The following is a 256,093-nucleotide window of genomic DNA, read 5'->3' on the forward strand; positions in this document are numbered from 1 at the left end:
ATTCTTTTTTAAACCAAACTTATTTAGTTATTTTAATTTTTTAAAAATGTTTTACTTATTTATTTATTTGTCAGAGAGAGAGAGAGAGAAAGCACAAGCAGGGGAAGCAGCAGGCAGAGAGAGAAGCAGGCTCCCCACTGAGCAGGGAGCCGGATGCTGGACTCCATCCCAGGGCCCTGGGATCATGACCTGAGCGGAAGGCAGACGCTTAACCGACTGAACCCCCCAGGCACCCCTAGTTACTTATTTTTGAGTTTTATTTATTTAAGTAATCTCTCCACCCAACATGGAGCATGTGATTCTTAATCTCAAGGTTGTGGGTTCAAGTCCCACACTGGGTACGAGGATAATTTTTTAAAAACTTTGTAAAGGATCCAGATGAACTCTGAGATGAAGAGGTACATAGAGAAAGTTCTGGAAGGATCCTGAGCACAGATGCTTCTGCCCCTGTGGAACTGAGATGAGGCACCGTCCAAGAAGGTAGATAGGTTTACCAACCCTGAAACCTATCAAAGCTTGTCATTTAAGAAATTTATTTTAGGGGCACCTGGGTGGCTCAGTGGGTTGGGGCCTCTGCCTTCTGCTCAGGTCATGATCTCAGAGTCCTGGGATGGAGCCTCACATTGGGCTCTCTGCTCAGCAGGGAGCCTGCTTCCTCCTTTCTCTCTGCCTGCCTCTCTGCCTACTTGTAATCTCTGTCAAATAAATAAATAAAATCTTTAAAAAAAATTTTTTTTTGTTTTAATAGAGGGGTGCCTGAGTGGCTCAGGCCATTAAGCATCCGCCTTCAGCTCAGGTCATGATCCCAGGGTCCCTGGATCGAGCCCCACGTCATCACTGGGAAATAAAGTGCTTGGCAAAACCACCTTGCCCCTTGGGAAAGAGAAGCCTCCAAAACTTAAGTTAACCTTCAAGGGCAGCCTCAGGCCATGTTGCAAAAGAAATAGAAGTCTTTCAGAAGATACGCCTACGGATCCATAGAAAAGGAACAATTAGACTTTCAGCTAAAAATAACCAAAACCACAGGAAAATTACTTTTTTTAAAAGAGTTTTTATTTTTTAAATAATCCCTACATCCAAGGTGGGGCTCGAACTCACAACCCCGAGATCAAGAGTCAGGCGCTCTGACTGACTGAGCCAGCCAGGCACTCCAATTTTGTTACTATTTTAAACTCCATACAGTGCTCTACTAATATTGGAATTACCCATTTCTGCCAGATAATGAAAATGAATTCATAATTTCAGTCATGAGATTACTGTCGGCTTTCTTTTTCCAAATCCTCAGTATAAAATTTTCAAGTATGTTAATTGTGATTAAAAAGGGAAAACTGGATGGGGCGCTTGGGTGGCTAGTCGTTAAGCATCTGCCTTTGGCTCAGGTCACGGTCTCAGGGTCCTGGAATCGAGACCCGCATCTGGGCTCCTTGCTCAGCAGGGAGCCTGCTTCTCCCTCTCCCTCTGTCTGCTTACGTGTAATCTCTATCTCTCTGTCAAATAAATAAATAAAATCTTTAAAAAAAATTAAAAAATAAAAAGGGAAAACTGGAGCACCAGCCAGCTCAGTTAGCCAGAGCACGCGACTCTTCATCTCAGAGTCATGAGTTCAAGCCTCATACTGGGCATGGAGCCTACTTAAAAAAATAATAATAATAAAAATAAAAAGGGAAAACTAGGTGATGTAAAATTAGTTTAAGTTAAAATGGGAAATGGGGTGCCTGGCTGGCTCAGTCCTTGGAAAGTGCAACTCTTGATCTCGGGGTCATGAATTTGAGCCCCACGTGGGGTGTAGAGATTCCTTAAAAATAAAATCTTTCAAACAAGAAAAAGATAATGGAAAAGTAAACTGGAGAAAGAAAATAATGGTTCTTAAAGAGCTTTCATCTCCAGCAGTTTTCCCCCAACACACACTCACACTCGTGCTCAAAGACACACTCCCTGGAGATGGGGGGGTCACACTTTCTGGTGACCAGCTCTATCCCAAGGCTGTGTAGGGACCCCACACTAAGTCACCCCATTAGCACAAACTCAGGGGTGATCAAGAGGGGCTCCTTATGAAAAGCAAAGAGGGGCAGTTCTGAGTGTGGGCTGGACTCAGGAAGTCCCCGGCAAGGAGCAGAATATACCAGAACTAAAAGAACATCACTTCTGAGATTGGGTTATAAAAAGATTTCGCTTTCCACCTCAGGTTCTCGCCCTCTCCCTCATCAGGGGCTCTGGATGAATCCAGCTGCCATGTGTTAAAAGACAAACGAAAACATATTAAACAGTTTAAAGGTTTGTCTGAGCAAAAACCAATGCCACTGGAGAGTGCCCAGCCAGAAGGGGTTAGGCACCCACTCCAGGGACAGGAGGCAGGGAAGGACTTTTGTAGAGAAGACGGGGAAGCAATGCAAGGAAATTACCTGGTGGGAGGCAGCTGGGTGTTCGCCTTATTTGGAGAAGCTGGCTCTGACCGGTTGTCCTTAGGGTTCCCCGTCTATAACTTGAGGCTTAGGGCTGGGTTGGCTCACGGAGGCTGTGAAGGTGTTAGAGTCCCTCCAGTCTAATGGCCTCCTTGTTTGATTAAATGGACACACGTCATGAGAACCTCAGGAGAAGGCCAGAGGCCCAGCCAACAGCCACGAAGGAACCGAGCCCTCCTACCCTTAATCACCTGGGTGAACTTGGAAGCAGACGCTCCAGCGCCAGTGGAGTCTTCGAATGGTGATCCCAGCCCAACAGCCCGATTACCACCTCAAGACTGACCCTAAGACGCTCTTGGATTTCTTACCCCCAGAAATTATGTGAGATCAACGTTTATTGGTTCCCCGGCACCCGGGTACATCCAATCCGTTAAGCGTCGGACTCTTGGCATCAGCTCAGGTCTTGATCTCAGGGTTGTGAGTTCGAGCCCTACATTGGGCTCCACGTTCGACCAAAAAAAAATATATATATATAGTTTTAAATTGCTAGATTTGGAGGTAATTTGTGATGCAGCAGCAGATAACGAATACGTACCTGCATAAAAATTTAGAAAAGCAAACTTTCTATAGCTCCCCAGTACCTTGGGACAAAGCTCATGCCTATGACTCCCTATCCTCCTCATTGACTTTTACAGCCCTGCCTGTTCCCACATCCTTTGTGCTTTCTGAAGTACATCCGAAAAGCCAGACTTAGAGTCACACCGCCTGGGTGTGATTTCCCCTGTCACCGGTGAGAGTCTGCGCTGTGGGAGTGGAGGTCTCGGTCCTTGCGTTCCCGAGATTTACCTCGGGCATCTGAGTTCAGCCAGAAGGAAAGCAGCACGCACAAAGTGGTTTATTAAAGCAAAAGTACACCCGCAAGCTGGGAGGGCCGGCAGGTGCGGCCAGGTAGAACCGGCCCCTGGGTTGCTTTGGGACTGGATCTTACCGGGTCTCTCCCGGCTGGGAGGAGCGGGGACTTAACAGCGGGGTGGTCTCCGACGGAGGCTGAGCCCAATCCTTTGGGAAACTCCTCCCACAGATTGGGAGGGGGAGATTTTGACAGCCCGAGGAGTGTCCTTGAACAGTACCCTCAGCCTTGCTCCAAGGGGCGGGGCCGCACTGCTAGGTAAATGCATTACAATGAGTCTAGGGGTTACCCTGGGGCAACAGTGGCCGCGGAGAGCGCTAGTTCTGCACCTGTGGCTCCAGATCTGTCGGCCGCAAGGTCCTGGAAGGCACAAGGTCAAGATAGTGTAGACTCTTTATCGTGGTCGGGGCCTCCAGCTCCTGTCTCTGTCATTCCCCTTCAAGGACGTGAGACTCTGCATTCCTTCCACGGGTCCCCTCTAGCTCCTTCTACTTAAGAGATCCACGGCTTGCAGTGGTGTGACCTTGGCAGAGTCAAGTGTCTCCTATAAATCAGGGCCTCCCCACGGCGTTATGGGACTGGAAGGTTGCGTCATAGGGTGACAGTGAGGAATGAATGAGTTGGCAAAGTGCTTAGAAGGCCTGGGACACAGATGCTTTTTTAAGTCTTTGCTATTATTGTTCCCATAATACTCTAGCCACAGAAATACTGTATTTTCCCTGGGGTGACGTCACTTGCCCTTTTCCTCCTGACCTTTGCACATTTGCATTCCTCTCCTGGAGCCCTTACCTTACCCCCTCTTCCTTTAGACTTGTGGTTATTCATCCTTTTTAGCTCAGATTCCCCTCCTCCAGGAAGCCTTCAATGATTTCTCCCTCCAGGCCAGGTCCCACGCCCACTCTGGGATCCCCCAGCCTCCCGGGATCCCCTGTCCCTATCCTGCCCCAGTCTGGGTCATCTCTGTTCAGAAATGGGTCTATCTCCACCCCTGGACCATGAGCCCCCATGAGGGCAGGGCTGGAAGTATCTTGGTCCCTTCTAAGTCCCCAGCACGGCCCAGCACAGCTTAGGGCCACGACAAGTATTCAGGAAGTGTTGGTTGAGAAAATAAGTCTCCAAAATCAGGGTATATGGGTATGTGTGTGGTCTGGTGATAACAAAGCTGTTTTCAGTAGTACAGGACAACGTGTTATTTTTTATCATCAAAATACTGATATTTTTGTCCTCTGTTTTTGGTTTTGGTTTTTTTTTTTTTTTGGTAATGTACCATTAGAATGGTTTGGATCATTTTTCCTGAGCTCACACCCAGAGAATTACAGGCTCCTTCATGATTTCATATGAAACTAGGGTCACTTGTTCAGAAAGCTTTCTCCCTCACTGCTGAAAACCTTACAGGTATCTTCCTGGTGAAGAGTACCTCCTCTCCTCGTTCACTAAGAGGCTGAGCTTTGCCTTCTGCATTTTTAAAAAAATTTTTTAAACAATTTCATTTTTTATTTGAGAGAGAGAGCATGATGGGGGAGGCAGAGGGAGAGGCAGGAGCAGACTGCTAGGCTGGATCCCAGGACGCCCGGGATCACAACCTGAGCCTGAGCCACCCAGACACACCCTTCTATTTTTTTTAATTAAACTTTTTATCCTCAGCTGCCTTCGGCTCAGGTCATGATCCCAACGTCCTGGGATCGAGTCCCACATCGGGCTCCTTGCTTGGCAGCGAGCCTGCTTCTCCCTCTGCCTGCCACTCTGTCTGCCTGTGCTCACTCTCGCTTCTCTCTCTATGACAAATAAATAAATAAAATCTTTAAAAAAAAAATTTTTATCCTGAGATAATTATAGATGCACATTGCAGTTTTAAGAAATAATGCAGAAAGATCCTGTGTGCCTTTTACCCAGTTTCCCCTGGTGGAAACACCTTATAAAACTATGGTACAATGGATTCTCTTCATTTGCGAAGTGATGTTCTATAAAGTTACCGCAAATGCTGAGTTAGCGAATACTGAGAACCACCACTCCTGGGGGTGGGGGAGGGGTGGGGAACGTACAGGGTTAGGTGCTGACAGCTTCTGGTTACAACATGTTCATGGAACCATTAATATGTAACTTTGTTTCATGTGTGTTTCTGTTTAAAAACACTTTACATAATATCCGTTGTTGATTCCCTCACATTGAACTCAGGCCAACAGTGCTATGAGCATGAAGCATCTCACACCCACGTAAAAATCTTACCTATTTTCTCCCTAAGGCACATCCCAGCCTTCTTGGTGCCTAGAGACTCTGGACAAGCGCTTCAGCACTGGGTTTGGGGACTATTTTAATTTAATTTATTTATTTGACAGAGACACAACAAGAGAGGGAACACAAGCTGGGGGAGTGGGAGAAGGAGAAGCAGGCTCCCTGCTGAGCAAGGACCCTGATGCGGTGCTCCATCCCAGGGCTATTTTATAACAGCAAAATCACCAACAAAAAGCCCAAAAATGTGAAAAATGTGGCATTAAGTAGACCGTGAAAAGGACAGTTGTTTACAGCGTGGGAGCTGTGAGGAGAAGGCAGAGTGTTGCCTTGTTCAACCTCAGCTGGGAATGTGTGTGTCCGGCAACTCAAGTTTTTTGTTGTTTTGTGCATGTCTGGGAATGACCCAGAAAGGACCGCCAGTATTGACCTTGGGGTTTTTTCCATATTTGCATTCACAAACATGAAATCCACAAGTAAGGAGGATCGAAGTTCCAGTATCACAATCAGGACACCAGTAGCGATAGTCAAGATACAGAACGTTTCATCCCAAGGGTGGCCACCCCTCCCCCACCAACACCAGGTGCGGCCACTCCATTTTCTCTGCTCTCCCCCCTTCTGAGCCCCATGCGATCACATGACACGTAACTTTTGAGATACAAGTGTATCAGTCAATGGTTTTTGATGTACACAGAGTGTGGCTTCTGGAGATTTGATACAAATGGGGGTCATACACTCTGTAGCTTCTGTGTCTGGCTTCTTTCACAGGACAAAATGTTTTCAAGGCTCGGCCTTGCTGTAGCATGGATCTGATCTGTTCATCTGTTGATGGATCTAAGTGCTTGACACATATTTACCCATGCAAACCTCCCAACAGCTTTCTGAAGTAGGGACTGTTATTACTGCCCCCATTGGACAGATGAGTAAACTGAGACCCTCCCTAGAGGCTGTGTGGTGGCGGGGGTGGGGGTGCTAGCTGGGAAGCTGGGATTCGAACTCAGGGCCTTTTGGCTTTAGTGGCCTCACTGTTGGTCACGACTCTGAGCCATCCCACGGCATCAGAGTGAGTCAGCACCAAGGAGGTGACGGCATCGCCTCCAGAGGTCGACAAGTCTGCGGTTTTATGATTTTTTAATGGGTGAAGATCTGCTGATTCTCAGGCTTGCCAAGGGACATGCAGCTGCATGATGGGACACTGGAGATTTGCTTTGAAATACACACAGGTGTGTGCCCTGGGTGGGGCGCGAGGATACAGGGTCACCCAATAAGTTGATAAGGAAAAACAAGCAGCGACAGATGGAATGAAGATGTTCAGTCTTTTGGCTCAGCCTCTCACACGGACTCGCCTGCAGCTCAAGGTGAAAGGATGGCCTGACCCCACACAGGGTTTGATCCCAGATCTGCCATTTCCCGGCTGTGACCCCCAGCTAAGCAACTTCACCTGTGGGAGTCTCATGGCCTTTGCTTGCCCCGCAGCGGGGACACCATCCGGACCCCATCGGAGAACCTGCGTGTCCTGGGCTAAGTGCAGTGAGAACTCAACAGATGGGAGCTGGATGGTCTTGCGGGGGTGAGGTTGCCTTTCCTTGCCTCCGTCTCTTCATCTGTAAAATGGGAGAGTCAGAGTCCTTACCTTTTAGAGCTGTGGAGAGGATTCATTTGTTCATTCATGGACTGTTTCATGAGCATCTACTATGTGTAATTATTGCAGAACTACTCTTTAAATTTTTTCCAAAGATTTTGTTTATTTATTTGACAGAGAGGGATACAGGGAGAGAGGGAACACAAGCAGGGGGAGTGGGAGAAGGAGAAGCAGGCTTCCTGCTGAGCAGGGAGTCCGATGTGGGGCTTGATCCCAGGGCCCTGGGATCATGACCTGAGCCGAAGGCAGACGCTTAACTGAGCCACCCAGGTGCCCACCACAGCTACTCTTTAGACATGGGAATACAGCCTGGACCAAGGCAGTTCTCCTTGTGCTGTGGAGCTAACACTCTAGTAGCGACGTGATACACACACACGTCAACTGGTGACAAAGGCACTGGAAAGAAATCAGGAACTAAAACAGGTTCTGAGACAGATGGTGATATGGTATATGAAGAGAAGGATAACTATCTTTTTTTCTTTTTAAGTAGGCTCCATGCCCAATGTGGGACTTGAACTCACAACCCCGAGATCAAGAGTTATGTGCTCTACCAACTAAGCCCAGCCAGGAGCGCCAGGGACAACTATTTTCTATGGTGAGGTCAGGAGGTGACGTCTGAGCAGAGACCTGAAAAAGGTGAGAGAATGAGCCACACAAATATCTGGGGGAAGAGTGTCCCAGGCAGGCAGGGCCAGTGCAAAGGCCCTGAGGCAGGACCGTGCCTCAGTGGGTCAAGGAACAGCAAAGAGACCAGTGTGCATGGAACTCAGTGAGCCAGGGAGAGAGGGTAAGGGGGTGAGGGAAGAGAGGGGACAGAGGTGCACTGAGTCCCCAGGAGGGATCCAAAGAGGGAAAAGACATCATGAACTTACTGTGAATGTATTCTGCCACATAAGAAACTTTCTGTTGGGGACTAAAATGGTAGCAGCAAGAAGGGGCTTGCAACAGCTAAGGGAGGAGATGATGGTGCTGGGACCAGGGTGGTAGCTGTGGGGGTCAGGCTTCTGATATATTCCGAAGGTTAAGCCAACAGGATTTCCTGCTGGCTGGGATGGGGGATGCGAGAAGCAGAGATGAGTCATGAATCCCTTCGAAGTTTCCAGCTTGTGTGCCCGGAAGGATGGTGGTTTCTATGCTACTCAAGGAAACAGGCTTCTGGAAGCCCTTAGCATCTAGCTATACACCAGAAGCAGCTGGCCTGTGTTACGTCAATTAGAGAGGATGTTTTCAGCCAAGTGCAGGCATCAAGGAGAAGCAAAGGCAAGGCTGACCCACCCTAGCTAAACTTGACAAGACTCTGACAGTTGTTGGGCATGGAGCCAGCCTTGTCTCCTGCCTCCTATTTTCCCTCTGGGCTGGGCCAACCTCTCCCTTCCTCTTCAGAAAGAATTTCTTCCATCTTTACCTTGAACTCACTCTCAACCAGGTTAATGACGTTCCCACACCCTTCTGCCAAGCCTATTTCACTCACGTGGCTAGTAACTACAGATAGGCTACATCTCAGATGTTCCATGTATGGTGCGAGGTAGAGCTCTCCCATCCCCTGTGCATAACCTACCTCCTTTCCCCACCTTCCAGACCTTCTGGAGCCCTTTTCCTCTTCCTCTTCTGCCCACTGTTTCCATTCAGTTGTCTCATTCTTATTGATTCATAGGAGTTCTTTATATATTGTGGACCCGAATCCCTCTGTCATTTACCTGTGTTGCAAATACCTTCTCACAGCTTGTGGCTCATCTTCTCATTTTGCTCATAGCGTCTTTTGATGTCTAGAAGTTTTACTTTCTTTCTTTCTTTTTTTAAGATTTTATTTATTTATTTGACAGACAGAGATCACAAGTAGGCAGAGAGGCAGGCAGAGAGAGAGGAGGAAGCAGGCTCCCTGCTAAGCAGAGAGCCCGATGCGGGGCTCGATCCCAGGACCCCGGGATCATGACCTGAGCTGAAGGCAGAGGCTTCAATCCACTGAGCCACCCAGGCGCCCCTAGAAGTTTTACTTTCAATGCAGTGGAGATAACCCACATCCTTCCGCCATGATCTGAAAGACAGCTTCTGTCTCCCAGGAAAGCTCCATGAATGTATGGGTCTGTTTTAGGCTGTCTGTTCTTCTCTGTTTATCTGCTTGTCTGATCTTATACAGATACTATGGTCCCTGAGTGGTCTGAGGCTGAATAATGATGATCTTGATTTCTGGTTAGGCAAGGCCTCCGTACTCTTCCGCAAAACGATCTTGCCTCTTCTCATAGTTTTGTTTTCCCACATGTATTAGTTTCCTGGGGCTGCTTTAAGAAAGGCCCACAGAGGGGCGTCTGGGTGGCTCAGCTGGTTAAGCAGCTGCTTCTTGGTTTTGGTTATCAAGGTCATGAGATGGAACCCTGCTTTGGGCTCCTCTGCTTGGGACTCTCTCTCCCTCAACCCCTCCCCCCTGCTCTCTCACTCTCTCTCTAAAATAAATAAATACTAAAATCTCAAAGAAAAAGGAGGAGAAGGAGAAGAAGATGATGATCTAGGGGCACCTGGCTGGCTCGATCAGTAGAGCACACCACTTTTGATCTCAGGGTCGTGAGTTCAAGCCCCATGTTGGATAGAGAGCCTACTTAAAAATAAAGAAATACAATTAAAAAAAAGAGAGAGAACTCAAAAGATCTAGCCCTCAGGGCACCTGGGTGGCTCAATGGGTTAAAGCCTCTGCCTTCAGCTCACGTCATGATCCCAGGGTCCTGGAATCAAGCCCCACATCGGGCTCTCTGCTCAGCGGGGAGCCTGCCTCCCCCCCTCTCTCTGCCTACTTGTGATCTCTGTCAAATAAATAAATAAAATCTTAAAAAAAAAAATCCCTGGGTGGCTCAGTGGGTTAAAGCCTCTGCCTTTGGCTCAGGTCATGATCCCGGCATCCTGGGATCGAGCCCCACATTGGGCTCCCTGCTCGGCAGGGAGCCTGCTCCCCCCCCGCCACTCTGCCTGCCTCTTTGCCTACTTGTGATCTCTGTCAAATAAATAAATAAATAAAATCTTTAAAAAACAAAAACGGGGCGCCTGGGTGGCTCAGTGGGTTAAGCCTCTGCCTTCGGCTCAGGTCATGATCTCAGGGTCCTGGGATCAAGCCCCACATCGGGCTCTCTGCTCTCTGCTCGCTGGGGAGCCTGCTTCTTCCTCTCTCTCTCTGCCTGCCTCTCTGCCTACTTGTGATCTCTCTCTGTCAAATAAATAAATAAAATCTTTAAAAAAAAAATCTAGCCCTTCTGGACCCATGTGTCCACGTGGCAACAACTGGCTGAAGTGGAGAAGTGGCCGGTGGGCTCCACCTTCAAGGCTCTGCATCCCCCACCATGGTGGTGGAGGGGGTTACCTGCCCTAGTGGCAATTGCCCTTCTCCCTCTCAGCCAATGGTCTTGCCTCCCACATCACCGACAAGGTGGAAGCCATCAGAGAAAAAACCACTGTGAACTCTCATCACCTTCTGGGCCCCCCACCTGCCTCAGTGCCCACCTACCCCAGCTTCCCAGCTGCTCCTAGGAATGTGCTGCTGCCTCCTGGTGGGCCCGGATTGTCACCCCCCCCAACACCCACTTTCCTGTGCCTTTAGGTGTCTCCTTGTCTATTCCATCATCCCATCCGCATAAAACATGCTGTAACACTGTCCCTTTTCTTCCTTCTTTCCTCCCTCCCTCCCTCCCTTCCTTCCATTCTTTCTTTCTTTCATGTGGGCTCCATGGTGCCTGGGTGGCTCAGTTGGTTAGGTGACTGCTTTTGGCTCAGGTCATGACCCCAGGGTCCTGGGATTGAGCCCCACATCAGGCTCCCTGCTCAGTGGGGAGTCTGCTTCTCCGTCTTCCACTCCCCTGCTTGTGCTCTCTCTCTGTCAAATAAAGAGATAAAATCTTTAAAAAATAAATAAATAAAGTGGGCTCCACACCCAGCCAACCTGGAACTCGAACTCATGACCCTGAGATCAAGACCGGAGCTGAGATCAAGAGTTGGACACTTCAGTGACTGAGCCACCCAGACCCTTGTCCATTTTACAAACAATCCCTGTCTCCCTGATCTCACATCTCCCTCCAGCTACTGCACTGTTCTCTCTTATGTTCTCTCTTGTGCCCTGATCCTCTCACAGGCTCTCCAGAAACCACTTCTGATGGGTCCGTGGAACGGACTCCACCCTCACCCCTCCACCGGCCCTGATCTGTCCCCCACTGACCCCGCTTTACCAAATCCAGTGGCCAAGTCTCTGCTCTTCTCTGATGTGACCACTCAGAAGATTTTCTTTTCTTTCTGCTCCTCTTTTTTTTAAAATTTTATTTATTTATTTGACAGAAAGATCACAAGGAGGCAGAGAGGCAGAGAGAGAGGGGGAAGCAGGCTCCCCGCCGAGCAGAGAGCCCGATGCGAGGCTCGATCCCAGGACCCTGGGATCATGACCTGAGCCGAAGGCAGAGGCTTTAACCCACTGAGCCACCCAGGTTCCCTCCCTTACCCCAGGTGACCCTCAGCTCAGGGTCACCTCCTCCAGAGGCTTCCCTGACCAGCCTCTAGAACAGCAGAGCCATCCCTGCCCCGTGTACTTGCCTCCACAACACTCCTGACTTTGTGACATACCCACTGTTGGCTTAATTAGGCATGGCCCCATCACCCTCAGGAGACCTATCCTGCTCATTGTGGTGCCCTCCCCACAGCTAAACAGTGATTGGCACATAGCAGGTGCCCAAGAAACATTTGCTGAAAGCACACAACACTCCTTGCATCCTTCCCTCTCTGAGCCTCAGGCCCACATGTCCACAGGCCTCCTGATCGCCTTTCCTGGATGACCCGTGGTCTCTCAGACTCACTCTAGGGATTGAGGGTGGCGCCCTCCCAAAACAGGTCCAGACCTGGGACCCGTGGAAGTGACCCTATTTGGAAAATGGCTCTTTGAGGATGTAATTATGTTAAAGGACCTTGAGCTGAGATGGCATAGATTATGCTGGTGGGCCCTAAACCCAAGGCCAGTGTGCCTCCAAGAGAAAGGAAAGGGAGAGGTACAGGCCCAGAGTAAAGAGTCTGGGGAGAGGGCGGCAGAGATGGGGTGTGTGTGTGTGGCCCCCACTCAGGGCATGTCAGGAGGGAAGAGGCAAGGAAGGATCCCCTCCAGTGCTGGGAGGGAGCCTGGCCCTGCTGATGCCTTGATTTTGGACTTTGGGCCCCCAGGATGGTGAGGGGCTCCATTTCTCATTTCACGCCACTGGTTTTGTGGTCATGTGTCGCGGTGGCTGGGGGTAACCCAGACACTCGCCAGGTCCTGACAACCGCAGCACGTTCCCCTGACCCACTCCCACCCCCTCACCCAGCTGCGTACCTGGGCCTTGCCCTGTGCCCCCAATCCCAGGTGGCCATTCGCCTGTCCCTGTTGGTTGAAGCTGTAACGGGTTGCAGCGGCAGGAAGAAACAGACACGCTGCTGTGACAGCCGTATCTGTGGAGGCGTCCCCTCTGCAGGCCGGATTCCCATGTCTGAAATCATGATCAGTGTAACTAGTGCTCGCTGTCCCCTTTTGGGCCCAGCACACAGCAGGCACTTAATGTCTGTGGAGTGAATGTGTTCTAATGCCAGGCACCTCCTAAACGTTCCCAGCATTATCTTCATGCTCGAGTGCACCCTGTGAGATCGAAACTGTGACCAACCCATTTTCAAGATGAAGAACGAGGCAAGAGGCCAGCTGTCCAGTCTGGGGGTTAAAAACGATGCAGCCCGGGCTTCGAACAGACCTAGCTTTTCACCATGCTAACGACGTGACTTTGGCAAGTCTTCTCCTCTTCTGAACCTCAGTGATCTCACCTGGAAAGTGGGGGTACTAACAGTCCTTTCCTTGGGATCCTGTGAGGTTTGGTGAGCTAACACATGGGAACGCTTGGTGCTGGCAGGCGGGGGCAGGAGTGTTGTTATTTTAGTGGCCAATGCCTACGGTCTAAATCTGTCCCCCATTTCAGGCTCAGCGGCTCTCTAGGGGCAGCAGCAGGCTCGAGCACCCCTGGGTGGCTGGCCTTCCCTAGGCCGAGGGGTGTTTGTCCACCGGCTGACAGACGCCCCGATGGCAGGGCGTCCCGAGGGCCTGCGGCTCCTAGGTCCGACAGTCCAGCACTCAGAGACACAAGCCGGGCGGGACCACGGGTTTATTGGGGGCTCCACACACGCACTCACAGCGTCACACAACAACGGCACGGTTACTCGGTTCACGCGAGGTGGCCTCCGCCCGCAGCTGGGCCCAGAGGCAGTGGGGTGCAATCCCCTCCCCGGTGGCCCAGGCCCAGTGGGGCCTTCCTCCTGGCCCGGGGAGGGTGGCCGCCGGGCGGCCCCGGCCCAGAGAAGGGGGCGAGCAGGGAGCGGGGGCCGGGCCGGAGGGGCTGGCTGCCCTTACTCCAGGGACTGGAGCATCAGCAACTGTTTCAGCACCTTCGTCTGGCTGGTCTCGCGGATCTCGCCGGCCAGGAACATCTCGTCCACGACCGTGTAAACCTGAGCGAAGGGAGAGTGTGGGGAGACCCTGGCGTGAGAGAGGGGTACCCCCCCACCTGCAACTCCCACCCCTGCAACGGATGCCGGTCTGGACCCCGGAAGCCCCGCCCTCCTGGCCCCCTCCTCTTCCCCAGGGAGCCCACCTTGTAGAAATTGAACACCAGGTCCAGTTCACAGACATTGTGGAAGTACTCGTTTAAGACCTGGGGGAGAAGGCAGAGAGGGTGAGAGCTGGTCTGAAGGAGATGCTCGGGACGGGGCCAAGGTCACCATCAGAAAGTGATGGCAAAAGACCAGAAGAGGGACCAAGAGGAACTGAGGGAGTGGGAGGGAGGAGGAAGAGACAGCGTGACGAAGACAATCAGAGGCAGAAACAAGAACAAGGACGATCAGATAGCAGCCGAGGAGGGCAGAAAAGACAGACCGGACAGAGGAGGAGGGACAAAGAGGCACCACGTGCGCAGAGGGAAGCTGCCCTCGCAGGTGGGGGGTGGGGTGGGGGGGCAGGGATCTGTGCACTCCACAGAGAGACGAGGCGTGTTCCTGGCACCCCTGGGCCCTGTGGAGCCCGCCCGCACACCTCCACGAAGTTGTGGATGGCCTCCAGGTAGGCCAAGTTGTTGTCGTTGACGTCCACGCAGATGCAGAAGTAGAGGCCGGCGTAGCGTCGGTAAATGATCTTGAAGTTCCGGAACTGTGGGGCAGAGAGGCTGTCAGCAACACGGCATGCCCAGGACCCAGCAGGCTGGGCAGGGTCCTTCACCCCACGCGTGGTCCCTGAGGCCCTGCTCTGTCTGGCCCTGTGCGGGGGACACAGTGGTGACTGACACAGGCCTGGCCCTCCTCTGCCAGGGCTCCTGGTCCAGTGGAGAGACAGTCATCCTCTGTCATCCCTAGTGTGGGCAGCTGACCCAGGAGGGCTTCCTGGAGGGGGGTGGGGGGGCATCCGGACTGAGACCTGGAGAAGGAAGAGGAGTGTTCCAGGCCAAGGAAACACCTTGTAAGAAAAAGCCCAGAGCTGAGAGGGAGCTGGGCTGTTCCATGACACCCACCATGGCTCCCTGCTTGTCGCCTCTGGAGAAAGTCGCAGTCCTTAGCCTGGAACTAACATGCCATCATCGCACAGACCCACCTGTGAGGCAGGCTCCGTGCAGGGCAGTGCGGACACCACCCGGAACCAAGACAAGCCCAGCCTGACTTCGAACTGAACTGTAATACAAAACAGAACTATTTCTATGCTAACGAACACACACAACGCAGGAATAAATACATACGGACCAAGGACGCAGACTCTAACCTTATGCACGTGGGGAAGAAGATTAAGAGACAGACATACAAACAGGCACGCTGGTTTGCTAAGCACAGTGTCTTCGGCTCAAATGGGCCAATTCCCCCCCCCCGCCGCGCCCGCGCTGGGTCTAGGCGCGCGCGCGTTTTGTCGCCACCTGGTGGCAACGGCGAAAGTTAACATTAGTCCCTGATGTCTAGGCCTCTTTTTTTCTCCTCCCCCGCCCCCGCAGCTCATTCTGTTAATTTCTGTACTTCGAGGATGTTTTCTGACATTACTGTAGTAATTCCCGCACATAACCTGCGGATTAGTAAACATGTATCAGGATGCAAACTCTACTTTTTTTTTAAGTTAGGCTTCACACTCAACACGGGGCTGGAACTCATGACCCGGAGATCAAGAATCATGCACTGACAGAGCCATCCAGAAGCGCCTACTTTTTTTTTTTTTTTTAACTGATACAGACACACAATCAAATGTTTGAAGGTCCCTGCTCTGGAAGAGAGGGTTTAAGGCAGGCTGAGAGGACAGGAAAACCATCTGGAGATGCCACCACCGACCATGACAATGTCACAGCTGACTCTGGGCAGCACTCCTTTTTTTTTTAAACTTGAAATTCTCCCTCTCCCACTATCACCCTCCCTGCTTGTCCCAACACCTCGGTTGTCAATTTGTGGGCTTCTCAGGGACCCGCCCCAGACCTTCCTGGCTTCTCTGGCTACATGGTCTCAGATAAGTCTCTTCCTGCAGGCTGGGGCAGGTCACCCTTCTGTCCCCCCGCCTGCCATTGTGTCCATGTCCCCAGGCGTCACTGTCTGGGGATGGGTCGGTCTCTTCATTGGACTGTGAGCTGGGGCTGTCATCACTGTGCCCCAGCAGGACCCTGCACAGGAAGGGGTCCACACCCTGATCCCCAGACTCTGTGGATAGGAAAACTGTGCAGGTGTGACTCAGCTAAGGATCTTGAGATGGGGGGGGACCCTGGATCTTCCAGATGGGCCCAGAATAATCACAAGGGATTATCCCTTAAGGTTAATCCCTTAAGGTTAAGAATAATCCCATCAGGGAAAGAGGAAGACAGGAGAGTGCGGCTCAGAGAGAGAGGTTTCAAGAAGCGGGTGAGGGCAAGGAAATGGACGCTCCCCAGAGCCGGCAGAGGGAACCCAGCCCTGCTGACCCATTTCGCACACCTGTCCTCAAGAACCGTTTATGACAACGAATCCGCCTTGATCTGAGCCACTATGTTTGTCGTAATTGGTTAGCACAGCAATATAGGAGAGTAACAGGTACTAAGGAATGTGTACGAGTGAACAAACGAGAGGCAGAAAGTCTGGGTGGCCTAGGCCTTTCTCGCTGGCCACTCACCTTCGGTTTTGCTCTCACAAGCCCTCCTCCAGGAAGCCTGCCCTGACCTCAGTCTTGTAAGAGAGACGCTATTTATTTCGTGTCTCCTCCTCCTGACAGTCCCCAGTTCTCTCTTGTCCCCCGCAGCATTCCCTCTGCCGGGAAGCCCTCCTGGACCCTGAGGCTGAGTCAGGTGCCCTCCCCCCACCCCGCTGCTCCATCCCAGCCCTACCCTCTGGGGGTCATCATGAATGAGTGATGGCCTGGCATCGTGAGGAACCTGAGATCTGGGTGTCAGGCCCCCATTGGACGTTCTCATCTGACCAGCCTGCCTCACTGACCCACTCCTGGTCCCTTGGCACTCGGTGTAGGAGGCCACATGGCGCTGGCGGCAGGACACCCCAGTGGAGTGGGCCTGCTCACTCTGCGGGCTCACCCCCCCACCCTGCTCCCCACAAGGCCCCTCATTCCATCCTCCTCCTGGAAACCCTTTTCTTTCTTTCTTTTTTTAAGATTTTATTTATTTGACGACAGAGATCACAAGTAGGCAGAGAGGCAGGCAGAGAGAGAGCAGAGGAAGCAGGATCCCTGCTGAGCAGAGAGCCCGATGCGGGGCTTGATCCCAGGACCCCGGGATCATGACCTGAGACGAAGGCAGAGGCTTAACCTACTGTGCCACCCCCCCTGGAAATCCTTTTCTCTAGGCTGTCGGGACCCCCCCAGTCTCCTGGTTTTTCTCTACCTCCTCACCTCCCACCTCTTGACATGGCTGCTCTTCTCTCCGTTGCTCCTCTCTGCCGATCGTCCCTCCCCTCGTGAGTCCCGCGGCCTTCCTTGTCCCCTGTGTGCAGAACCTTCCACATCATGGCATCCCGCCCCCTCTCTGCACTCGGCCTCACCACCCCCTCCGGCTTCTCCTCCGGGGTGTGAACAGATGTCTCACTCCTGGTCTTCATCCTCAACTTGCTCTTCCCTAAATTGGCCCATGTCCTCCCTCTGCTCAAAAGACTCCCAAGGCTGCCACCTCACTCACAAGAGCTCCAGTCCTCCCTGCAGCCCACGAGGCCTTTTGCCATCTGTCCCTGGTATCTCCTTGACTGTGTTGGCCCCACTCTGGCTTACAGCACCTTAGCCATGCTGGCTTTCTTACTACTCCAGGAATGCCCCAGTATATTCTCACCTCAGGACCTTTGCACTTGCTGTTCCCTGAGTATGGGGTGCTCCTTCTCAGATATCCTCTCCTTCTGCTCTTCCAACTCCTTCAGGCCTCGGCTCCACTGTTACCTTTCCCAGACTTACTACAGAAATCACTCACACCTGCATACCAACCCCCCAGTGCACGCACCCCAGCCCCTCCATCTCCTGCAGTGGCTGCTTTTTCTCCCTGGCACCTCTCACCACCCGCTAGACACTGTCTTTACGTTCAGTCTCCCTCCGACCAGAACATCAGCTCTCCCACGGCAGGGACCCATGCCTAGAACAGTGCCTGCTATACAGCAGACACCCCAACAAATGTGTGTTGAATTTATGGGACAACCAGCCCAGCTGCTGTCATGGAAATTAAAGGCAGAGCCTTCTTGATTTAAGGGGACCGGAGAGGGGCACCTGGGTGGCTCAGGCAGTTAAGCGTCTGCCTTCAGCTCAGGTCATGATCCTGGGGTCCTAGGATAGAGCCCCGAGTCCCGCATGGGGGCTCCTGCTCGGCAGGGAGGCCACTGCTCCCTCTGCCTGCAGCTCCCCCTGCCTGTGCTCTCCCTCTCTCTGACAAATAAATAAAAAATCTTCTAAAAAAAGAAATAAAAATTAAAAATAAATAAATAAATAAATAAAAATAATAGATGGATAAATAAATAAATAAAAGCATGTTGAGGGAATGAATGTAGGAAGGAAAGAGGGTCTGAGCGGTCGTGGCGGTCAGAGGCCGGGCAGGAGGCTGGCAAGGCCAGGCCGAGGAAAAAGACGAGTGGGGGGGTGGCAGGGCATCACCTCCACGAAGTTGGTGTGTTTGGCATCTCGGACAGTGACCACGGCGTGCACCTCCTCGATCAGCTTCTGTTTCTCGTCGTCATCGAACTGCATGTACCACTTGGCCAGGCGCGTCTTGCCCGCCCGGTTCTGGATGAGGATGAAGCGGATCTGGGGGTGAGGAGGAGGAAGAGGAAGTGAGAGCAGCCCGGACAGCTGCTGGCCCACCCAGTGGCCCCACCCAGCCCTGCTGGGTAAGTAGGGTCCCCGCCCTCTGGCTCTCGACTTCTCTGCGGAGCTTGAGTCCAGTCCGGCTGGCCTGGCCACGTACTCCCAACCCCAGTGGTCCCAACACCCCAGGGGAATGACTGCTTCCACATGTCAACTCCCCTGTCAGCTCCAGGGCCCTGAGGCCGGGGCTCCACTATCCTCTGCTTGACCTTGGACAAAGGGTCCGTCCCCTTCAGGTCAGTTTCCCCACCAGCAAAATGAGTTCCCTTAGAGGATCCACCTTGGCTAGGTGCCTTTTATTTATTTATTTTTAAGATTTTATTTATTTATTTGACAAAGAGACAGCCAAGAGGGAACACAGCAGGGGCAGAGGGAGAGAGAGAAGCAGGCTTCCTGCCGAGCAGAGAGCCCGACACAGGGCTCTATCCCTGGATCCTGGGATCATGACCTGAGCCAAAGGCAGACGCTTAACGACTGAGCCACCCAGGCATTCCCCTGGCAGGGTGTCGGCAGGTTAAAATGTTTATAAACTTAATTCAGTAGCTGGCACACAGCAGGCACTCAATAAACGTTTGAGTTTCACGGGTGCCTGGCTGGCTCAGTCCGAGAAGCCTGTGAGTCTTGATCTCGGGGTGTGAGTTCGAGCCCCGTGTTGGGTGTAGAGATGACTTAAATAAATAAGTAAAAACTTAAAAAAAAAAAAACTGTTTGAATTTCAGACTTCTTCGGTCTGAACCCTGGAGAGCCCCCTTTTTCCTCTTTTCACTTACCAATTCTTAAAAATTCACCTTTTGGAGATGTATACGGTTCAGTGGATTTTCATATACTCACACACTTGTGCAAAAATCACTACTAATTCCAGAATTTTTTCATCACCCCAAAAAGAAACCCCATCCATTAATAGCCACTCCCCCCCCCCCCCCCCCCAAGCCCCTGGCAACCAATAATGTTTCTGTCTCTACGGCTATGCCTGTCCTAGACATTTCATATGAACAGAATCATGTAATACATGGCCTTTTGCATTTGCCGTCTTTCACTGGGCAACGTTTTCTAAGTTCACCCACACTGTAGCTCGTGTCTCTGCTTCATTTCTTTCTATGGCGGAATTACGTTCCACTGGATGGATAGACCGGTTTTGTTTATCCATCCATCAGGAGACGGACGTTTGGGTCATTTCCCCTTTTTGGTGACTGTGAATAAGGCTGCTACAAATATTCGCGTACAAGCTTCTACCAGGACGTATGTTTCCACTTCTCCTGGCTACATACCTAGGAGAATTGCTGCGCCATACAGTAACGGTACGTCTAACTTTTTCAGCCACTGCTAAACAGTTTCCCAAAGCACCTGTCACTTCTCGAGTGATGTAACTGCTTGGTGCGACGAGATAAAAACAAGATATGAAAGGTATCCGGATCGGTGCCTGGCTCAGATCACACGCTCCATGTTAGCTGTGTCTATCAGCAGTGAGGGCTAGGAAATTTGTTTTTATGATTCTGAAAAGCCAGGTCAACCCTCCAACTATGAACAGGGAACAAGTTAATGCCAGAAGTGCTTAGCACAGCGCCCTTTACATCCTGAGCGTTCCAAACAATGCACAATGATGACAGAGACACATTTGCCCAAGTGGCTAAGCACAGAGACTCTATGAGCCTGAATGGATCCTGGCACTCCTGGCTGTATGTCCTTGGGCAAGTCACTCAGCCTCTCTGGGCCTCAGTTTCTCCTTCTGTATAATGGACATAAGGAGGGCACCTCCCTCATAAGACAGTCCCACGGGTTAATAAACATAAGGGGTGTAGCACAGTGACCAGCATATGCTAAATGTCACAGAAGTATTCCTTCTTAGCGGTATTATAATTCACCATCATTTGACTTTAAGAAAAACAAAGGCCGGGGGCGCCTGGGTGGCTCAGCTGGTTAAGCACCTGCCTTTAGCTCAGGTCATGACCCTGGTGGGGTCCTGGGATTGAGCCCCTAATGGGGCTCCCTGCTCAGTGAGGGGTCTGCTTCCCCCTCCCCCCAATCCTGCTCTCTCTTTCAAATAAATGAACAAAACCTGAAGAAGAAGTAGTAGTACTACTACTACTACTAGTAGTAGAAGAAAACCAAGGCCCAAGTTCACCCAGGTAGGAAGCCTGTCTCTGGGCCTAGTTCTGTTTGAGACGGGTATGTGTTTACCCAGATGAAGAAAGCAAGGCTCAGAGAAAGGAAGTCTCGCAGCCACAAAGCATAACTGGGAGTCCAAAGGCTTTGCTCAGGACCCCCATACCCTGGCTTACCCTCTGGGAGCCCCTACCTATTCCTGGAATCCATTCTCTTTCCTAAGCCTCATTCTCCCATATTCTATCCCCCCTCCCCCAACCAATCAAGCAGGACACGAACAGGATATTACACTCTCCTTCCAAGAACCCCTTCTGCTGAGCCATAGAAAACCACTTCCCACCAGGCCAGGGATCCTGGGTAGGAAGGGAAAGGGCACGGGCCTGGCAGGGGTGTGGTGAGTGGGGAGGGAGGACCCCCACCAGGATGCCACAAACTGGGGGCAGAGCCAGAGACATAAGGAGCATATGGAAGGAGACCCAAAAGGGTTGAGGGAGAGCCCTGCCTCTTACCCGCAAATTCCCTTGTAACACCTCTTCCTGTTTCTTCTCCCAGTTAGAATCTCTCCATCTCTGGGAATCTACCCTGAGAGGTCCCTTCCCTCCTGTGGCCTCACCCCTCTGATGTTCCCTCTGGATGCCTCCCAACCTTCCCTGTCTCCAAGCCCCCTCCCCTCACATTGTTCCCCTTGACTTCCAATTCCTGGGTTTCAATCCCCTCTCTCATGCCTCGGAAGACCTTTTACTTGGGACATCACTCCTCCGATGCCAAGGCCCTCTTCCCTTTTCCAAAGGTCACATGTTGCCTTCAAGGACCCTGTTTGTGGGGGAGACTCCCTCCTTGTTCTGACACCCACCACCACTCTTCTCTTTTTCCAGCTCCCTTCCAAGAATCCTTGCTTTTGGTCCAAAGACCCACCCTGGGCGGGGGGTGGGGGGGTGGGGGCAGATCCAAAGCCCAGTCCCTGCTCCAAAAACTCCATCCCCATCTCTCACATTTCCATGCTTGCTCCCTACCCAAGGCACCTCTTCTTGGAAAGACCTGTTCCACTGCTCCACATCTGTTTCAAATATCCACTCCCTACGTGCAAGCCTTCTCCCACTTTGCGGCACACTTCCCCTGATTCTAAAGCCCCATTCCCCATGGTAACCTACTTCCCGTCTGCAGTGCCCAGTCTCGTCCCCTTGAGATTCTCTTTCTCATCGCCAATACCCCGCCCGTTTCAATACCCCCTCTGCCTTCAATGTCAGCTTCCGGCTTCTAAAGACCCCTTCTCTCCAATCCCAGTGTCTCCCATTCTTCTCCAACTATCCTGCCAGACTCCCAGAGAGCCCTTCTCTTGAGACGCGCCTTTCTCTTGGGACGCCCCCTCCCCATCTCCAAGTCCTCCCCCACCACCTCCGAGATCCCGCTTCTCGAGTTGCCTCCTCACTTCAACCCCCATCCTGTCAGTCATCTCCAATGTCTCCCTCCCGCACAGCCCTCTCCCCTCGGCACCCCGTCTCTAATGTCCCCTGGCTTCGAGACCCCCGGTGCACTCCTGCGCCGGGAATCACCGTCCAGCTTCCCCCTTCCCGGGCCTCGGGTCGGCCCCAATCCTGAAAGCCCGCGCCCGGCCCAAACCATCGCACCGCGGCAGGGGAGGCTTGTCAGTACGCGACCGAGCCTTGAGTACCTGCACGTGGACCCACCCTCCGCCCGGCCCCCACGTGGGCGCGCCCCCGTTACCATGGCGACCCCCGTCCGGACCCCAGCGGCCCCGGTCCCGCGGCTCCTGGGCAGCTCCGGCTCTCGCAGCAGTTAGTGGACCCAGGACTAGAGCGGACTTCCGGCAGAAGAACTCGCCCGCCCTCTCGCGCACAGGTCACTGGGACCTGTAGTCTCAAGAATGCGTTCGCTCCGCTCGGTTGCAAGCCTGGGAAAAGGGCCGGTCCCGCTTCCCAACATGCCCCGCGACTGTCCTTTTCCCACCACACGGTACCGACCCTGAATGCATGCCGGGAGTTGGGGGTGATAGTCTCTTCCCGAAGACTACAATTCACGACATGCGTGACAGCCAGCAATGGGGAGTTGCATTCTGGGAAATGTAGTTCCTATAGACCTGCGTCCACCCCGTACCCCCAACCCCGTCCCCCCATTCCGCTTCTCCCGCCCCATGCCGCCCCATCCTCCCAAGGCGAGAAGGGCATGTTGGAAATAGTAGTTTATTTTATTTTATTTTTTAATTTTTAAAAAAGATTTTATCTATTTGACAGAGATCACAAGTAGGCAGAGAGGCAGGCGGGGGAAACAGGCTCCCTGCTGAGCAGAGAGCCTGAGAGCGCTTTGAGGGTCTGGATCCCAGGATCTTGGGATCATGACCTGAACCGGAGGCAGAGGCTTTAACCCACTGAGCCATCCAGGCGCCCCTGGAAATAGTAGTTTAAAGTAAGGAACTGCGCTGTGGGAGCTCTAAAGGTAAGTCTTTACGCACTCACCTAGTGCTTTGTTTAAAATATGCTGTGCATTTCCCTGTGGGTGATGGACAGTGGGTTAAGAGAACGTCTTCGAGAGTCAGAACTGCGTAGAAATCCTCCCATTGCAATTCCTAGCTGGGGGACTTTGGGACAACAACTTCCAATCTTAGTTCAATTTCTTCATCTGTAAAAAGGAAGGATCAAGGGGTCATGTCGGTAGGGTTGTTTTAAAGCTTCGCTGAGTTTCCAAAGTACTTATCCATTGTGTTTGACATAGAGCAAGCGCCCAATAAATACTAGTTAATATCATGAAAGATCATTGTTAACATACATCAGATAGTAGGGGGGCTTCTTACATCTATCCAGAGGGTACAGTTGTCTCCTTTCAGTTACTCAAATAGGCCAAATGCTTTCCTAACTCAGCGACTTTCCTTTGCACTTTCCCCTAGAAAGCCTTCCCTCATTCATTCTGTGGCTGGCCCCTTTTCTTCCTTTACCTTAAACACCACTTCCACAGACCTGTATAGAGGATCCTTCATACAAAGGTCCCCATCTCCCACCCCCAAAATTCTGTGGGTTAGTTTGATTTTCTCATAGTGTCACTGGGGAGATCCCATGACCCCCTGAAGCTCAAGAAACTCCTAGAAGCTTCTGCCTGACTCTCAATTTCATCCTATAGATACTAACTAAAGAATTGCTGGAAGAGGAAAAGAAATATTTGAGAACTGGGGTACCTGGGTGGCTCAGTCGGTTAAGCGTCTGTCTTTGCCTCTGGTCATGATCCCAGAGGCCTGGGATCAAGCCCTGCTTGGGGCTCCCTGCTGGACGGAGAGCCTGCTTCTCCCTCTCTCAGTCCCCCTGCTTGTAATAACAATTTTTTAAAAAATTTCTTTTCATCGCTTCTCGGCCTTTTGGCTAAGATCAAGTGTAGTATCTGTTCTTATCAGTTTAATATCTGATACGTCCTCTATCTGAGGACAATATATTAAATGGATTTTTGGAGCAGGGAGCTGGAACAGGAGCTTGCTCCGTCCACTCCACGCATCGACCTGGTATTGCAGTACTTCCAGGAACGGTGCACCAGAAAAAAAAAAAAAAAAATTCTTTTCAGCGTAATAGTATTCATTGTTTTTGCACCACACCCAGTGCTCCATGCAATCTGTGCCCTCTCTAATACCCACCACCTGGTTCCCCCAACCTCCCACCCCCTGTAATAACAATTTTTTTAAATGATTTTATTTGGGGTGTGTTTGATGTATGTTGTCTACATCTCCCATTAGGTGGTTGAGGGCAGGGACCCTGTGCATTAGTATATCTACATCATCTAGAACATGGTAACTTGGTAAGCACTCAATAAAATATCACTATTAATACCAAGGACAGACTTAACCCTAATAAAAACAAAGCATATCATAGAACAATGTAAATTAAAAGTACAGTATTAACAGAAGAACCAACACAAAGCTATGGAATTATTGCAAGGGCAAAAAAGGGTTAGGGATCATTTCTGTTTTGTGCACTGCTCTAAGAGGGTTGGGACTGAGGGGCACCTGGGTGGCTCAGTGGGGTGAGGCCTCTGCCTTCGGCTCGGGTCATGATCTCAGGGTCCTGGGATCGAGCCCCGCATCGGGCTCTCTGCTCAGCAGGGGGCCTGCTTCCTCCTCTCTCTCTGCCTGCCTCTCTGCCTACTTGTGATTCCTCTGTCTCTGTCAAATAAATAAATAAATAAAATCTTTAAAAAAAAAAAAAAAGAGGGTTGGGACTGAGATACGGTAAACAAGGTGCCCAGGGTGTAAAATTTAAAAAGGCACTCACTCCTTGGGACTTACCCAACTCTTGCATGAGCCTGAAAGTGAGAATCTCCTTGAAATTTGTTCCCTGGACACCTCACTTGCCTCACCTTAGTTCCAACCCTGATTTCTAGTGCTCAGCTTAGAGCCTGGTACAAGTCTGGTGTTCAGCAAACATTTACTGAATGAATGAATAAATGAATGAATGGATGAATAGATATCAAAAAACAGACACTCTCTCCACCCTGACAACATTCATGACAACACAACATTCATGGTCTTGCAGAGGAAATAAATGTAAAGGACATTATGCAAATAAATTTAAAAATTACTTAGCAAACAATAAATATTTCTTATCTCACACCATTTCTGTGGGTCAGAAATTCGGGAGCAGTTTAACTGGGTGGTTCAGGCTTGGAGACTCTCATGAAGTTGCATTCAAGGCATCAGCTCTGGGAGAACCTGGGTGGCTGAGTCGGCTAAGTGTCTGCTTCGGCTCAGGTCATGATCTCAGGGTCTGCTTGTCCCTCTGCTTCTCACCCTACCTCTCCCCTTGCTCATGCTGGTGGTATGCTCTCTCTCTCTCTCTAAAATAAATAAATAAAGTCTTAAAAAAAAAAAAGACATCAGCTGGGAATGCAGTCATTTGAAGACTTGAAGACTTGATTAGGGCTGAAGGATCTTTCTTCTAGATGGCTCATTTCTGGTGCTGGCTGGTTAATTCTGGCTCTTTTCTTTTTTTTTAGATTTTATTTATTTATTTGACAGAGAGAGAGAATGAGTGAGCTCACACAAGCAAGGAAAGCTGCAGAGGGAGAGGGAGAGGCAGGCTGCCTACTGAGCAGGGAGCCCGATGCATGACTCAGTCCCAGGAGCCTGGGATTATTATAATTTTTTTAAAGATTGTATTTATTTATTTGACAGAGAGACAGAAAGAGAATACATGCAGGGGGAGTGGGAGAGGGAGAAGCAGGCCTCCCACTGAGCAGAAAGCCCTATGCAGGGCTCAATCCCAGGACCCTGGGATCATGCCCAGAGACAAAGGCAGACGCTTAACTGACTGAGCCACCCAGGCACCCCTAATGCTGGCTTTTGACAGGAGGGCTCAGTTCCTCACCAGGTGGACCTGTCCACAAGGACATTCGAGTGTCCTCACGTGGCAGCTATTTTCCCCCCAGAGTGAATGATCCAAGAAAGGGCAAGGCCAAAGCAGCAATATCTTCTATGACCTTGCCTCAGACGTCACACCCCCTCATTTCTGCCGTATCTTGCTGGTACACAGATGAGCCCTATCCTATACAGGAAGGGACGCGGATATCGGGTGAGGATAGTTGTAGCTCATCTTAGAGGCCTGGGTGCCACAGCCGCTTATAGAAGAGCCATCTGACCCAGCTGAAATGTCAGGGACAGCTTCTCCGGAGGGAGTGGCATTTGAGCTGAGATCAGAAGATGAGTGGAAATTAACCAAACAATGACTAATGTTGCAGGGGATAGAGTCTCCCTCTCTCTCTCTCTCTCTCAGGCAAATAAATAAATAAATAAATAAATAAATAAAATCTTTTTTTAAAAATTATTTATTTATTTATTTGAGAGAGAGAGCACACGTGGGAGGAGGAGCAGAGGAAGAGGGAGAAGCAGACTCTCCACTGAGCAGGGAGCCCCATGTGGAACTCGATCCCAGGACCCTGAGATCATAAGGTGAGCCAAAGGCAGCTACTTCCACCAACTGAGCCACTCGCATGACCTGGAAACATTTTTATTTTATTTCTTTATTTTATTTTTTAAAAGATTTTATTTATTTATTTGACAGAAAGAGATCACAAGTAGGCAGAGAGGCAGGCAGAGAGAGAGCAGAGAGCCCGATGCGGGGCTCCATCCCAGGACCCTGAGACCAGAACCTGAGCCGAAGGCAGAGGCTCAACCCACTGAGCCACCCAGGTGCCCCTATTTTATTTATTTTTTAAGAGATTTTATTTTGTTTATTTGACAGACAGAGATTACAAGTAGGCAGAGAGGCAGGCAGAGAGAGAGGAGGAAGCAGGATCCCTGCTGAGCAGAGAGCCCGATGCTGGGCTCGATCCCAGGACCCTGGGATCATGACCCGAGCCGAAGACAGAGGCTTTATTTTATTTTATTTTATTTTTAAAAGATTTTATTTATTTATTTGACAGAGAGAGATCACAAGCAGGCAGAGAGGCAGGCAGAGAGAGAGGAGGAAGGAGGCTCCCTGCTGAGCAGAGAGCCCAATTCGGGGCTCGAACCCAGGACCCTGAGATCATGACCTGAGCCGAAGGCAGCGGCTTAACCCACTGAGCCACCCAGGTGCCCCAAGACAGAGGCTTTAACCCACTGAGCCACCCAGACGCCCCTGGAAATATTTTTAATAAAAGATTTTATTCTTAAGAAATCTCTACAGCCAACATGGGGCTCAAACTCACAAACCCGAGATTGAGAGTTGTGTGTTCTACTGACCAAGCCAGCCAGGCGCTCCTGTTGGAACCATTTTAAATTAGTTGCAGACATTGTGCCCTTTCATCACAAAAGGCTTCTCACTTCAACATGTTCCTCTTAAAAACAAGGACTTCTCCTTCTTAACCTCCTCCATAACAACACAATTATCACATTCAGGGAATTTGACCTTAATACTACACTATTATCTAATATAGGTCAATATTAAAATATCCCTGATCATCCCATAATATACCTTATAGGTTCCTTCCTTCCTTCCTTCCTTCCTTCCTTCCTTCCTTCCTTCCTTCCTTCCTTCTCAGTAGGCTCCACACACAGCATGGAGCCCAGTGCAGGGCTTGAACTCATGAGCCTGAGATCAAGACCTAAGCTGAGATCAAGAGTTGGATGCTGGGCGCCTGGGTGGCTCAGTGGGTTAAGCCGCTGCCTTCGGCTCAGGTCATGATCTCAGGGTCCTGGGATCGAGTCCCGCATCGGGCTCTCTGCTCAGCGTGGAGCCTGCTTCCCTTCCTCTCTCTCTGCCTGCCTCTCTACCTACTTGTGATCTCTGTCTGTCAAATAAATAAATAAAATCTTAAAAAAAAAAAAAAGAGTTGGATGCTTAGGGGAGCCTGGGTGGCTCAGTCAGTTAAGGGTCTGCCTTCGGCTCATGTCATGATCCCAGGGTCCTGGGATCAAGTCCAGCATTGGGCTCCCTGCTCAGCAGGGAGCCTGCTGCTTCCTCTGACCCTCACCCTGCTTGTGTTCCCTCTCTCACTGTATCTCTCTCTGTCAAATAAACTAAAAAATAAAATCTTAAAAAGTACTTCTGTGCATCAAAAGACACTATCAAGAGAGTACATGGGGCTCCTGGGTGGCTAAGGTGGTTGGGCGGCTGTCTTCGGCTCAGATCATGATCCTGGAGTCCCGGGATTGAGTCCCGCATTGGGCTACCAGCTCCACGGGGAGTCTGCTTCTCCCTCTGACCTCCTCTCTCATGCTCTCTCTCTCTATCTCTCTGATAAATAAAATCTTTTTTAAAAAAGATTTTAATTTATTTATTTGACAGAGGGAAAGATCACAAGTAGGCAGAGGGGCAGCCAGAGAGAGGTGGGGGAAGCAGGATCCCTGCGGAGCAGAGAGCCCGATGCGGGGCTCAATCCCAGGACCCTGGGATCATGACCCAAGCCGAAGGCAGAGGCTTAACCCACTGAGCCACCCAAGGGCCCCAATAAATAAAATCTTAAAAAGAGAGAGAGAGAGAGTGCAAAGACAACCCACAGAATGGAAGAAAATATTTGCAGAGCATCTATTTGATAAGGGATTGATATCTAGAATATATGAAGAACTCCTACCACTCCACAACAACAAACCTCAATTCAAAAATGGGCAAAGGACCTGAACAGACATTTCTCCAAAGAAGATATACAAATGGCGAATAAGCATGGGAAAATATGCTCAACATCACTAGTCTTCAGGAAAATGCAAATGATAGTCCCAATGAGATACCACTTCACAACTTTTAGGATGGCTATGATCAAAGAAAACAAGCACAAAAAGCAATAATAAGTGTTGGCAAGGATGTGGGAAAACTGGAACCCTCGTACATTTCTGGTGGGAATGGAAAATGGTACTGCCACTGTGGAAAACAGTTTGGTGGTTCCACAAAAAGTTAAATGCAGAATTGCTACATGATACAGCAATTTTATGTCTAAGTGTATATTCCAAGTAACTGAAAACAGAGATTCAAATACGTGTACACCAGTGTCCCTAGCAGCATCATTCACAATAGCCAAAACCCCATAATGTCCCATAACAGAAGAATGGATAACAAGATGTAATATATACAATGGAACATTCTTCAACCTTAAAGACGAATCAAATTTGGATCCATGCTACAACATGAATGAAACTTGAAAACATGATGCCAGGTGAAATAAACCAGACATGAAGGAATAAATGTATGCTTTCACTTAGGCTTTTTAAAGGTTTTATGTATTTATTTGTCAGAGAGAGAGAGAGAGAGAGAGAGCGAGCTCCTGCAGGGGGAACAGCAGGCAGAGGGAGAAGCAGGCTCCTCACTGAGCAAAGAGCCCAATGTGGGACTCAATCCCAGGACCCTGGGATCATGACCTGCTCTAAAGGCAGACGCATAACTGGCAGAGCCACCCAGGCGTTCCTGTATGATTTCACTTAAGGAGGCCCCTAGAACAGGCAAATTCATAGAGCTAGAAAGAAGAATGCGGGTTACCAGGGGCTGGAGGCAGAAAGGGGAGTTACTGTTTAAATGGATACTGAGTTTCAGTTTGGGTATAATTAATAAGGTCTGAAATTGGATGGTGGTAACGTTGAACAATGTTGTGAATGTACTCAGTCCCACTGAAATGTACATCTAAAAATGGTTAAGTGGAGGGGGACTGGATCGCTCAGTAGGTTAAGCACCTCCTCTTGGTTTCAGCTCGGGTCATGATCTTGGGATCTTGGGATCAGGCCCCACGTTGGGCTCCAAGCTCAGTGAGAAGGCTGCTTCAGATTCTCTCTCTCCCTCTCCCTTTGCTCCTCCCCTCCCCTTCACTCGCCCTCTCGATCTCTCTCTAAAATAAATAAATAAAATATATTTAAAATATATAATTAAATAAAAAATAAAATATTTAAAAATGGTTAAGTGGGGGCGGGGTGCCTGGGTGGCTCAGTGGGTTAAAGCCTCTGCCTTCAGCTCAGGTTATGATCCCAGGGTCCTGGGATCGAGCCCCACATCAGGCTCTCTGTTCAGCGGGGAACCTGCCTCCCCACCCCACCCCCTGCCTCTCTGCCTACTTGTGATATCTATCAAATAAATAAATAAAATCTTTTTAAAAAATGGTTAAGTGGTACATTCTATGTTATTTATATTTACCACCATGAAAATGTTACGTGATTTATATATATATATAAAAGCCTTCACAACTCAGTTGTAGCTATCACCAGTATAGTGTTTACTATGTTCCAGGCATTTTTTCCAAGCGATTCACTTATTGAAACCTCAAAACAACCCTGTGAGTTAGGTATTAATATTATCAACCCCATTTTAAAGATGAAGAAATTGAGGTACAGAGAAGTTGAGTAACTTGCCCAAGGTCACACAGCTATTGTAAATGGTGGAGTTGAGATTCTAGGTCAGGCATTGTGGCTCCAGTGTCAACGCCTCAAGCCACTATGCTATGCTGCATTCATGTGAATGTATAGAGAGGTCTGGTAGAAAACACATTTGTGGAGAGGTAAGTGGGATGGGGTCAGACACTCCATGGAGACTGAATTTTATCTAGAGTATCTTAATTTCTTGCAAGGACAAGAAATTCATGTAGTATTGCATAATTTAAAATAAGTAAAGAAAATAATATATGACGGGGAAAATGGGCAAAAGGCTTGAATAGCACTTCACAAAAGATGCTATTCAGATGGCTTATATAACCATGGAAAGATGCTCAACCCCAGGAATCACTGGGGAAAGACAAATTAAGACTACAAAGGATATAGCTATGCAACCATTAGAATGGCCAAAATTAAAAAGATGGAAAAGCGGGGGGCGCCTGGGTCATGATCTCAGGGTCCTGGATTGAGCCCCGCATTGGGCTCTCTGCTCAGCAGGGAGCCTCTTCCCTTCCTCTCTCACTGCTTGCCTCTCTGCCTACTTGTGGTCTCTGTCTGTCAAATAAATAAATAAAATCTTTAAAAAAAAAGATGGAAAAGGGGAAGCAGTTGAAATTCTTTTCTTTTTTAAAAGATTTTATTTATTTATTTGACAGACAGAGATCACAAGTAGGCAGAGAGGCATGCAGAGAGAAAGGAGGAAGCAGGCTTCCCACAGAGCAGAGAGCCCGATGTGGGGCTTCATCCCAGAACCCTGGGATCATGACCTGAGCCGAAGGCAGAGGCTTTAACCCACTGAGCCACCCAGGTGCCCCAGCAGTTGAAATTCTTACACATAACTCTTGGGATGGAACTTGGTACATTTGCTTTGGGAAAGGTGAACACACGCGCCCTCGGTGACCAGCAGTTTCACTCAGGTACATAGCTAGCAGAAATGAATACATATGTTTACCAAAAGGCATATTTACTTAAATATTTGTTTATTTATTTCAGAGAGAGAGTGAGTGAACACTAGCAGGAGGGGCAAAAGGAGAGGAAGAGAGAATCTCAAGCAAACTCCACGCTAAGTGAGGAATAGACTGGGGGTTCGATCTCATGAGATCATGAGACTGAGATCATGACCCTGAGATTATGACCTGAGCCCAAACCAAGAGCCAGACGCTTAACCATCTGTACCACCCAGGGACCCCACCAAAAGACGTATTCTTTTTTATTTTTTTAAGATTTTATTTACTTATTTGACAGAGAGAGAGATCACAAGTAGGCAGAGAGGCAGGCAGAGAGAGGGGGAGCAGGCCCCCTGCTGAGCACAGAGCCCGATGCGGGGCTCGATCCCAGGACCCTGAGATCATGACCTGAGCTGAAGGCAGAGGCTTAACCCACTGAGCCATGCAGGCGCCCCCAATAGACATATTCTAGATTGTCATAGCAGCACTATTCATAATAGCCCCCAAATGGAAATTACCCAGATGCTCACCGACAATAGAATGGATAAATACACTGTATTTCATTCACACAATGGAATACTACACAGCATTGAGAACAAACGACCTATAGATACACCCAGTAACGTGGGTGAATCTGACAATGTTGATTCAAAGAGGCCGCTTGTTGTAAATTTCACTTATATGCAGCGTAAAAACGGGCAAAACTAATCAACAGCCACAGAAATCAGGGTAGAGGTTTTTGTCGTGGGGGGAGGGGAGTGACTGGACGGGGTCCGGGGGATGGGCTTCCGAGAGGTGGTCACATTCTTTTTATCTGGGTGCAGGTTAAAGGGGGTGTGTTTCTCTCTGAATTATTAATCGAGCTGTATACTTGTGATTTGTGTATTTCTCGGTATCCGCGTTATAGTTCCATTTCCAAATTCTATGAAAATCTCATCATCCATCCTTCCATCAGCTATATAGTGCGTGCCCAGTACGTATCAGCCACTGGCCGGGCCACAGGATCCCGCGGTGAATCCGAGCATCCCCGCCTCCCCTTCCTTCCTCGCGATTGGCTGCCCTTCCGACCAATGGCGGAAGAGTTCACCGCTCCCTGACATCCCCCGCGGCATCAGCAAGACGCTGCTTCCCCGGTTCGGTTTGTAGGAGGCGCTGTGAGCTCACTGACTTCTGCACGAGAGCAGTCCTGGTCTCCACCCTCTGTCTGATTCTTTCAGGCTCTGAGGAATGGAGAGTTTGCTCCAGCACATTCCCCCTCTTTGCAAAACTCTTCTGTGGATTTTTCTGGCTGTGCCTCTCTCCGATCAGGGTCCAGAACCCCAGACCCTCATACTCACCTTGCCTCTCTGGCTGATGTGACGTCCAGTCCTCGGGGCCTTTCGGGGTGATACTTGGGAAATCTTGACATCGGCTGGGGCCAGCAGTCTGCACTTTTCTCTGTCAGCTAATTGTTTACTCGGTTGTTTATTTATCCTGGAGTGGAGGCTAGCCGGGTGTGCGGGGGCGGCTGCCCCCAGGGAAGCCTGTTTCCTGTGGTTGGCTTGCTCAGCTAACACCCGCCCTCCAGCGCACTGGAAAGAATTGCAGAGCTGGGAAGGCGCTCCTTGATAGTTCCGACTGTTCAGTCAAGGAAACACTGCATGAGCCCCTGCCTTGTGCCTTGACCTGTACTGGACACATCAACAGTGGCTGAGACAGCCTTGACCCTGCCCTTTCGGGGTTCACAGTCCGGTGGGAGAGAAAGACCCATCACTAGACAGGGACAACTCAGAGTGGTCAGGGATTGGCTGGAGGACCCAAAGGGGCTCTGGGAGGGTAGACGGAGCGCCTGACCAAGACTGTTAGGTTAAGAGGGCCTTCTGGATGAAGGGCCCTATGAGCTAGTGTCCGAAAGAGGGATAAGAGTTAGTCATTAGACATGAACTGTATCTTTTCAGCCATCACTGTTGTTTAGCATTGGATTCATTCATTTGTTCATTAACGAGTATTTATTGTGGGCCTTTTGCCGGACTGAAGAAATAGCCAGACAGAGTCCCTGCCTTGAAAGGGCTCACGCAGGGGCGCCTGGGTGGCTCAGTGGGTTAAGCCTCTGCCTTCCGCTCAGGTCATGACCTCAGGGTACTGGGATCGAGTCCCGCATTGGGCTCTCTGCCCAGTGGGGAGCCTGCTTCCTCCTCTCTCTCTCTCTGCCTGCCACTCTGCCTACTTGTGATCTCTGTCTGTCAAATAAATTTTAAAAAAAGATAGAATAAAAAAAAAAAAAGTGCTCACGCATAAAATGGTGATACCAATACAGAACTTTGGGCCCTGGTGGAGTGTTATGAAGAAGCAGTTTGTGTGTAGTCATCATACCCCCACTGTCGGGTTGAATTTCCAATCTGCCACTGACTAGCTGTGTAACCTCCCTGTGCCTTAGTTTAGTAGAACCCTAACAACTGTAACCTACTCATAAGATGTTGAGGATTAATGTTAAATTAAATGTTTAAAGTATTATAGAATGTGTCCTAGCATAAAGTACAGTTTTCATCAAATAAGGAGTCAGACCAAGTCTGGGAGGTCACTCTGAGGAAGTGGTGTTAAGCTGAAACTCACAGGACTAGGTAGAGTTGACAGACTCCAAAAGACAGGGAAAGGGACATTTAGGTTCAGAGTGAAGCCTTTGTTCTTTATTCTGGGTGTTGGTAGTTCACAATCTTCCAAGAATTGAACGACCTTGGAGTTATAAAGACATATTAATTTGAGGTGGGGAATATGGTATTCCCTTAACTGATGTCAAAATCATTTATAAACCAAGGTTTGCGGTGACAGCCTAAAGAAAACCTGGCCCATGCACTTGGTTTGGCTCACAGTACTTAAACTTAAAAAAGAACAAAAAAGTCACAGACATCTAAAAATCAGATTACATGCATAAAAAATGCTGAGTTAAAAAAGTCAAGGGAGAGGACTCTGATCAGTAACCAAAAAACCTTTATTTAATGGATTTTTCAAACTTGAGGGCAAGAGGGGCACCTGGATGGCTCAGTCCGTGGAGCATGTCACTGTTGATCTCGGGTTGTGAGTTCGAGCCTGATGTTGGCTGTAGAGATTTAAAAAAATAATAATAATAAAATAATAAAATAAAAATAAAATAAAGCGTAGGACTTTACAATAAGCTTAGCACTTTACAAATATATATTATTCAATTCTCTAAGCAACCCTGTGAGGGAGTACAATTATTATTCCATTTTGTGGATCAAAAGACTGAGGAAAGAAACGCAAAATGTAATAGGAAACAGCCCTTCTTCATGCATTCCGTAAATATTGACTCAGTGCCCAGAACGCTCATCTTCCACCATGCGTACTTCCGGAGGGGTCCCAGAGGAACCCCTCCTCAGTTTCCAACTCAAGGGTTACGGCAGTGCCTCTTCCCATCACTGTTTCCCCTGTACGAGCCGGAACTGACATTTGATTTGCAGTCATTTGCACAATGCTGACTTGGAGGTCAGGGCTGCACGCAGAAGCAGACCCTTGCCCGTCTCCCGAGTTCCGGGCGATCACGGAATCCAGAGCAAACCGTATCAACTTGCGCGCGGCTCCTGCAGATTTTCTTCACTGCCGAGGGAAAGAGCACGCGCTCCCCAGCCCTGCCCCTTCTTCCGGAACGACAAATTGCCAGGCTTGGATTGGGCCGAGGCGGGCCACGCCTCCTCGTGTTCCCCAATCAACTCCCTCGCTGGGTGTTCTCCCTTCTCCCCAGCCCCTCCCCACCGCCCGACGTTACGTCGCTCCATCTCGCCGCCTCCGTTATCCCAGGGGCTGAGGCTCGCGCGGCTAACCCATCTCCCCTCGCGTCCTATTGGCTGGTCAGGTCCCGCGCGAGCGGGATCGCGCCCTTCGCCCCCGCCCCCAAAACCGGGCCATGCCTCTCCCCTCCCGCTTTCTCCACGAGCCCCCGCAAGGAGGGGATCGGCTGCTTCTGGCGCGCGCAAGGGTGCGCGCTACTCCCGCGGGCCACGCCCTCCGCCTCGCGCACGCGCACTTGCCCACAGCATTCCCTCTGCCGGGTCGCAGGCTTCTTGGTGCTGTCTCGCGCCGCAGCCACCGCAGTAGCGGCATTTCTTTGAGGCGTACGCGCATGATGGCCTCCGCGCCCGTTCCCAGCCAGAGGCCGCGGTAGTGGCACTGAGCCCCTTGGGCGCGTAGACGCTCTCGCTTCGTCTCCTGCTTGGCGCCGGTTATCCCCTTGCGCGCCCAAGGGCCGTTATCCTCCTGCAACGGTCCGCACGCCACGCACGCGCAGTAGCGAGGAGCGCGCGCGCACGGGAGCGGCGGCCGCAGGAAGGAGGTGCCGCCGCCGCCATTGCGAAGGAGGGAGGGAGCGAGCGAGCAAGGCTGGTCCGCCCTCCCCCTGGTTCCCGCCCCTCCCCCCTTCCCCTCCCCGCCCCCCCGCCCCGAGGGAGAGCCGCGGCGCGGCGGGAGGAGGAGGTGGAGGAGGTGGAGGAGGCGGAGGAGGGAGCCCGCGAGGGAGGGTCCGCCCGGCCCCCCGCCGCCGGAGCCGCCGCCGCCGCCTCAGCCGCCGCTGGACGAGGAGCAGCAGAACATGGCGCCGGGGCCGCCGTCGCCGCTGCTGGGATCCTGGAGGCCGGAGCCGCGCTGAGGGCGCCCAGCTGGTGAGTGCGCGAGCTCGCGGGCCCCGGCGGCGAGGCCGGGCGCCGCCCCGCTGCGGGGTCCAAGGGGAGGCGGGGACGGCGGGGCCCGGAGCCCGCGAACAATGGAGGAGCCGGAGGGGGAGGGGAGGGAGCGGCCCCCCAGCCCCCCGGGCCCCGCCGGTCCCGCTGCTTCGCGCTGCGGCCCGGCCCGCGGGGCCCGCCCGCCCTTCGGACCTGTCCCTGCTCGCCCCAGCCTTGCTGTCCCCGCGTCTGCCCCCACCTTCCGACCCATTTGAGATCTCGGTGTCTGCCTCGGCCACCCCCTCCTCACTTAAGCCACTCTGCTCCCAATTCTGCGCCTCCCCTTTCCCTCTTCCGCCCCTCAGTAATGCCCTTCGCCCCTCCTGGACGCTGCAGTGCTCTTGGGACCCACCTCCTCAGTGACCCTTTTGCATCCCTTAATTTTGGACCTTCACGTTGAGAATCGTGACCCGCCTGCCCCCTCTTCGATTCCGCTCTCACCACCCTCCGGATCTGTACCCGTCTTTGACCCGTCTACTGTGATCCGTCCTCTGTTTGCACCCCCAGGAACTGTCCCTTTAGGACCCGTGGTTCCACCTCCTTGGAGATCCATCGGAGACCTTGTTCTCTTGGCACTGCTGGCCCTAGGTCTTCTCCTTGAACTTAATTCCGCCTCCCTCTTGGGCCCTACTGCCCACTCGAGGAACCTGGTGCAGCCCCGAGATGCCTCTAAGCTCTGCGACCCTTCCATGCCTCTCAGTTCAGTCCCCTGCTCCCTCTCACACTCGGTTGCACCATGCTCACCTCATCCCCTTCTCAGATCTTGCTCCCATTTACCATTCAGACTTTTTTCTCTTCCAGACCTTTCTGTATACCCGATCTGCCCTTTGCCCAATCTCAGATCTTCTGTGCCCCCTAACCTGCTGGCTTTTTGACTCTGCCTTCGGCGAAGAGCATCTCCCCACAACTCCCCCGACCCTGCAGCTCTCATTTCTGCCATTCACTTCTGTGACCTCTGTAACTCAGCCTGTCCGCAGCCTCAGTGCTGCCCTGCAGGCCCCGTTCTGCCCAGTAGTTCTCCTTGCGGTTTCCTCTCCTCTCCACCTCCTCATTGGCACTGTTTGTTGAGCTGTCTCATTCATTCGCTCCTGCTTTCTTTGACCTGTTTCCCCTTCAGTTCTCTGCTTGAGACCTGCTCCCAGCCTCCTCTTTGCTCTAAGTCTTCTCCTCTCCGTTTTGCCTTCCTCAGACTTGCCCTTTACTTCCCCAAATCTTTGCTAACTTCTCTGACCTATCGCCCCTCCTTCCTTCCCATTTTGCTGCATCTCTTAGACCTGCCCCAAATCCTTTTTGCACCTGCTCTTATCATTTGTTCAGCTCTGCCCCATCGGCTCTAACGTTTTTCTCCCAGCTCTGCCCCTTTTGGAGCTGTCCACTTGCCCACCTATCTTTTTGACCCGTTTTAACTTTACTATTCTGTTCCCTGTTTGAGTGGTTCTCTTTAATCCTGGTCATCCCGAAATTCCATCCCACCTGTGTTCTCTCTCAATTCTAAGTTTTCCACCTGATCTCCTCCCCCACCATTTAGATTCAGCCCTCAACCTCCACTCTTTCCTTACTTGTATTTGTTCTCCCTCCTTTGTCCTACCTTTTACCTCCTTTTTTGAGTTCTCTTTCTCCTAGTTCTGCCTAGTAGTAGAGATATCTTCTCAACCATTCCTTCCTTTCACTGGCTGCCCCCCCATCCCCCCAGAGCCATCTCAGTTCTTAGATAGATTCTTCCTCCCTTTGATACCCAAGTCTCAACTCTGTTCATCGTTGACTTGTTTCCTCACCTTTTCTTTCCCTTTGTATCCTGCCAGTTGCCTTCTCTTCCCATTAGGTTCCTGTCAGGATTGCTTCTCCCTGCCACCCAGCCTTGACCCGCCCATTCCCACCGAGTGCTTCCCCTCTTCAGGCTCCTCTTCCTCGAGCCTCCGGTCCCCAGCTTTGGAGGGGAAGGGGCTGGCTTGGGCTAGAACTCTCTAGGCTCTGGTTTAGATTGCAGATTCACTCGGAACCCTGACCCCCAGGGTTTTATCCCCAGGGATCTTGAAGTCTGGGTAAATATGTGGGGGGTGGTTGGCTGGTTCCTGCTCTCTGGAGTCTGGGATTGTCGCCCCCATTTTCCCTACTTCTACCGAGGTCAGTGATGGTGAGGGAGAAGGTCTCTTTCTATTGCCCCATTTTTTATTTTCCCCTCTCATTCCCATCTTGCTCCCCAGCCCCTTCAGCTCTCTGGGCTTTGCAGCTTCGTGGCGTTTGGAACAGGAGAGTGCGGCTGCTCATAGGTCTTTCTTCTCTTTCTCACCTTCCCTCCCTCCTTCTCTGAGCTATTGTAAAGAGACAGTTTTATTCTCGTGCCCCCCCCCCCCCCAGCCAGCATCCCTTGGGAGAACTTAGAAGTGTGCCTTTTTTGCCTCTTCCTTCCCCCCACCCCACGAAGGTCTCATTTTTGTTTTACCTCTGGCTGGGGAAGTGCTAGTTCTCAAGTTCTCCCCAATCCCTCAGGGGTTATAGCCCCATTTGGTGTTTACTGTTCTGGAGCTGCAGAAGCTGCAGTCTTGCCTTCTTCCCTAATGGCCTCTGGTTTGCAGTGTGACCTTTGGGAGGCTGGCCTTATTTCTTTTCACCTCTGCTCCAGGAAGGCTTCAGCTTCCTGGTCTTCCAAAGGATTAGGCCCCGAGTTTGGAAAGCCCATTGCGGTTGTTTGTTGGAAGAGACAGTGCCAAGTGTCACTCAGATTTCTGCCCTCTGGTGCTGCAGACGCTCCCAGCCACAGGAGCTGAATGCCTCTGGCCAGATCCATGCTGGAGGCCGGGGGGTGGGGGGGGAGGCTCTTTGGTGTACAAGAAGTATGTGGGTGGGCCCTGACCTTCCCCAAGCCTTGTGAGTGACCTGATTTGGCAGAGTGAGGAAAGAGTGCCAGGAACGGGCTGATATGAAAGGATTTTTGGTCTTATTACCTGAGAAATATACCTTAGCTACCTTTCCTGAAGCTATTTCTTCAGTGATCTTATGTTGGGGGTGGGGTTTAGGAAATCTATTCAGAGAAAGAGTTTTTTTTTTTTTTTTTTTTTACAGAAAAGCCATCTAACCATTTTCTGTCCTTAACTTGGAAGAGGGAAACTCGCAGGCTCTAGATTTATTTATTTTATTTCTTAAGTAAATCAAAAGCCTGATTTTTTTTTCCCCCTGTGGCCTAGGGCAATTGCATATTAAAGCAGCCATCCAGCTGTGAAGGAGCATTTACTGGAAGGAGTTTATTTCTTAACTGAGCTATGATCAAACTTTGTTTACTTCAGCACTTATTTAGAAATAGTTCTGTGTGAATACTTGAAATAAAAAGCATCCACTGTTATCTGCAGAATTGGACCATTGACTCATCAAATGTTAGGGTATTTGTCTATGATACAGTAAGGGGGCCTAAATCATAAGATCCATGTGGTTAATTTAGCTTCCGAATTCTTAGCACTTTAAATTTTCTTTTTTTTTTTTTTTTTTTTTTTTTTTTTTTTTTTTAAGATTTTATTTATTTATTTGACAGAGAGATCACAAGTAGGCAGAGAGGCAGGCAGAGAGAGAGGAGGAAGCAGGCTCCCCGCTGAGCAGAGAGCCCGATGCGGGGCTCGATCCCAGGACTCTGAGATCATGACCCGAGCTGAAGGCAGCGGCTTAACCCACTGAGCCACCCAGGTGCCCCATCACTTTAAATTTTCTGACAAGCAGAGTCTGGTAATTTTAATTATCTATAGCATGTATCTTCAACATTATTATTATTAATTTTTTTTCTGCCATTATTGACTTACAGAATTTTGGTTCATCTTTCTGTTGGTTTCCATTCATTTTTGAATTTTGGCCTTGTGAATCAAGATTCAGTCTCTGAATTTATTTTAGCGTTTATGTTTTCCATGTTGATATAAATAGTTGCTTTTTATTCTTAATGGGGAAGTGATGGCTAATTAAGAATAAGATAACTGTGTTTGTAACTCTGCTTAAATTTGTGTTTTAGAGTTTTAACATCACTGGCAGCACAGAAAGTTTCTGCATGGCCAAAGCCTAAGTTTACATAATAGGAAGAGAGGAGACAGGACAACAAAGGGGTGATTTTTCTTCCTAAACTAGTAACTGATGTTAAAAGGATTGTCGCATTTCTCTGATGGTTTAGTTGCAGAGCCTCGAACCTCATTGTCAACATTTGCTTTCATGATGGAATTGGGTGCTACCAAAATCTGAGGTGGTAGCCTTGGCCTTCTGGAACCCTTAATATGCCATTGGGGGTGGGGTTGGAGCAGGAGATGGTAGTAGATGACTGTTTTCTATGTAGTAACAGGTCTTCAAGAGTCCTGCAGTGCCTAGAAAATCTCTAATGCTAGTGTGATCAAAGTTCTGCACTTCTTTTTTTTTTTTTTTAAGATTTTATTTCTTTATTTGACAGAAAGAGAGATCACAAGTAGGCAGAGAGGCAGGCAGAGAGAGAGAGGGAGAAGCAGGCTCCCCGCGGAGCAGAGAGCCCAATGTGGGGCTTGATCCCAGGACGCCAAGATCATGACCCGAGCCGAAGGCAGAGGCCCAGCCCACTGAACCACCCAGCCGCCGCCCCCCCCCCCGCTTTTTTAACACTATTCTTTTGACCATGTACCCCTTCTTTTTGCTTGGCATGATGAAGGCCAAAGCATTTAGGACAGTGAAAAAAAAATGAGAAAGAGTCATTCTTCTTGATGTGAGTTACATGGAAGTTGTTGTCCGTGTGCAGATCCATGGGCCTGATGGTAACTTTTGGCAAAGGACAGCCTAGGAGGAGTGAGGGTTTCACTGCTGACTATAAACTACAGCTGCTTGGATGTTTCTGCCGTCTCTGTGTGGTGGGGAGACACCACGGTTCAGTACAGTTGGAGACTGACACAGTGCTAGTGGTTGTCTATCCCTCTCCCTCTAGTATCTTCTGCTTTCACATCTTCAGTTTGTGGGGGCCTTCTGAGAGGTGTTAAGCTTCCTGTAGAGCCTGCCTTCCTGTGATCTGGTATAATTATTGTCATTCACCAGCTGGGTGTCTTAATTTACCCAGTCAGTGTGACATTTTATTGACCGTCTAGTCCAGTTGTTTAAAATTTATTTTTCACACTGTATGAAATACATAACTTGGAGATTCTTTACTTGAAGAGGGAAGGTGACTAGCAGAAATCCCTTGGATTTAGAGCAGCACAACTTGAAAATCTGTGCCTAGTCTAGCCTCCTGATTTACAGATGGGAAAATGAACTTGCACAGGGCATGGTAACAGGTTTCCTGTCACAACTGAAGGAGTATTGGAAATACATGCAGAAGATCTTCTGGTCTAGGCCTTAACCTAATTAGTGGGAACCTTGAACACTTCACCTCTCTGGGTTTCACATTCCTAGTCTGAAATCGAGTGTGCTGTCCCGCTCTGGTTGTAGATTCTTGTCCTGGACCACATAGCAAGTTAGAGCTGGGACTGCAACTGGACTCCTGGTGCTACTCTTAGCCCCTCCATCCCCCCTCTCCCAGCATCAAATCCTGTAGGTCAGAACCGGGCGTAAGGTCTCTCTCTCTGGGGGATGCGATAAAATGAACCGGATTGCCTTTGTTGTATATGTCTTTCAAACATAAGCACTGTCTCTTTTTCAGCCATTCATGTGAAAATTAGTTTATAATTTTGGGGGAAAGGGGCATCCAGATTGTATTGACTACATAACTAAAACCATACACTTCTTTTAAAAGCAATATGGAATCTTTCAAGCTGAGTCATTGTTGACCTAGGCTCTCAAACAGCAGCGTCTGAATAGCACTTGAATTGCTGGTATTAAGAAATGCAAACAATTCATTCATGTTCATCTTCCAGAAAGTTTATTTCTATTTAATTTTTGATACAGTGCTTTAATGAGGTTTTGTCTATGAAGAATTCTTGAAAATAACTTCTGGCATCTGTCAGTCTGATTTTCATTTATTTGCTTCCATGGTGTTAAGACGCACCATTAAGTTGATATATTAGCAGAGAACCAGGTACTTGCAGCCATGAACCATCATCACAGGAAAGTAATATTTACTTTAGTTGAGAATAGCCAGACTTGCCTATCTCCTTCATCTTCCTTTATTGAAATGAGCATTTTCATTTTATGAAATTTGTGGCAGTTGTGACTGTTGCATTATGCATCTGTGGTATTTCGTACCTTTTTTGTTCTCCTAGTGTCTCTGCATTCTTATTTGGAAAATGTCCTTTTGCCGGTCACTATGGTAATATTTGTACTGCGAAATCAAATTTGAACAATTGAGAGGCAGCTTCCTATGGTGTAAAGAATGTTGAATTGACAATGAAGAAACTCAGGCCCTAGCCCCGGCTCTGCTCTCACTAGCTGCATGACTTTGGCCAAATCATTTTCACTTCTCTTGGCTACAGTTTCTTCATTTGAAAAATGAAGGGATTATGCTAGTTGGTTCCCATTCTGCCTTATTTTATAGCTAATAATACTAGATTGTTTCTTCTTTCCAGATAGTAAACCCCTTGAGGGTGGGAACCCTCGTGTATTTTTTTTTTTAAGATTTTATTTATTTATTTGACAGAGATCACAAGTAGGCAGAGAGGCAGGCAGAGAGAGAGGAAGAAGCAGTCTCCCCGCTGAGCAGAGAGCCTGATGTGGGGATCGATCCCAGGACCCTGAGATCATGACCTGAGCCGAAGGCAGAGGCTTAACCCGCTGAGCCACCCAAGCACCCCCTTGTGTATTTTTTATTTCCTGTCACACCTAGCAAAATACCTTCCACATAGTAGACCCCCCCACTACATATATGTTGATTGAACCCAAACAGGTGCCAGAGCCTTTTTGTTTTTCTCTTTTGAGGGGTAGGTGGGTGGAGAGATGTGTACCAACTATTCTGGCCATTTTTAGGCTTTAAACTCTCAGAGGGCATGCCCTCCTAGTCAGCATTTAATCCTCAAATATGCATAATACCGTAAGTGTCCTGACCAGGGTTACACAGCTGAGAGGTTGCAAGCTGTGTTATGAATCCGTGTCTGTCTGATTCCAAGAGCTGTGTTTATTTTATTAGTCTGCCTTGTTTCTCTGGGATAGAAGAATAAGCTACAGTTCATCCCCTTAAAGAATTTATAGTTAGTTGTGAATGATTAGCTATACATGATATACGCTGGGTTGAGGGAATTATTTCTTGAGTAGTCTGATGAATTTCTGCATTCTTGAGCGGTGGCCCTGTATTGATAGTCTTAAAGGCTTCCATATTCAGAGACTACTGAACACACAGTTGGTTCTATGGCACACCATTTTGAAAAAGAATATAAAGCCCCAAGTACCAGTTTATCTAGCCAGCATGTTGATAAAGTTGAACATTTGATTTCTTTTTTTTTTTAAGATTTTATTTATTTATTTGACAGAGAGAGAGATCACGAGTAGGCAGAGAGGCAGACAGAGAGAGAGAGAGGGAAGCAGGCCCCCTGCTGAGCAGACTACTGGATGCGGGACTCGATCCCAGAACCCCGGGATCATGACCTGAGCTGAAGGCAGAGGCTTAACCCAATGGGCCACCCAGGTGCCCGAGCATTTGATTTCTGACCAGGATTCAAACCCTGATGTGTGTGTGTGTGTGTGTGTGTATTCCACACCCACTTATATTCCACATATATATATGTAAAGTTGTCCAAAATAAATAATATAGTAAGATAGACATATTTGGTCATGTAATGACTCCTTAAGTCTGTATTTTCTTTGGTAAGTAGAAAAGTATCTGAGTGGCTCCCAATTGACAGTTTTCAATTGAGAAAATTCTTTAGACAGCTAGAAATGTATAGACAAAACTATACCAAGCCCCTTGACTTATTTGTGTGGAACTAACTACAGTGCTTTTTTCATGAATCAGAAAGTTATTAAATAATATTGGGGTGAAAAATGAAACAACAAAAATAATGTTGGAATGAAAGTGTGCTGGCCGGGGGCGCCTGGGTGGCTCAGTGGGTTAAAGCCTCTGCCTTTGGTTCGGGTTGTGATCCCAGGGTCCTGGGATCGAGCCCCGAATTGGGCTCTCTGCTCGGTGGGGAGCCTGCTTCCCCCTCTCTCTCTGCCTGCCTCTCCGCCTACTTGTGATCTCTCTCTCTGTCAAATAAATAAATAAAATCTTTAGGAAAAAAAAAAAATGTGCGGGCCAGCCTCCTGAAGTGTAAAAAATTAAAAAAAAAAAAAAAGTTGCATTGCACTTCTCCCCATATCCATTTAAAAGAAAGGTCAAAATCATGGCTTCCTCTGTTATAGCTTGCACTACTTAGGAATAAGACAAAAGAAAATGATTACTGTTAATTGCCATGGGCAATTAAAAAGGATTCTTTGTTCAGTAACAGATTGATTGTGTACAAATGAAAGCCAGTACCGCATTAATACAAGATTATTAGATTCTTGAAATCTGCATCTTTAACTAGAGTGGCTTTTACTTCAAGGGAATTATTTCAGTGGGAATAGTGTACTTCAAATGCTTGGTGATAAAAGTATCACTAGATCTTTATTTCCCCAAAATGTTAAGTTTGTAGGTAGAAGGCTGGTGGATGCCGCTTTCGTGATAGCATTTCTATTGTCCTGAAATAATTGAATACTTTTTGAATGCTGCTGACTTCTTGGAGATTTTTTTTCCCTCTGATTAGTCTGTCGCTAGAGGAATGCAGATAAAACCTTTGGTAAACGAGGAAAAAGGGAAAGAGTCCTCTCATTGCTTAGGCAGTGGGTCTCCGCTGTTGGCATGTACCCAGCATTAGCCCACAGCCGTAAAGGTTTAAAAATGGCAGGGGCGCCTGGCTGGCTCAGTGGGTTAAAGCCTCTGCCTTCAGCTCAGGTCATGATCCCAGGGTCCTGGGATCAAGCCCCACATCGGGCTCTCTGCTCAGTGGGGAGCCTGCTTCCTCCTCTCTCTGACTGTCTCTCTGCCTGCTTGTAATCTCTGTCTGTCAAATAAATAAATAAAATCTTTAAAAAAATAAAATAAAAAAAATAAAAATGGCAGCATTAGCTGAAATAGTTGTGATTTCATGTTCTGTATGAATACAAGGAATACATATGTTATATACAGAACTTTAACTTTTTTTTACTAAAAAAGATTAAGCTACAACTTACATGGAGAAAAGTACATAAATCTGAAAGCATACATTTCTGAATTTTCTACATATTGTCCAGACATCTTTTTCATATGATGGGGCATCATTTCCCACACATTTTTTTTTAAAGATTTTATTTATTTATTTGACAGAGATCACAAGTAGGCAGAGAGGCAGGCAGAGAGGCAGGCAGAGAGAGGGGGAAGCAGGCTCCCTGCTGAGCAGAGAGCCTGATGCGGGACTTAAAAAAAAATTTCTTTTAAGATGTAAATAATTTAGGGCTATTAAGCAGAGGAGGGAACAAACCTGTACTTTGTAGCTCTAGAGGATAGAGATCCAGGGAGATAAGTTTTATTTTTCCTTTTTCCTCTCCATGCAACCAATATTTGGGTATCTACACTGTTGAGAGTACTGGTTATACAGAGCATGCCTCCTCCTTAGAGAGTTTATATGCTGTTTATTTTTTATTTTTTTAAAATATTTTATTTATTTATTTGACAGAGAGAGATCATAAGTAGGCAGACAGGCAGGCAGAGAGAGAGAGAGGGAAGCAGGCTCCCTGCTGAGCAGAGAGCCCGACGCGGGACTTGATCCCAGGACCCTGAGATCATGACCTGACCTGAAGGCAGAGGCTTTAACCCACTGAGCCACCCAGGCACCCTTATATTCTGTTTATTAAAACAAAAGCAGTTCTTCCCTTACAGGTAACACAAGGAACACCATGTTTCGGTACCAGAAAGTAAAAAATTTAGAGAGCCAGTGGCGTGATCCCCCCCCCCATCTTACCTTAAAGAATTAGGTGTGACTAAACATTTCAGCACAAGAAGACGTTGACCCAGAAGATAGAGTTCATCTTATTATGAGGAAGAACTTTTTTTTTTTTTAAAGATTTTATTTATTTATTTGACAGAGAGAGATCACAAGTAGGCAGAGAGGCAGGCAGAGAGAGGAGGAAGCAGACTTCCCGCTGAGCAGAGAGCCCGATGCGGGGCTCAATCCCAGGACCCTGAGATCATGACCTGAGCCGAAGGCAGAGCCTTTAACCCACTGAACCACCCAGGCGCCCCGAGGAAGAACTTCTTAAAAATTTTTTTATCTATTTATTTGAGAGAGAGTGAGTGGATGCACGCAAGCAGGGGAAGGGGCAGACAGAGAGGGAGAAGCAGATTCCCCACTAAGCAGGGAGCCCTACGCCGGGCTGGATCCCAGGACCCTGGGATCGTGACCTGAATCGAAGGCAGACACTTAACCTACTGAGCTACCCAGGCACCCTGAGAAAGAACTTTTTAAGAATGTGGTTCAGGTTCATGTTTTATCTTGAATAAGGAATAATTTGGAGATTTAAAATATTACCTTGTTTGTTTTTATAGTTGTTAATTAACAACGTTTGCATGCACACACACAGTCCCACACTTGTCATTCCTTCATGAGGGAGACCTGATGTTCGATGGGAATGTGAGGGAGTTTATACTCAGACAGCAGGAAGAACTGTAAAATAGCTTTGGAAGTGCCACAGGATTTTTTTCTCTTTTGTTCTCCCATTTATTCTGTGAACCTGTCACATTTATCCTCGAACATGTCAGTAGGAATACAACATTTGTTGAAATAAAGGTATGCATTTGAGAGAGAAACCAGGAAAAAAAGTAGTCTCTGCAGTCTTTGGTTCTTGGGATTCCTCAAGCCTTGTAAAGAATCCTCTCTGCCGGGGCGCCTGGGTGGCTCAGTGGGTTAAAGCCTCTGCCTTTGGCTCAGGTCGTGATCCCAGGGTCCTGGGATCAAGCCCCACATCGGGCTCTCTGTGTGGCGGGGGGCCTGCTTCCTCCTCTCTCTCTGCCTGCCTCTCTGCCTACTTGTGATCTGTCTGTCAAATAAATAAATAAATAATCTTTAAAAGGATGTATCTTAAAAAAAAAAAAAAAAGAATCCTCTCTGCCGTCAGTTTTCATTTTGCTTCTTGCTGACTTTGTTACCTTGGACAAGTCATTTATTTTAACTTAAATTTTTGTCCATACAATGAGCCTCAGTACTTGCTCTGTCTACCACAAAGGCTTTTGTGTTGTAATTCTGACTTTGAGAACTGAATGCCAAGAGTGAATTTGGAAGCCCCATAAAGTTGGAAGGCCTTTCCGTTTTCTGGGAGAATGAAAGAGAACAATTTGGTTAATTAAATTGTTTAGGTTACGGGCATCTTAGAGCGCTGCGAAGGCAGCTCGCTGGTATCTTGACTCAGCGGAGCTGCGCGCACCTGTTGATGTGTTATCTTGTAACTTGCCCCAAGGTAGCCGTCAGTTTTAGGGTCTTATCAGTAAGTGTCTCACACGTCTAAACGTTATAGGTCATAGGCCAAATAGCAGTGGTTGAGGTCTGTTTGCTTTCACAATGTTGGGACTGAGGCCTCAGGTGCTCTCACCAGGCACACGGCCCTCCCTTTGAGTCCCAGTCCTACCTCTTCCCAGCTCTGGGCTCTTAGACAAGACACTTAAACTTTAGTGCCTCAGGCACGTCGTCTATAAAAAGGGGAATATAGTAGTCTACTCCCAGAGTCACTGCAATTAAAACAGGTGGTATATTTAAGAAGCTTAAAATAATGCCTGGGTCATGGTAAATGCTATGTAAATGTCATCGTTAGTGTAGTGGTTCCTGGACTTGGCTTTTGTAGACCACAGTTGAATGTGGTAGTGGGAAAACACATACAAATTTACTAATTTTGTAGTTTTGCCAAGGAGGGCATTTAAAAAAGAAATTCTTCTTACTATTCTTTTATAAAAAAAAATAGGATCCATTATTAGAATAAAAGGTAGCCCTTCTCAAGGAAACTGGCAACCATACGTGGACATTTGTAGGTATATGTTTCTAGATCTCATTTTTACATAGACCGGGGAAAACTTTGCTATAGGCGAGCACCAATGATGTGTGGATAGGTATTTAGAGAGACAGACCTATATTCATATCCCCACTCCTCCATTTATTTTGTCACTCTAAACAATCTGACTTCCCTGAGCCTTCTCTTGAGTTTTCTCACGTGTAAAACAAAGATACTAATATCCGCTTTGCTGGGTTGTTGTGAGAAACTGAGGTAACAAATGAAACGTTTGGCATATGGTAAGTGCTAAGTTGATAGAAGTTGTTATTCTCAATTGGGAAGTTAAGTATTTGTTGGGACCCAGTTAAGTGAAATCCGCAGTACTGCGCCCTTTGGGAAATCCGAGAGGTTAGGTGTGGCGCTTGATTGCGGCGGTCTCTTATAAGGCATCCTTCTCCGCACCCTCTCCGCATCCTCTCCGCATCCTCTCCGCATCCTTTCGTCCTGTTTATTCTCCTGACGGGTCACTGAGCAAGCCAGGCTGTTGCATTCCCTTATTCAGACACCTGGAGTGCGTTTTCTCTTGCCTTGTACAGTGCCTGACTTGTGATGGGTGCCTAATTAATGCCTGAACGAAGGCTAGAGTAGTCCAGCTGTGCAGACCGGAGAGATGGTTCTGACAATAGTCGAACACTGATACGATGTACCAAGTCAGTATACCAGGGTTCCACAGCTAAATCCTACAGCTTGCTGACGTTCCGGCAGCTGGCCCCCATGGCTTTGGGCATTTTAATAGCCTGTGGGGCATGGCTGGAAGGTGTCTACAAAACTTGCTCAACCTAGAACGGTTTGGACTTTTCAGACCTTCCTTCCTCCTCATATGACAGCACAACATCCCTTTTCCCTGTGTGCTCACCCCTAGGGAAATCCTTTTTCTTTCCGCCAAGTGAAGCTCGGTCCGCAGATACTCCTGCAGTAATAGCCCTCCGCGCTTCCTTTGTCCTTTCCCGACACAGGCGTTGTTCTATCCGTTTTCCCTGTGGTGACTCACGGAATCCACTTAATAGCCCTCAGAAGTAGGTTCTCTCCTTGTATCCATTCTATGGATGAGGAAACCGAGGCGGCTCATGCTAGGTAGTGTCAGATTCAGGGACTGGAGGGTTACACCTCCCCCTTCCCACCCGAGAGGGACTGGATTGTTCCACAGCTCTCTGCTGGGCTGGTTTTGTGGGTGTGCTCTCTCTTTCTCTCTCTGTCTCTCTTCCTGTGGGGTTAATCACCTTCGATTCACATATTGACCTCGATTATTGGGAAATGTTTCTCCCACCGTAAGGTATTTGGGTGCGCATAGTGCATTCTTCGGTTTGTCCCCTTGATCCTTAGTTTAGTTTACCTGTTAAAGATTTCCAGAATGATCTGGCAGTGAATTCCAGTTCTGTTTTCCCTCCTTCTTTTTAGTGAGGTCCTAATTGGACTTCATCCTCTGGTTTCTCATTTTAGGGTATTTTCATCTACGTTTATCTCAGCAAAATATAAATCAAAGCCTGTCACCCAATTCGTTTTTATAATGCCTCCTTGAAGTATTTTGCTTTTGGGTTTTGGGGAATTGCCCTGGAAATTTTGGTATTGCATGATTCAGGCAAGGGCCAGTGTCATGTGCTGTTCTCTCACCAGCCAGCCTGGAATGCTCACTTTAATACCCATTTCAAATATAAACGTATCTTTCCAAAAACCTTCCCCAGACCTTCCCTCTCTATTTCTGCGTCTGAATTAGCATTAGGGCTTTTTTGTAGATCAGCCCTGTCTAGTAGAACTTTTTGCACTGTTCTTTCTTTAAAGATTATTTATTATTTATTTATTTATTTATTTATTTGACAGAGAGAAGCACAGTGAGAGAGGGAACACAGGCAGGGGGAGTAGGAGAGGGGGATGCAGGCTTCCAGCCGAGCAGGGAGCCCAATGCGGGGCTTGATCCCAGGACCCCGGGGTCATGACCAGAGCCGAAGGCAGACACCTAACAGCTGAGTCACCCAGGCACCCCTGACTGTTCTTTATCTTTCTACTTGAAATGCAGTTGTAGTGGACTGAGAAACTGAATTTTTTAAAAAATATTTTATTTATTTGACAGAGAGATAGCACAAGTAGGCGGAGTGGCAGGCAAAGGGAAAGGGAGAAACAGGCTCCCCGCCCCACCCCCCATGCGAGGGACCCTGGCAGATGCTGAAGGCAGATGCCTAACTGACTGAGCCACCTAGGCACCCTGAGAAACTGAATTTTAAATATTACTTTATTTTTTTAAAAAGAGATTTTATTTATTAGTGTGTGTGCGTGTGTACAGAAGTTGGGGAAAGGGGCAGAGAGAGAAGTAGACTCTGCTGAGCAGAGAGCCTGAGAAGGGCTCCATCCCAGGACCCTGGGATCATGGCATGACCTGAGCTAAAGGCAGATGCTTAACTGACTGAGACATCCAGGCACCGCTAAATATTATTTAATTTTGATGAAATGTTAGCCCAGATATCGGGAGTACAGATCTAGATGATATGCTCCACAAGATAGAATTTGTTTTTCTGTTTTTCTTCGAACTCTGGCATAGGACTGTGCTCCCTGGTGTATCTGATGAATGTTTGACAGGTAGCCCTCTGGCTAAAATAATAAGGAAAGGTGAAATATTCCTTAAATTCTACCTCCACCCAAAAAATTAAAAAAAAAAAATTCTACCTCCTACGGATAACCATTGTTAACAAGTGTGTTTTAATTCTAGAAAAAAATTCCTGTTTTTCATTGACCTTACAGTGATTTCTGCATAGGATTCATCTTCGATTCTAGAAATCAACTTTTTTGTTTGTTTTAAGTTTACTTATTTACTTACTTATCTATTTATTTTAGCAATCACTACCCAATGTGGGGCTCGAGCTCATGACCCTGAGAGCAAGAGTCACATGCTCTTCTGACCGAGCCAGCAAGTGCCCCTCTAGAAATCAACATCAATCAAGGTTGTTGCAGGTTTGGGAATTTTAGGAGATGAAGGCTTAGAATGCAGGTCATAAATGTAACAGAAACAAGTATGACTAATTTTGGTCATGTGCCTTTATAAAGACTGTTGTGACATAATGGAATTCTGTCCTAACGCTTAGAGTTCTTAGTGAAAATCTAGGAAAGGGGCGCCTGGGTGGCTCAGTCGTTAAGCCTCTGCTTTTGGCTCGGGTCATGATCCCAGGGTTCTGGGATCGAGCCCCGCACTGGGCTCCCTGCTTGCTGGGAAGCCTGCTTCTCCCTCTCCCGTTTTCCCTGCTTGTGTTCCCTCTCTTGCTTGCTCTCTCTTTCTCTCTCTGTCAAATAAATAAAATCTTAAAAAAAAAAAATCTAGGAAAGAGGGTGAATGAATCATCCTTCTTTCCTCTTCCAGAGTGCAGAGGATTTTGCCAGCATTTTGTTTTGAGGATGATTTGGGAGTTCAGGGGATTTGGGCTTGACTCCTTGGGGTGGTTTGGGTATTGGAGAAAAGAAATTAAAGGGATTTATTACTTGGTGGCAGGTTTGAGGAAGCAGAAATGGGTCTGCTTGAATTTCTTTTCCGTAGTGGAAGCAGCACCTTAAGCCAAGTTATTTTTGTGAGTGTGTGTGTGTGTGTGTGTGTGAGTGTGCATGCATCTTTCCTATGTAAAGATGTCATTGATTTCATTTTTTGTTAAATTTCTCTTAATCCCTAACAGTTTTCCCTATTTCAGATCATCTGAATTGGTAACTTCCATTCTGTTCTGATATGATGTGTCTTACCTTCCGAGTGGGCTGGTGATGGCAGGGAATGAGGAGCAGAGATGGAAGAGGGAGGATAAATGATAAGTCTGTGCTGCTTAGAGGTAAAGGAAGGAATTTTTAAGTCTTTGAATTAAGTGGAATGTGGAAATCTTGGATTGGGTCCTAGAACAGAAAAGAGAATTGATGAAAAACTGGTAAAATACAAATAAAGTCTGTAGTTTAGTTTTTGCACCAAAGATAATTTCTTTGTTTTGACACGTACCTTGGTAATGTTACTATTAGGGGAAGCTGGTGAATGGGATATGGAAACTCTGAAATAGTCTGCAACGTTCCTGTAAATCTAAAGTCATTCCAAAATAAGTTGTTGTTGTTTTGTTTTTTGTGTGTATTTTTTGTTTGTTTTTTTAAGCCAAGAGGAGTAAGAGCATTCCAGGGCTATGGCTTCAGGAAGGGGGAGGCACACCTAAATTCGGTTTATAAAAGGGACCTCCAGGAGTTCTGCCCATCTCTGTCCACTTTCTTCCTTAAATTCAGTGTTCCAGCCGTGTTGAGTGACTGTAGCTCTCCCAGAGATCCATGCTTCTGGGCCTTTTTCATATACTGTTTCCTTTTTTCTGGGGTGTTCTCCTGCTACCCCCATTCCCATCCAAACCAAACAAAAACTTAACTGATTTCTTTTAATTCTTTAGATCTGGCTTAGATTTTATTCCTCTCAGAAAGCCTTCCCTGACTGACCCTCAGTGGTCAGGCCTTGTCTGAGTTTGCCTCTGATGTGGTGCTTATTACTCTGTGATCGAACTGCCTGTTTTCTTTTCTCTTTCTCCAGCTACATCTTAAGCTCCTTGAAAGCAGAGGCTATGCTTTCCATGCTTTTACCTCTAAACATATACCTCACGTGGCCCCTGGGTCGCTCATTCGGTGAAGTGTCTGACTCTTGATTTCATCTCAGGGTCCTGAGCCCCATGTTGGGTTCCCATGCTGGGCATGGAGCCTGCTTTTAAGATTCTCTCTTTTCCTCCCTGCCCCACCCCTTTCTCTCTCTCTCTCTCTCAAAAAAAGGCATATAACCCAGGAATCTAAACAACCTTGATGTTCAGGAGATTTTTTTTTTTAAGATTTTATTTATTTATTTGACAGGGAGAGACACAGCGAGAGATGGAACAGAAGCAGAGGAGTGGGAGAGGGAGAAGCAGGCTTCCTGCTGAGCAGGAAGCCTGATGCAGGCTCGATCCCAGTACCCTGAGATCATGACCTGAGCTGAAGGCAGTTGCCCAATCAGCTGAGCCACCCAGGCACCCCCCAGAGATGTTTCTTAAAGAACTCCATAGGAGGGGCGCCCGGCTCGCTCAGTCAGGGGAGCATGAGGCTCTTGATCTCAGGGTTATGCGTTTGAGTCCACATTAGGTGTAAAGATTACTTAAAAGAAAAAAAAAAGGCTCTACAACAAGAAGGTGGAACGCCTCACGTCTTAGGCTCCACTGGCAGTTTCGCTCATGCCTTTAAGGAATGATGTGGTTTGCTGTAAACCAGCGTATATGCCATAGATGGCCAAATCCCTGACATAAAGAAGACTACAGAGATGAGAAAGCACATTTTTTTACAGGCTTATTCTTTTCTTTTTTCTTTTTTTTTCTTTTTTTTTTTTTAAAGATTTTATTTATTTGTCAGAGAGAGAGAGGGAGAGAGAGCGAGCTCAGGCAGACAGAGTGGCAGGCAGAGGCAGAGGGAGAAGCAGGCTCCCTGCTGAGCAAGGAGCCCGATGTGGGACTCGATCCCAGGACGCTGGGATCATGACCTGAGCTGAAGGCAGCTGCTTAACCAACTGAGCCACCCAGGCGTCCCTACAGGCTTATTCTTATATTTCCTGTATATCAAGCTCCAGGCATTTAATTTAGGTAAATATTTAAAAATGGGCTAGTTATGTAGCATATCTCTTCCTGTACTATGTGAATTTATCTCGTTTTATCCTAAGAGATAATGTGCAGGTTGTTTTAAATCTGTTCTTTTTAAACCAGTCAGTAATGATGTAGAATGTGCTCAGTCCTAGGTGGAATATGTAATACCAGCAGATATGGTTGCTGCTTCTGGATTGCTTACATTCTGGTTGGCAGAAAGAGAACATCCTCCCCCACAGTGTGTTCCTGTGGCTGAGTAACATGACTCAGGTAGCAAGAGGAGTAGGGCCCTTATGGGTGGTAAGACGTTGCAGGTGGTAAAGCCATCACCCCTATCTTCAGTTTCCCTCCATGTCCGTATGACCCTTAAAAACCAAAATGGTTGGTGAATTTGTGTCGCCTCTACTTAGACGTGACTAGAAAAGCGGGTTCTGAGCAGAGGCTGCGCACTGAGGGTCTGTGATCCTTAAGGGACTGGTTGAGGGAGTGTCCATGATGCTCTCAAGCGTGTGTACTGCATGTTGGTTCCGTTTGTTTTTTGTGGGGCAAGGATCTGTAGCTTTCATTAAATTCTCAAAGGAATCCATGACCCAAAAAAGAATAGAACCGCTGGTTTCGAGTAACACTGAGACCCATGGCCTCGTTTTGTCTTCCTTTTATTTCAGCGTCTTAGACTGGGCACTGCATTTTGTTTTTCTGTGATACTTGGAGGAGTCTTTGTTGCAAGTAATTGTAGTTGAGTATCTAAGGGAGAATTGTGTAAAATGTTCTTTTTGGGGACGAAGCTTGGTATTATGGCTCATAAGCTTTCATCTGTTCTCTGTTCTCTTATTATTTAATAAAAAACATCTTCATATTTAATAAGTGTGCTGGTGAAGCGAGCGCTAAAACATTTTCATATTTAAAATAATAATCATTGCTTTCCTAGGTCCAGGTGGCTGAGCAGTGGCCACAGAAAGGTGAGGATGACTAGGTCCTGGTCCTAAGTAAGTAGGCTTTGGTGATGGGCCGTGTAAGTACCCAGCAGCAGTGGCTGGTAGTCTTACGGGAACAACGATCATGTTGTATAATGGCTGTAGTCTTGGAGGGTGTGCAGGGTAGCATGGGCAAGATAGCAACACAGGGGGAAGATTATTTAAACTTTGTTTTAGTGAAATTTTACTGTTGACTTATCTCATTACTTCATTGGTATGTTGCAAAACTTTGCATGTGAGGGTGTAACAGATAGGTGCTTAGGGCTGTTTCCAAGCTGGAGAGGTCCAGTTGGAAACAAGCCCCTGCTGTGACACACATACTCACACGGAACTCTTTTAAAGACTGTTGGCGGGGCGCCTGGGTGGCTCAGTGGGTTAAGCCGCTGCCTTCGGCTCAGGTCATGATCTCAGGGTCCTGGGATCGAGCCCCGCATCGGGCTCTCTGCTCAGCAGGGAGCCTGCTTCCTCCTCTCTCTCTGCCTGCCTCTCTGCCTGCTTGTGATCTCTGTCAAATAAATAAATAAAATCTTTAAAAAAAAAAAAAAAAAGACTGTTGGCACCGTTTCCCGGTCTCTGGTCTCCTGTATAGGGTTCTCTTTGCCCTAGTCACTTAACAAGTATTTATCGGGCACCTAGAGGGTATGTAATTCTGGACTGGACCCTTGGACTTCACTGTTTACTTACTAGGAGATGGCAGTATCTTTTGATCTCTCCCACTAATCAGTACTATGACAAGGTCACCTCTGCTGAGAGGTAGTATCTCTGGGCTTTGAAAGTCAAACTGTGGGGACGCCTGGGGGGCTCAGGCAGTTGAGCATCTGCCTTTCGTTAGGGCATGATCCCGGGGTCCTGGAATGGAGCCCCGCATAGGGCTCCCTGCTCAGCGGGGAGCCTGCTTCTCCCTTTCCCTCTGCCTGCAGCTCCCCCGTTCGTGCACGTGTGCTTGCTTTCTCCCTCCCTCCCTCCCTCTCTCTCTCTCTCTCTGTGTCAAATAAATAAATAAATAAATAAAAATCTTAAAAAAAAAAAAAAGATAGAATGCCGGAGTTGCAAACCAAGAGCTGCCATTTTCCAGCGAGGTTACCTCAAGTCAGGTCAGGGTTGACCCCTCTGAGCTTCAGTTCCTTCTGTGTAAACAAGGATATAACTATTTATCGCATAGAGAACTTTCGCATTATATACTACATGTCCACGGCTTTGCAGAGGGTCTGTCCCATGGTAGGGCCCGATGAACGGAAGCTGTATTGTTATTAGTGGGCAAGGATTATAAATCTTGGAAAAATTCCCTCATTTTATTTATTCACTAAGGGTAATTACTGTGTCACTCAGAAGAAAGAGAATTCTACTTATGTGACTCAGGAAATTGGCTACTCCTAATTAGTAGTAGAAATAGTAACTGCATTGTTTTTTGTTTGTTTTTTGTTTATTTGTTTGTTTTGTTTTGCCTGTCCTATAATTTTTGCTTGCACAAGGATTCTTAATCTGGGGTTCCTGAATTTTTTTTTTTGTGTGTAAGTGCATTTTTCTGAGGGAGAGGGTCCAAGTTTTCATCAGATTGTGAAAGGGGTCCTAACTGGTAAGAGATTACTTGGTTATTCGACCCATTGGGTGGGTGGAGAGCCACAGTTGGTACCCTTGATCCTGAAATTAATTGTCCATCACAATAAAATACAGCTGAGAAGACTTCTGTAAATAAAAAAGAACATAATAAGCATCTAGAGTGAATGCTCCAAGTCTTGTGTGTGCTTTTTTTCCCTTTGGCAAAGAGGATGTGGGACCAGTCCGAAAGAGAGGTGCCAGGAGGCAGTGAGAACTGCTCGTGGAATGACATGGCAGTTTCTCGCCTTCGAGCTCAGCTCTTAACCACAGGCTGATTCCAGACCATCACTTGGCCTTCCCATCCCGCACCACGCCTTTCAGGCAGACGCGCCACTTGCTTTCTCCCGAACACCCGTTCAGGTTCTGTCAGCTCATGCTGGTCTCTCTGCTGAGACTGTCCCTTCTCCCGTAATTCGCAGGTCCAGGTCTCCTTCCTGATACTGCCTATCTTAATTATCATCAACCTGTAGGTCCCTTAGAACAGTGATGCTCATTCAGCTTCATCCTCCACGGGCACTGCCTGTGTGCACTCCGCACGGTCATATTATTATACATAATAAAGGGTTGTGGACCGAAAGTGAAGACTGCTGCGTAAGAAGGAACAAAATGCCTGCTTACAGGAGGAAAAGGGTGTAGGTTAAATTTATGGAAAACATAAAAAATGATGAGATGCCAGTGTGAGTTCTGAGAGAGAGTTTGGGAAACGCTTTTATAGCCTCAGTGACAGTCTGATTGGGGGGGAACCCACCCTGACTTAGGACACAGGAGTGTGGGGAACAGGTGGCCAGCAGTATGGTCCTGCCTGTGCCATAGTACTTCCGGACTGGGCTTATCTTCTCTGCAAAGTGGATAGGATTTTTTTTTTAAGATTTTATTTTTAGGGGCGCCTGGGTGGTTCAGTGGGTTAAAGCCTCTGCCTTCGGCTCCGGTCATGATCCCAGGGTCCTGGGATTGAGCCCCGCATCAGGCTCTCTGCTCAGTGGGAAGCCTGCTTCCTCCTCTCTCTCTCTGCCTGCCTCTCTGCCTAATTGTGATCTCTGTCTGCCAAATAAATAAATAAAATCTTCAAAAAAAAAAAAGATTTTTAAGTAATCTCTCCACCCAACGTGGGGCTCCAACTCCACCGGCCAAGCCAGCCAAGTGCCCCTGGATTGGACTTTTTGAACATGCGGTAGACATGTCGATGAACATCTGCCACGTACCAGTACCCGCTGTTTCTGTTCCAGTGCGGTGTGCTGGGTGGGATGCTGGTCCCTCCACCAGCATGAAAAGTCTTTGATCTGGATAGTGGGCACCGGTCTCTGGGATTGTTACGAGGATTAAATGAGAAAGCACTTTGAAGATTATAAAATGCTCTTCTCTTACTTATTATGAGTATTGCCCCCACCCCTCCTTTGACCTATAAGTCAAGCAGATTAAAAATATTTAAAATGCGTGCCAAGGTCACTGCCAGCATTTTTACATTATCCAATCCCCACTGAGGCTTTCTTAGCATATTGTAGGCAAATTAGTGTAGGAAGAGTGAGTGGAAGCTTTTTGCACCAAGAGAGGAGTATGATCCTGGGGTTTAGGTAGATTCGGGAACTTAATTCCTTCCATTATAAGTGAGTCCCTTTAACAGGATTGGGGTATAGATTTTTAATACCGTCTTCACCAACTGGCAATGTATGAGGAGAGCACGTTTACTTACAAATAGTTTTGAAGTGTTTCTGTGCTGGGTTTGTTTCTGCCTTCCCATTGAGTTCTTACTGTTTTTGTTTTTGTTTTTAAAGATTTTATTTATTTATTTGGGAGAGACAGAGAGAGAGAATGCACACAAGCAGGTTGGAGGGCAGAGGGAGAAGCAGGCTTCCTGCTGAGTAGGAGCCAGATGTGGGACTCCATCCCAGGACCCCAGGATCATGACCTGAGCGGAAGGCAAACGCTTACGACTGAGCCACTCAGGTGCCCCAAGTTCTTAGTATTTTTAAAAAGATTTCGAGGGGCGCCTGGGTGGCTCAGTGGGTTAAAGCCGCTGCCTTCGGCTCAGGTCATGATCTCGGGGTCCTGGGATGGAGCCCCGCATCAGGCTCTTTGCTCGGCGGGGAGCCTGCTTCCTCCTCTCTCTCTGCCTGCCTCTCTGCCTACCTGTGATCTCTATCTGTCAAATAAATAAATAAAATTTAAAAAAAATTAAAAAAAAAAGATTTCGGATTGGCTCTTAAATTCTTATATACAATTTCACATTGGTGAAGACTGCATGTTGGGAAAAACCAAGCTTGTCTACTGATTTGGGCTTTTTTTTTTTTAAGATTTTATTTATTATTTATTTGAGAGAGAGACAGTGAGAGAGAGCATGAGCTAGGAGAAGGTCAGAGAGAGAAGCAGACTCCCTGTGGAGCTGGGAGCCCGATGCGGGACTCGATCCCGGGACTCCAGGATCATGACCTGAGCCGAAGGCAGTCGTCCAACCAACTGAGCCACCCAGGCGTCCCTGATTTGGGCTTTTTGATCATAAAGTCAGGATGAGGTCGTTTTCCATGTCCTTCCATTTTTATTTATTTATTTTTATTTTTATTTTTTAAAAGATTTTATTTATTTATTTATTTGACAGACAGAGATCACAAGCAGGCAGAGAGAGGAGGAAGGGAAGCAGGCTCACCGCTGAGCAGAGAGCCCGACTCGGGATTCCATCCAGGACCCCGGAATCATGACCTGAGCCGAAGGCAGAGGCTCTAACCCACTGAGCCACCCAGGCACTCCTCATGTGCTTCCATTTTTAATTTAAAAAAAATTTTTAGAAGTTTTAATTCTTTTTTTTTTTTTTTTTTTTTAAGTAAGTGCAGTGTGGGGTTTGAACTCATGACCCCAAGATCAAGAGTTTCATGCTCTACCAACTGAGCCAGCCAGGTCCCCCAGGTTGAGAACTTTTTTTTTTTTTTTGATATTTTATTTATTTAGAGGCACCTGAGTGGCTCAGTGGATTAAGCCTCTGCCTTCAGCTCAGGTCATGATTTCAGGGTCCTGGGATCGAGCCCTGCATCGGGCTCTCTGCTTGGCAGGGAGCCTGCTTCCCCCTCTCTCTGCCTGCCTCTCTTCCTACTTGTGACCTCTCTCTCTGTCAAATAAACAAAATCTTAAAAAATATATTTTATTTATTTATTTGACAGAGAGACAGCAAGAGAAGAAATACAAACGGGGGGAGTGGGAGAGGGAGAAGCAGGCTTCCCGCCGAGTAGGGAGCCTGATGCAGGGCTCGCTACCAAGACCCTGGGATCATGACCTGAGCTTTAGGCAGCTGCTCAACCGACTGAGCCACCCAGTCACACCCCAGGCTGAGTATTTTTAGATACAGCTCCCTTGCCCTTCAGATTTGTCCCCAGCACCCTCAACACAAAGAGCAAATGACGAAATTAGGGTGTAATCCGCGGCTTATGGATTTCAAGGAAAGTTATTTCCACACAGCTCAGAAGCTCATGGACAAAGTCAGGCTTCCTTTTAGATTTGGCGAATTTATAAATGACCTGATGAAGTCAGATTCTTACCTTGAGGTTAGAGATTTTGAGTGTAAAACAGTGGTGTGAAATTTCTAAGGCAGCTTTGATTTATGAATAAAATGTTACTTCTGATTCGTTCTTTGAGCTATTATAATTTTTTCTTTGAAACTTTGAATGGAATTGACTTTTTTACACTGTATCCTGGTGTTTTTCACTTTTAGTGAAAGAAATGTCAGGGAGAGGTCTTTTCCCACTGTGTGTCGCTGCATCACATTTTACTCTACTGTTTTGTGAGTTTTTTTTTTTTTTAAGATTTTATTTATTTATTCGACAGACAGAGATCACAAGAAGACAGAGAGGCAGGCAGAGAGAGAGGGAGGGGGAAGCAGGTTTCCTGCTAAGCAGAGAGCCCGATGCGGGGCTCGATCCCAGGACCCTGGGAACATGACCTGAGCTGAAGGCAGAGGCTTTAACCCACTGAGCCACCCAGGCGCCGCTGTTTTGTGAGTTCTTGAGACTGGAATAAGAGAGATGGATTTTCACCTACCCACTGATTTTTAGTATAGGCATTTTAATTCCTTTAGGGGTGCCTGGGTGACTTTGTTGTTTGGTGTCTGCCTTTGGCTCAGGTCATGGTGCCGGTGTCCTGGGGTCAGGCCCTGCATCAGGTTCTCTGCATAGTGGGGAACCTGCTTCTCTCTTTTCCTCTGCCTGCAGCTTCCCCTGCTTGTCTTCTCCTGCTCTCTTTGTCAAATAAATACATATTTTTAAAAAATTGAAACTGGTTTTTTCCCCATAGTATTTAATTTTATGATTGTCCTCATGAGGGGCCAACCCTTACAGTATTTATATGAACATTGCCGTCTGATTGGTATGAAAGAAATCGTTTTTCTGGAGCCTTGAAAGAGTGTTTCCAGAATAGTGAAGTCACATAATTACTTCTTTAGTGATTTTTCAGGCATACTTTGTGAGTAGAAATGAATTTTTGCAATGGAGTAAGGAAAAAAAAAACGGAGTTAAGTTTAAGGGCAAAAACTTAGCGCATCTTGTCCCTTCCATGGGATGAGAAATGAAGAAAGGTACCAGTTAGTGTTGTCACACAACTTAATGCTCAGACCACTAAAGCCATATTGATTCTCAGTTTCAAGTTACGCTGAAGTTTAAAGACATCTATTTTCCATTAGGTGTCACTTTGGAAATGGTCTACATTGTGTTTCAGACTATGACAGATACTCTGTTTCTCTTGTGAGTCTTGGGCGACATCCCTGTTCCCACTGAGGAGACAGCATATTGAATCTTTGTGCCCGTGGATGAGGCATGTCATCTCTGGGTCTCAGTGTCCTTACTTCGGGAGAGTGAAGGGAATACCTGTCCTTCCCAGGTTGTAAGGTGTAAGGTATGTGATAGTACTCTGAGTGATGTAAGGTACTCACACATCACCTTGGGGAGTGTATAGTTCAAGTTTTGCCTCTAGGTAAGGAAGAGCGCCCCCCTCCCCCAGCGAAAACCTCTGCTGGTAGAGTGGATTCTAGCACAGCTGCGGTTTTCCTTGCGAAGCCTCAAGCGGCACAGCTCTTGTCCGTCCTGTCTTCGCAGCAGCGCAGGCGAGGGCTTCAGCCAGGTGTGTGGGCTTCGGCAGCAGGCAGCAAGGGTCACATGAAGCTGGGTGATCCGTAGTGAGTCATTTCACCTCTCTGAGCCTGTTTTCTCATCTGTAAGGTGGGGGTTGTAATAGTACCTGCTGCTTTGGATTATTGTGAAAAATGAAATGAAGTCACATGCATATTGTTTATTCTGTGCTGTGCCTGGCTAGTGACTGTATGCTGGTATAAAAGATGAGAAAACTGGTGGTGCCTGATGCGTGTGTGTGTGTGTGTGTGTGTGTGTGTGTGTGAAGCCAGTTCTAGGGCATCTTCTGTTCCTTCCCCTTCCCCACTTACTGTGTTGGGGGAAGATGGCACACTGGCGTCCGCTCTCGCTCCGACTGGCCCTTTACCTCTCACCTGCCCCCAACGCGGCCCTCAGGAGATGGCGAATAAACAATGAACTCAGAGCCCTTCATTGTGAAGCGTTGGCTTAAGTATCAAATGATGTGATTGTCTGCGGTAATTGATAGATTTATTTTCAAATATTCCAATGTGGTGAGAGCTGATTATTTGTGAAGCATTCAGTAAATCCCATTTTACCAGAACTTTTCATTTGCCAGTCTCTGAAAAGATTTTATCATGCCTAATACTTGGAAAACGCTTGTATTGGGTTATAGGGTATGGTTTCCTATGGTAGACTTGTTCAAATTAATAACGGAACGGGCTGGAAATGTTTAAGTATTTATCTATTAGGCATGTTGGTAAATGAGGTATGAAAATGACAACAGCTGATGGCTTAGTTCTGGAAGTCTGTGAAGGTCAAGCTGCTTTTATGCTCTTGTTGGGGTTTATATCTTTTCTAAGGTTTTCATTTCATGAAACATTTTTTATTGATGGAAAGCTGGAGCACCAGATGATGTGTAACGAAGGGCCATAGGTATGGTTTTAATAGTTGTTAGCCTCTGGAGTTAGCATTTTTTACTTAACCTTAAAAAAAATTTACACCCTCAAAAAAAAAATTTACACCCTCCAATGCTTCTCATCTTGATTTAACATAATATCTGAAAATGAATTTAGGGTAGACTTAAGAGATGTCTATGTGATCTCTGAGCAGGTTGGAAACATAGATACTTTCAGGAGCCAGAGGTTTACATCAGCCCCAGATTGACTCAGTTGTTCATCCTTCTGAGAACGGTAAACTGTATTCTGGGCACTTCTATGTAATGGGGTTTTCAGGCTAGATCTTTTTTTTTTTTGAAAGATTTTTTTTTTTTTTTAATTTATTTGACATACTGAGATCACAAGTAGGCAGAAAGGCAGGTGTGGGCGGGGGGGTGGGGGAAGCAGGCTCCCCGCTGAGCAGAGAGCCTGATGCAGGGCTGGGTCCCAGGACCCTGAGCCGAAGGCAGAGGCTTAACCCACTGAGCCACCCAGGTGCCCCTAATAATCTTTTTTAAAAAAAGTAACAGAAAGGAGAAAAAGGTAATTATCATTACATGCTGAGAATATAGAGATTTTCTTAGAAAGTACATTGTCATGTACCCAGGGAGATGTGTTGTAGGACTTCCTTGTGGGATTTTTCCTGACTGCTAGTCTTCTGCCGCTCTGCGTTTCCCCTGCCGTCATGGTTGGTGCCGCTGTTTTTATTTCCTCCTCATCTGCTGTTGTGTCTGTACTGTCCAGTCAGGGAAATGGAAAGAAACACCGCTCTAGGTGCTTCAAACAGAGTGGGGTTCACATGCAAGCGGTTTGTTCCAGAGGTATTGGAAGGGCGGAAGAGCAAAAGGGGGAAAGAGGGGCTGTGTGTGGAGAAGCAGCAGGGAGAAGGGGCTTGTTACCCAGAGATCAGGAAGCCAGCTGCCTTGGGGCTGGGGCGTCGGTGTCCGGAGCCGCTGGCCGGCTGCCATGGTTGCAGCCACACTGTCGCGCTTCCGAGGGACCCCAGAGCCAGCTCTAGGCTGATGGCGCCTCATGGTGCCAGGACTTGCCGTGTGTGCAGTTGCCTGCCGTCCTCCACAGTTGCTCTGCGGCTTCAGACAGACCAGCAGTGGAGGAGTGTCGTATCCCTCTCTGGCCACCCAGTCTCCAGCCTTTGGCAGAACCTCAGTGAAAGCCTGCTGGCAAAGGTGTCTGGGAAAGGTAGTTTGCAGGCTTTCAATTTGGTGATACAGAGCAGCAGGTGTGGCCAAATGAATGCAGAAACTGCTTCGGGAGGATGAACTTGTCATAGTGGGGGTGGGTGGAGAAGGCATTGTCCTAAATTGATAACGTTGGGAAAGGGGAGATGTGTGATGCTATTTCAGATGAGGGTAGAGCCAGAGTAGAGGTTTGGGAACGGGAATGTGCAAGGCATGTTCAGGGGACAGTTGATCTGGACGGAGCATGGAGTTCTTGCTGAGGGACAGTTAGAAATAAGGTTGAAGAGGTAGGTTGAAGTCAAATTGGGGTAGAAATGTTGCAACAAAAACTGTATTAAAATTAACACAGCACGGTACATACTGCTTGGACCTGGGAGAGACCAATGAGGAAAGTCCCCATAGTCCAGGCTTTGCAAGAAAAGGGCATGACCAAGGCTGTGGTAGTGAGGTTGGAGGAAACAATCCATCCAAGATAAGCTTTTAACTAGCGTAACTGTCAGTGGATTGGGACACACCATTGGAGTAAATAATTCAGGTTTTCTGCATAGTTTTAATATCTTGATTACGTTCTATCTTTGAAGGTTGTTGCTCCCACTTTTAATGCTTTTACTTCTTTCTGGGTGATGCCTTGATAAGACACATATTCTTATTAGGGTATCTCTTAAAGTGGCACTAAATTCACTTTGATCATGAACTCTGTTAGTAAGTTTGAAACCTGTGTAATGTCTGCAGGGGCCCTGATAACTTGAGGTAACACTTCTATTACTTGGGGACACCTTTTTGGCTTTTGTTTGGTTGGGGGTTTTTTGTTTGTTTGTTCTGGGTTTTTTGGGTTCTTTGGGGGGGCTTGAGGGGGGACTTTTTTCTTTAGACCCTGATTCACTTACCCATTTAGCAGATAATTACTGAGCCAGGTACTAAGTCCAGTGCTGAGGTTGGATAGAGAGCTGAACAGATAAGACATTAGAGCCTCATCTTCTTGGAGTTAAGTTATTACTTAGCAAGAAACACATGAAAAGAAAACTATTGCTTGACCCCAGAGTCTTTGCAGTTGTGTTTTCCTTCCCTGGAACAATCTTCTTCCAGATTCCCACATGATTAACTCACTTTTTTGTTTTCTGATTGTCTTCTTCCCCTTGCTAGAGTGTGAGCAAGGATCTTTGTGTCTTGTTCGTTGCTGTATCCCCAGTGTGTAGCGCAGTGCTTGGCACAATAGTAGGTAATTTACAAAACCAGTAATTTTTTGTTGAATGGTTGAATGAGAACGAATGAATGGGTCATCCAGGGAACTGAAGGAAAGCCACAGTCTAGTGAGAGTCTGGTGAGAAAAGGTAGAATGGTGGAGATGAGATCACATTTGGGGATGTATAAGAATTTGCGGATTTAGCAGGAGGGCAGAGGGAAGCTCTGAGTGGTTGTAAGGAGGGGATTGACAAGATCAGATCTATACTTTAAGAGGATCTTTGCTGTTCTACAGAGTAAGGGTTGCAGAAAGCGAGCCTAGAGTGGGAAGGAACACTTGAGGCCGTGAGGGTCCCGGTGACCTAGCTTGCCTGGCGGCAGATCCATTCTCTCTCAGCTGTTGAATTTGAGTGTCTGTTCCAGGGGTAGGGATTGATTGTTACGAGTCTGAATGTGGTTGCGTGCACTTAGGTTATCATTAGCCCCGAGAGACCTACCTGTCTCCTTGAAGAACACCATCGTGCGGTGATCCTGCTGACAGAAGAAAGCTGTCAGGATAACTTGGCTGTGAGATGCCATTTAACTAGTTTGGATCTGTGTGTGTGTCCCTGCCACCCCCTGCAAGGTTTAATGACCCAGTTAGGGAGAAAGTCCAGGCCTCTTGGCTTCTCTCCAGGTGTTCTACCACTAAAACGTTAATATTACCTTTCTCAGAATTCTTCGGAATCATTTGTTGGCACTGTAAGTGGCTTTTTTTTTTTTTAAAGATTTTATTTATTTGTCATAGAGAGAGAAGCGAGAGTGAGCACAGGCAGAGGCAGAGGGAGAAGCAGGCTCCCTGCCAAGCAAGGAGCCTGATGTGGGACTCGATTCCAGGACGCTGGGATCATGACCTGAGCCGAAGGCAGCTGCTTAACCAACTGAGCCACCCAGGCGTCCCTGTAAGTGGCTTTTTAAACTTTGATTTTGCCACTTTTCAGACTGTTTGTACTAGTACTCAGACCTTACAGTTTTGAGTTGCTTTGGTTACTTGAAGAAGGCCTGTTCACTTGGCCTGTGCTTTTTAAAATGGGAGTAGCCTGTGATAGGAATGTTACTGCCTCTTGACACCTTAGTTGGCAAAGTCGTAGAGGCAGTCCTTAATAAAGGTCACTTTGGAAGAATATTAGTTGGTGACTTACCATTCTTGGCATTCTTGTGGAATGATACAGGTTTATGGCCTTTTTATTAAGTTCTTAAAATTGAATGCTCTTTAATTAGAAGCAAGCACACATAAAACCTAGTGACTCCAGACAACACTGGCCTTACTGTCTTAGATTGTAGAGTGAGGTTTGCACCCGTAGAAATATGGGTTTTGGAGGGGAATGGAAAGTGGGTGTGAGAAGGCTGTATTTCGAACACATTCCAGCGCCGTCCATGCCATCTTGCACCCTTACCGGTGTGGAATGTGGACGCACAGCTTTCAACTCAGTTGCCTTTTGATTGCTCCTGACGAGGCTTCCACCTCTCATGATTTAACTGGTTGCATTGGGCTTTCCATTACATAGTCCGTACGAAAAATTCAATCAGTAGCCCAAGTTTTGAACTCCTGTAAGTATAAGATTTGACAAGCCATGATACATAGATTTTAATGGCTGTCTTTCAAATGGTCCACTCCAGTATATTAAATGAGACAGTGGAGGAGTGTATAAATTCAAGGATTGGGGCGCCTGGGTGGCTCAGTGGGTTAAAGCCTCTGCCTTCGGCTCAGGTCATGATCCCAGGGTCCTGGGATCGAGCCCCACATCGGGCTCTCTGCTCCGCAGGGAGCCTGCTTCCTCCTCTCTCTCTGCCTGCCTCTCTGCCTACTTGTGACCTCTGTGTGTCAAATAAATAAATAAAATCTTAAAAAAAAATAAAATAAATTCAAGGATTGACTAGTTAACACAAAATGACCCTCCCCTTTCCAAAAAGAAGAAAGCAGCAATGGCAGCAGTAGGAGAACCCCCACCTTCCCGGGTGTGATTTTTCCCTGGGCAGAAGGGCTCAGGAAAGCGCGTATGGTCTCTTCATCCAGATGTGACCCAGGATGTCCCTGTGGAGAAGACGGAAAAGAAGCACCGGTGGTCTAGATAGGGCACTCTGGTGTAGATAGCGTCTGTAAGTTTACAGGTGGACCCCGACACTTTTTTTTTTTTTTTTGACAGAGTGAGAGAGAGAGAGAGATCACAAGTAGGCAGAGGCAGGCAGATAGAGGCTGGAAGCAGGCTCCCCGCTGAGCAGGGAGCCCCATGTGGGGCTTGATGCCAGGACCCCTTGTCCTGACCTGGGCAGAAGGTAGACGCTTAACCATCTGAGCCACCCAGGCGCCCCCGGACCCCGACACTCTTGAGGGGGTTTGATAGCCGGAGCGATTGTTCTTCTATGGACAAAATTAAGCCCCTTTACCCAGTGGGTTCTCTGAACAGAAAGCCAAAATAACAGATGGATACTGGAGCAGGTGAGTGTTCTGAGGAATTGGGAAGATGTGCACAGAAGTGAAAGGAGCAGAGCTGAATCATGTTCCTTCATCACCAAATCTTCTCTTCCTCCTGCAGATGGTCGTAGTCACATTAGCCAGGTGGTAGACATTTTCATTTTAGATTTTAACATAGTCGATGCCGTGGGTCGTCAAAATCAGTCTGCTGATAAGGTTTCATAATGGTGGGGGTACTTCTCTATTCCATTCTTTCTAATGTGAATTAGAAATCAGGAATAGCTATTTGTTGTACTTTGATTTTAAGACTTTTCAAAAGAATGTACCTGCCGGATGTTCCCAGGACCACGTGCAACCTGGGGAGTAGGAGGTGAGGTCATTGAGGTGGACAGTGTGGGTTTCTGTTGGGATAAAATAGGGCAGGCATTCTGTGCATATGTAACTGAGAAAGGTATGTTATTACCTAATATGAGTGTATTTTTGAGAATTTTAGCTCAGACATGGTTTTCTGAACAGCAGCCAAATATATGAGGTCAAGGTGATTTCCTCTAGTGGGACAGCTGTCATGGAAGAGTAGGCTGGGCCTGTTTTCCTTAAGTCTGAGGGCTACAGTAGTGATAAGAGGTGACTCATTGATCTTCACGAAAATTACTGGCTAAGGACTTTCAAGGAATGGTGGTTGATAAGGAGGAACTAGTTACTATTCTGGTCTGTTATCTAAGGGAAAATCATGAAGCTAGCATTTTATAGAAAATGCCACTTATTAAATTCCTTAGATGATCACGAGTGTTTTCTCAGTTATTTTTGGGCTCCCCGACAGAACACGTTACTTTTATAGTTTGAAATTTATCTTGAAGTAATGGGTGGTAGATAGGTACTATACAGAACATGTAGCAGAAGTTCGTGAGAATATGTTTATGGGGAGGGGTGGAGATCGTAGCTGGAGTGCATACTGGCTTAATGTTATTCCTCGCTGTTCCCTTCCCATTTTGATTTTAGGATCTTGATTAATGTTAGGACTGAGAGTGGTGTGTGGAAACCACTCTGGGGCGGTGGTGAGAGCGGGGTGGGAGGGAGGCCTTGCTTTAGCACACAGGTCTGACCGCAGCTTCTGTGACTTACTTCCTTTCCCCTCCTCAGCATCTGGCACCCGAAACGGCTGGCTGCCAGCTTTCCCCAGCTCTGCCTTCAAGGGGCTTTCATTTGGAGAAACAGATCAGTTCATCTAGAAATCCTTTTGTTGTTAATCCCCAAGAAGAATCTTAGGAATTTTTTTTAAATGGGCCAGTTTTCTTCAGATTTTGCTGCTTATTTATCTGCCCTTTCCCTTTGGCGGACTCCCGTGACAGTGAGACACAGGGTCATCGGCTTAAGTATGGGAAGGAAATTATGGCCTTGAGCACAGTCAGAAAGAATCTGGCTCTCAGGCGCTTCCTGTGAGCCACCACTAAATTACAAAGACTGGGCCCTGACAAGGCTTTTCAAAGGGGCATCTTACACCACCACTGTGTCAGCGTTTCCATCGTGAGCAGTTGTTTTTCACAGTGCTTATTATGACCAGGCTTGAAGTGCCTTTACACGGGAAGTATTTACCCACTAGGGTGGGGGGTCAGACAGCAGACAGAGTATGGAGGAAGGGTGAGGGGGTATAGATTGCTGTCAGAGTACCCCCCTCTCAACCCAGACCTGACTGTGCCATTCTTGCCCAGAATCCTGGGGCTTCCTCACAATGAAGTCAGACCCTCCTTAGTGTGACAGTGTCCTCAACAGATTGGCCCCCCAGCCTCTCCCACCATACATGCCTTATGTCCTCTGGCCGGGGCAGCACTACAGTGGGAAGACAGGACCTGGGGGACAAAGGTGTGGGACACCTGGGTTGTGGACCGGGCTCCCTCTCTCACTAAGTTGTTTCTTTTTTCTTGATCTCTGTAGTCACTAATCTAGATGAGTTTCCTGAATGTGAGGAAGAGAAGAAAGGGCTTGAGGGACAGAGAAGGAGGCTCCTTTTGACTCTCTTGTCTCTTGGCAAAATCTGGGGAATCAGACCACCAAATCCCTGATCATTAAATGGCTTTAAGAATCATGAAGTTTTCGGGACGCCTGGGTGGCTCAGTTGGTTAAGCAGCTGCCTTTGGCTCAGGTCATGATTCCAGCGTCCTGGGATCGAGTCCCGCATCGGGCTCCTTGCTCAGCAGGAGCCTGCTTCTCCCTCTGCCTCTGCCTGCCATTCTGTCTGCCTGTGCTTGCTCTCTCTCCTTCTCTCTCTGACAAGTAAATAAAATCTTTAAAAAAAAAAAAAAAAAAAGAATCATGAAGTTTTCTGAGTTTTTGTAAAAGCCCATAGAACTTAAAAAGAAAAAAAAAATTTTAATGTGGGATCCCAGTATATAAAACAGATCAAATTGAGTTGCTCTGATTAAGGCTGAAAGGTCTGATGTGTCACCTGTTTCAGCCTTCTCCATGGCCCTGAAGAACTGCCAGTTCTATGCGGGGGGGGGGGGGGGGGGGGGGGGGGGGGGCGGGGCAGGGCATTGCTTCTCAGCATTTCCTCTGGCTCGCTACAGTGAGGATTAGAGTCACCTGTTTGACATGATGGCAGGCCGACGCCTAGTGTAGAAGTGGGGGGTGGGGGTGCGGGGGAGTGTATTGTACTGCAGTGGTGGCTCAGAGTGGTTGAGAGAGGGCCATGCTCACATCCCGGCTCTTTGCTAGTTCAATGTCCTTGTGCTTCTTCATTTCTCTGTTTTGTGTGCCTTGATGTATGTATGAATGTCTATATGCATTTATGATTTGTGTGCTTTTAAAAAACCGTAGAGAAAAGTGTATAAAGCATGCACAGTATGAACAATTACGAAGTGACTACCCTAAGCCACCCAAGTCAAGAAATAGAAGCTCTACTTGTATCCTTTCCTCACCATATCTCCTTAAGTAGTCTCAAAGTAGGGACCTAAAAGATGCTTTTCAAATATTGAGGTGATAAATATCTGAATAGGAAAAATAATATTATAATAATATGTAATATTATTATTATATAATAATATGTAATATTATTATATAATAATATGTAATATTATTATTATATAATAATATTTTCCTTAATAACTTTTTTATTATTAAGTGTCTACATGTAACATCTTTTCATTCAGAAAATCCAGTTTGTTTTATACATATTAATTCAAATATTCATCTCTTCTAGAAGACGGGTAAACCCCACAATTTAGCAGATTTTCAAATATGATTGATCTTAGGGCACAGTTTTGTGCTGATTCCAGACTCTTTTTTTTTTTTTTTAAAGATTTTATTTTTTATTTATTTGTCAGAAAGAGAGAGAGAACGAGAGTGAGCACAGGCAGATAGAGTGGCAGGCAGAGGCAGAGGGAGAAGCAGGCTTCCTGCTGAGCAAGGAGCCCGATGTGGGACTCGATCCCAGGACTCTGGGATCATGACCTGAGCCGAAGGCAGCCGCTTAACCAACTGAGCCACCCAGGCGTCCTTGATTCCAGACTCTTTTGCATGTTCTTTCTTGTGTTAATTTTTTCATCTTTGTCAGATCTTTTTTTTTTTTTAACCTTCATTTGAAATAAGGCAAGTATGTAAGTAAACGTGGAGACCAGAAAGTGGAAAACTTGGGTAGGAGAATTGATTTTGCTATTGTGAGTCCTAAGTTCTTTAATCTGTGGATCCAAATTATGCCTTATCAAAATTTGCTGGATTTAGAAGGTGGTTTTGTTTCTTCCCTTTCTTTGTGAACACTGTTCTTATCTTCAGTACAGGTTTATTAAGTAAAATAAAACATTTTTTTTTTTTAATGTTTATGCCTGTGGTAGGACTTTTATTACTTACAGTAGCCTGTTTTAGGACTGGAGGTTTATAGAGTAATGCAAATGAGTAGTGAGGAATAATTAGAAATAGTGGCCTGAAATCCTCATGTCATCTTAGAGTGCCATCAGGGGAATAGAATAGTAAGGCTTACTGTGGACTTGAAAATAAGCTGACCTGTTTTCCCCAGTTGACAGAGAAATACTGTTTTTTCAGCACTGTCCTCTGTTTGCAGGGCACGTTTGGCTGGACAGTGCCTCCACTCCTGTGTATTCAGAGAAATGTTTATGTAAAACATTGTTTTTAAAAAATTTTCTGCTGAGAAGTTTAAAAAAAATACCAAAAAAACCCTGAATAGATAAGTGCTCAGAAGCAACTGCTGAAATAATTTTACAGGTTTTCTTTACCATTTCAAAAATATTATAAGATGGATTCGAATACCAGGAAATTCAAAGGTAAGACTTGGCTGTGTTTGTCTCTTGGTTTGGGAAGAATCTGCGCCGACTGTGTTAATGGTAACTAGCCGGTCCCGGAAGCTTACTGGAGTGCATCGGCCTTGGTTTTGCGTTTCCTTTGGCTTGGATTATTTTTACAGCTTATCAGAAATCCTGTTTCGTTGTTGTTGTTTTTCTTAGTATAGGTAACCCGGAGAAATCGTGCTGCATCAGTGAGAAGGATTTCTCAGCGTTCGGTTTTGTCTTTGTTTACAGTTGCTTTGATCAGATCGCTTGATTAGAACTCCAGAGCTACCTGGTAGAAACCTGCTGAGGAGGATAAAGTTTAAGGAAGTGCTTTTGCTGAAAGCAGCCCCCTTCATTCACCAGGGGAATCTGATTTCATTCTGTGAATAACTCGGCTTAGAAATTTTATTTCTTTGGGACCTGCTTGTAGAGTTCTGCACACCTCAAAGCATGAGAACTGTGTCAGGATGAAAAATGGGCTGCTTGCTTTATTCAGTATGGGCCAGCTAGGATGGTAAGGTAGCAGCAGAGTTCTGGGTGTTTTTTGTTTGTTTGTTTGTTTTTTTACCCTGGAATTCAGAGGTGCCTTTACCAGGGCTGGGGTCGAGAAGAAGTCGGGAGGAACAGGAAGAGACATTTACAAAAATTACAAATGGAATGGCGGAGGATCTTTCACAGCTGCTGTTTAGGCCAGATTATCTTAAAAACAGACATCTACAACATCGGTCCTTTAAGTTGGCTTTTGATTTTTCTCATTGGGACTCTCTGGAGAGCGCTTTACTTTGGGTTCGCACAGGGTATGGTGAGAGCTGAATGCCTGTACATACCCAGTGTCCAAGAATATAGCCTGTCCAGTGCGCGAGATTACATGTTTCAAGACCAGATGGTTAAACACTTAAATCAGTCTTTCCAAAGATCCAGATGACCCATTTCAGAGATTTCCTGTACCCAGAGCCCTGGGGATGTAGCGAGATTCATTCCGTCACGATGAGGAAATCCTCCCTCCTGCCGTGAACAGAAATAGGCATGGGTAACCTGTACTAGTGGGAGCGACCTCCAGGGCTATTCTGGGCAAATATTTGGTCTTTGCTTCCTTTATAAATCTCTATTTTTCTGCCCCCTTCCTCATTTTACTATTTGAATTTGCATTGGACTGAGTAGAAATAAGATTTGCCATATTCAGGTGGAGTTTTCTTTTATGTTAGATGATCAGCTCCTTAGCCGGTGTTCGTTTGCTGGGTGGGGAGTTAAAGTAATGGCGTGACGGATGGTAAATAACACTGGTGGGCCCAAAACTAGCGGTCACATCAGGCTCTCCCAAGTGAGAGTACGGTCTGCTCGCCGTCCGAGCCCTGGCTGCTGCTCTTCGTTTTCTGCCTCCCGTGCATGAAAGTCATTCCAGTCAGTCTGTCCTCACTGTTTCCAGTGCTTTTCCATTTTGGTCATTATTCTTGCCCTTTCTCGTCCTTACAGTGCCTGAGTCATCTCCAAGCCCTGCCAGTCTGCTGTGTACCAATTCACTTCTGCTTTGATACCTTCCCTTAGCCACCTTAGATCTGAATGATCTCCTCTTCCTTTCTCTGGAAACCAGGGAATGGTCTATGCCCACGATTGTCTTGTGGCTTAGTTTTTCTTTTTTCTAAGTAAAAATACTGCATCTGTGGGAAATGGTAAGATCCTCATGAGCAAGGACAGTGCTCGGTTTCTTCTTTGTTTCTTTGCATTGTCTTAGTTCCATAAATAAATGATTTGATTGATGGGTAGTTCAGTTCTCAGGTCTAGAGATTAGAGACTCAAGTAATAAAAAATGGTTAACCCCTCTGAAATATTATAAAAGAAGGAGAGGGGCGCCTGGGTGGCTCAGTGGATTAAGCCGCTGCCTTCGGCTCAGGTCATGATCTCAGGGTCCTGGGATCGAGTCCCACATAGGGCTCTCTGCTCAGCGGGGAGCCTGCTTCCCTCTCTCTCTCTCTGCCTGCCTCTCCATCTACTTGTGATCTCTCTCTGTCAAATAAATAAATAAAATCTTAAAAGAAGGAGAGAATTTAGCTGCTCTGTCACTCGGGCCGTGAATTGGCTACCTTTCTTTTGTATTCAGTATCAGAGGCTGTGTTGTTCTTGTTGAGTTTGAGGTAGTCATTTCATAAGACACTCCTCGTGTGGTAAAGAGATGAGCAGAATTAAGGGCACTGCTTTACATTCCAACAGAAATCACAGAGGAAACAAAGACTTCCTCCTCTCTGTCAGGTTCATGAAGGTTATATTTTCTTTGTGTAGCTAAATACCACGACACATCATTTGTGTACATCACTAACTTTAAGGGTCTGTAAGTTTATGTGGATTTCACAGATAAATGAATTGGTTGAATAAGGACCTTGGACTTGACTTCAGACTTTTCTTCTCTGATTTATCTAAAGCTTTTCTTTATTTTCTTTCTTTATTTTTGTGGGGGCCTGAACTCATGACACTGAGATCAAGGTTCAGATGCTTAACCAACTGAGCCACCCAGGCACTCTTGTCTAAAGCTTTTAAAGGAAAAAACCCTGAAAATTCACTCTAACATTTATTATTATAAAAATGGAAACATTTGAGTTTTTAAAGACTGCCTTGGGTTTTTTAAATCATTTTATTTCATCATGATAAGTGATACTTTTTTTTTTAAAGATTTTATTTATTTGTTTGGCAAAGAGAGAGAGATGGGGAGAGAGCAAGCACAAGCAGGGGGAGCAGCAGGCAGAGGGAGAAGCAGGCTCCCCGCTGAGCAGGGAGCCTGATGTGGGGCTTGATCTCAGGGTGCTGGGATCACGACCCAAGCTGAAGGCAGCCACTCAACCAGCTGAGCCTCCCAGGCGCCCCCCACTTTTAAGATTTATTTATTTATTTGAGAGGGAGAAAGCAAGCACAAGTGGGAGGGGCAGAGGGAGAGGGAGGAAGAATCTCAAGCAGACTCCATGCTGAACGTGGAGCTCAATGTGGGGCTCCATTTCATGACCTTGAGATTGTGACCTGAGCCGAAACCAAGAGTTGGATGCCCAGGGCGCCTGGGTGGCTCAGTTGGTTAAGCATCTGCCTTGGGCTCAGATCACATTCCCAGGGTCCTGGGATCGAGCCCCATGTGAGGCTCCCTGCTCGGTAAAGGATGCTGCTTTTCCTTCTCCCTCTGCCCCTCCCCCTACTAATGCTCTCTCTCTGTCCCTCAATTGCAAATAAATAAAAATCTTAAAAAAAAAAAAAAAGAGTTGGATGCTCAACTGACTGAGCCACTCACATACCCCTATGAGTGTGTTCTCTTTAATCCCCATCCCCTATTTCCCATATCCCCCACTCGCTTCCTCTCTGGTAACCATCAGTTTGATCTCTGGTTAAGAGTCTGTTTCTTGATTTGTCTCTCTTTTTTTTCCCTTTGCTCTTTTGTTTCTTAAATTGCACATATGAATGAGATCATATGGTATTTGCCTTTCTCTGGCTGACTTATTTTGCTTAGCATTACACTCTCTAGCTCTATCCATGTTGTTGCAAATGGCAAGATTTCATTCTTTTTTATGGCTGAATAATATTCCATCGTGTGTGTGTGTGTGTGTGTGTGTGTGTGTGCGCACGCGCGCGCATCAATGTGTATACACCATATCTTTATCCATTCATCTGTTGATGGACACTTAGACTGTTTCCGTAATTTTGCTGTTTTAAATAATACTATACACGGGGATGCATGTATCCCTTGAATTAGTGTTTTTTTATTTTGGGGGTAAATAGCTAGTAGTGTGAGTCCTAGCTCATAGGAAAGTTTTCTGTGTTCAATTTTTTGAGGAACCTCAGTACTGTTTTTCCACAATGGCCACACCAGATTGCATTCCCACCAACAGTGCAGGAGGGTTCCTTTTTCTCCATATCCTCAACAACACTTGCTGTTTCTTACGTTTTTTATTTCAGCCATTCTGACAGGTATGATGTGATAGCTCATTTTAGTTTTGAAAGACTATCTTGTTCAAGTTCAGGGGTTCAGTAGACCATAGATTTGTGTTTTCTTCTTACTGTTGTTTTTATATTCCATCCTTCTGGTTCATTTGGAAAAATCTATTCCACTAGAAAATTCTCCTTTTGGAGTCTTTCTTATAGGGAAGATGTTTCCCAGTTAGATCCCCTCCTTTTGCTCTTCCTCTCTCCTATGGGTAGGAGTCTTATCGTGTATTTGCTTAATGCAAACATTTTAACCAGCTGCTGATGGTAACTCATAGCTTTGAAAACTCATTCAGAAATTTAAGGTGTTGGGAAGTATGAGGTATTAAGGAGGTTTAGAAAATGCTCTTTGCTTTATTAGTTAGAATGCATATTTCCATTCTTTTCCTCTGTTGGGATTGAGAAAAATTATGGTAGCAAGTATTTTATTTCCTTTTTGCTAGCAGCTCCCTATGAAATTATTTCCTTTATTATTATATAATACCGTATTGCTTGTTTGGTGGTATTCTGTACATGGTTGTTTGAAACTAAATGCGTTTTCAGAATTTGTCGACTATTCTCAGAGGTAGAGAAGGTAGTTTTGGTTATGGGTAATAGTGGGGGATCTGTGTCTTATGGGACATTCCAGATCACAGAGCTGAGAAACACTTCCTCTTGGGAGTGTGGGGATGGGGTGGGAGGGTGAGACCCCCTGATGGGGCTGTTGGCAGTCATAGTATTGCTGGGTCACAGTGGCATGTCTGTGTCCTGTGAAATGTGTACTATCTTGGGAATGTTGCCCTGGGTTTTGGAGAGGTGTTAAAAAAGAAAACACCCTCGTACCTTCCAGTTGAGCCACTCTTTGAGGAGATGGTATGGTGGTTAAGCAGGTCAAATAAACAGCTCCGGAAGCCTGGTGACAGTTTCTGAAAAAGCTCTCAGCTGTTGGCATTGTGTTGTAGTAAGTGCGGCATATTTTTGTAACGAGTGACGGTGCTCCTGAAGTGTTTTCTGAGGGAGTTCACGTGTGGTGTAAAACTACTAAATGTTGGGGCTTAGTTTTTCTAATAAAACTAGCTCTGAAGAGCTCAAAGATAAAAGTAGTGACTGTTTACAGAGCCCTTTTCCCCCTCCACTGTAACTCTTCAGTTTTAAAAGTTTTAAAAGGACTAATATTGGCAAATTATCAGAATGGACATTCAGATTTTGCTGTTTAAATAGCCTTGTTGGGGCGCCTGGGTGGCTCAGTGGGTTAAGCCGCTGCCTTCGGCTCAGGTCATGATCCCAGGGTCCTGGGATCGAGTCCCGCGTCGGGCTCGCTGCTCAGCAGGAAGCCTGCTTCCCTTCCTCTCTCTCTGCCTGCCTCTCTGCCTACTTGTGGTCTCTCTCTGTCAAATAAATAAATAAAATCTTTTTTTAAAAAAATAAATAAATAAATAGCCTTGTTGACCACTAAGAACATCAGTTCCTGTCAGATTTAAACTAAAGATATTACGAAGTCTTGGACATGCCTTGTCTTCTATTTTCTCTTTCTTTGTGGCCTTAAGATCATTAAATTTAGTGACTCAGCTATTTTTTTTAATCCGCATCTTAGAAAAGTTGAACGTGTTTGTGACCAAGCACTTAGGGTTATTTCCTTTAAACCAAGTGTTTGCAGTGTTTTCAGATTTATAACAGTCTTTGTTTACCGTGTAATTCAGTCCAATTGAGGAACTAGTAAAACTGCATTATCCAGACATCAAAGACAGGCATGTAAGAAGAGTGTACTTGTACCAGGGAACCGATTAGGTTTCTAACAAGTGGAAAGTTACCAGGTGTCCCCAAATTAACCATTCCCATGCCAGCTAATTCTCATTTTTTGGTAGCTTTTTTAGCTTATTAGTTTATCTCATTCTTGAGAGTTGAGAGTGTTGGCTTCCTTCTCTTCAACGCCCTTCAGACAGCTGAGACTTTGACTTGAATGGGCTACCCAGCAGAATTCCATGCATTTAAAAAACTGGAGACTGGGGAGCTGGGGGGCTCAGTCAGTTGTCTCTCTGTTTCTGGCTCAGGTCACGATCCTGGGGTCCTGGGATCGAGGCCCACGTAGGGCTCCCTGCTCAGCGGGGAGCCTGCTTCTCCCTCTGCCCTCCACGCTGTTTGTATGCATATGCTTGCTCTCTCTCTCTCTCTTTCTCTCTCTCTCAAATAAATAAAATCTTGAAAAAAAGTTTTTTTTTCAAGATTTTATTTATTTTCTTGACAGTCAGAGATCACAAGTAGGCAGAGAGTCAGGCAGAGAGAGAGAGGGAGAAGCACGCTCCCCTCGGAGCAGAAAGCCTGACATGGGGCTTGATCCCAGGACCCTGAGACCACGACCTGAGCCGAAGGCAGAGGCTTAACCCACTGAGCCACCCAGACACCCTTGAAAAAAAGTTTTTAAAAATATTTTAAAAAATTGGGGGAACAAGGGGTTGAGTGGAGAATACATTTTAGCTAAGTTCAAAGTTGATCTTTATTTCTTGATTTTGAAGAGTGGGTTGTTGGTGTTTTATTTTTCTGAGATTTCTGTGAAAAGATAATTCGACCCGCTTTACAGAGAAGAGGTGGGACGATTTGCCAGCTGCGTGCAGCAGTCATTGGAAGTGGGACCCATGTTACCAAGTTGCATTTTAAGATTGGTCAAGTAGGTGGCCTTGAGTCCTGCCAGACCCTGGGTTAGGGAGTTGGTGGAGAAGGGCTCTGTTGTGGGAGCACACTTGACTTAAACTTCCGTCAACATTCCTTTGGGCGGGGGGGGGGGCTTTGTTAAACCTGAGTCTCCTTGGGGGCTGAAACAAAACTGTGTATCTACAAATAACATGGAAAACATTTTGATTGTGTACAAATCTTTGCTATTTGGGTATTTCAGAGGATGTGTGTAAGCATCTTATAATTTTACCTAAGTAAGTAATCACCTAGGGAAGTGGAGGTTTGGAAAGGTTTGTTGTTTTTTTTTCTCTTTGGCACAGAGGCCTGCTTGTTCCCTGCTGAAGTCTGGAACTTGGCTTCCTTAGGAGCCTGCCATTAGGTTATCTGGAGGCGATTGCTTATAATCATTGAGATTTCTCTTTTGAAAATGATCAGACAATTTGTACCTACCACATCTAGCCACATTTTGTTTCTTTGGAGGTTTTGGCTTTCTGGATTATCAAAGGAAGATAGGGATGTTTGGGAAAGGTCTGCGACCTTTTGAGGTTATCATCATAGGGGACAACTTTCTTGTTCTATTCATCTCCCCGTCTTCTTAGAGTAATGTATGGAGGTCTGACTTCCTGAGGCGTTTTTTAGGAGACTGGCTCACAAAAACACTAAGGTTGTGGAAATGCTGGGCTCCTATCGGGCATGACTGAGATTCAAAAGAAAATTGTTCTCCTTATTTTGAATTCTGAGTTATCTCAGGAGACTTCATTTGGCTACAGGTTTGGCAGTTGCATGGTCGTATTTGCATGTGTGAGTAGACAGCAGTGCAGTATAAACAGTAGTTTCCAGAAGACCACTGATGTAGAGATAGCCAAAGCCTACATGTTTTACTTGTGTTGACCAGGAAGTTGCTAAAGACATTGTAAGGCATTACTGTAACATTTCATTATTTCAGCCCTTTACACTTTAGGTCCTTTATTTTTTATTTTATCTTATTTATTTATTTGAGATAAAGAGCGAGCAAGAGAGAGAGAACGAGCGGGGTGGGGAGGGGGAGGAAGAAAGGGAGAAGCAGACTCCCCACTGAGCTAGGAGCCCAGTGCAGGGCTCAATCCCAGGACCCTGGGACTATGACCTGAGCCAGACACATGCACTTAACCACCTGAGCCACCCAGGTGCCCCAAACTTTAGGTCTTTTAAGGTGCCACTTTTCAGCCATGTTCTGTGGTTCCCCTAGCCTTTGGGAAAGAATCCAAACTCTTTGAAAGTGTCTTAATCTGATCTCTGTTTTCTTGCCAACACTCTTACCCACCTCTGCCCCCACACACCTGAGGGACCATGCTTTCTTCTCCAGAGAGGCGTCTCCATGTTGTCTTCCCCTACTTGAGTTTTTTCCTGAGGTGGAACTTCCTCCAGAAAGGCTTTCCTCAATCAAAGGCTGGACTTGGGAACTCTGTAATATGCTCTCATAGATACTCACTTACTCATTCCTTCAGTTAATATTTGTGTCAAGCACTGTGTCATAAGCTGAGGACAGAGCTTATGTCCTTGTCAGGGAAACTACTCCATACTCACACCTTTGTTTTTTGTTTTTTTTTTTAAAGATTTTATTTATTTGACAGACAGAGATCACAAGTAGGCAGAGAGGCAGGCAGAGAGAGAGGAGGAAGCAGGCTCCCTGCGGAGCAGAGAGCCCGATGCGGGGCTCGATCCCAGGACCCTGGGATCCTGACCTGAGCCTAAGGCACCGGCTTTAACCCAGGCACCGGCTTTAACCCACTGAGCCACCCAGGTGCCCTTATTCATACCTTTTTAAAAAAGCTTTTTATTTGGAAATAACCACAAATTTATAGGAAGCTGCAAAAATTAAAATAGCACAAAGGAGGATCTTGTGCAAATTTACCTTTTGTTAACTTTTTACCTCATTTGCGTTCTTTCTCTCAATATATACATGTTTTTTTCGGGACCAGTCATTATGGCCTCCCCCCGACCCCCAAGTACTTCAGTGTGTATTTCATAAGAGAAGGGCTATTTGCTCACATGGTAGTTATCAACTTCCTAAATTTACATTAATAAAATACTCTCCGTTCATAGTCCAGTGTTGTTAATTGACTTAGTAATGTCCTGTATTTCCCATTCTGGTGCAGAATTCATTTTAGGGTCAGATAATTGCATTTACTTATGACGTCTCTTTAGCTTCTCTTGATCTGGAATGTTTACCTAGCCATTCTTTGTCTATTATGACCATGATATTTTTTGAAAAGTACAGAGTATGCTCTACTCCCCCTCCCCCCTTTAATAGAAACTTGCTCATTTTTTATCTGATGTTTCCCTGTGATCATGTTGAGGTAATGCATTTTAGGCCATCACACTGCATAGTAATGTAGCCTCTTGGGGGGACCATATCTGGAGGACCACAGGATACTTCTGTCTCTCTTTGGTGGTGATATTTTTCATAACCCACAGTGTTAACCTGGTTTCTCTATTGTATAATTGTGTTTTTTTTTTTTTCTTTTGTTCCTCTTCCCTTTGCAACTGTTTTTTTTTTTTTTTTTAAAGATTTTATTTATTTATTTGACAGAGAGAGACACAGTGAGAGAGGGAGCACAAGCAGGGGGAGTGGGAGAGGGAGAAGCCCGACGTGGGGGCTCGATCCCAGGACTGTGATATCATGACCTGAGCCGAAGGCAGATGCTTAACGAGCCACCCTGGTGCCCCCCCCCCACTTTGCAACTGTTAAGTAGCATATCAGGAGACACCTCAGTTCTGTGCAAATACCCTTAATATCGAGTGATGATTTTTTCTGTTCCAGTAGTATGAACTCCAGTTCCTGTTTTGTGCTGTGAGTTATAATTCGTTACTGTATTTAATGATTTTTGTGCTCAAATTGTGCCAGATTTTTCCAGTGGGAGACCTTCTAGCTGGCTCCTGTGTCTTTGTGAGGGGCCCTGTCATTTTTTCTAGGACTTCTTTCCTTTCTTGCATAATAGGATGTTCCAGGCTCATCTTGTACCAACTCTGCTCTAGCCCTTGAATCAGCCACTTGTCGGAGGAGCCCTCAGACTCTTGTTTGAGCACTCAGCACCCTGCTTGCCTGTATGTCTTCCTCCATTAGATGTATTGTACCTCCTGAGGGCACAGAGATGTCAGTCGTACTCTTACATCTTCTCTCAGCATAAGGCCTGGCAGATTTGAGGTTTACTCTAAGTATCTGTTGAACAAGAAAACTGGCTTTTGCTGTAGGTCGGTGATTAAAATTGGGTTCTATAATTACGGTGCTGATGGGTTTTCTCTTTCTCTCCCCCATCTAGGAAGAAATGTTTACTATTTGGCGATGAGAAGTGGTGAAAACTGACCTCGCACTGGTATACAAACACTATGGGACCTGACAGTCTTGCTGCATCGGCAGCCGGCCCCCACTGATAATGTGGGGCAGCCGTCAGGTCCACTGGAATACACTAATCTGATCTTGGAAGTGGCCGATTGTGGCAGGATGTGTCGACGATGATGATGGCAAGAAAGCAAGATGTCCGCATTCCCACCTACAACATCAGTGTGGTGGGATTGTCTGGGACCGAGAAGGAGAAGGGCCAGTGTGGCATTGGGAAGTCTTGTCTGTGCAACCGCTTCGTGCGCCCAAGTGCTGATGAGTTTCACTTGGACCATACCTCCGTCCTCAGCACCAGTGACTTTGGTGGGCGAGTGGTCAATAATGACCACTTTCTCTACTGGGGAGAAGTTAGCCGTTCCCTGGAGGATTGTGTGGAATGTAAGATGCACATTGTGGAGCAGACTGAGTTCATCGATGATCAGACTTTTCAACCTCATCGAAGCACAGCCCTGCAGCCCTATATCAAGAGAGCGGCAGCAACCAAGCTCGCATCAGCTGAAAAACTCATGTACTTTTGCACTGACCAGCTGGGGCTGGAGCAGGACTTTGAGCAAAAACAGATGCCAGATGGAAAGCTGCTGATTGATGGTTTTCTTCTTGGTATTGACGTTAGCAGGGGCATGAATAGGAACTTTGATGACCAGCTCAAGTTTGTGTCCAATCTCTACAATCAGCTCGCAAAGACAAAAAAGCCCATAGTGGTGGTCCTGACGAAGTGTGACGAGGGTGTTGAGCGGTACATTAGAGATGCACATACTTTTGCCTTAAGCAAAAAGAACCTCCAGGTCGTGGAGACCTCCGCAAGATCCAATGTGAATGTGGACTTGGCTTTCAGCACCTTAGTGCAACTCATTGACAAAAGTCGGGGAAAGACGAAAATCATTCCTTATTTTGAGGCCCTCAAGCAGCAGAGTCAGCAGATAGCTACGGCAAAAGACAAGTATGAGTGGCTGGTGAGTCGCGTTGTGAAGAACCATAACGAGAACTGGCTGAGCGTCAGCCGGAAGATGCAGGCCTCTCCCGAGTACCAGGACTATGTCTACCTGGAAGGGACTCAGAAAGCCAAGAAGCTGTTTCTCCAGCACATCCACCGCCTCAAGCACGAGCACATTGAGCGCAGGAGAAAGCTGTACTTGGCAGCCCTGCCGCTAGCTTTTGAAGCTCTTATACCCAATCTAGATGAAATCGACCACCTAAGCTGCATAAAAACCAAAAAGCTCTTGGAGACCAAGCCAGAATTCCTCAAGTGGTTTGTTGTGCTTGAAGAGACACCGTGGGATGCCACCAGTCACATTGACAACATGGAGAATGAACGGATTCCCTTTGACTTGATGGATACTCTCCCTGCCGAGCAGCTGTACGAGGCCCACTTAGAGAAGCTGCGGAACGAGAGGAAAAGAGCTGAGATGAGAAGGGCATTTAAAGAAAACCTGGAGACCTCTCCCTTCATAACTCCTGGAAAGCCTTGGGAAGAGGCCCGTAGTTTTATTATGAATGAAGATTTCTACCAGTGGCTGGAAGAATCTGTATACATGGATATTTATGGCAAACACCAAAAGCAAATTATAGACAAAGCAAAGGAAGAGTTTCAGGAGCTGCTTTTGGAATATTCAGAATTGTTTTATGAGCTGGAGCTGGATGCTAAGCCCAGTAAGGAGAAGATGGGTGTCATTCAGGATGTTCTGGGGGAGGAACAGCGATTTAAAGCATTACAGAAGCTCCAAGCAGAGCGTGATGCCCTTATCCTGAAGCACATTCATTTTGTGTATCACCCAACCAAGGAGACGTGCCCTAGCTGCCCAGCCTGTGTGGATGCGAAGATCGAGCATTTGATTTGTTCTCGGTTTATCCGGCCATCTGACCGGAATCAGAAAAATTCACTCTCTGACCCCAACATTGATAGAATCAACTTGGTTATCTTGGGCAAAGATGGCCTCGCACGTGAGTTGGCCAATGAGATTCGAGCTCTCTGTACAAATGATGACAAGTATGTGATAGATGGTAAAATGTATGAGCTTTCCCTGAGGCCGATAGAAGGGAATGTCAGGCTTCCTGTGAACTCTTTCCAGACGCCAACATTTCAGCCCCATGGCTGTCTCTGCCTTTACAATTCAAAGGAATCGCTGTCCTATGTGGTGGAGAGTATAGAGAAGAGTAGAGAGTCCACGCTCGGCAGGCGAGATAATCATTTAGTCCATCTCCCCCTGACGCTAATCTTGGTTAATAAGAGAGGAGATACCAGTGGAGAGACCCTACATAGCTTAATACAACAAGGTCAGCAGATTGCCAGCAAACTGCAGTGTGTCTTTCTCGACCCTGCTTCTGCTGGCATTGGTTATGGACGCAACATTAATGAAAAGCAAATCAGTCAAGTTTTGAAAGGACTCCTGGACTCCAAGCGTAACTTAAACCTGGTCAGTTCTACCGCGAGCATCAAAGATCTGGCTGACGTCGACTTGCGAATTGTCATGTGTCTGATGTGTGGAGACCCTTTCAGTGCAGATGACATACTCTTTCCTGTCCTTCAGTCCCAAACCTGTAAGTCTTCCCATTGTGGAAGCAACAACTCTGTTTTACTTGAACTACCAATCGGACTCCACAAGAAGCGCATCGAACTGTCTGTTCTTTCGTACCATTCCTCATTTAGCATCAGAAAAAGCCGGTTGGTCCATGGGTACATTGTTTTTTATTCAGCCAAACGTAAGGCCTCCTTGGCTATGTTACGTGCCTTTCTTTGTGAAGTGCAGGATATTATCCCCATTCAGCTGGTCGCACTCGCTGATGGCGCTGGAGATGTCCTGGACAATGACTTAAGTCGGGAACAGCTGAGTGAGGGAGAGGAGATTGCTCAAGAAATTGACGGAAGGTTCACAAGCATCCCCTGTAGCCAACCCCAGCATAAACTTGAGCTCTTCCACCCATTTTTTAAAGATGTGGTGGATAAAAAGAACATAATCGAGGCTACTCACATGTACGATAACGCTGCAGAGGCCTGTAGCACCACAGAAGAGGTGTTTAACTCCCCCCGAGCGGGCTCTCCACTCTGCAACTCAAACCTGCAGGATTCGGAAGAGGATATCGAGCCCCCTTCTTACAGCTTGTTTCGAGAAGACACATCACTGCCCTCTCTGTCCAAAGACCATTCTAAGCTCTCTATGGAACTGGAGGGAAATGATGGGCTGTCTTTCATCATGAGTAATTTTGAGAGTAAACTGAACAACAAAGTACCTCCGCCCGTCAAGCCAAAGCCTCCCGTGCATTTCGATATCACAAAGGGGGATCTGTCTTATTTAGACCAAGGCCATAGAGATGGACAGAGGAAGTCTGTGTCCTCTAGCACCTGGCTACCTCCAGATGGGTTTGATCCTTCCGATTACGCCGAACCCATGGATGCTGTGGTGAAGCCAAGGAATGAAGAAGAAAACATATACTCAGTGCCCCATGACAGCACCCAAGGCAAAATCATCACCATTCGGAATATCAACAAAGCCCAGTCCAACGGCAGTGGCAATGGCTCTGACAGTGAAATGGACACCAGCTCTCTGGAGCGCGGCCGCAAGGTCTCCGTCGTAAGCAAGCCCGTGCTGTACAGGGCGAGATGCAGCCGGCTGGGGAGGTTTGCCCGTTACCGGACCAGCTTCAGTGTGGGGAGCGACGACGAGCTGGGGCCCATCCGGAAGAAAGAGGAGGATCAGGCATCTCAAGGTTATAAAGGGGACAATGCCGTCATTCCCTATGAGACAGACGAAGATCCAAGGCGGAGGAATATTCTTCGCAGTCTGAGGAGGAACACTAAGGTAAGACGCCAGTTGAAGAATGAGTCACGGCAGTGGTTCACACAGTGTCTCAGTGAGAGCTGATGGATGATGGTGATGATGATTTTTCAAGGACGGCTTATTCTGGTAAAAAAGAAATTGGTCTGTGTGTGTATTTACTCCGTGACTTAGCGTGAAATAGGCAGTGTCTCAGATTGCGACTCCGGCAGCCGCCAGTAGTGAGGACCTTACACACAGCTTGAGTGTGAGTTGTCTTTGTCCAAAACAATAGTTAGGTAATTACCAAAGTGAGCAGGTCGTGTAGAGCTTGCCGGTATCCTGACAAGTAGCCAGGCCGGTGACGACATGCTTGTTCTTCCTTTATGCAAACACCAGAATCTAAAATTGCAGCTTCAGTCTCCAACTGCTAAGTAAACATTCACCCGTACGACTCATAAAAGCTCCTTCTTCCTCTCACTGACCTGTAAAGGTTGCTGCATTTTCTTTTTTTTTTTTAAAGATTTTATTTATTTATTTGACAGACAGAGATCACAAGTAGGCAGAGAGGCAGAAGCGGGGGCGAGGCGGGGGAGGCAGGCTCACTGCTTAGCAGAGAGCCCGATGCAGGGCTCGATCCCAGGACCCTGGGATCATGACCTGAGCCGAAGGAAGTGGCTTAACCCACTGAGCCACCCAGGTGCCCCAAGACTTGATAGTTCTGTTGTAAAAGATCACCTGAAGGCTAGTTCTCCAGCTCTTACTGGTTAAGAGGGCCCTCGGAGATGGAGGAACATGGTGCCATGGCCTCCCAAGAAGAATGTATTCACTCTATGTTCCCTGAGAGCATCCATGGTGCTCCCCAATCACTGTTGGCTGGAGCTTCCAGAATTTTCTTACCAGTGTAGTTTCAGAGAGGGCAGAGCGGTATCATTCTGTGTTCTGTTCCTCTACCCCTCTGAATTGAACATTAGTAAATATCATAGGCATTTGATTTCCCATTGTTTTGTTTTTCCACTGGGATTCCTTCACCGCCTTCAGTATTTTGTTCTGCGAGGGTTAGTAGTGGGCAGACCCATGGAAAACAGTTCTTAGGAAGTCAGAAAGTAGCCTCACCTGCCCCCTGTATTTCCTCAGAGCTCCCCTGTTTAACGATACCGGAATCCAAACATTTTGAACGTTTTGACTTTCTTCTCTTCCTCCACTCCTGATGAAGACTGTTACCAGAATAGCTTATCTAAATGCTGATAGTCTTAATTTGTGGGGGTGTTTGCGCACCTGGGAATTAGGAGGGCGGCATAATAGCACACTGAATTATAACTGATTTTCTGACTTCTAGCTACATTTTTAATACTTGTTGAAGATGATGCTTTTTAAGACACATTCCCAGACAAGCCATGCTTTAAAGAGCACGCGCGGTGGGCTCAGCAGAAAGCAGCTGGTGTCCATGTTTTTAAAGAGCCACTTCCTCACCTAGAACTTCCTTACCCAGGGTTGCTGGGTCAGCACGTAGAAATGATCGACTTCGACTTCCCGTCTGTTAGTTATGCGGGCCACACCTCTTCAAGTCAAATAAAAATGCTACCTCTGGCCCAAGAGCAATAGCGTGCCAGAAGTCGGTTCAAGAGTATCCTTTGGAAAGTGTGAGTAAAAGGTGAAATTGTCTTTTCCTGCCTTGGAAAATGGTGCTTTGAAATGAGTGTTGCTGCTTTGTCATCCTAATGCACAGATAAAGCAGAGCCTTTATTCTCTTCCCCACTGGGGCGCAGCTCCTATTAAAATTGCTGCCTTAAGAAAGCCGACTGACACTTGTTTTACTGGAAAAGCAAGATACCACGGGGCAGAGAATGCCAAGCCAACCCCTACGTGGGGGATTTGGCCTTTGATTTTTATTGGCATGACAAAGCAATACAGTATTTATTTGAAGTGAGCGGGGAGCCAGTTGGTAATGGAAGGTAATGGAAAACACACTTAGTGCCTCCTGCATGCCAGACACCACTGGGGAAATGGCACAGATCCTTCTTGCCCAGACCAGAGCTCCCAGTTGAGGCAGCAAAATCTACATAACTACCGAAAACAGGTGGTCTGCCCAGGGGGCACTGTGTTGGGCAGAGCAGAAATCCCAGGCCCAGGCCAGGGCAGTTAAGGAGCGAGCGCAGTGTGTGGAGTGATTAGGGACTCGGGTTCTGGGGCAGGGGCTAAAGTCCAATCCCAACTCCTCCGCTCCCTCACTGGGACTGGGGGCACGGGATTCCCTTCTCCATATCCCTTGGGCAGAAAGGGAGAACACTGTGGCGCCTTCCTCAGACGGCTGTGAGAAGCGGAGTGAGGTCGTGCACATGCGACACTGAGCGGCCTGCAGCCTGGGCAGGTGGTAGGCATGGCGGTGTTGGTGTTTAACGAGAGCTTGGAGGGTGAGTAGTGAGTAGGACTGAAGCCGCAGAGGCAAGGAAAGGCCTGAAGGTAAAAACGGGCCTGTTGTCTTCAAAGAGAAGAGAGTGCTGGTCTGGCCTAGCCAAGGGCCTGGGGGTCCAGCATTGTCCCTCCCTTTTGTGTAAGTTTTAACCCTGTGTGTTACTGAGCTTTCTCGGCACTTACCCTAGCAACAGCCCTAACAACAACGACAAAAAGCTATGCTCTGGGTACCAGTGTGATGTGGAGAAAGAGAAATCGCCTGGCTCCCTTGGCTGACTTGCTAGATTAGCTCTTCACTGTAAAACTGGAGTCGGAGTGTGAGGGAATCGCTTTCATTTCTGTTAATGAAAGTGCAGACTGTAAAGCTGACTGTCATTCTGGGTCCTTTTCCCAGCTGAACCATTTAGCAACCCACCCTCATAGTGGGAGCCTTCCGCACTCAGCTGAATGAAATTGAAAATCTACGATTGCACTTCAGTGGGGCCCATGAATAGCTGCTTTGTCTGGAAAGAGTTGGTGTTGCGCATGGTCTCTGTCTCTCAGTACCATGCGTTTGCAAAGATGAGATCAGGACCGGCAGGGTCTCATTTTAAAACCAAAAAAACAGCCTGGGGAATCTTGCTTCACAAAATGTGCCTTTTGGGTAGCTCGAGTTGCTGAATTTAGTGTGTTTGACCACGGATTTAAAGAGAGGACATTATTGGCTATTCACCCTTCTATCTGATGTGCTCTTATCTTTGTGTTTAAAAAAAAAAAAAAGACAAAACAATGATAAAGAAAATCTTTCACTCACTGTAGCTACCACATGACAAGACAACCTATTGAAAAGCAAACCAATCACGCATTGTTTGGTCTATAAGGCACCAAGTAACCAGTTTGACAGTTTGTGTCTCCCCCCTACCCCCCCAGTGAATTGGCTTATTTCATTGGATTCAGTGAATCGGCTGGTTGTTGTGGCTTTGTGTGGACACAGCTCTCATTTTGTGAGGCCGAGAACGGAGTTAAAGTTTCTAGTGTGAATAAAAACCAGCTGGGGAATTGGACTGCTAGCTCCCCAGGGAGGGATGTTGCATTTTTGACAGACAAGCTGAATGGTATGAAATATGAGCTCTTTGTAACCTGCTCAGGAAAGACTCTTAGTGTGTGCTTCGGAAGGGGCTGGTCCCACTCAGTGGGCTGTACAGGCAAATAAATGCCGCGGTCTTACAGATTGGGTGGGGGTGCCTACTTGGCCTTGGATTTTCTGATTCCTGAAAGAATTGTTATCTTTTAAAAGAAATACTTTTGCCCCCAAAACATATGCTCATCCATTCATTTTTGGAAAGAAGCACTCAGTGCACGTGGTTTCGTGAGCACCTGTGCACCTGGCTTTGTGCTGAGCGCTGTGTGTGTGGTGGTTGTGTCCATCCAGTGCACTTACGGGGTGAGGAGGACAAAGGCAGTGAAGATGGAGGTTTCGTGGGGAGATCTCTTGAGAAAACAGTATGGAACTTGGAGCCCGGGTGGGGGGAACACTTGAAAGAAACCTAGAGGGGCTACTGCAGAGAGCGAGGGCTGCGAATACCGTGGGAAGGGTCTTACACTTCCCTCAGTGCACTGCGTACTTACTGGGAGCCGGGCCCGTACCCAGCATTGTCCGTTGCCACCACCCACGTTAGTGTGGTTACTAGACGGAGGAGTGGAGATTTTTGAAGCCGCTCTTCTGACTTCCACTTCCAGAGGGCTCTGAGAGTCCGGCCCGCAAGGAAGACGGTAGAATGTAACAGCCAGGTACACATTTGGACCGATCAGTCTAGTTAATTTGTTCATTTCAAAGGACTGTGATTATGATCTAAAAAAATCCATTTCCCCGCACTACTCTCTAAGAAAGGCCTGGTGCCGCTTGTTTCTGGCTTCAGAGTCTAGTTGACTAGAGGACAAAAAAGGCTTGGAGACACTGAAATAGCCTCTGGAACTTTGAGAAATTGTTTTGAACTGGTGTCACGCATTTTCTCGGTTTATTTTAAGCCTGAAGAGCTGCTGTAGTGTGTTTTTGGTGACAAAAATAGACTATCTTTAACTATGGGCCTTAGCTTATAGCACACCTGTTTTTAAAAAAAAAAACTACAATAGGCAACCCATGTCTGTTTTTCAAAGAGCAGAGAATTGCTCTGATCATCACTGAACCAACTTGTTCTTTGTCCACCACCTAGTGATACTGAAATATCTTGGTAGGAACGCAAAGTATTTCAGCTGCAGTGAAGAATCACCTCCGCTTCCATCGAGAAAGGTCTTCTGAATGCATTTGATTCAGTATTTGAGAGGAGGCAAGCAGGTAAAAACTGACCTAGAACTCTGAGAAGTCCAAATCCAGTATGTGTCGGATCAGGCAGGATGTGTGTGTAAAAAACTTTCCTAGAAACTGGTGGGCCCTCCTTTCTAGTTAGCCCCCTGTCGCACTGGCTGTTGGGTCTGAGACAGCGGCAGGGAGTGACCCAGATTTGCCAGACTTCACACCTTTCTAGAGCAAAAAAGCTGTGGTCTCACTTTATTTGGGGCCTGTAAGGGGATGACACGTCTTTCTTCTTCCATCATGGCAGAGGATTAGGGATGCTAGGAAGGCCGAGACTTTGTGCTACTTCCTCTTCTATCCCTAAATAAAGATATGCTGCAAGACATTGGGTGACTGGGTCATAATACTGCCTGCCGGCGCGACGGAGCCCAAGTCTAGTAAGCATCTGTGCTTTCATAACGGGCTTTGCCAGTGAGAATTAAGAACGCCATCAGGTTTTTTCTTAAACTTGGGCTTAGATTTTTTTTTTTTTTTTTTTTTTTTTTTGCAGAGCCAGAAGGGGGAGCACCAGTTAACCAAGAATATATTTAGGGCACGAGTGAGAAACTTGATTGAAAAGTTTCTTTTGAAGATCTGTTGGAAATTATGAGAGAATTGTTGCTAATTAGAAAGCTGGAATGTTGAATATAGAATGCAAGAAGGTGCTTTGTGGGGAACCCATAGTAATGTAGTGTATGGAATCTTTTGGTTTTTCTGATTCCTACCACTTATATTTAGTCCAGGGTCTCCCACTACACAACTTGGCAAACTACGGGCATGTCTGTATATATGTATATGTGTGTGTGTGTGTGTGTGTGTGTGTGTGTGTCTCTCTCTCTCTCTCTCTAGGGCTTTGCTAAAAATCACTCTAGAGAGGGAAAATTGTCCTCATTCAGAGGACACCGTCCCTGTTCCAGACTGCATTCAGTATATGGCATTTGTCCTTTATTAAAGATTTTATTGGGGTGCCTGGGTGGCTCAGTTGTTAAGCATCTGCCTTCGGCTCAGGTCATGATCCCAGGATCCTGGGATCGAGCCCCGGCATCGGGCTCCCTGCCCAGCAGGGAGCCTGCTTCTCTCTCTCCAGCTTCCCCGTGCTTGTGTTCCCTCTCTTGCTGTCTCTCATAAAAAAATAAAATCTTAAAAAAAAAAAAGATTTTATTTATTTGAGAGTGAGAGAGAGAGATCACTAGGAGGGGGGAAGGGTAAAGGGAGAAGCAGACTCCCTGCTGAGCAGGGAGCCTGATGCAGGACTCAGTCCCAGGACCCTGGGATCATGACCTGATTTGAAAGCAGACACCTAACCAACTGAGCCACCCAGGTCCCTGACATTTGTCCTTAAAAAAAAAAAAGAAAGAAAGAAAAAAGACTCCCAAGAGCTTGTGTTCTTTATTTCCTTCATTAGATGGGTTACCAAGCATTTAAAAGACTGTGCTAGGTGGTACAACTGTAGTGATCATATTTTCGGACTCTGATGTCTAGATCAGTAATTTTATATGTATTGAAGGTATTTTATAGAGACCAGGAGAGTATTTGAGGTTGTCAGCTTAGGGTCACTAAATAACTACCTGCTATTCCCACAGAAGATCGAATGTTCTTTATCCAGAAAGAATGGCTGACCTCCCCACTGGAGTCTTAGGAGACTCTCTTTTTCTTTGTGGCTCAGTTATTAACTCATCTGATACCTAGATCGGCTTCATTTGCTAGGGATGTATCTCATCTCTTACTGATTGGATTATAAGTTGGTTGAGGGTGAGAGATGACTTTGGTGTAGTATTAGCTCTTCTGCTAGTTTGCTGTGTGACCTCGGGCATAATTCATTAAAAAAGAAAAATGCTAAGATCCTTGCTCTCTGGGAACTGACTCCAGCAGGAACGTAGTTGTATGTGTACATAAATGACTGTCCTTTATTCAGTGTCCACACAGTGATGTAGGGAATCGATCACCTCAGCTGTTTTGTTTTTTTTTTTTTTTTCTTAAAGGGAGTCTGGGGTGTACTGACGATATGAATAAGACCTTCTGAGCCTCACCTCCTCATGTCTTCAGGAGAGCAACCCTATGTTAGGAGAAGAAAAAGCCTCTGTACACACACAGATCGTCCTCATCTCAGCTGAAGTTAAAAAAAATATAAAGAAATATTGGCCCTGTGCATTATTGGAAACTTGTTTTTGTTCAGGAAATTTAATGAGTGCCCTCTGCATGTCAGGCCCTGGAACCCAGTCATCTTGCAGCCCGATGGAAGCTTCTTATTCTTTGGCTGGCTTCCTAACCTTTTTCTTGCCTCTGTGGACTCAGAGGGGCCATGGAATGGGCTTACCACCCCACAGGCAGGTGACAGATGTTTTCCGAGTCCGACAAAGTTGGGAGTTTCCCTTGATGCTCTTTCCTTGTTTCAGAAGCCAAGGGGCCAGCGGCAAGTTCGTCACTGTTTCTTTGCAGTGCCACACTGGTGTAAACTATTGGTTCATTTCTTTGTTTCCTTTGCCACCTGGGTATTACCAAGCCTAAGAATTGCATGTTTTTGAGGAAATTGAAGTAAAGAACAATGGACTGTGTTGCTCATTCAAAAAATGTATCTATCCACATGGACAGATGAAGGTGGCTCAGACTGACCCAGCACTTTGTTTTGGTCATGGCGTCCCATCGTGGAGTTCTCGTAGGGCAGAGAGGGGCTTTGGTGTTCATAGATCACTAGGCCCTGGGTCCTGGCTCTCAGCGCTGGGTGTGAATCTCTCTGAGCGCATTTTCTTGCCGAGAAAATGGTGCTGATAACCCTTACCTAGAAGAAGATGGTGGTGAGGTTTCAGATAATTGTGCAGAGCACCTAGCAGTGTCCTGCACGGGGCCACTCCTAGTTAATCACCAGTTTCCATTTCCGACCCAGTAAGACTCAACTGAGAGCTGCAGATGTGTCGATTATCCTCAGGGTTTGCTTTCCTCTGGCTAGATGCCTTTTTCCATTCAGCCTGCTATGTGAGTGCCCTCAAAAGAAGATTGATGTTGGGATGGTATTACTTTCTCCTCTCCAGGGGCCTGCTGCTCTGAGTGCCCCAGGGACTCCATAATGAGCGACCCATGTCTGACCGGGGACTGAGACAGCTGGCAGGCCACTCAAAAGAGTGGCGTTTCCATCTGACATGTGCCCAGTAACCCTTCAGATGCCTGATATGTTGCTTGTTATATCAGCAATCTGGCCCACCTCTTCGTGTGCACCACGATGTCTGATTTCCTTACTGGAAAGGTCTAGAACTAGTTGTGCAAGAATTCCCATCCGAATTTTGTGACACCCTACAGAGCCCTCAGTTACTTCTCGGAGTAACGAGACATTCGTCTCGTTTGGACATTCGGTAAATCACAGTTTAAATATGAGAGAATCCGTGTCCTTTAGCAAGGGGAGTTGGTGCTGTTGCGACAGCTCACTCTCCGTTCCCGCATTTTGTACGCTGAATGAATAAAGGCACTGAACTAGATCTTGGATCCTCTGGGGTGAGGGGGATAAGGGCAGTTGTCCAATTTAGCCTTCCATGGCAGGATCTCCTTGACAATGGGTATGGCAGGTAGTTCGGTCTCTGCTTTGAGTATTTACAGAACAGTCCCTTCCTTTTTAAACAGCTGGGGATTTTTTTTTTTTTTTAATTTCTCTTTATATTGGCCAGAATTGCCTATCTATGTTCTCCTCTTATCTCTCCCAACATAACCCTTTGGAACCATATAAAATGATCTCTTTCAATGGATAGTTCTGTAGCTATTTGAAATAACTGCATAGGTCTCTCTTCTTTCCTTTTCCAGCTTAAAGATCCCTGGGATTTTATGTGAGTGGGTCTTTATTACCCTAGAAATTCTCCAGGTTGTCATTGTACTCTTAATCATTTATTCCGTTATCCATTTACTCATTCTGCCTCTCCCAGGAACTTTCAGAGGAAGGCAGCGAATCACAGTGACTCAGAGCACAGGTTTTGGAGTCAGAACTGACTTGGGCAAGTAACTGAATTTTTTTTAGGACTCAGCCTCTTTATCTGTAAAATGGGGTTCTTAAAACCCACATGTACAGATCTGTTTTGACTCTGGAATGCAATCTAAAGAACGTAAGCAGGGGTCTGGCGCATAGTACTTGGTTGATGGAGGGTAAATTTTCTAGCTAACTTAGATCGTTAGAACACACCTCATCTTGTCGTAGTATTGAGAAGGTAGAGGAAGTACAAGATCAAAATTTATTATCTGTTTACTAGAACTCTGGTTAGAAGGCCTTAATGGTGATTAGAAAAGCTGCTTCCTTGCAGCTTCTCTTAAAGTTCCATTTTTTAATCCCTTAACAGTTTATTTGGAAGCATCAGTTTTACTGAAGCACAGTGCTGTGGTTGTGTTGGTTTTGACAGGCGAATTCTGCAGGATTGAGATTGATAAAAAGAATGTCGCTGGAATCCAGACGGGCTTCCTTGTATATGCAGATTCTGGAGCTAATAATTTAAACTGTATGGCATTTTTAAAGGAGACCATAGCTTGACTCATGGTTATCCGGTTGCGACAACGTGTGACAACAGAAGCACTCCCCCCTCTCTTTCCTCAAATTATTGGATGGCTACTCTCTGCTAGGCCCTGAGCCAGGTCCCACACATTTCACCCTCAGACCCCTCTGTGAGGAGGTGCTGTCCCTGAGATGCTAAGTCACTTGCCCAGAGTCACGGGACTTGTCTCTCAGGATTCAAACTCAGGTCTGTTAAGATGTCAACCCTTAAATTCTTTCTGTTGTACTTCTTCTAAGTAGAAGATGCCCGAGTCTAGAGAGTCTAGATTGGTTAAATTATCTCATGTAAAGATAGATCATAAATCATCGATTTGCTTTTCCTTCTTTGGTGAAAGTCTGGGTCAGAGCCTAGAGATAGCAGCAGCCACTCCCTGCAACCTGAGAGACTGTGCGGCTGATTTCATGGGGAGCGGGACAGGGGCAGGGGTAGGCCTTGTGGAGGGCATGGTTCTCTGGGACCCCAGGATCCATTTCCATTGCATTCGTCTTCCTGACTGAATCAGTTAGCCAGCTCTGTGAAGACTGGATTGTCTTCGCCTTTGGGTGTTCATTACAGATAATGCCCGACCCCAGCCCACATGGGCTTGTTCCTTCTTTCGTGCACATTTTATTCTCACTGTTCTTTTTTTTTGCCACTTGTTTGCACAGGAAGTCCTCAAAGAATCTCAGACTAAACAGGAAGTGATTTGTTCCCAATATAAATAGAGGTACCAGAAGGAATGAGGATGGGCAGGATGAGGAAAGAAATGGTTGACCCTGACCTAGAAGCTAGGTGATTGTCCCCTTTAGTGGATTTTATACAAAGATCCCCTAAACACTTTTTTATTTATTTATTTTCATTTGACAGAGATCACAAGTAGGCAGAGAGGCAGGGAGAGAGAGAGAGAGAGAGAGGAGGAAGCAGGCTCCCTGCCAAGCGGAGAGCCGGATGCGGGGCTCAATCCCAAGACCCTGGGATCATGACCTGAGCCTAAGGCAGAGGCTTAACCCACTGAGCCACCCAGGCGCTCCTCCCCTAAACACTTTTTAAAAAATTCATTTATTTGAGAGAGAGTGCAGCAGTGCATGAACAGGGGAGGGGCAGTGGGAGAGGGGGAGCAGACTCCCCTCTGAGCGCAAAGCCTGTGGTGGGGCTTGATCCGACAGCCCCAGGATCACAGCCCAAGCCGAAGTTAAGAGTCGGATACCCAACTGACTGAGCCACTCAGGAGCCCCACCCCTAAATGCTTTTAAATTATATAGGTTGTATACATTTGTAATAAATCTGCTCTTTTTTAAAGATTTTATTTATTGGGGGCACCTGGGTAGCTCAGTCATTAAGCATCTGCCTTCGGCTCGGGTTGTGATCCCAGGATTCTGGATCGAGCCCCGCATTGGGCTTCCTGCTCTGAGGGAGCCCTGCTTCTCCCTCTGCCACTGCCCCTGCTTGTGTTGCCTCTCTCACTGTGTCTCTCTGTCACATAAACAAATAAAATCTTTTTTTTTTCTTAAGATTTTATTTATTTATTTGACAGAGAGAGATCACAAGTAGACAGAGAGGCAGCCAGAGAGAGAAAGAGAGAGAGGGAAGCAGGATCCCCGCCAAGCAGAGAGCCCGATGTGGGACTCGATCCCAGGACCCTGGGCCTGAGCCGAGATCATGACCTGAGCCGAAGGCAGCGGCTTAACCCGCTGAGCCACCCAGCGGCCCAATAAAATCTTTTTTAAAAATGTTATTTATGGGACGCCTGGGTGGCTCAGTTGGTTGGACGACTGCCTTCGGCTCAGGTCATGGTCCCGGAGTCCCGGGATCGAGTCCCACATCAGGCTCCCAGCTCCATGGGGAGTCTGCTTCTCCCTCTGACCTTCTCCTCGCTCATGCTCTCTCTCACTGCCTCTCTCTCAAATAAATAAATAAAATCTTTTTTTAAAAAAAATGTTATTTATTGGGGCGCCTGGGTGGCTCAGTGGGTTAAGCCGCTGCCTTCGGCTCAGGTCATGATCTCAGGGTCCTGGGATCGAGTCCCGCATCAGGCTCTCTGCTCAGCGAGAAGCCTGCTTCCCTCTCTCTCTCTCTCTGCCTTCCTCTCCGTCTACTTGTGATCTCTCTCTGTCAAATAAATAAATAAAATCTTTAAAAAAAAATGTTATTTATTTATTTGAGAGAGAGTGTGTACAAGAGAGAGCACAAGCAGGTCGGGGGGCAAGGGGAGTAGCTAACTCCCTGCTGAGCAGGGAGCCCGATACAGGACTCGATCTGAGGACCCTGGGATCATGACCTGAGCAGAAGGCAGGTGCTCAACTGACTGAGCCACCCACATGCCCCTATATCTGCTCTTCTAATTTGGTCTCGTTAACTTGGAGATGAAACTGTATTGCTGGAGCTACACCTGAGTCCATTTACCTTGATCCCCTTTGGTTACCCTCCTCCTCAGATATTTTACCGAAAGATGCTCACCTAGCTATTTTACCGAAAGGCCAAAATTTCAGGTGTATTTTTGTGGCTTTTAGGAAATTGACCATTTATTTAGAGCATTTTTTCCTTACATGAGCTTCAAAATAAAAGGATTGATCAGTTTGGGAACAGAGTATCTCAGTAGTGTTTATGAGCATGAGCTTTGGAGACGAACCCTCCTAGTTTTGACTCCCAGCACTGGCACTTGCCAGTTGTGTCATTTGTGCGGGTGTGTGGGACATTTTTCTTGGTAAAGTGTAATGTCCTGAGGTTTAAAAGAAATAGTATTTGGGACTTGCTTGGCACCTAGTGAGCCCTCAAATCGAAGTAGTTACCCCTGCTGCTGCTCCGCCTACTGCCGAGGAAGGGACCTACGGGGCAAGGGACAGAGTATTCTTTTCTTTGTCCTGTTTGATTAGTTGGTTTTATCCATCCCTCATTCCGAAACGGCTGAGGATTAACCCCAGGCCAGTGTACCGAAGGAGGGTCTCCGTTGGAGCTTTCAGCCCCAGCAGAATGCCTGCTCTTTTTCTTTTCTGGAAGGAGGAAATTACTCATTCTCATTTCTGTCTTTTATCTTTTTAAAGATTTTAGCCATCCTTGAGTATATAACATTCATTATCCATATGGGCTGTTTGGAAAACTTCCTGTTTACTCCAGGGCACCCCTGATAAAGGATGTGGACAGTCATCTCATTGTTATTAACTAAACATGGCCTGCTTCTTATAAACACCTTTGTTTTGACAATGCAGTCTCACACTGGAGGTGTGACTGTGTGTCAGCTTGTTGGCATCTTGTGTGATATTTGGAGGCTAGAAATTACAAAATAAGTGAGAAGAACGAGTGGGTCTCTATCCTGTTCAGAGTCCTTCCAGCAGTTTCCACACCACCGTGAGTTCTCTTCTAGAAGCCTTACTAATGTTTGAGCTGTTGAGTTGATACTCACTCTGTTTTTGTGCTTTCTTTTCTCTTTCCTATACAGAAACCAAAGCCCAAACCCCGGCCATCCATCACAAAGGCAACCTGGGAGAGTAACTACTTTGGAGTGCCCTTGACAACTGTCGTGACTCCAGAGAAGCCCATCCCTGTTTTTATTGAGCGATGTATCGAGTACATCGAAGCCACAGGTAAGAGTGCCGCTCAGAGCGATGCCGGCTTTCACTGCCTGCAGGATACTTTCTAGGGGCCTGAGCCATTTGGAGACTCTGGGATCATCTCACCTTAAATGTGAGAGGCTTTCTGAGAAGGAGCTAGCCGTCTGGACGGCTGTCCATCTGCGCGTGGTTCTGAGGCTGACATACAGGATCTGTTCGACCTTTCATGTGCGGAGCCTCCGGTTCTCAGGACTACGGCTGCGGCTGGTATGCGGTGCCCCTCTGTGCTCCGTCAGCTCCCTGGCACAGCGGGCAGCCCACTGGTGTGGGTCCTCACGGGTCTGTCAGCTGCTCGAGGGCAGGGGAAGCATCATATTAGCATTGTGTCCCCAGCGCCACACTGGACACAAGTGCTAGTGTACTTTGGCTTAATACAGCGCAGGAATGGCGGTGACCGTTACAGCCCTTGGCCATTGAGCAGGTGCCTGAGATTTGTTACTGACAGATTTTTTTTTTTTTCCCCTGAGGTCAAAAACTGGAGAGGATCCTTGGCTGTCTTGTGGTCAGGCAGCTCTTTTTCAAGTCCACTGACAGCTTGGTGCTAACGCGCCAGCCGTCTTCTTGTATTCCACATTGTTCCTGCAGTGACGAGATTTTCCCTGGGTGAAAACATCCATTTCGTTGATTTAGTGGGATCCTGTGATGTGTCTCTTCCGTCTCTTTGGAAATTCTTGGAGCTTCCATTTTCATGCCGTTGTTTCCCTCGGTTTTCTCACGGGCGCTTTCGGAGCTGCTGACTTGGAGGAGAAGCCAGCGTCGCAGGCCCGTGGTTCTGTCAGCTGTGAAGCATTGACAGGGGCGCTCAGGAACACAGGCTCCCGCTAACTCGAAACCAGGGTCGGGGTTAGAGCCTTGCTCTGTGTTCTCCCTGATTCCAGTGTTCTCTGCGGCGATGCTCAGTACCGTGTGTGTCCCAGGCTCTGCACGCAGTTTCAGCAGCATCCTGTTAAGCTGCACGACAGCGTTAATATTTACTTAGGATGTGCCAAATCAGGGAAAATAGGCTTCAAGTTGAGGCCTGCTAAAGACTTTGTAGTTCTTTCCAGGGTTTTCTCTGCAGCACACCAGGGCTGAGTCACAGTAAGCACTTCACCTAATCGTAGCACATCTGCAGCTTGGTTTAGTTCATTCTGTTCCCAAAGCCTTTTCTCCCTGTCCGTCTTTTTGACCCCGGTCTTATGTCCGTTTCTCTCTGGCACCTCTCCCTTGAGTAAGGAGAAAATCTGCACAGAGATTCGATTCAGGTGACTGAAGCCTGTACTTGTTGACCTAGCACTTCAGAGAGCCACTTTGTGTCAGCTCGGGGAGGGGGGGCACTTTTTCATGAACTTTCTGTTTTGAGGTTATTTTAGACTTATTGGAGAGGCATAAAAATCTTAAGTTTAAACAAATTGAAAGTTACAAAAATTCCCAGGTTCCTTAAAAGGATTTTGCCAGTTTCCCCACACCATTCTTTCTGTATATTTATTTGTATCTTTTTTCTGAAATATTTGGAAGTTTGCAGATCTGATGCACCTTTATTTCTAACTGCCTCTGTGGCTATTTTCTAAAAACATTCTCTTCCATAATCACCAAGCAGCTGTCACACTCAGGACATTAGCACCGACCCAGCACTAACCTACCCAGTCTGTGGATGTCTTTATTTCATCAGTTGTCCTAGTCATGTCCTTCATGGCGAAACACAAAAGTTATTTTGGTCCAAGACCTAACCCTGCACCACACGATAGGGTTAGTTGTCAAGCCTCTAGTCTCTTTTAATCTAGAACACTTCAGTCTATTTTTCATGGCTTGATAATTTATTGTTGTTTTTTGTTTTTTAAAAGATTTTATTTATCAGAGGACAAGCAGGGGAGCGGCGGGGGGTGGACAAGCAGGCTCCCCACTGAGCAGGGAGCCCGATGTGGGGCTCCTTCCCAGGACCCTGGCATCATGACTCAAGCCAAAGGCAGATGCTTCCAAGTGAGCCCCCCAGGCGCCGCATGGGTTTGATAGTTTTCAAGAATACAGATCATTATTTTGTAGCAGGTTCCTCGTCAGTTTGGTGGTTTGGGGCTGTTTTCTTCATGATTAGGTTCGTATTTGCACCTTGGGCAGAAACAGCAGGGAAGCGATGCTGTGTCCTCGATGCATCATACCACGTGGCGCGGCACGTCAGGTTGTCAGGCGTTCGCGCTGATGCCTTGGGGAAGGCGGCAGTGTGCACTAAGCTACGCTCCCCGTAGCGTTACTCCCTGATTCCTTCAGCGCATATTAGTTGCTTTTCTCCTGTCGGGGAGAGCTTTCCCTTTTCTGGGAGCCTTGTGTGAATGGTCTCCTCACGTGGCTTATCTGCCGTAGCCCGGGGTGCGGGGACATCACCCACCTGCCCTCTAGCTGAGCACGTCAGTGGCCTCGACCTGCCCCACCCACCTCGTTTCTCTCACTCTCAGCCCATGCCTCACGGTTTGCCGTCCATGGATGCACTTGGGCCTCTCCTTGCCCTTCTGCCTGCGAATCCTTGTGGGTTTAAGGCTTCACCACCAGCCACTACCGAGCTGCTGCTTTTCTTAAAGCTCTGTGAGACTGTGCCACTGTCCACCCTGTCACCAAGAAACCTGCAGGGTCATCTCCAATCAGTTCCCAAGTCTGTCACTTCTGCTTTATCATCTCTGAGCTCTGTCCCCTCCATTTCACTTCCGCTTCCCCACCATCACGCTCCACAGTCCCTCCTGATTACACGACAGTTCTCTACCAAAAAGCTCTTCTTGCTACCTCACTGCCTCCCAGATGCAGGCCGCAGTCTTGCCCCCTCCCGCGTACAGTACTGTTACGGCGGTCTGCTTGGCCCTCTCTCCTCTGTCCCTCTCTCCCTTCGTTCTTCCTTTCCTCTCCCCCACTTTCTGTTTTATACTACAACAAGCATTAATTTTTAAATTGTTTTACGAGAATACAAGCTGAATTTCTTTTTTTCCCCAATTTTTAAAATTTAAATTAACATATGATGTATTACTGGTTTCCGAGGTAGAAGTCAGTGATTCAGCAGCCCTATATAACACCCAGCGCTCATCACATCACGTGCCTCCTTAATGCCCGTCCCCCAGTTACCGCATCCCCCGCCCCCACTCCTCCAACAACCCTCTGTTTGTTTCCTACGATTAAGAGTCTCTCATGGTTTGTCTCCCTCCCTGGTTTCTTCATCTTATTTTTTCCTCTTTTCCCCTATGATCCTCTGTTTTGTTTTTTAAATTCCACATATCAGTGAGATCATATGATAATTGTCTTTCTCTGACTGAGAAAGTGACTTATTTCACTTAGCATAATACCCTCTAGTTCCATCCATGTCGTTGCAAATGTCTGTCGTTGCAAATGGCAAGATTGCATTTTTTTGAAGGCTGTATTCCATTCCATAGTATTCCATTGTATATAGATACCACATCTTTATCCACTCATCTGTCGATGGACATCTGGGCTCTTTCCGTAGTTTGGCTGTTGTGCACATTGCTGCTGTAAACATTCAGCTGCGCGTGCCCCTTCGGATCACTACCTCTGTGGGGTAAATACCAAGTAGTGCAGTTGCTGGGTCGTAGGGTAGCTCTATTTTCAACTTTTTGAGGAACCTCCATGCTGTTTTCCAGAGTGGCTGCACCAGCTTGCATTCCCACCAGCGGAATTTCTTTGTATTTCTCTGCTTTGCATGTGTTCTGCGTGTGGTGTGAAATGTATCCCGCGTTCCTCCTTGCCTCTGGAACTTGTCCTCCTTCTTCCAAGACCCCCCACCGCCAGTAGCCCTTTGAATGTGACCTCCCTGGTAGTTCTCAGGCACATTTCAGCTTGCTGGGAGTAGGCTTCTCTGTTCTGAGTGTGGCACACGATATGCATTACTTGTTGATTAAATAAGTGGTCTTCAACCTGGAATACCTTAATTCCATTGTTTTCTCCCTCCCCCCTCCGGCCTGCCTGCCTGTCCGCCTTCCTGCCTTTAAATTTTGTTACATACTTCCCCTCATCCCGCATTAGTTTGTACTTTCGTAGAATTTCAGGAGAGAACTATTTTAAATGTGGTATCTATGAATTTAGCGTGTTTGGCAGAGGGGTTGTGTGCTCTTTTCCCTAAAAGAATTTTTTTCCTCTTCATAAAATTTACGCATGTTCATAAAAATTCAATAAGTGCTAAAAACTGTGAGAAAGAATTTAAAGATTCATTGACCTTCCACTTAGTGAATACCACTGTTGATGGTCTGTTGGGTTTCCTGATAGCCTTACTGCTCTGCGTTTGTGTGTTAGTTTTTACTTTTACATAATTCAGAGTATGCAGTATGGTAGGTTTTTTTTTTAAAGATTTTATTCATTTATTTGACAGAGAGAGACCGCAAGAGAGGGAACACAAGCAGGGGGAGTAGGAGAGGGAGAAGCAGGCTCCCCATTGAGCAGGGAGCCTGATGCGGGGCTCAATCCCAGGACCCTGGGATCATGACCTGAGCTGAAGGCAGAGGTTTAACGACTAAGCCACCCAGGCGCCCCTGCTGTATGATAGTTCTTAAAAATTTTCTAGCATAATTTAGATGAGCCGAAAGAGCCCTGACTTTACCAGCTTACCTACTCCTGTTTTCCTGCAGGAAAAGGATTTAGTGAGCTGAGGTGGGTAGGAGGACCATTTTTTGAGAATCACTGCTTTTTAAGCCAGACATTGCTTCGTGAGCGTGCTCCCTGTCATTAACTACTTTAACTACTTCGTGAAAATATGACTTTTTTTTTTTTCTTTTAATTTGAAGAGCAACAGGTTTTAAGTATTCATGTATTGGGCAGCGTCCCATCTAGCAAGCAGAGGGGATCTCCCACAAAGAACATGACATGTAATTGCCGCATAATGTTCCAGGAAGTAGCTGGATCACAGATCATTTAAGCATTCCCCTGTGTGGGGGCTCTTGTGGCATTTTCTCCTCCTGATGGACTTAAAGAAGCAGATTAGCTAGGACAGGCATTTTGGAGTAGTGATATTGAGCTTCAGATCTGCAGTTAGACCAAGTCTGGGATCGTTGCTCTGCCATTTGCTCATCTGTAAACTGGGGGTGATGACAGCACCTGGCTCCACGGACTCCCCCCGAGGTTTCGGGAGACTCGCGCTGAGGCGCTGCGTGTGGCCCGCAGCCCAGGCACGGGCTCCGTGTGCTGCTTGTCGCGGCAGCGTCGCCAGCACATTTGCTGCTGCTTTCTGCTGCCCATCTGGCTCTGCCAGTGACTGGAGGTACCTGTAACTTGGCTTTCTCCCCCGCTTCTAAACGGAATGTAGGAAAACCCATTGAAGAGCTGAGAGACTAGTATGATAGTGACTCAGTGTTCACCGGGGGTTAACATTTTGCCACATCTGCCCTTTCTTCCCCTAATTTTAATTGTTGTTAAACCATTTGAGAATAAGCCATGGATGCCGCATCACTTCACTCCTAAAAATCCCAGCATATATCCCTAAGCTTAAGGAGTTTCTCCTCTATAATTGCAATGACATTGTCACTTTTAAGAATGATAGTGTTAGGGGACGCCTGGGTGGCTCAGTTGGTTAAGCAGCTGCCTTCGGCTCAGGTCATGATCCCAGCGTCCTGGGATCGAGTCCCACATCGGGCTCCTTGCTTGTCAGGGAACCTGCTTCTCCCTCGGCCTCTGCCTGCCATTCTGTCTGCCTGTGCTCACTCTCTCTCCCTCTCTGACAGATAAATAAATAAAATCTTAAAAAAAAAAAAAAAAAAGAATGATAGTGTTAGTTCAGTAGGGTTCCACATGCAGTCCGCGTTCAAGTTGACTCAGTTGACTTAAAACTCTCTTACAGCTGAGACTTTGTTCTGAGATCCAAGCAGTGTTCACAGTGCATTCGGTTATTGCTTCCTTTGTCCCTTCAGGTCAGAACAGTTCTCTTTGCCTTTTGATGTGTTTTGTTTTGTTCTGTTTTGAATGATAACCTTATTTGAAAAGTCTAGACAGTCTTCTAGAATGTCACCTCGCGTGGTGTGCTGTCTATATCCCTTCAGTGTCTGCAGCCCCCTTCTGACACCACCATGGCTGCCTCATCACGCGGCTCCTGGCTGAGCAGAGGCCTGGGACTGATGAGACTTTGTGGAATGATTGAATGAATTATGGATTAGGTGTTTTCCCAGGTCTGACTGACTTACACTGAACTTGCACTTAAGAAGAGCCTCTGCTGCCACCTGACCTCTCCATCCCATCTCCCTCTCTTGCTCATGATAAAAATCGTCTTGGGATTCGTTTCCATGTGGCAGTTCAGGCAGTCCGGCTAGCTGATTGGAGAGGACACTCCAAATGAAATGTGTTTGCCAGGTCTGTCCTAAGCAGTTCAGTCGAAAGTCATAGTTTTTGTGTCTGTCTTATACACCGGGGCACTTTGCTTGTCCTGGCACATAAAATACTGCATCATCACTTTCACAGCCGGTGCTTGGGAGCTCACACTCCTGCCCACCATGGTGGGAATGAAATCCAGCAAGAAATCCCCAAAAGAGCCCCTCTTCTTGTGTGCCTCAGGGCCTCGGTTGCTGCCCCTGCCCCAGTCTCACAGCAGCGGTGCCAGAAACCTTCCCGCTGAGACCTTGCGTTCGAGAGGCAGGAGCATGAGCATTGCGAATTGGGACAACTTGAACCATCCTGTCACCTTACTATTTTTTTTTTTTTTAAGATTTTATTTATTTATTTGACAGATGGAGATCATAGAGAAGCGGGCAGAGAGAGAGGAGGAAGCAGGCTCCCCGCCGAGCAGAGAGCCCGATGCGGGGCCTGATCCCAGGACCCTGGGATCATGACCCGAGCCGAAGGCAGAGGCTTTAACCCACTGAGCCACCCAGGCGCCCCAACTATTTTTTCTAATTATAAGAATCATCAGGTTGCTCACAGTAAAAAATTACTATAAACACAGATTATAAAATAGAAAGTGATGGTCCTTTACAATCCTCATCTCTGGAAGTAATCTGAAATAGTTCAATTGCGTTTTCTGCTAATACTACCCCCCCAAGACATCATGCGCCTACCATTCTGAAGCTTATATTTTGTTTTAATTTTACACATATATACCTTAGGCATCATCTTTATGATTCCATCTCCAAGCCAACTGCATTTTAAATTTAGACCTGAGAAGAGGGTGGCGGGAGGCCACCCGGGAGGCCACCCTGGAGGCCAGGGATGGGGTGGGGGCGCCTCGGAGAGTCTAGGGAGAGAAGCTTTGTTTGCCGGCAACCCCACATTCCAGGGGTGGCCCGCGGCAGGTGCCTGTGACTGCCTTGTTTCCTCCTCATAGTTTGTGAGTAAATTGCCAGCTCCTCCTAGACACAGACCATAAGGAAAGGATCACTGCTTTCTCACGTCAAAATTTGCTGCTGCTGCTCTTAGGACCCTGTTGGACCTCTCCAAAGCACCACATTCTTAGGTCTTCTCCAGCACTGTGAGTGGAGGTTCATTTTGGATTTCATCTGCCTTTTTCCCCCCCGGAGCTTTCTGACCAGTTCACTTACCCTTGTTTCATACTTCCTAAAATTGGAATGTGTTCAAGAAATGGCCGGGAGGTAGGACAGCTTTTGCATTGATCTGCAGATGCCTTGAGCCCAGCCCAAGCTCAGAGACCATCTCTGTGCTTGCTGTGCTAATAGGATCACAGCTTTTCACTTTCTGCTCTAGTTTCGGGATCAGGCTGGAAGCAAGCACGGATCTTCTGCAGCTGCTCTGGGGTCACTGCTGGAGGTCAGACTGACTTTTTATTTCTGGCTAGAACACTTTCTTCCCCCAGTTTTCCTCCACATGGAAAATTGTCAGGGCAGTGGAACCCCTGCTTCCCTTCTACAGCAGCGTGACTCCCGAGTAAGAAGAGAACATTGGCCAAGTTAACCTGCGCTCTCCTTGGCAAGCCAGGAACTAGGAATATTCAGTCCCGTCCAGAGTTCATCTCACCGGAGGAGTTAGTTTTAGAGCCTACTTACAGTCTTCCTGAGAATATGAGAATAATTTGTCAGGCTAAGTATGCCATCTGTATACCTCACTGTGGTCACAGAACAGTTTTAAATCCCAGGTCCCTGGACCAGTTTTGAGCCAGAGTGTGGGAAGGGGGAAACATCCACATCCTACAGCAGAGAAACCCCCTCAGGGAGCTTCCAAGTGTCACTGCCCCTCAGTCCCCGAAGGTCTCGTATCCTGGAGGCTGAGTGCCTTGTGCCCTGCTCCCCTGGGCGCCGGGGCATGTGTTCCGAGGGCCTGTGGCCTCGCTTGTCAGCCGTGAACTAAAAATAGCATTCCCTAGGAATGATTTTTCTGAATAATGTGTAAGACTAAACCTCCTTGGCCCCTCGTTCTGTGATCTTTAACCTTTTCCTTTTGGCAGTGGGAGGGGGTGGGGCGGCAGTAGCAAAAATGATTTCCCATCTAATAGTCCTCTTCTTTATTGCTTGGCTTATTAAGAGATGACCAGTTCCTCTAGCAAGTGCCGCAGAGGGCTGAGAAAAGAAATTGTTCCCAAGGAGAAGCAGTTAGATGTGGGCGGAAGGCCCCTCTTCTACATCTTCAATTATAATGCGTTCAGACCACACGGTGTAAATAACTGGTAGGCCATGGTTTTGTTAGTGTATCTTAATTTCAGTTTGTCCCCGTGGAACGAGAAAGTCCCTGCAGCCAGGGAAGCCTGGCTGCTGTTTAAAATAATAATGCCAAAGACGGCCTGCCACCGCATTAACTCTCCCCTCTCTGTTCTGACACATGTATGGAGAGCTTGCTGTGGTCCAGGCATTGTACTGGGCACTTGGCATATGCGACCTCATTTCCAAGAGATTGTTTTTGTTGCTCCGGGAACCCAGATGCAGCAGGAAGCGGGCTCTTGGGAGGGGTCAGCATCTTTTATCAGCCGCAGGGAGACCCCAGTGTCAATGAAGTGCAGGGCTAGTCTGGCCAGAGAGAAGGTGGCAGCCTTACTAGTCTCTTCCACTGCTCTCGGACGGACTCTCACCCAGGGACAGGCCTAGGGCGCGGCTTTTCAAGGCAGCACCTGCCTGGGCACAATATTACAGCTGATGCTCATTTTTTTTTTTTTTTCTTTTCAAGTCTTTGTTTAAATTCTAGTTAGTTAACATTATATTTCTTTTCAAACCCCTTTCCTTCAGGGCCTGGAATTGCGCCACACAACAGAGCCTTGGGCTTTCATTGCCCGCGTTAAGCAGGCTGTGTAATGCAAGAGGGGCCTCTGTATTTGCCTTCTGGGGCACTGCTCCTTGTTGGGCAGCAGAATCAGGTCAAGCTTGACCTCTCTGGTTTAGTAGAAGAATATAGGACACAGCACCAAGTGGTTATAGAAAGGAAGAAACTTGGGGCGCCTGGGTGGCTCAGTGGGTTAAAGCCTCTGCCTTCGGCTCAGGTCATGATACCAGGGTCCTGGGCTCTCTGCTCAGCAGGGAGCCCCCACCCACCTCTTTCTAGCCTGCCTCTCTGCCTCCTTGTGATCTCTGTCTGTCAATAAATAAAATCTTAAAAAAAAAAAAAAAAAAGAGGGGCGCCTGGGTGGCTCAGTGGGTTAAGCCCATGCCTTCGGCTCAGGTCATGATCGAGCCCCGCATCGGGCTCTCTGCTCAGCAGGGAGCCTGCTTCCTCCTCTCTCTCTACCTGCCTCTCTGCCTGCTTGTGATCTCTCTCTGTCAAATAAATAAATAAAATCTTAAAAAAAAAAAGAAAAAAGAAAAAAGAAAGAAAGAAAAAAAGTTAGAAACTTCCTGAGAAGTCACTAGTAGGTCTTAAAAATTTTAGCTTACTGTCTTTTTGTTGGGATTGGGGGGAAGTCTGCAGATTCATTCAACAGATAATTTACTGACTTTATATTAATGAAGCCCCTATTACATGCTAGGAACTGGGTTGAACTAAAGTGTCCCCCATGATGTTTGGGGTGGGAGAGTTAGACATAATCACACAAATGCACAATTAATTCAGACAAGGAACATTATTGGATTTTAAAAATCACTGGGGAGGAATGCCTGGGAGGCTCAGCCGGTTAAGCGTCTGCCTTCAGCTCAGGTCATGATCCCAGGGTGCTCGGGTCAAGTGCCGCATGGGGCCCCTTGCTCGGCAGGGAGCGTGCTTCTCCCTCTGCCTGCTTCTCCCCCTGCTTGTGCTCGCTCTCTCTCTCTCTGACAAAAAAATAAATAAAATCTTAAAAAATAAAATCACTGGGGAATTTAATGAGTGACAGGACCAAGTGAGGATATGGAGCAGTTAGAACTGTCATACACTGCTGATAAGAATATAAAAGGTAGACTCCCTTTGGAAAACTTCGGCAGTTTATTGGAAGCTAAATGTATACTTAACCATCCTACTCTTAGGTATTTGCCCAAAAGAAAGGAAAACAAAACATATTCACACAAAGACTTGTACTCAGCTGTTTCTAGCAGCTTTGTTCATGAGAGCCCCAAACTGGAAACCACCCAGTATCTGTCTGCAGGTGAATAAACACTGATCCAGCCATCGACTGCATCACTACTCAGGGGCCAGAAGGAAGAAATGCAGCTACGCACAGCAGCATGGTTGGATGTTAGAAGCATTATATGCTGAGAGTGGTTCAGACCAGACACAAAAGACTGCAAATTCTGATTCCGTTTATATAAAGCTCTGTAAATGCAAACTAATCTATAGCGATAGCAGACAGATCAGTGGTTGCCTGAGAGCAAGGAGTGGCCGGAGGAACTGATGGCCGGGGGGGGGGGGGGGGGGGGGGGGGGGGGGGCATGGGAAAAACGTGGGGATGATGGAAATATTCTGTATCTTGATTGTAGTGATGATTTCACTCACGTATGCATATTCAAAACTATCAAATTGTACCCTTCAAATGGATATAGTTTATCATATATAAATTATACCTCAGTAGTTAATTTTTAAAACCTTAAAAAAAATCACTGGGGAATAGTTCTGAAGGAATTTGATATTTACATAGTCTCAAAATATCACCCGAAACATTAATTACCAAGGGGAAATGTGCCTTTATAATGAAGAGATCTGGGGGTTACCACCTTAACAAAGTGACCAGACCTGGCACCCCTACTGTTAGTTCAACCAAACCTTCTGTGTCTCTTTGCTGAAAATGCATAATCTGAATCTTACCATGAAGAAACAATTAGGCAAGACCAGAATGTGATAGCTTTTAGAAGACAGCTGGCCTGGACTCAATCAAAAAGGTCAGTGGCATGAAAAAGAAAACAGCTTGAGGGCCTAATGTAATTTCAGCATTTATAACATAAACACGCTTCCCTTTCAGATAGCCCAACGGTAGGACCTTAAGCTTTGGTGTCACCCCTGGCATCCTCACTTCCGTAGGTAGTAGCCGGCCTTCGGCTTGAACTGGCTAAGCTTTGTCTTTCTGTTCTTCCAAATTGGGAATAAAAATAGCTCCTTCAGAGAGCTTTTGAGAAGTAAATGCACTCCTGTTTGTGACGTTCTCACATGATGCCTGGTCCCCAGGAATCATTCAGTTGGTGGTAGCCGGTATCTTGGCGGGCCTGTCGCTGACTTGCTGTGGTTGTAGAAACCCAAGCAGGACATCTCCCCAGAACAGTAGGGATGAGGCCGGACAGCGTCTGGGCGCAGTTTTTTAAAACTTCTTATTGCAGTTTAGCGTCCATTAAAGCACAGTACACCCGTCATTAAATTACAGCTCAGCGAACGGCCGCAAACCGAGCACCGCTGTGTGGCCGGTTCAGGGGACAGAAGGTGAGTAGTTCCCACAGAACCCTTTTGCCAGGGATCACCACTCTCCTGGCTTCTAACAGCATGGAGTAAGCTTGTCTTTTCGTGTTTTGAAAGTGGACTCGTACCAAATGTGCGGTTTGGTGCGTGGCTTCTGTCTCTCAGCGTGATGTCCGTGAGAGTCACCCGGCCCACGGTTGAATCTGTAAATTCAGCCATGGGATTGGAGACTGTTCTCCTTGTGTGCTCTTCCATCATACGAGTCATCCGCTATCTGTTTATTCATTCTGCTCTTTGTGGACATTTGGGTGCTTTCCAGTTTGGGGCGGCTGTGAATAGCGCTGCTGGGAACATTCTTGTACATGAATTTTGGTGCGTGTTTGCACACTCTTTGCTTCAAGTACAAAACCAAGAGTGAGGCAGCTTTTAATAATTGATTTCAGCATGTTGAGCATGACGGTTTAAAAGACCTTTCAGTCCTTGAAGGGATAATCATCTGTGAAGCTGTGAGCTAAAGCAGTAAGGGTTCCCTTCACTCCCTATCGATGCCCTTGTGTTTCGTGTCTTCTAAGGAGCAGGGGTTGGTTCTGGCCAGGGCGAGTGTGGGTCCGCAGAGCTGTATCTCATATTCTTTTAGCAGCTGGATCATTCCTGTTTGCAAAGTGGGTCTGGCTTGAAAGAATCTTGAATTCTTCTGGTACCTTGTGACGTCACTGTTGTCTTTGCCGGGGTTCTGTCTGTGGTTTTGAGTTGAGACTGGTTAGCACAGATCGCGGTAACCCCATGGCGTTTGCAGGCCAGCCCACTGCAGAGCATTGCTCTCTGATTCAGCTTTGGCTCTTCTGCCTCGCAGATAAGGAGGTGTTCTTACTGATACTTACCAGTGAGACTCCAAAATGAAAGGTTCAGCCCTGGGGGCAGTTTGTGAGGAGAGGAAAGGTGAGGCTGCACGAGCGGGGGTGGCTGAGTGTGAGTGCCGAGCCCCAGAGCCACGGCTTGAGGGCTGTGGCTGTCATTCAGCTTGTCTGCGTCGTTTGCAGGTCAGAGGTGGCCCTCATCTCCTCTGCGCAAATGGAAGCCCTCTCTAAAAATGGTCTTTGACAGATACTTAGAGCTGTGACCTTCCTCCTGATTTAGCTCATTTGCCTGGGTAAATGAGCAGAGTGCTTTCTGCGTGGCAGATTTAAATTTCACCACTAATTGAGAGTAGCATCTTTGGGGAGAAATGCTTGCCATTAGATCAGAGGCCTCTGGGAGACAGCCTGGCAACAAACACATCAGGGCCAATGAAGGCAGGAGGTGGGGATGGGGAGAGTACAGGACACAACTGCTTTTAGTAACTATGGGACGGGCCTCAGAGAAGCCAAGGGAGGACTTCTGTCACACGCCCAGGGGGCCCGTGTGCACGCATGTCATGTACATGTCATGTAGGTTCGGGCAGCCCTTTTCCCCCGTTTTATCTTGCGCCAGAATAATTCTCTACAGGATGAACCTGGAGCAAAGTGCGTGCATTCCGATCTCCACTCTGCTCCTTGGGAACAAATATTAACCTGAGCAGTGACTCCATTTCCCTGAGTGTAAAATGGGGATGGTAATGCTCTGAATCGTGGGGTTGCTTCAGTGGGTTAAAGACCTTAGGAGAGTTCCTGGCGGGTCAGTGGGGATAATTAGCCTTCGTGGCTGCTCCCGCTGCTGCAGCTTCTGGTGCCGCTGTTGACCCTGTCCAAGGCACACCCCGGTGCACCCTCCACTCCAGGGAGGCCTCCCTTGAGCCTTGCGGGAGCCCTTGTTTGCCAGGCCCCTGCTGCCCACTGGGCCTTGTGCCCTTCACCAAGGAGGTCTGGTGGAGGCTTCTCCCTCAGGCAGGGAGGGGGAATAGCCCAGTGACTCACTCTCCCTTCCGAGATCCTGAGGGCCAGAGAGCAGAGCAGGTCACGCGTGGACTTTGGAACGCATCGCACTCGGTTTAAAATTCCAGCTCTGCTACTGCTCTTAGCTCGACTGCCTTAGCCTCCGAGCTCTGTGCTTCCTGGGTAAAATGCATCTAATGGTAATACCTCCCTTGTTAGGATTGCTCAGATTGAATGGGATCGTGTATATCAGCTGCTTGGCCTGGCACGTAGGGAACACCTAGCAAGGGGAGCCCTCCTTGTTCTTTTGTGCTGAAATCGGCATTGCTGGCTTCTTGCTTGTTCTCTGATTCGTTCATGGGCTGCTTTTGAATCCCTCTTTAGGTGTTCATTCCTCATGGGCAGCCTCTTGTTTTAGATCTTCCCCATGCTTACTTGACCTGTGATAAAGGCTTGGGAATCTTTTTTTCCACAGAGCTGTCCTCTCTTCCGTTTTACCTCACTCTTGAGGGAGATGGTCCCCTGTGCATTTATTTCTCTGCCTGGTTCCAGAGTTCCAGGGACCCAGAGTACGTAGAATTGTGAGGATCCTGTCCTCATTCACTCAGCACTTAAATACCGTGTGCCACGCAGTGTTTGAGACGCTGAGGATACGGTGTTGGGCAAGACAGTTAAAAATCCCTGCTGTCGGGGTGCCTGGGTGGCTCAGTGGGTTAAGTGTCTGCCTTCGGCTCAGGTCATGATCCCAGGGTCCTGGGATGGAGCCCCACATCGGGCTCTCTGCTCAGCAGGGAGCCTGCTTCTTCCTCCTCTCTCTCTGCCTGCTTCTCTGCCTATCTGTGATCTCTCTATTAAATAAATAAATAAAATCTTTCCAAAAAAAAAAAAAAAAACACCCCGCTGTCCTGCGGCAGGCATTTTAATCTAGTGGGGGAGACAGTAACAAATAAAATATATATAATGAATTTTGGTCATTAGTGCTTGGGAGGATAAAAATGAAGCAGGGAAGTGAGATGTGAAATGTCTGGAGTAAGTGTCAAAATTTTAGATACGGGGAGCTGGGGGAGAGTGTCTTATGATGAGAGCCTGATGGAAATGAGAGAGGGAACCATGCCATTACCTGGAGAAGAAGCTTCCAGACAGATGGAAGAGCCAGAGTGAAATTCCTAAGAGTAGCACATCTCCTGGTAAGGGCCTTGGCCTCTACTGAGTGAGGTAAGAAGTCACTGGCACTGGAGGGTTTTAAGCAGAGGAACTGTATTTGGCTTTTGCTTGGTAAAGTAACCCTGGCCACTGCGTAGAGAACAGACTTGACCCTTGGGGACCTGAAGGCTCTTGATCTTCCTGTGCTTCTGCCGATCTCCCTGCATTCTGTGCTTCCTTTCTCTGGACATATAACTAGTCCTCTGTATTGCTGGCATGGGTTGACCTAGATCCTTAGTTTAGACCTGAAAGGATGGAGGTATAACTCAGTGTGGGTAGGTGGGGGGAGAGCCTGGGTTAGAGCCAGAACTGGGAGAATGCAAGAGACGGTAAGCAGATGGGGCAGCTGCCGAGCCGGCTTGCCTTGCCAGCCTCCTCTTTCTTCACATTTTCCAGTTTTATGCCTCCGGTCTTTGCTAACACGTGCCCCCAGCCCCTGCACCTAATAAATCCCCACTCTTTCTAAAGCCTTCGCACCCTAGCTATGCATCTCTTATAGCACATTTTGCCTTGTATTAGGATTAATAAGGCCGTGAGGGTGGGGCCCTTGATTTGATAGGATTTGTGTTCTTCTAAGAAGAGACACAAGAAAGGTCTCCCGAGAAACGAATTGGCCAGCACATTGATCATCGTGGACTTCCCAGCCTCCAGAACCATGAGAAAATATGCTTCTGTTGTTCAAGCCCTTCAGTCTCTGGTATTTTATCACGGCAGCCTGGGCAGATGAATACAGATGGCCAGGCCTTGACAGAGGCACCAGAGCTCCTAAGATCCTTGAGTTAGGGGCCAGTTCTTTCTTGGTGTGTGCATTCCCATGGGGCCTGGCTCTCCAGCGGCCGCAGTCGGGGATCTTTGTGTTCACATAGCTAGAAGAGAGCAACTAGGTCAGTAAGAATGGGAATTGAGGCATCAGAGAAAGTCAGAAGGCCTAAGACTGGTAGAAGGAGACATGGAAGAGTGCCACTTGAGAATCCTGGTCTGAAAAGATAAGCTCACTCTTTTGTGTAGGGCCTGGCTCTCAGGTGGTTTGTTTGTTTGTTTGAAATGGAAGCTGACTTGGGTATCAGGCAATTGAATCCTACTTTTGCAAACAGAGATGGTGTAAAGGCGCCATGATTTCACCCGTTTGCCTTCTTTCACTCCTGGCTGGAGTCCTTTGGCTGTTTGAATTTGGTGGCCTCCCAGCAGTTTGAAGAATAACAAACTCACACAATTTATCTTTTCACGTAAGCTGCAATTTGGTTGAAACAAGACCTTTCTAGTACGTAGTCCAGAGCTCCTGATAACTGCGACTACAACCAGTGTTTCTGCTTTGTGATCTGTTTTTTTGGTGTTTCAAAAACCACAACAGAAAACTCTTTCTTCTGTTGTGGGTGTCAGGAGCCAGCATTTGGGCTGCGGCAGCAAGAGGGTGTTTTGTACAAACTTAATCTAGAATGAAGTACTTCGCTTCCTAGGCAGAGAGTGTGTATTCCTCTGTAATGCATAAACCGAGTAGAGGACCCCAAATCTGGTAGACGCAAAATTCTTCTGAGTCTTAAAAATGTAGGTTACGTATTGTTGTTGTTGTTTTGTTTTGTTTTGTGTTAATGTCACTAGAACTAGATCACTAAGGCAGCTGAAAATACATGACCCGAACTGAACTGAATAAAACAACTGTTGATTCTGAGAAGCTCCTTGGTTCTCAGCTGCCCTAATCCATGCGAACCAGCTTTGGGGAAAGGATCACGGGTGGCACAGTAGGGTAATAATGAAAAGTCAGCCTAGTTTGGAAAATGTGGAAACAGGCTGAGATGCACATCATCTGATGGCAGGAATGTGATTGTGGCAGTTTTAACAACAATAATGAAGAAGATAATTAACATTGTGGAGGCCCAGTCTGGAGCGCTGCAGAAGCGTGACTTCGTTTCATCCTTGCTGGGAGGACAGAGCCCCCGAGGAGCCGGCCCTCGCCCACGCACAGCTAGCCTTGCCACAGCCTTCCTGGCAGCATTTATGTAAGGTCAACAGTGTCTTCCTAATCTGAACATCTCTATTTCACATTTCCTGTATTTTAGGTAAGGAAGCTTTATCTTCCACATGATCTCGGAAGGGAAGACTTATGCATCATTTAAATAATACAAGCAAGATTACAGGGGAGAACCCCTTAAACCACCTGAAAAAGAAAGTGGTTATCTTTTTAATAAAGTAGAAATCGCTGTATTCCTGTCAGACTTTCGTTCTTGAAGGATCTGAAGTTTCGAAAGTAAAAAGGAGCCTTAATGTTGCCACCCAGTTATGAGCATCATTTAACAAGAAAGCACATACAGCAGAGCAGTCGAGAATAAGCTGCCGGGACCATTTGCTTGGTGCCAGGCTGGGTTCTGCCACCTCATTAGCTCTGTGATTGTGGGCAAGGCACTGAACCCTATCTGAGCCTCAGCTTCCTAGTCTATTAAATGGGGTTGATGATGAAAACAGTAATTTAATATGTCCATATGTCCTTCCAGATTTGAGCAGTTACTTCTGCACATTTGGCAAATAGAGTACTGACTAATGGCATACCACGGAACATACTAACGACAGGAGATTTTTAGCTCTTCTTAAAAGCAGACCTCCTGATACTGTTGTTCAGATGGTACTATCCCTCATCTTTTTTTCTTTTTTTTTTTTTAAGTCTGATTTAAACTATCAAATATATGGCTTAGGTTTATTCATCCAAATAGGCTTTCTCAGTTTCTCCAAATTTGGGAAGTTAGACCTAGTAACCATTTTGGTACAGTGGCAAGGTGACTGGTGCAGGCATCAGAACATCTGACTTTGAGTTCTCATGTGTCATTCACTCATTCAGGCAGTGAGCGAGCACCGTCAGTAGTCTGGAGTCGGGGAATAGCACATGGGCCCTGCCCTGAGGAGTTAAGAAGTGGGAGTGGGCAAATAGGTCTAGGAGGAGGGACATGTCTGTGTACAAAAGACTACGAGAACCCAAGGGAGAGAGCTAGAGTCATCTCATTGCTCTTATCCTTAATTCTTCAGTGCAGAATGGAGCTGCTGTCTGCCTTACCTATGCTCCATGACAGCTGATGCCAAAGATCAAAAGGGAGACACATGGAGGGGCGCCTGGCTGGCTCAGTAGCTGGAACATGTGACTCCTGGTGTCTGGGGGCCGTGAGTTCCAGTCCCGTGTTGGGCGTGGAGACTACTTTAAAAAAAAAGGGAGAGACACACGCAACACGTTTGTAAATTATAAAACTTTGTGACTATTCTTGTCTCGAGGTGTGTTGGTCTCCCAGTTTGAGAGGTAAGGCCTTCACCTGTTCTTGAACAGGTGTGTGCCGTAGCACGTCTAATCGTTTCCACAGCCCTGCAGGGTAGACCCGTCCTGACGCCAGGACGATTAGCGGTGCTTGGCAGCCGTGCTTTCCCGACCGAGGAGCCCGATTCCTACAGCTTTGGTCTTACTTCTTGCATATCTTGCCTATTAAGAGGTTGGCCATATAATCATCACCTGTGCTGTAGGGGCGCCAGACTTTCTGATGTAGTGGGCCAGCAAGGTCCCCTCAGCGTTTGGGTGGTAGTATATGTTGCCAGGCATTTTCTGTCCTGCCAGGCGAAGACATTAAAGTTTATAAACGGTCTATTAGACAAATCAGCTGAAACTAATATTACTTTGTATATTAACTAACCGGAATTTAAATAAAAACTTAAAAAGCTCATCATATCTATTAGACCGTTATTTCGCAAAAGTGAGGAGACTTTATCAACCCAGAGTAGTAGAAAAGATGATTGCAGAATACGAGCTCATCTCCTGTTAACTGTTTTATCATGTGTTTGTTATGAAATGCAGGACAGTGTGCACTGAAGAAGCAAGTCTCCCTCAGTGTTCTGCCCTAGGTCCCCTAAGCGCATGTGCTCCTTTGCTCTGTGTGGAAGCTACAGGGATCCTTGTTCCTTGTTGGACCGCAGTGTTTCTTCCCTGCAGAAGATAGTCCTCTGTTTCACAGCTGGATTTTCCCTTGTTTCTTTTGGCTTCTGGGCTTTTGATATATTTAGGAAGGGTTACTCCACTCAGGATTATTTTTGAAAGTCTGTCACCACTTTTTCCTAGTATTTTATGGTTTTCTTTTTATCTAAAATTTGTTTTATGGAAGATGCAGCATTATTTCAGTTGTGACGGCATTGTTGGCTGTATCGTGCGTCCTCTGTCTTCCTGCCACAGGTTGGAAAACCCCTTGTAGTATATACAGATTCTTCTATTTCTTTCAGAACCCTCTCATCTCATTGATCTAGCTAGCTAGTTACTCATTCAGTCCATGTGCCAGAACTACATTATTTTATTTACTGTAGTTTTAGAGGTAGCCACTTTGGGATTTTCTTGGCTTTTCTTGCTTTTGTTTATTTTTCCATATGAACTTTAGAAACTGTTTGTTTAGTTTTAAAAATAAACCTTTTGTAATCCACTGGGATCTTCGTAGATCATACATTAACTGGTTTGTTTTCCCTAAGATTTTATTTATTTGACAGAGAGAGAGAGAGAGCCCGAATGGGGGAGCAACAGGCAGAGGGAGAAGCGGGGGCTTCCCGCTGAGCGCGGGGCACCCCACCAGGCTCAGCCCCAGGACCCTGGGGTCATGACCTGAGCTCAAGGCAGACGCTTAATGCTTAACCGACTAGCCACCCAGGCACCCCTTACGTTAACTGTTGATAACTTTAGGTTGTCTTTTGTGTTCTTCAGTCTTAATTTAAAGTTTTCTTCATATAGTTCTTGCACATTTCTTTTTGGATGCATTTTTTTTTAAGATTTTATTTATTTATTTGGCAGAGATCACAAGTAGGCAGAGAGGCAGCCAGAGAGAGAGTAGGGAAGCAGGCTCCCTGCGGAGCAGAGAGCCCGATGTGCGGCTCGATCCCAGGACCCTGAGATCATGACCTGAGCCGAAGGCAGAGGCTTAACCCACTGAGCCACCCAGGCGCCCTTGGATGCATGTTTTAAAAGGGGCTAAATAGGGGCGCCTGGGTGGCTCAGTGGGTTAAGCCGCTGCCTTCGGCTCAGGTCATGATCTCAGGGTCCTGGGATCGAGCCCCGCATCGGGCTCTCTGCTCAGCATGGAGCCTGCTTCCTCCTCTCTCTCTGCCTGCCTCTCTGCCTACTTGTGATCTCTGTCTGTCAAATAAATAAATAAAATCTTAAAAAAAAAAGGGGGGGGGGCTAAATAAGTAGGTGTTTATATAGATGAAGTTTTTGATTTCTGCATATTGACTTTGTACCCAGACTCCTTATTGAACTTTTTATTGCTTGTAATAATTTCAAATGATTCAGTCTGCTTTATTGAAATATAATTTACATACAATAAAACTCACCAATTTTAAGTGTGACTCACAGTGAGCTTTGACGGATGTATATAGTTATGTGACCATAATCACAATCAAGATATAGAACTTCCTGGGTTTTTTAGGTAAATAATTTGTAACATCCATAAATGATTATAATTTACCTCTTTTCCCCATATTTATTTCTCTGATTTCTTTTTCCCCCCTGGACTAATTATATTGACCTATAGAACCTCCAGGATAATATTAAAGAATACTAGTAATGGTGGATATTCTTACCTTGTTCCTTGTTGACTTTTGGGATGAGATAAATGTGGGATCTCCTGATCAGATGGGGGCCACCAAATATGGGGCGACCTGAGGGGGAGGGGGCCAGCAGTGGCATGGGCAGTGAAAGAATTCACCTGAGCAGAGTAAAGGGAGAAAGAAGTTTATTGAATACACTGCAAGGGAGAGACTGTTTGCGCCAAGGCAGTGGGGCGGGGCCGGCGGGAGGGCTTTATTAAAGGGGGCAGGTGAGGAAGCATGGGAACATGTGGAATTCTGCTTTTTTGGTACCTGTGTCTGTTGGTCAGCTAGGGCTTCTGGATATTTTTAAAGTGGGTTATCTAATGCGCCTGTAGTATTCAGACAGGGGTTTGGGGCTTGCTGTGGGCCTTCTACCTGACTCCAGTTTCATTGTTCACGTTGGTTACCTAAAAATGGCCTCTATCATAAATATATATATATTTATATATATATATATATTTATAAAAATATATAAAATATATATATATATTTTTATAAATATATATATATATATACATATATTTTTTTTTGAAGGATTTACTTATCCTTTTTTACTAAGAATTTTTTGGTTTTGGGGCACCTGGGTGGCTCAGTGGATTAAGCCGCTGCCTTCGGCTCAGGTCATGATCTCAGGGTCCTGGGATCGAGCCGCACATTGGGCTCTCTGCTCAGCAGGGTGCCTGCTTCCCTCTCTCTCTCTCTCTGCCTGCCTTTCCATCTACTTGTGATCTCTGTCTGTCAAATAAATAAATAAAATCTTTAAAAAAAAAAAGAATTTTTTGGTTTTATTTTTATCAAGAATGGAGTTAGATTATATTAAACGCCCTTTGAGCTTTTATAAAGTTGCAGTCATTATAATTTTTCTTCTTCAGTTTGTTTAGGAATATATTAATAATCTTCTACTTTTGACCCACCACAGCAGTCCTAGAATCATACTTGTGCTAGGATGGGAAATAGATCTTTGGTATTTTTCCCCAGTTTCTGGACTCTTAGCTCTGAAAACCTTGGGAATTTGGGAGTGATTGCTGTCTTTTCTGTGTTAATGAGATGACAGGTGACTGGGGTCCCTAGATAGCTTCAAAATGGACGCTGGTCACCAGAAAGACCCAGGAACTTGAAGCCTTATCCCCACCCTCTGGGAAGGGACAGGGAGCTGGAGACTGAGTTTACTCACCTGCAGGCCTGTGATTGAGAATTAATCTGAAATACTGATGTAATGAAGCCTTCGTAAAAACTCCTAGGTGGTGGGATTCAAAGAGCTTCTTGGTGAAGGTGGTGGTGGTGCCCTCAGAGAGACAAGGAGGCCCATCTGTCTTCCCGCAATCCTTGGCTTCTCTTCCCTTCAGCTATCCCTGCACTCTAGGCTTTATAATAAACTGCTAATAGTTACGTAAAAAGTGTTCCTGAGGGGGGCGCCTGGGTGGCTCAGTGGGTTAAGCCACTGCCTTCAGCTCAGGTCATGATCTCAGGGTCCTGGGATGGAGCCCCGCATCGGGCTCTCTGCTCAGCAGGGAGCCTGCTTCCTCCTCTCTCTCTGCCTGCCTCTCTGCCTGCTTGTGATCTCTGTCTGTCAAATAAATAAATAAATAATCTTTAAAAAAAAAAAAAAGTGTTCCTGAGGGGCGCCCGGGTGGCTCAGTTGGTTAAGCGGCTGCCTTCGGCTCGGGTCATGATTCCAGGGTCCTGGGATCGAGCCCCGCATCCGGCTCCCTGCTCAGCAGAGAGCCTGCTTCTCTCTCTCCCCCTCTCCCTGCCGCTCTGCTTACTTGTGCTCTCTCTCTGGATCTCTGTCAAATAAACAAATAAAATTTAAAAAAAAAAAAAAAAGTGTTCCTGAGTTCTCAGAGTTGTTCGGGCAAGTTATCAAACTCTCAGAAGGTGTTGCGGGAGCCCCCAGTTCCTGAGCCGTCGGTCAGAAGTAGTGGTGGCCCCGAGGCCTTGGCTGGCCTCTGAGGCGGGGGCCAGGCCTGTGGGACTGGTCTTCACCTGCAGGTCTGCACTGACTCCAGGTCGCTGTCGGCAGAGGTGAAGTGAACTGGACACTCAGCGGGTGTCCAGAGACTTGGTCGGTGTGAGAAAGACCCACCCGCATTTGGTGTTGGAGGTGTTGTGAGGAAAAACGGATCACTGGGGGGCGTGTGCAGCACGTTATTTTTAAACGTGCTGCTGAATGCTGTTGGCTTAGAGATTTTGCATCCGTGTTCCTGAATGCAGTTACTCTGTGGAGGTTTTTGTTTCCTTTTGAGTGCTCAGAAATGTTCACTGTCTTTTTATTTTATTTATTTTTTAGGATTTTATTTATTTACTTGACAGGCAGAGATCACAAGTAGCCAGAGAGGCGGGATAAGAGGGGTGCATGGAGCAGGCTCCCCGCTGAGCAGAGAACCCCACGCGGGGCTCGATCCCCGGACCCTGAGACCATGACCTGAGCCGAAGGCAGAGGCTTTAACCCACTGAGCCACCCAGGCGCCCTGTTTATTGTCTCCATATTCAGTGGCAGCCTCACCGGTTGTGAAATAATTGGGTTCTCCTTTCTTTTGTTGATGACTTAATAGGCACCGCGCTGCTCTCTTCTACTGTGCACCACGCATTGGGGAAATATGAGGGCAGCCCGTGTTTTACTTGGACTTTTTTTTTTTTTTTTTTAAGTTCAGTAGGTTTATTAGGATATACCTTACTAATTGAACTATAAATCACTTTTTTCCTGGAACATAGTGAGCCCTCTTAATCTGTGGATTTGAGTCATCTTAACTTCTATTCTGTGTGTCCCGTACTGGGTTTTCAGCAATGACTTTTCCATGTGTTTTTTATTTCCATAATGGAAAAATATTTATTTCTCTCCTACTTCTCTGACCTCGGCCCATAAATGTTTTGTCTACTTTTTTGTTGTCTCGTATCTTTTCCAAGTACTTGTAGCTAGCTCTGTTTTACACACTTTCACAGAGGAGATCGCAGTTTTTGTTTTTTTTTTTAAATTCATGGAAATATATTTTATTTACTACATGACAACATTTTGTGATATATGTTCTTTGCAATTAGTTTCTCTTGTAACTTCCCTCTTTGCTGGTAGTCTTCTTGGAGATCTTGGGCACTTTTTTTTGTAAAGTGTAGTAAAACACATCTAACATAAAATTCGCTATCTTGACCATTTTTAAATGTATCGCTCAGTATGTGCTAGATCCTTTCTCGATTGTCATGCATCTTTGAATGAGGCGATTCCTTCCTCTAGAAATTCGTAGAAAATCTTTGGGCAGAGGGCTGGCTTAGCTGGAGTTTTCCTTAAATATTCTGGACGTGAACTGCGCAGTAGCCTTTCTTGCCCTCAGACATCTGGACTCTGTGGCTGAGATCCCCCAGGCAGTCCCTCCGTTGCCCTGCCTCCCTGACAGACTGCTTCCCGTAGGTTTGACCCGTGTGTGCGTGTCTCCGTGCCAGATGGGTCTGCCTCTGTCACCTAGTCTCTGAGCCAGTTCCCACTGGTTGAAACAATGGATTGCTGGTTTTGCCCCCTTAGAATGAAGGGGTTACTTCTTCAGAAGTAGGCTTGCGCGCTCTGTCCGGCATCTGGGACAACAGGCTTTCTCCTTCATCACTTTCCCACACCCTCGTCTGACCTTTGCAGCATTGGGCAGTTCTCGCTCACATGTTGGGGTTTGGGGTCACACATGTCTCTGGTTTTGTCAGAGATGTGATGTTTCTGTTTCTCATTCTCCCGGTTGCTTTGTGTGATTCTCTGGTGGAGAAAAGGGTAAAGTGGTCTTTTTTCTGCCGTTTTAAAACAAAATACAGTCTTCTAACTGAAAGCAGTTTAGCCTTCCGAAAAGCTCGTTTTTATGGTTCCTATTCTTTATCTACTGATGAGCACTTCCTCACTGCGGCTCCTTGGGAAATTGTGGCTTTTGGATCATTGAAAGGTGACCTGATTTTGTGGAGGGAGTAGCTGGGGGTTTTCTGAGAGGGGTGTGTTTAGACCCATTCCTGACTTCTCTCCATCAGCCTGGCTCTTTCTGTCTTCCTCTGATTTTATTAGCATTTCATGTGGATCTTTGTCCTCAAGGACCCATTTCTCCTCACTCTGGTAAGCAGCCTGAGGACGATATGTCCTGTAATAGCAGGTGGTGTGTGCTGCGGGCGTAAATGGGAACCGTTCTCATCGCTAGAACAGGAGGCCGTAGTGAGCTTGCAGGTGACAGACCTGCAGAGCCCTGGGGCTTTCTCAGGTCTTGCAGTATGGAGAAGTTCAGAGGTTTTCTTTTCTGTTTTTGTTTGTTTGTTTGTTTGTTTGTTTTTAATGCTCCCCTTATTTGTTTGTGTTAAAGATTTATTTATTCATTTGAGAGAGAGTGCACGTGCACAGGAGCACGCATGAGCAGGAGAGGGAGAAGGGAGCAGACTGAACTGAACTCAGCAGACTGAACTCCACTGAACGTGGAGCCAAAACTCGGGCTCGATCTCATGACGCTCAGATCACAACTGGAGCCAAAATCAGGAGTCGGTCATTCAATCGACGAAGCCACCCACATGCCCCTGGTTTGTTTACTTTAAAGTAAACTCTGTCCCCGGCATGGGGCTCAAACTCATGACCCCAAGATAAGAGTCACACACTCCACCAGCTCAGGTGACCAGGCGCCCCGTAGATTTTTGTTCTTCAGTCTACAGAAAGAGAACAAAGTTCCTTTTGAGAGAATAGATTTTCTTTTTCACCACAGCCTTAATTATTATTATCATTATCATTTTTTTTTAAAGATTTTTTATTTATTTGTTAGAGAGAGAGGGAGAGAGAGCAAGCACAGGCAGACAGAATGGCAGGCAGAGGCAGAGGGAGAAGCAGGCTCCCCGCTGAGCAAGGAGCCCGATGTGGGACTCGATCCCAGGACGCTGGGATCATGACCCGAGCCGAAGGCAGCTGCTTAACCAACTGAGCCACCCAGGCGTCCCTCATTATCATTTTTTAAAATATTTTATTTATTTCTTTTGACAGAGAGAGATCACAAGTAGGCAGAGAGGCAGGCAGAGAGAGTGAGAGGGAAGCAGGCTCCCTGCAGAGCAGAGAGCCCGATGCGGGACTCGATCCCAGGACCCTGAGATCATGACCTGAGCCGAAGGCAGCGGCTTAAACCTCTGAGCCACCCAGGCGCCCTATCATTATCATTTTTTAATGAAATTTTGTTTTAAGATTTATTTATTTGACAGAGATCACAAGTAGGCAGAGAGGCAGGCAGAGGGGCTGGGAAGGCAGGCTCCCCGCTAAGCAGAGAGCCCGATGTGGGGCTTGATTCCAGGACCTTGGGACCATGACCTGAGCCGAAGGCAGAGGCTTTAACCCACTGAGCCACCCAGGCGCCCCATCATTATCATTATTTCTGTTGCTAAACTTCTCTTCTGCAGGTGGCCACAGAATACCAGTTGGTCAGGACAGGTTTAAGTATCAGCGTTAAAGCAGCAGACTTTTCTTATCCATGATGTTTTTCCTGAAGGCTCTGCTCTGCCTCTTCCTCACTCAGGGACCCAGATGATAGGGCAGCCACGCTCTTGAATAATGCAGGGAGCAAGAGGAAAAGAAGCTTGTGGAGAGTCTCATTCCAGCCATTAAAGCTTCACTCCTGCTCCCCGACTTTGCTTCTGCTCTAAGGCATTGGTCAGAACTGGTCACATGGCTTCCCCCACATGGCTCAGGGTGGCAAGGGTGTTCACTCTTCTGGATCCCAGGAGAAACACTGGTGACAACCACAGCCACCTGTCTGTTGTACCGGCAGGGCTGGCAGGTGTCCCCGTGTTGGGGTTTGTACGTTTTGCTTTTAGCACACCAGTAGAGTGGAATGTCTGTGCCCAGTTCTGCATAGAACTTCCTGGGTGATCTTGCAGAGTGAAAATATTCTGAGCTAATCTCTTTGCTCTTTTCTGCATGATCTTACTTAATCTCCATACAGTCCTATGAGATAAAAACTACTATTTTCCTATTTTAATGATGAGCTGGTATTGAGGAAAATTAAATCATTTGCCCAGAAGTGGCTTAACTAATAAGTAGCAGATTCATCTCAAATGTTTATCTAATTCCAGAGCTCAAGCTCTTAATCTTATTTATTTGTATCTTAAGGCCCGAGTGTCCCCAACTTTAAAATGAGAGGTTTATTAGACTAGCTCATCTAGACAAGGGGCTTGCTGGCTTACAGTGTTGCCCACCTTCTGACGGCTGGAATAGCAGCCTGTTCGTCTGTGCTTTGAAATGCTAGCCCTAACAAGGTTCGGCCTTTCCTGGAAGCAGAAACCCAGAACCTGCAACTGAATAATTTTAAAATGGAAATCTTGATATGGCAGAGAGACATGATCCACGGCAGCACAACTTACACTTCTCTTGTCCGGTTGTAGCAAGGACCTTGACGACCACATGTCATGGTGGCTTGATTGTTTCTGGCCGAAATGTTCAGAGCCGGTGTTCTTTGTGAGTGGAGGGATACATGCACAGCAATATATCCGGTGCTGTCTTTGGCCTTCTAAATAAATTCGGCAAGGAGACCAGCTTTTAAAATAGGTTAAACTTAGGGGCACCTGGGTGGCTCAGTGGGTTTAGTCTCTGCCTTCGGCTCGGGTCAGGATCTCAGGGTCCTAAGATCGAGCCCTGCATCAGGCTTTCTGCTCAGCGGGGAGCCTGCTTCCCCCCTCTCTCCCTCTGCCTGGCTCTCTGCCTACTTGTGATCTCTCTCTCTCAATCTGTGTCGAATAAATAAATAAAGTCTTTTAAAAAAATAATAAAATAGGTTAAACTTAAAAAGTGGGGGTTTTGCTAGGTCTTTAGATTTTCATCTCCTTTTTAAAGCTTTTGTTTTTGTTTAAAATGGTTACTCCTTATTAAAAATAATCAAAGGCACAGTGCCTAGAAATTGTTCATTCATGTACTATTGGTGGGAATTTAAACAGAAATGGCCATTAAAAAAGATCATTTGGCAGTAACTTAACAATTTCAAAGTCTTACGTCCTTGGTCCTAGCCATTGGCCCTTTTGGGAATTTGTCCTGTGGAACTGTTTGCCTCTGTCCACAAAGTCATGTATAAGGATGTCTGTCACCAGAGAAGAGCGCATCCACCTGCCAGGGTCCTCGGCGGCCATTAAAAATGAGGTTTGTCTGTCTGTACAATGTGGAACTGTGTCCACAGTTTATTGTAAAGTGAGAACAGCAGTTGTAAAATAAGGTGTGTAGTATGATCCCACTCATAAGGTAGAAGCAGCCTGTATGTGTGTGTTTATGACATGATGGGGAGATGTCAGGGCACCTGGCCGCCTCAGTTGGAAGAGCACGTGACTCTTGATCTCAGGCTTGTGAGTTCGAGCTCCACCTTGGGTGTAGAGATTACTAAAAAAAGAAGAAGGAAAGAAAACTGTTTGAGAATAGCAAAGATTTCAGGAGCGTCTCCCCAAGTGGTGCTGGGAGAAGAGGGAGATTTTAGATAGGGGAGTGATGAAAAATAGGGCTTTCACTATTTATGTATAATTTGTGTAAGCACTGCATTGCATGAAAAGGAATTTAACCATAAATCTTATATTACTTTTTTTTTTTTAAGATTTTATTTATTTCTTTTGCACAAGCAGCGGGTGGGGAGGGGCAGAGGGAGAGAAAGAAGGTCAAGCAGACTCCACGAGGAGCCCAGAGCCCAGTTCGGATGCTTATCTGACTGCGCCGCCCAGGCACCCCGGTGGTATGCATTACTTCTGAAAAGATCAAACTGTGGGTGCACCTGGGTGGCTCAGTGGGTTAAAGCCGCTACCTTCGGCTCAGGTCATGATCCCAGGGTCCTGGGATGGAGCCCCGCATCGGGCTCTCTGCTCAGCGGGGAGCCTGCTTCCCGCACCCCACCCCTGCCTGCCTCTCTGCCTACTTGTGATCTCTGTCTGTCAAATAAATAAATAAAATCTTTAAAAAAAAAAAAAAGATCAAACTGTGTAGAACTGTTTGAAGTAAAAAAGTAAAGTCACTGTTTCATTCCTCACAGTTATCTGCTGTTAGGAGTTTGAATTGCTCCTTCACAGAGATTTACTTTCTCCACGCGCAAACACATACACACACACACACTGTATAGCATGTGCTGCTTGCTTTTTGGCAGAGAGCAACGCTAAACACACTCTTCTATGCCTTTTTTCGCCGCCTAAAAATACATTGTGGACATTTTCCCATATAGGCAGGTGTAAGCTGCTACTACTTCCTCCTCCTCTTCCTCCCCTTCCTCCCCTTGCTCACTGCATGGTGTTTCTTGGTTTGGACAGACTGTATAATCCATCTACTCAGCCTCCAGTGAAAGACACTGTTTTCAGTCTTGTATCATAAACAGTACTACAGTGGCTGTCTGTCCACAGGTGTGTGCTTACACATGTACGCACACAGCCGTGTGTGCAAATGTGTCCGTAGAATAAATGCCTCAGAGTGGACTGGCGTGTGAGTACATTTTGTATTTTGATGGGCATTGCCAAAATGCTGTCCAGTGTGCTGGCCATCTGCAGCGTATAAAGGCAACACCATAGTGTTAAATGGCAACAGGTTAGAATGAGACAGTGCCTTAAAAATCACCTGGTTCAAGGGCTTGTGAACTGGGTGGTTCAGGTCCTGATTCCAGGGTCTTGGGATTGGGTTCCCTGCTCAGCCGAGAGTCTGCTTGCCCCTCCCCCACTGCACTTCCCCCCACCCCACTCGTGCTTGCTCTCTCTTAAATAAATAAAATCTTTTTCAAAATCGTCTAGTTCAGCTCTGCAATATGGTGACTCTTGTGAATATGTTGAACCAGAGGAATGGAAAAGTAGTTGTGCTCTTAGAAATCAGAATAGTGGTTATCCTTGGTGGGCAGTAGAGACTGGAAGGGGGCTTCTGGAATGCTGGGAATGCTCTGATTCTTTACCTAGGTGCTCTTTATGTGGGTGTGTTTAGTGTGTAAGAATTCATCATTCTGTACTTCTCCTTGAACTCACAAATATGGGGTGGTAGAACATACAATTTTTTTTTAAAGTAGTCTCCATGCCCAACCTGGTGCCCACTATGGGGCTTGAACTTGAACTGATGACCCCAAGATCAAGACTTGAACTGAGATCAGGAGCCGACTGAGACACTCAGGTGCCCATAGAACACATGACCCTTAATCTCAGGGTCGTAAATTAGAGCCCCGTGTTGAGTGTAGAGATTACTTAAAAAAATAAAATCTTCTTTAAAAAATTAACAAATGTTAGGGTGCCTGGGTGGCTCAGTGGGTTAAGCCTCTGCTTTCGGCTCAGGTCGTGATCTCAGGGTCCTGGGATCAAGGCCCACATCAGGCTCTCTGCTCAGCGGAGAGCCTGCTTCCTCCTCTCTCTCTGCCTGCCTCTCTGCCTACCTGTGATCTCTGTCTGTCAAATAAAATAAAATCTTTTTTAAAAAATTTACAAATTTACACTTCAGTAAAAAGCTTTTTAAAGCATCTAGTCCAGCTCTTTCATTTTACAGATAAAATCTGAGGAGTTGAAAGGTAGGTTCCCTCTCTCTCCTACCGTATGTAGCTGAGGTTTCCTGAGAGCCTTATCCTTGACACCAGAGCCCTTGCCTGTCTTGCCAAGACTGGACTAGTGATGCTCTTGGCACCCAAAAGTGCTGTGAATGTGTGACTGTGTCTCTCACCTTGAGGCCCTTAAAGAACAGCGGTGTGTCTGAGAGGCAGCTGAGGTGCCAAATGGAGTTTCTGGTTCGATAGCTCACACCAGTGTTTGGGGAGAGTCCCAGCCCGGGGCTGTGGATAGACAGACATGCTCGGGAAGGTTTGCTGCCTGCCGAGGAAGTCCGGTTGTCTGTTATGCCAGCCTGCCTCTCGCTTGGGATTTCTCTCGCTCATTCCATCTTCTCACTGTGTCCTAATCTGTACTCTCCTCTGCTGCTTCCTGATCGTTTTTAGGCCAGTGTCTGTTTCACATAATTGTATCCTCTTCAGGAAAATTATTTGCTCAAAGTAAAAAGGAAACCGATTTCTGTTTTATCCTTCCTGGCCTCCTGTGGGAGGATGGTAGAGTGGAGGACTCCAGGGAATTGTTTGCATGGTGTGTGGCTACGGGGTGGGAGACTCTTCAGCATCCACGATTCCTTTATTTTGCTGTGGAGATTATGTCTGGAAACCTGGGAGTCAAAACATAGTTGGATGTTTGAACATTTCCCGTGGTCAAAAATTGTTGCCTTTGACCGAAGATTAAGGTCTGTTCTGAGTATCGCATACACACACTGTCGACTTGGCTAGCACTGGTGGCCCATCTTTGTGGAAGCCCTGTTTGATCATGAGTAAGAAATAACGGCTAAATTACAAGAGCCAGCCGTCTTCACATAAGACCGCCTCGTGAGCATGGTGTGTTCCGTGCCCTGATAATACCAAGAGATTTGTGCAAACTTCAAGTAAGCGTGTGAAGTCCAGACTGGCCTCCTCTTAAATCCTAAATCCTTGAAAACATGGAGGAAGTGTTAAAGAAAGCTCCTGATTTATTCGAAAGGGACACTAGTAAATACAGTGCTGGGGGTAGGACATTGTAGATATAATGGTGAAGTGCTTATTTTGAACCAGGAAGGGCCTTGCCTTCTCTAAGTGGGCTTTCTCACTAGAGAATTCCCTTGTGAGACCTACTGCAGCCCCTCACCCACCTCACCGCTTCCTCCCCCTTTTGTTTCCTTTACCTCCTGCCTGCCTTCCTCCCCTCTGGCCCCTACACATCCATCTGTTCCCAGAGGCCCAGCGTGAGTCCTGCCTTCTTGCTGACTGACCCTCCTTACTATCTTTAAGCATGATTTCACTTTTCCCATCTTTACCTTGTCTCCCTAAGTTCTGAAAAGACAGAACAGTGCTGTTCATTTTTGTGTCCCCCTGTACATGGAATTCAGTAGCGTGTCACCTGTAGTATGCTTTTGGTAATGACCGACTGCTAGGATTCTCCATCGCCCAGACGTCACTCGATGTCAGACCATATCATCAGACACGAGATTACTTTAAGTTGGAAATTCAGTTTCTGAGTTATTTTGTGAACTTGAGCAGGTGACACCTTTGTCTTCCTTTATACCATAGGTCAACTTCCAGTGAAAAACTGTGACAAATAATTTGCCAGATCTGACTGACTCAGCTGGCTGCATTTGGGGTTGTACTTGCCTGACAGGGCAGTTCGGTTCAGTAGAGGGCTTGATGTGCTTGTCAGAGCTTAGAGGAAGAAGCTTTTCCCTTGGGTCCTAAGGTCAGTATGGGAATCCTTTAGGAAGAAAGAATAGGCGCGAGCCAGTGTGGGCCCCTCGTGAGACCAAAAGTCTCAAAAGCTCGCAGAAATGCACAGTCCTGGTGCGCCTCCGGTGGCCTCTCGCAACATAAAGCGTGGATTTAAAGGGATTTCTTTCCCCTTCATGTTTTTATCCAGTGATCATAATACCATTTTTTTATATCCTTCCCCTATATTTTGTGTCAATCACTTTACCAACTATTAAATCCTCAAAGTTGGGGCTTTTTAAAGATGTTTGTTTCACAGATTTTTTTTTTTAACCAAAATCATATTTCTTAAATTGTTAGTTTATAATGTGTATAGTCTTTTTTCAGTTCCACTTCCTATCCACCCAATTGCTCTTTTTACTAGTAAATTCTATAGCCTCATAATGCTTAGGTTTTACTACCCTAAGAGAGTAATCAAGGCCTTTTATGTGCCAGTTCCCTTAGGTGCTAGAGGTTCAGAGATGAATAGGACAGTTCAGATTGTCCTAGAAGGTCTCTCAGTCTAGCAAAGATTATAGTCAAGGCCAAGTCAATAAAGGGAGTAGTTGGTTGGAAACCTTCCATCTTCCTCCAGCCCCAGTCCCAGCTTCATTTATATACCAAGCAGCGCCCCCGGGCCCACCAGGCAACCTTCCAATCTGCCCGTATGTGATGTTTTCTTCTGGATCTTCCAAGGATATTTTAATTTTTTTTGGCAAAATATCTATGTGGATTTTTTTTAATTACTTTGTCTAAGTGTATTTTAGCCATTCTGTTGAAGTTTTTATTTGGTTTATGTTTAAAATGCAGTTGAACATTTTGTGACATATGGTCTTTCAATCTAAGATCATACTGTTTTTTTCCTCTTCCTGTTTTTATATTTAGTCCTTACAGTTGTTTGTCTTTCTAGGGTTGATGGGGTGGGGTCCACACAATAAATTCATTTATCAGTCTATAAATGCAGGCACGTGGGTGGCTTAGTGGGTTAATAAGCCTCTGCCTTCGGCTCAGGTCATGATCTCAGGGTCCTGGGATCGAGCCCAGCATCGGGCTCTCTGCTAAACGGGGAGCCTGCTTTCCCCTCTATCTGCCTGCCTCTCTGCCTACTTGTGATCTCTGTCAAATAAATAAATAAAATCAGTCTGTAAATGCTTTGGGGCCTGTCGAGTACAAGGCATTTTTAATGCTGAGGAGATCCTGAGGAAGCCAAAGGCCAGGTTCCGTTGGAGCGATAGCTGCATGGAAGAGAACATTAACAGTGAATATAGTTCATGACGGTGAGTTTGCCCAGTGTCCATGAGGCTGAGGCATCAGATGGAAACAAGATGATGAGGGAGATCAGTTCCTTGAGCTGGCTTGGTACATGTCAGGGGTGGTGGCTAGGCCTGAAAGATAACTTGGATTTTTTTTTTTTTTTTTTAAGATTTTATTTATTCGAGAGAGGGAATACCAGCAGAGGGAGAGGGAGAAGCAGACTCCCTGTTGCGCAGGGAGTCCAGCACAGGGCTTGATCCCAGGACCCTGGGATCATGACCTGAGCCCAAGGCAGACACTTAACCGACTGAGCCCCCCAGACGCTCCATAACCTGGATTGTGTAGCAGACACTGTGTAGCAGAATCTTCCAGGCAGGGCAAGCGGACTGCACAAGGTTCTGGTGCTAGAGGGGAGAGGTGCTGCTGACCACAAAGCTGTGTTGCCCTAGAGTCCTTTGTATGTCAGGCTCCAGCATTTGGACTTGGCCAAGCCCTTTCAGACTCTGTCTTGGATCCCTATGATTCCAAAGAGGTGCACCTGTGTGGCATTGGGGGAGGCAGGCCGCCAGGACTCTGGGTCCTTCCACTAAGGGTTCGTACCAGATTTCAGTTGGAAAAGGGATTCTGTCGTTCCCGAGAAAGCTTGTCAGCTCTCACTGTCATCAGTGGGAAGGCAGGGTTTGAAGGTTTTCATCTGAGAGAAGTTGCTGAACTTTATCAGCATGAAGCACTCTGAGTCCTCTCTGTCTCAGTCCGTCTGATCCATCGGTCCTGAGGGTCCCGAATCTGGCCCCGCTTCTGCATTTCTTCTGCCTTCCCAGTTTACCAGCATGGCCTCTTGGTACCTGGACTTTACGCTCCTTGGCTTGTGTCCTTCTTGGTCCCTTATCCACATGGCTGCAAATGTCTGTCAGTAATAGATGAGGTAGCGTCACCTTCCCCTGTTTAAAACTCTTCAGTGGCTCTCCGTCACCTCCACGGTAAAGTTTTCATGCTGTCGCCAGCAGGATGCGGCCCCTGCCCATCATCTAGCCTCACCTCTGGCCATTTCTTTCATCCGCAACGATCACATTCAGCCACACACATTAGAACTGTATGCAGTTCCTTATACTTCTGTGATACTTCTCACCCGCAGGGCCTTCACTTGCAGTTCCATTTCAGGAGTCCCCTCCTGGAGTCCTTCTCTTGAGTCAGGACGCCCCAGCCCATCCCATGTTCTGTAGGGCTCTGTGCAGCCCTCTGTGACCACTCACTCACACTGAACTCCAATTGTTTTCTTTCCTCAATAGATCCTAAGTTCCTTGAGGGAAGGGACTGGGTCTTCATCATTGTATCCTGCAAACCAAGGACACAGGGCTCTAATAAATGGGTATGAATGACCAACTAGTATAGAGACATTCAAAAGACCTCTTCCCTCAAAACTCCCATTCAGTGGGGAAATGGAATTGTATGCACAGAAAAGGAGAAGTAAAGGGGCGCCTTGGTGGCTCAGTTAAGCATCTGCCTTCGGCTCAGGTCATGATCCCGGCGTCCTGGGATTGAGCCCCGCGTTGAGCTCCTTGCTCAGCAGGGAGCCTGCTGCTCCCTCTCCCTCTGCCTGCTGCTCCCCTTGCTTCTGTTCTGTCTTTCTCTCTCTGTCAAATAAATAAAGTCTTAAAAAAAAAAAAGAAAGAAAGAAAGAAAAGGAGAAGTAAAAACATGCATAGAATAAAAACCTTGAGTGAGGTTCTAACATCAGAGTAGAAACCGATTTCCCTGTGTTCTTAATGTGAGGTCTAGAGGATGTACTTCTAACAGTCCAAGGAACCTCTGAAACTTCAAAGGGTAGGGGTTGAAGTAGGCAGGCTTGGAAGGAAAAGAACTGCAAGTTAGATCAGGGCAAGACAGCAGGTGAGTCAGGCTGCCGGGACTAATGGGAGACATGGTGTGCTGAGTGGGGGTGCTGGCCATGAAGACTCAAACGCATCTTTCCTGGGTTTGAAGACATGTCTGAAAATCATTTTAGAATTTAGGGTTTAAAATAACACAGAGAAGGCAGCATTACTCTTTATAGGCAAAGAGTGCTAACCACCCAGATGTCCAGTTGATGAATGGATAAAGAAAAGGCAGGTGCCTGTGTGGCTCAGTCGTTAAGCATCTATCTGCCTTTGGCTCAGGTCATGATCTCGGGGTCCTGGGATAGAGCCTCACATATCGGGCTCCCTGCTCCGTGGAAAGCCTGTTTCTCCCTCTCCCACTTCCTCTGCTTGTGTGCTCTCTCTCACTGTCACTGTCTCTGTCTCTCTCTCTCTCTCTGTCAAATAAATAAAATCTTAAAAAAAAAAAAGAAAGAAATGCAGGAATATTACTCAGCCATAAAAAGGCATCTGTACAGGGGCACCTGGGTGGCACTGTACAGCTAAAGCCTCTGCCTTCAGCTCAGGTCATGATCTCAGGGTCCTGGGATCAAACCCCACATCAGGCTCTATGCTCCGCAGGGAGCCTGCTTCCCTCTCTCTCTTCCTGCCTCTCTGCCTACTTGTGATCTCTCTGTCAAATAAATAAAATAAAAATCTTACTTTAAAAAAAAAAAAGGCATCTGTACATACTACAGCAGGGGTAGACCTGAAAACAATATGCTTAGTCAAGAAGCCAGTCACAGGGAGCACATATCTGAGGATTCCGTGTATATGAAATGTTCAGAATAGGCAAATCTGTAAAGACAGAAGATAGAGTGATGGTTACCAGGGCCTTGAAGGGTATGGAGTTTTGCGGGGGGTGGGGACGTTGATGAAAATGTTCTTAAATTGATTGTGATGATGGTTATAAAACTCTAAATTTACTTAAAAACCACTGACTTACATGCTTTCAGCGGGGCCGTCGTATGGCATGTGCATCATATCTCCATAAAGCTGCCATATGACAGCAGACAGCAGGACACGGAGGATAGCTGGGTGGGTGTTCCACTCCGGGCTTGTGCTTGACAGTTCTCAGGCCCCAGCGGCTGGGCTGGTACTAGAAGGTGGGTCCTTCCAGAAGAGGCCTGCCTAACGAGGATTCCTCACTGCCTGCTGATCTCTCCCACGCCCTGGGGCTGCGCTCCCTGGTCACTTGTTGGCCCAGCCCAGCCAGCAGGGGGCTTCGCACTCGCTGTTGAGTCCCAGACGCTCCGAGTGAACCAGTGAACGTTCGCCAGAGCAACCGCGGGCGGGCCTTCGGAGAGCGTGCTTCCTTCACGGGGGCAAAGACGCAGAGTTGGACCCGCCCCCTGGATAACCGCCGGGTAAACTGCTTCTGTGGGTGTCGTGTGCCTGAGACAGGCAGTGGGTTTTCTGTCCTAGCCCTCGGTCTCTGAACTCATGCCCTTGATTGAGCTCTCTGCTTCATGTGTGCCCAGCTTGGAGCCCGCTTCTGAGATTACCTCCATCTTTGTTTCTCCTTCCCCGTCTCCACCGTCAGGAGTCCTGCCCTGAGTACCCCCGGCCCCCGCCCCACGCGAGGCCAGCGGAGGTGTCCCTGCCGGGAAGCAGTAGGTTCTTGGCCGCGGCTGCACGACCCCATGGCAGTGCTAGCACTGGGTGTCGTCCTGCCACTTCGCTTCCCCGTGTCCTGCAACACTGCTGCCCTGTGAGGAACTCAAGGGCAAGAACGCTCTCTTCTTTGCCGTCCCCTAGCATGGCACCTCACGTGGCCTAGGCACTTCGGGATTTGTCGAAGGAGTAGGTGACATCTCCCTCCTGGGCACAAAGTTGGTTGAAGCAGGGCGGCTAAGGGAATCAAGTCACTAGATGCAAGATGAGTTCTTGAGGCTGGGTCACTTGGAGATCTCTTACTGGCTAGAGTCTGTCCCCATTTTTGCTTTTCTTTTTCCTTGCGCAGGCTCTTGCAGCCCATACAGTTTTGTTTCACCTCTGAAGGCAGTGGGATGCTCCTGCTGAAGCATTTGTGGTTGGAGGGACTTAGTGGTGTTAGAGCAGATAACCTGGGGGAAAGCAGATTCTCTGACCCCTGGAGTCTATAACTTGAAGGACTGTGCGGGCCAGGTGTATTTTTCACTTAGAGGTACTTAACCTAGGGCCTGTGGATGGGCTTCTGGAGATCTGTGAGCCCCCCAAAATCAGTGCAGAGATCGCGTGTGCGTGTGTCTGCCCGCACGTGCGCACCGTGGATAGACCAGAACCTACAGCCTTCTTTAATCGCTTAGTGGCGTGAGGGCCGTCTCCTCCCAAGAGGTTAGACAGGCGTGCAGCCAAGTGTGCGGAGTACCTGCCGTGTGACCCAGGGTAAGCAAGGATGACGCACACCCTCGTCCTCAAGGAGTTGATGGTCCAGTAAAAAAGATTTGGCCCTAAACCACTCAAAGCTGACAAAAGAGAGCTCTGTGAGGGCTGGGGTGGTAGAGCTCGGGGACTTGAAGGGTAAGTAGGAGTGAAGTGATTGAGCCTAGACCAAACAGTTTTCTCTTTACGGGGCTCCAGGACAGGAGACCTCATAACTTTGCAGTGATTCCGTGCACCGTGGTGGCCACCGCGGGTATAGTCCACCTCCAGCTTTACTCTGCGCCTGTCCCCTCCCACTAGATCCTTTCCAAGTGGAGAGTCACTCACTGATCACGCTTGCTCCTGACAAACAGCAGTAATGGCTGCTAGCAGGAGTGTTTTTATGAGGTAAGCGTAGCTCCTGGCTTTATTTCCCGTGTCTCACCTCCACGTTGTAGATTGAAAATAGACACCGGCCAGGGGTTTCATCCCTCCCCACAGAGAGACGGCCTAGCATGCATCTGTCTCGGGTCTTCACAGTGACGGTGGGAAAGTCTCCCCGTGTTTGGGAGCACTTTGATACTTGCTTCCCAATTCTTCAGAACGTACCAACCCCGTCTTGCCTGGAACTGCCCTCCAAAAACCCCACCGAACTCACACATGGAAAATGGCTGCTGAGTGTTTGGAATAAGTGATACGCATATAATTCCCAGCTTTATGACCGAGAGCAGATTATGAAGTTGCCCTGATGGGAGACAGCAAGACAAAAGGCCAGACTATTACTTGAGCTGATTTCCTACAGCTGTTGGTGAATTCCAGCTTCTTTAATCTAATTGGGAAATGCTCTTCACACAGTCCTCGCAGGCAGCGTGAGCGTTTCACAGAGAGGAGCCATCTGTGGGCAGGGTAGCAGGTAGGACCCTGTGTGAGTTCCTTAACTTCTAAGGCTGTTTCCTTAACTATAAAATGAAGACGGAAGCCACGCCCTTGAAGAGGGTTGTGGGTATTAAGGGAGATAATGAGCACTGAGCGCTGGCCCAGAGCTCACATCACCAGGCTCAGGGCTAAGTGCTTCCATGAGTCTTGTTTCATTCTCATGGTGGTCCTCTGAGATGGATGTGATTTCCAATTTTCTGATGAGGTTCTAACCCAGAGCCGTTACCCTCTTGGCCCCACTGCCCCCACTTTACTGGGATAATTTGAAGCCCAAAGAAGACCGTGCCCTAGCAGCTCCTGGAGCCGTGGAGTCAGGCCAGATAATGCTGGACTCTGCTGCCCACATCACGTGTCCTCCTTCCTCTCTGACTGCACGAGAGCTGTTGTGCTCCTCCTCACGCCAGATCCGAGAGGACTTCTCCAGCTCTCTACACTGACTGCCCGGAGTTAGTCACTGGCAGACTCCAGAGGTTTAAAGACTCACTTTCCCAAGACTGTCCTCACTTCAGACACCAGTTGGAAGTACTGGATCCCCAAGTTACCCCACTTCTCTCTGATTTGGCCGCAAAGGCAGGGATTCCCTCAGCCTCCCCTCCAGATTTAATGGTTCGGTGGAACGACTCGCAGAACTCTGTCTGGACAGTGCTATACTTACTCTCACAATTGGTTATTCGGGATGGGACTCCAAAAGAGCCAAATGGAAGAGATGCTGGGACAGGGGACAGGAGAAGGGGCATGTGCCCTCTCCGAGCGTGCCACCTTCCCCTCAGCTAGATGTGTTCCCCAACCCAGAAGCTCTCCAGATCCTGTTGCTAGGGTGTTATGGAGGTTCCATTAGGCGTAGTTGATTAAATCATTGACTGTGGGTGATTGGGCTTAGTCGCCAGCCCCTCTCTGAGGGGGTCCGAAAGTTCTAACCCTTTAATCAAGACTTGGTCTTCGTGGTGACCAGCACCCACGCTGAAGCTGTCTGGCCCCCACGCCCCTCTGAGAGTCACCTCATTATCATAAACTCTGGCAGGTATGTTTGGAGGGGCTTTTTAGGAATAACAAGACATTCGTATCTTTAAGGAAATTCCAAGGATTTTAGGAGCTCTGTGCCAGGAACTGAGGACAAAGACCAAGTATATTTGCTGTGATACCACACTGCCCCTGTCCTTCCCGTGGGGTTCCTAAGGTTAAGATCTTGCCAACAGGCTTCCTCTGCCCCTCTGCGGGCACCTAGGGCTGAGGTGGCAGCTCTCCTCCAGGGCTGGGAAGGAGCATCAGGAAGAGCTCAGCCCGGGCTAGCATGCCTCTCATCAGCGTGGGGAAAGCCGTCTGCCCATGGCTCTTTCTTCCCAGATCACCGTACATTCTTTATACGGTATTAATCTTGAAGTACCACTAATCTGTCTTTACAAGAGAGGAAACAAATCCTGGAGCCCCCCAGGCAGAGCCCCTCACACCTGGTCCGGATGGGAACGACCCACATTACAGCTCTTTTTTCTTTGTTTTGTTGTTGTTGTTGTTTGTTTTTTTCTTAAATATTTTATACTTGGGGGGGAGGCAGCTACCCTCAAAAGCCTCCACAGTTCCGTCCACACTCGTCATACCACTTTCTGGAGCTGTTGTGGAGATTTGAGGGGCCGGAGCTGTTCGAGCCAATCAGCTGTTTCCCTGAGGTGGGCACAGGCCTCGGGACTCTGTCTTGCGGAGCGGGCAGCTGGTTTCGCAGAGACACTCCCGTCCGTCACTGTAACAGTTCAGCAGGCGCGGCCGCGGTGGGAGCACACCGTCGGGCTTTGCGGGAGTAATCGGCGCGCTCAGGCCGCTTTGAGCTGATGGCAAAGTGCTGGAATAGGAGTGCGGCTCGTCTGCGGGGCTTTACGGGGGGTTCTGTGTTAATCTCTCCCTCCCCCTGTAGTTCGGGTTCGTTAGCGAGTTGCTGTCCCATAATCTAAACAGTTGTCAAACAAAGGTCTCTCCACTTTTTTGACTGCTTCCAGTTGCCCGTTTCCCACCGCTCTCCGATCTTCTGCTCACTTGTAAGTCAGATGCAAGCCGCTCGCGGGCCTCCTCAGGACCCAATGCCCTGAGCAGAACAGCGGGCCCTGACCAGCTGCCGGGAGCGCCCAGCAGCCAAAGAGAAGGAAAGCTCGTTTCGCAGAGTAATCCTGCCCTTCCATCCAAGACATAAATAGTCTGGGTGGAAGCCCAAATCTCCAAGACAGTTCCGACAGGCCTGCCTGGCCCGGCTGTTCCGGTCAGGCTTTCCCTCTCAGCGCGGAGCTTAGTTAGCTGGGCTGCTCAGTCCTCAGCTCGCTGAGGAGGGGCAGCGTTTGCCCCTCCAGTCGGTTGAGCAGGCTGTCGGGGAGAGGGGCCGGGTCCACGATGCCCACTCTGCGCCTCCGCAGAGCCCCATCCACCTGTGCCATTGAACATGACCCAAGGGGAGCTCCTTCAGCCCTCGCTCCCACCCTCTCTTTCATGCGCACGTGTGCCCGTGGCTTTCTGTCCAGCATCTGGGAAGGGGTGCAGCCCCCTGGTGGGGGACCCCAACCAAAGCCAGACTGTGGCCCTCCCCTGTAAAAGTGAACAGCCCAGATCGGGAAGCCGCACACACAACAGCACATGACTGACCTCGGTGAAATAATGAATTTATCACTAAGTTCCCGGGAACTCCGCGGGGACTAGTGGAGGCAGGGAATAAAGGAGGTACATAAAGGAAGGTAGAAGTTGGGCACGCTTGTTTATGAAACCCCTTCTCTGTGCCAGCCAGGCCTAAGGCTTTCAGTTTCCCACATTCCAGGGGCTGAGAAGGCCTGCCAGGATGCCGGGAGGCACGAGGCTCGTTGAGAACACACAACTTCAGTCCACTTCCTCTTCCTCCCTTTCTTCAACGAGAGAAACCGCACTTTTATTTTCAGGGATTTATTTCTCCTTCCCTCCTTTCCGGGGGTAGTTGCTGAATGCCTTCTTCGGGTATGAGCACTGGGCCAAATCCAGATCCCTAGAAGGGTCATCAGCAAACCCTGCATGCTCCCGTGGCCTCCTCGGGAGCCAGGGCACAGCAGACGGCCTCACAGCTGCACGGGGACTTTTTGTCGGTGCCACGTGAGAAAGTGCAGGGCGAGTGGGGCTCTGGGGCCAGACGGCCTGGGTTCAAGGGCAGCCCTGCGGTTTGTTTGCCGTGTGGCTCAGTCTCTCCCTCTGGAAAATGGGACTCCTAATAGTGGTATACCATTCACAGGTGGTTGTGAGGCCGTGCCCAGAAGGTGCATGTCAAGTGCTTGTCCCTGAGCCTGGCCCGTGGTGGAAGCACTGCGTAAATGGAAGCTGTTACCATAACACACTTCATTTAGATCCGGGGTCAGGGAAGCCCTCTTTGTGGGAGCGAGGTTTAGCCAGCCAAAAAAAAAAAAAAAAAAAAAAAAAAAATGGAGGTAAAAATAGAAGGAACAACCTGTAGGAAGGCCACGAGGCAAGAAAGGGCCGGGAAGCAGGCTCAGGCCATGACACAGGCCACGTGTGGTAGAGTTTGTATTTAATCCTGGATGCAGAACAGGATTGCTACACAGTGGGGACTACAACCCCCTTTTCTGCCTGAAGATTTTAGGCTTTTAACCTATGAAAAGTACTCTTCTTAGTGAGGAAAGAGAAGCAAGGAAAGGAAGGACACTGGGCTGTGATTGGTGACATCTTTGTTCCTTTTATGGTTCATTGGGAATCAGGAACCTGAAAAAAGTTAACCTCTGCCCTCATTAATACTTGGGAGGAATCTACCTTGACCTCAGGGGCCTTTCTACTCAGGGGCCTGTTGGAAAGGGACTTGGCATTATACACATGGGGCTGGTGGTGACACGTGGTACCTGTGTGCTAGCTGGGGCTGTTTCTTTGTTGGTAGCTCTTTGTTTAGCCAGTGAGACCCCTCATTGTGGTGGTACCAGCTCGCCTCAGAGTCACACAGCTATCACCCCTGTGCCATGGGGCTTGTGTGACTGCCGACAGAGTCACACCCAGAGCCTCAAGGATGCTCAAATTCTTGGCAGAAGGGTCTCCCAGCTGCTCCTGGCTTGAAGCGTTGATTGCTGCTTTGCTGGGTATAGTCTGCTCACCTCGATCATGGGTCTCACTCTCCTCTTCCCTCCATCGTGGGCTCCCTGAAACAGGCAGCATCAGCTCTAGGCTGACCTAAAGCTCACTTTGTCAGTGTTTCTTAAACACATCTATTGGGATGTGCGTTTTCTTGAAGATCAGGAAAAATACAGAGCCCCTTGTTTGGCTCAGAGCAGGGTCCAGAAGCCCTCTTTCACAGTTAATGGCAGTAAATACATGGGTGGCTTACAAAGGATCAGCCAGATGCTAGAGCCATATGATGCCCCAGACCTGGTGTGATATTTTCATCTCTTCTCTCCAGATCTCTCTCTCCCTTCCTCCTCAGCCTTGCGATTTATGGCACGACTGTGTGTATGTACAATAGCGTTGGAAATTTATAAAGCCACAGTGCCTACTTGTGGGGCTAACACCCGGTCAAGCAGTCATAATAGAGTGTTAGTGGCATTCTGTCATGGGGAGAAAAGAGGTCTGGCATTGCCAGAAACAGATCTTGATTGACGAGGGAATTACCAAGGGAAGACAGCTAACAAAGGGGCACTGGCGGGGCCAGAGTGACCCTAGTGTTCGAGTAATAGAAGAGCCAGAAAATCATTCCAGGCACATCCAAAACAGGAAGGCAACAGGGAGATCTGGTAGGGACTCTTTCAGATCGTCAACAGTAGAACTGCATCGCAGAAATGAAACAAGGACACTTGCCATTGGCTGGCTTTTTTCTCTGGCGAGGAGGCGGCATTTTTTTCTGAAGCTCTTCCTCCTCACCCTCAGAACACTGAGTGGGGTGTGAACGAGAGATGAATGCATAGGCCCGCACAAGGGGAACGTTCTCAGAGCCCGTGATGGATCTGGCATTTACAGGACATAAGCACGGAGGCAAGGACAAGGGACCGGGAGGTAGCGTCCCAGGCGGTAGAGGCCCTCGTGCCGTCCTGACGCAGAGCCCGAGTGAGCCAGTGCCGGGCCTGCCCCTGTCGCTCACCCAGCCCGTGGCCTCAGGCAGATGGCTTAGCCTCGCTGAGCCTCCTTTCGCTACCTGTAAAATGGTAATAAAACCAATATTTACCTCAGAGAGTTATTGGGCGGATTCATGGTGACAGTCCTCGCGAAGAACTGAGAGGAGTGTCCAGCCCAGAACCAGGCCTCAGCCAGAGTCCCCTCCCGTCGCTACCATCTCAGCCTTGCGCACTCGGTGCGCCCGCCGCTGGCATGACTCGCGGTGACACGCGCAGCCTCACTCTTCGCCACGTCCCGACAAGAGTCATGAACACGCAAGCCGTCTGTGATGAGGAACCAAGGCTCTGAGAGGTGGGGTGATCTGTCCTCAGTCACCCAGCCAGCTGTGAGACAGAGCCAGGAGAAGAACTGAGGTCACTTTAGTGTGAAAGCCCATGCATGTTTTAAAGTATTTTTTCTGCCGACTGGCTTGTTTTGGCTGAGCCCTCCGTGCCTCCGGGCGGGCGCTGCTGTTGAGGCTTGTTGAGAGTGGAGCGAAGAGGCCAAAAAAAAGCGCCGGCGTTAAGCTTTGGGGTCCGTTTTGCTGAGGTTTCCCAGCTGTCCCTCGCAGCAGCCTGAGAAGGGAGGCGTTGAGCCGTTCGCGGTCAGGTGCACCCAAGTCAGGGGCAGAATTCGAATCCGTGTCTCCCGGGCAGCAAAACTCAGGGGCTCCTCCACTTGCCAGCTTGCTCTCCACTCCGATCATGCGGGCGATAGCTGCTCCCTTATCCCTGTGCTCAGGCCTCCTGAGCCGTGTGCCCCTCGGCCGTGGGCTGGGACCACAGAGGGAAGCGCAGCTACCCAGGGTGATCCAACAAGCCCGGAGCTTCTGCTTTTGACCTCAGGGCCACCCGCCCCTGCATCTCCCCCTACCCGCCCCCCGCCGCCCCCCCCCCCCCCCCCCCCCGCTGGCATCCTGCGTGCGGGTGAGGGGCTGCAGTTTGGTGCTCGGTGCTCGAGAGGAGAGCCTATACCCGCTGCTGGCCTTTCACCCAAAAGGAGGGCATCTCACTGCCCCCCAGAGGTCAGCCCTGCTCCAGACAGTTTAGATTTTATGGTCGAGGGAGTTTCCTTCTCTCCCTGAGTTCTCAGCAGCCCTCTGGCCTTGAAATTTAGCCCGCCTGAGCCTTCTTAGTTGCATGAAAGAGAAGAATGCTCCCTTAGACTTCATCCCCAGAAAAGTCAACAAAAGTTGTTTCGTAGCTCAGGCCTGTCCGGTGGGGGCCATTGTAGAGTGGCGGCAGCACCAAGTAAGGGTTTTTTTAAAGGACGAAAGTGCTGAGTTTTTAATACCTAAATATAGAATGTAAAAACTAAACAAGGAGTTTGTCTTGGAAGAGGTTATCGATTTGTTGTTAGAAAGGAAACTGAGGAGGAATGAGCCCTGGTGTGAACGAGCAGAGGCCAAGCCTGACCCAGGCCGTCTGTGGAAAGACTCCTGGCCACGGACGCTGGTGTGAGAAGTGGTGCTTGGGATCCAGAAATAAAAACCTGTTTGGACATTTCAGAAAATCAGACACATGCCCAGGCAGGTGATTCTCCCTCTTGGTTTCCAAATTCCCGGTGCCCCTCGTGTGCCAAGTGCCAGGGAGGAGCCGGGCTCAGGGCTCAGATGTGCCAGTTCCCGCATGGGGAGCACCTCAGGGCCAGTGGTGCTGGGCCCTCTAGCCTTCTTAGGTCATCAAGAGGGGTTTGAGGAAGACCACACCTGAAGGGCTCTGGAAAGGCACTTAACTGCCATGTAGGGGCTCAGTGAACATTCAGTGGAAGAAAGAATAAGGCCCCTTTGCCTTTCTCTTTACTATTATTTTTTAAGATATTTATGTATTGATAGAGCACAAGCTGGGGGAGCAGCAGAGGGAGTAGGAGAATCAGGCTCTCCACTGAGTTTGGAGCCCGATATGGGGCTCGATCCCAGGACCCCGCGATCATGACGGGAGCTGTAGGCAGACTCTTAACTGACTGAGCCACCCAGGTGTCCCACTCGTTACTATTTTTTAACATTTAATGAAAATCATGTGTGGCCATGGATGAAGTTTAAATAATCATTGAGGGAGGGCTTGCTTATATTACAAAAAAGCACCAATTTTTCTAATACTTTTTGAAAATGCTTTGTTTCTAAAGTAGCTGCTATCTGTTTCTCCTAATATGTATTCCCCCCACCCCCACCCCCACCCCACTCCAGTTTTATTAAACATACAATTTAGGAGTCAGAAATCTTAGAAGTCTGGGCCGTCTTCTAAAATAGCAGTTTTAGGGGCGCCTGGGTGGCTCAGTGGGTTAAAACCTCTGCCTTCGGCTCAGGTCATGATCTCAGGGTTCTGGGATCGAGCCCCCAGTCGGGCTCTCTGCTCAGCAGGGAACCTGCTTCCCTTCCTCTCTCTCTGCCTGCCTCTCTGCCTACTTATGATCTCTGTCAAATAAATAAATAAAATCTTTTAAAAAATTAAAAAAATAAAATAGCCGTTATCAGAAAGTATGATTGGTTCCCTGGCCAGCGGCCTCTGGGGATGTGCCGAGAATGCACTTTCCTGGGCCCTGGTGCCTGCGTCCCAGCAGCAGGCCTCCGGGGAGCCCAGTGCAGGGTCGGTTTGGAGAACTGATGATTTCGACCACGGTAAGAGAACACAGACTAAAGTCAGACGGGGTTCAGGTCACAACTCCGCAGCTCTCTGACCTTTACCTCTCAGTCTCTGCATCCCCGTCCATAGCGTGGGTGAGTAGTGACCTCTCTGAAGACACTGTTGGGAGAATCGTGTAAGAACACACAGCGAGTGCCGTCAGTATGCGCCTCTCGTGCAGGCAGCGTTCGGGAAGGGACTTAGGATGCTCGTTGTTAGCGATCTTCCTAGACCACGTATTATGGTTTTTAAACAGCAACCCTTGACAAATGACTCTCCGGCGGAGAGGGAGTTCAGAAGCTCTGACCGATGCCAGCGAGTGACAGCCGGAGCTACTAACACTTCCTTGCTGCGGTTTCCGTTCCGAGTCGTGGCTCTGTTCCCTAGAGCTGTTGGAAGGAGACTGTTCTACAAGGCGCTTGCTTGTTCAGGTGTTTGAAGAGAGTGACCTTGGCCTTGCTGAACTTTCTCTTTTTCTATTCCCAAAGATTAACACAGAAGATATTTGAAGGGCTTTTTCCGATAGGGCTTTTTGAAGAAAGGAAAGAAAAAAAAGGCCTAGAGCTGAGACTCTGCTTTGGTAGTGGGTCTTTGGAGATTTCTGATGCATAGAGATGCCTCAGAGTTTAGGCTGAAGCTTCTCGAGTGGACTTGTCGATCTGAAAGGGATGTACAGTGCGGGGGAGGGGGCGCCTTTGCTTTATGCTGGCGGGGAGGAGCCAGAGTCAGCCCGGGAGTGCGCTTCTGGGAGGGCCCTGGGGTGCAGGGCCCTTGGAGGCCAGGCTGGCTATGTCCGGCGCCCTCGTTCCCAGCCGTGCCCCTTGCCCTCTGCCCTGCTTCAGCAGCAGCCGCCTCCGTGGTGAGCGAAGTCTGCTATAAGGTCTTCGTTTTTGTTTAATTGATGTCTGATTAGTAGCTGTGAGGAAGGGTACTGGCCTAGCAAATGATACCTTTCCTAAATTATGTTGAGGCGCTGTGTAGGGCAGGGGCAGAATCGCTATTTTTAAATGAGATTTCGTAAAATAAACACATGTCCCAATTACAGGAAGTACTAAGTTGATGATGAATTGACGCCGTGGAGCTGGCCTTGTGCTTCTAAATGCTTCTGCTCTCGTGGTCGTCCATCTAGTGAGGCTTCAGCAGGTCCCTGCCGCCGATCCTTTCCAGAGAGCTGAGATGCAGCTTGTCTTCTGCCCTCTGGTGCTGCGGGGGGGCAGCTGGCCACGGGGAGACCCTGTGGAGGACTCCTCTCCAAGCTGCAGGCCCGAAGTCACCAAAGGCTGGTGAATGGTGAAAGGAGGCTGTCGGGGTCTTTGGTCTGAGGTCCACGCGGGCGGTCTTCACACTGGAGCTCAGGTGCTGCGGCCACTGCTAACATTCTCAAGGACTTCTTAAGCTCCTGCCATTTGTGCCTTTGTTGTCTTTGTGCTGGAGGGGACGGATGCTCGGGTAAAGGGAAGGCTGTGTAGAACATAGATGTATTTCCGCCCTAGGGGGTGAAGGCTGGCGCCTACTCACACATACCCGGGGCTTGTCAAAATGGGGTGATGTTGTGTGTGTGATATGTGTTACCTGGTATGGGAACTAGGTAGAAAATTTAAATATGTCTGAGACAGTTTGGGAAAGTCACTGAGAAAAGAGACCATCGTAAAACTTCTAGCCCCATCCCTTCTGGCCTTTGAGGACTGACAGCAGCAGCAGACGTGCCATCTTAGAAGCCACCCAGAATCCCGCGGGCCTGCGGGCTCCACTCGGGTGCATCGTGTCTTCTGGGGGGCGCCTGTGTCTGGACCCCAGCCTGTTGGGTAGATGTCACACGCCTTCCTGAGCAGCGCAGAGGTGCAAGCGTGGCAGAGGCCCTGGACCTAGTCTTCAGTGTCTGTGCGGTTTGGGGCAGGGGGTTCACCTCTCGGATCCTTGCTTTTCTCTCCCGTGTCCTCTCTGTCCCGGAGCTCCTCCCAGGTGGGGCTGAGGGTTCAGTAAGTGAGTGAGTGGTCGGTGGATGTGGGAAAGCACCTAGCTCCGTGCACGGCATAGAGACACTCTGGAAGGGTGGCCTCCAAAGAGGGACGGGCTGCATCCGGGCCTCGGGGCTGGCAAGTGTATGTACTTCTCCCTCCCTCCAGATGCAATGAGGGCAGCTCCTTGGTAGCTAGGCTGGGCACAGTAGGATGTCCTCAGGGCTGGCCTATTGTAGTACCCCTTTTTGGGTGGGGGAGGCCCGTGTGCCGTTAACAGCTTTTAAGCCAGAGAATTGATGACTTTGGGTTTGATGTTCTTTAAAGGTCCACCTGCCAGTATTCTGGGGCCCCAGGAATAGGCCTACTGCGTCTTCGATCTTGCCTGATGAGTGCCTCTCAGAGGCGCTAATCATAGTGACAACTGACGTTGAGAGCCTTGGCTCTCTAGAGCTTACTGATCGCCTTGCGGCCGGATCCTCTCTCTGCTGCCCGCGCTGCCGTCAATGTTAGGTGTTGGCTCCCGGGCACGTCCTCAGTGCCCTTTCAGCTAAGCAGAGTTGCTCGAAACTATAGTTTCAGAAGGGGCCAGGGTTGGGTTAGCCATGGGATCCCACTCTGGTCTTCACTGTGACTTTATCATGCTTTAGAACTGTGATCTTAGGAGTGCAGCAGTGGGCTTTCCTTCCTCCAGATGGGGGTGAAGGGGTGGGGAGGGGTCTGTAGCCAGGCTGAGCAGTGCTTCCTGGGGTGGGGGCTGAAAGGGGAGGGCAGTCTCTCACCTGACACTTTGTGTTCTTCTGTGTTACTTAACTACATTTTAGTATGGTTTTTAAGTATTGTTTTTTTTTCCCTACCTGACACTGTATACTAAATCAGAGAAGGACCACAGAGCTAAAGGTGGGGGGGGGGGGGTAGAAATAGAGAGTATCTGCTCTAAGAATAGGAAAATTTGTTCAAAGATAAAAAGAAAGGGAGACCTCATAAAGAAACTGGTCTTGAAAGCCTGAAATTTTGGGGGGCACCTGGGTGGCTCAGTGGGTTAGGTCATGGTCTCAGGGTCCTGGGATTGAGCCCTGCGTCAGGCTCTCTGTGCGGCAGGGAGCCTGCTTCCCTTCCTCTCTCTCTCTGCCTACTTGTGATCTCTGTCAAGTAAATAAATAAAATTTTTTTTTTAAGCCTGAAATTTTTAAATTATGTACTTTAAAAAATCCAGTATACAAAATGAGAAGACAGATAACAAAAAGAAGGAAAATGTAAAAGTATGTAATGTTAACATAGTTCCTTACTATTCAGAGGCCTCTTTTAAGTATACAGTGAGAGGGACCACTCATAGGGAAATGAACAAGAATGACAAGAACATGAATAGGAAATTCACCAAGTAAGAAACACAGTGCCAAGAATCTGTTAAACTTACCTAGCTATCCTGAAAACATAAGGAGCGTAATTGTGGGGTATTTTAACAGAGAAAACTCCGGAAAACCTAAATGATTAACGATAGATAGGATTATTTTTAAAGTTATTGTGTACTTTGATGTCTTTAAAAAAAAAAAAAAAAAAAAAGAAGAATTAGGGACGCCTGGGTGGCTCAGTTGGTTGAGCAGCTGCCTTCGGCTCGGGTCATGATCCCAGCGTCCTGGGATCGAGTCCCACATCGGGCTCCTTGCTCATCAGGGAGCCTGCTTCTCCCTCTGCCTCTGCCTGCCATTCTGTCTGCCTGTGCTTGCTCTCTCTCCCTCTCTCTCTGACAAATAAATAAATAAAATCTTTAAAAAAAAAAAAAAAGAAGAAGAATTTAATGATTAGAATAAACTCACAACATACTCTGTAAGTGAAAGGGGCAGGTTAAAATACAGTATTATCTCCATTAAAAAAAAAATTTTTAAATTCAAGGGGCATCTGGCTGGCTCCATGGTAGAACATGTGATCTTGGGGTTGTGAGTTCAAGCGCCATGTTGGAGCTACTTTAAAAAAAAGATAAAATTCAAATTCAAAAGTGCATCAAAATGTGGGCAGAAATTCGCTGAGGTACTTATATATTATTTTAATTTTTACAAAAAGTATTTTTAAATATCGACGTGGAAAAGAAAACGGGGGGACAGTGGGTTGAAGCACATGGGAAAGTTGGGAGTGTTTCACCCTGTTCCTCTGGCGGGGCCTTGTGGAACCGCCCCGTCTTTGCTCAAGTCCAGTCCCCCTTGTTCTCCGCTCCTGAGACACCTGCTTGTGTTTCCTTAGGACTGAGCACCGAAGGCATCTACCGGGTCAGTGGGAACAAGTCTGAGATGGAGAGTCTGCAGAGACAGTTCGACCAAGGTAAGGCCACAGCCTTGGCCAAGCCTTGGAGGCTGGAGTCGGTCGAGGCACACGGTTCAGCCAGTCTTGGTGACTGAGAAAGAGAAAGCATTTGGCGCCAGCTAGCCTTGCCCCTGTGCGCTCCCTGCCAGACCCACGTCAGCCGGCTGCCCCCCCCCCACCCCGTCACCGTCCACTGACGCTGTTCCGGGTCGCCCCAGGCTGCACCTGGGTCCCCTCTGGGGGCCTTACTTCCCTTGCAGTGGGCCCGACAAAGGGAATTCCAGACATCTAATACGGAGTGGGGTTGCGGTCATGGTCCTATTTTGCCGGGGCCCCAGGAATACACAGGACTCTCCTCCTCGCAAAGTCCCTGCATGAGAGACAGCGCAAGGGCACATGTAAGATCAGCTGAGCCCTGGGACCCGGTCTCCCCAAGCTGAACTCTCGTGAGTTAGATGGCTCTTGGCAGGGACTGCTGTCTCCTAAGCTAGGTCTCAGAGGCCTAGAGCCAGAGAGCCAAACTCTTAAGTCCTAGAACTGAGCATACTACAGGATGAGAAGTCGCGCCCACTGCTGCCAGAAGCAAACGAGCCAAAGCAATAGAAGTTCTCAGGTGTCACCAGCCAGAGAGGAAAGAAAGCTGAGGATCCAACGAGGGTCCAACTCAGCATGTGGCAGGACCGGAGGAAACCAAGCCAGACTCTGAAGCCAGGCAGCTCTTGGGGGCCTACAGGACAGAGCAGCAGCCAGGAACAGGCCGTGCCCCCGAGCTCCCAGGGAGCCACAGCACTTGGGCGCCGTGGCCAGTCTCTGTTAGCTGGCGGGGCGGGGGCGGGGGGGCATGCACTAGGGAAGGGAAACACCTGTGTATCTTGCAGGGTCGGAAGCATGAGGTCAAAATGAGGCTATAGCCACACACTTGGGTATGTACCTGTGTATAAGCAAGAATCTGTTAACAGTTCGTACCCACTCAAAATGGAAACCGCTCGTGCCTAACAGTAGGTGATTTCTTGTAAACCAGGAATGCAGTGAAGTATTCAGAAAAAGTGAAGACCACAGAGGTCAGTAGTGTCATAGTGTCGTAGGCTGGGAGAGAGAAAGAGGAGTCTACTCACCCTGCCGCTTTAAGGAACCACGGATAGAGGCAGCGGTCAAGAGTGTTGGTAACGTTCTGTAACCCGCCGTGAAAAGTGAGCCAACCTTTTGGGAAAGTCCTTTGTTTTTTCCGGAGGGGAGGGTGTGAGGAAAATGTAGCACCACATCCCAGCCAGACAAGGGGAGTTGGGTGGCACGGAATGACAGGGTGCAGTTACTGTATGCAGAGGATGACCCGGATGGAGGCATGGGGTGTCAGCCTCTATCTGCAGGTCTCACAGTTTTGCTTTCTTTAGCAGTGCCCAGGGATGTCACCTCCTGTTCGGTCTGTGATAACCCCTTGTCCCTGCCCCGGCCCCAGGCCCGCCCTGGGCAGCATCCCAGGGTCTTCGAGGTTTCTCTGACTTGCCCCAAGCGCTGGGTTTTCCTTTGGCTTCTGTCCACCTTATAATGCCCTCACTCTCCCAACTTCCTTTCAGACCACAACCTGGACTTGGCAGAGAAGGACTTTACGGTGAATACCGTGGCTGGGGCCATGAAGAGCTTTTTCTCAGAGCTGCCGGACCCCCTGGTCCCGTACAGCATGCAGATCGATCTGGTGGAGGCGCACAGTGAGTACCGGCAGCCCGGGCTGGCTGTGTGGGGCGCACTGAGGCCGTGGGGCTGCAGCCACATCAGACTGCATCCTGCGCCGGGAGCAGACACTCTGGCTCTCCAGCTGGGGTCAGAAGGATGGAAGGACGGAAGGGCAGGGAACTCAGGATGACACCAGAGGGGCTTTCTAAGGGTTCTGTCAAGAGAGTTTCAGGTTCCCCCAGAACTCCATGAGTTAAGAGCCTGGGTTGTATCAGCCTTGAGTCCCATCCCTGCTCCTTTGCTTGTCCCCAGTGGAGGCGTGGCGGGCACAGCCTTCCCTGACCCTTAGCTTCCTACCACACGGCCCCTCCTCCTATGTGTGAACGATTAGGAGAGATCTAGAGGCAGGGCTATAACAGGCCTTTCTTCTCCCCTCAGAGGAAGCCAGACTCTGGAGGGAAAGGGGTGGCTTGAGTTGCCCCAACCAGATGATCCCTGGGGGCTCCAGCAGGTTAGCCCCTCTGGCTTACTGGTGACCTTCGAGTGCCATCCTGCCAGCCCCGAGAGCTGTTTCCGCCCTGACCTGCCACTCTCGGGAGACGTTTGTCCGCCGTATTGGGAGCCTTCCCAGCAGGCGGCCTTTCCCGGACTTGGTGCTGTGCTGCAGCTTCCCACCTTGTGGCACTTTTTCCCTTTTTTAGTCAAAGGCGGCTTTCCTGCTTTGCAAGCCTGGTGGGCCAAGACCCCCAGAAGGAGCCATTACTGTGCAGCTGCAGAAGGGAGGGTCTTGGCCAGTGACCAGGTGGGGGCGGGGGTGGGTGGTGAAGGGAGCTGCGTTCCTTAGACCACAGGACCTTAGTCTCGTCTCATCACTGCCCACCTCAGAAGAGGGAGTTTTAAGGCAGCAGGATTTTCTCACAAGGCTGGTGGTGTGGGCAGCATTTTGGGGGAATTCACAAACCAGGATTTTAAGTCTTGGATCACAGGCTTTTTAGTGACTTTGGGAAACGGGGGTGCTGACAGCAGCCTAGCCCGAACTACAGAGGCGCCCGTCGGAACCTGGCTGCTGCCGGGACTGCAGCGCCCCCCCCCCCCCCCCCCCCCGCCTCCTTTCCCTGGTCTGCACTCCTGCGATGTTGGGTCTTACGGGCACTGCCTTCTCGGCAGATCAGAATCTCTCGCGGCTCCGGAACTCATCTGAGCCCGTCAGGGCTGGAGCAGAAGTGCAGTGTTCTGGCACGGTCATAGTCATCGGTGGTCTGGCCTTCTTTACCAGCAGGATTCCCGCCTTCTCCAGACCAGTTGGATGGGGACAGGGGCCAGCTCCCGCTGTGCTCCTACTGGCCAGAGACAGAGCCGTCGCAGCGATCCCTTCTCCCGCAGGCTCCAGGCTGGCCCAGATGTGAAACGCATGGGCACTCTCCGTCTGGAGCCAGCTTGCTTTCCACCTGAGCTCTCTGGGCGGAAGTTAGGAAGAAAAGGTGCAGGCGGCTCGGCCCCCAAGCGGGAGGATTCCTGTCAGCATTTGTCTTGACTTGGCGCCATCTAGAGGCTCGTGGAGTCCTGGTTCCCGACAGTCCCATTGTTTCTGCAGGAGCTGCTGGCATAGCACCCTTTTGGGTTTTGGAGGGGGCTGGGGGGGCAGGGGAGGGAGGTGTTACTGATAGGGAATCAGCTGCGCTTCCTAGCGGCGTCCCTGGCTTCCTCTGCTGAGGAAGGGAGCTTCTTGCTGCTCCTGCAGCCTGGGAAAGGGTGGAGGTTTCTGCTTCCTCTTCCCATTGTGTGTTTCCTGTGCTCTGAGCTAGTCAGCTGGAGCTCCTCAGCTGGGGCTGCGCTGTCTTGAACCTGGGGTGGGTGGAAGGTGGGGGGTGGGGGGAGGATCTCGCTGACTGGGCACCTTCCAAGGCCACTGGGGCTGTGCGTGTCCCGGGGACGGGGGGGTTCACTGAGCCAGGGACACCAGCCGGGCAGGATCAGCATTAGTATTAAGGGACGTTATGAAACGGAGATTCTCAAGCCGCAAAGTAGGTATTCCCAGCCTGGCTGGGTTTCCATGGCAACATCAACTTGACCAGCTCTTCCCACTTACCGGAGAGCTGTTGTGTCTGTGTGTTCAGGGCTTGGAAATGGTTTCAGATCCCATCACAACAAATATCAAGGTCACTATCAAATTGTTTTGTGAGCTCCGGAATTTCACAGTATTGAATATTGCTGAAAATATGCCCACGAGTAGATACTTGGGATTGTTCGCCGGTGATCTTCCTACCATACTCAAGGTGACATGTGGGTGATTCAGAGCCGAGTGACAGCAGTCCCCCCCCCCCAAATACCACTTAGGGAGTGGTGGGCTGGGGCTTGACCTTCTGTGCATGAACATTGTCCCTGCTTTCCCAGTGTGCGGGCTTCAGTCACCTGCCACACAGCAGGAAGCCAGCTGAGCTAGAAGCGCAGAAAATGCAGTGAGAGGGAACTAGGGGCAAGGGCTTCATGGAAGAGGTGGCATCTGGGCTGTGGCTTCAGGGAGAACTAGGATTTCAGGAGGCAGAGAAAAGGGCTTTGCATTCCCTGTTCCATCTCACCCGGGCCTTCAGCATCTCTTACATTTATTCTTGCCCCACATCTTCCCCTTCTCCCATGACACCGCCAACCCCACCACCACCAAGGGGACTCCCTCCAGTCCGGCCAGCCCATCAGAGGCCTCTCCGCCGTCTTCTGTGCCAGAAGGCGTCCTAGACCTAATGCTGTCCCAGACGTCCTGAGCCCGAGGACCTTTGGCTCTAGGGCCTCATTAGCCCCATTACCGCTTCTGAAGCTCTGTGTGTGCAGTTTAGTCTCTGGAGAAGAGCGGTGGCTTTCAGTAGCTTGTGGGGGGGGGGGGTGTGCCCCAGGTGGTTCAGGATACTGGCTCACCGTCTCACCATCCCATCGACAGGTGGCACAGCTCGCATCTAGAGATGATAAACTAGTTCTGGGATGCTGCTTCCTCTTGTCTGTCGAGATGACTGCGTCAGTTCATGGGGTGTTCCTTACTCACAGCCTGGCACGTGCCAGACCCTGTGTCGGACCGGGCAGACGGCATGGACAGATGAGTGTGTGGTCCCTGCCGCCTCGGTCTGATGGGGTAGGAGGCACAGAACAGGTGACTGCGAGGTCCTGCCTCCTGCAGAAAGACACCCCCAGAATCTTCCATTCCAGGCCCAACAGAGTGAAATCTTGGCCTCAGACTGGTTTCACATGTGAGGGAGAGGTGGGGGTTCCATGCTATGCGGGCCTGTGTGCGCCCCTGAGAAGGTGAGAAGGCCTTGAGGCAGGCTTTTCCTTTTTTGCTGATGCAGGTGTGTGAGATGGTCAAAGCCATCTGAGATTTTCCTCCAGGCCCTGAGTTTTGTGGCAGCACATCCCAGCCTAGAGCCAGGACTAAAGGTGGCGGCAGAGTGCCCCAGCTAGGGTGAGGACAGTGTCTGGGATCACGAACCCTGACAGCAACTTGTGGGACCTTGGACCAGCGCTCTTGCTCCTCAGGGCCTTGGTTGATCTGTGTGCCATGAGGAGTGGCCGGCTCATCTCTAAGCTCTGTTTCCTCCTGAGTTCTTGGGGTATTTGCTGGTTCTGGATGTGTTCTTAGTCATCTGGTCTGTGTCCGGATTTTGCTGGCTTGGAAATGCCTCTCCAGAACCTGTCTTGCTTTCTCGGTGGAGACCTCATTTCACAAGCACAGGTTGTGAGCTAGGGAGGCCCTGGCCCTGTGGAGGTGCCCTGCCATCCCACCTCTTCCCTCGGAGAGGGTCCCTGAAGTTGGAGCGCCCCACAGCGTGGCAGAAAGCCGGGGACCCCGAGCAGGCCTGCTGGACTGGGAGATGGCCTGTGCCCACCCTCCATGCCTCTCACTAGTCTTCCATCTACAGCACGGCCTCTTGGCATTTTCTCAGCCAGCGTGTAGGGGGAGCCCAGTGTGGTGAGGGCTGGAGCGACTCTGAAGTTGTCCCTTAGCACTCTGGCACTGTCCAAAGGTAAGAACCTGGTGTCTCGAGTACCTGAGGGAAGGCTCCCTTGCTTGAGGGAGGAGGCGAGGTCAGCAGGATGGGCCTTGAGGTTCACGAGACAGAGACAGGGCTGTGTTCTGCCCTGAGAGGCTTCCTGTTCTCCTTGATGTCCTCCCTCCACCTCCTCCTGCCAGACTCAGTGGTCCTCAGCACCCACGAGCACCTGCGTCTCGAAGCCAGCTGGAGAAAAGGAGGGGGGAAGCACAAGGCGGGGGACCCTCTAGCGCCTTGCTGGGCACCTTGCTGCCACGCTACATAAGGAGGGAGGCTGGCATTCCCGGGGACAGCACGTGAGTTACTGTCACAACAGGCCCGACACTCCCTCCTCTGCTTCCTCCTCCTCCCAGGGAAGACAGCAGCAGCAAACATCCCTGTGGCTCGGTGGGGCCCAGGCCCCTGTCACTGCCAGCGCTGCTTCCGACCTCTAGCCAGGAGGACGGGTGAGGCCCGCTCTTGGACGCAGGTGCCCCAGGGGTCAACTGCGTAACAAAAACACACAGCCTCGGCCCATCGAGACCTGGGCCGAACTCGCAGCTGGAAGGGGGTGTGATGGTTGTGTTGAAGGAGGTTCTGAGCCCCACACATGCTTCTCGGGTGTCAGGACAGTCACTCCTCCTGATGAGGGCAGTGAACTTACTGTAAGTAAATTTTGGACTGAAGTTTAACAGGAAAGAGTTTTGAAACTCACAGCCAGTGAGAAAGTAAACTCTCAAGGTTGAACCCTTAAAGTTTGGGTGCAGAGCACGGCAGGTGATAGTGGCCCCCCATAATTAGTTCCTGTGGCTTTTCGGTCATTTTCTACCAGACAGCTGTTAGCAAAACACGATTTTTATCAAGTCCCACTCTTGAGTTGAAAGATTCAGCAGTTCCAGGCCCGTGAGCCTGTCGGCCAGAGCTCGGGGTCGCTCCAGCCCTGCCCATCTTTGCGGCCTCCCTTTCCCCCGCTTCCTGCCCCTTAGACTGCCTCCAGGTGCTGACTGTGTGTGTGTGAGCTCTGGCTCTTAGCATGTGGCCACACCGTCATCAGCCGCTTGCACAGACAAGGAGTGCACATGCAGTGTGTCACGCAGCCACGATCACACACTGGTCAGATTCAGAGACAGGATTTGAACCGAGGACTGCCTGGCTAGGGTTTGGGCTCTGACCCACTGTGCAGCCTTTCTGCCCTCCAGCCGTGCACCCTCCACCTGTCACTCCTGGCCTGGCTCTAGCCAGGCTCCTCCTGCGCTTCCCCAGACTGTGACCCTGGGCCCACATCGCCTACTGCAGAGGTTCTTAGCTTGGCGGTCATAGGTTTCCTAAGGAACGTGATGAGTTTTGGGGAGTCCATGAACCTCCAGAAGTTGCAGGCAGAGTTGCGCACAGCACGTTTGAGGATGGGCTCCAGAGCTTACATCCGTCACAATGGAGTCTGTACCCCAGACCAGTCAGGAACCATCATATTTTTTTAGCAACCCGCCCACTCCCCCACCCCTACCCCCGTCAGTGTGGGATAGCTGTTGTCTTTTCCTGGGCTCAACTGTGGTTTCTCTGGGTCCTAGGTATCACCTTCAGCTCTGAGAAGTCGGTATAGGGAGGTCTTTCATGCTCAGAGAAATCTGGGCCGGCCCTCTCAGCCCAGGCAAGCCAGGCATGTTCAAGAAGGGCCAGCCAGGACCCCAGAGAGCAGGCATGACAGGCCCCACTGAGGCTCCGCAGCCTGTCAGTGGGGTCTGGTTCCCAAGCCCTGCAGTCTCTCTGGGCCTCACCTTCCTTACCCCTCAGTGGGCACCGACGACCCCCGGCCTGGTGTGGATGAGCACTGACTTGAGTTAGCCTGTTTTCATGCTCCCACTACATTAGGATTCCGTGATGGGCAGAGAGTGGGCGGTAGTGGGGGAAGGGGGTGCGTACACCCTTTGATGAACTGCATGAGAATTCTCCCACTGTTTGCATCAGCTCCTCCAATAGGGAGATGTGTAGAGGGTCCTTGTGTCTCTAGGAAAAGGACAGAGCCCTGGTCTTGTGACAGACTCCCTCCCTAGACAGTCTGTTGGCGTGGGTGGGTGTCAGCGCTCACCCGTCTGGTCAGGAAGCACGCAGGCTTTCTGCATTGGGATGCCTGTCTCCAGGGGCAACCGGATGAGCAAAGAATGGTGTTCTTTATGGCGGCATCTCTGTGGATCCTTGAGTCTTGGGTAGTGGGGGCCAGGAAGCCCCAGGCACACAGTGCTCCCCTTCAGCAGGAGCCTGGGACCCAGAGGTAGGCCTGGCTGCTGGGTCAGTGCCCATCGCCAGGTGTGCCTGCCTTGGGCAGAGGCTTTCGGGGGAAAGACTGGGATTGACCTTGTCTGAAACCCCTGGTCTGTGTGTACCCCGAGGCGGCCCGCAGCCCGTTAGCCTCACCACCTGCCCAGGAGTAGTATCTTACTATCTTGAGCCCATAACACCACCAGCCATGGCCACGAAAGTCTTTGGTTTTTCTCTTTCCTCAGAAATCAATGACCGGGAACAGAAGTTACATGCCCTTAAGGAGGTACTCAAGAAATTTCCAAAGGAAAACCACGAAGTCTTCAAATATGTCATCTCTCACCTAAACAAGTATGTCCCGGAGCTTGCTCTTCGGTCTTCCTCCAGAAATTGCCAGGCGGGACCCCCTAGCCACAGAATGAGGTGGGGCCAGGCTGTATTCTCAGCCTGGCCCGCCAGGGACTGCCACACCTCCTCCTCGGGGGCATGTCTGGCTCCCCAGGGAGTACCCTGGCCTCTCGCCGCCGCCTCACATTTCTGTCCTGGTCCTGTCCGAGGGTCCCACGCAGCCCTGATTGTGCCCCAAGTCCTCTATGTATGTGACACGGCCCTGGGCAGGATGGGGACGCTGGGAAGAACCTCGAGCCTGGCGAGTAAGTGCAGGGCCTGCAGGCAGGCAGCCTGTCGGTGGACTATGTCCCACATTCCTTCACACACGGAAAAGGTGGGTTTTCCAGGCAAACCTGTTCCTCTCTTGGCAGAGTGGTGTTGTACGGAGTTCTAGCTCCGGATGTACACACTCCCTCTCTCATCAGCCAGAGCGGCGTGACACACTTTGGTGTCTGGATGAGAGTCATTTGTGGATGGAGGGCATCCCAGACCTCTGAGCCAAGACCTCAGAGTCACTCCTCAGGGGATGGCCTGGTGGCGACACGGGAGCAGATGACCAGCCACAGAGACATGTGCTTGGGCCTTTTCTGTTTTCAGTTTGTGGGTGGGCAGGCAAGGGGAGCAGTCGGGGTGAGGGTGACTGGGAGCACACAGGGGACAGGGCAGGGGCCCTCTGCACTGCTGAGCTCTGACCATGAGTCTGGTGTCCCCCACAGAGTCAGCCACAACAACAAGGTGAATCTCATGACCAGTGAGAACCTCTCCATCTGCTTCTGGCCCACCTTGATGAGACCCGACTTCAGCACCATGGACGCCCTCACGGCCACGCGGACCTACCAGACAATCATTGAGCTCTTCATCCAGCAGTGCCCCTTCTTCTTCCACAATCGGCCCATCAGTGAGCCTCCTGGTGCCACGCCCAGCTCCCCCTCTGCCGTGGCTTCCACTGTCCCCTTCCTCACCTCCACGCCTGTCACAAGTCAGCCATCACCCCCCCAGTCCCCTCCACCCACCCCCCAGTCCCCCATGCAGGCCCTGCTCCCCTCCCAGCTTCAAGCCGAACACACGCTGTGAGCCGTCAAGGCCTGGAGCAAAAGGACACCTTCTCTCTTCCACGGGGTGGCATTTGGCCTTGAACAAAACCAGGTCCACTGGGGTGGGGAGAGTGTCCCCTCTCCCCGTTACCTTCTGAAGACATCAGCAGGAGCACCAGCCCCAGTCTCCCAAGGGCCGAGGGCCGGGCTGTCAGGCCCCCTGAGCCCAGCGCTGCAGACCTGGAGCTGTTCACAGGCAGCAGCCAGGGGGCGCCCCTGTCCTTTGACTTGGACCCTTTTAAGGACTGAACTGGCCAGACAGTAGCCCCCGTGGCCCTCCACACGCTCACTGCTCCCCAGACCACCCCCCCACCTGCCCCCACGTACCAGCCTTGGAGCACCCACCCACTGCTTGGACAGAGCCCCAGCCTCCACCAACAGGAGGAGGCTCCGAGATTTGGGCCGCCCTGGGGCAGGGCCGGCAGCCCCCCCCCCCCCCCCCCCCCCCCCCCCCGAGAACAATTCCCATCCATTTCGTCTGTCTGTTTCTACCTTCATGTCTGCACCCCTGCCCCTGTTAGGGGAGCCTCTGTCCAGCAACCTCGGGAACACACAGGCCGCAGCTTTGTCAGCCCAAGGTACAGTGCTGCGAGTGCTGGCCCGCCAGGTCAGGACAGGGAGGGCAGCTGTGCACCTGGACCACAAGTGTGTGGCTTCCCCTCCACTTCCCACACGCCCGTCCCTCGTCACAGGCTTTGGGATACATTCCCTTTAAAACAACACTGGAAGAAATGTGGAAAACCCCCTACAGTAACTTAAAAAAGAAAGAGGAAGACACTACAGACCTCAAGATTGACCCTCCCCCCACGTCTCGGAGAGGCAAGCAGGTGGTCACAGCGAAACAAGGATGCCAGAGGGTGGTGGCCAGAGGAGCTGTGGGGGTCCCACTTTCGCCCTGTCACCAGGTCCCCTTTCCCCAAGAAGACAGTTAAAGGCCTTGGTGGGAAGAGCTTGGGAGACCCACAGACCAGCCTGAATCCTGGTCTGCCTTGGAACACACTACAGTGCTACGGAAACACTACTCTGTGTGGGGGTGGGCACATGTATGAGTGGGTGGGCACGTGGAGGGTATGCCTGTTGGACAGGGCACACCTTGGGGGGACTCTGGGTGCACCTGGGGTTCAGTTCCGTGTTTGGTGTTGGAATGGAGTCATTATCATCCTGGGCCGAAGGACACCCCCAGCCCAGGGGAGTTTGTGGGAGGTGGGCGATGTGTGAAGAGTGGTCACCTGTGCCTGCGCAGGGACATCCTTTGTGTTCCCAGGACCAGGAGGGCCTGGAGGAGCAAAAGTCACAGAAGCTCTCAGAGTCACGAGGAGGGTGCTGGGCCTGCCTGTCACACAGCCCTTCCCTAGCCCTTCCCCTCAGCTTCCGGGCCCTCCCACTGACCCCCGGGGAACCCTTCGAGTGCCCCACCGTCTGTCCCCCAGACACAGCGATCGTGCTAAGGCTGCTACAGCTGCTGGCTGCCCCCCCACTCCTCGTGGCCAGGCTGTGGCCTCTGCCCCCGGAAAGCCTGCCACGGAGGCGCCCTGGGCCATGGGCTTCAGGGTCCTGCAGGCCATGCAGCCTCCAGGTCTCTCCGCACTTTAAGCAACGCCTGTGGCAGGTTTGATGATGCCCTGGTTCCCCTCAGCTGGGTGACAGCTGCCTCGGAAGCCCCTCCCGTCGTCCCACTCTCACGGTCGGCCATGGGAGGGGAGGGAGGCCCTGCGCTCGCTGACTTATCCGAATAAGCTGGATACCTTACTGCTCGCGGCTCCTGTAAGCCAGAGCAAGGTGCTTGGGAAACTGTCCCTGCAACTTCTACCGCCTCTTTTTAAGAACACTAGTCTAAACACAAACCTAAGGTACCTGAATGGTGATGGGAGTGCTGGGTGGGGGTCTCCTCCGTGGCTCAGCGCCCCAATGCGCTCGGTCGAGGTCGGCGGGAAGGTGATGGGTCATTTGTGACTGCGCTTGGCCCCACAGTCCTGGCGGTCCAGTCCCCTCTGCTCTAAGCCCCGGCCGGTGAGGAAATCACTCTGCTGAACGGATCTCCGCCTTCCTCTAGATCATGCTCACCTACCCACCCCGAGGCAGCCTCTCAGGGTACCGGGTGGGGGTGCTCCGGGACCACCACCCCTTGTGTGAACTGAAATAGAAGTAGCCGGTCCCCTGCCCACCTGCCGTCTCCACGGGGCCACCCCCCATGCCACAGCCTGCATGCCTGGGCTGTGCCCCAGCAACTGGACGAGCCCCCCAGCTCCCCACACCCCTGAGACTGCAGACAGGCAGGTGGTGACTCCCTAGTGTGTGGGTGACGGCGGGACACCGGCTGCGGGCTATTGCCCTCACGAAGTAGTGGGAGCCCGGCTTCCCCGGGATAGCCTCTGGGCCAGCTCTGCCCCCTGCCAGCCAGCTTGGGAGCCACAGGACCCATTCCCCTGGCTGGACCCGGCATCCTGCCGGAGGTTTAAGGGTGTCCAGAGGGGAGCTGCTGGCTCATGCCCTGAAGAGATGCCGAGGACAGGAAGCGCCGGGGGTTCCTCTTGTTTCCATTTCCTCTGTCGAGTCTAGCTTCTAGTTTTCTGCTCCAGACTGACTTGAACTGGGGGATGCTTCTCTGTCATTCTGGGTTGGCGCTGCCATTCGTGGTCATTGTGGGCCCTGGCCTTCAGTCCCCAGCCGGGGGTTAGCACCCGGACCGAAGGGGGCCCCTGGTCCCTGGGGCTGTGCTGGGACGTGCTGCCCTAAATGGGACGCTCCTACTCCTCGAGGCCATCCAGCATGCGAAGCTCTGAAGAGTGCGCTCCCCATGATTCTCACCCTGCCAGTGGCCCCCATGGCTCTGGAATTGAGGGAAGGGCAGGCAGGAGTCGGCCTTGGCCAGAGTGGGGGAGCAGGTCAGCAGAGGTAATGGGGTTGCCCGGGAGCTCTGTCCCCGGCCAGTGTTTGACATCCACAGATAGGAGTGGCCGTACTCGGTGGAAACGAACAGCCCCTGGTTGGGAGCCGAGGGCTGATGCCGGCTCTGACCCGGATGCTTCCGCCGTGGAAGGGGTCCAAGGTTGAGCGGCATGGGCTTGCGAATCAGCCCTGAATTCTTGGCTGTGTTGCCTACTGGGGATCACACACGGCACATTTATTCCTGCTCTCCGTCAAGTCATTCTTGCCATCACTTGATATTCTGGAGTGCTGGGAAACACTTGGTACTGTTTCCTGTGTTCTCCACCCGGCCGCCACCTTGGTCTTCCTGCCGCGAGGCGGGAACATGCTGTCGACTGTGATTCTTCCGGCAGAATTTGTCGGTCTTTGCCAGGTGGACAGAGGGTGACATCACAGGAGCAGCGCACTGTCCACGAGGGGCCCAGAGCGTGTGCCTTCCCCTGGCCTTGCGCCTGGGGCCCTGGTCCCCTGATCTCGGGGTGGGGAGGAAGGCCTGAGGGGCGGTCCATCCTCAGCCCTGAAACTTGAAAACTGCGCTGTGTTGGTTAAAAACCCTGTCCCTCTGTGCCCCCTTCCCACTCCCACGAGGACAGCCACGCTGCTTTGGGGTTTCTGAGAAAGGAGTGGATATCGTCTCGCTGCCACTGGGAGCTCTGCCCTGCTGCTGTGTCTCCAAGAGAAGGAAGCCCCAGGGACTTGGGCAACTTTCTAGGGGCCGGTCTCCACAGTCCTGTGCAGTGGGCACAGGGTGCCCCGGGGACGGGGACAGCCGGCACTGCACTCGCTCGCTCCCGCGCCCGCTGACTCCGCAGACGGTGGAGGAGTCGCTCTCCCGTTGCTTGGCAGGTTCAAGCCACTCGTTTGCGCCTAGGTGGAAGGAAGGACGGAGTCGCTTCTGGGACTGCTGGCCAAGGGGGGCCTAGTGAGGGCAAAGGCCGTTCTCCCTCCGTAGGTTCCGGCCTGTGGCCAGGAGGGATCCTGCCCTCCCGAGGAGCCGGGTCTGGGCCCACCGCAGTGAGGTTACATTTTCATGTAGAGACAGGGCCTAAGTTATTGTTTCCATAAAAATATCCTGTCCCCTGTGTACATAAAAAAAAAAAAAAAACAATGTATGAGAATAAAAATTGTTTGAAAATTTGGAATAGTGCTGCTGCCAGCTTATTTTTCTGGTACTTGTATTTTCACATGTTAAATGATCTTTATATATGTTGAATTAACAAATATTTTGAGTTTCCTGAGAAAAAGGCGTATTAATGGTATTGAAATGTGTTAGTAGTCTGGCCGTGTGCCTAAATTTGTTTTGCAGCAAAAGTGGAGAACTGTATGTAAAGAAAGTATAACAATTATTTCTTTGTATTTTAGGGGCTTTAACCAGGACATCCTCTAGTTGGTGTTAGGAATGTTTGCTTCATTTCCAGACTTTTTTTTTTTTTTTTTTAACACGTCGTGGATTTTTTGAGGCTCCAACCTGATTAGTGCATGGTCAGCTGTCAAGGCTGAGGCATCTCTGACTGAGGTGGTTTTGTTCGGTTTTTTTAAAATCATGTATTTGCTACAAAGTATTGTACTCGTCTCAATGGGAATGGTGTAAAAAACTGAAAAGGCCTTATGTGATATGTATCATAGTTAATAAATCAATCTTGTAAAAAACCAAACCTGAGAGAAATGAAGGTGCCCCCCCCCCTCCAGGGCCCTGAGTGTCCTTCCCACAAAGGGCACAGCCTCAGGCCCCGCGGGGGCCCCCAGCTCCTCCTCAGAAGCCCAGCAGGCGGGAGGAGTCTGTTCTCTGGCCACAGGGCGCCAGGCTCCCCAGGCACCCCCAGGAGAAGGTATTTGGGGGGGGGGGGTTGCTGCTCAGGTTCTTTTAGCCAAAGCCCAACGCACAGACCCCTGTGGCCACAGGCACCCAGCAGGCGACACCAAAGTCAGCAGCTCCGGCCCTGCCGTCTGACCCCGTGCCAAACTGGGTGTCTGAGGCCACAGGGGTGGTGCCAGGGGTTTACTTCCTGGCGGGCTGTGGAGGGGTAACCTCTCTTAACCACCTTCATTCAGGACTGCGCCTCCAGGGACGGCTGGCTCCCTGGCTCCATGACCTTCCTGTCCCTCGTGCCTCCTGGCCCAAACCCCAGTTCCACTGATGGGCAGCCCCACACCCTAAACGGCCCCCCTGCCCTCAGTCTTGCCCCTTCCCATCCAACTTCTCCATACCCCGAAGTTATTCCAGAAGTAAGACCTGGCTCTGCATTAGCTATGGCAGAAGTGGGCAGTCGTCCGAGTACAAGACACCTCCCCCTTCCTGTGCCCGCGGCAGACGTGGCTTGTTGATCAGGACGCCATGGAGCTCGGGCCCAGCACCCCTCCTGCCAGGCAGCCGCTGCCAATCAGCAGGGCACCGGAGAGGCCACCTGCTCGCATAGGCTTCTGGTTGGGGGGGGGGGGTCCCTCAAAGAGATGCCCACGGGGAAGCAGGCGCTCTGACAGCCATGCTGGGACCCTTTGCTCTGGATCCAACCCGTCTCCCACGCTCCTCCCGGCAGATCCCCGGCGTCAGTCAGTCACTCACGTTCTCTGAATGCACGTGGTTGCTCGCTGCATCCAGGCCTTTCCTTGGGCTGTTCCCCCCCGCCCCCGCCTGGAACTCCTTCTGTCCTCATGCCCCCAAATGTGAGCTCTATCCGTCAGACCCTCTCCACCCCTCCAAGCTAGCCTTCCTCTAGAAGTTCTTCTAGCATCCCACAATGATTCACCCAACATCTATCTGATGTATTCGTGTGACTCCCCATAAATGCTTCAGCATTCGTCCTATTTTTTAAAAAATTCTCTACAGCGTACAGCTGGTACTAAGTATGTGTGCTGGCGTAAACCTGTCTTTTTCTCTAACTCTCGGTGTTTAGGTTGTGTGTGGAAGTATACTTGCAGGTCTCGGCCTCCATCCCTCTAAGTAGAGCGCTTCGGGGGACAGGCTCTGTGACTCCCCCTCCCCCCCCACCGTGTCCTCCCAAGCTGCCTTGAACTTGCAGGTCCTTGGTTTGTAGATCACAGTGGTCTCAGCCTCACCCTTGATTTGCTTCCCCATCTGTAAGCCGACCTCTTCCGTGTGCCTCCGCAGCCCGGACCTCTGCTCCGAAGCCCGCGCTCCCCCACCTGCCTGTGGCCCGCCCACAGCCAAAGTCCTGACCGTCTGTCCCCTTCTGTCCCCTACGAGCCAGAAACCCTGGAACCCTCCGCCTGTCACTCTCCCTTTCACATCAACCCGGACCAACTCCAAAGTCTGTTTTACCTTCCACATAGCTCTCAAGTCCCACCACTCTCCTCCACGTTCCCTGCCAACATCCTGTTTGAACCTCGCTTAGATGTCTGTCCCAGCCTCGTCCCTGGCCTTCAGCCTCCCACCCACCCCTCTCGCATCTCCTCAGGCAGCCAGAGGGAGCTTTTCAAAACAGATCTGGCCCTGACTCCCCTCCCTTTACACCTTCCAGGGCTCCCCAGATCTCTTAGAGGAAAGCCCCAACATTTCAGTTTGCCCACCCTCCTGGGGAGCCTTCCCCCTCCCCCTGCACTCCCAGCCTTTCTACTCCCCAGGGGCCCGCCCACCTCAGGCCTTCTGCAGGGCTGTCCCCTCCTGGAACACTGTCCTCATTTCAGCCCACCTCCTTCCTCAGCACAGCCCTCCCCGACCAACATGGACCCATTTGCTTTCAAGGAAAGACACATTCTCTCCTCTAAGAGCACCATTCTCGGTTGCCACTTAACACATATTTCCTGAGCATTTACTCTGTGCCAGGCCCTGGGGACAAAACTGGGAACTGACGTCTAGCGAAAGGAACACAGCAAACAAGCAAAAGAATGTGTGCCATAACGTCAATCAAGCAGGGATAAGGAGTTAAGGATGTGGATTTGGGGGAGCAGGCATGCCGTTTAGAGTGGGCAGGAAGACCTCCCTCTGGGACCAAGGTGAGGTGCGTGAGACACTGGCTTCAGGTGCAAAACTTAAGGGGATCCTAAAAAGAAGAAAAAAAAAAAAAGCGCCTTGCGCTCACAATTTTAGATAAAAACCATCCGTAACAGTGCTGAGCCGTACTGAAACCTGAGGCAAAAGGAAAAGCGGTAAAAGGGCAGAGAGGAGGTCTGACACAGCCGGGCATCTGGTCTCCCTCTGTCCCGCCCCCACTCCCACCCCACCACCCCGCGAAACCCAGGGGTCAGAGCCAGCTCCCCAAGCGAGGCCGGCACCCAGCACAGACTAGGCGCTCACGAGCCCCGCGGCGGAGAATGCGGCCTTGCTGCACGCGGCCACCAGGGGTCAGCAGAGCGCCGCCTGCCCAGCCCTGGCCGAGCCCGGCCGCGTGGGCCGCCGCGTTGGTAGCGGCTTCAGGGAGGGGGCGGTCAGGAAAGCACGGTTAGAGGGACCCACGGGGACTGGGGAGGAGGCAGGTTCTGAGAAATGCAGTCGGAAGCGACCCGAGAAGCAGGGGGACGAGCTACTGCCCCTGTTACTCCATCCACCCACGGATCCGTTTAGTCATTCCGCCGCAGCGGTGGGGGCCAGGGGACACAGGGCCTCGGAGGGCAGGTTAGTGAGCCCCAAGTGAGTCCCCAGGGTGCTGGAGAGCCAGGGACGAGGTTTGAAAAGGGAGAGACTGGGTTGGAGTTACAGGAGCGCAGGGGATTGGAGAGATACAGGCTCACAGGCCCCCGGGCCGGTGTTGATTTAACTGCTGGCAAGGCAAATCATAAAAGCTAATGATGGGGGGACCCTTACAAGGCAGCAGGCCTGGTTTTCATCATTTTTTATCATTGCAACTCAATTTTTTTTTAAAGATTTTATTTATTTATCTGACAGAGAGATCACAAGTAGGCAGAGAGGCAGGCAGAGAGAGAGGAAGGGAAGCAGGCTCCCCGCTGTGCAGAGAGCCCGATTCGGGGCTCGATCCCAGGACCCTGGGATCATGACCCGAGCCGAAGGCAGCGGCTTAACCCACTGAGCCACCCAGGCGCCCCGCAACTCAATTTTTACGCAAAGACGCAGTCGTTATCATTAGCCCCATTTTCCAGAGGAGGAAACAGGCATAGAAGGGCCAAGTGATTTGTCTGAGCTCACCGGCGAGGGAGGGGCGGTCAAGATTTGAAGGCCAGCTCTCCGACCTCGGCTCTTTCCATGGCTGCCCTTGCCAGTAACCAGCAACAGGAATCGCTTCTCCCACGGTTCTGCAGCCGGGAGCCCCAAATCGAGGTGTTGGTGGGGTCATGCGCGCCCCTCCGAAGGCTCTGGAATGGTCTAGATCACTCGCGGCTGCAAGCTCGCTGTGGCTGGAGGCTGCAGCTCTCCAGCCTGTACCTCTGCCTTCTGCGTGTCTCTTCTCTGCCCCTTGTGAGGACCCTTGTCGCTGGGGTTAGGGCCCACCCGGATGACCCAGGATGATCTCACCTCGAGATCCTTCATTTGATTACATCTTCAGAGACCCTTTTGCCAATAAGGTCCAGTAAGATCGCTTTCACCGGTTCCAGGGTTAGGAGGCAGTCAGGTCTCTGGGGCCGGGGGCCGCTACGCACCCCCCGGCGCTCTTCTCCACGATACCTTCTCCCTCACCCTGCTGTCTCCCCAGCTAGTGCTCAGGCTCTTGCCCCTCCTCTGGGTCATGGAGAGAAAGTTCCTCTCTCTCTGGAAGGGGTGCCCTCTGGTTGGGAGAGGCAGTCGGCCAGGCGCCCTGAGCATCCCCACGCGTGCTTGCTGGCTGTGCCTGACCATCCCGGACCCTGCGCCATCTCTGTGGCTGGTCCTCTAGGCAAGTGGGTCAGGGTGACCACCATGGGCTGCTCCCAACCCAAGGGGCGCACTGGCGTGTTTGCTATTTGCTACCAGAAGTAGTGGGGGCCCCGTGGTCTTGCCTAGTGTCCCCTGGGGGCAGAGGACCCGCCCAGCAATGCACCTTGTGCCGTTCCATCGAGGCTTGTTGTCTTTCTGCACTTGTGGATAGGTGACAGGTGACAGGTTGGCTCCTGCCATCCTCTTTGAGTTCTTCCCTGACACTTCGGGTGGCCTGAAGCAGCCAACACAAGGGGCCAGGAGATGGGAGGCCACCTGGGCAGCAAAGGGGTTGAGGCAGAAGCAGACACACAGGGGACATCCAGATCTCCAGCCGGGGACACTTCGATGGGGGGGCATTTATGGAGTTGGTGGGTGGGGCTTTTCTTTCATCCCCAACTTATTATTCCTAGTAATTGCCAGTACTTGACCAGCCGACCTAAACTTGTGTGTGCTCGCACGCACGCACGCACACACACACACGCACGCACACACGCACGCCTGCTTTCTTTGTTTTCTCTAGCACTTAGCTCCATCTGACATTTTTTTCTTGTGTTCTCTATTGTCCGACACCCCCACTGGGACAGGCACTCAAGTGACAGGACTCCCTGCCCGTCTCTTCCCTGCTGGGGCCTTAGAGCATCTGGTACACACTAGGCGCTCCATAAATGTCTGTGGACAGATGGAACAAAAGCAGGACAACTCTGGGGCCAGACTAGGCTGCCCAGGTCCCGAATGACCGCCCATCACTGTTAATGTACGTTAAATTATTAAATTCCCTCTCTCAGAACCGACTACGACCTTGTCCCCTCGAGGAGCGCATTCCTGGGGCATAGCACCCCCTTAGCACCCCTGGGCCAGGGGACACATCTCCTTCAGGGCGTCTGCACTTTCCAGCAACTCCAGCCCAAACCACCGCCTCCTCTCGTCTCCTCCTCTCTTACATCCGGTCCTCACGCAATCCCAGCAGCTCTGCCTTTTAGAACTTGACCACTTCTCCCCACTCTGCTGCCTCCTGGCCTTGCCACTGTCACCTCCTGTCTGGACTTTTCCATCCAGTCGCCTCGACATGGCCCCCTTTGGTTTGCCTCCCCCAGTCCCATAAAGACCTGGTCTGTCTGGTTCGCCATGTTTCCCCAACCCCCCGCACATGGTAGGGATCCATACCTTTCTTAGGATGGAAGAATTGGATGATGTTTACTTATACAGTCTCATGAAATGCATCCATGGTCCAATTAAAAGAATTCTGAAAGCCGTACGATGAAAAATAAATCTCCCCTTGCAACCGAGTTGCCTCAAAAAAAAAAAAAAAAAAAAAAAAAAAAGAACCCATTTCCTGAAATCTCACTAAATCTGGAGATTATCCATGTTTTGTTCTGTTTTGAAGTCCACCCACAGGCAAAGAAGGATGACTTGTTGGCTTTTTAATTTCAGTTTCTCATTTGACTGTTCTAGTTTTGCATCTTCTCATGTGTTTGTCATGGACATCTCTTTATGATTTGCTTTTGTGTGTATTGACCATTTTTTTTCTGTTGAGTTATCAGTATTGGGTCATCTGCCTTTGTTATTGATTGGTAGGAACTCTTTATTTATGATAAATCTCAATCTATTGTCTCTTAAATAGTTTGCATCTTTTTTTTTTTCCCCATCCTGGCACTAATGTTTTATTTAACATTGTTTACAGTCCCTTTGGTAGTCCAAGGTTGTTTATTTTCCCTTTCATTGTACTTGTTCATTCATTAATGTTTGTTGAAAGAATAAGTGAATGAGCGCCTTTGGAGAAATGAGGCTGAGGAACACCACGATTTACAGCAGCCCCTTTCTGACACCTCAGGAGAGAAGGCTGGACCAGCCCACACAATGACAAATGCTCAACTTTGTTAGTCACTTGCCGTGTGCTACACACACATCACATACACGCATGCTGGCCCCAGGAGGTCTGGGATTTCTGTCCGGATCACGGAGCTCAGCATATAGTGCTGATAGATGCTCATGAAATATTTGTTGGAATAATTCATTGAGTGTTGACAGCACCCCAAAAGGAATGTCTTGTCGGTTTTTTTCCTGTTTAGCTTTTGATAAGAGCATAACTGAGATATTTCACATATCATACATTTTTGCCCTTGTACTTTTTTTTTTAATTTTTATTTATTTTTTAGTAATTACTACACCCAGCGTGGGGCTCGAACTCACGACCCCGAGATCAAGAGTCACAAACTCTTCCATCTGAGCCAGCCAGGCTCCCCCATATTACCCTTTGAAAAATGGTTTCTGGCATGTTTGCAGAGTTGTGGGACCATCACTACGGTCAATTTTAGTATATTGTCATCACCCCATCCCCCAAAATCCTATACAACTAGTAGTTGTTCCCCATTCCCCCTATATTACTTTGCTACAGCTGCTTTAACAAAGCATCACATATCTAGGGGCTTAACCAACAGAACCTGTCTCCCAGTTCTGGAGACCAGAAATCCGAGATCAAGGTGTCAGTAGGGATGGCTCCTTCCGGGGCTGAGCCAGAATCTTCCAGGCTCTCCTCTAGCCTCTGGTGGCCTGCTGGCCATCTTCCTTGTCCCTCGCTTTTGCATACATGTCACCCTGATCTCTGCCTCTGTTCACAGGGCGATCTCCCTATGTGCACATCTGTGTCCCCTCTCCCTGCTTCCTAAGGACACCAGTCCTACTGGTTTAAGACCTGTGGCATGATGGTATTGTAACTTGATTACCTCTGTGAAGACTTCGCCTCTAAATCAGGTCACTTCCCCAGGTACTGGGGATTACACTCCAAACGTATCTTTTGGGGGGGGGGAATGCAAGCCAACCCATAATATTTCCCTTCCCCACTTCCTAATTTTTATTGTAAACTAGATCGTACAAACGAGAGATTGCACAAAATGCAGCTGCCTTGTTGTAGTAATAGCAGCTATTACTATTCTTCCCGTCTCCCATCAGTGGGGAGACTCGTTCTACTGTCCCCCACCCCCAGGCCAACGGTGTCCTCTTCCTCCAGAGTCTTTGAAGAGAGTGGGCTACCTCCCAGAACGTCACGTTCATCATTCTCTTTTTTTTTTTTTTAAAGATTTTATTTATTTATCTGACAGAGAGAGATCACAAGTAGGCAGAGAGGCAGACAGAGAGAGAGAGGAGGAAGCAGGCTCCCTGCTGAGCAGAGAGCCCGATGCGGGGCTCGATCCCAGGACCCTGAGATCATGACCTGAGCCGAAGGCAGCGGCTTAACCCACTGAGCCACCCAGGCGCCCCCATCATTCTCTTGATGTATTATTACTTGTTATTCTCATAGGGCCCGGGATCACATCCCTAAGTAATAGGTTGTGTCTTTTGCTGGTGTGTGGACCTTCTAAAAATGGGTTCATTCTGCTTTCATTCTTCTAGTACTTATTTCTTTCACTAGTATTCTATTCTCCCTCTCCCTCAGACCCTCCCCCTGCTCATGCTCTCACTCTCTTTCAAATACATAAATGAAATCTTTTTATTTTTTTAATTCTTTAAAATTTTTTATTATTTTCTTTAAGATTTTATTTATTTATTTGATAGAAGACACAGCGAGAGAGGGAACACCAGCAGGGGGAATGGGAGAGGGAGAAGCAGGCTTCCAGCTGAGCAGGGAGCCCGATGTGGGGCTCGATCCCAGGACCCTAGGATCATGACCTGAGCCTAAAGCAGTGGCTTAACCAACTGGGCCACCCAGGCGCCCCCTAGAACCTTTTTTTTTTTTTTTAAGATTAAACCTACGCTCTCCACTTTCTACCTCCCACCTGGGAAGAATAAGAATGTTTAAGTAGAAGTCATTAGAACACATACACGACACATCCCTTCTCGGTCTTTTGGCTAAGATCAAGTGTAGAACACACACTACACCCACCAAAATCCTTGTTCCTCTCCTTGATTTTCCCTGGGGACAGGGAGCTCACTATCTTTCAAAGGGGCATACTATCCTTCCCATCTCTTCTACCCAGCTGCTTTGAGAAGTGTCTTCAAAGTGGAGTTGAGGCCATGGAGAGCCATAGAGATGCAGCTAAGTGGTGGGAAGGCCAGGTTAGCAGAGGTGTTGGGTAGGAGACCATGAGGGTCTCAGCCACCGCAGTCTTAGGATCCCCTACCATCTTCTCTCTCCCCTCCCTCTTCAGGCCCCAGGTGCTAACTGCTCACTGCTTTGCCTACCCTGGGTGCTGCACGAGCCCTCTTGGATTTCCCAAACCTTTGCCAAGAGCCTTTCATGAAATGCTCAGTTCCCAGTTGAAGGGCCCCTGCCTGAAACATGCTGCCTGGCCCAGAAGCTATCCTGTTTCTTCCCACACGTGTCCTCAGAGCCGCGAAGGATGCAGATACCCCAGGGCCACTCACCCATTTCACAGATGGGAAACAGAGGCCCTTAGTGGTGCACATGGGAGTCTATCAGTGACTCTGTGAGTGGCACACAAGTAGAAGGATTTTTGGTCTCAGGGCTTCTCGGCATTCTTAGGGAAGACGAAAGAGCTTTTATGTTTGATTGATAAGCCATATCAGACGTTAAGACAGAGAATTTTTTTTAAAGATGACATTTATTTTTCAACAGCAATCATAAACCTATTACCAGTTAACATTAACCACATTTTATGAAAAATATATTTTCAAAAAAAGTCTTTTCCAATCCACAACGATTTAGTGGGAAGGGGCCATTATTTTACACTTTCGCTAATGTCCATCAGGTCTGGTATTCTAGAAGACAGCCGGATCCTCAAGGCTGCTCCTGCACTGAGTCTGTTGTAATACCCTATGCTGTGCGCCTTCTAGAAAACTCCACCAGATGCTAGTGTGAGAATGCAGTGAAAAAAGACAGAAAACATCTCCGTATGAAAATCTGACCTAGCATTGACCCTGAGAGGGTCTCGGGAACCAGTCCCCAGGTCACGCTTCGAGAACTTCTGGATAAACTTATTTAATGCTTACACCTGTGCTATGAGGTATATACTAGGTAGGAATCAACTTCATTTTACAAAGAAAAATACTGAGGCCCAGAGAGGGGACGTTCCTTGCCCAGAATCACACAGGAGCAGGTGGCAGACCTGGGGCTTGAACCTCAGCAGTCAGGCTCTTCCCTATGACAAAATCTGTGTGTATGTGATCATAAATCAATTGGGTCACATGAGTGTACCTCTCACGGCCTGGGAGAGCACTGGTCCAGGCCACAGAGCCGGGAAGTGGGGTCAGGAGACAGAAACCGTTAATCCGATCTGGAATCCCCACCCTGACACCCCATCCAGTCTCTCTGGGGATAAACAGGAAAATATTATTGGCTGAAGAGACCAACAATAACCAAGCTATGTATCTCTCCATGCCTCAGTCTCCCTAGATGTAAAATGGGCTTCGTAATAGAGCCCAGCTCAGAACCTTGCTATGGAGAAGAGAATGAGCGAAACAAAAGGGATTCCTGAGCTGTTGGCTGTGGTTGTCAAGAGCGGGTTGAAGAGTGTTCCTATCAGGGGCACCTGGCTGGCTCAGCTGGTAGCTCACACAACTCTTTTTCCTCTGAGATTTTATTTGTTTATTTGTCAGACAGAGAGAGAGCACAAGCAGGGGGAGTGGCAGGCAGAGGGAGAAGCAGGCTCCCCGCTGAGCAAGGAGCGGGATGCCAGACTCCATCCCAGGACCCTGGGATCATGACCTGAACCAAAGGCTAGTGCTCAACCGACTGAGCCACTGTGACCACACTTGCGGTCGCCATCCCGAGTATAGAGCTTACTTTAAAAAAAAAAAAAAAAAAAAGAGTTTCTATCAGCCAGTGCACAGGACTGTTCAGAAGTGTGTGCCTCAGTTTCCCCATCTGTCCAACCAGAGGCAGAGCCATGCCTGGTTGCCCAGGCCTCTCTGCCTGCCTGGCTCTCCTAAGACCCCATCTTCATGCACTGCACTGGGGTCTCCTAGGGGGAGCTCAGAGGTTGGGGTTCCCGTCCCTGTGGTGGGGTGAGGGGAAGAAGATAAAGTCAGCAGTGAGCTGGACAGTGCAGGAGTCAGGGCCAGGGTCCCCAACAAGAAAATATGGAAGTCGGGACAGCTAAGATGAAACAGCTCCGACATCCTGTTTTGCAGCTTGGAGAGAGGACCACTCTACCATTGTGCTTTGCAGCTTTTGCAGAAACTGCTTCTGCAAAACGTCCTAAATTAAACAACCACAAAGAGTTTGTCATTATCACCAGCAAGGGGCGGTTAAGAGATAAGCCCCCAGATGTCAGCCCCCAAATACCGTCCCCACCTAGGCATTAAGCTCGGAGGTAGACAGATAGTCATCAAAACCCTGATTGGCCCCACTGAGCACACCCGGTTGCTTAAGATAGTTCCGCAAAAGAGCTCATAAAACCCCCTACACATAGAAACTCCAAGGGCAACCCTCTCAGGTCCCCTCCCTCTCTGGGAGCTTTGTACTACACTGCTCAATAACCTTTGCTTTGCTCCCCATCATTCTCCGTCTGGTCTACCTCTCCTTTTTTGGAAGCTGCGTGACCAAGAACCGCGGGCACTAGAGGAATAGAAATCCTGTAGCAGTACCCAGGATCCTGATCTCCGGAGGTCTGGGTCCCAGTCCCTGAGAGGATAGGTCCGGACGCCAAAGCTGGCCTTATAAGGGGAAGGGGTCTCGGGTGCGGGGCTTCCCTTCTTGTCCAGGGCATGTTCACACCCCGAAATTCTCTCCTGGGAAAAGAGCGTCTCGAACGCCTGGATTCGCATCCCTAGCTCGGGTACTGAAGGCTAAGTCTCCGCCCCTACACGGAGCTTGGGTGCGTGGTTGAGCGCCTTGTCCCGAGGGGCCGCGGGAGCACGGGGTTCTCTTGGGGGACTAAGGTGCTAGTTCCTCGGGATGGAGTATGGAGACTCCGGTGTTTCCCTCTCGAGATGCGGAAGCTGCGGCTCCGAGGCTCATTCTGGTGTGTGTGGGGGGGGACCCCCGAAGCTGTCGTTGTGGGAGAGGACTCGGACAGCGGGGCAGCAGCTCAGGAGTCCCTCGCTGGGAATCGGCAAAGGCCCGAGAGGCGGGCGCGGGGCTGGCCCGAGGGGGCGGAGACTGGGTGGGCGGGGCTCCGCAGACACCGCCCCCGCCTGCCAGCGCGGTCCGCGCGTCTCCCAAGTCTGCGAGGCCGCGGTGGGCACCAAGAACCTGCCGCCACAGCCCGCGCGCCCCGCGGAGCCCGGCCTGCCCCGGGGTCTATGGGGCCACCCCTCTGCGCCGCCCGGCCGGCCCCACGCCGCGCCCGGAGCCTGCCCCGCGGCCAGGTAAGGGCGCTGTGGGTCCTGCGGGGAGGGGACGCCGGGAGGCAGGCAGGAGGGGCCAGGGAACTCCTGGGTCCTGAAGAAACAGAGGGCCGAACTCCAGTGTGCGGGGGGGGCTAGGGTAGCGGGACGCGGGTAGCCTGAGGTTGGGGGAAGGGGGACACGGACGTTTGGATCCCGGAGATATAGGGGGCTGGGTACCTGGGCACCAAGGTCTAGGGCATCTGGACACCTGGTTGGAAAGGCTTGGGGGCGGCCTGGTTACGGGGGGCGGGCGCGGGGAGAGGGTATCCTTAACGCCTAGTCCCGGAGGGATGAAGACCAAACTGAACACGTTCCTGCTTCTGGAGGATCTGAATACCAGAACACCTGGGCCCCGAGTGTCGGGTCCATCCTGCGGGCGTCCTCTGGCTGATGCTCTGGCCACTGCGTCGGGGGCCGTGGCTCGCACGCCCGGGTCTTCGGGAAGGAAGTTGTGATTGCGGATATTTGGCGGCCGGGACACATGGCCACACCCCAAGGGCCGGCGGGGGGGGTCCCTGGGCAGGGCATGGGGTGGGGTCCCTGCCCTTTGCCCCCTTACCTCCTTAGCCTAGCCAGGGAAATGGGCGCACCGCGGATGCGGGCACACGGACTCCTGAGATGGACTAGGAGAGCGGATCCCAGAGACAGAGGGCTTTGGGGGCAGGAGCCGGGCGCGCCTGGGCCCCGGCGAGGCGCCTGCCCCCCGCCCGCCTGGCTTGGGCATGCTTGGCACGCAGAGCGCGGGCCGGTCGGATCCGTATGCGCGCCGCGTGCGCCTATTGGTATGCGGGAGCCGGCCCGGCGCGGGCGTGAGGCGGCCGCGCTGGCGGGCGGCGCGGGGGAGGCGGCGGCGGCGGCGGCGGCGGCGGGGCACGTCTTCGCCCCGAGCTTCGCCTGGGGCCGGGCAGGGCGAGAGCAGCGGGATCCGTCCTGGGGCCTCCGGGGAGGGGAAACTGAGGCACCATCCAGCCCCAGCTCCTTGCTGGGACCCCGAACCCCGCACGGACCTCAGTTTCCCTAGCAGGTCTCCCGGGGGCCCCCCTCGGGCACCGAGCGCTGCCTCTGGCTCCTTTCCGCGGCAGGAGACGCGGGTCTCGAGTCCCGCAGGCTGCTCTGGGCCCGCCTGAGCCCGCCCCCGCGGAGATGGCGGCCCCCTACCCCAGCAGTGGCAGCGGAGGCGAGGTCAAGTGCGGGGGAGGTCGCGGCCGCAGCGTCCCGTGGGACTTTCTGCCTGGGCTGGTGGTCAAGGCCCCGCCGGGACCCTGGTGAGCAAAGCCCCGCCCCCTCGGACCGTGGCCCCGCCCCCAAGGGCGTCCTGGGAGAATTCACACTCAGCTTGCAGCCCCGCCCTCTGGAGCTAGAATTTCTTACCCAGAGCAGCTCAACCTTTGTTCTACAAACAGCCCCCACCGCGTTCCGTTCCCACCGCCCTTCCTCTGAGTTCATACCCATTTAATTTCTCCCATATTCCAGCTCCTTCCCTCCAGAGTTTATTTACACCTCAGGTTCTGTCCCCACGGCCGGGTGCAGAATTCACACTCAGGTTCTGCCCCCACCTCCAATGTCGAATCCACTTCTCACGTCCAGCCCGGTTCCGAGGCCCCGAGGGCGGGGCTCCCCGAGGCCGCGGCCCCCTGAGCCGCGCAGTCCGGCTGACGCCCCCTCCGCGCCGCCCGCCCAGCCTGCAGGCGCAGCGCAAGGAAAAGTCCCGGAACGCGGCGCGCTCGCGGCGCGGAAAGGAGAACCTGGAGTTCTTCGAGCTAGCCAAGCTGCTCCCGCTGCCCGGAGCCATCTCGAGCCAGCTGGACAAGGCGTCCATCGTGCGCCTCAGCGTCACCTACCTCCGCCTGCGCCGCTTCGCCGCGCTCGGGGCGCCGCCCTGGGGATTGCGGGCGGCGGGGCCCCCGGCCGGCCTCGGTGAGTGCGCATGCGCGGGGGGCGGGGGTCCCAGGGCCCTAGCTAAGGCCAGACCGCGGGACTGTGAGGTGCCCGCCGGCCCTTGCCTAGTTCCTTGGCTGAGAGGGAGCACCGGGTTGGGAGTCAGCCAGACCTTTTGTGTGCCCGAACCCGGAGACTGAGAGACTGCAAGCCTCAGCCTGTTCATCTGTAAAACGGGCACACGAGGTAGGGATGATTTCATGCATTCTGGCCCGACTAAGCAACTCCCCCCTCCACTCTCCGCCCCGGGAACACCAGGGATCCGACCACTAGCCAATGCCGTTATTTTTATTAGGGGAGATAAATCGTTATTATCACAAAGAAGGTCCGCAACTCCATGGGCGGGACGGGGTTGGGGGGGCCGCCTGGGCCTCCCCATCCACTCATGGGCAAGAAACCCCCTCACTCAAACTTGAGGGGCCCCAGGAAGGAGCCCAAGGACTCTGAAGTTTGAATTCCCAGTTTGGGAAAGCAGGAGGGAGACAGTATAAGGTGGCAGGTAAGATGGAGAACTTCAGAAAGACTCCTGGGTACCTGTCCCTACTCGGCCACCCCCCCCCCCCCAAGCGTTGTGACCCGGGGCAGGCCGCCTGACCTCTCTGTGCCTCGTGAAATGGGAATCCTGCTGAAAGTCCATAAGCATACCCAGAGGGCTGAGATGAAAATCAGCGAGGTAATGCGTGTAAAGATCCAGGTGCAGTCAATACTTAGTGACTTCTTAGGGTCGGCGGTGACCTTGCAGAATTGCTGGGGCCTGTGGTTTATTAAACAGCTACTGTGTGCCCGCTGCTGCTCTGAGCCGTCAGGATCCAGCAGAAAACAGACTTGATTCAAGCCCCCCCCCCATAGGCTGACACCCTAGTAGCCAAGACCCGGTAATGAGATAAACCGAGAAATGAAATAGACATTATGTAAAATGTCTAGGTAAAACACAGAGAGCTAGCTCCTTTTATTATAATTCAACTTTATCATTGGTAGATGCACAGGAGTGTTATGTTACTGTTATTACTTCTGTTTGACGTATTATTGCTTCTCTCAACGATGAGAAGACCGTGAATCGTGTTAATCCGAGGTCGCAGGTGACAGGGCGGGGGCACCACAGGCTACAGTCCCCCCAGAGGGGACTGGTGTCCTTAGGGTGAGGTTGGAGGGGCTCCAATTCCCCTCCTGCCCCAGTCCCAGGGGAGGAGGGGGGGGAGAGAAAATAGCATTGATTAAGCTCGCAATAAATCACCATTTAAATTTAAATAATCCGGCTTCCCAGGCGGTAATTAGGCGAATTGACTGGCGCCGAGAGAATGCGGCATTAGGGCCGCTGATTACTGTCATTACCGCGAACAACACGTGCGCCGGCGGGGGATAAACATCTTGTCTATTGTCCCGAACGCAGGGAGAGAAAGGAAGGGAGGGGGTGCCAAGGGAGCCCCTCCGGCGGCCGCCAGCTCCCCCCACCACCACTGCCTGGCTGGGCCCTTGAAGGGGACCAGAGCCTGCTGAGGACACTGCCCTGAGGGACCAGACCGTGGACTTCACGGGCACCCCCAGCCCCTACTCCCTGGAGGGCCCCCCTACCCCACACTCTGCCTGCCGTCCAGGACAGTATGTGTTGGAGGTGCTGTATGGACTCCCTCCTGTAGCCCCAGAAGTAGGAATTTGGAGGCGTCTCCTGCTTTGCAGGGTCCCCAGCAAGAGGTCAAGTGCCTGCTTCCTTAGTCGCCCCTGGGGGAAAACTGAGGACAGCATCTTAGCTAGTCAGAGCAAAGCAGGGTGCTTCCCACACTCTGAAGGGGCACGTGCTGCCCTGTCCTCCTCCTTTATACCAAAATAGCCAATCCATGTCAGACTGTGTTGAGCAGTATATACAAATAATGTGGGGTGGGGGGACCACAAAACGTACTTAAGCCTCTCAAAAAAACATCAGGAGGAAAAAGCAGTGTTGATTCCCATTTTACAGAAGTGGAAAACTGAGCCCCAGGAGGTGAAGCTCTTTGCCCAGGGTCTCATCAGCCAAGCTGGGCCCAGCTGAGATTCAGACTGGCTTCAGAGAACACCCTCTCAGCCTCCAGACTTGGCCTGTTCATAGGTCTCTGGGGACCTTGAAGGTCCCAGTCTCTGGACCTCAGTCGGCTGTGGGTGAAACAGCACAGCGATGTTGAAGGCTAGCCGGGGACCTCCAAGTGCAGGGAGGAGATAGCCTGGATCGTGTGTCAGCGGTCAGCATTCATTCAACACCCACAGAGCACCTTCCCCCTGCCAGGCCCTGTTCTAGTGACACCCTCGGGGACAGGACAAAGTCCCTGACCTCAGGGGTGGGCCTGCAGATCCTTCATGGGAGGCCCACTGCCCCCCCACCTCTCTGATCTCCTTTTTCTACCCCTCTCACCTCTTCCACTCCCTCCCACCCGTGGACATACACACACACACACACACACACACACACACACACACACACACACAGGCTTCCTTGCTGTTCTTCAGAAAAACATTCCTACCTCAGGGCCTTTGCACTTGCTGTGCTCTCTTGCAGGAACTCCCTTCCCTCCAAACATCAGCCTTCAGGAAGGCCTCCCCCCCGCCACCAGCGCTCCCTGTCTCCCTTTCCTGCCTTATATCTTTCCAGAGCACCTATTGTCATCTGACACCATTTCTTCTTTCTCTTGTTCATTGTGTCTCTTCCCCTTGACACCTTGTTCCCTGAGCCTAAAACACTGCCTGGGGGCACAGTAAGGGCTTGGGAAGTATTTGTTGGGTGTCTGTGAAACAGAGTGAGGGGAGGAGGGTTGACATTTTCTTTTTTTTTTTTTTTAAGATTTTATTTATTTTATTTGACAGATAGAGATCACAAGTAGGCAGAGAGGCAGGCAGAGAGAGAGAAGAGGAAGCAGGCTCCCTGCGGAGCAGAGAGCCTGATGTGGGGCTCGATCCCAGGACCCTGGGATCATGACCTGAGCCGAAGGCAGAGGCTTTAATCCACTGAGCCACCCAGGCGCCCCGACATTTTCATTCTCAGATCAGGCACAGCCTCTCTGAGGAAGGGACCTTTGAGCTGGAAGGAGGTGAGGAAGCAATCCTTGAGAAAAGCTGGAAGAAAAGCAGTCTTGGCTAAGAGAATAAGTGCAAAGGCCCTGAGGCAGGCAGAATCAGGTTGCTGGGTGCAGGCCACAATAAGGCAGAGAGGAATAGGTGAGGCAGGAGGTAGACAGCAGGGACCAGGTCCTGCAGGGCCTCATGGGCCTTGGTGGGGACTTTGGCTGTTACCCCAAGTGGGATGGGAGCTGGAGGTGACAGAGGTGGCAGGTGTGAAGGTAGAAGCAGGGAGCCCAGTGAGGAGGTGCATGCAGAGGCCTGCCCCAGGGAGCCAAGTTTCCCCCTCCCCAGATAGCAAAACTCTCTCCGGCCAGTTGAGAGTAGGAGGTGACTGGACCCCCAAGACCTGGGGGCAGCCTTCTCCCTGCGTCCCCTCAGTCCCTGCTCTGTGATGACAACTGCAACAATTTTCTTCTCCAGCAGTTAGGCTGCAGTGAGAAAGGCAGGAAATGTTTGTTGAATGAGTGAGTGATGGTTGGGGCTTTGAGTGTGAGGAGGGGACAGATCTGGGAGCAGTAAAGACCCACGTGGGGAATTTGGGGGACAGAGGAGTTGAGGCATTTGCTGGGAGAGGCGGGAACCCAGGGGGAGGAGTCTGAGGAGTTGGGTTTGGGGAGGGGGAGGCCGGGGGATGATAAGACACATCAGCCAGTGATGGGGACCGACCCCAAAGCTCCCATCCCAACGGGGGAACAGCAAGCCCTCCCCCTGTGCACCGCCCCCCCCCCCGTCCGACGTGCCCATTAAGGCTGTTAATTGCAGCCGTTCAGTCTGACCTGGGCTGATCCTGTGAGCGGGAAAATGAAGGAATTAGCAGAAATGACAGGGGAAAATTGCGACAATTAGCAGGCGGCATTGTTCCTGCCTGTCACCCGGCTGGTTCGCTGGTTTGCGCTGCATCTCGGGGGAGGGGTCCCCATCAACCCCCCCACCCATTTATTGTTCCTGGAGCTCCAGCCAGGGGTGGGGAAAGGGTGCAAACAGTGGGAGGTGCTCCTGGGAGAAGGAGGCGTGGCCAAGGCGTTAGGGGGCTGGGGGCGGGGCTGGGGGGCCGAGTCCCGAGGGGCGCGCGGGGGCAGGCTTTGACCGCCTGGTGTTTTGATGGTCTGGAAATAACAATAGTAATCACACTATTAATACTAATCCCGGCTCTGCGCGTCTGGGAGCACCTGCCGCGTGCCAGGAGGGGGCGGGGCCCTTTCTGTTCCTTAAGCTGACTGAATGCTCAGCCACCCATGAGGTTAGCGCTTTTGGCAAATCCACTTGACGGAGGAGGAAACTGAGGCACAGAGAGGCAAAGGGACTGGTCCCAGGGCACACAGCCAGGGAGGGCCAGCCCTGGGGCTTGGTCCCAGACCTGGACCCTTGGCACCAGACCTGGAGACCTTCAAGGTCACTGAGTCCCCTGGCTCCCCAGTCTGGACATAGGGCCCCTTGGGAGGTGGTTCTCTGCAGGGTCAGGGAGAGGCTCCCCAGTGGGAACGGGCAGTCTCATTTGCCATGTCCCCTGTCACTCTCTTTCTCTGTATGTCTTTCTGGGCATCTCCTTTCTGTTCTCTCCATCTCTTTGTGTCTCTGAGTCTTCTTCTGTCTCTGTCTGAATTTCTCTGTGACCACATGTCCGTCCCTATCTCTTTTAAAATATTTTTAAAATATTTATTAATTTGAGGGGCGCCTGGGTGGTTCAGTGGGTTAAGCCTCTGCCTTCGGCTCAGGTCATGATCTCAGGGTCCTGGGATCTAGCCCCGCATCGGGCTCTGCTCAGCGGGGAGCCTGCTTCCCCCTTTCTCTCTGCCTGCCTGTGATCTCTCAATCTCTCTCTCTGTGTCAAATAAATAAATAAATAAATAAAAATCTTTTTTTTTTTATTTATTTTTTATTTTTTTTTATTTTTTTTTAAATAAAAATCTTTTTTAAAAAAAAAGATTTATTTATTTGAGAGAGAGCAGTGGGGAGGAGCAGAGGGAGAGGGAAAGAGAGAATCTCAAACAGATTGCCCTCTGAGCTCGGAGCCCCACGCAGGACTCAATCTCATGACCCTGAGATCATGACCTGACCTGAGCCAAAATCAACAGTTGGATGTAGGGAGCCTGGGTGGCTCAGTCAGTTAAGCGCCTGCCTTCCACTCAGGTCATGATCCTGGGGTCCTGAGATCAAGTCCCTGATCGGGCTCCTTGCTCAACGGAGAGCCTGCTTCTCCCTCTGCCTGCCACTCCCTGTGCTTGTACACTCTCTCTCTCTCTCTGACAAATAAATACTAAAAAAAAAAAAAAAAATTGAAGTAAAGTTTATATAACATGGAATTCACCATTTAAAAGTGTACGGGGGGCGGGGGGGCGCCTGGGTGGCTCAGTGGGTTAAAGCCTCTGCCTTCAGCTCAGGTCATGATCCCAGAGTCCTGGGATCAAGCCCTGCATCAGGCTCTCTGCTCGGCGGGGAGCCTGCTTCCTCATCTCTCTCTGCCTGCCTCTCCACCTACTTGTGATCTCTGTCTGTCAAATAAATAAATAAAATCTTTAAAAAAATAAAAAAAAATGTACAGGGGGTGCCTGGGTGGCTTAGTAGGTTACGTGTTCGACTCTTGCTCTCAGCTCAGGTCTTGTTCTCAGGGATGTGAGATCAAGGCTCCCAGTGTGAAGCCTACTTAAATTTAAAAAAATTAAAAATAAAAATAAAGTGCACAATTCAGCAGTACTCAGTACAGTCACAGGGCTGTGCGGCCTTCATTTGATCTGGTTCCAAAACATTTTCATTCCTCCCCCTAAAAAAAACACCCCCCCGCATTAGCAGATTCTCCCCATCCCCACTCCCTCCCGCCACCATGACCCCCGCCCCCAACCACCAGTCTGCTTTCTGTCCCTATGGATTTGCCTGCTCCTGACAATTCATAGATACGGTATCACACTGTGTGTAGCCTCTTGTGTAATGTTTTCACATTTTTTAAAAGTAGGCTCCAAAAAAAATAAAAAAATTTTTAAAAATAAAGTAGGTTCCATACCTGATGTGGGGCTCAAACTCATGGCCCCAAGATCAAGAGTTCCACACTCCACCAACTGAGCCCGGCAGGTGCCCCCATCATGACATTGTAAGAGTCCATCCGTATTAGAACCCGCATTTCCCGCTTCCTTCATTTTCCTCGCTGAATAATATTCCACTGTATGAATACAGCACATTTTATCTATCTGTCCAGCCGTCAATGAACTGTTGAGGTGTTTCCACCTTTTGGCTGTTAGGAATGGTGCCGCTGTGAACATCTGGGAAGGAGTAATTGTTGCAACGCCTGTTCCCAGTTCTTTGGGAGTCTACACCTAGGAGCAGAATTGCTGGGTTGTGTGGCAGGAGACTCTATGTGTGACTTTTTTTTTTTTAAGATTTTATTCATTTATTTGAGAGCAAGCACTAGAAAGAGAGAGAAAGCAAGAATGGGCAAGGGGCAGAGGGAAAGGGAGAAGCCGACTCCCTGCTGAGCAAGGAGCCCGATGCAGAACTCAAACCCAGGACCCTGAAATCATGACCTGAGCCAAAGGCAGACGCTTCACTGACTGAGCCCGCCCAGGTGCCACCCATATGTGGCTTATTGAGGAACCTCTATCCTGTTTCCCAGAGCATCTGCCTTATTTTCCACTCTCACCAGCAATGCACAGGGATTCTGATCTCTCCACATCCCACCAACATTTCTCTTTGAATTCTAGCCATCCTAGTGGGGTGTGAAGTGACATCTCACTGGGGTTTAGGGTTTTTTTTTTTTTGAAGATTTTATTCTTGGGGCACCTGGGTGGCTCAGTCGGTTGGGCATCTACCTTCAGCTCAGGTCATGGTCTCAGGGTCCTGGGATCGAGCCCCGCATCGGGCTCTCTGCTCAGCAGGGAGCCTGCTTCCTCCTCTCTCTCTGCCTGCCTCTCTGCCTACTTGTGATCTCTCTCTGTCAAATAAATAAATAAAATCTTTTAAAAAAAATATTCTTAGGTAATCTCTGCACCCTATGCAGGGCTCAAACTCATGATCCCAAAATCAAGAGCCACCTGGTCCACTGGCTAAGCCAGCCGGGCACCCAAACCTGCTTGTCCTTTTCCTGCTGAGTTTCAATGTCCTTCTCTCTTTCTGTATTCCTTTATATCCCTCCGTATGTCTCTCTGTCCATCTGCTTGTCTGTCTGGTGTCTTTGTCTCTCAATCTGTTTCTTTTTCTCTGGCTCTCAGGACGAATGTCTCTCTGTCTTTCTGTCGTCTCTAGTCTCTACCCCCTCCCTCAACAGCCCTCACTTCACACCACCTTCTCAATCCTTCAAGGCACTGGCACGGATGATAATTCTTTGTTAGTTTCTTACATGTTGTGTATTGTGTGCTCCTCATGAGGGGAGGGGCAGGCCCTCCTGGACGCCTCTGTGTCCCCAGCACAGGGCCAGCTGCACAGCTGGGGCTCAGGGAGACTTTCCGAATGAATGGGCGGATGCACGGCTCCCTGCGCCCTCTGGCCTCTCTCTGCCTCTGCCTCTCAGCCTGCTTCCACCCCTTCCACCCCCTCCCCACAAGCCCAGGTTTCTCCCCGACCGGCCCCCAAGACAGCTCCAGCAGATCTGTAGACTGGCTCGAATACCAACGGGCCCCAGCCTCACCCCTCCCTCTGTCCTCAGCCCCAGGCCACAGGGGCCGCGTGGCGCTGGTCTCCGAAGTCTTCGAGCAGCACCTGGGAGGACACATCTTGCAGGTGAGGCCCCGCCCTGCCTGCTGCTCCTTGCTGCCACCTGGTGGCCACCTCCGGAGAGCAGCACGGTTTTCTCCAGCATCCATTGGGGGGGTCCCACTGCCACGGAAGCCCCCCCCCCACCCCAGGATTAATCCATCCTAGGTGGAGATCCAGATTTCAGAATGTCTTACCACCTACCCGCTGGACAGACAGATGCCCAGCCCTCCTCTCCCCTCTCTCTGTTTCTCCCCCACTCTAGTCCCTGGATGGCTTCGTGTTTGCCTTGAACCAGGAAGGGAAGTTCCTCTACATCTCTGAGACCGTCTCCATTTATCTAGGTCTCTCACAGGTAAGGGGCCCTCGGCAGGCTGCCCGGATGGGCTCAGCCACCCTCTCCCTTGCTGTGCATGCATGCCCTTTCTCCTGGCCTCACCATCCCCGCCTGAAAAGTGAACTGGATCCATGGTTCTCAAAGTTCTTAAAGTGCACCCCGTGGGAACCCCAGGAGGTGGTGGTATGTTAAAGTAACAGGTCAGTTTGAAGAAAACCGATCAGCAGAAAGATCAGTTTGTCAATGAGCATTTGCCAAATGCACCGTTTTCCCCCAAACTTGCTTTTTCTGAACAATTATAGAGACTTGCAACCATTGTATTGGGAGGGCTTGGGTTTTGGCAACTGTGGGAGATTTTCTGTGGTGTTTTAGTGCACTGGCTTGTGTTTTGTCTTTATTTCCGCCAGCTGTTTCTGCCCCGGCTCCCGCAGCTGGCACTGAGAGCTAAAAGCAGAAACCGCACATCGCCACCCCTGGGGGGCCTGGCTCTTCCTGGTGGCATCTTAGGCCTCCCCAGTCCATTCAGCACAATTTGCTACCCTCCCATCGCTTTGACCAAGGTTTTACCAAATGGTAAATTTAGAAAAGTCGGTGCTCAGTGTTTGGCCTTTGCGAGCACTTTTTCAGTGAATTATTGGAGATGCCTGGAGGAGGAATATGGACAAGCGGAAGGAGTGCGGGGGTGGGGAGTGGAGTAAAGGCTTGCACCTGGTGCAGGGAAGGGTTTGATAAGCAGGAGTTCGGAGGGATGAGGGACAGAGGGAAGCATGTGAGCCCAAACCCAGGGGCAGTGGGAGTTCTGAGAGGTTTCTCAGGTTGGGGGAGGGAGGCATAGTCAGATGAGTAACTTAGTAGGCGAATTTGAGTGGAGACTGAAAGCCAGAAGAGCAGGGAGGACGCTGGGGCAGGAACACGGGGTGGGGGATGGGGACCTGGACTGGACTGGGGGAGGTGTGGAGCAAAGGGAGACTGCTTTGGGAGACTTGGGGGTGAACTGGATGGTAGTCTGTCTGATTGAGAAGTTCTAACTCTAAGAATTCGAAAGCCATTCCACTGCGTGTATCCTCATCGCCGCCGCTACTGGGATATCCTGTGATTCATTTCGGGGCGCCGTTGCTCGCTGTGTGGGGTGGGAGCTGGACAAAGGGAGGCTGTGAGAAGTAGGCTCGCGGCTTCTAGAGTAAGCAGGTGCAGAAAATCCTTAATGACCACCAGCCTTGAAGTTAGAAGGTATAAGAGCCCAAGTTTATATCTCCTTTAAAAAAGGTTTAAAAGGCGGGGCACCTGGGTGGCTCAGTGGGTTAAAGCTTCTGCCTTCAGCTCAGGTCATGATCCCAGGGTCCTGGGATCAAGCCCCGCGTCGGGCTCTCTTCTCGGCAGGGAGCCTGCTTCCTCCTCTCTCTCTCTCTCTCTGCCTGCGTCTCTGCCTCCTTGTGATCTCTCTCTCTGCCAAATAAAAATAAATAAATAAATAAAAAAGGTTAAAAAGGAAAAAAAGAAAAAGGGGGAGGGGGTAAAGGTTAAAAGATTCTAATAAAAACACAAAACTGGCTTGGGGCACCTGGATGGCTCCGTGGGTTAAAGCCTCTGCCTTTGGCTTGGATCATGATCCCAGGGTCATGGGATGGAGCCCCACATTGGGCTCTCTACTCAGCGGGCAGCCTGCTTCCTCCTCTCTGTCTGCCTCTCTGCCTACTTGTGATATCTGTCAAATAAATGAATAAAATCTTTAAAAAAAATAAAAAAGAATAAAACACAAAACTGGCTTGAAGCGCCACGAGCTTTGCACGCAGGCGAGCGAGCGCAAGGCTGAAGCCCCAGGCGAATGACTGCGCGCGCATCCTACGCTCTCTCTGCGGTCCCCTCTTCCGCCGGCAGGTGGAGCTGACGGGTAGCAGCGTCTTCGACTACATCCATCCCGGCGACCACTCCGAGGTGCTGGAGCAACTGGGGCTCCGGGCTCCGACCCCGGGGCCTCCCACCCCGCCCTCCGTTCCCTCCTCTTCCTCCTCTTCGTCTTCCTCCTCGCTTGCGGACACCCCTGAGATCGGTAATTCCCCCAAAGAATGCGGCTGAGGGTAGGTCAAGGGACACCTGGTACACGGTAACCAGCCATGTCTTCTTTAAACAAAACCCGCTCTCCTTTGAGCTGTGCAAAGCAAATTTTTGTAAAATGATCAGAAGCCAAACCGAGGCAACAGGTCTTGGCTCCCTAAAATTTGCCTAAGCTGCCTAAGTTTGCCTGGCTCCCCAAGACTTGAGTTTTAGAAAGACCCCCTCTGGCCGCCAAGTGGAAATGGGTGCCTGTGGGTGACCCCTGGAACCCGGCTTTGGTAATAATAAAACAGCACACACTCCCTGGCCTTTACAGGTGCTTTGTCTTTAAGGACATAGTTTCACTGAACCCTAATCACAGCCCCACCTGCAGGAACAGTCTTCATTTTGCACAGGTGGAAACTGAGGCACAGCACAGAGAGGTTAAGTTCATTGCCCCAGGTCCCACAGCTGTCAGTGGTGAATCTGGACTCCAGCCCAGGTTCTTCTGGCTGCAGCATCTGTGCTCCCAGGCCTTCCCTCGAGTGGAAAATTCCACTCCATGTTGGCGAGGGAGGGTGTTGGAAGAGTACCCTGAAAGTTCCTTTTGGAATGTTGGGGGACTGGGATGTTGGGGGACTAGAGGTGAACTTTCTGGTAAGTAGGATTCACTTATATTGGGTTTGCTTAACACTAAAAGCCTCCGAGCTATCAGCAGCGTGTGCAAGCTTGGGAGATGTTTGTGATATACGGGAGTGTGCTGGAGAGGGGGGTTAGGTTTGCACCCAAGATCCAGTCACAGGTTCGTCTGGGTGTGAGCAGTTATAAGACTATCACTGGATTTATAATCTGTATTTGTGGGTCTTACTTGTTTCTATACCCTGAGCCCCTGCTCTGTGCTGGGGAGGGCTGGGGACACATCGATGACAGTAGCCCCAGCCCTACCCTCTGGGCTCACAGTCCAGGTGGGGAAGACTGACCAGTCCCTTGAGAATGATGATCCAGAGTGGTCAGGGCTGACGTGGAAGACCCCAGAGGCATGCATGACCCAGCCTGGGGATCAGGGAGGGCTTCCTGGAGGAGGAGCTATCCCACTTGAGACCTGGAGTTTGTAGCTAGAGACGGTTGTCAGCAGGAGGTGGTTCTTGCCCAAGTTTTAGGCTGAGGTGAGGAGCTGGGCTTTACCCCCAGGGTCCTATGGGGCCATGGCAGCTTCAGGGCAGGGAGGGAAAGGGTTATATTTGAGCTTTAGAGAGACCCAGCTGGCTGCCGCTCAGAGGGGAGGTTGGTATACGACTTCAGTGAGGTCATGTACCCATTAGGCTGTGGCCATGACCCTGTCTGGCTAGGTGTACAGGGGGCAGGAGGGGCCCGTGTCTCTTCCTCGGACCCCCTAACCTTCCTTCACTCCCCACCCTAGAGGCCAGCGCGGCCGAGGTGCCTCCCTTCTCCCGGGTCCAGGAGCGCTCCTTTTTCATCCGCATGAAGTCTACCCTCACCAAGCGGGGGCTGCACGTCAAGGCCTCGGGGTACAAGGTGAGTGTGAGCTCTGCGGCCCCAGCTTCTGACGCCGGAGTCCCCCCGCCCACCTGGGGAGACCTCCCGCGCGTTCCCGCCAGCCATGTCCTTGTGCCCGGGCACCTGTGGGTGACAGCCACAGCCAGGCCCGGCGGCCGCGTTGTGGTCCTCCTGCCCATGCCCCCCCGCCCCCCCCCCCCCGGCCTCGCCAGGCCTCTCCTCCAACCCCGCTGCTGCCTGCAGGTCATCCACGTCACGGGGCGCCTTCGGGCCCGCTCCCTGGGCCTCGTGGCTCTGGGTCACACGTTGCCCCCTGCCCCACTGGCTGAGCTGCCACTACACGGACATATGATCGTCTTCCGTCTCAGCCTGGGTCTCACCATCCTTGCTTGTGAGAGCAGGTACCGGGGTTGGAGGCCGAGGCGGGCGGATGGGGCCACGCGGGAGAGCTGGGGCTGCGGGCAGTCAAAGCCGAGCTGGGGAGCCAGGGGGGCAGTGGGGGGGCACGGAAGAGCAGCGAGGGCGGAGGTAAGGGAAGGAGGAGGCTGGGGCGGGGCCGGAGGCGAGGGTGGGCGGGGCTTACCCGAGGCCCCCTTCGCAGACCCCCACTCCTCCCCGACCCACTTTGTCTCGCTGCCTCTCCTCTCCTCCACTGTCTCGTGCGCCACGCAGAGGGGAAAATGAAACGGGCCGTCGTCCCCACGCTCCGAGTATTATGCCCATTTGACCCAGGGTTAAACTGAGGCCCAAAGCACCCCAGAGCCGGGTCTTGTACGCTGGTGGTTCCAGAGCCAGCCCCGCCTCTTGTCCTTGACCCCCCTGATCTCAGACCCCTTCCCACCTCTCTCTGTCACCCGCTGTCCTCAGAGTCAGCGACCACATGGACCTGGGGCCATCAGAGCTCGTGGGTCGCAGCTGCTACCAGTTTGTCCATGGACAGGACGCAGCCAGGATCCGCCAGAGCCACCTGGACCGTAAGAACCCTGCCCTCCAGCACCCCTGGCCTGAGTGCCCCGATCCCCACACCCTGAGCCACAGTTCAGACGTGGGGCGGGTGGAAAGGGGCTGTGTTGTCTCTCTGAGCCTCCCCCACCCAGCCCTTAAAAATCCAGAAGGCCCCTGTGCCCAGCTAATGCTCAGTCCTCCTGACTTGGTCTTTTTCCATCTCCCCCTCTGGACTGTTGCCCTTGTCTCCTCCCTACCGTCCCCCTCCCTGGTCCTGCCTTCCTCTCCCACCCCATGTTCCTGTCCACCTGTCTCTGACTGCCTCCGCCGGCCCCGGGGCTGGGCCCAGTGCTGGACAAGGGGCAGGTGATGACCGGTTATTACCGTTGGCTGCAGCGGGCTGGGGGCTTCGTGTGGCTGCAGTCCGTGGCCACCGTGGCCGTGAGCGGCAAGAGCCCCGGGGAGCGCCACGTGCTCTGGGTCAGCTACGTGCTCAGGTGAGGGCCCCACAGGGGACTCAGAACCCCTCTACATACTCCGCCATCTCTCTCCATCTTGGGGGGGGGGGGGCTCCTCTTCGAGGGGGCAGGGCTTCTCAAAGAGGACAAGCCCAGAAGGCTTTGAAAACAGGAAGGAGACAGGGGCACAGTAAAAGGAAAGGCCCAGAGGTGGGGTGACCTTGCTTTCAGGGGGCAGAGAGGAGTGAGGCGGCAGCTTTGAAGTGGCCTCAGCCCCAGGCAGAAGATAGGGACTGGATTCTGGGGCACTGGGGAGCCATGGCAGGGTGTAAGGCTGGAGAGGGTCACAGTCCCATCTGGTTTGTGACAAGACCTCCCTGGCTGCTGTGGGGGACTTCACGGGACACGACAGGGGCTGGGAGCCCAGGGAAGAGGCTAGGGCAGAGGCTGGGGCAGATATTGGGGCAGGTTCTGGGAAACGCCAGGCAGTGCGGGTGGAGGAGGGGACATGGCTTCTGCTCACACCCCCCATCTCTAGCTTTGATGGCCTGGACTGGGGCTCCCGAGAGAAACAGCAGTCTGAAAAGAAGACCCTGAGAGGAGATGGGCAGGCAGTACCCAGGGGACACCCAGGTGGTGACATTCGAGGGGCAGGGGGCATAGGCTGCCCAGGTCTGGCCTCACCAGACAGGGCTAAGTTGGGCTAGAACCCAGCTTGGAGTCTGGGGTTCCAATGATGAGCCCTAAGTGCCATGGGGTGGGGACTACCCCACCTATCTTGTCCCCAGCCAAGCTGAGGGCGGCCAGACCCCTCTGGATGCCTTCCAGCTTCCGGCCAGCGTGGCCTGTGAGAACACCTCCAGCCCCGAGCCAGAGCCCACAGGTGAGCCCCACCTCCCCCTTCATCCCGAGGAGCTCCCAGGGAAGGGGTCTCGGGGACCTGAGCTTTCCAGTCTGGAAGCCACGAGCCACGTGTGGTGACTTACGTTTAATTAAAGATGAAAGCCTGAGTTTCTTGGTCACCCTTACCACGTTCCAAGGGCTCAGCAGTCTCCCGCAGCCAGTGGCTACTGCATTGGAGCACACAGAGAGGGAACAGCATCGAGGAAAGTTCTGTCGGGCAATGCGGGTCTAGGCCAGCGCTTGTCCATCTCCCCTCTGCTGCTCTCGAGGGCCAGATCCTTCTCGGCTCTGGGGGCTTGTCCTGGGAGCTGTAGGGTACTTAGCAGGACCCCCAATCTCTAGCTGTGGCAACCACACATATCTCCAGACTGCCACGTGACCCCCTGGGGGACAGATTGGCCCCAGCTGAGACCCTCAGCTCTAGACCACTGAGCTCAGCTGATTCCACAGATGGGAAGACTGAGGGCTGGGGGCACGCACACACCGCTCCCTCGTATCTTCCTCTTCCAGAGCCAGAGCCTCCAGGGGAAGGGAAGCAGGCTGCCCCCCTAGACAAGGACGAGGCCCCCCGGAGTCGGGGCAAACGCATCAAAGTGGAGCCTGGCCCAGGGCAGGCTAAAGACCCGGAGGACAGTGGGGACGAGGAGTCGTCTGGCCACCTGGCCCTGCCACGGCCCGAGTTTACTTCTGTCATCCGGGCAGGGGCTCTGAAGCAGGACCTGGTGCGGCCTTGGGGCCTGGGGCCTCCCGGGGACCCCCCACCTTCCCTCCTCCATGCGGGCTTTCTGCCGCCCGTCGTGCGGGGCCTCTGCACACCAGGCACCATCCGCTACGGGCCCGCGGAGCTGGGCCTTGTGTACCCGCACCTGCAGAGGCTGGCCCCAGGCCCCACCCTCCCCGAGGCCTTCTACCCCACCCTGGGCCTGTCCTACCCGGGGACCACCGGGACCCGGGTGCAGCGGAAGGGGGACTGAGGACTGGAGGGCTGCCTACAGAGCCGGACCCTGAGGGACAGGTGGGGCCCGGAGGGCAACGCCAGAAGGCTGAGCTCAGCCCAGTTGGTGGGCCTGGAAAATTAAACACCTTCTCCCACTCTGTGGCTCTGTCTCCGGGGCCTCGGGGCTCCTCTCTCCTTTTCTTTTTCATCTTCGGTTCCCTCCACCTGCCTCGGCTGGTTCCCACGCCCGCCCCTCCCCACCTCCCGCCCCATCCTAGGAACCACCACGAAGAACATGGAGCCGGCGAAGGGTCAGGTTTTAATGTCTCGGTCCTCAGGCCCCCCGGCCGTCCAGCGCCCGGCCATTCCCCATGGCCCAGCCACTCACTCTGGCGGTGGGCGGCCTGCTTCATCGGGGCCTTCGGCAGCCGCTGTCCCGTCGTCCTCGGGCACCAGTTCCACATCCAGCTCCAGCTGACCCATGTAGAGGCCGACGGCACAAGCCCAGAGCAGGCCTACAGCCAGCACGGCCCCCACGCTTGCCGCTGCGCCCCCCAGCGACAGCTGCATGGGTCCCCGCAGCGCCGCCAGGCCCACCACGTAGGAGGAGCCTCCCCACACCACACACAGGCCGCCCAGCAGGAAGAAGCCTGTGCAGGGGGAGAGGGCAGGGGGAGGGGCACAGTCAGTGGGAGGGAGGGCCTGAGCTCCCAGGCGGGGGCTGTCTGCTGTGGGGTGGCTGGGGGCCTGGGTGTGGGAACCCGATTACCCAGGGGCAGAGCTGGGTCAGGAGACTGAGGTGGGGTTAGTGGATGGGACAAAGTCAGGGTAGGGGTCAGTACAGAGCCAAGCTCAGGGGCATGAGAAGGTGTCAGAGGGGGTGTCTAGGATGTGGAGGTGGGCTTCAGGACCAGAGGAGGAGTGGGGAGCTGAGCTGAGAGCAAAAACAGGCTGGGGGGCGGCGGTAGGACTAGGCTAGGGCTGAGCCAGCATGAGGGGCTCAGTCGGGACCCTCATCTTTGGGCAAGGACCCAAAGCCCTCCCTGGGGGCACACACGCGGGTGATCCAATGTCCTCGAAGTAGGGGTGGGTGGGTGGAAAGTCAACACAAGTGAGGGGGAGGTGGCTTCCGGCAGGGGAAAGAATGAGGGGTTCTACACTTAACTATGGGCAGGCTAGGGCGGGGCGGGGAGGGATCTACACCCACTGGGGAAGATGGGGGCTCTACCTCCCCGGTGGGGGTCTGCACTTACCATAAGCAGCTTCCCGACCCATGTCACTCTGCATGAAGGAGATGACCCCAATGCCGGATGCCAGGAGGCCATTGCGGAACCAGGAGAGGAAGGCTACAGGAGGGGGAATGGTGGGGGGGTGGAAATCAGCATTAGCTCAAACCCTGCCCCCACCCCCATTCTGCCCAGACAGTGTTATCCCACCATGCCATTCACCCCGAATCCCAGCCTAGTCCTGGCAGCCCTCCATCTAACCTTATCACCCTCCTCCAAACTCTGTCTGGCTCCTGTCCACGCTGAGCCCTCTCTCCCAAACTACGCAGCACCAAAGAGCCAAGACAGTCTTTAAATACAATTTTTTTTTTTTATTTGACAGAAATCACAAGTAGGCAGAGAGGCAGGCAGAGAGAGAGGAGGAAGCAGGCTCCCCACTGAGCAGACAGCCCGATGTGGGGCTCGAACCCAGGACCTGGGATCATGACCTGAGCCGAAGGCAGCAGCTCAGCCCACTGAGCCACCCAGGCGCCCCCAAGACAGTCTTTAGAATCTGGAGGAGCATCTAGGAACCAAAAATGCAGGACCTAAATCTGAGGGCGGGCAGATCCCAAGAGGTCACCCTGGCCCATATCCCACCCCCATACACGTGCATCTCCCTCCGGGACAAACTGTTCCCTCACTTCAGGGCGCTCTCCAGCTACCCCCTTCAGTGTTCCTCCAATGTCAACTATCTGCGTCTGTCCTTCCTTGTTATTTACATCCATTCAAGTCCCTTGTGGGGCCCTAACCGGCTGGTGGGAGTTACAAACCCCACACCCTTACCCCAGCCTCTTATCTACCCTCTCTGCACGGGAGGCCCCGCCCCCTGCAGCCTGGATCACCCGGCCCTCCAATCAGCCCAGAGCTTCGCTTTTATTGGTTGTTTCTCCGTCCATTCGGGAACTCGCCCCCTCTTCGTGGGGATCCCCGCTCCCGCCTAATGCAGAGTGGTCGCCTCCAGGCTGAACTGGCTCTTCCAACACGGACCCCTCTAGTAGGCAACTCCCCCGCCCTTAACGCTCTCTGGACATCTCTCTCGCCCAGGCAGTGCAATCTTATAAGACTGCCTGTCCTAGCCCGACTAACCTCTCGGATCCCTACTGCACCCCTCTAACCGGACATACCGTCCCATCCGCAAGCCCGTCTTTGCGGACACACTGCGCTCTTGCAGCAAGCGCTTCCCTGCGCTTATACGGAAGCCCTTCTCGATCCGGAGCCCCAGCCCAGTTTCCAGCAGGACCCCTGCCCCCACCCCATACTCGCGTCCACCGACAGCTCGGCTATCCTGAATCCCCTCTCCCACTGTGGCCGACCCCAGCCTCAGACCTGTCTCGTGTGCCTTCCGGAGGAGCCAGGCGTCCGCACGATCCAGCTCGGACACGGGGGGCGGCGAAGCCCCGGCGCGGGGGCCGTGGCCGGGAGCGAAAGACCCCCGGGCACCCCCGCTCCGGGGCCGCGGAGGCGGCAGCAGCGCCCCCCGGAAGCGGAGCCGGGCCAGTCGGGCGGCCCGAGCCCACCACCAGCCGCCTCCCATGGTTCGCACTACGGCTGCCGCTCACCGCCCCGCCCCCACAGGCCACCCGTAGGCTGAAGAACACGTCACTCAGGCCTATTGGCTCACCCATTGGGTTTGCGAACATCACTCAGGTCTGGCCCCCACTGTCCATTGGTCAACACCGTGGTGATTCCTCCTATGTCATCTGTGCCGGTACTGCGCGTCCCACCTTGCTTCTACTACTGGACTACGAATCCCAGCGAACGTTGCGCCATTAGGAGGCAGGTCTTCAGAAGCTGGGGACACGATATCTGCTGGGAGTTGTAGTTTTTGTTAACAACTTTAATTCTCATGGCCAATAAACAAGAACAAAACAAAACTCTGCTTAATGTAGAACCTTAGCAAAATCTGGAAGAGCCGGGGCACCTGGGTGGCTCAGTGGTTAAGCCTCTGCCTTCGGCTCAGGTCATGATCTCAGGGTCCTGGGATCGAGTCCCATATCGGGCTTTCCCCTCTGCAGGGAGCCTGCTTCCTCCTCTCTCTTTCTGCTTGCCTCTCTGCCCGCTTGTGATCTCTCTCTGTCGAATAAATAAAATCTTTAAAAAAAAAAAATCTGGAAGAGCCTAGAAATGAAAGTAAAACTCAAAATTAATCCTACTGATGAAGTAAGTGCTAATACTTAGTTGTATTCCTGCCCTTTTTATCTAGGTAAATGTAAAACGAGATGTCATTTGACTAACTTTTTTCACATGACAATAAGTCGTGAACATTGGTGGCATTGAATACTTTTCACAGCATAATTTCTTATATTAAAAATACTTATTTTTTTTAAGATTTTATTTATTTATTTGACAGAGAGAGATCACAAGCAGGCAGAGAGGCAGGCAGAGAGAGAGGAGGAAGCAGGCTCCCTGCTGAGCAGAGAGCCCGATGCGGGGCTCGATCCCAGGATCCTGAGATCATGACCCGAGCCGAAGGCAGCGGCTTAACCCACTGAGCCACCCAGGCGCCCCCAAAATACTGCTTATTTTGAACACAGTCCAAGATGCAAAAGATAGAAAAGGGTCTAATGAAAAGTAATTTTCACCCCACGCCCCAGCAACCATCCCCATCTCCCCTTCCACAGCATTAAGTTTAATGGTTCATACAGATGCATTATACGTAGGTACCACAGGGGATCCTCGTTCCTAAGTTGTTTCCGATTTTCCCTATGATAAACAATTGCTGTTTCCTTTCTAGTTGAAACTTATGTCTGAAGCAGGAGGGACCTGATCCCACTGGCAAATTTCAGCAGTCCGCTTCTGCCTCTGGGTCCACACATGGCTTTATATATCCCCCTACTACACTGTGTGATAATGATCTCTATACTTACCTGTCTCTGCCAATAGGCTGTGAGCTTTCAGTGGACTGGGTCCTTGACTGACACATCTCCATGGCCCCCAACCCAATATAAGTAGGGGACTTGGTAAATACTAAAAACAAATAGATACCACGGGCTTTCCCAGTGCCAAAAATTCTGCTATGCACAGTTTGTGCATGATGTCCTTTAATTCTCATTGTAATCCTGGGAATTACGAACTAGAATGTTCCCTCTTTTATAGGGAAGGAAAAGTGAGGTAATACAAGTTGATGTTTATTGGGCACTAACCATGTAACAGACACTGTTCTCTTGCTTTACATGGATATGAATCTTCAAAATAGGGGTGCCTGGGTAACTCAGTCTTGATCTCAGCTTAGGTCTTGATCTCAGGATCATAGGTTCAAGCCCTGCTTTGGGCTCCACACACAACATGGAGCCTACCTAAAAAACAAACAAACAAACAAACAAAACCACATCAATTTTATGTTTACATACTAGCAGGAAACAGTCACAAAATGAGATTGAAAATAAGTTCCTTTACAATAGTATCAAACCCAGAAATACTTAGGAAATGTTTTAACAAAAGATATGCAAGATTTCTACACCGAAAACTACAAAATACTGCTGAGTCACATTAAAGAAGATCTAAATAAGTGAAAAGATATACCATGTTCATGGATTAGAAAACTCCCTGCTCTCAAGGAGCTTCCTTTCCAGAGGGATAGGCAGAAAATAAGCAATAAACATGCTAAATAAGTAAGTCCTTAGGAAAGTTCATGAGACTAGAGGAGCCCAGAGAGGCTACCTAACCCAGCCTTGGTGTGGAGTCAGCAAGGGGGTGCCTGATTTGAAACCTGAACTCTGAGTAGGCATGGACCAGATAAAGCATGATCAGAGGCTTACAGAAAGAATCTGGAGCCCAGCAAAGCTTACAATGAGTCCAGAAGACTGAAAATAAACAATTATTTACCATCATGAAATGGTTTCCTTTCCTTTCCTTTTTTTTTTTTTTTAACATTTTATTTACTTGATAGAGAGACACAGTGAAAGAGAGAACAGGAGCAGGGGGAGTGGGAGAGGGAGAAGCAGACTCCCCACCAAGCAGGGAGCCCAATGCGGGTCTTGATCCCGGACCCTGGGATCATGACCTGAGCTGAAAGCAGACGCTTAACTTCTGAGCCAGCCAGGCATCCCAATAAATAAAATCTTAAAAAAAAAAAAAAAAAAGGATCACACCACCTCCCTACAAAGGTTGGGTTGTATCAGGAAGAGATCAGAAACTTGCAGGACGACAAGTGACCCCATCAATAGCTAACTCTCTCTCTCCATTCCTTCCTGAGTTCAAGCCTTGCTATCTTTCACCTGGACAGCTGAAACCAGCCCACTTATTGGTCTCCAGAACCCTCTAAGGGTAGATTCTCCACTTATTACTTCAGCAAATATTTATTACCTACTATGTACTGAGCTCTGTTTAAGACAGTGAGGATACGGGAGCGCCTGGGTGGCTCAGTCTGTTAAGCGTCTGACTCTTGATTTTAGCTCAGGTCATGATCTCAGATTTGTGAGATCAAGCCCCCTGTCAGGCTCCACGTCCAGCATGGAGCCTGCTTAAGATTCTCTTTCCTTCTCCTTCTGCCTTCCCCCTATCTCTCTCTCTAAACTAAAACAAAAACAAACAAACAAACAAAAACACTGAGGATATAGCTGTGAACTAGACAGAAAAATGACGTGTCCCAGCCCCTATGGGCAAGACAACACTGGGCAAGGGAGACAAAGGAATAATTAACATAATTCCAGGAAATGTCAAATCCATGCAGAAAATAAACCAAGGTGATGAGGGAGAGAATGACAAAAGTGTATGATAGCCAGCCTCTAGGAGGACGCCAGCCATCTACATTTTGTGTGGTCTCCTTCCATGTCCAATCAGGACTGCTCTGTGTGGCCAAGGGAATACTGTGGAAATGACTGACTGTGACTTCCAAGGCTGAGTCATAAAAGATATTGCCACTTCCGCCACACTCTCTTGGATCGCCTTCTCTGTGGGAAGCCAGCTGCCATGTTGTGGAACACCCGAGCAGCCTTGTGGAGAAGCCAACAGCCAGCATCAGCTTGCCAGCCACATGAGTGAACCTCCTTGGAAGATTCCTCCAGCCCCTGTCAGGTCCTTGGACGACCATAGCCCTGGCCTGAACCTCAGGAGAAGCCCCAAGCCACGACCACCCAGCTAAGCTACTCCTGTGGGTACTCCCTGATCCACAGAAACTATGGGCAATAATACATGTTTCTTATCTTAAGCTGCTGAGTTTTGAGGATGTGACATTGGAGTAGCCATTAGAGTGACAAGGAGTCCTCTATGAGGTGATGAGGAGGAGGAGGGCTCCAAGCAGTGAGAATAGCATGTGCAAAGGCCCTGCAGCTGCAGTGTGCTCGACATGCTGGAGGAAGAGCCGGGGGCCTGTGTGACTGGAGCAAAGTGAGCAAGGGGAGAGGGGACAAAATGATAAGAGACAGATGAGGTGGGTGCTTGGTATCTCAGGAGCCATGTTGAAGGCTTCCTATTTTATGCTAAGTGTGATGAGAGCCAGTGGGAGATTCTGACCTCGGGGGTAGCATAACCTGACGTTCATCTTTAGAATGTGGTGCTGACTACTCAGTGGAAAAAAAGACTTAGCAGCCAGAGGACTTTTTTTTAAAAAGGTTTATTTGAGAGAGAGAGAGAGAGAGAGAGCAGGAGTCGGGGAGGGGCAGAGGGAGAGAATCTCCAACAGATTTCCCCACTGAGCGTGGAGCCCGACGTGGGGCTCGATCCCACAACCCTGAGATCATGACCTGAGCCAAAAATCAAGAGTCGGACACTTAAACCACTGAGCCCCACCAGAGGCTATTTTATTATTTATTTATTTATTTATTTTTTAAGATTTTATTTATTTATTTGACAGGCAGAGATCACAAGTAGGCGGAGAGGCAGGCAGAGAGGAGGAAGCAGGCTCCCTGCCAAGCAGAGCCTGATTCAGGGTTTGATCCCAGGCCCCTGGGATCATGACCTGAGCTGAAGGCAGAGGCTTTAACCCACTGAGCCACCCAGGTGCCCCCAGAGGCTATTTTAAATGAGCATCTAAAGATGTCTCTCCCCAGCTGAAACCCTTCCACAGCTTTCCATCGCCCTCTGGAATCTTGGCTCCTAGACCTGCTGGACCAGGCTGCTCTTCACCTGCTCCTTCAACTCCCACTGAGAAGAGCCTGGACTTTATGGAGAGGGAGGCCGACTGGGAACTCTGGAGGGGGTTAAACTTGGGAGGGAGTTCAAATGGGCTGGAACAGCCTGGCTACTGGCAGTGAACCCTAAGCATTAAATGGGATTAAGTGGAACTGAAAATATTTGAGACACATTTCTCACATTCTTGGCTCGTGGAACGGTTTAGGCTGATGAAAAGGGAGAGAAAAATGAACGCCAGCAAGGGTCAGGGCAGAGAAAACAAATCCTCCTTAAAGAGACAGATCATAGGGTTGGCCGGCTGCCTCTGCACTTGGGATTTGATCAGTTGTTCTCATATACGACTGTCCGGGAGCCTTAAACGTTAATGCTCCAGCCTCACCCCAGACCAGTGCAGGTGTATCTGCGGATGGGAGGGATGACCAGGCATTGGGATCCTTTTACAGAATATATGGGGACTCACCACAAAAAAGAAATGGCAATTATGTGGCATTTTGGAGGTGTGAGCTAAGGCTCCGGGGGTAATCCTATTACAACACGATATATAATTGTGTGTATGTATGTATACACACAATTATGTACCAAATCAAAATGTTCTACCTTCCTTACACAATGCTAGATGTTAATTAATCTCAATAAAAAAAATTGGGGGGGCCGCCGGGGTGGCTCAGTGGGTTAAGTCTCTGACTTCAGCTCAGGTCATGATCTCAGGGTCCTGGGATCGAGCCCCGCATCGGGCTCTCTGCTCAGCAGGGAGCCTGCTTCCTCCTCTCTCTCTGCCTACTTGTGATCTCGTCTGTCAAATAAATAAATAAAATCTTTTTTTTTTTATTTTTTAAAGAACATATTTTTATCAAGAGCTGACCCCGGATATCAGACCCTGTTCCAACTGGGGCCACAACAACGAAGTGGGGGCTGGGGGCAGCTGGATAAAGGATTAGGTTTTGTGGCAGAACATTTTAGGCCTGGAGAGGAAGGACAAGGCAGGTCACATGACCCAACCATCCAGCATTTATTCGGGTTCCCTTTAAGCCCTGACACACAACTCTAGCATTTTCTCTCTGCCCCCATATGCAGGGTGACCCGTCTGTCTTGCCCTGACCAACCCTGAGTCAGGCTGCCCCCTTCCTCCCCTCCCTACCCCAGGCCCCAAACAGCCCGTCCTCCCAACTGAAATGCTGGTCAGCTTCTCCTGAGACCGGCCGACCACAGGAGGACACATTTCCTGTCAAACCCCGTTGCTTACTTACTTCCCCTCACATACGCAGCTTCCCCTACTACAAACCCCACTTGCCAGAGGAAAGCAATGCCCTTTTCTCTTTGATTTGGACACACTTGCAGACCTCGGAGGTCAGAGCAGCCTCCCCACGGTGATGGTATGTCTGTCTGTCTTTCTTTCTCTATTTATTTTTACAGATTTTATCTTTAAGTAACCTCTACTCTCTCCATGGGGCTCGGACTTCCACCCCAAGATCAAGAGTCACATGCTCTAATGTGTTCTTTTTGAATAAAATTTGAATAAAACTTCTCCTCAACTCAGATTTTTTTTTTTTTAATTTGACATCTCCAGAAAGTTCTCGTGCCTTTTTCATTAGGTTAACTCCTAGATACCTTACAGTTCTTATCACTCTTGGGAAAGTTATCTGATTTTCTGTTAATTTCCTATTTGATGATTGTTGGTATAGAAGAATGCCAGTGATTCTTTTTAAAAAATTGACATGGAATTCACATACCATAAAATCCATCCTTTTGAAGTGCACAATTTAACGGCTTTTAGAATATTCACAAGGTTGCACGACTGGCATCACTAACCGCAGAACATTTTGATCACCCAAAAAGAAAACTCCCTGTAACCCCCTCGCCCTGCCCCCTCCTCCTGCTAACCACTAATCTTTTTCTGTCTCTGTGGATTTGTTCTGACACTTGATAGGGAGATGCAGTCCTACAAAATGTAGCCTTCTGTGTCTGGCTTAACTTAGCTTAATGTTTTCAAGCCTTAATGTTGCAGCACAGGTCCAGGCTTCATTCCTTGTTACAGAGCAATAATATTCCCTCCTAGGAATATTGTACATTGTTTGTCCATTTATCAGTAGATGACCCTGTGGGTTGTCTCCATTCTTTGCCTCTTATAAATAATGCTGCTGGGACCCTGGTATGGCTCAGTCAGTTAAGCAGCTACCTTCGGCTCGGGTCATGATCCCGGGGTTCCAGGATCAAGTCCCGCATCGTACTCCTTGCTCAGCGGGGAGCCTGCTTCTCCTTCTGCCTCTGCCCACTGCTCCCCCGCTTGTATTCTGACAAATAAATAAATAAAACCTTAATAAAAAATATGCTATGAACACGCATGTAGAAATTACCTGCTTTCAGTTCTTTGGGGTTTCAGTGGGAAGCAGAGGCCGAAGGCTGGCTGCTTTCCTTGGCTTGCAGTCTCTTTCTAGAACCACCCGGAACTCCCCACCTACCACTCTGATCTCCTGCCTCCTTTTTTTTTTTTTTTAAAGATTTTATTTCTTTATTTGACAGAGAGAGAGACAACAAGAGAGGGAACACAATCAGGAGGGTGGGAAAGGGAGAAGCAGGCTTCCCGGTGAGCAGGGAGCCCGATGCGGGACTCGATCCCAGGACCCCAGGATCACGACCTGAGCCGAAGGCAGATGCTTAACAACTGAGCCCCCCAGGTGCCCCACTTCTGCCTTTCTTATGAGCAGCCCTGTGACGACTTCCGGCCCACCCAGACAATGCAGGATCATCTCCCCATCTCACAACCCTTAACCACACTGGCAAATTTCCTTTTGCAAAGCAATATAGCATTCTTGGGTTCCAGGAATTAGGGTGTGGGCTATAGAGACTTTTCGAAGAGGGAGGCAGGAGAATCAGTAAATAGCAGATGTGAGTACAGGAGCCAGCGGTCAGAGGATCGTAAGGAAAGGACCTCGAGCCAAGCACTGTAGAAGGATTCTCAAAGCTGGAGGAGAAGGCAAAGAAATGAATTCTCCCCCGAACCCTCCAGGAAGAGCACAACCTGCTGACACTTTGATTTCAGACTTCTGATCTTCGGAATTATTTTTTTTTTTTTAAGATTTTATTTATTTGGCAGAGATCACAAGTAGGCAGAGAAGCAGGCAGAGAGAGAGGGAAGCAGGCTCCCCACCAAGAAGAGAGCCCAATGCAGGGCTCGATCCCAGGACCCTGGGACCATGACCTGAGCTGAAGGCGGAGGCTTCACCCACTGAGCCACCCAGGTGCCCCTGATCTTCGGAATTATAAGAGAATGCATTTGCATTCTTTTTAAGCCCCTAAGTTTGTGCTAATTTGTTACAGCAGCAAACACAGTTACCAAGCCTGAGCATGAATACAGGTGACAGCAGGTGGGAGGTATGGAGAGGAAGGGAAAGGGAGTGATTTGTAACTGTGATCGTTTTAACAAGTGGAAAGTCCTGGGCTGTATCCAGGGTTTAGGGCAGTGCTGTCCACCATGGTAGCCGCTGGGCGCATGTGCCTTCATTTAAATTTAAACTCACATTAGTGAAAAAGTAAAATCCAGGGCCGGGTGTAAGTGTTTGGTGGCTACATGGACCCAGAGGCTGCCCTGTGAGACAACAAGGAGAGAAACCATTTCCATCCCTGCAGAACATTCTAGTGGGTGGTTTTTGTTGAGAGAATGAGGAACAGAGTGTGTCACAGTAGGTAAAATTACAAGACCAACCTGAAGCAAGTAAGGAAGAGGGAAGGGAGAAGTTGGCCGAAAACATCTAAAGCTGACATATTTTAAGAGAAACAGGGGCACCTGGGAGGCTCAGTGGGGCTGCGGCTCTGGTCACGACACCGGGTTCCTGGGATCTGATTCAGGCCCGGCCCCGGCTCCCTGCTGAGCCTGCTTCTCCTTCCCCCTGCTTGTGCCCTCTCTCAAATAATTTTTTTTTTTAAATTCAACATTAATTTTTTAAAAAGAGAGGGAAACGGAGTAACCGCCAGAAGAAATAAGAAAGACTGTGTAAGACATTTTACATTTCACATCATCCGTCGGGTGCGGGGGGCCTGGGTGGCTCAGTCGGTTGGGTGTCTGCCTTGTGCTCTGGTCATGACCCCTGGGGGTCCAGGGATCTAGCCCCCGCGTGGGGCTCTGTGCTCAGTGACGAGCCTAGTTCTCCCTCGGCCTCTGCCCCTCCGCACCGGCTTGTGCTCTCTCTGGCGCTCTATCTCAAATAAATAAATAAAATCTTTAAAAACGAAACGAACCCAAATCATCTATTGGGGATACGGAGGAATGAGACTGGATATGGGGGATACGGGAATCCAGAGTAGGTGCGATGGACTGGATTGTGACCTCCCCAAACTCGGACGCTGGAGCCCTAGCATTCCGTGTGGCTGAATTTGGAGTGGGGGCTTTAAGGAGGTGAGAAAGGAGTAGGGTGGGGCCTCGACCACGTAGGATTAGCGCCTTAGAAGCAGAGACGCGGGATTGCCTTCTCTCCCTGCGCGCTGCAGCGCTGGGACCCAACCGCCCACCGCATCTCCACGCCCACTCTACTCACTCATTGGCTGGGGCGGGCTATGGGGGCGTGGCCTCCATGCAAACATAGGGGTGAATTTCAGCCCTTCAGACCTTGGGGGAGTGGGGCTCCCTGCAGTGGCAGACAGTGGATAGGGACCTTCCTCAGCTGGCTACTGCAGCCCGTGGCGTGGCCCCTGCACACCATTAGGGACGCCTGGCAGAACTTGGGAACGCTGGTGCGGGAGACATTAGTGCTGGTCTCCAAGTAGCCCCAGCGGTCCGCCTCCTGACCCCACTGCGGAACAGAACCTCCGCATCCTCCTGGAAGTTCAGCTGGCCCCATGACTCGCTTTAGCCAATGAAAAACAACAGAGGTGAAGTCCTTAGCCTTGGAAAAGAAGCATTTAAGGACTGGGGCAAGCCTCCATCTTCCCTCCCCACTGTAGAGTGGTCCCAGGGGCGGAGTCTCAGGGAGCTTGGGTCCCCCTTCCTTAGCCGGTGCGGCTAGTGGAGTTTCAGGCTGCCCGGGGAATGAGCCACTGAGATTTGCAAGTTTGAATTTCCGCAGCAGAACCTTGTCCATCCTCACTAACACAACAGATAGACTCCAAATCTTAACAAAAAAAAAAAAAAAAAAAGTTTCATAATATTAAGAGTTCCTCACCAGACTCACAACATGGGAAACACCAGTGAGAGAGAAAGCAGCTCATTTACCCCCAGCGGGTGCGTCTCTTGCAAACACTCAGTAAAGCGTTCCTATCGATATTATTTGATGTTTGTGTCTCATCTCTGGTGGAACCTTGTTTATGAGTAAGGGATGATCCTGCGATGGTCAGGAAAAGGACTTTTAAAAAGATTTTATTTCTTTGACAGGGAGAGAGGGAACACAAGCCGGGCGGGTGCAAGAGAGAGAAGCAGACTTCCCGCCAGGCAGGGAGCCCAACATGGGGCTTGATCCTACAACCCCGGGATCTTCACCTGAGCTGAAGGCAGTTGCTTAACGACTGAGCCACCCAGGTGTCCCATCAGCTCAGGTCTTGATCTCAGGCTTGTGAGTTCAAGCCCTGCGTTGGGCTCCATGCTGGGCGCAGAGCCTACTTCAAAAAAAAATCTTTTTAGGGGCGCCTGGGTGGCTCAGTTGGTTAAGCAACTGCCTTTGGTTCCAGTCATGATCCTGGAGTCCCAGGATTGAGTCCCGCATCCGGCTCCCAGCTCCATGGAGAGTCTGCTTCTCCCTCTGACCTTCTCCTGTCTCATGCTTTCTCTCACTCTCTCTCTCAAATAAAATGAAATCCTAAAAAAAAAAAAAAGGTTAGGCTTTACAAAGTTTTTTTTTTTAAAGGTTTTATTTATTTATTTGACAGACAGAGATCACAAGTAGGCAGAGAGGCAGGCAGAGAGAGGAGGAAGCAGGCTCCCCGCCGAGCAGAGAGCCCGATGCGGGGCTCAATCCCAGGACCCTGGGATCATGACCTGAGCTGAAGGCAGAGGCTTTAACCCACTGAGCCACCCAGGCGCCCCAGGCTTTACAAAGTTTTTAAAAAATGTTTAATTTTGTGTTATGTGAATTTCACCTCAATTAAATAGATAAGTATTAGTATCTTAGAAATCTATATGGGAAGGAATGGCAAGGATATAGAGCAACCAGAACTCTCATTCACCGCCGGTAAGAACAAAAATTGGTACAACCGATTTGGAAGTCTGGCAGTTTCTTGTAAAACTAAACATTCATTACTCACTCCTAAGTATTTACCCGAGAAATGAACACCTATGGTCACACCGAGGCCTCACGCAAATGTGTTCAGCAGCTGTATCCAGAGCAGCCCCAAAGGTCCCTCAGCAGGGGGAGCAAGTAAATAATTGCAGTCCCCCGTCCTGGGGCACAGCGCTGGGACTGACCCAGAGGGAATGTGAGGGAACTTTCTCTGTATTCATTGGGGCTTGGGGCACACAGTTGAACGCATTTTTCAAAGCTCCACAAGTGTACATGGAAGTTCTGTGCATTTCATGATTTGGGAATTGCACCTAAAAAAAAAAAAAAAAAAGCAACGTGAATCCTGACTCTGGTTGATGACACACGCTGCAGGATTTGCGGGGCTGTGTTCTGTGGGCGGAGACGGATGAGCAGATGCCCAAGCCTCTGACAAAGCAAGTATGGGCACATGTGCACACCTGTAGAGTCTGGGCGGTGGGTCAGGTCCAGTGCCCGAGGACACTGGCACAGGTGCCAATCCCGAAGCCTCAGTCATCTTGGAAAGTAGAAGGTTCTGGACATGGCTCTTGGCCTCACTCACTGGCCTATGCTCATGGGCCCCTTCTGTTCTCAGGCTCTGTTTTTCTTTCCGACAGGGACACTCCACGGCCCTCGAGTCGTCAACCAACACTATGCAGGCCCCCCACAGCCTCAACCCAGAACACATCGTCCTCCCCAGCGCCATCTCAGCAAGGGAGCTGCCCTCCACTGGGCTGCTCAGACATGCTCTCCGACCCCCATCTCCATCATCCCTCATGTGTCACTGTACCAATTCCTATCTACACCCTGAGTCTCGGGTCCTCTGGTTTCCCAGCCCCCTGCTCCTCTTGCTTTGTCTTCCCACCAGGCTCCCTGCACCCCCATCTTGTCCTAGCCAATCCATTTCCCACACCCCTGTTGGAAGGAAGGTTCTAGCCTCCAGTCTGGTCCTTACCCGAGCGTGAACTCTCCACGCTCTTCCGTGCCGGTGTCTGCAGCAACGCCTTCGAGGCTCTCCAGGACCTGCCAACCCCCCGGGTGCAGGTCCCTGCCCCAGCCTCTGCTGGAGCCCAGGGCCACCCACCACACGACTGCTGGCTGCGTCACCACTGTGGCTCTCAACCCCCGTGCTTCCCTGGCACTGCGAGCCACGCGGGTGTTCATGTGCTCGGCCTCAGGATGCGGGATCTTTGATCAAGCACAGAACGTGAGACTCCAGTGTCCCCCTCTTGCCGGCAACCAACCAGGGAGGGCTGACGAGACCAGACAGGAAGTGTGCTGAGGGGCTTCCAGAAGTGCTCCCTTGCTCACGAGGAAGCTGGGAGAGTTCCTTCCCAGCTTCTGCACTTGGCAGGGCGAGGCAGAGGTTCTCTCGCCAAATCGCAATCAGGAGGGCACGACCAGCAGTATGAACGTCGGCCCAAACCCGTGTGACTTGAGTTCCCTCCAACGTGACCCACCCCACAACTGCCCTGTTGACCTCACTAAGGTGCCGGAGTCCTGGCTGTTTAAGCCAGCCGAGTCGGGAGTTTTGTGTTGCAGGTGAAATCGCAACTCACTCAATATGGATGAATGGGGAGAAACTCAAAAGATCGCATCCTGAAATGTTGACATGAACTTAGAGCTTACCAGCTTATACCGGCGATCGGCGGAAGGGCTCCAACCCCCCGACCTCACCACCTCCCAGAGGCCTCACCTCCTAACACGGTGGCGCGCGGCGGGATGGGGGCATAGGTGTGTTAGGGTCTGAATTTTGAGGAGACACACACGTTCGGTCTGTAGGGCTCCCTGGCAGCCGGCCCAGTTGCCCTGATTGTTCCCCACCGACCCCTTCCACGGCGCTCACCACTGTGTCTCTGAGCGCTGACACTGGTCCAGAGTGGGAGCTCGGAAACTCTGGGAGGCAGGTGCCAACCCTAAGTGCAAGCTGTTTGGAGGCCCCGATCCCCCGGTGTCTCATGAATGTCACCCAGGGGCCGGCCACCGAGAGAGCAGATCTAGGTTTTCTCATTCTGGGGGCGAGGGATGGGGCAGGCAGCATGGAGAGGCGAGACCGCGGGAATTTTTAAAATAACTGCATCCTTTAATGGCAGTAATACAATTATTGGATTAAGAGACCACAGGAGAAAGGGCAGGTGACATTTCTGGAAGACAGATAAGGAGTACAAAAAGGGAGCTGGGACAGTCATGCGATGATCATTGTAAAAATACAGTACGCTATATACATATTTGCACCATCAACTCTCAACTCTGAAGTAGTATTTACACTTTTGTTACAATCCTGGTTAGAGAACATTTTGTTTTTAAAAGCTTGGCCTGATGGCAAATGGAAATTTCGGGGGAATTCATAGTCCCATGAGGTTCTTAGGCTGAATATTCCGACAGGAGGGCTCCAGCGTCTATTTCATCCACAGATTTCGGTTTTAAAAAAGTATTTAATTTTGCTTTTACAAAAGAAAATTTTCAAAGGAGGGAGGGGAAAAAAAAAAAACCCACAGCCACACTATGTATTCTCATATTTTTACAAACATCCAGGGCTGCAGCCCTTTGCTGCAAGGCCAACACGGGTGGCTGAAGAAAAATCTCACTAATGATTGTTTAAAAACAACAAAAACCAGAAAGACAAAGACAAACCAAACCAACCTGATCATGGCGCACTGGCCTTGTGCGCTACCTTCTCCCGCCCTAGCTTCCGGCCCCAAACTCAACGACTGTTTTTTCTTTTCCTTTTCCGGGGAAAGGGGTTTGGTCTAAGAGCCTCACTCACCTCCCACCACAAGGAGGTGGGAAGGGAAACCCTTTGGCTGGGTCATCAGGTTTCCTCCTTATTAACAAGGAGTAGGTGGGGCCTTAAGCAAGGCGGGTGCGGTGATGGGATGAGAAAAAGGCAAGAGACAGCCGGCACTGCTTCCACTCAAGTGGCCTCAGCCAGGGTCCTGGGGCAGGTGGGAGAGCCCAGTGCTGACGTCTCGGCTCCCATCCCGGCTCAGCCGTAGGAGGGGAGCGGGATGTGGGTTTCTGGTTCCACACCCTCCACCTGCAAGCGGGGGTCCTGCTGTGCTCGCTCTGGGAGAGGGCCCGGCAAGGACCCCCCCGCCCTGGCTAGTCTCCTGCCCTTTCCTCAAGCCCTCAAAATCCAACACCGTGACACGCCTCTGAACCCACGTACTTGTCAGCTGGGAAGAAAACCAAACACGCCCAAACCACGGGCTCTAAGTTCGACACGGTGCAAAGGAGGTTCAAAGCAAGCAGGGAGCGAAAACACTTTGCCAAGAACGAACCACCTGGGGCTCCCTGTCGGCAGCCTTGGGGGAGCGGCCACGCCACGGATCCGTGAGCTATCCGGGGGGCTGGGGCCGGCACACTGGGTGCTCTGGCTCCTGAGGACCACGAAAGACCCCCAGCCTGAGGGGAGGAGGCGTGGCCGCGACGGGACGGGACAAGACAGGAGCTAATACTGACAGAAAACACGCGGTCTGCGGAGCCTGCCCCCCTGGGTGCAGCTTTTGGGGCAGGCCGCCCCGCACCAGCCCTGTCGCCTCCAGGTCCATCTCTCACCCTGGAGTCTTCTGATGCGGGCGGGGGGTGTGGGTCTGAGGACGAACTCTGGATGGACGGCGGCGGGGAGGCCGGTGTGCAGGGCCGCAGCGACAGGAGCAGGCGGGACTCTGCTTCTCCCGGCCCAGGCAGCTTCCGAGGGCCGTCTGCCTTTCTCTCAAATCGTCTCCTTCCTTCAGTCCCTGAAGCAGGTGGGCAGGGCCTGTGCCCTGTACAAGGGATGGGGTTCTAGAAACGCCTGGACCTGCCTCCACGCCAGGCCTGCTCGCTGTCTCGGCTTCATCTCACTGGCGGGGGACGAGCAGCGTTCAGTGCCTCTGACACCGACAGTTCCCTTTGTCCTCAGGAGCAGGCGGGGGCGGAGGAGGGGCCAAGCTTTGCCCAGAAAACCCACCGGAGGCCCAGCCACCAGACTGGGGCTCCAGCCTTCACAGAGTCCCTGATAACTGAGCCAGGCCAGAGGATGTGCCAGCTGGGGCCGGGGCCCAGGGGACTCACACCTGTTTACGTGCAGGAGGTTGTTTTCTTGGCGGGAGCCTGGGTGCCCCGCAGCACTGACCAGAACGGACTGAAAATGGTTATATACAATTTATACGTTGTAAAGAAAGTACTATTAAGAAAAAGAAAAAGAGAGAGAAAGCGAGCGAGAGACCTGGAGAAAAAAAATAAGGAAAAAAAAAAAAAAACACCCGAGCCCTCCCTCCCCCCAAGTTCCCAACTCCGGTTGCTGCCCTTCAATATTGCCCTGGGCAGGGTGGGGTGCAGGGAGCACTTGACTCCAGCTTAACACTACTGGCAAAAGGGGGAGGCAGTGGGGTCAAAGCCTTTAAAAACATCTTTCAGGGACCCCGCGTCCTGCTCGCCCTCGCGGGCTGGGCTGTTGCCGGCAAATGGGCTCCCAGAGCCCGTCTTGGGCGTCTGTTTCACAGTCCCAAAGAGCGTGGGCACAGGCAGGTTGTGCACGCCTGGCTGGGGCGAGGCGCCCTCTGGTGGCGGGGCGCCCGGGGTGGCGGTGGAGGCCGCAGCAGCCTTGGGCCGGGGCCGGTTGTAGCTGTTGTATCTGTCCGTGGCCGTGGCAGCACCACCATCCGCAGCGGGCTTTGCGGACTCCGGCTGTTCCAGGGCGGACTTGCGGACAAATGGGGGCTCCTTGGCCTTGGCGGCAGAGGCCCTGCCATTGCCCTCGGGGCCCTTGGGCTGGGTGCCCGCCTCAGCAGCGGGCTCCACGGTTTTGCCCCCGGCGTTGGGAGTCCTGGGGTCGTAGAGGCTGATGCCACTCAGCACACTGCTCTGCCCACTCCCACCGCCCTGGCCCAGCCCGCCGGCAGCCAGCACTCGGGGGTCGTAGGGGGCGGTGGCTGGTGGGGAGGACTCCCCGCTGGGGCTGCCGGCGGGAGATGAAGCTTCAGTGGGACCAGACTTAGCAGCCCGGGAGGAGGCAGCAGAGTCTGCTGGTTTCTGGAGCCGAGGGTCAGAGGGTGCCTTCCGGACTCGGGGGTCACTGGGCTTATCGCTGGAGCCCGGGGCCACTGAGGGGCCCGTGGCATTGACCGTCTTAAGGATGCGAGAGAGGAGCTCAAAGTCAGGCAGGTTGGAGCCGGGTGCACCGGGGTCTGTGGAGGTGCCCAGGCGCTGTCGGGGGTTGGGGGGCCCCGTGGCAGTGGCACGGTGCAGCCTGGGATCCAGGGTGGGCATGGACTGCAGGGCCGCAGGGACAGGGGGCACTGAGTCCTGCTTGGGGATGGGCAGAGGGATCAGGTCCTCGGGGTTCCAGAGCACGGTGCGGGCAAAGCTTGGCTTGCTCAGGGTCACATCTTTCTTGATGTGGCTGAACTGCTGCAGCTGTGACCTCGGGTCCCGCAGCGGGTGCCCCGGGAGAGGGTCCAGGGGAATGGTCATGGCCTTCTCCCGCAGGGCCCGCTCCCCTTCCTCCTCTTCCGTAGGGGGTGGTCCAGACCCCTTGGTGCCGCTGGGGCCTGCAGGGCTGGAATGAAGGCCGCCTTCGGGTTTGGGAGTGGGCAAGGAGCGAGCCAGCCGAGGGTCGGAGGGCCCTGTGTCTCCTGGGCCAGACCCGCTGGAAGCCTCGGTGTGGCGGGTGAGTCTGGGGTCCCGGCTGAGGCGAGGGTCAGCCAGCCGGCCTCCTGTGGGGTGTCCTTTCTGGAGGCGGGGATCCCCCAGCCCACTGTTGCTCAGGTCCCCGACGGAAGCCTGGGGTCTGCTAGACGTCTGCTGCCTCAGGGTCTTCAGGATGGAAGTGACGCTGCTCCCGCCCTCGTCCTCGTCACTGGAGTACCAGTTCCCAGTGTCACCTAAGAAAGAACAGAGAGAAGGAGGAACATGAGTGACCAGCGGCCACCACTCCTGGACCCCATAGCAGCCCTCCAGGTGAGTGGCTCCTCTGCCTCTTACCTCTGAGAACCTCAGTTTCCCCTCCCTCTGCGGGCCGCCACAAACAGCGGAGCGCTGGGACTGGCAGGTCGCTGGTTAATGTTTCTAGACCTTTCCCCATGTGCCAGCAGTGCTCTAAGTGCTGTCTCAGTAATCCTCACGACCGCCCGGGAGGTGATGTTATTATCATGCCCATTTGACAGACCAGAAAGCAGAAGTGTGGACAGTGCCACGAGATGGGGGGCAGAGCAGGGACTGGGTTCAGAATCCTAGCCCAAGGCTCTGCCACCTTGTCCTCACCCCCTGTGGACTGAGGTCCCCGCATGGCAGGCCCAGCCTTGGGTACCTGGGAGCAGCTACCACTGACTCTGCTCTCACTGCACTCAGGGCCCACGGACACTGGCCCCCAAGCCCTTCGAAACGTTAACCACGTCCCGGGGAAGGGCAGTCACCGGCTGGGAAGAGACGGGGCCTGGTGGGCCTACTCAGAAAACTTCCAAGTTGGTGAAGCCGGAGCCACCAAGGGAGGGCACTGTCCGCTCTTCCCACTGTCCCCACCTGCTCCCAGGCTCCTACAAAAGCCATATGCAGCCTCTGGCTTCTGCTTCTAGACACCATTTGTCAGCCCCATTTCCTACTGGGCTGGATGCCATCAGTTCCACGGTGTGGCACTGAGCAACCTGCCAGCTGTGACGGCTAATTATTACTGGTTTACGTCAGCGACTAGCGGTCATCTGACTTCCTGAGAACATGGTCTAGGGCAAGGGGAGCTGTGAGCATCAACTCTGAGCCTCTTCTGAAAGGGCGCAGAAGGGAAATCCTATTGGAAATCCTGCTGTCTCCTCCAGGGACCAGCCCACCTCCCTCCTCTATGGGATCAGTGTCTCTCCTGACCCCTAAGACACTAAGGGCAGCCCTGACTTCCAATGTTCTCGGGCACAGGCAATGCAGCAGCCCCAGCCTGGCTTCACGGCCCTGGGCAGGGGTCCTCCCTGGCCACAGGCTCCTTTCTGACACAAAACCCCACCTAGGCATCCCCCACCTCTCCACTGCACAGTGGCCCGGGGGGGGGGCCTGTGCCTGTCAGGGGACGCCCCTGCCCCTGGGGAGGACACATGCCTTCCTCATTCTCCCGGTCCTGCTTGCTGCTCTCAGCCAGCCTCCTCGCTCTCTCCTCCTCCTCCTGCTGCTTCTGCTGGATCCTCAGGTACAGGGCCCTCTGGGCTGAGGGCAGGAAGTCGGGGACACCGGCGCCCGGCTTCGGCCGGCCTGGGGGCCCTCCCTCAGAGAAGCTGTCGGGCTCCAGAGGGTGCTCGGGGAAGAGGTGCTCCCCAGGCTCCCCTGGCAGCTCTTCGTAGTGCCCGTAGTCCTCTGCGGCAGGGAAGAACCGAGGGTGCACGTCGGGAAGGGCCTCGCGGCACCAACGCCAACCCCCTGTGCGCCCCTCACTGGTGAACCACCCCCCATGGTGATGGGTGACGATGAGCAGCCCGTCCCTCCCCCCACCGCCCCAGGACGGTCCCCACAGAAAGCCCAACAGCAAGGAACGGAGCGGCCCACGAGGGTGTCCCCACCCAGGATGCAGCCCCTGAAAATGGGGTTCACAGCACAATTTAGAGATGCGGGCGAATGCTCATGAGGTGAACAGGACGGAACGTTAGACAGATGTTTACAAAACGCAAAGAACAGGCTGTGAAGACAGACAGGAAACAGTCCCTCTGGGGGTGAGATCTGGGAGAGAGGGCGGACGGATTCTTCGCATTTGACCCCACGTGTTTCTGACCTCTTCTCATTACTGGCAACGAGCATTCACTTTGCGGTTTCTTTGCAATAATCGGGAAAAAAACACACTGCATCTCACGCTGAGCTCGTCTTACGAGCTCAACCACGGCCAACGAAGACTTATAAACAGAAGGCAATAACCAAACTGTGGCTACGGCCACAGCTCAAGCCAGAGGCTCCTGGCAGTTTCCTCCTCCTCCCTCCTTCCTCTCTGGGTCCCCGAGCTCCACACACTGTTCCTAAGTGCGCTGCTCCCACACAGTGTCTAGGAAGCACAAGGCAGGAGGGTCTGCCTTCACTCCTGAGAGCGGGCAGGTGCCTGGCCTCAGCCGCGGACCTCCACAAACTCCAGCCACAAGAGAGCCCAGGCAGGGGAGCCGCGCGCAGAGACTGTGTGTGTGCGTGTGCGCGTGTGTGCACACTCGCTGAGACAGACTGAGACAGACGAGGTCTGCTCGGCACGGCCCCCTCCCAGGATGCTCTGCAGGGAGGGAGTATTCTGTACTTGCACTTCGTGACTCGTCCACCACTGTCCTATCCCCCCAAGCGTCTGAACGTGGCCAATGCCGTAATTTAAGTTAAAGGGTTCAAAGGATTTGTGAATATTTCATCCACAAAGCATATAAAGCGGAAAGTGAAAGGTCACCTCCTTTTAGCCCCTGAACTTCGGGACACATGAATTTGGTGGCAAGCCTATGCTGTGCGGCCCCCCAGCACAGAGCTTGGCACATCCCAGGAACAAAGGCCCCAGGGCCCCCTGCACACAGCACGCGGCCCTGAGTGAATTCCTCGAAAGCTACACAACTGCGAACATAGGAGACACCACCGAGTGACATGCTTTAAAAGGGTGGATTTCCTGATACGGGAATTAGAGCGAGTTACTCTAGAGACACCTGCTGTCACCAGCTTGCGCACATGCTTGCCCTCCACACCCAGACCCTTTTCCACATACGTTATTACATGGATTTAAGAACAGCAGAGGGGACCGTGGGAACCACAGTGCCCCCCCCACACAGAGTGCTTTCCTCGCTTCCGAACACAGCACTTTCCTCTCTGAAGCTCCTGCTCCTGGCGCGGACGCCCCCACAGCCGCTGCAGCTCGCTGACCTCCCCGACGCCCTTCCAGATCTCCACCCGGCAGTCAGATGGGCACCTCTTGCTTCACAGGGCGGCCAAATTGGGGTGCTCCCCACCCACCACAGCTTGGCTCTCTCCGGCGGGACTCCTGGCACTGGGAAGCCTGAGCCTCCAGCCGGGACCCGGCCGCACCAGCTCCTTCCCGCCTCATAGCGCGTGTCCGAGGAGGCCCACCGGCCCCCCAGGCACTATCTGCACGCATGAAGCCCAGCCCTGCCACTTCCTGCCCTGTCGCCACCACTTCTGCCCAGAAGACTCCACAGCAGCCCAGAAGCTTCCCTGACTCCACTGCAGCTCCGACCTGCCACCCTCGAGCGCCTCTGCCTGCTCCCTAGTGTTCTCCCCATGAGGCCACCTCGTTGGAGTCTCATGCAGGGACTTGGCTCCCCTGACTTCCCTCGCCGAGCTACATGGCCGCTCTGCACCTGGGCCTCCTCCCCTTCTCAGAGGCCTCTGCCGACTGTCCCCACACTGTCCCCATCTACTGACGCTCCTGACCTGTCTGGCCCCACCCTCTAACACAAACACCCGCCCGGCTTTCTCGAGGAACGATCGGTGCTGAAATGAGCTTCCACGTTGTGGTCCGGTTCCCTCAGTGCAGCTGAGGCAAGGACCACGGCCGCCCTGTGGCAGCAGCGGGCGCACCCCTGCCCCCTGAAGGCCGCGGCACAGCCGGCCAACCCCTCTGCCTGGTAGGCACGAGTCGTTACCAACACACACTCTTGTTTAAGTAAAGGAAAGATGGAAGAAAGATGGTGAGTCACAGGGACAGAACAAGCAGAGGCACAGGGCCAACACTAGCAGCCCCAAGCCCAGAACCATCTGGAAAGAGGCCACTCTGGAGAGGGTGCCTCCGCCTCAGAGCCCAAAGCCCTCCACACCCGCCCCTCTGATTTCCCATAGTCCCGATTCCAGGCGCACCCAGCAAAATGTGTAAAACATTAAATAAGTTACAGCAATAAGATCACAAGACTCCATTTAACCGCAACAGGGAGTGAACCCCCCATCACTGAAAATGTGCAAGCACTCACGGGACAGAGATGGAGTTGGATTCATGCTCTGAAAGACTCGGACGGAAACAAAAACCCAGGTCTTCCCGACTACGTCCCCAGTGCCCACTGCGGCGGCCCCCCAGCCCCCCAGCCCGGCCTGCGCACCTGCATCCCCGAGGAGTCCGGGCTCCATCTCCATGCCCTCCTGCTGCTGGTAGAAGTTCTCATAGAAGTTCTGGGATGGCGGGATGGGGGGCATCATTCCAGAATGTGGAGAGTCTCCAGGACCATAGGGCATCATTGGGGGGCCACCGGGTCCCATAGGCGGGCCAGGGTTCATGCCAGGGCCCATCGGCATGTCGGGGTGCATGTCGGGGTGCATGTCCGGATGCATGTCGGGGTGCATATCGGGATGCATGTCAGGATGCATTGGGCCCCCCATGGGCCCCGGGGGGCCCATATTGGGCCCAGGGCCCATTGGCCCTGGGGGTCCTCCGGGTCCAGGGAACCTAGGGAGAAGAAATGATGTTCGTGAGAGGGACTATGGAGCAAGAATGGTAGCCACATTAGCCAGGAGACACGGAGGCATCCACGCAGCTGGTCACAGAGGGCTCCAGACCAGGCTCATGGTGACAGACCCCCAGCATAAGGGAGCCTGGCGGAGGCCAGAGCCACCCCCAAGCCTGACTCGGGGGGTGGGGGGACCCAGGGCACTCACCTCACGCCCAGCTTCTCAGCCAGCTGGCCCGTGGGCCGCACCACGATCTCGAACAAGGAGGGGATCTTCTTGTTGTACATATCCTGCTGCAGCTGCTGGGGGGACAGCGGCTCGTGCACCGGCATGGGCATCTGGGGGGGCCCCGGGGGTGGGGGTGGGGGCGGAGGTGGGGGCGGGGGACCGCCCTGCATGGGCCTGCCGTTGGGAGAGGTTGGGGCCGGGGGGCCGGGGGGCCGAGGTGGGGTAGGCAGGAGCCCCACGCCCGGTGGCGGCTTGGGCAGGGGGTTGATGCCCTGCTTCTTCAGTTCCTCCACTTCCTTCTCGTCCTCAGCGCCTGCTTCTGCGTCGTCAGCCAACATCTGCGGGTGAGAACAAAGGGAGACGTAGGACACATGCCTCCCATGTGGGGAGCAAAAGTTTCTCAGAACACAAAACCCCAAAACACGAGGACCCTGTAGCCCTCACAAGCATAAAGACAAGGAGCACAAAGCCTCTTTGGCGTAAGAATCATCGTCCCACGCCGCTGTCCCACCTGCTCTGTGACCCCTGGCGGCTGGGGTGGGGTGGGGGGCACCACTCCTATTCGAAGCAAAACACGCGAAACACAAAAGGTACTAGTTTTCCCTTCTGAAAAATTCAGTGGCATTGAGTACAGACTTGAGGTTATACAACCACCACCTGTACCAGTTCCAGAACCTTCCCATCACCCCAAAAGAAGGCCCCGTACCTGTTAGCCGTCACTCCCCCCGCCACCCTCGGCAACCACTCATCTGCTTGTCATCTCCGTGACCTGCCTGCTCCGGACAGGTCACACAACCAGACTCACGCCCTGTGGCCTCTGGCGACTGGCTTCTTTCACTGGGCACACCCGCCGGGTTTATCCATGCTGTAGCATGCTACCCGGCTAACATGCCATCGTCCTGTTGGAATCCTATGGGCTTCTCGCTACACTTGTAATCAGACGCCGAATCCCTACCCTGAGCCACAGGGCCTGACAGCAGGGCTGGGTGTCTGGGAGGACGGGGCCACACCCCTCGGCTTCACTTGCTTCCGCCGTGCCTGGAGCTCCTCGACCCTGAGGACCCGGCCCCGTGCCAATCCCGGGGACAGCTGAGCTCTCTCCCCTGTGGTACCTGGGCTGGAACCAGCTTTCTTCCTGAGTGTCTATCTTTCCCTCTATTTCTTTTTCTTTCTTTCTTTCTTTTTTTTTTTAAGATTTTAATTATTTATTTGACAGAGAGAGACACACAGGGAGAGAGGGGACTTAAGAGGGGGAGTGGGAGAGGGAGAAGCGGGCTTCTAGCTGAGCCGGGAGCCTGATGTGGGTCTCGATCCTGGGATCATGACCCGAGGCGAAGCCGATGCATAATGACTGAGCCCAGGCGCCCCTTTCCCTCTATTCTTAACGGTGGCTCTGTGTCCCCCAATGGTGGGGTCTCTTACTAAAGGTCAACTCAAAGTGACTGTCCTGATGTCCTGTGTTCACTGCTGCACCACCATTAGCAACGTTCACAGCACTGCCCGAGCTCTGTAAGCCTGTACGTGTAGCTGTCCCCCGCTGACCCTGGGCTCACCCTGTGGCTGTCAATTCTGCACAGGCAGCGCAATTTCGTGCCTGGGGCCCAGCATGGAACCTGGGACAGGGGAGATGAGCTATTGGAGCAGAATGTCTCGACCCTGTGCAGAAAAGTTAACACGGCAGTCTTGGCTGCTTTCCTTGGAAGGCCTGCTTGCAACCCTGGTCTGGGGCTGGTGTCTGGGCACATAGATTTCAGGGGGAGGGATCCCCTAACACTCCCTAACAAGAGGTGCTCACTGTGCCTAAAGTGTTTACATGGACGACATGCCTGCCGCTGAAACACACCCTGTCCTCTGGGATTCTGGGATTTTGGTGCACGCCAGGCAGAGGCAACACGCTGGGCATTGACCAAGCCCCAACCAGGCACCCCCATTCGAGAATATTCCTCAAGTGCTGTCACAACCTGAGGGTTAAGCATGGCCCTCCTGACTACACGGGGTGAGGACTCTTGGATGATGGTGCCTGGTTTTTCCAGCCTCTGCCCGTGGTGGCTACCTGCTTGGTCCTGGGTCATCTTGGGGACCTGAGCACAGACACCTCAGCGCATCCTAACACGGGGCTTAGAGATGGCCCATCCCTAGCTAGTGTCTCAGTGTCGGCCCTGCCCAAGACCACCCCCTGCTCCTGCACCCGGGGCCGGCGGGAGTGCGGGCGGTGGCAGCAGGGCCTCCAGGAGGCCATCAGGTGCTCCTAGCTTCTCTCTCTCCTCACTGTCAGAAGCAGTACCTATGCCCAGAGACAGCAGGGTCCAGGGGTGCTAGGATACTCGGACAATCGATCAACGGGAACCTTTTGTCCCTTGGAACCCTGCTGATTCCAGGTGCGGTCCAAGTGGGAACCGGAACCACATTTAACACACTCCTAGAGCAGTGTGAAGACACTGTGCTGCTCTCAGCGGGGAGCCAGGCTGGCGCAGACCCCGCAGGCCTCACGGCCCCCACATTCTGCCTGCTTCCTGCCCAGCGAGGTGGCCCCTCTGGGTCCTGACCCGGGCGTGCAGCTGCTGCTGGCTCAGCGTCCCTTGCTCCACAAGTGCCCCTCCTCCCTCTTCCTGTCACTTGGCCAGGGGTCACCTGCTCACTGAGCCTTCGTAAGTCAGTTTGTCAAAGCACCTCTGGGCTCTCTGCACATTCCCACCAGTGCCCCAATCCTAGGGTGTAATCAGGATCCGCCCTAGGACTGGATTCCTCTCCTAGCCACTGTGTCCCCAGCGCCCAGGCCAGAGCCCGGCAGGAGCCTGGCACCGCCGCACCCCTGCTGGACCAGCGAGCAAGGAAAACTAAGAGCTACATCTCCCTCTGCGTTCCCCAGACTCCAGAGCAGAGGATGGCAGAGGTGAGGGGGCCGGGCCGTCTGGGGGCACAAAGTCAAAGCTTCCAAGCTTCAGCTGGCCTGGCTCCGCTATTGGTGCGCTTCTCAAGGGGAAGGGGTCTCCCTGCACACCGCCTTGCCTCGGCAGTAGGCACGGAGACCCCAGCCCCAAGGCCCCGCCTACCCTCAAGCTTCAGTCAGACCCATCTACCCGCAGGGCTGCAGGTATCCACTCTGCCCCATGGCGCTTCAGTCCCTGTGCCTTCTCCCCCTCTACTGGCCATGAGTGGGGTTCTTATGAAGAATGGCCCCTCTACCTCCCCAGCCCCAAGCCAGGATCAGGGTTCCTCTCCCACACACTGTTCCCGAGCTACTGCCTGGACCTCCTGAATGGCCCACCTGCCCTCTGGCCGGGACTCCACCCCTGCTCCCCCACCCCGTGGTCTCTAGTCTCCCGCACCACTCTCTGCTCACCAACAGCGCAAACCACCACCAACATGGCCACATGTCTGCCCTTCGAGATCCTTCCTTCAATGACAACTCAACGCCCTCAGACATCAGGCAAAACCTGACAAGGTTACACCTCATTCAATAGGAACAACTTTGACCACAACTTCCTCCCCTGCTATGGGCGGGGCCACAGGCTCTGGCCACCAAAAGGGCCACACTCCCCTTGCCTCCCACGCTCGCACCCAGCAGGCTCCGCTCTATCCCTCCTCCCAGCGCTGCCTCGCTGCTGTCCTCTTCCTTCAGGGCCCTCCTGACCCCTGCCTCTGGAGATCAGCCTTCTCTGCACCACCTATTAGCTGGAACCTCCCTTTCTCCTCTCGACCAATGGCTCTGGGGAGCGAGGCTACGGTGGCGTCTCCGCCACTGTTTGCCACCACACACTGCGCGTTTAATGAATTCACGATTAACACGAGGAACTAGAGCTCTGGCCTGCCGGCTGGTCTCGGTAGGGGCGCTGCTGCTCTCCAGTGAGTGGGCCTCCCCCGAGCTCTTACCTCCTTGGGCCCTGTACACACTCGGGCCTTCAGCTTCTCAGCAAACAGGGCTTCAGCTCTCCCCGCACAGCCTTCGGGCCAGCTGGACCACACAACCCCAACCCCAGGACTTTGCTTCCCTCGTCCCTCACTCAGGCCTCAGCCAGGACCCGACTGGCTCCCCGTGCTCATCTCCTTACCCAGCATCTCCCACCCTGGGCCATGCGTGTTGCTGCGAAAGCAAGGACTGACCCGCATTTGAGGCCAAGACAGTGACACATGAAACATATTAAAACAACATTCCCGCCATAAAAGCTGAACCCAAAATGTCTGCGCAGCCCTTGCCCAGAGACGCGGAGAGGGGCACGTCTTTTCCAGACCTCCCGTGCGTCGGTTTCTGGGCCTCTCCGCCACGAGGACAGGGGCGCCCAGGACCCTCTCATCAGACGAGACAACCAGGGCCCACCTCCACCAGGACGGATCCTGACTGATGCCAAAACTTTCTAAGAGTCAACAGCAACCTCTCAGCAGAAAAGGACAGTCATGCCTGCAGACACGCAAAGGCACGTGAGCCAAGGCTCATCAGGCCAAAGTAATCTGTTTACTCGTATTAGTTGGCTAAAAATCCCAAGTTTCTGCCCTAAACTGGAAACCAGACAAATCTGCTCCACTGGTAACCAGACAAACTTAGATCATCCGGTGGCACCGGGCAGCTCAGTTGGGTAGGCCTCTGCCTTGGGCTCAGGTCATGATCCCAGGGTCCTGGGATAGAGCCCCACACCCGGCTCACTGCTCAGCGGGGAGCCTGCTTCTCCCTCTGCCCCTCCCCCTGCTCATGCTCTCTCTCTCTCAAATAAATTAAGTCTTCAAAGACAAAACAAAACAAAATCTTAGACCATCCATACAATAGAGTACTACTCAGCAACAAACAGCTATAAACTATCCTCAACAACGTGAATTCCACACGCATTACGGCAAGTGAAACCAGATTCAGAAGATTACATACACACGTTTTTAAGAGCTACATACTATATAAACCTACTCACAGAACATTTTTTTTTTTTTAAAGATTTTATTTATTATTTGACAGAGATCACAAGTAGACAGAGAGGCAGGCAGAGAGAGAGGAGGAAGCAGACTCCCTGCCGAGCAGAGAGCCCAATTCAGGGCTCGATCCCAGGATCCCGGGATCATGACCTGAGCCAAAGGCAGAGGCTTTAACCCACTGAGCCACCCAGGCGCCCCACTCAGAACATTCTTAAAAATGCAAATTATAGGGACAGAAAATGGGTTAGTGGTTACCAGAGGCTGGAGAATGGGGACGCATTGACTCTATAGGGGCACAGAGTTTTGGGGGTGATGGCATGAATTTCCTCTATCTAGATGCCGGGGTGGCTGTGTTTGTCAGAACTCACAGACCTTCACACTAAATGGGGAATTTTACCGGGTACAAACCATATCCTGACAAACCAAACTATAAAAAAGTGAAGCAGGAGGAAAGATTTAAGAGTAAAGAACCAAAGAGTAGGGGCGCCTGGGTGGCTCAGTGGGTTAAGCCGCTGCCTTCGGCTCAGGTCATGATCTCAGGGTCCTGGGATCGAGTCCCGCATCGGGCTCTCTGCTCAGCAGGGAGCCTGCTTCCCTCTCTCTCTCTCTCTGCCTGCCTCTCTGTCTACTTGTGATCTCTCTCTGTCAAATAAATAAAATCTTAAAAAAAAAAAAAAAAAAAAAAAAGAACCAAAGAGCATCTGGGTGGCTCAGGGGTTAAGCGTCTGGCTTCGGCTCAGGTCAGGATCCCAGGGTTCTGGGATTGAGTCCTAAATCAGGCTTCCAAGGGAGCCTGCTTCTCCCTCTGCCTCTGTCTCTGTTTCTCATGAATAAATAAAATCTTTAAAAAAAAAAAAAAAAAAAGAGTAAAGAACCAAAATGTGTACAACTTACTCTCAAGGTTCAAGGAAAAAAAAAGATGCACATGCGTATATAAAATAAAATGGAATCAGGTAACAAAGCAAAAGAGGCAAAATATCGCTAGCAGATGACTCCGGGTGGGAAGCAAGCACGTTTCCAAACCTGGAATGGACGGCTGGAAACCGATGTGTCTGCACAGACAGAAATGTCTCTGCGAAGTGGGAGAACAGAGCTGAAGAAAGGAAGGAAAGAAGAAGAACACAGACATTCCAGGAGAGGGTGGCCGAGGCCCAGGTGTGAGTGGCACCACAGCCTGTACCCGGGGGCCACCCTGGAGCCCCAGACCCCAGGCCTGGCTGACGAGCTGCAGCACGAGGGCTGACCGGATGCCTTCATCGGGGTTAGCCTAGGTCCTTCTCAGAACGCGCCCTCCGCCTCACTTTCTGACCCGAGATGCAGTTCTGGTACGGTTTTATCCAGGTTCAACAATCCCTCTTCACCTACTGAGACATGCTTTTTTTTAGATCGGGGAGGATACTGATGCTTCCGAAAGGTTTGTAACTGGAAGCTGAAATGTGCGAACCTGGCTTTCTTTGGGTTTTTTCTGAGGGCAGCTAGAGCTGGACTGTCAAGGTGGTGGGCACTGGCCACGTGTGGCTACTGACACTCGAAACGTAGCCGGTCCAAACCGACACGGGCTCTAAGTAGAAAATAAGCACCAAATTCCAAAAACGTGGTAGCAAAAATAATAGTAATAATAATAACACAAAACGTTGTACTAACTTTTCATTATTACTTGCTGGAACAATACTTTGAACACAGACATACCAATGAGATAAGATACCTTGCCTGAATTCAACTTCGTTGGTTTCTTCCTACTTTAACTGAGCTTAAATCACATACACGGCTTGGTTGTGGCTGTGTTCCTACTCAGACAGCACTGGTCTGGAGCGCCAACTCTGAAGGTCCAGCAGGGGGCAGTGCTGAGCCAGCGACTGTTCGGCTCTCCATGTGAGAGGGGAAACCTTCCCCACTCCTTACACCCTGTCAGATCAGCAGGCTCTCGAGATCTACTGGATAGGAAACCCCATTCCCAGGGTACCAAGCTCTCCAGAGGGCCTGGTAAGAGGAGAATTTTTCCCACTGCACTGCCCATGAGCAGTGTGCCTTCTTTTGCTCTGCCTCTGCGAGGCTTCTCCCTGAACCCCAAGCCGCCCCAGCCACCACTGAAACAGGGCAATCACCGATGGACTGCCTCTTGTGCCCCTCAAAGCCTCCATCCTTGCCATTCTCAAAAGCCCAGCCAATCCCCTCAAATCTGTGCGCTGGAAGGCACAAAGCCTTCATCTGGAAGGACCCACGTTCTATCTCTCTCCTTGCGTGTATGTTAGGAACCCGAGGACAAGAACCTGGGGCCCCTGGAGACCTCATGACTCTTCAAGGAGAACCACCAACACCAGGATGGGTTTCCAGCTGACTGGGGAGGAAGGCCTCAGCCAGACCACAGAGGCCTCTCCCTCCTGAGAACCTCTAATCTCCCTGAAATAGAATCCTTAAGCCCCGAGAGGAAACGTTTGACATTTCCATCAAAATACAACCCACCTTCCCGGGCATCAAGGGCTCTCTAAAAGATAAGTTACAGTCCATGTCTGCAGGCAACACTCCTTTTATGTAGAACCCCACTCCCCCATCCCCCCACCCATCAAACTGCCCTGGCAGGAGTGAAGACACATGCGCGAGGACCTCAATTCTCCCCACAGAAAAAAATGCAGCCCCACACCCTCCGTAACACAGCCTAGCTCCTGATCAAGGCAGGTGGGACATCTGGTCGCGGCACAGAAGCCAGGGGGACAGACAGGCTTGCTGGTCAGGTCAGTGGCAGGTGAGCCCCCCTGGCTCCCTTGGAGGCAGTTGTAAGGCCCCAGGCTCCCTGCCAACCTCTGACATTACCTTGTCCAAGAGCTCTCTGGTCTCCTCCGTCAGGGGGTCATGGGAGAACATGCAATCATCACCATTAATGCAGTTCCCAGTCGTGTGGTACAACTTACAGGGAAAATCACGTTCGCAGCGCGTTAAGGCAAAAAGCATTGGCTCCTGGAACCCACCCGAGGGCAGAATCCAACCCCTTTTGTTTTGGAGAGGAAGAAAGGAAACCCAGAGAGTTAAAGTGACCAGCTCGGGGTTGCACAGCAGGTTGGCAGCGGACTGGAGTTGAGACCCTGGTTCTCGAGACTCCTGCTCTGGAGAGCTTCCCGCTCCACCACACCAGCCTTGGAGCCTGTTGTCTACGGATCCTCAGTGGGCAGGAATAATGAAGGTCAATGATTTTCCCAAAATTGCACAGCCTATTGGAAAAACCTCTGGAAGATAACAGACAAGAGTACGGCCAGTCTCGAGAGTCTGTGTACAGAAAACCAGGAAACGTGTGTGTATCCGCTTCCTCATCTGCAGGACGTGGACAGCGGCTCCACCACAAGACAGATGTGGAGGTTCAACGAGACCGAGACACGCCGGAAGCTTGGCCCGGCGCTGGCACATGGAGCGGACACGCGCGGCAAAGGTGAGCTGCCATTGGCAGCAAGGAGGGAAGAGGTGTGAGCCCTGCATCCCGTGAGAGGTGAGTGCCAAAGGATATCGTGCATGTAGGGGCAGTTCTCGGCCCTGGCACAGAACCCGGTGATGTAAAACTTGCACAGTTCTCGCTTCTTTGGTAGCTCGATGTCGTGGCTGAAATTACAGTGATCTCCCTGGAAGAGAAGCAAGGAAAAGGTAAGCACGATAGCCCTTGCCAAAGCCCATCTGCGATGGGAGGCTGAAGCCTGGAGGGACCAACGACACGAATCCCCACACAGGGAAGGGCGGGGCTCACTGACATGGCTTCCCACCAACTGGAAAGTTCTGACGCGGCGTGTGCTCCCTTCTCTTGTGCCCACGACCCCATTCCCCGGACTCCACTCCACTGCCCCTACACTTCTTTCTCATTCTCCCCCTTCTCCCTCTTCGCACCTACTCACTATTTTTCCTGATTTGCTGCGTGGCGGCCAGTATCCAGCACCACACTTCTTCCTTCCTAATACAACCTTCATTTTGTTGGGGAAGAACGTATCCAGCCAAAAAGGTACATCTCCCAGCCTCCCTGGATGTCCTGGCCAATGAAACGCAGGCCAAAATCCCCAAGGGAGGACAATGCTGCCTAAATTAAAAGAAATCCCTCTGGCCATCTTTCTTCTTAGCCCTCAGATGGGACCGCCAGAGGCACAGCAGATACTGTGGAACCATGAGGACAAAAGCCACATGCTCAAAGACATCGGACATTCTTAAAGTAGGAAGCCCCCCAAGAGTGCCAGTGGCCAGGACACCAACCTCCTTCAGCGGGATAACGTCTGAGTGTTTACACTAGTGGAGCTCAGTCTGCCATCATGCACAGTAAGACACACTCAGGACACACACCCGGGTGGACAAAATATGGAAACTGTTCTGTATAGCGGGTTCCCCTTACTCCCCAGAGCGGCTACTCATCTTTCTGCAGATCTACTACAAGCTTCTAGACACGAACTGAGACCGTAACAAGGAGCATCTTATAGACACATACATTTGTCTCAAATATGTAACTTTTTCTACAGCCTATACGTGGGTGCGGTGTTCCGTGGGCATGTGTGTGCCCGGATCTGCCCATCGCCATCGTCGGTGAACAGAAAGCCGGCTGGCTGAACTCATACCCAGTTGCGGCCTCAGAACTCTGGTTGTCAGCCCCTCTTCTGGTGTCGAACTCTGCTGTGAAGTTCAAGGCTGGCCTGATTCCCCCACCTCCTCTTCTATCTTAATAATTCCCTTTCCGACGTTAAAGTTCAATAATTAACCAAGATATATTTTGTCTTCGGTATCGGTATCGACCTTAATACATTTGAGGTCATTTGGACTGGCTTAAAATCCTGACCTCCCAAACCAACCAGGAACAAAAACATCAAAAAACCACCCAGAGAACAGAGTCTCGCTAGCCTGTCACTTCCACCCTTACCCGACTGCTGCCTCCCGTTACGGTGGCCTAGAGAACATTCCCAGAGGTGTGAGCATTCTCTGTGGGGCTGCTGCCCTGCCCCAGCACACGGGTACTTTAACTGGCCCCTTACCCACGTACACCGCCCCTCCACGAAGTATTTGCAGATGACTTTGCCTTTCTTGTCAGACTGCTGGTGAGGCTTGTCATGGTCACTTCTCCGGTAGCTCCCGCCACCATCCTGTTAGGGACACAGAGTGTGAGCGTAAAGGAGGCTGAGAAGGAGGGGTTGGGGGGTGGGGGACGGCGATGCAGACTGGGAGAGACGGGGTCTGAGGGACTGACAGAACAGAAGGTGGCTGTCAGGGACGAGCATTCCCTCGACAGAAGCGTCTTCACGGAACAGGGACCAGCAGGTCAGGTCTAACCCCAAGGCGGAGCGGGGTCTGAGCCCGTGGCATGGAGCGCCGGCGCTCAGATGGGGAAAGCTCTCGCACCTGGTGCAGCACCGCTCACCCCTGTGGGAACCCAGTCCCCCCAGAGGCAGTGTGCGCTCCTTCCTGTAAAACTACCAGGCTCCCCGGACGGGTCACCAGCAGCGCGGCCCCCTGTCCCCTGTGAGATGGGTAGTGCCCGTCAGCCCGCGGGGAGCAGATGATGAAAGCAGGACAGGAAAGGCCTCAGAGATCGACTTAGCAGAGAAAAAAAAAAAATCCAAGAAGGGGCTTTGGCTAAACATACTAAATCCGAGTGAAGGGTCAACTCACGCCCATATCCTCGTCATAGAAATCGTCGTCATCGTTCATTCCGCCCTTGTTCATTCCTCCTCGGCTGCCACCTCGACCACGACCCCGGCCCATCCCTTTCCCTCGACCTCGGGAACCCCGGCCACGGCCTCGACTTAAGCCTGCAGAGGACAGAGATGGCATTCACCGGCTGCTTCTCTCCAGGACCCAAATCCAGCAGCCGCCGGAAGGTGCCCCTTGGGTCGGCGCCACCTGGGCCCCTGCCCACCTCGTCCTCGGCCATCCTTGGACCGGCGGTACTGGTTCAGCTCCTTGGAGTACTCGTCATAGTCCTCCTCTCCCATCGGCTCCTCACTTTCTGCATACTGGATTCCCGGAAGGAGAGAAGGCAAATGTCGTGCGGGGACCAATTAGCCCTGTCCCTAACTGTACTCTCTGCCCCCACATGCCTTTTGGTTCATGCAGGTCAAAAGGAGACTCAGATGCGCAGGTGAGCGACCTGGGGCTGCCCGCCTCTGCCCCCACTTCACAGGCCACAGCGACAGCGGGGGAGGGGGGTTCTAATGCTCTCCCGGGCAGTCTTCGCTCCTAAGGACTCTGTTCCTGGGGCAAACCCACCAGGGGGCCTCCTACACAAGGGACAGCTGTGCGGCTGTAACAAAGGGCAGGCTCACTGGGGACTGGCACGGAAAGGTCTCCGGCGGGGAGAGACGATGAAAGTAGAAGCTGTACGCGTGCGCATGTGTATGTGGGGGGCGTGCATAAGCAAGCACCCGACTGCAAAGGCCTAAAACTTTTCTAGAAGACCCTCGGGAAACTTGTTTCTGGGAATAGGAGATGTTTTCACAGCTTTGGTACCTTCTCAATTTGGAACCGTATGATTTCCTTTATCCAAAATAAGAAACGAACGTCGAAACAGAGCCCTGGCGTGAAATACTCTCCTTCCGCCACAGTCAGTCTTACAGGCTCTCCCCACCAGCCCTCCCACCTTCCCCCAGGGGCTGGAGGACAGCTTACTTCCATCTCCTCTTCATAGAAATCTTCTTCGTCCTCCGGGTGGTCTCCCACGGAGCCTCTGCCCCTTCCGCGGCTGCCTCTGCCCATGCCTCGGCCTCGAGACCCTCCACGGCTGCCTCGACCCCGGTACCCCCTGCCACGGCCTCGGCTGCCTGCGGGGTGATTCAGTCGGTGAGCGCCCCGAGTGGGAGCAGATGCCACCAGCGAGAGAGAAGTCGGCCCATTTTCTGCCTGAGGTCAGTCATCTCCTCCTCAAGTCTTCCTAGCAGCTCAAGGCAGCTGGTCCCATCGCCCCCCTGACTTCCCCACATGCCCTCCGTGGGGGGCCTCGGGCCTCAGCATCCTGGGTGCACATCTGCCACACCGTCACAGGGGTCCCTGTCCACTGAGAGCTGCACTCACTGTCCAGTACTGTGGCCCCAGGCACACGTGGCTATGGAACCCCCTAAACATAAACAGACTAAGATGTGCTGTAAGGGGGGGCCAACACACCGGATCTACAGCACTTCGTTGAAAAAGAAAAAGAGGGGGCGCCTGGGTGGCTCAGTGGGTTAAAGCCTTTGCCTTCATCTCAGGTCATGATCCCAGGGTCCCGGGATCGAGACCCACATCGGGCTCTCTGCTCAGCAGGGAGCCTGCTTCCTCCTTTCTCTCTGCCTGCCACTCTGTCTCCTTGTGATCTGTCAAATAAATAAATAAAATCTTTAAGAAAAAAGAAAAAGAGAGGGCGCCTGGGTGGCTCTGTCGGTTAAGCCTCTGCCTTCAGCTCAGGTCATGATCCCAGGGTCCCGGGATCGAGCCCTCTACCAGGCTCCCCGCTCAGTGGGCGGTCTGCTCCCCTCTGCTTCTTGCTCTCTCTGCTTAGGCGTGCACGTGCGCGCGCTCTCGCTCTCTCTTTTTCTCTGTCAAATAAATAAAATCTTTAAAAACACGAAAAGAAAAAGAGAGGCAGCTCTTTCTGCCCACAGGTCCTGGCCCCGTCCTTTAATAAAACCACCTCTTTGCAATAACAACAACAACAACAACAACAACAACAACAAAGACAACAAAGAGTGAGAGAATATGAAATACCACATCTGTTTGGATAATGTGTTAAAATAAGACTTTGAATGCATTGGACAAATAAAATATACTGTTAAAATTAATGTTTCCTTTTACTTTTTAAATTTTTTCCCCTTTTTTACATGTTTAACTTAACTACTAAAAAATTCTAAATCATGTGGAGGCTTGCATTAAGTTTTCTATTGGACAACACTGGTCTAGAATCTCCCCAAAGAACAGGGCTTGTCCAGGGAGGTGTCCAGGAAAGACTGCCCAAGAAAGATTAAAGGAACAGCCACTCAACAATGAGCGGGACCTTAGGCAGGGCTAAGAACCGCTGAGCTAGAAGATCCTGTGAGCCCTCCTCCCTCGTGGGTTGCAAAACCTTGCAGGCAGGAGATGGTTCTAAGAGGCCCTCCCCCACCATCCTCCTAACTGCCACACTTCAAGGTTCAGAGGTGTGGCAGTCCCACCTTGCGGTGTGATAGGAGCTGGGAAGCTGGGGGAGGAGGCTGGGGCAGCCAGCTGTCAGTTATCCTCTCAGCACTGAATAACGCCCCTCTCTCCTCCCACACTCCAGGCCTGGCCGAGCGGGTCCAACCTGCTCCACGCTGCATCGCCCCAGCCCCCGACACCCAGTCTGCTCCCACGCCCCGTGATGGCCACAGGGCCTCACCTCGGCCCCGGCTGCTGCCCTCCTTGGAGCGCCGGTATTGGTTCAGTTCTTTGGTGAAGTCGTCATAGTCCTCCTTGCCCAGGTCCTCCTCCTCGTCGCCCTCGTACTCCCCGTACTGCTCATTCTCGTAGTCCTCGTACAGGCCGTAGCCTTTGCTGTCCAGCTTGGAGTAGGCCTTCTTGGGCAGGGACGTGCTGTGCGACGGGGGGTACTGCTGGTGGGACTGACAGGGAGAGGGGGTGAGACGGCCCCGGGGCCCTGAGTCCAAACTGCCAAGCTCCCTGCTGTCCCCTAAACTGACCCATCTGTCTGGGTGTTTCTGCCGCGGGCGAGACCCGGCCCCCAGCGGCTTGGGGGGTACTATGTCCCACCTGAGTGAGCGCTGGGCATTGGACCCACATGTTTCTGTGCTTCAGAAAAGGCCATGGCTTGTAAGAAAATAGACATGCATAGACCCCACGATAAGAACTGGCGAGGGAAGAGAAGGGGGTATTTCCTAAGGATATAGAGCAATCTCATTTGGGGAGGAGGCCTGGTAGGCAACAGGAGCGCATTTTTTTTTCTTTTAAAGTAATCTCTACACCCAATGTGGGGCTCGAACTTAATCCTGAGATCAAGAGTTCCATGCTCCGGGGTGCCTGGGTGGCTCAGTCAGTTAAGTGTCTGCCTTTGGCTCAGGTCGTGATCTCAGGGTCCCGGGACCCAGCCCCGCACCCTGCTCAGCAGGGAACCTGCTTCTCCTTCTCCCTCTGCCCCCTCCCTGCTCATGCTTGGGCTTGCTCTCTCTGATAAATAAATAAAATCTTAAAAAAAAAAAAAAAAAAAAAAGTTGCACGCTCCACCAACTGAGGAAGACAGGCCCTCCAAGAGGGGTGCTTCTTGGTCAAAATTTTCTTGGGGGGGGGGGGGGCGCCTGGGTGGCTCAGTGGGTTAAAGCCTCTGCCTTCGGCTCAGGTCATGATCCCAGGGTCCTGGGATCCAGCCCCGCATCGGGCTCTCCGCTCTGCAGGGAACTTGCTTCCTCCTCTCTCTCTCTCTGCCTGCCTCTCTGCCTACTTGTGATCTCTGTCTGTCAAATAAATAAATAAAATCTTTAAAAAAAAATTTTTTTTCCTTGGGGCCTTAGAATTCAAGTAATGACCTACTTGGCACCCGAACTAGAAAGCCATGCTGAATGATGCTTTCCAAACTGTGCTAGTGCCAAGAGATATGGGTGAAGTTAGATACGCAGACACAGACACACAAAGGGTAGGCACTAAGACCGCCTTCAGTAGGTAAATGGATAAAACCAGCTGTGGTCTGTCCACAGTGGAGGATTATTGAGCAGTTAAAAGAAACAAGCCCATGAGCTGCGGAGCTATGAAAAGACCTGGGCAAACCACGAACCCATACTGGTAAGTAAGAGAAACCGGTCTGAAGAAATTAAACGCTGTGACGAGTCCGGCTATCTGACATTCTGGAAAAAGCAAAACCAGAGACAGAAAAAGGTTGCTGGTTGCTTAGAGGCCCGGGGAGGAGAGGGAAGGTAAAGCACAGGGGATTTTTAGAGAATTGAAACTCTTCTATGACGATCTACAATTCCATAATGTCAAGCCTTTGTCAAAAACTGAAGAACTGCAAAACACAGAGAGGAAACCTTAATGCAAGCCGCAGGCTCTGATTCCTAACAACACGTGGCGACTGTCTCAGCAATTACAACAAAGGTACCACACTAACACAGTTAGAGCAGAAACCAGCTGGGGTGGGTAGGGCGCTATCCGCTCAGGGTTCTAGAAACCTGAAACTGCTCTTCCGGTGCGTGGGTGGCTCAGTCAGTTAAACACCAGACCCTTGCTTTCAGCTCAGGTCATGGTCTCAGGGTTGTGGCATCAAGACCCCACTGGGCTCCACAGGGAGTCTGAATAAGGGACTCTCTCTCCCTCTCCCTACTGCTCACTCTCTCTCAATTTAAGTTGGAAAAAAATAAACAAAACTGTTCTAAAAAAAAAAAAAGGATTTCTAAAACTCCACACTCATTATGAGAAAAACGAGAAAACACAACACAGATACGCAGACACTGGTGACTACGTTAGCAGACCTTAAAAAACGCCTCAACCCTGGGGTGCCTAGCCGGCCCAGTCGGTGGCACACGACACTTTTGATCTCAGGGTTATGGGATCAAGCCCCACGCTGGATATAGAGGGGACTTAAAATCTTAAAAAAAAAAAAAAAAAAAAAAAAAAGCCTCAGGGGCGCCTGGGTGGCTCAGGGGGTTAAAGCCTCTGCCTTCGGCTCAGGTCATGATCTCAGGGTCTTGGGATCGAGCCCCGCATCAGGCTCTCTGCTCAACAGGGAGCCTGCTTCCTCCTCTCTCTCTGCCTGCCTCTCTGCCTAACTTGTGATCTCTCTGTGTCAAATAAATAAATAAAATTTAAAAACAAACAAACAAACAAAAAAAGCCTCAGCCCCTAGTTATCAATCGGAAGCTGTGCTGTGCCCTGCATTCCTTATCTCCATCAGGTTTAATGTCTGAGTCCCGGTTAGCAGATCAATGTCAACGGCAGCACCATACGGTAATCTCCCGTTAGGATGGACGACGGGATACTTAGGGCCCGTTTTAGAGCTACTAGCTTTAAAAGCATTTTTCATGAAAACTTGAAAATCTATGTTGATTTCTCTTCTCAGAGATTTTGCTGGGGTAAGGGCAAACAGCCCACAAACCAAATACTTCAACCGCGTGTCCAAGCTCAGGGTTGCGACAGCGTAAACGTCTGACTTCTGCCTCCGCAGCATTTGAGATCATTTACTCCTGTAAAACCATTCCATTCTCTAGCTGATTTTCCAGGAAAGGTCATTTCTGAACAGGGGCAAACAGCTGTACCAGGGATAAACCAGCAGGTTTCTTGGGACGGGGGCATCCTGAGTCCTGCCCGGGCCATGGGAGGAAGGGTCTTAAGAGCATGACCAATGGAAATCGGCCACTACCTGGGCTTGAACCCCTGCTCCTGCGCTATAGGGCTGCAACCTGGCTGGTTTCTCAGCTCTGTTTCCTCACCTGTACGATGGGGATAAAAACAGGATCTCATATTGCAGGCTTAAAGTCCATATAAAGTGCCGTGCAAGAGTGCTCAGCACACAGCAAGTGCTCAGCAAACACGGGCCTGCCCCCAGGCCCAGCTCCGCAGGGCCCCGAGCAGCAGTTACTCACCGGTGCGTACGGGGGGCTGTACTCTCGGTACTTGCGGTGCCCCTTCTCGCTAGGACTGAAATCCGAGTCATCTGAGAAGTCCGAGAAGTCATCGCTGGAAGAAGCGTGGCGCTGCGGTGACAGGGGAAGTGAGCTCAGTGACTGCCACAGGCGGCCCGCTGGCAGAGTCAGCCCGGGGACAAACCCTGCTGGAATGTGCCTAAGGGCTCTGCACGCTAGAGAAACACCTCACCTGGGGGCATTGAGTGGCAGTAGAGCGTGAGCTACCAACTCTTTAAGGGGAAAAAAAAGCTCTTTATCCAATTTGGGGAAGGAATAAATGGCACCATTAAGAGTGGCCTCTGGCCTACGAGACCAGCGCGGCCCCGGGGGCTCTCAGCCAGGCCTGGTGCCGTGTAGCCTGGCCCTGGCGCGTCCTCCCGGACCTACTTTGTGCTTGGATTTCCTCCTCTTCTTCGACCTCCTCTTCTCCTTCTCCCGCTCTTTCTTCCGCTTCCGCTTCAGTCTCCTGTGCGACTTCTCCTCATCTGAGTCGCTATGGTGCTTCTCCCCCTTTTCCTTCCGGCTCCTCTCGGGCCCTCCGGAGGTGTCCTGGGTCTCCTCGGCCCCATCATCTTCCAATTCACCTTCTTCCAACTCACCATCTTCCCTATAAACCAACCCCAAAGCCAATATGAACCCAGGGTGTGAGAGGAGACATCCGCAGGCCCCAGGCTGCCCGCCGCTGACAGACACACAGAGCCCAGCTGCTGTGAGCGAGGCCTTCCTCAGGAGGACATAAGGGCCACTGCCTCTCTTCCCAGCCCATACCCTCCCTCCTAAAAAAGGGCTGCGCCTGCTTTTAGATCACCTGGCTGGGGGGGGGGGGAGCGACACCATCAGAATTTAAAGGTACTGACACTGATACCAGGACAACTCTAAGCCACGATTTCTCAAAGTGCTCCACAGGACTAGGGTTCTAAGAAGAAAGGCGACAGGTTCCGTGGTCAAATGAGGTGAGGAAAGTCCCATCTTGGGGCTTAACAGTGCTTAATGCTCTAACAGAAGTTCCCAGATGTCTTACCATCGAGAAACCTGTAAAACCCTGTGTTCAAGCATTTCCAAAGCTTACTGGCCACAGAGGCTGCTTATATCAGGGGAGATGGACCAGCCATGGTCCCCAAGTGCAGGGGTGCACGGTGGCCTGAGGTCACTGGCGAGCCCTGGGAGCTGAGGCCCAGTGGAGACAGGGCCATGGCTCTGAACCAGGTGCAGCCCCCACTCTCCGGGGCCCTACCCACAGTCAGGCCTGGACTGCGCCTGAGGATGTAAAATGTATTTTACCGAAGCCCCATAAAGAAGTGCAAGTGATCAGCTCTGGTTTCAAGGTCTGAGCCATACCCTTAGCTGCACAGCTCAGTTGGAGAAGGGGAAGGGGTAAGGGAAGGGTCCCAGACCCCTCCTGAGGTCCTCTCCTAACAGCTGTGAGAGTACCCACAGAAGGGGTCCCCCCACTACACTGTTCTGAACCCAGGGATCCCTTCTGGCTCCCCTTCCTACAGATTTCCCAACTTTGTCACCTCCCCACCGTGACCCCCATCCCTACCCTAGTACTTGAAAAAAATAAAAGCACTCGCCAGACACTGCCAACAGGACATTCTAAATGTCTAACTATCTGTGGGGTGGGGTGAAGGTGAGGGGATGCATGGGGTTAAGGAGAAAAGCAACTGGAAAAAGAATCAGTTTTTAGCCAAACCCACTGACACATTCTCGTACACAAGTACAGGAGTTGGTTTAAAAAAATAATAATTAAGTTTTCAAATCTTTTAAAACCTCCCAGAGTTCCTCCTGTATGACCAGGGAAGGGTATGTGTGAGAATATGCAAGTTCCTTCCTTCTCTATTAATTAATCCACAAATGAAGATGGAGAGAACAGAAACAGTGGCGTAACGAACCCGGGACCCAAACGGCTACCCACAACAGAACGAATCCAGGCAGCAAAGACCTCACTGCTCAGACGAGACCGGGGCCAGTGTGAGAACAAGCCTACCATGTGAGTGGGCGCCCAGCACCCCTGCAGGGGGCACAATGAAGAAACACCACACTGGTGATTCTCCCAGAGGCCCTCGTGCCATCCCCTTTGTCCAGATGTCAAGGATGCGGGCAGGAGGAGGCTCTCTTTACTCTCATTCCCAATTCAATAGGGTCGGGTTGGCTTAAAACCCAAGTGGTCCCAAACCAACAGATACCCCAGCAGAGGTCAAGGGCAGCTCCCACAGACACAATGCAGGACACAAAATTTGCTCTGATGTTTCAAAGGAAAACAAGACAGGAAGGTGACCAATGGACGCATCGTGTGGCTTCCTTGCAAACCGCCAAGTTGGGGGGTGGGGGAGTCAGCCCCACAGGAAGATGTGGAGCACAGCTGGGAGGAGCCAGCATTCCTGACAAGTGAGGCACCTTCTGACAGGGGCTTGGGTGCAACCCACGGAACAGGGTGTGGGATGGAGCTACCTGGGCTGGAGTGGCCTTGCCCTTAGTCAAAGTACGACCGACTGGGGAAACTGGTTTCTGTGAGCCAGCCAGAGGGAGTGGCTGTTAAAGGGCAGCCTGGCACTCTCCCTGCTGCCTGGAGCTGTGGACACCCCGGGGAGGGGGGTGTTATTACTGGAGCAAACATGATGCGTGTCCCTGCTGGGAACACCGTGGGCAGGCCCAGTCGCCACACCCCAGGAGAAAACACAGGAAGATGCGGCCAGACCACACAGACGGACATTACGGAGCTGAGGAAGGCCCAGAGACAAACCAGAAACATAGGCAGACCTTCCATGAAGAAAAGCTAAAAAGAGCATCACTCTTGACAACAGTCTGGACAGGAAAAAGGGCAGAGGGACATGGTGAAAATTACCTAGAAGCCCAGGGCAAGCAGGGGTGGAGGGAACACGGGAAGACAAGAACGGGCCCCAGAAGCCCTGGTTCCAGAAAACAAGGTTCCAATAGCAAGACCCCTTCAACCCTCTTGTTTCCAGAAAGGAGGATTTCAAAGGGAGAGGAGGTGAAGGGACTTGTCAGAAGCAGACAGCCCAGACACTCCCTCACCCCCGCCCACTCGGGGGGAGGACACCAGGACAGGGCAGAGAAAGGTCCTGCCCAAGGTCAGCGGGGGCCACCGCCCCTGTCCTCCTGCTACACAGCGGCTTGCTGGACAGCGCAGGCCAGTCTCCATCTAACACCTGGGGAAAGGGCACAAAGACCATCCAAGCAACTCCAAAGCCTTGATGGTGGCCAAGAATGATCCCAGAAGGCAGCCTTTTCATTGCAAAGCACTTCCCAAAGCAGGGAAGGACAGCACTCAAATCCGCCCTAGGAAGACCCTGGGCCAAGGATCGAGTCTCTTCATTCCAACACCTCCGGGAACCTGGGCTCAGCGACAATCTAGCACACAACGTTTTATAAAATGGGGGTGAATACTCAGAACTTTGTTTCCTGAGACAGACCTGGGAGAAACTGAGAAATACACAGTATAAAAACCAACAGCTGGTGACTTACGAAGGGAAACGGGAGACTGGAAGGGACAGAGACGGGGACACTCCAGTGACCAGTGTGCATTCTTGGCACCATCCGGCCATGCTGTGCTCTCAAGCTTCTCAGAGCCCCGGGCTGACCTCTGGTCACCCGCAGGGTCACCCCTCGGCTACTGCGGGAAACTCACAACTCGCCGCTCAATGTCCTGCATGAATACGGGATCTGTTTCAAGAGGAGAAAGAGGACAAAAAAAGACAAGACGACCAAACCCGCTGGGACCAGGGCAGAAATCCTGGGGGGCACAGACACGCCCCGCACAAAAGCAGTCTCCACAAACAGCAGCCTGGCTTCAGTGGTGCCACTTCCCAGACTGCCAGCAAAACCCATGTCAGAGTGGGATTAAACACCGAGGGAGCGCGCCTAATAGACTGTGACATAATCCCTCAAGAAAAGTGGGGGAAGCCCCGTCGCGCTAATCATTTCAATCTAGACCTGCCAAGCCCTCTTGAGACCAGCACACAGGAGAAAGCCTGCGGCATCAGTCGGAGCTGAGACGACCTTATTCCCAGAGCCTGGACTGGCAACTTCCCAGCAAGGCTGCCCTGGGGTTGGTCTGCCAGGGCCATTAGGGACGGGAAGCCAACCAAGCCGGGGGACTGCCTTGGAACTGGCACCCAGGAGGGAATGGGCAGAGGCCAACTACTTGCCGAGGGTCAGAGCTGTCTCGTGCCTCCTGACCAAAGCTTCCAGGGCATTTAAATTTCCATTCACAGAGCTGGTGAGAGCCAGCTCCTCCTCTTGGGTCAAAGACCAGATCTGGACTGCCCATTTGGCCACTCCATGGGGCACGTTAGAGTGCCGAATTCATCATACACCATGGGCTTGGTCAAAACAGAACTGGGTAAAGAAACCTCAGGATTCAAAGCAGGCAGGCCCTAGCCACCAGCCTACAGATCTGGGCATGGGGCTCCGTCCTGCCAGCTGAGTGACAACCAGCTCTGCTGGTTCCCTAGCAGCGCTCTTGGCACGATTAACTTAGCCTTGGTTTTCCCATCTGTGGAATGGGATAACTGTGGTACGTACAAGGATTTTTCAGGTTAAATGAAATAACATGGATAAAGCCCTTGACGTGAGCAAGGTACCAACTACCAGATGAAAAGCAGCTAATGGTTTCGAGAACCTGCTACCACGAGCATGCCTCTGCATGGATAACCCTGAACTGGCCCAGATGCTCACTGGAAAGCCTCTTCTCTGTGGAGTAGCTACAACTAGGGCCCCTTGGGGGCCACCGCTAACTGCTGGCCAGCCAGTTCCCACTTAACTTGGCCCCACCGCACATGCGCAGTCGTCTCCCGACATATCCCGCTGCTGAAACTGACAAACCAACATCTCCCCTTCCTCAGCTCTGATCTAGCTGGTAAGAGTAAGTAACCAAGAGGCTGACCCGGAAGGAAGGACACAGAGAGCGCTAAGCCCCAGGAGGAATGGCCAAAGGCCCCCTAAAAAAAAGGGCGCCTGGGTGGCTCAGTGGGTTAAGCCTCTGCCTTCAGCTTGGGTCATGGTCTCGGGGTCCTGGAATCGAGTCCCACATGGGGCTCTCTGCTCAGCGGGAAGCCCGATTCCCTCCCTCTCTCTCTGCCTGCCTCTCTGCCTGCTTGTGATCGCTCTCCCTCTCCCTGTCAAATAAATAAATAAATAAAATATTTAAAAAAAAAAAAAAAAACCAAAAAAAAAAAAACAAAGCTGCCCAACATGGAAATTCTCTAGACAAGAGATCTGGATGGAAGCTGCAAGGCGCCCGGGTTTGTGGCTCAATCTGGTTTACGAAATAAAAGGGGGGAGGGGAGTGCGCCAAAAAAAAAAAAAGGCGGAAACTCATGGGAACAGTGGCTATTACCTGAAGATCATGAGAGCCCTTGACAAGAGACGGCTAGGTTAACGTGAAGGTCAGGGTTATGCTCATTAACTGCCCAAGCGCTCAACAAATTGCCTGGGTAGGCTCTGAATGACCTATTAACTAGGGACAAAATTATAAAATTACAAGGAGGCTCTGCCTCTTCAAATGTCTAACGACAGGCCTAAACGCAGAAGTCCCCAAAGTCCCCAAATCTACGTGTGCGGCAGTTGTTTACTAGGAAGGAGTGAAGGCACAGAGCCTTTCCCTCCACTGACAAGGAGGTGGGACAGCCCCGGGGGTGGGGAAGAACCTCACTGAGGGATTTTCAGAGGCAGGAAATTCTTGAAATAAGCCTCTGAGTCTTGCACATGTTTTTCAGTGTCCTTACTAGGTTCATCAACCAGAAATCAAGAGCAAATGGGCTCTGTGTCTCCGTTTCCCTCAACATTCTCAGGTGGGGTCACAGGAGACTGTGACATCACACCACTTTCATGGTAACATGCTCCCATCACAGACAGCACCCCACCCGAACAGACAAGCACAAACCAAGCAGGGGAGAAGAGAAGCCCGACAACCACCAGCACCCCGAGCCCCCACTTCAACAACGTGAGCAGAAGGGCCTGCCCGGGGTTGGGATTCAGCCAGGAACACACCTACCGCCATAACAGAGAAATGTGAACCAGATCTGGGTATTTCAGACATTGAGTAATTACTGTTAATCTTGTTAGAGAGGATCACGGTTTTGTGGCTCTATTTTACAAAAGATCTTTAAGCTAGAAATAAGCGCTGAAGAGTCTGCAGGTGGGATGAAGTGAAATCTGGGATCTGCTTTAAAATACCCAGGGCAGATGGAGGATGTAGGGAGACGAAGCAGAATTGGCAAAATGTACGTAACTGTTGAAACTGGGTGGGTGATGGCCCTTCTCCTCTCATGAAAATGCCAGAAAACTTCCATAGTAAGTTTAAAAAAAAAAAAGAAGGAAAGAAAGAAAAACGATGGCGTAGGTGGGGACAACCTCAGCAAGGTGAGGAGAGGCTGTCAAGGAAGGCAGAGAGCTGGAGTCTGGGGTCAGGGAAAAGCGGGTGGGGGGAGGCTTCTTCACTCCTCAAGTCCTTACCTCTTGCCCTGATTTCTGCAATGATAAAACCTGCCTGGATACGTGAGGGTCTTAGACACCAAAAGCAGTAGGAAGTATTCATTATGAACATTCTGTGTTAGCAACCTCCAAGCCAGGCCCCATACTACTGAGCTCCCTTCTACTTGTCTCACACCAAGGCTCAGTAACAAACCTACATGGGTCGTCCGTCCATCCCGTTTTACAGAGAGGCTGGAAGAGAAGAAATCTCCCTATAGGGTCAAGACAGGAAGAAACGAAACTGGACCAAGTCCTGGGCTCTCCGACTCCAGGCCGAACTCAGAACCTCTACCTTTGAGATAATTAGAAATTATCTGAAAGAGAATAATTAATTCAATGGGCCAACCAACAAAATTTCTGCCCTGAAATTCGTAACTAGGCTGGCAAAAATAAGACAGATGCACAGAAAATGGATTAAATGAAACAGAATCCCAAGAAAGGCCAAAATGAAGTATTAAGACACTGGGCGAGGTCCTTAACACCCTTGCGTCCGGGGGAGTTTCAACTGCGAAGTGAGAGGCGCCTGGGTGGCTCAGTCCGTTGGGCAGCTGACCTCTGCCCGGGTCACGACCCTGGGATTGAGCCCCGGATCAGGCTCCCTGTGCAGCAGGGAGTCTGCTTCTCCCTCTCCCTCTGCCTCTCTCTCTCTCATGTAAATAAAGACAATATTAAAAAAAAAAAAAAAAAAAAAAAAAAACCCTGCCAAGTGAAGGCAAAGACAGAACCTCTGAAACAGATGAATCCTCAGGGGAAGAATTCCCTGAGACCATGTGACTCAAGTGCTTAGCACTACCCTGGCCCAGAATAAGTCTTTAGGAGGAAAACCTCTATTTTCCCTCTATTAGGAGGAAAAACTGCTATGTGAAGACACGAGGCAAATACAGTCCTTCCAACATCAAATAAAGGGAACTGGGACATTCAGAACTCTGACCAAAGCCTTTGGATAGTTCAGGGAATGAGGACACAGAAAGGTCCAAGGAATCCTAGCCAAAACCCAAGTAAAGGGGCTTCTCTCCAGAAGGACAGAAAGCAAGGGGAATCCCAGAGAAGGAAATTCCCGAATCGTCCAACACCAGAAGGAATGCTTCATCCCAAAGGGTGCGGCGTCCATACTGGGGCCGGTCCAAGCACACAAACCCTCTTGGAGCATTTCTGCAGAGCTTCAAACCCACCGAGAAAAAACCTGGCCTGCCGGAGGAGTCTCACCGAACCAAGGGGCATTTCCTTTGCCTGAGCAGCTCCACTCCGCTCCCACTCAACGCGGCTCCTGTTCCTGATAAAGATCTCTCTCTGATCCAAGCTCCCCCAGTCAGATAAATCTCTGAAATTGGCTTCTCGGTAACATTTTCCTTTTTTTTTTTTTTAAGATTTCATTTATTTATTTGACAGAAAGAGAGACAGCGAGAGAGGGAACACAAGCAGGGGGAGTGGGAGAAGGAGAAACAGGCTCCCCGCCGAGCAGGGAGCCCGATGCGGGGCTCGATCCCAAGACTCTGTGATCAGGACCTGAGCCGAAGGCAGATGCTTAATGACTGAGCCACCCAGGCGCCCCACAACAGTTTCCTAACCACCTTCTCACGCCAGCCGTACTTTAGACTGCTTACAGCTGGAAAGATGCTGCTGCTCATCCAAAGATGCCTGATTTTTTTTTTTTTTTTAAAGGAGGGCTGATATTTATTATTCCAGAAAGGAAAATCAAATCACTGAACTTGGGAACCAAGACTCTTCCTTGTCTGTAACTTTTTCTGGAGAAATGTTTGGTTCCACTCAACATACGTTCGACTAAGACAAAGGATTCGTATTTTCAACTCAAAAGAAGCTGGGCCTCGGATGACTAAGACTCCGTGTTCACACACCGCTCAAGAGCTGAAGGAGAACTGCAATTACCCATAAGCAAAGCTTTGTGAACTTCCAGGCAACTGTGGGCTCCTGGAGGGCACGGCAGAGTGTGGCAGTCACCTGACTTTCCAAGGGCGCAGCACAGGGCCAGGCACAGACTGGCTGGGCCCCTGTGACGTACTCCACACAAACGCAGCAGCAACCTCAGCCCTGCACACCCTCGTGGCCAGCTGCATCAACACGGACACTGGGCAGTAACCTGGATCACTGTAAAACTCTAAGGAGGTGATGGAGGTCTTGGCTTTAATGGAAAACTCATTTGCTGAGTGTTTCTCGAGGGCCCCAAGAGGCCAGAGGGGGACAAAAGCCCACACGTGAACGTGGCCAGCAGTCGGCACCCCCCAGGGAGGGGGCCCACCTCCATTCCCAAGAAGCTAGGGGTCCCTGGGGCTGCTCTGGTGTGCCCCGCAATGGCAGGGAGGGCCTGGAATCACAAGGAAACCTAAACCCTCGTGTCTGTTAGGAAAATGAGGAGAGCAATAACCCAAGCCACCTGCAAAGGACACTGAGCCAAGTGTCACTCATGTCTGCCCCGGCTCCCCGGGGTCGGGCCCTAAGAGGGATGTGTCAGCTGTGATCAGCTTCCACACTAGCTTCAAGAAGTTTCCGGCTACTTCTAATAAATGAAAATCCCTTAATTTTAAGATTCGAAAGGCCAGGCTCGGGGCCTCTACGGGCAGTGGAAGGAGTGGAACACAGGGCAGACAGAGCTATACCGGGTCACGGAGGGACAGCACAACTCTCTCTCTCTCTCTGAGCATGCTTTTTTTTTTTTTTTTTTTTTTAAATAACTTAAAGTAAGCTCTACACCCAAGGTGGGGCTCGAACTGAACACCCCGAGAGCAAGAGATGCATGCTCTACTGACTAGGCCAGCAAGTCGGGACCAACTTTAAAGCAAGTACCTGTATTCCCTGCCATGCTTTCCCACCACCTCCGCCACAACAGAAATCACGGCAGCTGCTGGGTGGGTAGGTAGGCGCCACAGCAGAGGGTGGGAGCAACCTTCTCTCTAAAGGGCCAAAGAGGGCGCCTGGGTGGCTCAGTGGGTTGAGCCGCTGCCTTCGGCTCGGGTCATGATCTCAGAGTCCTGGGATCGAGCCCCGCATCGGGCTCTCTGCTCGGCGGGGAGCCTGCTTCCTCCTCTCTCTCTGCCTGCCTCTCTGCCTGCTTGTGATCTCTCGGTCAAATAAATAAATAAAATCTTTAAAAAAAAAAAAAAATAAAAATAAATAAAGGGCCAAAGAGTATCTACTGTAGGCTGTGAGGGCCACAGTCTCTGTCCCAACAACTCAACGCTGCTGTTCAACACAAAAGCAGCCACAGACCATATAAATCAATGGGCGTGGCTGTGTTCCAATAAAACTTTACTCCGGATTAAAAAAAAAAAAGCCAGGTGGGCAGGCTTTGATGGGAGAGCCACACATTCTCCACCCCTGTCCTATCAGAAGTGACTTTTAAACTTTGACCTTGACCCGCATCTCCTCCTTTACATTCCTCTCAAACAAGTCTTCAGAACGTTTCAGGATTTAAAACTCCACCGCACTCCGCTTTTTTCTATCCTCTCTCATTTCTTTGTGTCTCAAATGCAGGAGACAAATCAATAAATGGGACTTTGTATCCGACTAACAGCTGCACACCGCAATTTGAAAATGTCAGCTCCAGGACAGCATTTGGGTAGAGAGCTGGGGTCTGGGTACAGGCCGCCCAGAGTTCTAACTCTGTCATCACACCCCCTAGCTCTGTGACTTTGGATAAGTGACTTCATTTCTGTTTCCAATTCTCATTCTCAGCGTAGGGCTGGGGCTGAGCTATCACACCGGAAGCACTCTGAAGGTCCCTGGCAGGTCATCCCTGCCCTTCTTATGACAAGAGACCCTGTCACATCTTTGAGAAGACTAAGTCAATGACTCACGAGTACCATGTCCACGCTGTCCACCGCTCCCCATCACCCGTCTTCCAGAAGGGGACCGCCCCAGCTTAGAGGAAATAAATGGAACCCATGACCTTCTAAGCTTTATGCTTCCGGAGTTCATGGCTTCTGGGACCACTCGACAGGGACGAGGGAATCCGGTGCTCAGCAAACTGGTGCATCAGCCTGTGACCCAGCCACTCAGCCTCACCCTGCAGTTCATTTTTAAGGCACTTTCTTCTCAGGTGGGTACCGACAGCTGCCACAGGGGCAGCAAACCCCCGACTCTGACCGTGGCCAGAAGTTGCAGGCGTCAGACATGGGAAGGAAATCCGAGGCCTTCTACAGGCAGTAACAACCTTTGCCCAAATCTAAATAAAGTCCACAGGAGAGAAGAGCACGCTGCACACTCTGAAAACTTTTCTGCTCCAAGAAAAGCATGGGACAAGCCTGACTGCTGAATGAACAAAACCTTGACTGACTCAGCCCAATTACGGAGGGGCAGGGGAATCGTGGAGGTGGGACTAGGCCTTGTTGGCTTCTGGAGACTCTAAAGAGCGACGGTCAAGGACTAAGATTAAGGGGATGTGACCAGTGAGCAGTGGGTTAGGTGCTACAGCCCTGCGCTCTCAGCTCTCAGGAGGCCTACCACGGTCGAAGCATGACTCCGGATCCTAACTGCCAAAGACAACACGGGAAGGTCGTCAGCATAAAGCTCAAGATACCAGGCTGTTCCGGTATCTGTAATAAGGGTGTTGAGAAAGCAAGACATGCCTTAAGATGGTTTCCACAAAGTTTCCACCTCTATCTGCTCCCTGCAATGAAATAAACTGGCCAGAAACCTGAGCTGGAAGATAAACCGACTTCCCTCAAAAACACAGATGTTATGCTTGCTTCTGTTTACACACCAGACTATAAATTCTTAGGTTTTGTTTTTTTTTTTTCCCTTTAGCAGGGACAGCAAAAAGCTAAAGAAACCAAGATTCGCGGAATGCCAGGCATTGTGCGGGCCTCCCGTATATGCCCACTTGACTGCAATGACCCTGAGAAACGGCCGTTATCCTTAGTGCCCACTGCAGGGAGAGCCAGGCCTGAACACAACCTTATCTGTCTCCAAAGGCCACACTGTTCCTTCCTATCCTGTTGCCACCTCCCGCGTTCAGATGTCACCACTCGCCTTACAAATAGGAGCTGAGTCACCAATTCACACAGATACGAATGCACCAAAATAAATAAATACACACGGAGGAAAAAAAAAGTACGAGACAGATTCTCTATTCTGAGCAATTTCGCCAAGAGACACAAACTACGCTCCCAGAAAATGTCCTGTACTGGAATAAAAAATTATTCCAACAGCAGGATGTGACTGGGTTTACACGAACCGAGGGCCCGTTGTCTTCATTTTGTCATCAACTGATTGAGGCAGAAATGTAAAAACTGCCCGCGTAGGCTCCTATCATTGCTAAGAAACCCTGCGCCCTTTTTCCAGGACCGCCATCTTCGGCAACCATCAGAGCAAAATCGTTGCGCCACAAAGATGTGGCTGATAAATTTGGAAAGCCCAATCCGGGAAAATCTCGCTCCCCACGGACAGTCCCGGTTTTACTTTGGGCTTAACCAAATGAACTTTAGAGGCCCACCCAAACAGGCAGCTTTTTCACTCTTTCCAGTTGGTTTTAATCATGAAACCAGCCTCAAATCATTGATTCTGACAAGACTCCCATCACCGATGAGCAGACGGCTCCCGCAGAGGCTTTAATCAACTTCCTAAATGCCAACTACCAGGAACCCCAGAAACCAGCCTTTCGTCTCCCACGGTGGCAGGAGTGTTGTTGCCAAGGTACAGGCAACCACCTTGCTCGCTTACAAACGCAGCCACTCACTCACTGTTTGCTCTGAATGACTCTGTCACTCAACTTCCTACCCCGGGTCAGAACCCGCTGTTCTGGTACTAGACAATTTTGTCCACGGGGACCAAAAAGCAGAATATAGTTTGACCTAGAGCTATCCACAGAGACTGGGAAATAATTAGCGATCTTCACTGTACAAGTATTTGCCGTAACTGGATCTGGCTTCTAGAAGATGGTTTTAGGGACTTAAAAGCCACAAAAACCTAGCGGAGGGGAACAGCAAATAAGGCCACCCTGAGACATCCATCTCTCCCCTACTGGGGCAGGGAAAAGATCTAAGAGAAAGAAGCAGAAGTGGAGGCATTATTTACGGATAAACTACTAAGTCAGCCCAATATGGAATTGTCTACATTCAACTGGATGGACACAAACTCAAAGTCAACCATTCAGCTCTAAAGGGCCAGGTAGGCCAACGGCTAGGAAAGCCTTTGTTTCCACAGGTGCATAACAGTTCCCCCTTGGGATCAACCTTCCTGGCCGAGCAAAAGCCACAGGGTTGTCCTTCTAGCAGAGCTCACTATACTTAAAAATCTTGGCTTGTCGAGAATCAAAAACTTAACCTTCCGAGCAAATCGAAACCCAATCTGGAAGATAGAGGACAGTATGTGAATCAGAAAGCCCTGTGGGGGAATCTTCCAAGAAGATTCTCTTTCCAAGAACGAATTTGAGGAGTAAAAAATGAAGGGGTTTTAGGACCAGAATATCCCTATTTTCATGGTCACAATTGGTTGTATTTCTACTGGGATATTTTAATTTGCTTTCCCATTAAGCCTCTCCCCAGAGAATGTAACAATTTTAAAGATTTCAAGTGTCTAAGAGGTGCTGTTAAATCAGGGATTCTGAGTGACACCCTTTTTTCTTTCCCTTTCTTTGCAACATCCATTAATTTGAATTTTAACTAGTACTGGTACATCAGTTTAGGGGGAAAAAAAAGGCAGTACTGTGACATTTCAAAAACAAAGACTATCGAAGTACAGTCTGACATAATTACTGGGACTTCTTGGTTTTCATGAGGAGAGTCCTTTGAAAACGAAAAAAACAATAAACCCTTGTGTTGATATGCCTGAGTACTCTCTAAATGTTTGGGGAAATACTTTTAAGTTCAATGAACGACTGCTAAAATTTTCACTTACAAAAGAAGTAAAGTTAAACAAGCATCCTCCGACAACTTAGTCGCCCTCGAAACTTGGAAGGTTCCTCTGTTAGCATCCAGTTTCTGCACTTGGCTCCTGGAGGAGGAATTTCACCAAGGAGGGAAAACTTCAGATAAATGCAGTCCATTTTCGGCTGACCCTGTGCACTTGATAGTGTGTTCAGTTTGTGCTTCAGACATTTTTTTTTTTTTTTGCAGGATACTGTACTGTGTGGACGCTTCTTCCTCCCACGACTGGTTTTACATACCTAAGATCACCACTTCACAGCAGTTAGGTTGTGAGGATATGGAGAGAAAGAATAAAACCAGTGGCCCCACTTAATTGCAGTTTACGGTTCCTCATCCCAACTTAAGTGAACTTTTTTTTTTTCTCCTAAGAATGGGGGAAAAAAAAAAAAAGGAAACAGGATCTTTCGGAGGGGAAAATTGGGCTGTGTGTTAACAAAAAGTTTTCACTACCGAAGTACATCAGGGACCCAAAGTGGGCAAGATGGAAAATGGAACTTCAACGTGTTTTGTCTTTTAACGGAAGAACTTATGCTTGTAAAACACATCAGAAGTAGTGTTTGGTTCTGCAAGTCATTTCTGTTGCTGTTTTTATCTTGTATGTGTTGGGGGGGGCAGGGGGCTGGAGGAAGTGTTCTCTCCACCATGACTGGGCGTGTTTGCATCAACTTTTCACGGTCAGGCATGTGCTTTCGAACAAAGGAACAGTGGAGACAGAGAGAGGAGACTGGGGCTTGACACGCGTTACAGATTTGGTGCTTAAACAGTACTTACAAATGACTTGCTTAATTTAAACGTCCATCACCATAAGAGACATTGGAGTAAAAGAAGCAAATTGGATCTACTTGAACCACAATCTTTGGGGGGGGGGAGGGGAGGGAGAACCTTAACTCGAATGCAAATATCATAAACCAAATTCAGTTAACCTCGTCTCCTACAAATGGACCTGAAGTATCCACTTTCTTCAAAGATGAAGGCTGGAGACAAAGCAATGGACTGAAATGGAGAGAGGGATACCAAGGGCTTGAAAACATGGGCCTTTTACATTAAGTTTTTGTCACGTTACAGTAACGCTTTTTTTTCCTTTGAGAAAACTGTGTACGACAAATTTAAAAAACTAAAGATCAAAAGGATGTGCAAGTCTTAAAGGGTTCAACTGGGTTTAGAATCCTGATTTGAACATATAAATCCACTCAAGCATCACTCTGGTCTAAAGGCAGGAGGAAGGCAGGCAGGAAAGGGACAAAAAGAGGGAGATAATTGAATTACTCAATAAAAGAGGCTACTTACCATCCCAACCCATTGTAAGACATACACTTCTGACATAAGAGAACTCCTTAGAGGTCGAATAAAGCGTGTAAGCACCTTTGAGTAATGCACCTGCCCCCAAGAGAGGGCCCGGAAGCCCAACGTGGGCTTAGCGCACAGACCTTTGCTAATCTGTTTATTTCCTTGAACTGGAAGCAGGCTGCGATGGGCTGCGATTCCCAGGACGATACATTTAATTAGAACAAAACAGAAAACAAAAAAAAAAATTTTGTAAAAGCTCACCAAACTGCTGCACTTGTGTCTCTGAATGTGGGTGGCATTTCTTTTAAAAGGCAAAGTATGGTCTGTGAAGGAGAAAGGGAAAAGGGGAGGTGGAAGTGGGGAGAAGGGGCCGTGGTACCTGGCAAGGAAGCCCTAGCTGAGACCCCTATCTAGGGGAAGGTCCTGAAAGCGACTCCCCAGCCCGGGCTGCTGTGGGGCAGCCATCTGTCCAGCGCGATCTCTTCCCCTCCCCACCCCCACTCCTCCTCAGACTGCCTTTCCTACCGGTGGAAAACCTCCTTCCATTTCCAAATCCACTCTCTAGACACCTCTTCCCCTATCCCACCAGGAAAGGGAGGGCAAACCCTGCACCCCAACCCCCTGGAGCAAGGGAGACCGAGGCCCCAATCTTGCCCTGAAATGCGCCGGGCTGGCGCCTTTATCAGCCTCCAAAAAAGGGCGTGGGACAAACCCATTTCGCACTTAATAAAGGGGAAGGGGGGGGGCGCTCCCTTTCACCCCCTGCCAAAGCACAAAAAAACCTCGTTTTCTCTCCCGGAAGGGATGGCGCCCCATTTTAGCCCGAAAGAGGAGGGAACCCCATGAGAAAGAAGAGACCAACTTCCTCTCCCCTCCAAGGTAGGGAAACCAAACCTCCATCATCCCCCCCCACCAACCCCGCCAAAAACGCAGCACCTACCTACGAAAAACGAGAGGACCCCTGCCTTTAAGAAAAACACGGGGAAGGGGCTTCTCCCCAAAGGGGGCAGGGGCTTCCATCAAGGGGGCTAGAGATCCGCCCCCCCCCCAATTTTGCTCTCTAGGATATAGCTAGGAAACACCTCCCGCCAAAAAAAAGTGCGAGTGCCCCCACCCAAAGCACCCCTCCAAAAGGATGGGGAGAAAACTGAACGAACCCCCACTTTCTGCCTAAGAAAACTAGGGTACCTCTCCAAGTAGGGCAGGGCACACCTCCCGCAAGAGAAAGGATACTGCCAGGGACTGGGAGACCCCAACTCCAAACCCCTAAGAGCGGGGCTACTGCTCGAGATCCCCCCACCCCCCGCCAAAAGGGTCCGGGAGCCCCTCCCCCATCCCCTTCCCCGAAGCCAGGCGACGGGCAGGCTGGCCCATGGCTGCCAGCTCCGGGAGCTGGGGCAGCCAGGACCCCCGTGAGCCTTCGCAGCCCCCCCCCAGCGCCCCCTCCCCAGGGCGGGCGGGCGGGCGCGGGGGTCCGGGGGGCGCCTCCTCACCTTCCCCTCAGCATGGCGCCCAAAAAAGACAGAGCGAGAGCGAGGGAGAGCGGGCGAGCGCCGCGAGGGGGGGGAAACGCATGAGGCCAGGAGAGAAAGCAAGCGAGAAAGAGCGAGCGAGCGAGAGACACCCACCGACCCCGCCCTTCCTCCTCCTCCTCCTCCTCCACGGCCCGGCCCAACATGGCGGCCGCCCCCCTTCCTCCTCCTCCTCTTCCTCCCCCCGGGGACGCTGCCCCGGCCGGGCCGGGGGCCTGACCTGTCGTCAGGGAGCGGGAGGCGGTGGTGGAGGAGGTGCGGGGTGGCCGGGCAGGCGTCGGGGGAACACGGAGGAGGCGAAGGCGTTGATGGCGGCGGCGGCGATGGCGGCTGCGGCGACTCTGATGGTGGCGGCGGGGGGGTCCCGGGCGCGGCCTCCATAGTTCCTTTGGGGGGGAGGGGATGTTAATGCACGAAAAAGGACTGCTTGGGCGTGGCGGGAGGGGCACACTTCAGCTCTGAGGGCTCCTGGTAGGAATGGGTATATATTTTTTCGGTTTCGGAATCACCTCTGCGCCGACCTCCGCGTAGGCCGCGCGGCCTAGGCCTCGGCGGGCCGCTCGCCGCTTTTCTCCGCAGCCCGCCCCTGGGGTCACTCGCTCACGGGCGCGGGGCCCTCATCGGGGCGAGAGCCCCCACACACACCTCCCCCGCGGGCCCGGAGGTGGGGGGCCCGGGGGACACGGACACTGGTGGGTGGTTGGGTGTAATTAGCGCGGGCCGCGCGCGATGGAGCAAGCGAGGGGGGAGGGGAGAAGAGGAGAGCGAGCGAGGGGGGTTAAAAAAAAGGATTTTAGGGAGAGAGGAAACGGGCCGCGGAGACGGGCCGACTGTCTGTCTGTCTGCCCGCCCTAGGTGCCCCGGCTGCTCGGCCCCCGCCGCAGTCAGAAATTCACACAAAATGGCGGCTCGGCCTAGAGGAGCCGAAAGGCTGAGGCGGGAGGAAGGGCGAGGTGGGAGGGGGAACTGGGAGGCGGAGGCCGCGTCACGTGGAGGAGAGGGGCACAGGCCCTCTCCCGAAGGCCGGCGGAAAGAGCCGAAAGCCGCTGAGCGGGAGACGCGGGGGGGGGGGGGTGGAGCGGAAAGAGCCGAAGTGGCGATGGGGGTGTGGCCAAAGGATGTATGGAAAGTCGCGGAGGCCGGAGATAGCCGAAGTGGACGAGGACCGGGTTTGGGCGGGGGAGAAAAACAAGGAACTGAGACGATCCGGAAGGAGCCGAAAGCGGCGTCCGAGGTGGGTGGCAGGAGGCGGAACTAGCCGAAAGAGGGATTTAGACGGAAAAGGCCGAAGGGCGGGGCTCGGGAGGCGATTCGGTGTAAAAGAGTGGGAAATTCGCCCGAAAGCAAGCGAACCGAAAATTGCCAGCTTGAGGGAAGGCGGGAAGAGCCGAAAGTTTTAGGTGGGAGAGTGGGAGGAAAAGGATTCGGGCTTCGAAGAGAGGAAAAAATAACCGAAAGCTGGAGGCCGGGTGCCGTGAGTTGTAGGTTTCCGGAGTAGGGGAGGATGGAGCCCGGCCGGCCCGGAGCTGACGTCATTAGACACCTCGGTCGGTGACGTCACTCGGGGCGGTGCGAAAGGGGCGGACCTTGGTACTGCCTCCAGGAAGTTTCAGAACTTAGAGCGTGGTACCGGGAAGGGTCGCAATAAATGTTCCACGAGAGAACTATTAACCAGGTTCAACCAGTGTGCAGACGTAAAGCCCTTTGACCCTCACAGCTATGCAGAGAGGAACTGATACTCCCATTCAGTGGGTGCAGACTGAATCCTAGTGTTTAAATAATTGTCTCAAAATCATAGTATTAAACATAAAAAGAGTCTCAGGAATTTTAATCAGTGCCGGCATTCCATTGCCTCCTCCAAAAATTCGTTCAGTCCTATTTACATCCAAGGATCTTTGTTTAGTGCTTTTATGAGCTTCTTGTACAGTGCCAAGCTCCGCAATGGAAACATTCTATCTCCCTGGAGCTGAAAAACCCATAACGCCTCGGGGTGGCCAGGGACGGGGGAAGGGACTGGTGATTAGAAGGGAGACTCTATTATTTGGAGGGGAGGTGGCGCCCTGGGCAGGGTTGTTCAAGTGAGATAGGAAGGAGAAGAGAAAGTTCCAGACAGCGGAAATAGCTTATTTCAGACCTGGCCAAGTGAAGGAGCATTTAGGTTCCAGGAAAAGGAGAAGTAAATAATTTAAAAATGCCTCGGGGCGCCTGGGTGGCTCAATGGGTTAAAGCCTCTGCCTTCGGAGCAGGTCATGATCCCAAGGTCCTGGGATGGAGCCCCAAATCCACCTCTCTGCTCACCAGGGAGCCTGCTTCCTCCTCTCTCTCTCTGCCTGCCTCTCTGCCTACTTGTGATCTGTCTGTCAAATAAACAAATAAAATCTTTAAAAAAAATGCCTCAAGCGGTGTGAAAGATAAACCTGGAGGTGAAGGCACCAAGTCACTTCCTGGTATATTAACCCTACCAAAAAGAAAAAAATGTCCCAAACGTGGTCTGGAACTTAAGCTTTTTGTAAGAGTAATTGACAATCTCTTTCAGTGAGGTAATTCACTTTTCTAATAAAAATATTGAAGCAGGGGGTGCCTGGGTGGCTCAGTGGGTTAAGCCTCTGCCTTCGGCTCAGGTCATGATCTCAGGGTCCTGGGATAGAGCCCTGCATCGGGCTCTCTGCTCAGTGGAGAGCCTGCTTCCCCCTCTCTCTCTGTCTGCCTCTCTGCCTACTTGTGATCTCCGTCTGTCAAATAAATAAATAAAATCTTAAAAATATATTGAAGGGGCGCCTGGGTGGCTCAGTGGGTTAAGCCTCTGCCTTCGGCTCAGGTCATGATCTCAGGGTCCTGGGATCGAGCCCCGCGTCGGGCTCTCTGCTCAGCAGTGAGCCTGCTTCCTCCTCTCTCTGCCTGCCTCTCTGCCTACTTGTGATCTCTCTCTGTCAAATAAATAAATAAAATCTTTAAAATATATATATATTGAAGCCGTTTGTGAATGAATTTTGATGGTATGAAATTTGTCCTGGGAAACCAGTGGTCCACCCGCTTGAGAGCGGACTGCCTGCCAGTCAAGACTCAGAACCTTCAATCTTTTTCTTTTCTTCTGGATCTAATCTATAATCTCATGATGATTATTTAGCCATTCTCTTCTCCCATCAAGTGTCCTTACCGTGAATAATTTCTAATTCAGCCACAAGAGACCTTTTTTCCCCTTTCACGCATGATTGTAATAAAATGTTGGCACATGCTTTTAACTAAATTGTCCAGAAGTTTTCTTTTACACAAGATTAGTAGAGCAGGGCTGTAAGAATGGAAAAGAAAATGCTGCAAATCCTCTTTCCTCGTCCGTGCCTTGATTTCTGAACGCCGTGTATTCTAGTTATGGACGAAACAACACTGGGTGAGAACTTAGACCACAGGGAGGACAGGACCCCGTCCTTTCAAGCTGTGGTCTCCAGCTGGTGCCATCTCTGAAGCTTCAGCAGGCCATTCCAGAATTCTAGACGGCCATCTGCTTTTAGGTAATGAAGAAAATGAGAGGGGCTCCTGGGTGGCTCAATCGATTAAGCGTCTGCCTTGGGCTCAAGTCATGATCTCAAAGTCCTGGAATCTAGCCCCGCATAGGGCTCTCTGCTCAGTGGGAAGCCTGCTTCCCCCTCTCTCTCTGCCTGCCTCTCTGCCTACTTACCATCCCTGTCCAATAAAAAGAAAGAAAGACAGACATTTTTAAAAAAGGGAAAGAAAATGAGAACATCAGCAAATCCCATGAGGCAAAAAGGCTTTTGCATGCCTTTTCAGTATCCCACTAGAATACTGTCTAATACTGTCTGTCAAGCCCTTCTGACATTCTAGATATCACTTTTTTTAAAAGATTTTACTTATTTATTTGACAGAGATCACAAGTTGGCAGAGGGAGTGGGGAAAGCGGGCTCCCTGCTAAGCAGAGAGCCCGATGTAGGGCTTGATCCCAGGACCCTTAGATCTTGACCTGAGCTGAAGGCAGAGGCTTAACCCACTGAGCCACCCAGGTGCCCCTAGATATCACCTTTTTAAAAAATTTATTTATCAGAGAGAGAGCACAAGCTGGGGTGGGAGGAGAGGGAGAGAGGGCAGAGGCAGACACCATGCTGATCCCAAGAGCCTGGGATCATGACCTGAGCAGACAGAGCAGACTGGGCCACTAAGGCGCCACAGCTGATGAGTAAGAGCAAGAGGGTTGCAAGTTTTAGCAAATTGACCTTTGTTTTAGTCAAGAAACTATCCCCCAAATTCCAAAATTCTTCCTCTGAACCTCCAAAATGTCTCTAAGCTTGGCAGACACATATATTTTTTCCGAGACGAAATCTGTAATGACCCTGCATCTGATCAATGCTTCCCTGGTGCCTGTTTCTACTCTGGGAACATCATGTTTCTGGCAAAGGATTTTATTTTTCTACTTACGGGGGTGGCTCTCGGATGTGTTCCTTTCACCGTAAATGAGGGGAGCTTTATACAGAAGTCATTACACCATGTGGAAGAAACACCAGAAGTTGGCTCCAGGCTCTGGAAATAACTAGGGAAGAAAGGAGGAGACTGTTGGCCAAAGAGAGGCATTAACGGTGTGTGGGAACTTGCTGACTGCCAACGCAATAGCTATTTCCTCTTTCTTGCTTACTAATCCAACCCTGGGTGAGGGGTAATGAAGTCCAGGCTGGATCATTGGGTCTGCTCTGTTCTCAAGGAAATGATGTTGCCCCCTGGAGGACATTTTGGGAATTATTGTGGGAAATTTGTGTTTATTTCGGGGTTGTCAGATGGTTCCAAAGGGAACAGTATTGCTCCCTCCAGAGCGTTTTGGAAGTTTGCAGGGACTTTTTTGGACATCACAATAATGAAGTCTTGTTACTGGCACTAGAAAACGTATCTGCAACATGAGCTCGGTAATGAATGATCCTCTAACGAACAAAATTAGTGATAGTTTTTAAATACTGGAAAGAGGGGTGCTTGGGTGGCTCAGTGGGTTAAAGCCTCTGCCTTCAGCTCAGGTCATGATCCCAGGGTCCTGGGATGGAGCCCCGAATCAGGCTCTCTGCTCAGCAGGGAGCCTACTTCCTCCTCTCTGCCTGTCTGCCTCTCTGCCTACTTGTGATCTCTGTCTGTCAAATAAATAAATAAAACTCTTTAATTAAAAAATCAATCAATCCATCCATCAATAAATGCTGGAAAGAACTTTTTTTTTTTAAGATTTTATTTATTTATTTGACAGACAAGAGATCACAAGTGGGCAGAGTGGCAGGCAGAGAAAGAGAAAGGGAAGCAGGCTCCCTGCCAAGCAGAGAGCCTGATGCGGGGCTCCATCCCAGGACCCTGAGATCATGACCTGAGCCAAAGGCAGAAGCTCTAGCCCACTGAGCCACCCAGGCACCTCTGGAAAGAATTGTTTTACTAACTTATACTAAGCCGTAATGCTGGATTTTTCCAGTTGTGGAATTGTGTGCATAGCAAAGTCATGTCAGACCTGGGAATTTACGAGATCTGTGCTACCACCTTTGGGGTAATGAAAATGTTTTGGAACTAGAAAGAGGTGGTGGTTGCACAACCTGGTAAGTGTACTGAACACCACCAAATTGTTCACTTTAATTTTTTTTTTTTTTAAAGGGAGAGCAGGGGAGGAGCAGAGGGAAAGGGAGAGAGAGAATCTTTTTTTTTAATTTATTTATTTGAGAGACAGAGAGAGAGCATGAGAGGGGAGGTCAGAGGGAGAAGCAGACTCCCCATGGAGCTGGGAGCCCGATGTGGGACTCGATCCCAGGACTCCGGGATCATGACCTGAGCCGAAGGCAGTTGCTTAACCAACTGAGCCACCCAGGCGCCCAGGAGAGAGAGAATCCTAAGCAGGCTCCATGCCCCACGAGGAGCGGATGCAGGAATTGATCCCAGGATCCTGAGATAGTGACTCCAGCTGAAAGCAAGACTCGGAAGTTTAACTCACTGAGCCACCCAGTGTCCCTGTTCACTTTATTTTATTTTTTTTTAAAGATTTTATTTATTTATTTATTTGACAGAGAGAGAGAGAGAGAGATCACAAGCAGGCAGAGAGGCAGGCAGAGAGAGAGGAGGATGCAGGCTCCCCGCTGAGCAGAGAGCCCGATGCGGGCCTCGATCCCAGGACCCTGGGATCATGACCTGAGCTGAAGGCAGAGGCTTTAACCCACTGAGCCACCCAGGCGCCCAACTTTATTTTTTTTTTTTAAGATTTTATTTATTTATTTGAGAGAGAGACAGTGAGACAGAGCATTAGAGAGGAGAAGGTCAGAGGGAGAAGCAGACTTCCTGTGGAGCTGGGAGCCCGATGCAGGACTCAATCCCAGTACTCAGGGATCATGACCTGAGCCAAAGGCAATTGCTTAACCAACTGAGCCATCCAGGCGCCGCTGTTCACCTTTTTTTTTTTTTTTTTCTAAGTCACAGATTTTTTTTCCTGTGATGAGCACTTTTTTTTTTTTTTAAGATTTTATTTATTTGACAGAGAGAGATCACAAGTAGGCAGAGAGGCAGACAGGCAGAGAGGAGGAAGTAGGCTCCCTGCTGAGCAGAGAGCCTGATTCAGGGCTCTATCACAGGACTCTGGGATCATGACCTGAGCTAAAGGCAGAGGCTTTAACCCACTGAGCCACCCAGGCGCCCCAATTTTTTTATTTTTAAAGATTATATTCATTAATTTGACAGAGAGAGCACGTGCGCGCAGGCCTGTGCCCAGAAGCAGGGGGAGAGACAGGCAGAGGGAGAAGCAGGCTCCCCACTGAGCAGGGAGCCAGATGCTGGACTCCATCCCAGGATCCTGGGATCATGACCTGAGCTGAAGGCAGATGCTTAACTGACTGAGCCCCCCAGTCATCCCGACTTAAGCATTTTTTTGGTAAGTTTATTTATTTTTAAGTAAACTCTACACACAATGTGAGGCTCAAACTCACAACCCTGAGGTCAAGAGTCAGGGGCTCCATTGAGCTAACCAGGTGCCTGCATATATGTGTGTGTGTGTGTGTGTGTATACATGTATATATATTTTTTTAAGTAAGCCCTACACCCAATGTGGGGCTTGAACTCACGACTCTGAAATCAAGAGTCATATGTCCCACTGAACCAGCCAGACACCCCTAACTGATGTCTTTTATTTATTTACTTTTAATATTTTATTTATTTATTTGACAGAGAGATCACAAGTAGGCAGAGAGACAGGGGAAGCAGGTGCCCCGCTGAGCAGAGAGCCCAATGTGGGGCTTGATCCCAGGACCCTGAGATCATGACCGGAGCCAAAGGCAGAGGCTTAACCTGCTGAGCCACCCAGGTGCCCCCTAATTGATGTCTTTTAAACAGCCCTATGAGTTCTTTGGTTCTAGCAGGAAGGGCAGGAAAATAATTGAAAAACACCACATGGATCTTTGCTCCAGGGTTCTCCGCTCTGACTGTATTTTAGAATCATCTGGGGAGTATTTTGTAAAAATCCCAATGTCTCAGCTCCACCCCAGACCAATTAATCAGTCTCTGAAGGTGGGATCTGGGCACTATATTTGCTGAAAACCTCCCCAGATAATCCTAATATGCAGGTGGGACTGGGAACCACTGCCTTGGTTAATGGTGAGCAGTCACCTGGGCTTAAGTAATTATGTAATTCTGAAACCCAGGGGCCTGATCTATGGGATCGATGCTTTCCACCCCCTTGAAGTGACAGAAATCTCAGTTTGGGCAGCTTCTCTGATTAGCTGTTGCTGAAAAACAAGCTGCCCCATGGGTATATATGCCATGGCCTCCACAGGGTCTCTGAGAGATATTTGTAGACATTTGTTTATAGCAACATTATTCACAACAGTCGAGAGGTTAGAAGCAACCCAAATATCTACTGAATGGATGGATGGGTAAATAGAACGTGGTGTATACTTCCAATGGAATATATTCATATTCAGCCTTGAAAAAGAAGATGGGGGGTTAGCCTGGGTGGCTCAGATGATTAAGCGTCTGCCTTCAGCTCAGGTCATGATCCCGGGGTCCTGGGATCGAGCCCCACATCGAGCTCTCTGCTCGGCAGGGAGCCTGCTTCCTCCTCTCTCTCTGCCTGCTTCTCTGCCTATTTGTGATCTCTGTCCGTCAAATAAATAAAATCTTTAAAAAAAAAAAAAACTATCTCTAAGAACGGGAGATACTGCTGTAGCCAAATGTGCAAAATGCAATGGGCCGTAGTGATAACCGAGAGGACTTAGTGGACCATAATTGGTTGCCATAATTATTTCCTTAGTTGGCATTATTTAACCCTGGAAATATTTGGAGTTAAATGTAGAAATTGTGAAGTGGCTCCGACCTCTGGAATTAATGTTTTGGTTTAAAAGGAATTTGTGCAATATATGTTTATAAAAAATAAAATAAAAAAAAAGGAATTTGTGCATATTTGGATTTTTATATGCAGGAAGTGTTCAAGAGAACCTGGCCTATTGATGCTCAAAATATTTCCCTGCACTGATTCTTTTTAAGACTAGAAAGAGAGCTCGTGCTCAAGAGAGATCATAAGCTGGCAGAGAGGCAGGGAGAGGCAGACTCCCCATCGAGCAGGGAGCCTGACTCCGATGGACCCCAGGCTTGATCCCAGGCTCAATCCCAGAACCCTGGGATCATGACCAGAGCCAAAGGCAAACGCTTAACTGACTGAGCCATCCAGGCGCCCCGGTTTTTCCCTGCATTGATTTAAAGACCTGGAGTGACTGTGAAGTTGTTTAGTCAAAAAATGTGTGTGTGTGTGTGTGTGTGTGTGTGTGTGTGTGTGTGTGTGTGAGAGAGAGAGACAGACAGACAGACAGACAGACAGAGAGGATGTGCCAAAACTTCAAATTAATGAATCTAGACAAAGGATGTATGAATATTCATTGGGCTGTTTTTCTGTAAGCTTAAAAATCTTCAAAATAAAAATCTCTGGGACACCTGGGTGGGTCAGTTGGTAGAGCCTGCCACTCTTGATCTCAGGGCCCCGTGTTTCCTGTAGAATTTACTTAAAAAAAGATTTGTGTTTTAAAAAAAAGTTATAGGGGCGCCTGGGTGGCTCAGTGGGTTAAGCCACTGCCTTCGGCTCAGGTCATGATCTCAGGGTCCTGGGATCGAGCCCCGCATCGGGCTCTCTGCTCGGCAGGGGGCC

General features: G+C 50.4%; 5 protein-coding genes and 1 non-coding gene across 18 annotated transcripts; 3 read left to right on the plus strand and 3 right to left on the minus strand.

Annotated features, from left to right (window-relative positions):
• Positions 1 to 13,308: 13,308 nt before the first annotated feature.
• On the minus strand, positions 13,309 to 22,482 carry AP2S1 (adaptor related protein complex 2 subunit sigma 1). The gene is made up of 5 exons (XM_047712202.1): positions 22,326 to 22,482; positions 18,288 to 18,437; positions 14,250 to 14,363; positions 13,813 to 13,872; positions 13,309 to 13,669 (listed from the first exon to the last, which is right to left on the minus strand). The coding sequence occupies exons 1-5, from the start codon at positions 22,326 to 22,328 to the stop codon at positions 13,568 to 13,570; spliced, it is 429 nt and encodes a 142-aa protein (XP_047568158.1). The 5' UTR covers positions 22,329 to 22,482; the 3' UTR covers positions 13,309 to 13,567.
• Positions 22,483 to 23,948: 1,466 nt separating this feature from the next.
• LOC125090080 (U2 spliceosomal RNA) lies at positions 23,949 to 24,139 on the plus strand. Its single transcript, XR_007124186.1, has one exon. It is a non-coding gene; the product is annotated as a U2 spliceosomal RNA (small nuclear RNA).
• An 11,201-nt stretch (positions 24,140 to 35,340) lies between these two features.
• ARHGAP35 (Rho GTPase activating protein 35) lies at positions 35,341 to 161,333 on the plus strand. Its single transcript, XM_047709731.1, has 7 exons — positions 35,341 to 36,016; positions 81,218 to 85,094; positions 97,717 to 97,861; positions 147,777 to 147,854; positions 149,411 to 149,542; positions 156,025 to 156,130; positions 156,886 to 161,333. The coding sequence occupies exons 2-7, from the start codon at positions 81,411 to 81,413 to the stop codon at positions 157,241 to 157,243; spliced, it is 4,503 nt and encodes a 1,500-aa protein (XP_047565687.1). The 5' UTR covers positions 35,341 to 36,016; positions 81,218 to 81,410; the 3' UTR covers positions 157,244 to 161,333.
• Positions 161,334 to 173,095: 11,762 nt separating this feature from the next.
• Positions 173,096 to 190,286, plus strand: NPAS1 (neuronal PAS domain protein 1). Of its 4 annotated transcripts, none has more exons than XM_047709925.1 (12): positions 173,096 to 173,266; positions 174,309 to 174,552; positions 174,875 to 175,204; positions 182,946 to 183,019; positions 183,258 to 183,347; positions 185,208 to 185,379; positions 186,784 to 186,899; positions 187,125 to 187,282; positions 187,749 to 187,855; positions 188,176 to 188,323; positions 189,073 to 189,167; positions 189,698 to 190,286. In XM_047709925.1, exons 1-12 carry the CDS (start codon positions 173,201 to 173,203, stop codon positions 190,159 to 190,161), a joined length of 2,064 nt encoding a protein of 687 aa, XP_047565881.1. In that variant the 5' UTR covers positions 173,096 to 173,200; the 3' UTR covers positions 190,162 to 190,286. The 4 variants fall into 4 exon arrangements, with proteins under 4 accessions (XP_047565881.1, XP_047565882.1, XP_047565884.1 ...); XM_047709926.1 differs by having other exon boundaries at positions 174,312 to 174,552; XM_047709928.1 differs by having other exon boundaries at positions 173,138 to 173,266; positions 174,370 to 174,552; positions 174,969 to 175,204.
• Positions 190,287 to 190,424: 138 nt separating this feature from the next.
• On the minus strand, positions 190,425 to 192,965 carry TMEM160 (transmembrane protein 160). Its single transcript, XM_047709929.1, has 3 exons — positions 192,719 to 192,965; positions 191,378 to 191,470; positions 190,425 to 190,774 (listed from the first exon to the last, which is right to left on the minus strand). The coding sequence occupies exons 1-3, from the start codon at positions 192,924 to 192,926 to the stop codon at positions 190,509 to 190,511; spliced, it is 567 nt and encodes a 188-aa protein (XP_047565885.1). The 5' UTR covers positions 192,927 to 192,965; the 3' UTR covers positions 190,425 to 190,508.
• A 12,785-nt stretch (positions 192,966 to 205,750) lies between these two features.
• Positions 205,751 to 247,804, minus strand: ZC3H4 (zinc finger CCCH-type containing 4). Of its 10 annotated transcripts, none has more exons than XM_047709918.1 (16): positions 247,166 to 247,303; positions 245,675 to 245,736; positions 244,098 to 244,193; positions 231,138 to 231,357; positions 230,709 to 230,819; positions 227,522 to 227,744; positions 225,805 to 225,956; positions 225,056 to 225,152; positions 224,809 to 224,948; positions 224,175 to 224,282; positions 222,680 to 222,791; positions 221,995 to 222,104; positions 214,264 to 214,622; positions 213,711 to 214,054; positions 210,754 to 211,005; positions 205,751 to 209,555 (listed from the first exon to the last, which is right to left on the minus strand). In XM_047709918.1, exons 2-16 carry the CDS (start codon positions 245,710 to 245,712, stop codon positions 208,036 to 208,038), a joined length of 3,882 nt encoding a protein of 1,293 aa, XP_047565874.1. In that variant the 5' UTR covers positions 245,713 to 245,736; positions 247,166 to 247,303; the 3' UTR covers positions 205,751 to 208,035. The 10 variants fall into 10 exon arrangements, with proteins under 10 accessions (XP_047565874.1, XP_047565873.1, XP_047565872.1 ...); XM_047709917.1 differs by lacking the exon at positions 247,166 to 247,303 and adding an exon at positions 246,907 to 247,143; XM_047709916.1 differs by lacking the exons at positions 244,098 to 244,193; positions 245,675 to 245,736 and adding an exon at positions 247,455 to 247,804 and having other exon boundaries at positions 247,166 to 247,331.
• Between the last annotated feature and the right edge of the window lie 8,289 nt (positions 247,805 to 256,093).

This window comes from Lutra lutra, chromosome 17 (assembly GCF_902655055.1).
Source record: "Lutra lutra chromosome 17, mLutLut1.2, whole genome shotgun sequence".
NCBI classification, from domain to species: domain Eukaryota; kingdom Metazoa; phylum Chordata; class Mammalia; order Carnivora; family Mustelidae; genus Lutra; species Lutra lutra.

Excerpts from the sequence above, each read along its gene's own strand:
- AP2S1 (XM_047712202.1), bottom strand. Across the intron at positions 14,364-18,287 it reads AACACACCAACTTCGTGGAG|TTCCGGAACTTCAAGATCAT; the intron begins GTGATGCCCTGC and ends TCTGCCCCACAG. Across the intron at positions 13,873-14,249 it reads CCATCCACAACTTCGTGGAG|GTCTTAAACGAGTACTTCCA; the intron begins GTGTGCGGGCGG and ends CTTCTCCCCCAG.
- ARHGAP35 (XM_047709731.1), top strand. The coding sequence starts at position 81,411 with ATGATGATGGCAAGAAAGCAAGATGTCCGCATTCCCACCTACAACATC. Across the intron at positions 85,095-97,716 it reads GTCTGAGGAGGAACACTAAG|AAACCAAAGCCCAAACCCCG; the intron begins GTAAGACGCCAG and ends TTTCCTATACAG. Across the intron at positions 149,543-156,024 it reads CGATCTGGTGGAGGCGCACA|AAATCAATGACCGGGAACAG; the intron begins GTGAGTACCGGC and ends CTCTTTCCTCAG.
- NPAS1 (XM_047709925.1), top strand. The coding sequence starts at position 173,201 with ATGGGGCCACCCCTCTGCGCCGCCCGGCCGGCCCCACGCCGCGCCCGG. Across the intron at positions 186,900-187,124 it reads TCAAGGCCTCGGGGTACAAG|GTCATCCACGTCACGGGGCG; the intron begins GTGAGTGTGAGC and ends TGCTGCCTGCAG. Across the intron at positions 188,324-189,072 it reads TGGGTCAGCTACGTGCTCAG|CCAAGCTGAGGGCGGCCAGA; the intron begins GTGAGGGCCCCA and ends TCTTGTCCCCAG.
- TMEM160 (XM_047709929.1), bottom strand. The coding sequence starts at position 192,926 with ATGGGAGGCGGCTGGTGGTGGGCTCGGGCCGCCCGACTGGCCCGGCTC. Across the intron at positions 191,471-192,718 it reads CCGGAAGGCACACGAGACAG|CCTTCCTCTCCTGGTTCCGC; the intron begins GTCTGAGGCTGG and ends CCCCTCCTGTAG. Across the intron at positions 190,775-191,377 it reads GGGTCGGGAAGCTGCTTATG|GCTTCTTCCTGCTGGGCGGC; the intron begins GTAAGTGCAGAC and ends CCCCCTGCACAG.
- ZC3H4 (XM_047709916.1), bottom strand. The coding sequence starts at position 247,326 with ATGGAGGCCGCGCCCGGGACCCCCCCGCCGCCACCATCAGAGTCGCCG. Across the intron at positions 222,792-224,174 it reads TGGAGGGGCGGTGTACGTGG|GGAGATCACTGTAATTTCAG; the intron begins GTAAGGGGCCAG and ends CTTCTCTTCCAG. Across the intron at positions 214,055-214,263 it reads GCTGAGAAGCTGGGCGTGAG|GTTCCCTGGACCCGGAGGAC; the intron begins GTGAGTGCCCTG and ends TCTTCTCCCTAG.